Source organism: Schistocerca cancellata, chromosome 2, assembly GCF_023864275.1.
Source record: "Schistocerca cancellata isolate TAMUIC-IGC-003103 chromosome 2, iqSchCanc2.1, whole genome shotgun sequence".
In the NCBI taxonomy this organism is placed as follows: domain Eukaryota; kingdom Metazoa; phylum Arthropoda; class Insecta; order Orthoptera; family Acrididae; genus Schistocerca; species Schistocerca cancellata.
In genome coordinates this window covers 141,988,835-142,274,162 of record NC_064627.1, presented here as the reverse complement: position 1 = coordinate 142,274,162, position 285,328 = coordinate 141,988,835, and the positions used below count along the sequence as shown (strand labels likewise).

Sequence of the window (285,328 nt, the reverse complement as noted above, 5' to 3'; positions counted from 1 at the left end):
AGAACATCTGTGGATGTGTGTCTTCTCTGTGGCAGTCCATTACTTCCCTGGCGAAGAAACGGTGGATTTTGTTGAATGCTTGATATTTTATGCAAAAATAATGTGAAAAGTTCACCGATAATATGTTATACAATGGAACGCACATACTGTAACTAGGTACGAAAATGCTAGCATTACATTATAGTATTATAAAGAAATAATGTCCAGTACATAGTCAAAACGTGTATAAAACACAAGGGTAAGGTCAGCTAAAGTCCACAATCATTTGAAATTCGAATCATTGGTAATCACACAAACAGCAGAGTGTTGTACCCAGGGTATTGTTGATCCAAATGACAGTTTACTCAGTAATTTGACAATGTTTCTTTGATGAAACGACTGGAAGCAATGATGTATGGCTTCCAAGTGAACGATGTGTGAAACAATCCACCAGTTTCAAATAATGGTATCTAACACAAGGGTAAGGTCAGCTAAAGTCCACAATCATTTGAAATTCGAATCATTGGTAATCACACAAACAGCAGAGTGTTATACCCAGGGTATTGTTGATCCAAATGACAGTTTACTCAGTAATTTGACAATGTTTCTTTGATGAAACGACTGGAAGCAATGATGTATGGCTTCCAAGTGAACGATGTGAGAAACAATCCACCAGTTTCAAATAATGGTATCTAACTACTCAGCCACGCGGGGTAGCCGCGCGGTCTGGGGCGCCTTGTCACGGTCCGTGCGGCTCCCGCCGACTGAGGTTCGAGTCCTCCCTCGGGCATGGATGCGTGTGTTGTCCATAGCGTAAGTTAGATTAAGTAGTGTGATGGCTTAGGGACCGATGACCTAAGTAGTTTGGTCCCATAAAACCTTACCACAAATTTCCTAACTACTCATACTCATTTACAGAGACTGATTATCCCAATAATTAGCTGCCAGCTGTGAGAACAATTATACCCAAATTCTCCATGTTTTATGAACCACCTCAACCTTTCTTTTCAGGGAAAGTAATCAGCCGCGATCTAAGATCTTGAGATACCAGTAAATGTACTGCATCGATGGCAGGAAGCAGCGTTCAGTATGGTGGTCACTGACGATACTAATGGAATCATTCGCAGTGTCGATAATGGCTGATGGCAAGAGTTTGACCATGGAGCTGCAGTTGTGCACATTCAAAAACCATTGTTACTAAATTACATCTTACGAATGAAAAGTGAATATATATGTCTTTCAAATTTTGCAAATGTGGTATTTTGTTTAAATGTAAACTGATGGAAATATTAACGAATCATGTATAATGTTCATACCTTCTGAAAATATTGTAATATGAGAGATTGTTACCATTCTTGTAATGAATTAACGAAATATATTTAATACTTATCTTATAAATGTAAAAGCCTTCATTGTTATCATTTAAGCCACAAAACATTAACTTTCTCATGTCTTGTGTACACCCAAACAAACATCTTCTACATTTTTGTAAGTTCCTCCCATAGAGTGAGTGCTAAGAGGACAAAGAATGACAAGTCGTCGGTCCATATGGTCTGCCTCTGAAAATTTATATATTTCTCATGTGAAATTACAAAATTATTCAATAGCAAAACAAGTACATTATGCCAAAATTTAACAACATAAAGAAACAAAATAGATGTAAATTTTAATTTACAGGGTGATTATAATTAAACTTAAACTTTCAAACCACTGTAGAAATAACACCACTGGTCAGAATAACGTGAAATTGCAACGGAATATTATCGGAGAATGGGGAAAACGTATGGCAGAAGAAAAATAGTTACCAAATGTAGCAGTAGATGGCACTGTAAGCATCATAATTTAATAGTGGTCGACTACAAATGACAATTGAATCATACAACAATGGTTAATGTGTACGCATGACATTAAACAAACTGTACCACTCAGTGTGCATGTGTCTACAGGTGTGACACTGTTAGTTATGTAAGCCCACCCACCATGGCAAGGTTATATCACATCTGATGGGAAAAATCAGTTTTTAATTGTCCTGAGGCCAAGAACCGCATAAAAAGCAACACACACGTCGGTTTTTAATTGTCTCGAGGCCAAAAACAGCATAAAAAGCATGAATCACATCGGTTTTTAATTGTCCTGAGGCCAAAAACCTCATAAAAAGCATCAGTCAAAATCAATCCGGATTATTAATTTCTGCGTGTCTGATGCAAAACATGTTCAGTATGCTGTCCAGCGTTTTCTGCAACGAGTTTAAATCGAGAACCAGCATGTTCCACAACTGACCGAAGTTTTTGTCGGGGTCACGTTCAGAATGTGTTGCGGAATGCGTGCCTTCAGTGCCATCGGAGCACTGAACACAACATCTTTCAGATAGCCCCACAGGCAGAAGTCACACGGATTCAGATCACGTGATCGGGACAATCAGGCTGTAGGGCAATGTCGGCGGATAATTCTAGCATTTCCGAAATAGCGCTTCAGTACGTGCTTAACGAGATATGCAATGTGTAGAGGTGCGCCATCTTCCATAAAAATGATCCCATCCACACATCCACGGTGTTGGAGAGCTGGAATGACGCGGTTGCGCAAAAGACACTCATAGCGCTTACCAGTGACAATACAGGTAAGAGGACTGGAAGCATCTGTCTGTTCGAAAAAATATGGCCCTATGACAAATGATGCCGTAAACCCGCACCACACAGTGACATTTCAGGATGAAGTGGTACTGGTTAATTTGCGTGTGGATTTTCCGTTGCCCATTTTCGACAATTCTGTGTATTGACATATCCTGTCAGATGGAAATGGGCTTTGCTGTCCAGAAAATCTTCCACGGCCAATCATTGTCCACTTCCATGCGAGCAAGAAATTCTAAACCAAAGGACTCTCTTGCTGACAGGTCACCAGGAAGCAGCTCTCGTGCATATGAGTAATTTTGAATGGGTAGCAAAGAAGGATGTTTTGTAGGATTTTACGCATCGTGCTCACGGATATGTACAATGTCTGAGCCATTCTAGAAGCACTACACGTTTGCACACCACCACTCGTCTCCTCCTGCATTGCTGTGGCCACTGCTTCCACGGTCGTCGAATCAATTCGTTTCCTCCCTCTACCAGGTTGCACACCAAAAGTACCCGTCTTTTCGAATTTCCGAATTATTTTCTCCAGACCGACAGCAGTCATCGGAACAGTGCCTTTTTTCGTCTGCGGAACTTCTGCAGAGCGACGTGTGTACAGTCATCATTCTTGTAATGCAACTTTACAACCAGAGCGCGATCCTGGATTGAGACAGTAATGGTGAACGTCGCAGACGCGAAAGGAGGAAAAGCCGTGTAAGGCGACCGTTGTGGCCGAGCGGTTCTAGGCGCGTCAGCCCGGAACCGCGTAGCTGCCACGGTTGCAGGTTCGAATCCTGCCTCGGGCATGGATGTGTGTGCTGTCCTTAGGTTAGTTCGGTTTAAGTAATTCTAAGTCTAGGGGACTGATGACCTCAGTTGTTAAGTCCCATAGTGCTCAGAGCCATTTGAGCCAAAAGCCGTGTACCCAGCTTATTTATGCCAACTTCAATGGCTCGTGCGCATGACAGGTGTTTTCATTTACGTACTCTGAGATATGCAGCGCCATCTATTTATCAATTTTTACACTATTTTTTCTTCTTCCATACATTTTCCCCATCCTCCGATCATATTCCGCTGTAATTTGACGTCATTCTGACCAGTGGTGTTATTTCTACAGCGTTGAAAGTTTAATTATAATCACCGCCCTGGCAGCAATTACTTTAATTAGTAAATCTTCCACTTGACTGCCCCATGCATCCGCTAAATTCATTTTTATGCCCTTTGACTGTCTGTTGTTGACAGCATGCCTTAGAAATTATCACATTTATCAGAATCAGTTGTTGATGGGTGATTAATACATCAACACAGCTTCGGTCTTTTATAAAAGTTATGGCACAAGTTAATGATTACAGAATAGGACAATAACATACATTTTAAGCGAAGTGACAAAAATAAAACATGATCCGATGGCAACACAAATATGCTACAAACAATTAACACTCCCCTGGGGTGTGGCTAGTTGGCAAAGACTAACATTTGTCTGATTGAACTGTTTACTCTGGCTCAAAATATGGATAAAGCAATCGGAAATATCTGACACTGAGAGGACTTTGATCGATTTATTCTACACGCTAGTTATCTTCGTTGGTGCAGCTGAGAACAATTGGCGAGATTGTGCTGTTGTTTGCCCTAACAAACTGGAGCAGCAATACAATACTCTTTTTCTCGATGTGCTGCATTTTCGCAGATGACAGTCATGGTTCACGTGTCTGCAGAGCAGTGATGTGTGGCGCCTGTAATTCCCTATCGCAGGTAAGAAATATGCAAAGTCACGGCTGGCGATCTGTAAGATAGATCGCAATTACTCTCCAATGGAGTCCTGAAATCTCTGCAAATTCCAGCATGTGGGACTCCCATTCGCCGGTCATACCGTGGACCAACTTGACTCACTTACAATGCAGTCCACACAAGGAGATCAGACGTGAAGGTGGCAGACCTGTCACAGATAAGATTTCCCTCGGCACAGCTAGTTGTCCAAGATGACTGAGGTCTAAACCGTCTGTGCAGCCAAGTCCTCACCACAGACTCCCCAGTCCAGACCAGCGCTAGTGCAAAGTCACGCTCAGGATCAAGTGTCCCAAGTGTAACATACTCATAACAAAAGTCAAGACCAGAATCTTCCCCAAACTGGAGTCTGAATCAGAAACCCACTCCAGACTGGTCTGAATTGGAAGACCAAGTTTTTCCTCTCTCCCTTTCCATTTAACCTCGGTAAACTCCACAAAATCATTCCTGCAACTGCCCCGAACAAAACTCCACAAGCTCTGTGTCCCCTCGAACTCATCTGCTCTACTCGTCGCCCAATCATAATCAAAGTTAACAATATTCTTCACTCTTCAGGAGAAGCGGCCAATCCCTGAGTCGCAAATTCCCCGGCAGAGAAAGGAGATGTTGTGCTCCCCATCTTTCCCACAGCCACTTTGGGCAGCATGTTATTTTAAGTTCCTGTATAGCTCTAAAGTGAACAACACATTTATCATGGAGATAGTTATCCGGACTGGCCAGACGTTACCGTGTGTCCGACCAGGGGCCCCGGCTAAACTAAGAGAAGTACTTATGTTTACCAATATAGATCATTTCAGAGCCGCCATAAATTTTGCATTCCTTCTAAAATTGTTTTGAAGGTCTGAGGCTTCACAAAAACCTCTGCAGGCCGAGGGACAACATCACCTGACAACTCCCAAGATAGCATCCTGTGCAAAGCGAACATGGGAACTCTCGAATTTTTATTGCTGCCATCCGTGTTCACAAAGGATGTTTACAACACTGTCATAACGCAATGGCTGGGTGACCAAGATTTATCTCGACTTCCCTGTCCCTGTTGTGGCAAAAGGCGCCTAACAGGTAAGTCCAGGTAGGTAGTTTTTTTGGCTCTTTGACTCGACGCATTGTCTGCACACCGGTGCGAGAAATTCTTGTGCCTAGTATCCTGTCGCCAGTAGATGCTTCGAGATGTTCCTTTCCATAAAAGCTGCATATATCTTTCAAGCCCCAAATATCTACTGCAAGATTTCCTATTAAATGACCAAATTGCCTGCTTGTTCTCAACTCCAGAAAAATACTATTAGATGGAGAGCCATCATCAAGATCCCACATGCATTAACAACATACATGCTCCCATCTATGCCTCCTCCTGCTGATAACTTCCTGTCGTCTCACAAAAGCGATGTCTTGGGTGTTAAATCAACATGAAGTAATACGCTTGAACATGGAGAATAGTGAGAGTGACTCGTCCTCCCTCGAATTTCTATGCAGTCCTTGTATGAGCAATATATTGTATCCTGGGATTGGCTTCATAGGAAAGAAACCGTCAAGTAACAGGACACCGCACATGGAAAACACACTGATATTGAATATTTTTAAAAAAGTTTCAGGTATGAAATTTTTAGGGCCTTGATCGCACATAGGTAACTGAATTACTAGTTTCGGCAGGACAAAGCTGCCATCTTCAGGTCTACAAGGTTACAAAGATAACAAAAATGTTACACTGTTGTAGTTGCAAGACTAAAATAACGATTATACATAAATTCTTTCTGACATACCCCCTGTGTGCAGGTTTTGATATCATGCTGTACGATAAAGAACACATTTGGTCTTGAAGCATCGTGATGGACTTTGAATTGGAAATAAACAATACAACTACATTTACATAAGTTATTGCAATACGTATATAAATTCCAGTGTATGCCAAAGATATTTTTAGCTCATAATGAAAAGAGAGTAAAACATTAAAAAATATACCTGTGCCCTCATGGCAACACAAAGTCACACAGGTGTTACATATATGTATGAGCTGACAGCTGGCTAACCACAGCTGAATACCAGTTGAGCTAACAGAATAATATATTGGGGTACTACCAGACGACAGCTGTCTTGCGAATAATATTTATTTTTAAGCAATATCTGCATAGCCTACGTGTAACAGTATGTGAGAGAATACGATGTGAATCATTTAAAAGTGGAGAATAGCACAAGGCCAGTCATATAAAAAGCCAATTTAAAGATGGTATGCCCTTCTGATATGTACACAACCATTATTCTAATATGGCAAGGTGCTATGACTTTTATACCACGTTTTGTGCATCGATGAATACATTACAAATAAACAAAAATGTAAAATGGCGCTATAATTGGAAATGACAATGTAACATCTACTGTGAGACGGAAAGTATAATACATGACATTGCAACTTCTGAAGTAGGGGTTTTGCCATAAAGTGAACGATACCCTTATTGTCGTCTATACTGTTCCACTTGACATGTGTTGCTAGATGTTTTTGCGCTGTAGGCGAGAATTAAAAAAATGACCCCTATTCTTTTTTAGTACCATCGGTCTCCCCAATATCTTTGCCTTCTGCGGCACCACCAACATCCAAGGACACAGCAAACCAAATCTCCTACTGTACTTTTAATCATTAAACTGAGGTTACCAGACGTCCTATTTTCTGCGGACAGCCCTCAACTTTAATGCTGCCTTCTTAGTCCCATTAAAAATTGATTAAGGACAACAAGTGCCCTCAGTTTCTTATTTTTTATCCTGTTTTTGCGATTTCCCAAAATACACACATCAAAAAAACTTTTGTATCACCACAGTTACCAGAACTCCTGAAGACAGACATTGACTGTGGATATTGTATCACAGACACAGTCCCTTTGACTGTTCAGAGATGTCACTAAACCCGCCCAAATATGTAAACAACCATGCATGAGCAGCGTCTATTAGACGGAGGGGATCCGACAGCCGATCAGTTCCAGTCATTCCACCAGGAAGGAGGTACACGGCTCGTGTTGCCTGTAGTTCAACCATGCCTAGACGGTCAATACCACGGTTCGATCTCGTCCGCATTGTTACTTTGTGCCGGCAGGAGTGGCCGTGCGGTTCTAGGCGCTACAGTCTGGAACCGAGCGACTGCTACGGTCGCAGGTTCGAATCCTGCCTCGGGCATGGATGTGTGTGTGATGTCCTTAGGTTAGGTTAGGTTTAAGTAGTTCTAAGTTCTAGGCGACTGATGACCTTAGAAGTTAAGTCGCATAGTGCTCAGAGCCATTTCTTACTTTGTGCCGGGAAGGGCTCTCAACAAGGGAAGTGTCCAGGTGTCTCGTAGTGAACCAAAGCGATGTTGTTCGGAGATGGAAGAGATGCAGAGAGACAGGAACTGTTGATGACATGTCTCGCTTACGCCGCCCAAGGGCTACTACTGCAGTGGATGACCGCTACCTACAGATTATGGCTAGAAGGAACCCTGATAGCAATACCATATTGAACAACGCTTTTTGTGCAGCCACAGGACGTCGTGTTACCACTCAAACTGTGCGCAATAGGCTGCATGATGTGCAACTTCACTCCCGACATCCATGGTGAGGTCCATCTTCGCAAACACGACATCATGCTGCGCGGTACACATGGGCCCAACAACATACCGAATGGACCGCTCAGGATCGGCATCACGTTGTCTTCACTGGTGAGTGTCGTACATGCCTTCAACCAGACAATCGTCGGAGAAATGTTTGGAGGCAACCTGGTCAGGCTGAACGCCTTAGACACACTGTCCAGCGAGTGCAGCAAGTTGGAGGTTCCCTGATGCTTTGGGGTTGCATTACGTGGGTCCGACGTACGCCGCTGGTGGTCATGGAATGCGCCGTAATGGCTGTACTATACGTGAATGCCATCCTCCATTCGATAGTGCTACAGTATCAGTAACATATTGGCGAGACATTTGTCTTCATCGACGACAATTCTCGTCCCCATCGTGCACATCTTGTGAATAACGACATCGCTCGACTAGAGTGGCCAGCATGTTCTCCAGACATGAACCCTATCGAACATGCCTGGGATAGATTGAAAAGGGCTGTTTATGGACGACGTGACCCACCAACCAATCTCAGGGATCTACGCCGTTGAGGAGTAGGACAATATGGACCAACAGTGCCTTGATGAACATGTGGATAGTATGCCACGACGAAAACAGTCATACATCAATGCAAGAGGACGTGCTACTGGGTATTAGAGGTACCAGTGTTTACAGCAATATGGACCACCACCTCTGAAGGGCTCACTTTATGGTGGTACAATATGCATTGTGTAGTTTTCATGAGCAATAAAAAGGGTGGAAATGATATTTACGTTGATCTCTATTCCAGTTTTCTGCACAGGTTCCCGAACTCTCGGAACCGAGGTGATGCAAAACGTTTTTTGAAGTGTATAATTGAAAGAGGAAGAATTAGTTTTGAGGTAGGTGAAGACAGTGTCATAACTTTCGTCAAAGTAAAAAGGAGGGCTGTTCAGTACAGAATGGTCGTAATTTTTTTTTTTTGACAACATACCTTTACCCATCCTCATAATTTTGATGGTCCTTCTCAAAGTAGCCTCCCATGAATGCGATGCACTTGTCCCAGCATTTCTGCCAGTTTTCAAATACATGCAGGTAACCATTTTCTGAGAGGTCCTTCAAAATCGCCTCCACAGTCTTCACCACTGCTTCTGATGATTGATAATGCCTCCCACGAAGGCGTTTCTTCATGTGAGGGAATAGAAAAAAGTCACATGGGGCTAAATCCGGACAATAGGGAGGGTGAGGGATTTGCAAGATATTCAGTAACAGCATTGGCAATACGCGGCCGCGCGCTCTCGTGTTACAGCATCCAGCCTGCTTCACGGAAATGTGGTCTTTTGCGCCTGATATGGATTTGCAGTGTTTTCAGGACATCCCTGTAGTACTGTCCAGTTACTGGTGTGTGTGTGCAGGTACAACATGCTGATAACCCATTCCATGAATATCAAAGAATGAGATGATAATAACTTTCCCAACAGAAGCAACCACTTTTTCTTTTTTGGGGGTTGGTGATGAAGGAGATTTCCATATTGAGCTTTGCTGTTTGCTCTCAGGATCAAAATGATGTAGCCAAGTTTCATCAGCAGTGATTACATTGGAAAGAAACTGCGGATCTTCCTCTAACATCAACTTTAACTGCATGCAGGCCTGCACGCAGATGTCCTTTTGTTCGGGAATCAACAGTCTTGAAACCCATCGCGCATAAACACGAGTCGTGTAATTTTTTTGTGTCACCAACGTGGGTGGCATCCAATGAAACGTTCAGTGTTTCAGAAAGTGATCTTAAGGTAATTCGTCGATCCTCTCTCGCAATAACAGCAGCCATGTTGATGTTTTCTTCCGTAAAAGCAGTAACTGGAGCACCGAGTCCACGTTGCTTTGAAATTGATTGTCTCCCTTCTGTAAACGTTTTAAACCACCTTCGAGCTGGGCTGTAGGGAAGAACAGACTCCCCATAGGCCTCCTGTAACCTTGTATAGGCCTCAGATGAAGATTTGTTGGGACGAAAGCAGAATTTCAAAGCCGCATATTGTTCCTCGCGTATTCCCTCCATTGCAGCTGTAGGCGATTCTGAACATGAGTGACTTTGCCTGCCTCTAACAGGCGGGAACCGGGAGTCTCAACAATGAAACTACTACGGCGTGTTTGTTGCACATAAAGCTAACAGCGCGAGAAATTATGACTATGAAAAAATTATGATCATTGTTTATTGAACAGCCCTCGTAAAAGACACGTGCGAACTTCTTGATGTTCGATACTTGTACGACACAGCAATATTTCTTAATGTTTTAGTCTCTTTTCATCAGCTAATGTTATCTTAGGCATAAACTGAAATTTATATAAGTACTGTAATAACTTATGTAAGGGTAGTTTTACTTTTATTTCAAATTCACAGTCCATAACGATGGTCCAAAAACAATGCTGCGGCTTATCGCACAGCATTATATCAAAACCTGGACACAGAAATCCAGTGTACCTACTTGCGATCAAGGTATTAAAAATTTAATATCTAAAGCTTTCTTTGTTGAGTTCAGCAGACAATGTCAGGTATTTATAGAATTGATATTTATTACAACAGCACTTAAATTCGTGCCAAGCTAGCAATAAGATGTGTGAACTATTCTACAGCTCGACTAAAATTACTTGTCACTTGTCACATCACGCAATGGAGCTGGTTTCCTCCGATCATAGCTCTCGATGTCACGCAGGAACCTTTCACCGTAGCCCAGCTGTCATAATAATTTGTCTGTTCACTTCCAATTCCTTATGTGGTATTCTTTCTTGACGTGTTTGGATCCCGAGTCAAGGGTCTGGCACTTTTATTTGGTATTTCATCGCCGCACCACCCCCCCCCCCCCACACACACACACAAACAAACAAACAACGATGCTAATGAAATATACAGGTTTCATACACAACACAGCATTAACACTACTGGATACTTCCCCACAAGACGCGATTCAGCACCGCTTCAAAATTATCATTAGAGATCGTGTTGCGTATGCATTTGCATATTCGGCTCCTTTTCACCGGTTATTGCATATTTTAACTAAAAACTAGTGACAATGCATAATTTCGCTCTATGTTTATAATATTTTAAACATTTAGACGGGCGATCTCTAGCTCGATCTAGTTTTGATGTCTCACGGATTGACCGCGACCTGCAATTGCGTGCGGTCGCTATCCGAGAGGTCACTGCCTAGTGAAATCATTACAGAAGAGGAAGAGGAACAGGCAGAGTCAATGCTGTTATACCTTACGCGTCGGCAACAATTAAACTACTCAAGCTTTTAGTCGCACGTTCGTTGTTTCAGTTTAGCTTTCTATTTACTTGTACACAGTTGAACGTGTTTACGACGTGTAGTGCGCCATGTCATCCGCAAAAAGAGAAACGTCGTTTCGTGGATAACTGACCATCCTGGAACATTTACATATGACAAAATTGTTTTGTATTGTCGAGTTTGCGAGGAAAATGTTTTGTGAAAAAAAAGTTTCAAATAGACCAGCATATCATGACAAGTCTTCATATCGCAGGAATGCAGAAGAAAGGACCACGACAATAACTTCTGACAACAGCAAGTTGCAGTAGCAGCGATTTGTCCAAAGGTAACCAAAGAAGTCGGTTTAACATGGATTTATGTGAAGCATTCATTGCAAGCAATATTCCTCTCCACAAACTTACAAACTCTGTACCAAGGGCTCCCTGCGGAAATATTGCTTAAATCAAAGTATACCAGATGAATCAACACTGCGTAAAAATTATAGACCGACCATTTACGTAAATCTTTTGGAAGAAATACGCAATGAACTCAAGGACAGCATTATCTGGATATCTGTTGACGAAACTACAGACACTTGTGGCCATTACATTGCCAATTTAATTGTTCGTTCTTTAAAAGAAGAGCGTTCTTCTTCCTATTTAGTGGCCTACAAAGAACGTGAAAAAGTAACTCATTCTACGAACGCCAGATTTGTGAATTTCCAGAATCTTCTGCGGATGAAAGAGTGTTTGTGCCGTTCCCTATATGATCAAAGCAGAAAGAGCCCTACTAGTATTTGATCCCAGTTTGATTCATTTGACGTGCTTTGCTCATGGAGTACATCGCCTTGCTGAAGAAGTGCGTTCCACGTTTGTGAATGTAAATGAACTGATTTCATCCACAAAGAAAGTGTTTCTAAAGACACCTACTCGCATCAAGACCTACAAAGAAAAACTACCAAATGTGCCTTTACCTGTTGAACGAGTGGTAACACGTTGGAGTACGTGGGTCGAAGTTGCGGTGTTTTACAATGAACATTTCGAGGCCATTAGAGGGTTAGTAAACGACTTCGAGGGTGCAGAGGCCTTGGCAGTTTACCAGTGCAAGGAGGCTTTTCATGAGCCCGGTATTAAAAGAGACATTGCTGTGATTAGCACTAATTTTTCCCATATACCTGCAAGTACGGGGTGTTCAAAAAGTCTCTCCGGAGTGCCGTATGATTTTGAGCTGCGCGAGCCGTATGCCGCAGTGAATATACTACCGAGATGAAACTCAGTGAAATACAAGTTATTAATTTATTGAATATTCATTTTTACTTACAAATTTTTACATTAAATGTTGAAAGTGTCCCTTCTGTTGTTGAATACACAATTCAATTCGCCTAATTATATTTCCAAACACAAATTTGTTAATCAAATCTTGCACAGTAATGCGATGTGGGAGTGTTGTCTGCGGGAAAACTGAATTAAATGTTTGACGAACTGAAACTGTGTATTTACCGCCAGCTTTGAACACTTGTTCAACTAAAGACACACGTTCTCCAATGGTTAGCATTTTAACAGTGACAAAAATGAAACAAACGAGCAAAGGAACTAAACTCAAACGTTCACGTCACCACGTAACGTCACACACCAACGATACTACTGACGCTGGCTGAGATAAAAGAAACAGTGGAAATGTTGGGAGAGTCCCAGGCAGGAGAACAATCATACGGCACGCGCGGCCAACAATCATACGGCACTGCGGAGAGACTTTTTGAACACCCCGTATTAAAAAGCTTGAAACTAAAGATCTGGCGTTGAAAGAATCTATTCAGTTAATGAATAAAATTATTCTAGTGAACTGCTCATTGTCGGAGGTATTCCCAAGAAAACTTAAAGAAAAGTTTGAAAACATTTTAAACAATAACCCAGGCTTTGAACCCCTGTGCCAAATTGATTGTTTTATTAATGGGACAGGCGAACTTTTACCAGAAACAATAAGTGCCAACATTGCACCCAAATCCAAATACTGCCCAGTTACATCAGTTGATGTAGAACGGTCCTTTTCTGCTTATAAAAATGTTTTTAATAATCGAAGACACAATCTTACTGCGGAACATTTGGAACAGTACTTGCTCGTTTATGTTTACAGTAGTAGAAAAATGTAAAATAAATTGTAAATGATGCTTTGGTCCAATAGTATTAATTAAAAGTTAATGCTGTTCAAAAAAATTCATTTTGATTTTTAAAAAATGTCTGCTTCGACGGTAAGAACGAAATGCACAAAATACAGCGTCTCACTAGGTGCTGTTGCAGAGGAGGCTTGACATAGCAGCTATCTGAAAGTCGCTCGACTGTTTCTAGTACGTAGTAACACCAGTAGAAGATCAGTCCGCAGAGGAAACAACGACGATGGCTGAAGACAGCGGCGTCGGTCCCTACGATAGACTTCGAGAGCGTCCTGAGACATGAGGTAAGCTGGAAGCACTGGCTGGTGTAGTCCATGCGCGGGCCTTTCTAGCTTCTGGCGGCGGAACACGCGTGAAACTATTTTCTTATCACGTGGTGTGCAGACGCGAATACGTCGCCTCTGCCAGCGCTGCTATCGCCGCCTGTTGTCCAGTCGAGAGTGTCACATGGAGAGCTTGGGATGCTGAGGCGTGCAGGGGTCGTGTAGACGGCACCTGTGCCCGAGGGGTTGCCGCTAACACTTCCATTGGTCTCCGATATAAAAATGACCATCACCGAAATGATAGGCACTTCACTACGAAGCTGACGAATGAGGCTTTGAGGTGTAAGAGAATAATTTTTACTGAACAGTTCACTTCAAAAGTGGGTGAAAGTAGGTGAAAAGTTATCACAGAACTTTCAACGAGTTCATAGAAAATTTCGATATAAAAATATAATCTGACAACTAAATAAAGTAATAAGTCAGATAACGTGGTAAGCAGCCACTAGTACTACAATAACACCAACGGAAAGTAACTAACAGGCAAATAGAGAGTGTCAGAACAACAATTAGGCCTATATGAAAATGTACAGTAATGAACTCCGTCTAATTATTGCCGTTAAAATAAGAATTATTGTACCAATGTTATGTACCATTTATTTACACGTAATCTGGTGATGGCAATTCAGCTGAAAGAGACGTATTGTAAAATAAAATTATAATTATACAACGTACTTAAAAGATATCTACTCAACAGTGGGTCCAGAGGATCATAAAAAATCATAGAAAGAATCGAGAAAGAGGACCGTTGGATTCATACTCGTCACCAACGAACCTGCAGAAACAATAACGTACCTAAAAGGGATAGCTGTAGTGTGCACCTAGTCATCATGACGAGAGGGTGCGGTAGAGGCAACTTTTACCATGGTCACGGTAGTTCTAGCAATAACAGAGAGCAGAGAGACAAGAAAAACTAACTGCTGTGCTGGTCATGCGCCTGTCGAGCAGGTAAAGAAACTAGTGTCCCAGAAGTACACAAAAGAAGGTGTACTGTAAGGAAAAAGTGAAGAGGAGGAGTTCAAAGCAGTGTCATGCTGAAAGCAGGTTTCAGAAGCGAAACTGCAGGGATACAGACGTCACATGTAAATAGAGAGTCGATCGCACAAGAGGCAGGTCAAGAAACAATGAATTAGTCGGAATTAGTGCCGGAAAGCGCAGAATAAGTAGAAATACTGGATCAGGCAAGAGAGAGATCAAAAGTTTCTAGAGAGGCGAAAGTTGTCGTTGAGGCTAACAATAATTGCCGAAGCTGGACGAGTCGAACGTGTAAGTTGAACGGTGTAGCGAACTCGGTCAAATGTGTGATGGGCTAGGAGGAATGAAAAATTAAACAAAATAAAATAGCTTGCGACCTGAAGGAGGCTGATATCAGGTGAAAGTAAGGTTGAAAGAAGCGACTGCACACCAGTGCACGGAACAGAAAATACATGAGATGAAATTATTCCATTCTCAGAAAACAAGCAGCGACTCTAGTCAGGTAATAATTATACAATTTTCCAGCAAGAAGACGACCATGACCTGAAAATGACGTTAATAGAAAGTTATTCCGATTTTAATATTTACCAAGTAGAAATAGAATTACATATCTATGATTGGGATTCAGAAGAGAATGATCGTGATATGGAATAAACAGCCGAAGAAATAGAACTGAATAATGCCGAAACTACATTTGATGAAGTTACTGCAACCAAAGAAAAATGGAAACAATGTGATGTAGCATTCATGAATCAGAACTAGGTGGTTAAGGATGTCATTCACAGAGCGAAAAGGAAGGCCATACAAGATGTAAAGATCGTAAGTAGAAAAAACCTCTCGACAAATGAAAAAATCTCGAAGTAGGACGGATATCTTGGAAAAACTTAGGAATAGGAAAGGATTTGCCGTGGGAAAGTAGATGTAATGAGCAAAAAGATAGATGTGGAATATAGGCAAGTTACTTGTACACTTTGTCATGATCTGGGGACAAATTTGTTATACGAGTACACGCTTCACTTCTGAAGAGATATTGCTAAACACAAAATCTTAAAGTTTAGTAGAAACCTTAATGGAATTCCTTTCACGTAATGAGAGTACTATCGAAGGGGGGGGGGGAACAGTTACTTAGAGACAACATTAGCAAACGGGCTGAAACTATTTCGTGGACAATGCCAAAATAAAATCAGTAGCTTCGTTCTCATTCAAATTTGTATACAGTAGTCCTTTTAATATAACACACATACTGCAAACACACGCATATTTTTCGGAATTTCCTATTCTGAATTTGTAAATTTGTGTTAAGATCTTACGGGACCAGACTACTTAGGTCATCGGTCCCTAAGCTTACACACTACTTAATGCAACTTAAACTGACTTGCGCTGTGGACAACACACACACCCATGCTCGAGGGAGGCCTCGAACCTCCGACGGGGGGAGCCGCGCGGAACGTCACAAGATGCCTCAGACCCTATTCTGAGGAAACCATTAGGAGTACGAAGCGTTATGGTTTTGAAGCTTCGACCATAAATATAATAGACTGGCCCTGACGTCATTTTCGTGGCTCCAACATCTCTGGGCTGAAGTCACGTGAATGTTGGCAACACATGGTTGTTTCGTGTTGTGCTTATGGCTGTACTCAGCGTTTTGTCGGGGAAATGGCATTACATTTCACGTGTAAGTGTTTCTATGATAGTGCAGATGCGTTTATTGAAATCTGCAGAAGTGACTTTTATATGCTTTTTACACTTGAAATAGAGTATCACGTAACTTAAAGTGTTGAAAGTGATGCCTGCAAAGTCAGACTCATATTACATTTTGGAAAGTATCTGTGATAATTCGGTTACAGAAGTAAGTATAATCGTTTCTCGTTCCTACTCATGGGTTCCGAAAGGATGAAAACCGAAGGCAGCTTTGGATACAGGCCCTGAAACGGAAAAACTTTAAGCCATTTGCACATACGCGCCTTTGCTCGAAGCACTTCGCGGAGAAGTGTTTTGATAGGTTAGTTATTATTTACAATGTATATCTATTATTTGTATTTACAGTGTCTGTCATTTTTAAACCTAGACTCCAAAATTATTTTCTGAAACTACAAAGTCTCACCTTTCATCAAAAATATCATTTTTTTTTTAAACTGATAGTTTAAACTTTTGTAAAAATAGTGGGAACTGAACCTTTGAAGTGCACCTAAAATTGATACTCTAAAATGGACCTGCTCCTAAAGTAAACAATTTTGACACCTATAGTTGACATAATTCCCATAGCCCATTTTCTTTTATAAGTGACTAGAGCTCGAAACGTGGCGAATACAATGTTTAAAGTTTTGACACGAGCCCACTCTTACTGTTTAAAAGAATTTTAACGACATTTTACTATAATTGATAGTTTATAGTAATTTCGTCCCGCTGCCCACCAGAGTGGCGTTCGATGTATTTGTTAGATTTTATAAATGGTACTTTGAACAAATCCAGGTCAAATGTAGTTCTGGCATAATTTTTCACAAATAAAAAAGTAGTTTTTGTTGGAAGCGTTTGGCAGTCAATTGAGAAATGTGGGGAAAATCCGATATAAACATAGGATGGCAGACCGCTGATTTGAAATCCCGCCACGTTTTGCCAACAGTCACGTGGTTTATGTTGGAGCCACACTAGCCCCATAGCTTCTGCACAGCAAGGCCAGTCTACTAGTATCTATGGTCGAAGATTTGAAGAGATATGAACCACGAGTGCAGACTGAAAATAGTCTGGAAAAGATGAATGTAAATATGTTGAAAAAGAAAATTTGATATCTAATTTATATTTATTTTTTAAATAACTTTTCCTCTACATATGCATGCTTGTCCAAAGAAACAAGCATTACAAACATAAATATTACAACGTAGACGGGTAAAAATGACGATATTAATAATGTTGAACACGTTCGTCCCATTAACCTTGTTGTTGGAATCCAAAGAAAGCTGCGAGCACTAGAGGGGCGTAGACACTGTGACATATGGAGGTTTGAATCGCTCCTGGAAGCATGGACGGACTGCAGAGATAGATACGGCGTCCGTACGTGATAAGTATAGGAAACCCGCTGCAGTTTGAGCGATGGATTCCACAGACATCGTGGTGAGCTTTTGTTAATCCGCATGGTCGGAAAAATGAAGAACTGGTACAAATTTATTTGCCACCAGTTTTCGACAACGCAGCGACTTCCTAGGTAAGAACTTTACCATAACTAATTTTCTTAGAACTGTACTAGGAAATTACAGTCAGCTATAAGCACAAATTTGATGTTCAGAGTTTAAAATTATAGTGTTTATCTTCTTAGTATATTTTTAAGTTCATTTACCTTAAAACATTTCTTCATCCTGCTTTCTGGTCATTATAGATTTAATTTTTTGTGCTGAATACACGATTGAAATGTCATATCTGATTGTTACACGTTGTTTCACAATTGTAAAAATGTATAAAGTATTCACTAACTCAAGAAGCTATTCTTACATAAGAATCTATAGCTGGGATTGCCTTTTACTTATAAATGATAAACTCGTTTGAATTTCGCTTATAATTTCTTAATAATTATTTTCTACAATTATTCATTCTAAAGATTTTTAAATATGGTGGCCACAGAGCTACATAATAACTTTACAGCTTGCATCCACCTTGTTTTCAAGCAAACTCAGCACATAAAATATTTGGCTTCAGAACTACAAAGTAAATTTCAAAAGCATTAAATAAACTTTTGTTCCTTACCAGCAGGCAACCATTTTTATTAGATTAACGTTTATTTTGAGGGATTATCATATGGTAAGTCAGTACCAGATCTCCACGAGTCTTCTAACAACAGCACCATTGTCTGGTGAATGGAACCAAGTTCTCTAGGGGAAAACTGAGGTAGGCTGTGGAGTGACGTATCTGTGTGTCTGTTATAGATTACGATCAAACACCACAAACTCATTACACTTTGGGAAATAAACAGTTGGTTGCCATAAAAAGAATAATTTCAGTTTGAGTAAAACAGGGACAAAGTTAATTAGAATTGTGATTAATAATGTTTTGCACAGTGCACAATAAATTACTATACTGAACTGAATGAAACAGAGCAGGTATAGTTTTGTAAACGGCTTGTGGTGAGGGCAGAATGTTACGTCATGCTTCGCAGCCACGGCCACGTAGTATAGCATCCCCAGTGCTATATTACGAAAAGACTTAAAACACAGTATTTATAAAGAAGAGACATTTAAAAATTGAATAATATATTTTTATCATGTAGCCGTAAAACAATAATTTCTCTGTCTAAGTTTCGAATGAAAAGAATATAACAAAGTGATCTAAATAGACGACAAGATACGCTCTTTTGTTAAATTTTTAGTCGTCTTCACTTCTTCTCTTGTCTTGATTGCGTGTAGGTGGACACCTTGCGAGTGCTGGCAAATGTAAGCATATTTGTATGAGTTAAACAGATAATATATTGATTTAATCTTATTGTGGACTTTTAATTTGTAAGATGTGATCCCGATTTCATGTCCGCCTTCCTTGAATTAACCTGCATTCAAGTAATTTACAGCTCAACAATCGCAGCGGCCGATGCAGCCAACGACGCCATTACGTGGCGATATTAACTTATGAAAAATTAGCGGAAGCGAAATAGTCGCCCGCTATTAACATAATATTAATTTTTCTCCACAGCCGCACGAAGTTGCAGAAATACGTAGCTTTAAGATTCTTATTTTCAGTACCAAAGCCGACAGCCAGAGCCAGGACTTCGACTACGTGGCTATGGTTAACGAAGGTAAGAAAAAATACTCTCGCGCGTGTGTGGGCCGCAATTGTAATTAATAACTAAAGATCTTTTGCTTTAAAGTGAGCTGACTAGCCGAGGAAATTAATATGAAAAGTTTACTACATTGTTCAGCTTATATACTCATGTTTTAAGACTCAGCGAGTCTAACATTCATTAACGTAACAAATAATTTGAGATTAATATTGTTAAAAAGGAGAACTTGAGGACAGCATTTAATCGTAAATCAAAATTAAATGAAACATCATTTTTATTAAGGCCCACCACGTAAGTCGGCAACAATCAAAAAATAATAATAACAATAATAATATATTAAATTACGGCGGCCGACGGACGCGAGAGTAGGGCGGCAGCACGAACGGCCACCCAGCAGGTGTTTTTGAGTGTAAAACGAAAATGTTGGCCAGAAAATATTGCTTGGATGAACCCAGTATATAATATATTATCTGATTATCAAAGGCGGTAATGATTTGCCAAATAGGTTTGAAGTCAGCAATTCAATCCTTGTTCGCATATTTGAATAACAGGTAAAAACTTTATTAGTTTTCAATCAGTTTGAAAACCACGCAGCAAAATTCAGATGAAACAATCAAGACCAACAATCATGAATTAAAATGAAATGTATCGTAATTAAGTGACTGTAGATTACAGCGGAGTGACCCGTCTTGCAGATAGTACCAGCAGACCTCACCAGATAGCAGCTCGAGAATTATAAGGAATCATGATTTCAGTCTTTTATTTATCTATTAGTTGCCGTTGTTACGTGTGATCTACGCCCTTAAAGATATTTCAGACGGTGTTTCATAGTTATTTTTATTGTTAAAATCTATAGGAAATTAAAAACGTTGAGACAGGTCGTTGTGATAGTACCAATAGTCACTAGATTGCAGGCCGATCAAAAGATCGAACAGAACCCGAGATTTCCCGAACTGTGACGTAAACTCTTCGAACAGTTGGAGTCGTGTTCGAACAGATCCCTCGTTTCCAGAATGAGATTTTCACTCTGCAGCGGAGTGTGCGCTGATACGAAACTTCCTGGCACATTAAAACTGTGTGCCGGACCGACAGTCGAACTCGGGACCTGCAAGGTTCGCAGAGAGTTTCTGTGAAGTTTGGAAAGTAGGAGACGAGGTACTGGCAGAATTGAAGCTGTGAGGACGGGTCGTGAGTCGTGCTTGGGTACCTCAGTTGGTAGAGCACTTGCCCGCGAAAGGCAATGGTCCCGAGTTCGAGTGTCGGTCCGGCACACAGTTTTAATCTGCCAGGAAGTTACAGATTCGTCGTTTTTGGGCGGTTTTCCACATCCCACTAGATGAATACCAGGCTGGTATCCGAGACCCTGAGACGTGTCGCACGTCGATAGGTAGCGTCCGGATTGGAAGTGGCCTGATCTTTGATCAGAGAGTGAACGGTTACGGTACTGAATCTGTGGCGGCCGCGCTCGCTCTCACTTCGAGTTGAAACAGCGAGCAGGAAGGAAGTAGCGTGGCAAACAAGCGGTCGGGTGTGTCCGGTCATTGATACCTGGGCTGGGTGGCTTGGGCCGTTCCGGCGAGCTCTGAATTTGTCACTGTGCTGGGCCGTCGGATACGCGGGGCCTGTCTTTGGCTAGTGTCTGATGTTTGGGAAGTGAACTTTTCTCACGGCAAGCCATTATTATTGCGACTGCAACCTGTCGTCGTGTTTGGCTAAGGCCAGTCTCCCGTGGGGAATCTTCTCCGCGATCGCCTAGAATCACTCGGCCACAGCGGTCGGCTCATAAATTTTCTCCCTCGAATGAGACAATACTTTGTTGAGTACCTCTTTTATAGGCGAAAATGACCATCGTAATAAATGAAGAGAAACCAGAGCTCGCATGCAAAAATTTTTCCCACATGCCATTCTGCAGTGCAACGGTGAGAAATAGTTTGAAGATGGTTCGATGAGCCCTCTACCAAAAGCTCTTGAGTGTGAAGATTAGAGCAGTGATGTAGATGAGGACGTAAGCGTGATAGCGAAATCGTCTGTATGTGTCAGTCAGTTGTATGAACGCAGCACAGTAAGATAGGCTGACATGGTGACATGGCAGAAAGGGGCTTAAGTGTTCGGACGTGCCCATACCCACACCGTGACTGAAGTTGGTGTATTGACAGGTCTAAAAGGAATGGCGTACCACTCGCAGCTATGTAACACGGCGTACGAAGAGTGATTGTAAAAGAATTCCGGTCCATTTGGACCGGAGATAGTTCGGGAGCTCGTGACAAAAAGGTACAACTATTTTACATTATTTTTTATGTATATACACTGAAGCAGCGAGTGAAAATTTATACCAAGGCCGGGAATCGAACCCAGAAATCCTGCTTAGTAGGCAAACCACTTTGGCACCTTGGCATGCCTCCCTCCTAAATCCAAATTCTCATGGCCGCCCCAGTCTACTTCAAATTACACATTACATACGAAGAAAATTGCCGAGGTTCTCCATGTTCTGGAAAAGCACCTCAGTACCGAATTAAGTGGGGGATCCAGTCTAAAATCCACGAGCCGCTACTTCTACAAATGAAATGACACAGTTTCAGAGACTTTTCTGGTCTCACACATACATGATTTTATGCGGCTAACGCACCTGCCTTGAACGCAGGAGACCCAGGTTCCATTCCTGGCCTTAGTACAAATTTTCATTCACCACTTCAGTCTATATACATATAATCATATAAGTATGAGATCATTAAAGTCTGGGTGATTTAATTTGTATTTTATACTGCTTAGTGTGTTAATATGTTGCTATTGACGACATAACAAATGAAACCCTACACTCAAAAGTTGGGATTCTGGGACTCGAATTGCAGAAAAAAATATCCACACACACACACACACACACACACACACACACATGAGGTGCGACAATAAAGTAATGAGACTTATTTTCTTTGCAAGATATCCACACACACACACACACACACACACACACACACACACACACACACACATGAGGTGCGACAATAAAGTATGAGACTTATTTTCTTTGCAAGTTGCATCCATGTGCCACTTGGACTAGAAGCAGCTTATAGACCAAGGTTAAAGATATTGTGCCTACGCAATCCTGCAGGGTTCTGCAGGATTGCGTAGGCACAATATCTTTAACTTTGGTCTATAAGCTGCTTCTAGTCCAAGTGGCACATGGATGAAACTGCTCAGTCGTGAGTTGTGCTGTAATAAGTTAACATGTCTTTGTGTCTCTCGTCATGCAAATGGAACTGCATAATACTGCGCAACGGTATGCCATTTCTTTTTGTGTCAAATTGAGTGAAAACGAGACAACTTGCGGTATGCTTCAGAAGGCTTTTGGAGAGGAGGTTATGTCAAGAGCTCAAGTTTCTCATTGGCATAAAATGTTTAGTGAAGGCAGAACGAATGTTGAAGATGAAGACCGCAGTGGATGAGCATGAAACTTTAGAAAGACTTTGTAAAAGAGTTCTTCATGTCCGTGCCAACATTGCTGATAACTGGATTCTGCATCACGATAATGCTCCATTCCACACTGCTCTGTCAGTACAGCAATTTTTAACCTCAAAACAAATTTCAGTACTACCACAGCCACCTTATTCACCAGATATCGCTCCGTGCGACTTTTTTCTGTTTCCAAGAGTCAAAACGGCGGCCAAGGGACACCATTTTCAAACAACACAAGATGTCCAAAAAACTGTGACGAGGGTCTTTGAGGATATTACAGAAGATGCGTTCCAGAAATGTTACCATCAATGGCAGGAGCACTGGAAAAAATGTGTGCAATCAGAAGGGAACTACTTTGAAGGAGACAACACTAAACTTGACTATCATCTGGATACGGGTAGGGGGGAGAAAGAAGTGCACGCCGAGACGATTTTATTCATCCAGTATTTGATAACGAAAGCACTTAGTGACTTGTAACAAACTTTATACATAATTTCAAGCCTTTTTCTCGCTTACAGCCTCCACAAATTTATGAAACAAAAACGTTTATCTCTTGCTAAATTTTCGCTGTTCATTTTCGCATCAGGTACGATGTCTTAATTTATCACGTCTTTATTACTAATTGTACTCGCGACACATTTTCCATGCGATTTTCGCTTTTGCCACTGAGTGTATCTGCAGAATTTTCCCATTGTAGGATACATAGATCAGCATATATAACGTCATAAACACTGAGATGCATGAAAAACTGGCGCATCATGCATTACGCTTAAATTTATTGTTACTAACCCACTTAACCGATTTGGATGAAAATTGGTAGGGCGATAGCTTGACCGTGAGGAACAACATGGGCTACTTTAGAGAGTATGTAGTACAAGATACTTATTGATTTGGAGAATATTACGCAAATTGGGGAAAAATATTTACTCTTTGACTTTTGAACTTCATCAGTTTGTGAAAGTGACATGCACTACATGATACCATTGAAAGTAATGGAATCAATGCTTACACAATATTCATTGTTTTTAATCCATACTTCACCACTTCCTCAATACCATGATGCATAGATGCGCACTCCTGCCCATGCGACACGCAGAAGTAGAGTGGGCGGCAGAGTACAGGCTGCGCTTACCCATACAGGCAGACACCTGAGGGCAGTTGATGTTAATGCTCGTACAGTAGTTTACTTAATTGCCATCACTCAGCATAAGAAAACTGTAGATATGTGAATGCAGCTGCAGGTAATAGCTAGATAGCAATATAAATTGTTGGTAGAAAAAGTGAGCAAGCTGTATGCTGCTGAAATAGTATGCTTCAAAACAATTGCTATTAACAGTAGCAATATTACATTGTCATTATTCAAAAAATAAACTTATATGAATAACAGACGTTTATTTACTATGGCAAATATTTTAAACAATCAAATGTGAAAAAATACTCTGTAAATAAAAAACTAATGACAAAAAAGAGTGAGATACAGGCGCGGTGCTCATTTTCACTTTCATCATTAGTGAGTGTCACAACCCCCCCCCCCCCCCAAATTTTTTTTGTTTTCTAATTTATTACAATAATATGATGAGAAACGAAGCAAAAGACCATAATTTCAAAGAGTATAAAATGATTGCTCCCTATACACTGTTTGAAGCGTTTGGAACGTTGCTGACTGTGTTACTACTAGTTAGGTGGTTCCTGGCTTTTTCTGTTAACAAATTATATTGCAAATAACGCATAAAAAGGTTTTGGCTGCTATAAGGTACTCCCAAACATTACATTTCGCGACATGTCTGAAAGTTGCCCCTCACGTCCTAGAACCTAAGCCTACTGACTATAGGCTTCTGTTTGAGTCATCACTTTGTAGTAAAAATAGCTGCACTTTATTGTTATGGCCTCCTGGACTAACCCGAATGTCACACCTTGTGAGACTATCGGTTTCAAACCTGACAGAAATTCCAGAATCAAATTTTCACTCTGCAGCGGAGTGTGCGCTGATATGAAACTCTCGGGACCTTTGCCCTTCGCGGGCAAGTGCTCTACCATCTGAGCTACCGAAGCACGACTCGCGCCCGGTCCTCACAGCTTTACTTCTGCCAGTATCTCGTCTCCTACCTTCCAAACTTTACAGAAGCTCTCCTGCGAACCTTGCAGAACTAGCACTCCTGAAAGAAAGGATACTGTGGAGACATGGCTTAGCCACAGCCTGGGGGACGTTTCCAGAATGAAATTTTCACTCTGCAGTGGAGTGTGCGCTGATATGAAACTTCCTGGCAGATTAAAACTGTGTATCCGACCGAGACTCGAACTCAGGACCTTTGCCTTTCGCGGGCAAGTGCTCTACCATCTGAGTTACCGAAGCACGACTCACGCCCGGTCCTCACAGCTTTACTTCTGCTAGTTCTGCAAGGTTCGCAGGAGAGCTTCTGTAACGTTTGGAAGGTAGGAGACGAAATACTGGCAGAAGTAAAGCTGTGAGGACCGGGCCTGAGTCGTGCTTCGGTAGCTCAGATGGTAGAGCACTTGCCCGCGAAAGGCAAAGGTCCCGAGTTCGAGTCTCGGTCGGGCACACAGTTTTAATCTGCCTGACAGAAATTGTTGCTTTCTGTGAGTGCAGGTACATCCCGGCCAGTATCCAAAGGGAACTGCATGAAACGAATATTCAGAGCTGAGTTTCTCGCAAAAGGACATTTGCTCACAGGGGCACACAAGGCTGCCCATCTTCAGTGGACTAACAACACAGAAACTGAGCACTAGTTGACTGGAGGCTCGTAATGTCGCCCGCAGGGGCGCAATTTCGCATAATATTAATTTTTTTTTTTCCCCGCAGATGACACAGGGTATCGTGTGCAGCGACAGCCCAAAAAGGCGTTAAACCTGCAGCGTAATAAAGGAGACCAGAGGAGATTCTCCGTTACCATAACTTGGGACCATACATTCAAGTTGATACGAACACGAACTATTTCTTCTTTTTCTTGTGCCTTTGTCCTGTATCGACGCAAGACTGGCATGGTTATTAGCGGATAAGGCACTGTTAGTTTCAAAGGTGGCCAGATGCCTTTTCTGTCGCCACACCTTAACCTCCTCCCCCTTCCCCAGGACGGAGTATGTAGTGTTGGCAGAAGAGCCAACACTGTGTTACAAGAGGAGGCCGAAATGCACGCGTCAACTCACGCAGGTGGCGCTAGGTCTGAAACAGGATACGTAATGAATGCTATAAAGAAAAGTACGTAGCTGCTGGAATACTTAACTTTAATCCATCATTTGTATACAGCATTCTTGATTATACAAGTGAGACTCTCTCTAGAAATGGTTAATGGCGCCTTGCTAGATCGTAGCCATGGACTTAGCTGAAGGCTATTCTAACTATCTCTCGGCAAATGAGAGAAAGGCTTCGTCAGTATAGTCGCTAGCAAAGTCGTCGTACAACTGAGGCGAGTGCTAGTACGTCTCTCAAGACCTGCCGTGTGGTGGCGCTTGGTCTGCAATTACTGACAGTGGCGACACGCGGGTCCGACATGTAATAATGGACCGCGGCCGATTTAAAGCTACCACCTAGCAAGTGTGGTGTCTGGCGGTGACACCACAGAGTATGTGTACCCCACCTGTTTACATATAACTGTTGTTCATGCGAAAGTGAGTGACAGTTTTTTTTAAATATTTGCGAATCATTTAACTGAGGCGGGACTGTAGCGCGCGTGATGCCTGCGCGCTTATATGATGGGACGTGGAAGGACTGGACGAGTGAGGGTATTGATCATCATTCGTTAAAGATTACTAGATTGAACAGTATTTATTAATATCAAAAGCCAACTTCAAAACAAACGCAAAATCAAGTGTGAAATTTGAAATGGGAAAATTGAAGCGCAATTAAAATTTCTAATTTCATAACGGCTTACAAACAACAATACAGGCAGTCAGGTTTGAACAGAGCAGAAAGCACTTTAAATACCCTTAATCAAACAATAAAAGCCACAACACATTAATGAAACATAACAGATTCCCCAAAACCAGGCACGAAAGCCTCAGATCGACTCCGCAGCCGAGGAGTGTAAACAAGTTTGGCCCCGACGTCACCGGGGACATCATGCCTCACAACAGTCTGTCCGAGACACCCACATTAGCTGCTTCTAAAACACAAAGTACAAATTTTAAAACAAAGAGCAGATACACGGGTTCGAATCCTGCTTCGGGCATGGATGTGTGTGATGTCCTTAGGTTAGTTAGGTTTAAGTAGTTCTGAGTTTTAGGGGAGTGATGGACTGATGACCTCAGAAGTTAAGTCCCATAGTGCTCATAGCCATTTGAACCATTTTTGAAAAGTTATGATTGAAATTTTGTGAAAAGAACTCGCCACAACAAAAAAAGCCTTTGTTTTAATGATTCCCATTCCGTCATATTCGTGACATTCTCTCTCCTATTTCATGATAATACAAAACGAGCTGCCCGTCTGTGAACTTTTTCGATGTCAATCCGTCAAATCCTGTCTAGTAAGGATCCCTATCGCGCAGCTGTACTCTAGCAGAGGACGCACCGGCTTAGTGTAGTCAGTCTCTTTAGTCGATTTGTTTCATCTCCCAAGTTTTCTAACAATATAATGCAGTGCTTGTTTCACATTCCCCAAAACATTTTCTGTGTGATGGTTGCAATTTAAGTTGTTCGTAATTGTAATCCCCAGGTATTTAACTGAATTGGCAATCTTTAAATTTGCATGGTTTATCATGTAACCGAAATCTTAAAGGTTCTTATGAGAACATAAATGAAGGACCACCCACGTTTTACATAAAACAAGTATCTTGTCTGAATAATTTTGCAATTAGTTTTGATCTTATGGTTCAAGTGGCTCTGCGCACTATGGGACTCAACTTCTGAGGTCATTAGCCCCCTAGAACTTAGAACTAGTTAAACCTAACTAACCTAAGGACATCACACACACATCCATGCCCGAGGCAGGATTCGAACCTGCGACCGTAGCGGTCTCGCAGTTCCAGACTGCAGCGCCTAGAACCGCACGGCCACTTCGACCGGCTTTGATCTTATGATCACTTTCCTAGACACTAAATGATAGCATCATTTGCACACAATCTTATCTCCTAAATTGTTCATATATATTAGGAACAACAGTGTGCCAATAACACTTCCTTTGGGAACGTCAGATATCACTTCTGTTTTACTCGATGACTTCCCGTCAGTTACCACGAATTCTGACCTCTGTAAGATGAAATCATGAATCCAGTCGCAGGACTGCGGTGAAACTCCACAGGCACGCAATCTGATTAGAAACCGCTTGCGAACATCGGCGTGAAAAAGGCCTTCTGGAAGTATGGAATAAACTTGAGATCACCTGTCAACATGATTCGTTATTTCTTGTGAATAAAGACCCAGTTGTGTTCCACTAGAACGATATTTTCTGAATCCGTGCAGACTATGTATAAATAGATTGTTTTCATCGAAGTAATTCATAATGCTTGAACGCACTATATATTCCAAAATTCTACTGCAAATTGATGTCAGTGATATAGATCTATAATTCAGCAGATTACTTCTATTTCATTTCTTGTGTATTGGCGTGACCTGCGGACTTTTCCAGTTCTTGAGTATGGGTTTTTCGTCAGTGAGCAGTTGTACGTAGGTACTCACCGGAACGACAAAGCCAACACTTCAATTTCTTAGCAAAAAATTGTTTTGCATTTTTTTTAAATTCCAGTCACTTTTTTACGATGTTCTATGGTCCCATGTAGGTGTCTAACAGTAAAGAAGACGATGATAAACAATTTAAGGAAGAGATGCGCGAATAACACGAATGTATACACGTTTCAAGCACACTTTGAGGAAGCTTATAAAAGTAAAGCACCTCTATTTTGGCTTTCTTCTTTTCACGCTTCACTTCAGACCTCTCTTCACATCTTCAAAAACCTCTTATTACCTCCACATGCACCAATCCTGGCTTCCACCCTTTGAGGCATGCTCCTGCTTAATGCTGCAACGTCCCCTTTACGAAATATCTCGCATTCCTTCAGGAGGCTCTCTCTGAATGGAACTGGACCATTCTTCCTAAATGATATCATACATGCTCAATAGGATTCCAAACAGGACTTCGAGTAGGCTAAACCGTAGCATGGATTTCCGCTTCATCAAAGAACTATTGCACAACTCTCCCAACTTGTGGGCGTGCATTGTCGTTCAGTAGCGTAAAGGCACCACCAATAAATGGAATGATAGGCACAGCATGTCCGAAAAGGATACCCTCCGCATGCCGATGTGCTGTAAGGCTCCTATGCTCACCAGAGAACCAACCTGAGAAGGCTTCCCGGTTGAGACATGCAAGGGGAATACCTTTCCCCAGGCTTTCTCCAGGTCCTCTCCTTATTGTCGGGTGACTGCACACCAAACCGCGGCTTATCGTTCAACAGCACTTGCTTTCATTGTTGTATCGTCCAACCGCGATATTTCCTTGCGAAACGTAGTCGAGATGTACGATGCTCTCTGATGATTTGTGAGCCTGTAGCAGGGCTTCTGGGTTGAAAATTGGATTCTTCCTGTGTTGTACGGACTGTTTCCTCGCTAACATTGACCTCCTCTAACTTGTTGGAATCGATTTTGTGCTCAACGGCGGTGGTATGATGACTGAGGAGAAGCTGCAGTTGGAAGAAATGGTCATACCTTGCCGGTGTTGCTCGTCTCGGGCCTAATCCTGGCTTCCTTGCACAGCCTCCAGTTTCGGTGTACCTCCTTACGGCTCTGGAGATCGTGTACGCTGTAACTTATAACATTTCTGCTACGTTATGCACGCTGCGACCATCCTCCAGCAAAGCAATAGCTTCTGCAACATCTTCAAGGTTTAACGACATGTTTAGTCCTGAAGTCTAATTGCGATAATTACAGAATGGGCCTACAAACAGGTGTGATTGAAATGGGAACAACAATAAGTGCTACAAGAGCGGGAAAACATTATTGCCTCATGCCCAGTGATGTGTTTTTCAGGTTTTGCGGGAAAAAACGAATAAGGCTAGTGCAATAAACAATTGACGCTTCATTCACGCCGTTTACATGGGACCCCCAAAACTGGATATCGTAAACCGATTTCCCAATTCCGCTTGTGGGTGGTCATCTAAACACTTCAAAATCGATTCTGGAAATCCAGTTCTGGTTGCCTGTTTTCCAATTCCGCAATCGATTTTCGTTCCCATGTAAACGCAACCGATTTTGGAACGTGCTTGGGCTGTCGGTATTGGTCTTGCTTTTAATAATTTTCGGCTAATAAGGACGATGTACAGTGGAGGGTACGTAGAAATATTGGACTGAAGGTGTTAAAACCTCGTCTAATTGAAGAGAAATAGCGATTGTGCAGACTAAATCATAAACTGTATCTGCTGTTTTCCAGGCACCATAATTAACTAGGCTAGCAAATCCGGTTCATACATTAATATGTAAAACGACAACGAAAAACGGTTTCCGACATTCGGTTTGCGTCTTTTGGGAGATATGTCACATATAAGCGTAGTGATTGTTCGCTACCAAAGCAACGTAAATAATGTACCAATGACATACTCCCTCTCAATTCTAAGTCACTAGCGTGACAATTCGTGAACGTTTTTAGGAGTGCCTTATTTAAATCTATAATACATTTAATATACATATACGTAATGTATGCGCTGAGTGAGAAAATTTTTTGTTACTTGTTCGTAAGTAGTCTGAGTACCTCTCTGGTAGCCAACTTCTCAATCTCCCAGCGAACACCTCTGTCAAGGGAACTATCGAACTTCAGATATCTCGAGAGAAACCAGAATCGGTTTTCACTCATGTATAAGTAATGTGATTCGCTTCTGTTGTCCTTTTGAGTTATCGCACAACTTCGATGAATTCTTTCTAGAACACCTCAGGCTTCGACACAGATATGACAAACTAATGAAAGCTCTGATCTCTATAACATATGCTTCTTTATCATCCCTTTCCCTAGAAAAGTTACAATGAACTTCATTGATACAAATGCTAGTACATGTTGCAATAACGCATGTTATATTTTCATCCAAAAATAACTTCAAAATATCCATTGCTGACTTTGTTAATCGAGCTCCATTTTTGGATCCAGGCAAATCCGTAATAATATTACTAGATTTCGTTCTAATGTTCGCAGGATACTTACTGTTCCTGCTTTCGGATACTCCATCTTTTCCTTAAAAAAATGTACGTCCTCTTAAATTACTTCTTCTTGTGATTCAAACGGTTCATTTACTGACACTTCTTATTCTGTGCGTCAATCATGACCGCATTCAAGTACACAGTCCTCGTTCTTTGAATCAGCAATATCACTGACAGGGTCTTATCAGCCCAGCCATACATCAGGATGTATGGTAAATTTTGTCCTATGCTCTTATAGCTTTGACATTTCTTCCACAAATTAATAGAAAAAAATTACTTTTCTTAGGCAAGTATTCTGGAAAATAAGCAGATAAACTATACAGTCCGCCAGAAAAATGTATTCACACTTTAAGAAACCAAAAGTGTTACTTATGTGTTTATTTTACATTTAATAATTGATCACACATGTTGTACAATCTTCAGTTTAGCACATGATTACTTAAAATGTTCAAAATGGTTCACCGTTGGCAACTACACACGTAACAGAACGATGAGATGTCGCCGCAAGTACGTCAGTCAATGTTATACAGTGGAGATCGCTGCGCATACCACTGTAATCTCCTGGCGAAGCTTTTCCAGGGTGCGTGGCTTACGTCGATAGACTTTATCTTTCACAGTTCCCCACAAATAAAAGTCCGCAGGTGTTAGATCTGGCCACCGTGGAGGAAACTCAATTGGCCCTCTTCGTCCCGTCGAATGTCCCAGAAAATTGTCATCCAGGAAAACTCGTACAGCTAGGTGGTAGTGTGGTGGCACACCGTCCTGTTGGTAGAAGACCTCTTCAGCAGCTCCATAAAGCACACGTATACCTGGCAAAATTGATGTGCGTAACATTTCCATGTACACTTCTCCAGTGACAGTAGCATCAAAGAAAAAGGATCCTACTAAAAGACCCTAGATGATAGACCACACCACACCTGAATCCCTGGTAGGTTGACCGCTTTATCCACATAAGCGTGCGAATTTTCCGGTGCCCAGTACTCACTGTTATGCCGATTCACGGTTCCATTAAGTTTAAATTGTGCCTCGTCACTCCACACTACCTTCGTTACAAATTGTTGGCGGTTCTGTTTCAAATTCCCGCCTCCACTGACTCTCCACTTTAACGGCAGTATCAAACTTGAAAAACCACGTTACAATACATTTTCGTTTCTCGAGTGTCAAGTGTGCTCCAGCCATCTTGTTTTCTCAATACCGAGATTGAAACGTCCCCTTTGAAAAATTATACAGGACTGTGCTTAAACTGACACACAATATTTTTTAGCGCAATGCAATCTGACTTTCAATAATCCCTACAAAAGAATGGCCCTGACTAACATTAACCTATACCTTTCACAAATCACTTACCTCACCAAAAATCTTCGTTACTCGAACTACTGCAATACGGCGAGCGCCACTACTGCCAGCTAAATAAAAGGTTCAAACTACTGAAGGCACTAACTACTGATAGGCATAGTTAGCAATTGAAAGATGTTAATAGAGAACAAACAATGTATTTACCTTAACAGTCATAATATATATAGTAGTTCATGACATCCAGTGTTACAAATTTCAAAACTCCGCCATCTCTCTCCCCACATCCACCACTGCTGGCGGCTCACCTCCAACTGCCCAACGCTATGCGCTGTTCACATCCAGCTGCCCAACGCTACAATGGCGAGTATTACAACAATGCAAAGCAGCCACAGACTGCACACAGCACAGCCAGTGATTTTCATACAGAGCGCTACGTGGCGTTACCAATATAAAACATAAAAACAGACTACTTACAAGATGAAAGTACTAACATATGCTGAGCCACAGACCACACTACAACACACTCGTAACTCAGATCGAACGACAGTATCGATATGTCGATAGAGCCTGACAAAAAGTGTATACATTTTTCTGGCGGACTCTGTATAATTAATGAAACGCCTAAATTATGCACATGAGAACTGGATTGAATCTAGGAAAGCAATAAAGTGACTTATACTTGTTTCCGATTGTAGCAGTAGAACTCGTGCCGATAATCAGTGTTCTCCAAGCTATAATAGTGTTTCATAGACAACATAACTTACGTAACTGAACGTCAATAATGGCTGAAGGCAACGGATGGAGAGTTAACTGAAAGGTACTGAAAATGGAGCGAACTCAATGCATCCCAGTTAGCCAAAATAGATCGGGAAAATCATATAGATGACAGGTGGCATCCTCGCGAGCAATGAAGGGTAAAATACAGTGCTTTAGCTCGTGCAGGATACGGTGGCCGATGCACAATGACCAGTTTTCGTCCAAGGCGCTGGGAGAGTTCATTCGTTTGTGGAGAAGGGGAGGCCAGTAAGTGTTTTCCACCTTTCGGCTGCTCAGCTATGACAGAATCGAGGCCCGCATCCTGCAATCTTTCTCAAACGATTTTACAGAAACTATTCGGTAAAAAATTTCGATTTTGCTGTACTTGTACGAGGGTTGGAACTTTAATAGTGGTAACTATTTATTTACAGCTCATACAAAATAGATAGGTGTTTCAAAGTTTTACTGACCTCCAAAGTAGTCACAAGCGTTGTGTATAATCCATTGCCAACGATGTGGAAGTTTTAGGATACTCTCAGCAGTGCCAGTTGTGTTGACAGTACGAGCGGCACGGTCTGTTGCCCGACGAATTTGTAGCAGTTCTGAAGCGAATGCTGTGAAGTGTTTCCTTCAGTTTAGAAATCGAGTCGAACTCACGAGGGCTTAAGTCGAGGGAGTGCAGTTAGTGGTACAGTACTTAGCAGCCCTATCAGTCAGACAAATCAGTAACAGCTTGCACTGTACCAGCTTCAGCATTCTCCTGCAAAATGATGGTCAGGTCCTGCAGAAAGTGGCATCACTTTCATTTTTGGAACACAACCTACGACCAGCTTAGAGACAGTAGTGATGACACTTTCTGCAGGACCTGCAACTCGATTTCTTAACTGAAGGAAACACTTCACGGCATTCGCTTCAGAACTGCTACAAATGCGTCGGGCATTAGACCGCGCTGCTCGAACTGTCAACACAACTGGCACTGCTAAGAGTATCCTACGACTTCTACATCGCTGGCAACGGTTATACACAATGCTGGGGACTATTTTGAAGGTAAGTAAAACTTTGAAACACGTATCTATTTTGTACGAGGTTTAATAAATAGTTACCAGTATTAAAGTTCTAGCCCTCGTAGCTTTATATGTCAGTTTCACGATGATGTGCCCACCATTTCGTTAATGGTCACAGTTATTGTGATATTTGCGTGGAAGTAAGACACTGCCCGAGACTCAGAAAAGTGTGCAATGAAAAATAAAGGTCGCTATGATTTTGCGTTTGGTGCACATTACATACGTTGTGTCTCACTCAATGGCTGAAATATTAGTCGAAGAAATTTTATTTGCGTGGCTGTATGCCCGAAATTTAATGGACTGTGACAGTAGATATTTCTGAATGGTCGCCATGCATGTGTGGGCGTGGAGGGCCCCCACTCAATATTTGCAAAAAATGACGCAGGCTTGTGTTTAGAATGGCACTTTCCCCTCCAGTGCTTGGCATTTCTCCTTCAGGCTCTGAACGACCCCCCACCACTGCTGCTCAGCCCATGCTTCCCCAGCCAACTGCGCATCTAGCGGCCATGGTATTTTGCGTGCACTGAACACTTTTATCAACTATGTTGTTGTTGTTGTGGTCTTCAGTCCTGAGACTGGTTTGATGCAGCTCTCCATGCTACTCTATCCTGTGCAAGCTTCTTCATCTCCCAGTACCTACTGCAACCTACATCCTTCTGAATCTGCTTAGTGTATTCATCTCTTGGTCTCCCTCTACGATTTTTACCCTCCACGCTGCCCTCCAATACTAAATTGGTGATCCCTTGATGCCTCAGAACATGTCCTACCAACAGATCCCTTCTTCTGGTCAAGTTGTGCCACAAACTTCTCTTCTCCCCAATCCTATTCAATACTTCCTCATTAGTTTTGTGATCTACCCATCTAATCTTCAGCATTCTTCTGTAGCACCACATTTCGAAAGCTTCTATTCTCTTCTTGTCCAAACTAGTTATCCTCCATGTTTCACTTCCATACATGGCTACACTCCATACAAATACTTTCAGAAATGACTTCCAGACACTTAAATCTATACCCGATGTTAACAAATTTCTCTTCTTCAGAAACGCTTTCCTTGCCATTGCCAGTCTACATTTTATATCCTCTCTACTTCGACCATCATTAGTTATTTTGCTCCCCAAATAGAAAAACTCCTTTACTACTTTAAGTGTCTCATTTCCTATTCTAATTCCCTTCAGCATCACCTGACTTAATTCGACTACATTCTATTATCCTCATTTTGCTTTTGTTGATGTTCATCTTATATCCTCCTTTCAAGACGCTATCCATTCCATTCAACTGCTCTTCCAAGTCCTTTGCTGTCTCTGACAGAATTACAATGTCATCGGCGAAGCTCAAAGTTTTTATTTCTTCTCCATGGATTTTAATACCTACTCCGAATTTTTCTTTTGTTTCCTTTACTGCTTGCTGAATATACAGAATGAATAACATCGGGGAGAGGCTACAACCTTGTCTTACTCCCTTCCCAACAACTGCTTCCCTTTCATGTCCCTCGACTCTTATAACTGCCATCTGGTTTCTATACAAATTGTAAATAGTCTTTCGCTCCCTGTATTTTACCCCTGCCACCTTCAGAATTTGAAAGAGAATATTCCAGTCAACATTGTCAAAAGCTTTCTCTAAGTCTACAAATGCTAGAAACGTAGGTTTGCCTTTCCTTAATTTCATTCTAAAAAAAGTCGTAAGGTCAGTATTGCCTCACGTGTTCCAGTATTTCTACGGAATCCAAACTGATCTTCCCCGAGGTCGGCTTCTACTAGTTTTTCCATTCGTCTGTAAAGCTGTGGCAGCTGTGGCTTATTAAACTGATTGTTCGGTAATTTTCACACCTGTCAACACCTGCTTTCTTTGGGATTGGAATTATTATATTCTTCTTGAAGTCTGAGGGTATTTCACCTGTTTCATACATCTTGCTCACCAGATGGTAGTTTTGTCAGGACTGGCTCTCCCAAGGCCGTCAGTAGTTCCAATGGAATGTTGTCTACTCCGGGGGCCTTGTTTCGACTCAGGTCTTTCAGTGCTCTGTCAAACTCTTCACGCAGTATCGTATCTACCACTTCATATTCATCTACATCCTCTTCCATTTCCATAATATTGTCCTCAAGTAGATCGCCCTTGTATAGACCCTCTATATACTTCTTCCACCTTTCTGCTTTCCCTTCTTTGCTTAGAACTGGGTTTCCATCTGAGCTCTTGATGTTCATACAAGTGGTTCTCTTATCTCCAAAGGTCTCTTTAATTTTCCTGTAGGCAGTATCTATCTTACCCCTAGTGAGATAAGCCTCTACATCCTTATATTTGTCCTCTAGCCATCCCTGCTTAGCCATTTTGCACTTCCTGTCGATCTCATTTTTGAGACGTTTGTATTCCTTTTTGCCTGCTTCATTTACTGCATTTTTATATTTTCTCCTTTCATCAATTAAATTCAATATTTCTTCTGTTACCCAAGGATTTCTACTAGCCCTCGTCTTTTTACCTACTTGATCCTCTGCTGCCTTCACTACTTCATCCCTCTGAGCTACCCACTCTTCTTCTACTGTATTTCTTTCCCCCATTCCTGTCAATTGTTCCCTTATGCTCTCCCTGAAACTCTCTACAACCTCTGGTTCTTTCAGTTTATCCAGGTCCCATCTCCTTAAATTCCCACCTTTTTGCAGTTTCTTCAGTTTTAATCTACAGGTCATAACCAATAGATTGTGGTCAGAGTCCACATCTGCCCCTGGAAATGTCTTACAATTTAAAACCTGGTTCCTAAATCTCTGTCTTACCATTATATAATCTATCTGATACCTTTTAGTATCTCCAGGGTTCTTCCATGTATACAACCTTCTTTCATGATTCTTAAACCAAGTGTTAGCTATGATTAAGTTATGCTCTGTGCAAAATTCTACCAGGCGGCTTCCTCTTTCATTTCTTAGCCCCAATCCATATTCACCTACTACGTTTCCTTCTCCCCCGTTTCGTACTACCGACTACCAGTCACCCAAGACTATTAAATTTTCGTCACCCTTCACTATCTGAGTAATTTCTTTTATTTCATCATACATTTCTTCAATTTCTTCGTCATCTGCAGAGCTAGTTGGCATATAAACTTGTACTACTGTAGTAGCTGTGGGCTTCGTATCTATCTTGGCCACAATAATGCGTTTACTACGCTGTTTGTAGTAGCTTTACCCGCATTCCTATTTTCCTATTCATTATTAAACCTACTCCTGCATTACCCCTATTTGATATTGTGTTTATAACCCTGCAGGCACCTGACCAGAAGTATTGTTCCTCCTGCCACCGAACTTCACTAATTCCCACTATAGCTAACTTTAACCGATCCATTTCCCTTTTTAAATTTCCTAACCTACCTGCCCGATTAAGTGATCTGACATTCCACGCTCCGATTCGTAGAACGCCAGTTTTCTTTCTCCTGATAACGACATCCTCTTGAGTAGTCCCCGCCCGGAGATCCGAATGGGGGACTATTTTACCTCCGGAATATTTTACCCAAGAGGACGCCATCATCATTTAATCATACTGTAAAGTTGCACGTACTCGGGAAAAATTACGGCCGTAGTTTCTCCTTGCTTTCAGCCGTTCGCAGTACCAGCACAGCAAGGCCGTTTTGGTTATTGTTACAAGGCCAGATCAGTCAATCATCCAGACTGTTGCCCTTGCAACTACTGAAAAGGCTGCTGCCCCTCTTCAGGAACCACACGTTTGTCTGGCCTCTCAACAGATACCCCTCCGTTGTGGTTGCATCTACGGTACAGCTATCTGTATCGCTGAGGCACACAAGCCTCCCCACCAACGGCAAGGTCCATGGTTCATGGGGGGAGGTTATCAACTGTAGTGTTGCCATATCTAGCTGAGACCTCGTTGGGGATTCTGGGATGAGGCTGTGGAAATGAAGTAAAAAATTTATTTAATATAATTATATAATTTATATATTTAGAGCACACTTACATGGAAATTGTTGCAGCAGAAGTAGTTGATACACCATATTTTTCGGAAGATTTCACCTTTTTCAGCACGTATTTTTTCCCTTTTGCGTACTAATAAAACTCCATGCAAGTCAGCTTGTAGCTAAACTGGCACTGTAAGGTAAAACTAACCAAGGCTGAATTTTGATTTTGCACTAACAGATGGCGTTACTTCAGTATTTGAGCCAAGCTCGTAACAGTATTTTGCAAAATTTGGACAAAACTGGGTCTTGTCAGGATGTTGGGACAGGAAGGTCCATAACGGTGATGGCCCCAATATATCGTGGTGGGTGCCAACCCTAATCAAATGGATAATTACTTATCATTGATTACGTGTTGTGTTTTTCATGCCAGTCAGTGTATCTGCTAAGTATGGAGCTATTTCATGAGCATGCTCCAAAAGGAACCTAACTGGTGCGAAGCCTTGCCCGTATTAAGTGACATTAGGAGGGGGGGGGGGGGGCGTTCATGTAACTGAGTGAAATTGTCAATTTTCAATTTCCTACCACGCCAAATTTTGGAAGCAACGCTTCAGTACTAGCACGGTGAACAACGATTCCAGTTCCTTTTAAGTAATTTTGTATGGGATGCATCTAGAAGGCTGTGATATTCTTTGGTTTTATAGATCATCTGTGATCTGTTCCATATCCCACAAAAAAGTTGGGAGATGGAACAGGCGTTTTTGGACACAACAGGCTCAGAAACAAGATGATGGACCCTCTTCAAGTGTATTATGTCAAGCCTATCAAACAGAACTTTTCCAGTGAAAGTGACATGAAAAGTTTAGTACGGGGTACACATTTCTACATGATGTTAACAGATGAACATTCCATTCATCATCTGTGCCACATTGTCTGGTGTAAACATCTACCAGCTCAGAGGGAAAACATTATATCCTGGATGTTGTCAAGCCGACTTACAAGTTTCTAGCCGATCCTGAACTTGTAAAAAAGTGTGCCCACGGCAGAATCCGAATGAGTCTCTAAATTCATTCATATGGAAACGACGTCCTAAAAGCCCATTTTCATGTCCTACAGTTGTCAGAATTGCAACTTATGATGCAGTTCTTGTATTTAATGCCTGGAACGTAGGTAGACTGAAGGTATTAGAGAGAATGGGCTGTAAGATGGGAAATTTCACTCAAGACGTCTTGAGAGAAATAAATTTACAACACCTCTCTGCATGTGAAAACTCAGTTGAAGACTTGGTAAAGGAAAGGAGGTAGAAAACAGGAAACCTGAAGAGAAGCGTTGAAGGGTAAGTGGACTTCGAGTACAAATATGCGGCCTTCTGAAGAAGCGACATAAGAGAAAACGTTAGGATAAACTTTAAATTGCATTACCTGAAAGTTACGTTTTTTAAAGTTTATGTATCTTTTTCTCAGAATGTATGAAGGCTACAATTATGGTATTTTGTATACGTATTTCTGTAAACCGAATAAATGTCTTGAGAGTAAATTTTGAGATTCTGAGTGTAAACTGAGATATCAGACAAAATGTTCGTAATTATGCATTAATTTTATACCATACTTACAGAATTATAGTTGAAAATTTTGTAGAAATCTCTTGAATAGTTTCTGAGAAAAAGGTACATTATTGTTTCTTGAAAATAAAATTTTTAAATTCCATAAAAAAGCTAAATTTATAGATATATAATCCAAGGAACTTAACTAAGTATGTTAACTTCATTCAAAGCATGGAACAAAATTTCATAGCCATATCTTCATATTTGTGGATTTGGCGCATCTTTTAAGTAGAGTGTGTTTGTCGTCAACGTCCCCCCTTTAGCTGCTCCGCAGTACCGAGGGTATCAACTTTTCTGATACGTTTTCGAATTCTAGAGTATTTATTGCATGTTCTTTGCCAGAGGACCACATAGCCGACTGGTACCAGCTCCATACCAACTGCGGCTCTCCAGGGCGACCAGTGCGTTCATAATATCAGTGGGTGACCAACATTAAGTTGTTGTTGTTGTGATCTTCAGTCCTGAGACTGGTTTGATGCAGCTCTCCATGCTACTCTATCCTGTGTAAGCTTCTTCATCTCCCAGTACCTATTGCAACCTACATTCTTCTGAATCTGTTTAGTGTATTCATCTCTTGGTCTCCCTCTACGATTTTTACCCTCCACGCTTCCCTCCAGCACTAAATTGGTGATCCCTTGATGCCCCAGAACATGTCCTACCAACCGATCCCTTCTTCTAGTCAAGTTGTGCCACAAATTTCTCTTCTCCCCAATATTATTCAGTACCTCTTCATTAGTTATATGATCTACCCATCTAATCTTCAGCATTCTTCAGTAGCAGCACATTTCGAAAGCTTCTATTCTCTTCTTGTCCAAACTAGTTATCCTCCAGGTTTCACTTCCATACATGGCTACGCTCCATACAAATACTTTCAGCAACGGCTTCCTGACACTTAAATCTATACTCGATGTTAACAAATTTCTCTTCTTGGGAAACGCTTTCCTTGCCATTGCCAGTCTACATTTTATATCCTCTCTACTTCGACCATCATCAGTTATTTTGCTCCCCAAATAGAAAAATTCATTTACTACTTTAGGTGTCTCATTTCCTAATCTAATTCACTCAGCATCACCCGACTTAGTTCGACTACAATCCATTATCCTCGTTTTGCTTTTGTTTATGTTCATCTTATATCCTCCTTTCAAGACACTGTCCATTCCGTTCAACTGCTCTTCCAAGTCATTTGCTGTCTCTGACAGAATTACAATGTCATCGGCGAACTTCAAAGTTTTTATTTCTTGTCCATGGATTTTAAAACCTACTCCGAATTTTTCTTTTTTTTCCTTCACTGCTTGCTCAATATACAGATTGAATAACATCGGGGATAGGCTACAACCCTGTCTCACTCCCTTCCCAACCACTGCTTCCCTTTCGTGCCCCTCGACTATTATAACTGCCATCTGGTTTCTATACAAATTGTAAATAGCCTTTCGCTCCCTGTATTTTACCCCTGCCACCTTCAGAATTTGAAAGAGAGTATTCCAGTCAACATTGTCAAAAGGTTTCTCTAAATCTACAAATGCTAGAAACGTAGGTTTGCCTTTCCTTAATTTAGCTTCTAAGATAAGTCGTAGGGTCAGTATTGCCTCATGTGTTCCAACATTTCTACGGAATCCAAACTGATCTTCCCCGAGGTCGGCTTCTACCAGTTTCTCCATTCGTCTGTATAGAATTCGCGTTACTATTTTGCAGCTGTGACTTAGTAAACTGATTGTTCGGTAATTTTCACATCTGTCAACACCTGCTTTCTTTGGGACTGGAATTATTATATTCTTCTTGAAGTCTGAGGGTATCTCGCCTCTCTCATACATCTTGCTCACCAGATGGTAGAGTTTTGTCAGGACTGGCTCTCCCAAGGCCGTCAGTAGTTCTAATGGAATGTTGTCTACTCCCGGGGCCTTGTTTCGACTCAGGTCATTCAATGCTCTGTCAAACTCTTCGCGCAGTATCGTATCTCCCATTTCATCTTCATCTACATCCTCTTCCATTTCCATAAAATTTTCCTCAAGTACATCGCCCTTATATAGACCCTCTTTATACTCCTTCCACCTTTCTGCTTTCCCTTCTTTGCTTAGAACTGGGTTTCCATCTGAGCTCTTGATGTTCATACAAGTGGTTCTCTTATCTCCAAAGGTCTCTTTAATTTTCCTGTAGGCAGTATGTATCTTACCCCTCATGAGATAAGCCTCTACATCCTTACATTCGTCCTCTAGCCATCCCTGCTTATCCGGTCTACACTTCCTGTCGATCTCATTTTTGAGATGTTTGTATTCCTTTTTGCCTGCTTCACTTGCTTCATTTTTGTATTTTCTCCTTTCATCGATTAAATTCAATATCTCTTCTGTTACCCAAGGATTTCTACTAGCCCTCGTCTTTTTACCTACTTGATCCTCTGCTGCCTTCACTACTTCATGCCTCCAAGCTACCCATTCTGCTTCTACTGTATTTCTTTCCCCCATTCCTGTCAATTGTTCCCTTACGCTCTCCCTGAAACTCTGTACAACCTCTGGTTCTTTCAGTTTATCCAGGACCCATCTCCTTAAATTCCCACCTTTTTGCAGTTTCTTCAGTTTTAATCTACAGTTCATAAGCAATAGATTGTGGTCAGAGTCAACATCTGTCCCTGGAAATGTCTTACAATTTAAAATCTGGTTCCTAAATCTCTGTCATACCATTATATAACCTATCTGATATCTTCTAGTATGTGCAGGGTTCATCCATGTATACAACCTTCTTTCATGATTCTTGAACCAAGTGTTAGCTATGATTAAGTTATGCTCTGTGCAAAATTCTACCAGGCGGCTTCCTCTTTCATTTCTTAGCCCCAACCCATATTCAGCTACTACGTTTCCTTCTCTCCCTTTTCCTACTATCGAGTTCCAGTCACCCATGACTATTAAATTTTCTTCTCCCTTCACTACCTGAATAATTTCTTTTATCTCATCATACTTTTCATCAATCTCTTCGTCATCTGCAGAGCTAGTTGGCATGTACTACTGTAGTACGCGTGGGCTTCGTGTCTGTCTTGGCCACAATAATGCGTTCACTATGCTGTTTGTAGTAGCTTACCCGCATTCCTATTTTTTTATTCATTATTAAACCTACTCCTGCATTACCCCTATTTGATTTTGTATTTATAACCCTGTATTCACCTGACCAAAAGTCTTGTTCCTCCTGCCACCGAACTTTACTAATTCCCACTATAGCTAACTTTAACCTATCCATTTCCCTTTTTAAATTTTGTAACCTACGTGCCAGATTAAGGGATCGGACATTCCACGCTCCGATCCGTAGAACGCCAGTTTTCTTTCTCCTGATAACGATGTTGTCGTAGTCCCCGCCCGAGATCCGAATGGGGGATTGTTTTACCTCCGGAATATTTTACCCAAGAAGACACCATCATTTAATCATACCGTAAAGCTGCATGCCCTCGGGACAAATTACGGCTGTAGTTTCCCCTTGCTTTCAGCCGTTCGCAGTACCAAAACAGCAAGGCTGTTTTGGTTAGAGTTACAGGGCCAGATCAGTCAATCATCCAGACTGTTGCCCTTGCAACTACTGAAAAGGCTGCTGCCCCTCTTCAGGAACCACACGTTTGTCTGGCCTCTCAACAGATACCCCTCCGTTGTGGTTGCACCTACTGTTCGGCTATCTGTATCACTGAGGCTAGGCGCAAATTGAGACGCGTATAGCGCGTGCGGCGCGACGCAGCCCAGCGCGCGTTTTTGTAACATCCCAGGTTCAAATGGGACCGCGCAAATTGCGACGCGACGCGAGTGGGACGCGACACGCGCCTGCGCCAGTTCGCGCGGCTTTGTGGTTGAGGCACAGTTTCTCGCGCTGCGCGTTGCGCGTGCCTCGCTAGCACCGTGCGAAATCTGAGGCGGGGATCGGAAAAGTAGCCCCGCCATATGCTCACATCGGAACGGTGCATATGAGCAGTGTTAGTATTGCCCATACGATACATTTTGCCTTGCTGTGTACTAAATTTCATTGCCTTTGGGTAGTGTTTCGTTTTTCGCCGTTTAAACGCTCCGTGTTTCTTCGTTAGTACATTATACTTCTCTGTTATTTATGTCTTTATAGTTTTGTTTTGTTTTTCTTCTGTCAAGAAAAATGCATACTTCAGTAACTGATGAGCCAGTAGCCGCTGGAATTGTATCATATGCCTCCGAGATGTTTTCAGATCGCAAGAAGGGACAGAGGGTAGTGAATAAGGAAGCAAGGAATATTATAAAATCATGTGATTAAGAATCAAGGTAGGAAAGTAAAATAAGGTTATCTTCTCGCTGCCTAGTACGATCTGTTACAAAAATTTAGAAAGGGATAATCGCCACAGGTGTGATCCCTTTGTGCTCCTGGTAAAAAGCGTCCAAGATCTGAAGTATAGAAGTCTCACTGTGACTACTGTGATATGGATGTAATAATGTAATACGACACACTGTGCTACATGCATTTGAACATCACATTTCCACTGCAGCCGGCCGGAGTGGCCGTGCGGTTCTGGGCGCTACAGTCTGGAACCGCTACGGTCGCAGGTTCGAATCCTGCCTCGGGCATGGATGTGTGTGATGTCCTTAGGTTAGTTAGGTTTAATTAGTTCTAAGTTCTAGGCGACTGATGACCTCAGAAGTTAAGTCGCATAGTGCTCAGAGCTATTTGAACCATTTTTTTCCACTGCAAGTTAGAAAGAGTCGAAAAGCAGTCACAAATAACAATGTTTTAATTGGTCCGCCGTGATGAGAAAAAGCATTTAAATTGTTGCATGCACATTATCAGCATTAATAAACTAATTATTCAACAGGCTACACAAATGAAGAAAATTGTCGGTATTATTACGAAAGTTGGAATATCCTAAAAGAGTTTTATGATTAGATATATTTAATTTGCTGAAATGTACTGCTGACAAGGGCAGATCTACTTTCGTGACAATGTTTTTCGACCTCCATCTCACAAGGCACACATGGCTAGCTTGTGCATTCCTGTCGCACGCATTATCCTCCGCTGCTGACAATACACTGACCATTGTGTTGTGCGACAGATCAGTTTATTTTTCTCAATAACAACTATTTTATTCGCGATCACACATTGTCAGTTTGGCAAGTCGTAGGTGAGTAACCAGTATCTGGCATGTGAATATCATTCCGCCTGAAGGAACGCTCGTCATTATTTTAATACTGATCAGATCAAGAGAAGGAATAAAATCCTTTGGTAAGTTTCCATTCCAGTCGCTCAGTGTTAAGAATACGATGGGTTACGTGGATTCCACCAAAATTCCAAAGGAATTGGCAATCTATTTTTGTGTGAGTTGTTAATCTTTTCTCATTCGGAGAAGCATCACTGTTTGTAAGTAATGGCACATTTCTCTTGGTGAATGGTTTAATTGTACTTCCTTTGTCACAGTGTAATTTGCCAACCTCATATCACAGCAGCTATTGAGACAGAATTCCGAAACGGAGTGCCTCATTAAACAAGTAATTGGCAATCACAGAGCTCAATAGCTTACGAAAAACCTCATAGTGTCGGTTTGCAGTAACATAAAAGAAGAAATTTCATGTTCATTTTCATACTAGGAAGCTCTTGTTTCGCTAGCTGTCAATAACTCTTAAAAAATTACAGTCACTAGAGTGAAATAAATAAAAAGGGAAGTGCTGATATATCGTCACAGATAAGAAAGTTCTGTGTGTTTAAGAACTGACAAAACACTCTCCTCCTTGTGTGCTATCATTCGCCAAACTTTCGATGTCTCGAGTGGTTTAGGAGATATAAGAGATGTTGCGAGTATTTCATTCTCGCGGGCATGACATCGGAAGTGAGCGCGCTACATGGGATCCATTTTCTCGAGATCGGAGGCAGATAGAGACCTCCTCCCAAATGTAAACAAAAATTCAGCATATTAGCTAAATTTCATACGTAGCAACAACATATGGTGTAATACGCACCAAACACAAAATCATAGCAACCCCTAATTTTCGTTGCAAACTTTTTGAGTTTTGCGTAGTGTCTTACTAAAACGTGTACATCACAATAAGAATGGTCATTAGCGAGTTAATGGGCACTTCGCCACGACGCTCACATATAACTCTGCAAATAAGGCAAAAATCTTATATTTTCAGTGAATAGTTTCTGTAAAATCGTTTGAGAAAGATAACAGGTTGCGCGCGCTTCGGTTCTGTCAGCGCACAGCGTCGCCAGTCGGCGCGTGCGAAGTACGGTGTACGCGTCGCAATATGCGCTGCACCCGCGCGACTCGTGCGGCACGTGCGTGTCGCGCTGTAGTGTCTTGTCACGTCACACTTGCTATATGCGTCTCAATTTGCGCCTAGCCTGAGGCACGCAAGCCTCCCCACCAACAGCAAGGTCCATGGTTCATCGGGGGGCCCCTGGAACTTAGAACTACTTAAATCTAACTAATCTAAGGACATCACACATATCCATGTCGGAGGCAGGATTCGAACCTGCAACCGTAGCAGTCGCGCGGTTCCAGACTGAAGCGCCTAGAACCGTTTGAGTGTGTGTTTTGTGGTGTCACCGCCAGACACCACACTTGCTAGGTGGTAGCTTTTAAATCGGCCGCGGTCCGCTAGTATACGACGGACCCGCGTGTCGCCACTGTCAGTAATTGCAGACCGAGCGCCACCACACGGCAGGTCTAGAGAGACGTACTAGCACTCGCCCCAGTTGTACAGCCGACGTTGCTAGCCATGGTTCACTGAGAATTACGCTCTCATTTGCCGAGACGATAGTTAGCATAGACTTCAGCTACTTTTGCTACGACCTAGCAAGGCGCCATTACCAATTGATATTGTGATTATAAAGTAACGAGAGATGTTCTACAAATGTGGATTAAAGCTAAGTATTCCAGAAGCTACGTACTTTTCTTTATAGCATTCATTACGTATCCTGTTTCAGACCTCACACCAGCCTGCGTGAGCTTATAGCGTGCATTTCGGTCTCCTCCTCTAAAAACAGTGTTGGCAATTCTGCCGACACTTCATGTTTGACATTAACGTCCTCCCTTAAGCTGCTCCGCAGTACCAAGGGTATGAACTGTTCTGTTACGTTTTCGAATTCTGGAGTATTTACTGCAAGTTCTTTGGCGGAGGACCACACAGACGACTGGTACCAGTTCCATACCGACTGCAGCACTGAAGGGCGACCAGTGCGTTCATAATATCAATGGGTGACTAACATCTAGTACAGTGAGCCTACTGAGCAAGCACTGTCCAAGGTGCGCGGTTCCAGGAAGGCGCCTAGGCAGTTGGCAGCAGCCGTGAAAGCCCCGGGTACTCCCCGCACCGGTGGCAAGTATTAAATAGCGGTGCGCAGAGCGCGGACTCTCAGTGTTAACTCACCTGCCGGCTGCCGCGGCTACAACGCACTACACGGCGCCGTTATGAAGATCCTGTGGCCCAGTGAGTACGCTGCTCTGTCCGAAGATAATTATTTTTTTCTGTGTCGAATTGGTTACGATCTCGATCTGCGCATGTGAAATATTGCGCTTAATAGTCCACATTACGCCTTTGGGCTATGTTGCAATAGCAATGTTGCATTAGCAGTTCCTATACACGTAGCAGACAATACGGTTTTCTGTTCCATGTCGTAAATGTAAGCTATTGATTAATGACAGTGTATATAAGAATTGGCTTTTGAGTTGCTACCACAATGACAGCAAATAAACAGTCGCATGATAATGTAGATATCAGCATAACGAAGTACATGGTTTCGATAACGGAGTAAAGATACACAGAAAATAAGCATTTGATGATGACGGATATCTTGAAAACAATGCGGTACGTAGTTTACAAAATAAGTAATAACCGAGATTGTAAAATGGCTTCAAATGGCTCTGAGCACTATGGGACTTAACATCTGTGGTCATCAGTCCCCTAGAACTTAGAACTACTTAAACCTAACTAACCAAAGGACATCACACACATCCATGCCTGAGGCACGATTCGAACCTGCGACCGTAGCGGTCACGCGGTTCCAGACTGAAGCGCCTAGAACCGCACGGCCACTCCGGACGGCCAGAGATTGTAACTTTCCGCTCTACGTTTCATAATGAAAGTGATTCAATAAATAACCAATATTCGTAGCTTTTCAATCACCAATTTACGGCGACAGTAGCGCAGTTTTATCCAGCTCCTCATCGTCACCAAAGTCCTAATCAGCATCAAAACCGTCTCTATCGTCATAAGCAAGACAAATTATTAATTGTTCAGTGTCACTGATAATACCGTCCATTGTCTGTGCTGCTCGAATTTTTTCTACATGCTCGAACTTTTTCCTCCAAGAGCCTGCATCCACAAACGCAATAGCTTCACGCAACAGCTTTTCTATCTCTGTTATACCAAAGAATTTATTTATTATTCCTTATGTACATCTTCACATCACTCCATATTAACGATTGAAATGGCGCGGTAGCAACCTTATTACAGTATGATGCTGCTACTTTTCCAGTTGATCTACTACATATATAGTGCGGACGTCATTGCGAGATGCTTTTAATAGTTTCCACTATGAAACATTGTCTCAAAATATGGTAGAAAACCCAAAGAGATTCTGGTCGTATGTTAAGTACACGAGCGGTCACTGCGCGATAGCGATGGAAATTTTACCGATGATGGTGTCACTAAAGTGGAGTTACTAAATACAGTTTCCCGTAATTTCTTCACGAAAGAAGACGAAGTAAATATTCCAGAAATTCGAAACCAGAAGAGCTGTTAGCATGAGTGACATAAAAGTAGATATCTTAGGTGTTCCGAAACAACTCAAATCACTTAAGAAAGGCAAGTCTTCCGGTCCAGATGGTATACCAGTGAGGTTCCTTTCAGAGTATGCAGACACAATAGCGCCTTTCTTAGCAATCATATACAACAGCTCACTTGAAAGGTCTCTTCCTAAAGACTGGAAAATAGCACAGGTCACACCAATATTCAAGAAAAGAAATAACAGTAACTCATTGAATTACAGACCCATATCACTGACCTCAATTTGCAGTAGGATTTTGGAGCATATACTGTACTCGAACATTATGAATCACATTGAAGAAAATAGCTTATTGATACATAACCAACACGGATTCAGGAAATATCGTTCTTGTGCAACAGAGCTAGCTCTTTATTCCCATGAAATAATGAGTGCTGTCGACAAGGGATCTCAGATCGATTCCATATTCCTAGATTTCCAGAAGGCTTTTCATACCGTTCCTCACAAGCGACTATTAATCAAATTGCATGCATATGGAGTATCGTCTCAGTTGTGTGACTATTCGAGATTTCCTTTCAGAGAGGTCACAGATCGTAGTGACTGACGGTAAATCATCGAGTAGAACAGAAGTGATATCTGCCGTTCCACAAGGTAGTGTCATAGGCCCTCTGCTGTTCCTTGTTTACATAAATGATCTAGTTGATAATCTGAGCAGCCCCCTTAGATTGTTTGCAGATGGCGCTGTAATTTACCGTCTAGTAAAATCATTAGACGATCAATTCCAACTACAAAATGATCTAGAGAGAATTTCTCTATGGTGCGAAAAGTGGCAATTGGCACTAAACAAAGAAAAGTGCGAGGTCATCCACATGGGTACTAAAAGAAATCCGATAAATTTTGGGTATACGATAAATCGCACAAATCTAAGGGCTGTCAATTCGACTAAATACCTAGGAATTACAATTACGAGCAACGTAAATTGAAAATACCACATAGATAACATCGTGGGGAAGGCGAAACAGAGACTGCGCTTTGTTGACAGAGCACTTGATGTGACAAACCAACTAAAGAGACAGCCTACATTACACTTGTCCGTCCTCTGCTGGAATATTGCTGCGCGGTATGGGATCCTTACCAGGTGGGATTGACGGAGGACATCGAAAAAGTGCAAAGAATGGCAGCTCATTTCGTGTTATCGCGCAATAGGGGTGAGAGTGTCACTGGTATGATACGCGAGTTGTGGTGGCAGTCACTGAAACAAAGGCGGTTTTCTTTGCGGCGAGATCTGTTTACGAAATTTCAATCACCAACTTTCTCTTCCGAATGCGAAAATATTTTGTTGACACCCACCTACGTATGGAGAAAAGATCATCTTAATAAAAACAAGAGAAGTCAGAGCTCGAACGGAAAGATTTAGGTGTTCCTTTTTCCCACGCGCCATTCGAGAGTGGAATGGTAGAGAAGTAGTATGAAGATGGTTCGATGAACCCTCTGCCAGGCACTTAAGTGTGAATTGCAGAGTAATCATGTAGATGTAGAGGTAGATATGTAGGCGTCGTAGGATTCTTTGCTTTAACAACCGAACTTTCGTCATACTCATATCTGGAGTAATATTTCGCGCCTATAACCATTTCACCACAAATTCTTTGCGATCGTTTGTGGTTGGGGCTTTGTTCAGTATCTCTGAATACAATTAAGCATCATCCATTACATTTGCTGTAAGAATAGATAACTGTTTTAAAAGGTTCCTGAACATCTCAACAAATCGTGTATAGTCTTTGTCTATATGATAATCACCAGCCCTTTTCGACCGAAAAACAAAAAGTGCATCTGGAACAAAACCTGCATGGACCACAATTAATCTAGTTCCTCTTCCAATCAGCTGCTTGATGTGTTATCCGTCCAGCATTTGCTGACAGCTTTCCCAGTGTTAATCTACGTTATCGAGTGAATGTTTTTGTCCACAATTTTGTGCAAGAATATGCTTTGAGCCTAACAGTTTGCACCTTTTCTAACAGAACTTGGCGCACGTCTAGTGCTTTGTAACGGAAATCCATACTTTTCACATAACTTTTAGTGAATTACAGTAGATCAAAAGAAAAACGTTTTTGCATGATCTACAGTAAGGTTTTCTTTATTTATATTGTGCAGCCACTCGCGTTTCGCCTTAGTTACAAGGCATCTTCAGTGGACGCCCAGAAATATTACACGATTTTTTTGGTTTGCGCGTATAGGTTGTCGTTTGCACATACAGGTTATGGATTTAAGACAGTTAATAAAAGAAAATGGAAAATTACTTACAGATAAGCACCTAATTCGCCATTTTTAAGCATAACAGCGTTCTCTAACCTGGCAAACTGGTTGAAAGGTTTCAGTTTTCCTGTTGGTCACTGTTTTCAACATATAGCACTTTAACTGCGGTTTTTTGTATCTAGAGTGTCACTCGTTTCTATAAGCGTTGCCAACTTCCTCAGATATAGGTGCTGATGTAAGTTGTGCGTGTGTGCGTGTGTGTGTGTGTGTGTATGTGTGTGTGTGTAACCTTGTTTTGCATACATTTATATACCTGGGAGAGAGAAATGGGAATGGTGATGATCTATTGCGATTACTATTATATGATCCATCTATGTAAACAGTGAGTAGTTTGTCATATTACCTTGGTCATCTAATAATATCTTTCTTCTAGCCTTTATTTTCTATACGTGATAATTTTCTTGTAAGGTTAGAAAGTGTCTTTTATTATTTATTGTAACTATTTTAAGGTCTTCCTCTCTTATAATAGGTTTTGATTATTTTCTCTTAAAAGTTCTGCAAAAGTTAAATGTCTCCCCCTATATTCCCATGCTCTATATATTCTTAGTACAGGTTGTCGAATGTTCTGCTGGTTTGTCTCGTGTATTTTCCATCACACATGTTGCACTACAGTTGGTATATTCCTGCTTTCTGGTAGACGTCTGTTTCTTTTGTTATTTTTGGAATGTACTTTTGGATTGGACTGTCTCTTTCGTATGTTATGTTTACGGCTTGTGTTTTTATGTTTGAGTTTACGCTTTTAGGTCATTGTGTACCATCGCGAATAGTCTCTCTTGTTTTCGTGTATTCTTTGTGTCATTGTTGGTTTGCTGCTGCGTGTGTGTGTTGCTGTGCTGTTTTGTTGTGCTGTTGTTTTTGCGAGGGTATGTGTCATGGTTATTGACTGTATTTGTTATTTAATTTTTTTGTTCAACTTTGTGACTAAATTAATTTTGTACCCATTATTTGTTGCTATTTGTGTGGTGATATCTAGTTCTAGTAGTTTTCTGTACCTAGTGGTACTGTGCTGAGTCTACAAAGCATGTATCTGTGTGCTGATTGCCTCTGTGGACGTGGGTGATTTGAAGTCTGATCTACAACAACAAAGCTGTGCTGACTGTTTTCTTTTTTAATGGCTATATCTAAGAAGTTTATTTTGTTATCATATTCTTTTTCTATTGTGAATCTTTTTTTGTATTGTATTTTTTTTTTTTTTTGTATGGAACTCATTAATTTTTGATGGAGGTTCATCGATTAAACAAAGGATATCATCCTGTATCTGATCCAATAACGTATGTTGTTATTCTTTGTGATAATATTTTCAAAAATCAGATTTTCTACATGGTTTATGGAAATGGTTGCTATGGCACCTGACACTGGGGATCCATTGTTAGGCCATCTTCTTATAAGTAATACTCATTATTAAACTGAAAGTAGTTCTATTCAGTTATCAGTTCCAGCAATCTGTGTATTTCTCTGACGTGTTCGTTTGGTAGTTGATTGTTATCCTTCAGGATTTGTTTTATGATGTTTCTTGTTTGTGATACTGGTATCTTATAAAACATAATTTCTATGTAAGAAGATAGAAGGGTAGCTGTGTCTGGAATTTTTATATCTTTTACCGGTTGTATTAACTATGAGGTGTTTCTTATAGTTCTGCCTGCTTCTATTTTATAGGTTTCTGGTAATAATTTTAACATGTGTCCTTCAAGTTTGCAAGTGTGAGCTTTTTTTAAGTTTGATGGACCTCTGGTTGATCTCACAGGGTGGGTGCAGTGGAATTACTCTCCATTAATTTTCCTTTTTCTGTGTCACCTAGTGTGTAGTCTATATTATTAAAAATATTTTTTGTGTCTTGAATCTGATTTTAATTTTTTAACATTGTTTTGTGAAATGAACACTTGTGTTTTGCCACTGTACTGTTGTTTACCAATAAAGACAACTGTATTTTATTTGTCTGCTTTGGAAATAACAACGTTTTCATTTCGGAGTTTCTTCCTGAGTTCGTTGAGTGTTATGGACTCTGTAAAATGGCAGTTAAAGTGCCATATGTTGAAACAGTGACCAAAAGGAAAAATGAAGAATTTGAACCAGTTTGCCATAGGAGAGAAAGCTGTTTGGCCTAAAAATAATGAATTGCACGCTGATCTGTAAGTACTTTTCCATTTTATTACAAAAACCTCAATGAACTGTTTTAAATGTAGAATCTATATGTAGAAATGATAAACTATATGTGAAAAAGAAAAAATCGTGAAATATTTCAGGACATCCATTGAAGATGCCTTGTAGCTAAGGGGAAACGCGTCTGGGTGCACAAGATAAATAAAAAAACTTAATGTGTAGCAAGCAAAAAGCGTTTTTCTTTTGAACTGCTGTAACTTATATGGGATACAGCTGCTGCGAAAATGACCATCACAAGGAACTTGTTAAGTTTTAGTGGCTCTTCCACCCATACTAAAGTTTGGAACCCGGATTTACTGCAAACTTCGTACACTCGTAGTACTCAATGAGGACAACGGTGTTCGGTCAGAGGGCTGCGTGCTCTCTGTAATTAAAAAAAAAAAGAGTCAAGGAATCAACGATCATCTTGAACGGAAATCTTCTGACGTCCGCCCAGACCAAACGCAACGAACGATATCGAGGGAAAAAAAAGTGGTTAGCGTTCTAGCCACGTAATCAAATGGTTCAAATGGCTCTGAGCACTATGGGACTCAACTGCTGAGGTCATTAGTCCCCTAGAACTTAGAACTAGTTAAACCTAACTAACCTAAGGACATCACACATATCCATGCCCGAGGCAGGATTCGAACCTGCGACCGTAGCGGTCTCGCGGTTCCAGACTGCAGCGTCAGAACAGCGCGGCCACTTCGGCCGGCTCGCCACGTAATCGATGGATCGAGTCCCGTTCTTCATTTTTTTTATTTCTAACACAGTGATTTTCTTTACTATTTATATTACAATTGATATAATGGGAAAAATACGTGTAATCAGATGAACTTTTATTAAATTTACAATGTTATTTGGCAGTCTACGAATTTTTTTAATCAGAAATAATATAATATTCATAATTATCGACTAGTAAACGACCAAACGCATAACGTGATACTGAAAATGTTTGCTTGTCCGTGATTTGAGAAATCCCCTATACCTGGAAGCAGCGCGGAACGACTTGTTACCTCAAAGTTTTGAACGGCACAGACGGCTTTCGGCAGATATACAAATAATCGTCGCTTTCGACATTACGAGTACAAGTTGCAGGATGGCATTTCTCGTAAAAACATGGAAAACATAAAGTTTAACGGCACCAGCTGCATTGAATAAATGCCATGTTTCCGCATGCGGAAGGTCTTTTGTGGTTTTCCGTGGAAAAACAAACCTCGTTAACATTTTCAAAAACCTCTCTTTCAGACGATAATTTGGAAGCAAACCATGCATAACGCAGCATTTCCTTAAATATCGGCGCTGATAATTGATCATGCAGTATCGACTGTATTTTAATAGCGTCTTCACGAGAAGCAATTTCTCGTTCTCTTTCGATTACATACGAACAATTTTGAAGACACGGACAAGCATACATTTTCAGTATCACTTTATGCGTTTGGTCGTTTTATAGTCGATAGTTATAAATACTATATTATTTTTTATAATAGCCCGCATCTCGTGGTCGTGCGGTAGCGTTCTCGCTTCCCACGCCCGGGTTCGATTCCCGGCGGGGTCAGGGATTTTCTCTGCCTCGTGATGGCTGGGTGTTGTGTGCTGTCCTTAGGTTAGTTAGGTTTAAGTAGTTCTAAGTTGTAGGGGACTTATGACCACAGCAGTTGAGTCCCATAGTGCTCAGAGCCATTTTTTCTTTTTTTTTTTTTATAATAAAAATTTGTAAACAGCCAAATAACATTGTAATTTATTAAAAGTTCATGCGATTACACGTATTGTCCCATTTTATCAATTATAATATAATTGACTTGTTAGAAATTTAAAAAAAAAAAGTGACGAACGGGACTCGGTCCATAGATTGCGTTTTTTTTTTTTTTTTTTTTCGTTCGGACGTCACATGACATCCGTTAAAGTTCGTTTGTTGATCCTTTCACTCAGTTTTTTATTACAGAAGCCAACCAGCTCTCTGACCGAACACGCTGAGCTACCGTGCCGACTAGGTTTGAACGCTAACCACTCGGCAGCCGCCGCTTCGTGGTAAAAAGGGCCACGCACAGGTATATATTTGACGACCGAAATCATCTTGCGATTTTCTCAATAATGCTTGAGAAGTACGCGCTACTGCTTTCACATTTTGTTGTCCTCATGGAGTACTACGAGTGTACGAAGTTGGCAGTAAACCCGCGTTCCAAACGTCGTAGCCTCCCCTTGTAAGTTCAATTTCTTTAGTGGGTAGTAATAACTTTGCTACAGTAAGACACTCTTTTCTGTTGTAGTAAGCACAAATATGCTTGCGAATTGCAGCAGTCTGGACGGAAGCTAAATTTGTGGTTGCTTTTTCTTCTTTCCTACGATCGCCGAAAATACAGGGTGATTCAAAAAGAATACCACAACTTTAGGAATTTAAAACTCTGCAACGACAAAAGGCAGAGCTAAGCACTATCTGTCGACGAATTAAGGGAGCTATAAAGTTTCATTTAGTTGTACATTTGTTCGCTTGAGGCGCTGTTGACTAGGCGTCAGCGTCAGTTGATGCTAAGATGGCGACCGCTCAACAGAAAGCTTTTTGTGTTATTGAGTACGGCAGAAGTGAATCGACGACAGTTGTTCAGCGTGCATTTCGAACGAAGTATGGTGTTAAACCTCCTGATAGGTGGTGTATTAAACGTTGGTATAAACAGTTTACAGAGAATGGGTGTTTGTGCAAAGGGAAAAGTTCTGGACGGCCGAGAACGAGTGATGAAAATGTAGCACGCATCCAGCAAGCATTTGTTCGCAGCCCAGGAAAATCGACTCGCAGAGCTAGCAGAGAGCTGTATCTGGAAACAACTCAGTATGAACGTGACTCGCCTAAGGTGAACGTTTTCTGTGCCATTTCAGCCAATAAAGTTTTTGGTCCCTTTTTCTTCGAAGGTGCTACTGTAACTGGACTACAGTATCTGGAGATGTTAGAGAATTGGCTGTACCCTCAGCTCGAACAAGAAGCACAACAATTCATATTTCAGCAGGATGGAGCGCCACCACATTGGCACTTATCTGTCCGTAACTACCTGAACGTCAACTACCCGAGGCGATGGATCGGCCGCCAGGCAGCCCGTGACAGAGCACTTCATCACTGGCCTCCAAGAAGCCCTGATCTTACACCCTGCGATTTTTTCTTATGGTGGTATGTTAAGGATATGGTGTTTCGGCAACCTCTCCGAGCCACCATTGATGATTTGAAACGAGAAATAACAGCAGCTATCCAAACTGTTACGCCTGATATGCTACAGAGAGTGTGGAACGAGTTGGAGTATCGGGTTGATATTGCTCGAGTGTCTGGAGGGGGCCATATTGAACATCTCTGAACTTGTTTTTGAGTGAAAAAAAACCTTTTTAAATACTCTTTGTAATGATGGATAACAGAAGGTTATATTATGTTTCTTTCATTAAATACACATTTTTAAAGTTGTGGTATTCTTTTTGAATCACCCTGTATATCAAACAGACGGCTCGAAAACGTTGCGGCTCACGGCTACATCTTTCGACTTTTGCAATAACGGTTACTTACACTACTACGCTGGGCTTGGTTCAAAGTATGAGACGTCACGCCACTGCGCGGAAGCACGCGTAAACGGAAGGTTGCTGCAGTCAGTAGTGAGCCAGGGTGCGAATCGGACAGTCAAAGAAGCTAAGATCTCCCTTGAAAATATCCTCCGCGGATGGGGACGAAACGTTGGGTTTTAATGTGAAATCCATCCGACTACGGCATAATAGCCCGAAATATTAACTTTGACCGTCAGACCTGTTAATCACGATTCAATATTAAACCCTAAAACTAATTCATACTCTCCTTGAGTTAAACAAGAAGCAAAACAAGCTAAGGCTAAAGAAAATGAAATGATAGGCCTAATAAATCAACAGTAAAGTCGGGATCTTGACGAGTCTGATGTATATTGTCGAGGTACCTTTTTCTGAGCACCTGGCTAGCGGCTTTTCACGCGAAGACCTCTTGTTTCCGAGAAAATCGATGCTGGAAGTTTCTTGCGTACCTCCCACAGTTATAACTTTAGTTATGTTTTCGACCTAGCGAGCGTAGCCCAGCGGCTGAGTTTTGCGCCTATCGTGCCGGCGGTACGGTTTCAAACCCCGCCCGTGTACTTTTTTGTCCATTTTAATCGAACAGATTATCATTAAATCGTTATGTCAAGCAAAATTACTCAAAAACATTTTCGCCTTAGTAATTTCATTAATAAATAATTACAGCGAACTTTCTTCAACTGTGTATTCCGTTTGTTACGGAACAGATCACAGAATCATGTTATTTGCTATCGCTTGCCGTACTAGAACAGAGCAATGAATAGTGTTTGTCGCAGAAGCAAACGAAACACAACTTTGCAGAACAGCAGGCACATTAGTGGAAGCTACTGTCTTGTAGCCAGACGGATTTTCAAAAGCGGTACCGGAAAACCGTTCAATAAGATTGTTCTTTCTTCGATCAACTTCGGTGTGAACCACGAGGACATGATCATCCCAGTGTTGTAGAATTAAGGACTGCATTTTTTATGCAATCTTCTATCGAAGCGATTTCTCTACTACTCCTTAGCAAATCCGGAGCATTTTGAATTTTTTCCTTGAAAATTTTAATCTGTCTGTAAAAATAAACACCACAGGTTTGGCAAAGTGGAATTCATTTGGTTGGGAAAATTTTTACGGAGCAGGCGCATGCTTGTCATTAATCTACAAAGATTTGATCGTAAAGTGTCTGATCAGCCTCTCCTCCCCATGAATGAATAATATAAATAAATTTTTCTCGTGTCTCGTGTGGAAGAATGGTATATTTTAAAAGTTCTGTGTGCAGCACTTTCGGGAACTTTCCTGATTTCCAGCAGGTCGCGATTACATTTTTTTAATTTGTGAATCAACTCGCCAACTCTTATTTGAATACTCCATCCAAATTTTCCGGACGGTTCCTGCATACATAACGAAACGTAAGGGAATATCTTTCCTGACGCAGTTATAATACCGTATATTGTGCTGTGAAGGAATGACGAATCTTTGTTGATAATTCTTCCGGGTTATATGGCCGTGGTCCGTGGAATTCTTCTATTCCTAACGTTTCGTCCAATACTACGTTGGACATCTCTCGTCAGTCGGCAGGACTCAGCAGAACCAGCCATACGACTGAAGATGTCCAACGTAGTATTTGACGAAACGTTAAGAATTATCAACAACAGTACCATCCGGTCGTGAAAGCCTTCATTGTATGAATGACGAATCTTGTTCCTTATTCCGCAAGGGATCTGTCGTACGTCGATTGGTACTGGCAGCTGGTTTCATTGACATTAATTTCTCGTACATAATAGAGGTCGAAATTAGGGATGAGTACTTTTGTCTGTAGCTGGAAGCTTCCGCCGCTGCTAATGCTTTGGAGCTGTCCAAATATTTGGAATTTTATCTAGGAACCACACACGGAATACACATTTGAAGAAAGTGTGCTGTATTATTGATTTATTAGTGAAATTACTACGGCGAAAAGGACTATTTTTAATGATTTTATGGCATATACTATTTAACGATATTCTGTAGCATGAAAATAAAAAAAAATATACGCGGAATGGTTTTTAAGGCAGGCGTGAAACTTGGCCCCTGTGCTGCTCTACGCTCGCTCGAAACATAATAAACGTTACGGAAGTAGGCATAAAATTTCAACATCGTTTTTCTCGGAAAGTAGGGGCCGTCGCATGGAAAGCCGCGTGATGGTTCCTCTGCAACACACCTGAGACTTATCAAAATCCGTTATTAATGGGTACTGATCTAGTACGATGCTTTTCTCAGGCATTTTCGTGAAATCAAGGACCAAAATTTCGCTTGCCTTTTGAGTTAAAGCGCTATGTAGCAAAAGCATGGAAGCCTTCTTTCTCCCCTCCGCTTGCTGTCATCTATTCAGTAGTTCGTGAAGGGGCACCTGCGACTACCTCGCCGCCCACGATAAATACAGGACTGAGCGCACGTCTGCGTGACGTCAGAAATGTAGTATTCGTTGCCAGCGGTAAATGAGTATCAAAGCCGTTTAGTCAAATGATTGAGTATGTAATAGGTAAGCTTTTGGCAATGATCTTTGATAAAAGTCAGAGTATGGGCCATTGTTTACATGTTGCTTCGCTTGCTAAAGTGCATGAAAGCTATAAAATGACGAAGTACATTTGGTGCGTGCTTGACAACACAGTGGTTATTACAAAGTATGAAGAATACGAAATGTTTCATACCACAAAGCACGTTGACTACAAAAACCGTAGTCAGCAAATGGAATCTTACAAAGAAATAGCTGCATCGATCAGCTGCATTCGCACGATGGCGCTGGCAGCGGTCCACATATGCAGAGGTGTGTTGGTGCATGTCAGAGTACGGTGCAGTGAGTAAGTGTGCAGACGTTTTAAGACGTGATAATGGTGACTGTGTGTTGAAAATGGCTCAAAGAGCACATATTGATGACGTTATGAGGGGTAGAATACTGGGGCGACTGCAAGCTCGTCAAACACAGCAGGTCGTAGCAGGGGGCCCTCCGCGTGCCACAAAGTGTAATCTCAAGATTATGGCAACGATTCCATCAGGCAGGAAACGTGCCCAGGCCCTACAGTACGGGACGTCCACAGTGTAAAACACCACAAGAAGACCGATATCTCACCATCAGTACCCGGAGACGACCACGGAGTACTGCAGGTAGCCATGCTCGGGACCTTACCACAGCCACTAGAACAGTTGTCTCCAGACACACAGTCTACAGACGACTAAAAAGACATAGTTCATTCGCCTGGAGACCTGCAAGGTGCGTTCCACTGACACCTGGTCACAGGAGAGCCCGTAAAGCCTATCCCAAGAACACAGTACATGGTCATTGGAACAGTGGTCCCAGGTTATGTTCACGGACGAGCCCAGGTATAGTCTGAACAGTGATTCTCGCCGGGTTTTCATCTGGCGTGAATCAGGAACCAGATACCAACTCCTTAATGTCCTCGAAAGGGACATGTATGGAGGGCGTAGTTTGATGGTGTGGGTTGGGATTATGATTGGTGCACGTACACCCCTGCACGTCTTTGACAGAGGAACTGTAACAGGTCAGGTGTATCGGGACGTCATTTTGCACCAGTATGTCCGCCTTTTCAGGAGTGCAGTGGGTCCCACCTTCCTCCTGATGGATGATAACACACGGCCCCACCGAGCTGCCATCATGGAGGAGTACCTTGAAACAGAAGATATCAGGCGAATGGAGTAGCCTGCCTGTTCTCCAAACCTAAACGCCATCGAACACGTCTGGGATGCTCTCGGACGACGTATCGTTGTAGGTCTTCAAACCCCTAGGACACTTCAGGAGCTCCGACAGACACTGATACAAGAATGGGAGGCTATACCCCAGCAGCTGCTCGACCATCTGATACAGAGTATGCCAACCGTCGTGGGGCCTGTGTACGTGTGCATGGTGATCATATGCCATATTGATGTCGGGGTACATGCGCAGGAAACAGTGGCGTTTTGCAGCACATGTGTTCGACACGGTTTTCTCATCACCAATACCGTGCGCTTACAGATCTGTGTCGTGTGTGTTCCCTATGTGCCTATGCTGTTAGGGCCAGTTTTGTGTAGTGCCACGGTGTGTGACACAACATTCTGCCGTTATCCTTAATTTATGAGTCTAGGTATGCGTCAAATTTTGTATTGTGGGTCTTCCACAGCTTTAGAACTGCACCATGATGAATAAGACTGCTTCGGCTGTATGATAAATCTTTTATTTCTGAGACAACCAGTTCCGCGGCGTTAGAGCCACATCTTCAGGGATACACATTTATTTAATAATTTATTCCAAATTATAAGCAGTAGATGACCCGACATTTCTTTGTCCAGTTGTGATAAAAACATTTAGCCATCAAGATGTTGGCAGTCCAATTTAAAATAGAGCAGAATGCGGGGAACGTCATCCTGATACAGGAAAACTAAGGCTTAACATGTCGTGACAACGTGAGGTCCACAGTGGCCACCTAGACGAGCTATAGAAACGGGGTGTACATGAAGTCCGCGAACACTTTCAATTATTGCACAAGAACCAAACATTGTACAGATATCATACACATGTCGTTTTTAAAGGAAACCATGAAAGTTTTTTTCATGTATACCGCCACAGCGTAGTTTGGTAATTTGCCGATAGTCAGCGCTAGTCGCAAACATGGCCGTGCTACAGAAGGGGACAGCTGTTTCATAAAATATCTTCCCCGTCACCAGATCTCACTCCATGTGACTTTTTTCTGGGGGACACATTAAAGATCTGGTGTATGTACCGTCTCTACCACGTGATATAGCAGAGCTCCGGGAGAGAATACGGGAAGCGACTGCCACAGTCGACGGTACCATGCTGGGACGGGTATGGCAAGAATTCGGTGACCGTATTGACGTCTGCCGAGTCACACATGGTTTGCATATCGAATGTTCGTAAAAAAAACTTTCAGAGTTTCTCTTCAAAATGCAATATGTATGAATCTGTACAATGTTTAGCTCTTGTGCAATAAATAATTGAAAGTGCTCCCGGACTTAATGCACACACTATTATTTATAACGCATGACCAGAAGTTAGATATATATTACTTCTGAACATGCCTTTCTAAATTTGCGTTTAGATTCAATACAACAATATCTATATGCAAATTTAGAAGGCATGATCAGAAGTAATGATCATACCTTTCTAAATTTGCTTTTAAATTCAATACAACTATGCAGTTTATTTAGAAGGCATGATCAGAAGAAATGTCATGAGCACATGAATAGAAGTTCAGAGTATAGAAGAAGCTTTGAAAGGAAGCCTCTCTAAATTAGTTGATGTCTTGGATGTCCAGAGGTAAACCTGTTACGTTTTGATCTATTTTTTGTGTGATACTTGTATCCTGTACAAATGGAAATACATCTGTATACATCTCTTGAACTGATATATACTTCAGTACATGATCTGCAAGACAGTGGGTTAGCTCACCCTAAATATAAAACATTTGAGATGAGGCTAGCATCCTTAAATGTCTGGTCTTTACTTTTCAAGCAACATACAGACACACAAAGTGAGCTGTATTCTTTTATGCTGATATCAGGGAACAAACAGTGTATTTCCATTGTGACTGAAAGGTTGGGATAAAACAAACAATCCATGGGTTGAACATGTTGTGTGGTTTTCCGAGTGTTTGTTTGTGATTCTTCCGAAGAATAATGGTTTTGTGGATAATATTTGTCAGGACAAAGATGCAATAATTACAGCATCTAATATTAAACCACTTTCAAATCGTCAGAAAGCTGACAAAATTGTTATCCCAAAAGCAGTATCACAACAGCACGTTACTGTAAGAGCTTTTGACAGATCTCGCCTGTGTAAAATTTGCTTCCACAAAGAAATGGCAATGCAATTCCTTCCATACAGACCTGTTGCTGCATGTGTTAAATGTGTACCTGTCCCTTAATCATGTACAGTGTGCTGGAAACCTGTTTCAGCCAGATTAAGATCATTTTTGACGTAAGAAATTCAGTACTGGCGAATACTTGTGACATAAAAAATATAACTGCATTATTTTCATTTGTACTGAGTAATATTTGAGTAGATGAATAAAGTGGGAGCTCGATACTTTATATCAAATTTTCATATTACTTAAACAGGCTATGTGTAAAGCCGGATATATATTTTCATGCAATTTTTTATAATGCGTCAACTATGTCCAGCTAAGATTGCGAGACGATTATCCCACAACCTTCACTTACCTGGCATAGCGATCATAAGACTAAGATAACATCTACATCTACATGGTTACTCTTCAATTTACACTTACGTGCCTGGCAGAGGGTTCATAGAACCTTTTTCATACTATTTCTCTACCATTCCAACCTCGATTGGCGCCTGGGAAAAAGCAACACCTAAATCTTTCCGTTCGAGCTCTGATTTCTCTTATTTTACAATGATGATCATTTCTCCCTATGTAGGTGGGTGTCACAAAAATATTTTCGCATTCGGAAGACAAAGTTGGTGATTCAAATTTCGTAAATAGATCTCGCCGCAAAAAAGACCGCCTTTGTTTCAGTCACTGCCACCTCAACTCGCATATCATATCAGTGATACTCTCACCCCTATTGCGCGATAACGCGAAACGAGCTTCCCTTCTTTGCACTTTTTCGGTGTCCTCCGTCAATCCTACCTGGTAAGGACCCCACAAGCGCAGAAATATTGCATCAGAGGACGGACAAGTGTAATGTAGGCTGTCCCTTTAGCGGGTTTGTCGCTTCTTGTAAGTGTTCTGCCAACAAAGCCCAATCTTCGTTTCGCCTTACCCATAATATTATCTATGTGCGCTTTCCAATTTAAGTTGCTCGTAATTGTAATTCCTAGGTATTTAGACAGCCCTTAGAATTGTGCAATTTATTGTATACCCAAAATTTATCGGATTACTTTTAGTACCCGTTTGGATGACCTCGCACTTTTCTTTGTTTAGTGCCAATTGCCACTTTTCGCACCATACAGAAATTCTCTCTACAATCTTTTTTAATTGGTACTGATGCTCTGATGATTTTACTAGACTGTAAATTACAGTGTCACCTGCAAACAATCTAAGGGGGGCTGCTCAGATTAACCCCTAGATCATTTATGTAAATAAGACACAGCAGAGGGCCTACGACACTATCTTGTGGAACGCCAGATATCACTTCTGTTCTACTCGATGATTTACCTCTATCACTACGAACTGTGACCTCTCAAAGAGGAAATCACGAAGCCAGTCTCACAACTGAGACAATACTCCATATACACGCAATTTGATTAATAGTCGCTTGTGAGGAACGGTATCAAAAGCCTTCTGGAAATCTAGGAATATGGAATCGATCTGTGATCCCTTATCCACAGCACTCGTTACTTCATGGGAATAAAGAGCTAGCTGCGTTGAACAAGAACGATATTTTCTGAATCCGTGTTGGTTATGTATCAATAAGTCATTTTCTTCAAGGTGATTCATAATGTTCGTATACAGTATATGCTCCAAAATCCTACTGCTAATAAAAGAGAATATGGCATATACAGAGGCATATCGATTTTCAAATGTAATTTTGGCTATGTCATTTGTTGTTGAAGTGGTCTTCAGTCCTGAGACTGGTTTGATGCAACTCTCCATGCTACTCTATCCTGTGGAAGCTTCTTCATCTCCCAGTACCTACTGCAACCTACATCCTTCTGAATCTGTGTAGTGTATTCATCTCTTGGTCTCCCTCTGCGATTATTACCCTCCACGCTGCCCTCCAATTGGTGATCCCTTGATGCCTCAGAACATGTCCTAACAACCGATCCTTTCTTCTAGTCAAGTTGTACCACAAACTCCTCCCAAATTCTATTCAATACTTCCTCATTAGTTATGTGATCTACCCATCTAATATTCAGCATTCTTAAGTAGCACCATATTTCGAAAACTTCTCCTCTTGTCCAAACAATTTATCTCCATGTTTGACTTCCATACATGGCTACACTCCACACAAATACTTTCAGAAACGACTTCCTGACACTTAAATCTGTACTCGATGTTAACAAATTTCTCTTCTTCAGAAACGCTTTCCTTGCCATTGCCAGTCTACATTTTATATCCTCTCTACTTCGACCATCATCAGTTATTTTGCTCCCCAAATAGCAAAACTCCTTTACTACTTTAAGTGTCTCATTTCCTAATCTAATTCCGTCAGCATCACCCTACTTAATTCGACTACACTCCGTTATCCTCGTTTTGCTTTTGTTGATGTTCATCTTATATCCTCCTTTCAAGACACTATCCATTCCGTTCAACTGCTCTTCCAAGTCCTTTGCTGTCTCTGACAGAATTACAATGTCACCGGCGAAGCTCAAAGTTTTTATTTCTTCTTCATGGATTTTAATACCTACTCCGGATTTTTCTTTTCTTTCCTTTACTGCTTGCTCTATACACGGATTGAACAACATCAGAGAGAGGCTACAACCCTGTCTCACTCCCTTCCCAACGGGCGAACCTCAAAGTTTTTATTTCTTGTCCATGGATTTTAATACCTACTCCGAATTTTTCTTTTGTTTCCTTTACTGCTTGCTCAATTTACAGATTGACTAACATAAGGGAGAGGCTACAACCATTTCTCACTCCCTTCCCAACCACTGCTTCCCTTTCATGAGAAAACTTACCTCATCTCATACTAAAATGATGTCATTGTCTTGCAGAAGTCATAGGAACCAATCAGCTTTGTTGTTGTGGGAGGATTTCACCTCTATAGAAATAATTAAGGATGAGTACAATGCTGGACTACTGCTAAACTGTGATGTAACATTTATAGAAAGCGAAGTTAAAAAGAAGATAACAAGTAAATTGCATTTCAGAATCATGAAGAATTCGATGATTGTCGTTTTAATGAAACATTTGCTAATAGCGAGAATATAGGAAAAGGCATTATCATGCAGCAATACTCGAAAAGGAGACGACAGGCATAGTGTAGGCAATCTATTATAGTAAAGATTTGCTGCATCTTTTATTTTCAGGCAATAAAACGTAAGTCTTTGGTTTGCCGTCCCACGTGATCTTAGCACTGTTGTACAGGGTTATCACATCATTTTGTCCCATTTTTCTGTTCATATACAGACGTTAGAGAGGTATGATTAATACACACTTAAAATGAGTGAGATTAATATACAATATACTATTGATGAGAGGATATACTCTTAATGTAACAGATAAAATGTATGTTACACAATGATTTTCCATACAGTCTTTGTATAGAATAGCGTATTGCCTGGGGAAACCTGTGCGGAGCTTCCAGTGTTGTTGTTGTGGTCTTGAGTCCAAATATATATTTGTTTGGTTCCTAATTGCCGCAGAGTAGGAATTCTTGTGTTGCTGTTAAATCTATATGTAGTGTTAGTGACTTATTTTCTCGTTTTGATAGCCAGTGACAGCTGGGGATAGAGACAGCTTTCCATCTAATGGAATGGTACTGTTACATCGCAATATGACTCCAGTAGAATCACCGAGAATATTACACAACACTTGTGCAAAAACAATACACTAAAAATGCACACATTACCAATTATAATGCAGAGATGAGAAACAAGCCTGGCGGCTGTGGTGATGTAGGACTGTAGAACATGGCATGTCTTACCCGGTGCAGCTATGTAAGGGGAGTATTAATTTGTTTTCTGAGGTGTGTGGATGGCATGTCACGGCACATGGGAACTGTGGTGTGGGAGCTATTAATAGCCTCTTATTCCCGCAGTGAATGGGGGGGGGGTTGGAAGCAGGGCAGCAGCATTATCATAATCATACCACACTGGAGCTTAGATCTGGGCAAACACCGTGGTGTGGACAAGTTGCTGTTCAGTGGCACCTGTGGCAGCGGCAGCGGTGATGGCTGGTATTCAAAGGGTTCCCTGCCTGGCTGCAGAGCTGCATTGGCTTGGCGTGGTGTGGACAGGCAGACTTAGGTGCACACTGCACGGACTACAAAATATGCCCTCTCACATTTTACTTGTTTCATAAAGACGGTACTGTTCCTATACTATCCCAATGGTGGTGGTAAAAGCACAAGTAGACTGGCAACTGGGTAGAAGAAACAAAGCAGAAGCATGGGATTCCAGAGTAGTCTGTTTATGCACCTCCACAGTGTAATCTTAGTGATGTGTGACCTGCAGTGTGTTTTTATAATGTATTTATGCCTGGAGAAAGGTTTCTACATAAATGGACTTGAATTTGTTTAAATTTTCTACTTTTTTCACACTGGGTCATGTGTCATAATGTCTGACCTATCTTGGGCAGCTATGTTTGATAGTGACATCAGAATATGACACAAGTTATGGTAACTAAGACAAGTGTATCTTGGCGACACATCAGCTGGCTATATTGAGTCATACATTATAGCCATTAAGATAAGGCTGGTGTAGATATAGAAACGGATATGTTTTGATTGTGGCAGGCATAGTGTGTCATAAATTATAGTGCTAAAGATAAGGGTGTCATAAATTATAGCCATGCACGTAAGGCTGACATATGCTGGTGGCCATCTTGGTAGTAATAAAGAGTAATATAAATATAGCCATAAACGTATTGGAATACATAGGAAAAGAAATCCGCTATTTTACATCTACACTGTTGATGACAAACTGCAGGAAACGATAACTTCCGTAAACTGTCTGCGAGTAAATATCTAGAGCGCCCTTAAGTCGAATAAAACGATTAAAAAATAGTAGGAAAAGCAGATGCCAGACTGAGATTCATAGGAAATGTAACTCATCCATGAACAAAGCAGCTTATAAGACCCTTGTTCGACCAATTCTTGAGTACTATTCGTCAATATGGGATCCTTATGAGGTAGGACTGATAGAAGAGATAGAGAAAATTTAATGAAGAGCGGCGCATTTTGGCACTGGATCGATTCGTTGTTGCGAGAGAATTACAGTGACACTCAACAAACTCCAATGTCAGACATTATAAGAGAGGTGTTGTGCATCTCAGAGAATTCTACTATTGAAATTTTGAGAGAACAAATTCTGGGAAGAGTTGAACATACATTACTTCCTCCCGCATACATCACGAAATGACCACGATGAGAAAATTCGAGAAGTTAGAGCTAATACAGAGACTTATCAACAACCATTCTTCTGATGCGCCATTCGCGAGTGGAACAGGGAAGTTAGTGGTGTGAGATACCACACACCATTAGGTGTCTTACAGAGTGTGATGCAGATACAGAAATTATAGCAATAAGCCAACTGGGTATTAAATTAGATACTAAATATATATGGGAAAGCTGGCTCGCGTAATGATCACAACGAAAAGATCCGAGAAATTAGAGCAAATACGGAGACTTACAAGCAGTCGTTCTTCCCACGCACAATTCGTGAATGGAACAGGGAAGGGGGGATCAGATAGTGGTACAATAAGTACCCTCCGCCACACACCGTAAGGTGGCTCGCGGAGTATAGATGTAGATGTAGATGTAGATGTAGACCATGTAGTCTGTGCCACTTCTCCCATCAAATGGGATAATGCGATATCTCTCATTTTAATTGCCCGCCATTTACATCTCACCCTTTGGCCTAAAAGGGGAAGGGAAGGGAAGGGAGGGGAGGGAGGGAGAGGAGATCTCGCAATCATGCAGGCTGCGTGTAAATCTGGCAGCAATGCAGACAGTGCCAGGACATATTTTGCTCTTCTATCTACGAAAGTCTAGGGTATGAAACTTTACAGGAGAAAAACATTTTAACCTCATCTTTCAAATAAACTTACCACCAGAGAGTCAAGGTTTCTGTACTAGTAATTAGTTTGAGTTATCTACATTCTTTTAAATTTGGTTAACGAAACTGCTCCATTTTTTCTAACGTTTGTTCTGCAGCGTTGAATTTCCGTGTAAAAACAATATTTCCCACTAATAATATTGGTTTCCTTTTTCTGTGACTATTGCTGAGGATTTGGGGTCATCAGTTTAAAGACGCAACAGTACCTGAATTACCTACTCGTACAGTCCCATACCCACTCTCCTATCACAGAATAGTTATTGAAGACTTAACAGTAACATTTCTTCCTCTGTAATGTAACTGTATATCAGCGTATTATGGGAAACGTCATCGTAAAATAAAAATTCCATTGTTGGCTGTTGGATATTTCGAAGAAACTCAAAGCTCAGCTCGTCGTCCAGTATGTTGTGGGATATGATTCTTCAAGAGACCTATGTTCCAAATGTTTCAGTGAAGATATTAATTTGTAGATAATAAAGCATCGATGCTGATTGTCAAGTTCGTTGTATCCAACTGTATCATGTTACAGTCAGTGATTTCGTAACTGATATCATTGCATTTCTTATCTTCGTTGTAGAGTTATGAAAATTGACATTTTACGTTAGACACAACTTTCAGAGTTAACAGTTCACAAATAATACATCATTCCACCTTACAATAAAAATTAGTCAAACTCTTGACTTTTTATGACTTTCCTCTCTTCATAACTCTGTAAGACTACTTCTCAGAGATTAATCAAATATAACACAACTCGTTGGTGCAAGCATCAAAGATACATTCTTACAATTATTAATATTACGATCTTTACTGGTATGTAACGCGTCCTCTTATATTATTATGTTTTGCTATTGTTGTTAGAAAATTCTTTATTCAGTCGGTCGTCGAAATTTTGAAATAAAAGTTATTGTGGATGTCGCGTAGTAAATATCTCGCGCGAAGCGCTGTTGCGACACAGGCGAAGATCAATTGTGGAAACTAAGCCACTGAATATTACAAATAATGTTATTAAAGAATGCGGCCGACTGACTACGTCAAATAAGAGGGCACGTGCATTCGCGAATGAGTGGTCAAAAAAAAAAAAAAGCGTTAATACTGTGTAGGAAATATAGTTACGCTTGTACACACTCAAATGTATGCGAACATACGAACGGGATAGAGGCTCGTACAGTTTGAGTGTAATCATTCCCCGTGGCCTGGATAAAAAGAATTACAGTTAAATGCATTTATTCATCTTAGAACGTAAATGCGTGGGCTTCGAAATTAAATGAAAAGAAAGACTGCAGGCAATATATTGAAATTGACGGTAGCAGCCACGAAAGGAAAAAGATGAACACATTCACGTACCTCTATTGTTAAGCAGCGTCGCCGTGAAGATCGTCACCTCTATCTAAATTCTCTGCATAAAATTAAAATAATAGTAGTAATTTTCCAGAATTTCAGGAGCTGGGACGAAATCGCTCTGCTTCAAAATCACTTTCATTATTTAACCCAGCTTTATCAGTAAGAAATGGCACAACACGTCTTAACATTAGGACACTAGGACATGATAACAGCGAAAGGTAGCTTATTCTAAAACTAATAAACGAAGAGCGTAAAGTTTCTTTTGTTCAGCAAATGCTTTACACATTAATCTTTGGTAGTTGAACTAGTGTCTATATATTCATAAAAAAATTACATAATTCCTTTACAGGTAGTTGTGAAAAATTATAAGAGTTCTATTCTTATGGATAGTAAAATGTTATGATTGAATTTTCGTAATCAGATACATCGACGGAAAAAAATCACAATGCCAAGAAGGTGTTGTGCGACACAAACGATAATATCTACTCAAATTTCGCCTCAATCGCATAAGAGTGGAGGTAGTAGTGGAAAACAAACTTAGTTGATGCTTAACGTTTACATTTAAGAATGTACAAATATATTGTTATTTCTGCTGAAAGAATGACACAATTCCATTTAGTTATACCTTAACAAAATTCCATCAGAATTGGTGTGTGTTTTTGTTATCAAAAGCGTTGAATTAGATCATTTGAATTTCTTTTTTGTTTCTTTTCAACTTCCAAACTCTAGAGAAGAGTTGTTGGATGTCGTGCGTGATACTGAAATGAAATGGAAATGATTCAAATGGCTCTGCCCACTATGGGACTTAACATCTGTGGTCATCAGTCCCCTAGAACTTAGAACCACTTAAACCTAACGAACCTAAGGACATCACACACATCCATGCCCGAGGCAGGATTCGAACCTGCGACCGTAGCAGTTGCGCGGTTCCGGACTGAGCGCCTAGAACCGCGAGACCACTGCGGCCGGCTAAATGAAATGGAATTTCCCGCACTGTTTGGGGTCTTTGGGCGGCAAACATATGGTTCTAGTGCCTACACAACAGTGGAAACAGCTCTATCAACTATAAGCAAAATTTCAGTGTCGTTTTCTTGGCTCTCGTCGACGCAAACTATTTATTTCAGTACGTAAACGTAGGTATTCCAGGCCAGACATCTGATGGTGGGGTATTTCTCCAAACGTTATTATACACCGCCGTCGAAAATGGAGAGTTAAATACTTCTGAGAAAGAGCCTCTTCCAGGAAGTACTAACACAACACCATATGTGTTCATCGCAGATGATGCGTTTCTGTTATCCACCTACATAATGAAACCATTTCCAGGTGAATTGCACTCGGGATCTCCGTGTCGTACCTGTATGTACAATTACAGACTGTTAAGAGCATGGCGTGTAGTGGAGAATGCGTTCGGCGATTTAGCATCTGTATGGGGAATTTTTAAAAAGCCAGTGGATGTGAGAACTGATACAGTTGAGGTTATTGTTCTCACATGTGTTTCCCTATACAACTTCCTTCAAAGAAGCGTAGCTTCATCATATCTGCACTGCCCTCCTGGTTACACTGATAGTGAAAATACCGGAGAAAGAAGAATAACACCAGGAAAATGAACAGAGGTTGGGAATAATTTGGGACGTTTAGGTCTTCCGAGAACTCCACGAAACGCCAGTTCTGACGCAAGAGCTTTCCGAGAAAACTTAATGAAATACGTTGCTTCTGATTACGGACGTGTCGCCTGGCAATTCAAATTTGTATAATCTTACTTGTAAATAAAACTAGTCTTTTACTCACTGCAGTGGTTTGTTGAGTAATTTATACTCTATTGAGAGAGTAGACAAGTGTATGCAAGTGAAGCAGTACTGCTCCTGCGATTCCTTTTTTCACTTTATTTAAGTTGCCACACCACTCTCAGCAAATTCTAAAACACCTGAACGTCTCTGTAGACTTTAGTTATCGCAAACATTTCACAAAAAAGTTGAATTTTAAAGCACACGGATATGTATCCTCATATCGGAGGGTACGATGAAATCTGCTCAAGACTAAATTATGGGATGTGTTTAAGCTGCAGGCTCACTGCTGCACTTGCTGCGTGACCACTGCTCGCGCGGGCGCAGCTGCAGCTGCAGGTCAAATCGCTGTTCCGGAAGAACAATGATACAACTACAAAATTCACCAAATCGAGATTATTGCACCAGTCATATCAGAAAAAGGTAACGCATGCAGTGAAAGATCGTCAGAACTAGACTTGGCCACTGTTTCTATGTTTCGATACAGTGTATCGATACCTGGAACTGTTTCAGTGCATCGGAACGGCTATGGTTCACTGTTTCGAAACAGTGGTGTTTCATTCCGCCCCTGTCTCGGATCTCGAGCCAGACACAGAAACTGTATCGTTGTTTCAAAATAAGACTGTTTCAGTCCATCTGCGTCTGGAACGGACTAATTGTATCGAAATAGTGATGTTTCATTCCGCTCTGTGTCGGACGAGATTCGGGCTCGGCACAGGTACTGAAACACAACATACCACTTCATGAAACACTTTCAAGAGTGTCGAAATCTTTTGATAAGCAATAGCATGAAGCTTAAGATGTCCGAAAATAAAGCTTCGTTTCTAGCTGACTGTCCTATTCCGAAATGGCGTAACATCTGCTTTATAAACACTAACCAAACAATAAAACAACGCATACTATTCGCATTCAAAATAATAAATATGTGAAAATCATTCAGTTAAATTACACTTTTTTTATAACATACGCTTCTCTGTTCATGTACAGTAATCATATTAAGAAACGCAAGTAAGACTACAACATTTTAAATAAAAAAAGGCGTAGAGTGACAGTTATTAGACATGTACATAAATTTGATGTAGGTATAATTGCAAGCAATCTGTTTGACATATCACTGGTAGTGTAATGGTGAACGGGAAGCATCGTAAATTTATAGTAACAGTTCGAAACACATTGAAACACAAAATTTTTTCTGTTATATTTTGTTATTTATTCGAATTATTTGGCTTTATTTGTGAGTCTATAGTCACTGTGTCTATTATCCACAATGATTCCCTTTGTGTGCATGGAAATTATCAGGATGGGTATATTAGCCATACTAATGGAATGTGGGAATCCCAGTAGCATATCTGTTGTTTCTACAGTTTGCTCCCACCTCCAGTTCCGTTCGTGGTGGTTCTTCTGTCTTCAGCTAAGGCTTTCCCCAGCCAATTGAAAAGTATGAAAGTCACATGACACAAAAGCAGCGCATTTGCTGCAGGAAATACGAAACTGCCAAGACGCCTAAGTGATAGTTTCATACTTTCTGCGTTATGATTAGCGCTCTCGCACCTCATTTGTGTTTATATGGACATACCTATACAGTAGACATTCAAGATGATAAAATGTGTAGGTTTATTAGATTACAAAACACAAACTGTTTCACTGTTTCGAAACACCGTATCGAAACATTACATTGTACTGTTTCATTTGTTTCGAAACATTTACGTGTTTCAGTTTGCCCATCTCTAGTCAGAACTGTAGTTATACATGGTGCCGCTAGAGGGTAGTTGCGGCTTTGTGGAAATATCGATTGTTGTGACTTGGGTTGTAAAGAACATTGTCGTAATTGTCAGTTGCTTGTTTCAGTTTGGTGAGTGTAGTAACGTATCCAGTGAAATAACGACACAAGTTGCGAATACTGCAGACTGAGAATCGTTTCTACTAAATTCCTTGGTTCAATAACGACGTAAGTGTACATTGTGTCATTGTTTTACCGATTTATGAATAACTTTTGCCTCGTAATTGTTCATAGCGTTATTGTTTCCTCAACTTTTAAACAACTTTTTTGCCGTAACTGTTCTTCGCGTCATTGTTGATGTGAACAAAATGGCTTTTTAATACATTTAGGTCAATTTCATTTCCGTTTTATAGGGGTAGAAATGAGCGACCGACTTGCTCTTTAAGGGCTAGCGGAGGATAACAAAGGGACAAGGGAGATAAACTGTTCCATGATTAAGTGAACTACAAGCACGGGTGAGCAGTATAGAGCAACAACTATCAAGCCCACACTGTGAAATAACAGACTAACATGTGACCAAGGTGGAGCCACAAGCATCATCATCAAAATATAGATCGAAGGTAACACAATTGCCGGATGCTTCAAATGCGTGTGTGGTTGAAAGAGCAAGCGCGACAAAATCAGTTCTGAAAAACGATGCCAGTAACATCCCATTTGCCGAGCACCACTTCCGATAGCAGTTCAAATTTGTTCTCTGGCTCAAGTGACAATTATCATCCATCAAGCAGCGATGAATCGTCTAATTCAAGTGAAAAATCAGTCGTCCATAAGGAAAAATGTCCCATTAAAAAGCCTAAAAAAAGAATTCGAAATTTTAGCAACTGGGACAGAGTAAAAGCCGAAACGTTGAGAAACAGTGGGTAAAATTGTCAAGGCTCGAAAAATGGGTGCTCCGTGTACTGATAAATGTATTCTCTCTTGTAGAAAGAAAGTATGTTCAAATGTGTATGAAATCTTATAGGACTTAACTGCTAAGGTCATCAGTCCCTAAGCTTACACACTACTTAACCTAAATTATCCTAAGGACAAACACACACACCCATACCCGAGGGAGAACAAAGAAAGTAACAGAAAGTAGCTGTTCACGAATTACTGGGCACTGGGATCGTTACAAAGACAACGGGACTTTCTAAATACATGCATTGAAACGCTTGTTCTCAAATATCGTCGCATTACTGCTCAAAAACCTAGAAAGCGGAATTGTGTTTTCTACTTGGTGAAAGATGAGCAGAAGATTCGTGTGTGTAAAACATTTCTGATAAACACTTTTGGAATAACCGAAAAGCAAATCCGTACTGTTATCGAAGTGAAAAGGTTGGGATGGCACCTGTGGACAAAAGGGGACAACATGGAAAACACCACAAGACTGATCCAGAAATCTTGGAGTCTGTTAGAATCACATAAACTCAATTCCCCATATTGAGAGTCACTATGTAAGAAGTGACACAACAAGAGTATTCATCGATGGTGGATTATCCATCGTAGGAATGCACAGAAATTACTTTTCAGAGCGATCTTCCGCTAACCTGCCAGCTGCAAATTATGACGCCTACTCGCATATATTCAATACCGAATTTAACATCTGATTTTTTTGTTCCAAAGAAGGATCAGTGCGACCAATGTGAAGCTTACAAAAACGCCACATATGAAGACAAGGCAAAGCTGCAAGAAGCATTTCAAGAACATCAGGAAGAAAAAGAACTGAGTTGCACAGAAAAAAGCTTGTGTAAGGAGTTGGCTCAAAATAAGAAGATACAACTAACTGTTTATGATTTACAAGCTGTCTTACCGGTACCAACGGGACAAACATCTGCCTTTTTCTGCAAGTCGAGGCTCAACTATTACAATTTGATAGTAACTGTCCAAACATACCTTTTTTCACTTTCTATTATTACTCTTGAAGTCTGTTCTACTTATTTTTGTTGCTTGTTGCAGGTCACTGAAATTGGAAACGACAAAACTACCGTTTTTTTGCATGAGGGCATTGGAAACAGAGGCGTGGTAGAAATAGCAACTTGTGTTTTACAATATCTTGAAGAGTTACCCAAGAACCTTCCTGGGATGGATGTCGTATTTTACGCCGACAGTTGTGGAGGGCAACGGAAGAACAAGAAAGTACCGTAAACTCAGTGATTCGCAGAAATCATGTAACAAAATGTTTCTATTGTAAAAATAGCATTGATTAAAATGTTCATTCTCTTCTATTGCAAACGTATTTGTATGGAGTACAAAGGTTGTATATTCGGTCCATTATGCACAAGTATTTGATTCGTGGTCACACCCAGGACGAGGGAGACGCAGTTCACAGCATCATTGAGAGAGCAGTTGCGAGTGCTAAGAAGCCAGGGCCAATTTATGTACCCGATCAGTACATATCAGTCATCCGAAATACAAAAAGAAGGAAAATCCGCTACATCTTAAAGAAATGGGCTTTTGAGATTTCAATGAGATTAAAGCTTTGCATGATGAGATGGCAGTAGTGCTGAATGCGAAAGTACTACCTTACTTCATGTTTCTTTACTATAGCTCTACCGCAGAAACTGTAGAAACGCAATGTCGGTTTATGCTAGTCTCCTAGGCGAAAAAGACATGAACGTGACCTCTTAGCGTTTTATTTTGTATCGAAGGCCTGATAACAGATGTGACGTCAGAATGTTCCTTATTCCGCGACCAGAGTCAGTTAACACGAACGTTTTCCGGGCAGGGCTCCTCATCAAATCGCAAACTGTTTCTGGATGGGGATATGGTGTTGTGGATGGTCCGTCATTGGCAGTCGTCGACATGTAAGTGGCACAATAAAATGTGTCCGATGGGTCCGTCATTTGATTTCGTCACATATCGGATATGTCCGATTTATCTGATTTTTTAAATTTTTTTTACTTCTGCAAACACCAGCGATCTAGCAGATGTAGTGTCAAAACTGCTAGGTGAAGTTATCGGTTGCAATTAAAAATTGTGTTTTAACGCAACTGGTGTGCTTCTTCTTCACATCGGAAATCTAGTTACGCCCTTCGCACCGCCCCCCCCCCCCCCCACCCCCCACTCTCCAGTCCAATCGGACTTCTTCGCCACCTATACTTGCGTCACGTAGTCAAAGAGAAAAACTGGACGAGATGAAAGCTCAAAAAGAAGTAAAGCTCCTTCACAGAGTGAATGTAGAATTATGTTCTACAACAATTTCAAACGAACAATTTCAAATATTTACCGTAAATTGCGAAAAAAAAATTAAATAAAAATATTGACCCACGATTTTGCCATTTCAATATCGATATATAGGTGGGAGAATCGTCGCCTGCATATATCGAACTTATGGTAAAAATTAAAATATATTGATACTTTATTAACAGCCCTAGTGTAAGCCAAAGTCTGTTCTTCCTGCTCACGTAATTAGGATTTTTTGATATGCCAATAGCCTCACTGATCTTGCGTTTCACGATCCATGACTCCTTGTCAAGTTCGCAGGTTTCGCTGATTATTATTTCCTTGCGGCAACAATATTTTCTTGCGCTCGGACACGCAGATTTGTTGTTGCCCTCGTCGAATGTAGCGCTAATGTTCACGGGTGCCTGTTGCCGGTAGCCTACAGGTTTCGTCGATGTAGATTTCTCCGCACTGATTGTTGACCTTAATCTGCAGTGGCCGAACGCCATTACGCTTGCCCGCCCTCTTCTGGAGAACTGCTGTGCGGTGTGGAGCCTTATCAGGTACGCCTGACGGAGGACATCGATGAAGTTCAAAGAAGGGCAGCTCGTTTTGCATTATCACCAATTAGGGGAGAGAGTGCCATGGATATAATAAGCGTGTTGGGGAGGCGTTCATTAAAACAAAGCCGTTTTTCCTTGTGGTGAGATATTTTCACGAAATTACAATCACCCACTATTTATTATGAATGCTAAAATATTTTTTTAACTGCTGCTACATAGAAATAAATGACTATCGTAACAAAATAGAGCTCGCACAGAAAGCCGTAGGTGTTAATTTTCTCCATATGTGAGTCGAACGGTCGAGAAACAGTCTAAAATTAGTTATGTTCACCCTTCGTTAGACACTCTGTTGCAGAGTAGTCACGTAGATGTAGATTTAGCACTGACTGTCATACTGTCGTACCTCCTCGGGTGTAATAGGAAGATGTAATGACGCTGTGAAAGGTCCACGCATTGCACCGAAGTACTCTCCGGCCGTCCAGTTGAGGTCACCACAAAGAAAATCCATGACATGTTAATGCGAGACCATCGAATAAAAATTGTGAGACTGCTGACAATGTAGGCATGGCAACTGAGCGAATGCATAATATCCTGCACGAAAATCTGGCTATGAAGGAGCTGTGTGAAAAGTGGGTGGTGCGATTGCTCACAGTCGACCAAAAGCGGATCTGCCACAACGTGTCAGCACAATGTCTGGCGACGTCTAATCGCAATTCGCAAAACATTTTGCGCCAATTTGTGACTGTTGATGAAACATGGACCCATTATTACACACTAGAGTAAAAATGGCAGTAAAAACAACGGACAAATGTTGGTGAAAGTACAGGAAGGAAGCCAAAGACCGTTTCGTCTACTGGTAACGTGGCGGCCTATGTTGTTTGGAATTCCCAATGAAACATTCACAGATTACTTGGAAAAAGGCAGAATCATAACTGGATGCTATTATGCTTCATTGTTGGATCGCTTGTAACTTGCGTTTCCTGGAAAAAGACCAAGATTGGTTGGCACGCAAAAGAATGGTCTTTGACCAGGATAATGCACCATCGCACACATTTGCGATAACAACGGCGGAAGTGCATGAACTGCCTCTGAATTGATTCCTCATCCACGCTATTCACCAGATTTCTTCCTGTTCCGTAGCTTGAAGCTTTATCTTGCTGGGAAGAAATTTTCATTAAATTAGGGAGTGATACTTGCAGTCAACGAGTATGTTGCAGTGTTTAACAGCACCTATTTTTCCGATGGGGTGAAAAAACTGGAGTATCGCTGGAACAAGTGTATTTCTATCAAAGGGGACCATGTCGAGTAGTAACGTGACTTGTTAACACAGCAAACAGTTTTTCTTGCTTTTTCACCTTCACGAAGATATGCAAATATTTTAATGTGTTATTTTACAAGTAAATCTAAAGAAAGAAAGTTCATATAAATATAGGTCCACAAATGTTTAGTTACGGAGTTACGGCTAATAAAAGGTTTTGCATGAAATTTAGCATCACAGAATGCCTTACCTCCTCCGTTTGTTCCTGTGAGCGACAACTTCTGGGCCTTCCGGGCGATTTCAGCAGAAGTGCATACTTCCTGTTGCTTCATTGTCACACGTGACCTGATTGCATGTTCAGACGGTACAGGATTTTTCCTACCAATGCTGAAATAAAGACGGGATTCCCGTCTAGCAGCAGCAACACAGGTATCGTTTTTGTAAAAGGCTTACACTCCAACAACACGTTCGTGCCTGCTCTAGCGCTCCATTCCACCAAATGGCGTGCCTACAAGAAACATATGACAAGCATTCAGTATTGCGAATAATAACCATTCCATTTTTAGAGACTAAATAAAACAGCTTATTTTTCTGCAGCACCCTGTACTATACGTGAAAAAAGAAAAGAAATGCAGAAAGAAACAAAACTTTTATATTTGTTGATGACACTATTGTACTGGAACCTCCCGCCGGAGGTTCGAGTTCTCCCTCGGGCATGGATGTGCGTGTTGTCTTTAGCGTAAGTTAGTTTAAGTAATGTGTAAGTGTAGGAACCGATGACCTTAGCAGTTTGGTCCCATAGGAATTCACAAACATTTGAGCATTTTTTTTGCTGGAACTCTGCCCTAATGTTGAAGCAGCAAGGATTACCGTAACCGTATTCGTAATGAAACTTCAGTTTCACTCCAGAACTGACTGGGTGCTGTGTGATGTCCTCAGGTTAGTTAGGTTTAAGTAGTTCTAAGTTCTAGGGGACTGATGACCATAGATGTTAAGTCCCATAGTGCTCAGAGCCATTTGAACCATTTTTGAACCACTCCAGAACTGCAAGGGTTGGCAGCTCTGTGTACCCAGTTTTACACCCTGTGTGCACCCAAATTATCTACTATTTAATATTATAATATGTATCATGGGTGTCCGAAAAGTCTTTCCCTGATTACATAAACTGATAACTCAGGCTAGAAGTAAGATACAAATGTGAAACTGGTGTCTAATTGTTAACAAACTATCAAAGTTTTTTTCACACATCAGTAAACTTCGACATGAGCAACCTTGGTAGCATGTAGCACATCTAGGCGATATTCAGTTTCCGTCCACACATTACCCAACATCACTCCGAGGGATCGGTTCAACGACTGTGGTTATCCGTTGCCGCAGGGTTTCAAGACCTGGTACACGTGTTCGGTAGACCTCGTCCTTGACATAACCCCATAAAATGGGGTTATGTCAGGAGAGCGTGGAGGCCAAACCGTTGGCCCATCACGATCAATCCATCGCCCAGGAAAGGTCATATCGAGATAGGCACGGACGTCCAAACCCCAATGAGGCGGTGCACCGTCTTGCTGAAACAAGACATCTGGATGAGGAACAGCATACAGTTGCAACATGTCCAGATACACTGTAGATGTGATGGTAGCCTCAGCGAAGATGAATGGCCCGATAATTCGATCGTGTAATAGCGCACACCAAACATTCACCTTTGGACTGCCTCTGGTGCACTCCATGACCTCGCTTGGGGGTTGTGAACCCCAAATGCGCACATTATGGCGATTCACTACTCCACTGACAAAAAAGGTCGCTTCGTCGGAAAAGGCAATTCGTCTGAGATAACCATCACCGTCCTCAATACGTGATAGCATTTCGACCGCAAAGTCATATCGACGTGTACTGTCATTGGGCAACAATGGAAGTGGAAGTTTTCTGATGTGTGAAAAAAGCTTTGATAGTTTGTAAACAATTAGACATCAGTTTCATATTTGTATCTTACTTCTAGGCTGAGTTATCAATGTATGTAATCAGGGAAAGACTTTTCGGACATCCTGTATTTTTGCTGCTATGCCGTATACGCACTAAAGTAAATATTTGTTATTTCATGTGGTTCCTGTTGCTGCAATTTTAATGACCAGCAATGTACACTCCTGGAAATGGAAAAAAGAACACATTGACACCGGTGTGTCACACCCACCATACTTGCTCCGGACACTGCGAGAGGGCTGTACAAGCAATGATCACACGCACGGCACAGCGGACACACCAGGAACCGCGGTGTTGGCCGTCGAATGGCGCTAGCTGCGCAGCATTTGTGCACCGCCGCCGTCAGTGTCAGCCAGTTTGCCGTGGAATACGGAGCTCCATCGCAGTCTTTAACACTGGTAGCATGCCGCGACAGCGTGGACGTGAACCGTATGTGTAGTTGACGGACTTTGAGCGAGGGCGTATAGTGGGCATGCGGGAGGCCGGGTGGACGTACCGCCGAATTGCTCAACACGTGGGGCGTGAGGTCTCCACAGTACATCGATGTTGTCGCCAGTGGTCGGCGGAAGGTTCACGTGCCCGTCGACCTGGGACCGGACCGCAGCGACGCACGGATGCACGCCAAGACCGTAGGATCCTACGCAGTGCCGTAGGGGACCGCACCGCCACTTCCCAGCAAATTAGGGACACTGTTGCTCCTGGGGTATCGGCGAGGACCATTCGCAACCGTCTCCATGAAGCTGGGCTACGGTCCCGCACACCGTTAGGCCGTCTTCCGCTCACGCCCCAACATCGCGCAGCCCGCCTCCAGTGGCGTCGCGACAGGCGTGAATGGAGGGACGAATGGAGACGTGTCGTCTTCAGCGATGAGAGTCGCTTCTGCCTTGGTGCCAATGATGGTCGTATGCGTGTTTGGCGCCGTGCAGGTGAGCGCCACAATCAGGACTGCATAAGACCGAGGCACACAGGGCCAACACCCGGCATCACGGTGTGGGGAGCGATCTCCTACACTGGCCGTACACCACTGGTGATCGTCGAGGGGACACTGAATAGTGCACGGTACATCCAAACCGTCATCGAACCCATCGTTCTACCATTCCTAGACCGGCAAGGGAACTTGCTGTTCCAACAGGACAATGCACGTCCGCATGTATCCCGTGCCACCCAACGTGCTCTAGAAGGTGTAAGTCAACTACCCTGGCCAGCAAGATCTCCAGATCTGTCCCCCATTGAGCATGTTTAGGACTGGATGAAGCGTCGTCTCACGCGGTCTGCACGTCCAGCACGAACGCTGGTCCAACTGAGGCGCCAGGTGGAAATGGCATGGCAAGCCGTTCCACAGGACTACATCCAGCATCTCTACGATCGTCTCCATGGGAGAATAGCAGCCTGCATTGCTGCGAAAGGTGGATATACACTGTACTAGTGCCGACATTGTGCATGCTCTGTTGCCTGTGTCTATGTGCCTGTGGTTCTGTCAGTGTGATCATGTGATGTATCTGACCCCAGGAATGTGTCAATAAAGTTTCCCCTTCCTGGGACAATGAATTCACGGTGTTCTTATTTCAATTTCCAGGAGTGTATATTCGATAGTTGAGAGAAGTGTGACTGAGGTGACAAATGTCATGGGATAGCAATATGCACATATGCAGATGGCGGTAGTATCGCGTACACGAAGTATAGGAGGGCAGTGCAATAGCGGAGCTGCCATTTGTACTCAGGTGATTCATCTGAAAAGGTTTCCGGCGTGATTATGGTCGCAGGACGGGAATTAACAGACTTCGTGCCCGCAATGATACTTTGAGCTAGACTCATCGGACATACCATTTCGGAAACTGTTAGGGAACTCAATGTTCTGAGATCCGCAGCATCAAAAGTGTGTTGAGAATACCAAATTTCAAGCATCACCTCTCACCACGGACAACGCAGTGGCCGAATGCCGCACAACGATCGAGAGCAGCGCCATGTGGATAGAGTTGTCAGTGCTAACAGACAAACAACACTGCGTGAAATAACCCTAGAAATCAGAATTGGACGCACGGCGAAATGTATCCATTAAAACAGCACGACAAAACTTTGTGTTAACGGGCTGTGGCAGCAGACGACCGACCCAAGTGCCTTTGCTAACAGCGCATCGCCTGCAGCGCCTCTCCTGGGCTTATGATCACATCGGTTGGACCCTAGACTACTCGAAAACCGTGGCCTGGTCAGATGAACTCCGATTACAGTTGGTAAGAGCTGATAGTAGGGTTCGAGTGTGGCGCAGACCCGACGAAGCCATGGACCCAAGTTGTCACCACGGCACTGTCAAGCTGGTGATGGCTCCATAATGCCGTGTGTTTACACTGAATGGACTTGATCCTCAGGTCCAACTGAACCGATCGTTGACTGGAGATGGTACTGTTCGGCTACTTGGAGACCGTTTGCAGCCATTCGCAGACTTCATGTTCCCAAACAACGATGGAATTTTTATGGATGAAAATGTGCCATGTCAACGGGCCACAATTTTCGCGATTGGTTTCAAGAACGTTCTCAACAAATCGAGGGAATTACTTGGCCATCCCGATCTCCTGACGTGAATCCTATCGAACGTTTATGGAACATATTCGAGAGGTCAGTTCATGCACAAAACCTCGCACCACCAATACTTTCGCAGTTATGGAAGGCTGTAGAAGCAGCATGGCTCAGTATTTCTCATGGAACTTCCAACGACTTGTTGAGTCCATCCCACGTCGAGTTGCTGCACTACACTGGGCAAAAGCAGATCCGACAATATCACGAGGTATCCCATTGAAACTTCTTTATTTAAATGTATCTGTACTTAAATTCCTGAATGACTGAGACCCACAATATCACAGCGCAACGCAATCTGATTGCTTAAAAAAAAAAACTGACCTCAAACAATTAATAAAAAAATGGCCCTGACTAAAAAGAAATTTTAACAACAACCTATACATTTCATTAAGCACTCACGTCACAAAAATCTTTATTACGCGAACTACTGCAATACAGCGAGCGCCAGTACTGCCAGTTAAATAAAAGATTCTAGCTACTAAAGCCACTACATACTAATAGGCATATGGTTAGCAAAGGAAAGACTTCGTTGCAAACCAAATAATGTATTTTTTACCTTAATAATGTGACAGATATATAATCATGAATAATTTTCAATTTCCTAGTCGGATACTTCCAGATCGTTAGCTTACGCTAACACTTCAGAGCTCTACCCTCCACCAATGCTAACTTCTCACATTTAACATCCATCACTGCTGGCTGTTCACCTCCAACTGCCCAAAAGTACTTCCATCACTGCTGGAGACTAACTTCCAACTGCCCAACACTACTGGCGATTAACTTCCTACGAGTCCAACCAGCCACCGAGTCTCTTACAAAGAAAGCGCAGTCAGAGATCCAATGCCAAGCGCTACACAGCACTGCCAACACAGAAGCAGCCCACTTACACCATGACTTTTGCGACCTTAGCAGAGAAGTTAAATAGTTTCATGGAATGAAAGTATTGCTGCAAGCAGATGAAAAGGTTGGTTACATTTCACGGTTCCAAGTCACATCCAGAATTCCGCTAAACAGGACGTCATTCAGAGTTTCCTACTTTTCTCTAAAAATATTTGGATGGTATCTAAGGTGAAAAAAATATGATTTCCAGATGATGAAAGCCGTTGGAAAGGCTGAAAAATCTTACCTAAGGAACGAGGAAGAAAACCAAGTTCACACAAAATTTTAGAGAATTTTGGAATGAACTGAGAATGAACGGAACTGTAGGCGATTTATATTCATCGAAAGTTATTTACGAGCTGTAAACGTGCCTTTGGTAATAGAACAGTTTAAACTTGGCGTGGAAAGGATATCCAACTTAATTCAGATAAAATAATACAATTCAAGAGGCTTCAAAGTATACTCCTGAGCAATGTAATCAGAACACGATCTCAATTTAATGGTGGCAGTAAATATTGTTCGAACTGTTGGCTTTTTCCAACAGCGCTGGGCATATGAGCACGGCCACAGGACACTTACGTGCTGCAGAGAGAGATAAACAAACAACCAGATAGTATCTACCTCAAAAACTCATATTTAAGGAGAGAGAAGAATGTTAATTGCAATATTTGTGCAGTGATGACTAATTACCTTATTTTCTTTTGTTTGTGTACGCTGTTATTCAGTGGAGTAATCCATTGCTTTACAGATGTCAGTGGACAATTTGCAGTAGGATTTCGGAGCATATACTGTACTCGAACAGTATGAATCACATTGAAGAAAGTGACTTATTGATACATAACCAACACGGATTCAGAAAATATCGTTCTTGTGCAACGCAGTTAGCTCTTTATTCCCATCAAGTAATGAGTGCTGTCGACAAGGGATCTCAGATCGATTCCATATTCCTAGGTTTCCAGAAGGCTTTTGATACCGTTCCTCACAAGCGACTATTAGTCAAATTGCGTGCATGTGATCGTCTCAGTAGTGTGACTGGATTGGTGATTTCCTCTCAGAGAGGTCACACACAGCTTGCAGTGAAAGACGTAAATCATCGAGTAGAGCAGAAGTGATATCTGGCGTTCCGCAAGGTAGTGTCATAGGCCGTATGCTATTCCTAATTTACATAAATGATCTAGGTGATAATCTGAGCAGCCCCCTTAGAGTGTTTGCAGATGACGCTGTAATTTACCGTCTAGTAAAATCATCAGACGATCAATTACAATTACAAAATGATTTAGGGTAAATTTCTGTATGGTGCAAAAAGTGGCAATTGGCAGTAAACAAAGAAAAGTGCGAGGTCATCCACATGGGTACTAAAAGAAATCCGATAAATTTTGGATATACGATAAATCTCACAAATCCAAAGGCTGTCAATTCGACTAAATACCTAGGAGTTACAATTACGAGCAACTTAAATTGGAAACACCACATACACAATATTGTGGGGAAGGTGAAACAAAGACTGCGCTTTGTTGGTCACTCAGAAGATGTGACAAACCCACGAAAGAGACAGCCTACATTATACTTGTCCGTCCTCTGCTGGATTATTGGTGCGCGGTGTGGAATCCTTACCAGGTAGGATTGACGGAGGACATCGAAAAGGTGCAGAAAAGGGCAGCTCGTTTCGTGTTATCGGGCAATAGGGGTGAGAGTGTCACTGATATGATATGCGAGTTGCGGTGGCAGTCACTGAAACAAAGGCGGTTTTCTTTGCGGCGAGATCTATTTACGAAATTTCAATCACCAACTTTCTCTTTCGAATGCGAAAATATTTTATGACACCCACCTACGTAGAGAGAAATGATCCTCATAATAAAATAAGAGAAATCAGAGCTCGAACGGAAAGATTTAGGTGTTCCTTTTTCCCACGCGCCATTCGAGAGTGGAATGGTAGAGTAGTAGTATGAAAATGGTTCGATGAACCCACTTCCAGGCACTTAAGTGTGAATTGCAGAGTAACCATGTAGATGAAGATGCAGATGGAGAATAAGATCATCGCGTTGTGGCCAATCTAGCATTTTCACAACGAAAGAAAGAGCTAAGCTTTTTTTTAATTTTATGGATACTTGTTTGCTACCAATGGGAGATCTGTCATTTGTTTGATATGGTCCATGCTTTCCTGTCCTGTGCCAACATCCTGATTAGGTGCGTCTGCTGCACTCATCTTACTCAGTAATCTTATCTACTTGTTTTCTGTTTTCCCCTCAATTTTAATCTTCTATTGCCTCTGTCTTTGTCGAAATATCTAGCGCTTACTTTTTAATGCTTCTGGACATGTCTATCAATGCAGACTATAAGTTAAAGTCCCCAGCCGCGTGTTTTTGTCTGTATGTGAAAGCTAATCTCAGCAACTACCTAGAGATTTTGACACTAACAGATAGGGTGATTCACGGGACATGTTTGTGTGTACACAGTGTCTCCCATTTCCGTTAAGAGTATTGCTGCCAAAAATAAGTCATGGATTATGTTCACAAAATCACCGTGTTTATTCATATTTATTTATATCTCTCTGAATCAGCACACAGCTGAAATGGTTTTAAAGGTGTTTTGAAACCGACACTGTAGTTCCTTCTTGGATTTGCTTTTAGCACTGCAGTATATTTAATTGCGTCGTAACGGTGTACTTTCATTGCCAACTTCGATTTGGGGAACAACCAGACGTCGGCTAGGGCTAGGGCTACATCTACATCTACATCTACATTTATACTCCGCAAGCCACCCAACGGTGTGTGGCGGAGGGTACTTTACGTGCCACTGTCATTACCTCCCTTTCCTGTTCCAGTCGCGTATGGTTCGCGGCAAGAACGACTGTCTGAAAGCCTCTGTGCGCGCTCTAATCTCTCTAATTTTACATTCGTGATCTCCTCGGGAGGTATAAGTAGGGGGAAGCAATATATTCGATACCTCATCCAGAAACGCACCCTCTCGAAACCTGGCGAGCAAGCTACACCGCGATGCAGAGCGCCTCTCTTGCAGAGTCTGCCACTTGAGTTTGTTAAACATCTCCGTAACGCTATCACGGTTACCAAATAACCCTGTGACGAAACGCGCCGTTCTTCTTTGGATCTTCTCTATCTCCTCCGTCAACCCGATCTGGTGCGGATCCCACACTGATGAGCAATACTCGAGTATAGGTCGAACGAGTGTTTTGTAAGCCACCTCCTTTGTTGATGGACTACATTTTCTAAGGACTCTCCCAATGAATCTCAACCTGGTACCCGCCTTACCAACAATTAATTTTATATGATCATTCCACTTCAAATCGTTCCGCACGCGTACTCCCAGATATTTTACAGAAGTAACTGCTACCAGTGTTTGTTCCGCTATCATATAATCATACAATAAAGGATCCTTCTTTCTATGTATTCTCAATACATTACATTTGTCTATGTTAAGGGTCAGTTGCCACTCCCTGCACCAAGTGCCTATCCGCTGCAGATCTTCCTGCATTTCGCTACAATTTTCTAATGCTGCAACTTCTCTGTATACTACAGCATCATCCGCGAAAAGCCGCATGGAACTTCCGACACTATCTACTAGGTCATTTATATATATTGTGAAAAGCAATGGTCCCATAACACTCCCCTGTGGCACGCCAGAGGTTACTTTGACGTCTGTAGACGTCTCTCGGTTGAATAGCGCGGGTGATCCAGAACTGTGACCCTATCGCGGCTTAAAACTCGCGCACTATCTTCGCTTTGTGAGCTGGGGCGACCAGGATCCTGACTCAAAATATTCGGGTCGAATTCGACGCCCACAAACGATATAGGACGCCGAAATATTACTCTGAATTAACAATGTGCTCGTTTGGCCCAAACTTCTTGTGAATGATTCCTTTGGAATCTTTGCTTTGTCTTTACACGACTCTAAGGCAAGTGCACTTCCTTTGGTTTCGGGATCTGTGTGCTCAGCCACGTTGCACTCCATCACTTTGTAAGAGGCTCGTGCTGGAAAATCACGCCTCGTCATCAGTTACAATCGATTTCGTGGAATCAATATCACTTTGGGCTGCCTATAACAGTTCTTTGCAGTGTTGGACTTCGCCGTGTCTTTCGTCTGAAAGTGCATGCGGCACAAGCCGCACACAGACTTTCCTTTTGCCTAAATTCTCAGTCAAAATTCTGTACACAAGTGTTCCCAGTATTCTTGAGAGCTTCTCGATGAGATTTGCAAACACACATCTACCTAATGCGATGATTTCGGAGATTTTGTTGAACATTTTTCTCTGTACGACTTCTTCGCGGCTTTGATGCTCGTGGCGCGTCCTTTAATGTCCTTCCTGCCATCGCGAGAAAGAGCATACCACCGAAAAACATTTGAACGGATTAAGGCAGTCATTACCGTTAACACTTTTTACCTTAGCAAACGTTTCACTGCCTGACTTATCACAAAACTCGATGTTGACTCACTGCTCCACCGCCTTTTTCCGATGAGTGTCAGACACATTCTGTTTACTGTTACATGCGCGGCCAGACGCTTGGTGCAGCGATGCTAGCGCTCTGACCTACACAGCTGTTGTTGAAACTACAGGGAACTTAGCGCCGCAACCCGCCACGAGGTAGCATTGCAGTCTGGAATTTCACACAAATAGTCAGAACGGAACAGGGACAGAAGGTGTCTTATTGAAGCTACGTACTGATCAGCGGCAGAGGAGGCAGAAGAGGTAGCACACATTTGTCCCCTATCTGCATAGAGAGTGCGATAGGGGATGGGACAGCACTAGTTGTGGGAGGGTTCCCTTTTGAACAGCCACGCGTTGTGGGGGAGGTGCAATTATGACAGACGTAGCCTTTGCTCAAAGCATCTATCACATAAATTCTAAGCCACAGCTAAATCGATCACATTACAGAGTAGCGAACCCGGCATTGCTTCGCAATTGCCAAATATGTATGGGAATTACATTATAAACGTCCTAATCTCCTCCTTCCCCCTCTCTCTGCCCGTTTTCGCCCCCTCCCCCACTCTGCCCATCTCCTGTTTCCTCTCCCTGACCTTGAACTTTGTTTATTGTGATTGCAAACGAAGCCTTGATTGGGAAATGGAGATACTTAAAACGAATGGGTAAATCGATTAGAATTATTAATATAAGGGATACAGAAGTGACCTCACCATCTGCTAGATCTTTGAGGATAGTGGCTGCAAAGGCAGAATTTCTCATAGTTTTAATCTGTGAATGGGTAGGACTGTAAAGTCTCAGAGGATTCAGATTCCATAGTAGTATTCTAGTCAAAAGTCGATAAGCTATAAATATAATTTTCCTGTTTCCTCTTGAAACTGACTGTGACGAGGAAAAAGCAGCACACTATTGTGTATACAATTTTTCTTTAAAATTGTATAGAAGGAGATAGAATATATGTGGAAGAATCAATTTATCTAATGGTTTAAACGTTTTTCTAAATTAAACTTTACTGCGAAAATAAAACGAAACAGCACATTTTCAAAGCACAATATTTTCTTTCTCACATTGGTTTTAATAGAAAATCTGTAAATGTTGTTTAAAAAAATATAGTCTATGTCTGTCTGAATGTTAGAAGAATATCATATGACAATTCCAAGTAAAACAGTTAAAAATATTAAGAGATTTTTGCTAACAACTTTTCCATTTTAGATATTACATATATATTTTATTTCCCATATATACTTACAAAATATGTAGCCTATAACCTCCAAAAGTTTCTTAGGGTATCGTATAGAAATAGGAAATAAATTAGTGAAGAACTTTTCGAGATTTGTTCTTACAACATTTCCGCTTTGTGTATTATGAATACATTTATGTTACCATATATCTTAAAGAAATATGTATCCTATGTCCATCCGAAAGTATACCAGACTATCATCTAAAAATTTGAACCAAATCGGTTACGAACTTTTCGAGATTTCTGCTGAGAACTTTTCCTCTTTATGTATTTTAAATATTTATACACCTCAGATACTGAAAGATATGTAGCCCATGTCCATGAGCGCGTTTATTAGAGTATTGCGTATAAATATGACCTAAATCGGTCAATAACTTTTAGAGATTTTTGCTAACAACATTTCCCCTTTATCTATTAGATATTTATTTATGCACCATACATATTAAAAAATATGCGACCTATCTTTGTTTGAACGTTTATTAGAGTATTGTCAAAAATTTTAAGTAAACTGGCCAAGAACCATTTGAGATTTTTTGATAACGACGTTAAATTACGACTTGTCTCCACATATATTAAAAAACATGTAGACTATATCTGTCCTAACATTTATTAGAGTATCGTGTAAAAATTTGAAGTAAAGAACTTTTTGAGGCTTTTGGTAACAAGATTGAACTACAATTTATCTTCATAAAGTAGTATAGATTAAGCCGGTACAATCAATAATTCGACAAATACAAAATTTCAAAGTAACTTCATCAAGCACAATAACGGAGCTACTGGGGAATTTTGGTGATTTTCAGGGAGCAGCCAAGATTGACCGTAATCTATATATAATCTACACCTGTCGCAGCACAGAAAAGATGAATAAGCTCCCCTTAAAAGACTCAGACATGAAGATGGGGAACCAGCTGCCTCAATCCTCTTTCGACCTTCCTCACCAAAAATTTTGGCATACGAACGTATTCGCGCTCTTTTAGCACAGAACATTCTAAATACTTTTAACCAGTCTCTCTGTGTAGTGAAGCCCTCATATTCACCGCCACTGTCTCCCATATATCGTTTATCTCCAACTGGAGCTTTCTCCTGTCTGTCTCTCTCACTGCCACTGTCTTCATACCTTTCTCTCACTCTTCCTTACAACTGACTCCTTCAGTGCCACTTTCAGTGTCCCTCTGCCCATTCCCATTGTACAGGGTGATTCAAAAAGAATACCACAACTTTAAAAATGTGTATTTAATGAAAGAAACATAATATAACCTTCTGTTAAACATCATTACAAAGAGTATTTAAAAAGGTTTTTTTTTCACTCAAAAACTAGTTCAGAGATGTTCAATATGGCCCCCTCCAGACACTCGAGCAATATCAACCCGATACTCCAACTCGTTCCATACTCTCTGTAGCATATCAGGTGTAACAGTTTGGATAGCTGCTGTTATTTCTCGTTTCAAATCATCAATGGTGGCTGGGAGAGGTGGCTGAAACACCATATCCTTAACATACCCCCATAAGAAAAAATCGCAGGGGGTAAGAACAGGGCTTCTTGGAGGCCAGTGATGAAGTGCTCTGTCACGGGCTGCCTGGCGGCCGATCCATCGCCTCGGGTAGTTGACTGTTTATACCAACGTTTAATACACCACCTATCAGGAGGTTTAACACCATACGTCGTTCGAAATGCACGCTGAACAACTGTCGTCGATTCACTTCTGCCGTACTCAATAACACAAAAAGCTTTCTGTTGAGCGGTCGCCATCTTAGCATCAACTGACGCTGACGCCTAGTCAACAGCGCCTCAAGCGAACAAATGTACAACTAAATGAAACTTTATAGCTCCCTTAATTCGCCGACAGATAGTGCTTAGCTCTGCCTTTTGTCGTTGCAGAGTTTTAAATTCCTAAAGTTGTGGTATTCTTTTTGAATCACCCTGTATTTGTCCCGTACTTTTTCTCTCCCATTACCACTGCCTCTTTCTTTCTCCCTTCCACTCTGCTGTCTTTCCCTTCAGCCATCATTGTCTCCTCTCCACACTTGTTCTTGGGGATCGTATTCGCCTTTTTTGTGCTCCGACTCGAGCATTTTTCGGCTGATTGCCTTACTTTTCCTGTTACAGTAAGGTGAGCTACCTATATAAAACGAATTCTGTACATCAGTAAAGTTTTGACGGTTTATTTACATGCTTTGGCACATATAAACAACAAATAAACATTCATAATATAACACAAAATCGTCTCCTATTCTTTGCAAGTTCACTTGGTACTACTTTACATAAAAATGCACACCAAGCTGGTGGTAGCTCCATAATGGTGTGGGCTGTGTTTACATGGAATGGACTGGGTCCTCAGGTCCAACAGAACCGATCAGTGACTGGAAATGGTTGAGTTCGGCTACTTAGAGACCATTTGCAGCCATTCATGGACTTCATGTTCCCAAACAACGATGGAACTTGTATGGACGAAGATGTGCTATGTTACCGGGCCACAATTATTCAGATTGGTTTGAAGAACATTCTGAGTAATTCGAGCGAATGATATGGCCACGCAAGTCCCTCGACATGAATCCCATCGAACATTTACGGGACACAATCGAGAGATCAGTTCGTACACAAAATATTGCACCGGCAACACCTTCGCATATACCGACGGCTGGCTGTGGAGATCAATAATACTCGCGCTGAAGTAGGTATTACTGAGCTTCATTTGCTTAGCGGTAACCCTGATGCTTCCCTGTGTATTTTGTTAGCGTGAGTACTGTAGGAAGTGTAGCACAGCTAATCGCTTTGTTTAGATTGTTACGAACTCCATAATGCCCAAACAGTGTAGCACAGCTAATAGGTTCTTTATTCGCTTTGTTTAGATTGTTACGAACCCCAAAATGCCCAAACGGCACTGCATTTCTAAATCGGAATTTCCGGACGAGGCAAAATGGACACTTTAATCTCACTTTTCAATGTCTTAACCACCGCTCTCTCTCTCTCTCTCTCTCTCGGTCGATGGGGATCTTGTATCCTGTCACTTTCCACTCACACATGGTCACTAAACAGTGCGCAAGTAAACAAGTAGAAATCATTCCAGGAAAGGTTAGAGAGGAGCACACTCGGCGTTTCTCTGAGAGACCGTTTATGGAGTACTTCCGTACGGCAAAGAATTTAAGGACGTGGAGTCCATCATGAGATCTGAGTCAAGAATAGTGGCGCGTGCAATATGGGACCAAGATGCATCACAGCAGGTAAACTGTTTGGCACCTGAGTGATGTAAAGCAAAGGAACGGAAGCCAAACATTTAGGTGATGGACGGCTATGGGACACAAGGACACAAACACAGGCTGTGGTTTTATCTCTCTAGGGAGTATTCCTAGGGCCTTTCATAAAGTTACAACGTACTGTTATTTAGCCTCCAAATATGGACAGAAAAGTAACAGGGAACTTCATTTCATCAGCCATTTGGCAGGAAATAGGGGAGACCTCCTAATATCGTGTCTGAGGTCCTATTGCCCAACATAGTGCTGCAACGCGACCTGGCATGGACTCAACACTTCGTTGGAAGCCCCCTGAAAAAATACTGAGACATGCCCGCTAGATAGCGCTGCCATAGGTCAAACGGATATCAACTCCGTTTTTTTTAAAATAGGAACCCCTATTTTTTTATTACATATTCGTGTAGTACGTAAAGAAATATGAACTTTTTAGTTGGACCACATTCCTCGCTTTGTGTTAGATGGCGCTGTAATACTCACAAACATATGGCTCACAATTTTAGACGAACAGCTGGTAACAGGTAGGTTTTTTAAAATTAAAATACAGAACGTAGGTACGTTTGAACATTTTATTTCGGTTGTTCCAATGTGATATAAGTACCTTTGTGAACTTATCATTTCTGAGAACCCATGCTGTTACAGCGTGATTACCTGTAAAAACCACATTAATGCAATAAATGCTCAAAATGATGTCCGTCAACCTCAGTTCATTTGGCAATACGTGTAACGACATTCCTCTCAACAGCGAGTAGTTCGCCTTCCGTAATGTTCGCACATGCATTGACAATGCGCTGACACATGTCAGGCGTTGTCGGTGGATCACGATAGCAAATATCCTTCAACTTTCCCCACAGAAAGAAATCCGGGGACGTCAGATCCGGTGAACGGGCGGGCCATGGTATGGTGCTTCGACGACCAATCCACCTGTCATGAAATATGCTATTCAATACCGCTTCAACCGCACGCGAGCTATGTGCCGGACATCCATCATGTTGGAAGAACATCGCCATTCTGTCATGCAGTGAAACATCTTGTAGTAACATCGGTAGAACATTACGTAGGAAATCAGCATACATTGCACCATTTAGATTGCCATCGATAAAATGGGGGCCATTAACCCGCCAAGGTCGCTGATGTTCCACTTGTCGCAGCCATTGTAGATTTTCCGTTACCCAATAGTGCATATTATACCGGTTTACGTTACCGCTGTTAGTGAATGACGCTTCGTCGCTAAACAGAACGCGTGCAAAAAATCTGTCATCGTCCCATAATTTCTCTCGTGCCCAGTGGCAGAACTGTACACGACGTTCAAAGTCGTCGCCATGCAATTCCTGGCGCATAGAAGTATGGTACGGGTGCAATCGATGTTGATGTAGCATTCTCAACACCGACGTTTTTGAGATTCCCGATTCTCGCGCAATTTGTCTGCTACTGATGTGCGGATTAGCCGCGACAGCAGCTAAACACCTACTTGGGCATCATCATTTGTGGCAGGTGGTGTTTGACGTTTCACATCTTACTGAACACTTTCTGTTTCCTTAAATAACGTGACTATCCGGCGAACTGTCCGGAGACTTGGATGATGTCGTCCAGGATACCGAGCAGCATACATAGCACACGCCCCTTGGGCATTTTGATCACAATAGACATACATCAATACGATATCGACCTTTTCCGCAATTGGTAAACGGTCCATTTTAACACTGGTAATGCACCACGAAGCAAATACCGTCCGCACTGGCGGAATGTTACGTGATACCACGTACTTACACGATTGTGACTATTACAGCGTCATCTATCACAACGTGAAAAAAGTGGTCCAATTAAAACATTCATATTTCTTTACGTACTACAGGAATATGTAGTAAAAATGGGGGTTCCTATTTAAAAAAACGCAGATGATATCCTTTTGACCTATGGCAGCGCCATCTAGCGGGCCAATCATAGCGTCATCTGGTTTCCCCCTTCAAGCTAGACGAGTTTCGTTCTTTGTAGTTTTTTCGTGTGATGCTTATTTCGTGAGATATTTGGCCCGGTCACTATCAATGGACCACACTGTATATTGATAAGCCGAAACATGACCGCCAGCTAAATAACTTGTTTGTCTGTCTTTGGAACGAAATACATCACATATTCTGCGTATCTGGGATCTGACAGTTTGCTGGTAGGTTTGTGGAGGTATGTGGCATTAGATGCCTACGCACAGGTCATGTAATTCGCGTAAAATAACGAACCGCTGATCTGCATACGCGGTGATGGCGCCCGATAGCGACCCAAATGGTTCCATACGATTTACATCAAGCGAATTTAGTCGCCGAGACATCAACGTGAGTTCACTGTAATGCTCCTCAAATCACTGTAGCATGGTTTTGCCTCCGGAACACGGACAAATGTACTGCTGATAGATGACATCGCCGTCGGGGAAGACATTAAGTATGAAGGGATGCAGGTGGTTCGCAGCTGTCAACACGTCTTCCATTATTACCATAGGTTTCATGCAAGCTCTGGAGAATGTCTTCCATAGCATAATACTGCTCCCACCAACCTGCGTCCGTGGCGCGCTGCACTTTTCGAGCCTCCGTTCACCCGGCGTTTGTGGAGACGACTATCGACGTAGTGTAGCAGAAATGTGATGCACCCGGAGAGCCGACACGTTTCGATTGATCGAAGGTCGAATCCCGATGGTCACGTGCCCACTGCAATCGTAACAGAAGATGTCGTTGGGTCAACATGTGAACACGTTGGGGTAGTCTGCTGCGGAGCTCCTAGTTCAACAGTGTGCGATGAGCTGCATGCTCCGAAACGCTTGTGCGTGCACCAGAGATGCCACATGTCAGCATCTATCCACTTTACAGAACAGACAAGCCTCCAAACCCTACGTTCCTGTGAAGAGCCGTTGACGTCCAGCCATTTAGCGCCTAGTGGTAGGTTCAGTGCCCTTCCTCTTTCCGTAGATGCTCACGACAGTAGCACGTGGACATTCGACGAGCTGTGCGCCTCCGTAGCGTAGCGGTAGCGTTACCGCCCACCACGCAGGGGGCCCGGGCTCGATTCCCGGCAGGGGACTGGGTGTTGTGTGTCCGTCATCATCATTTTCATCATCATTGACCAGCAAGTCGCCGAAGTGGCGTCTACTATAAAGGACTTGCAATACGGCGGCCGAAACAAGTAGGACGTGCTATATCTCAAGCAGTTTACTGGTCACTCTGGCGTCACGAAATTTTTAAAGTGCGTGCAACAGTTTGTGTCTTGGACCCGTCACATGGAGGTCTCGGGCTAGTAGACTTTAGTCGCAAATGTGCAGCGCTGCTCGTGTACCGCACTGCTGAAATGCAGGCCGGCTTCCCCGATGGATCGACAGCAGCCCTGATGGAAACCTATCGGCCAGAATCTGAAAGCGCCCCAGTATCGGTGGCCAACATCCCTTACTGTATGTCCTTTGTACGAGAGTATGTCCTAAATAGAAGCTACGTCCTCCGCACGGCCACAGATTCACACAGGACAGCACGGCAACTCTATATTGAATTAATGGGACAACCTCCACTTAATAAATTGGAAGTTCGCCTACCTACTGTGAACTGGAAGCAAGTGTGGTCAAATATCAATAACAATATTCTGCCGTCCGATGTGTCTGCATTGTGGTACAAACTTGTCAACAACACACTGACCACCAATCAGCGTTTAGCCGATATTCAGCTTCTCGCCTCCCCCAACTGTGACAGGTGTGGCGTTCCTGACGCCAGAGAACACCGCCTGCAATGTCAAGCTGTTTCCGATGTGTGGAGGACTTGCCAGTTAATGGCGGCTCTCATCACGCGAACTACGCCGGCGCACGTCTCTGTTGATAGTGTCATTGTACCGGATTTTAAATATTTCCCGCGCGCAAAACACAATACTGCTGTGTGGTTGTTGGGCCACACTGTTTACGCCCTTATCGACCGGCAAATCCACGATGGATTCACCTTTTTGACTTACATTTGGGAAGAATATGCTAAGATCAAAAACAATGAAAAACACCATGAATACTTTGCCAATTTCTTATCAGCTGCATTGCATCATGCGTATGCGAAACAACTTTAAAATGTGTGCGAGCTCCTCTCAATTTCCGCCAATTGTCCATTTAGTATCGCAATTGAGCTTTGATAATTCATATACTGAATCTCATTCTTGGGTCTTACATGTTGGTCTAGCAAAAATAAGTCTAGATATATAGTTAGCGTCAGTTGATGAAATATAATCAGTCTCCATGTATCGGTCTATCTTTGTTATATGCCTACCTATAAACTAGTATATATATGATCATATTAGGGAAAAAAAGGAAAAAAAAACGAAGAAAGTTAGAGAGAAAGAGTAACTGAGTAATAGGATGCGGTTCCACTTGAAGAATTATTATAAAAGAAAAAAGGAATACACCGGTTCTCGTCCGATCACCGAAGTTAAGCAACATAAAAAAACAAAAATAAAAATAAAAAAAAGACTAAAGAAAGAAAAGGGGACTCCCGGCAAACAATGCCATACGATCATTCCCATTTCCGTTCGACCAGCTGCGTCATTTCCAAATACTCGTTCACAGGCTCTGCCTAATAATAATCTGCCTTTTGTCAGAGTCGTTATCTCAGCGGGTTTCCCCATTTGCAGCGAATATCTTCGCCCGTTCGTATGTGTTTCGCTTACATACTTTTTACCGCCTCACGTGCCCGCAAGGCCAGAAGGTAGCATCCAACACCACTGTGGGCAATGGTCATAATTTTTGGCTTATTAATGCATAAATCATCATTTTAGCGAAAAATGCATGTCTTCTTGTTTCTACATAATGCACGCAAAATTCCAGTTATCATTGCTAATATAAGTTGCTAATTATCGATATTTAATAAAAGACTATTAAATAAGGTTGTTTAAATTAAGCAAACATAACAAACTAAATTTTTTGTACAAAAATGAAAAGCAAAAGCTTTTTATTTGTACTATGTCCATAGTTTTACCAGAGATGTGGTTTCACACGAGCCAGGCTGATAAAGCGTCATGGAAACATGGACAACAATAAATTTCACAGCATCGAGCCCATCACACGAAAGCTCCATTTTTACAAATGCCACTGAATCGCTGCAGCATGAACCCAGCAGATTTGAGACCAAGTTAAGAGATTTGTCGCGAGAAATAACAAGACATTTAAGCTGTCGGACGTACTGGAACTAATACAGGAAGCTTTATCACATTTCATTACCGAAAGCTGGTGGGATACAGAACGGCAGAGTAAAAGAGGAGAAAAAAAGTGATGCTTGGTTGGCTTCGTGGATTCTGTTGATCATTGACTCGTTATCAACTCAACAGATGGGAGTTCAGGCACTGAAATGTATTTTTCGGATTCGGATGTGTAAGGAATTGAGAGGTTACCAGACGACTGACTTAAATGATACCTTCACTGGCTTCAGTATTTAACTATATGGTGAAATCCCTGTAGTACGCTTTTGCGTTACGCATATCTCGCACAGAAAAATTAACCTGCGGTTAACCTAGGAATTTTCATCGCTCTTGTTCTTAATTACAATACATGTTAGCTAAGACTGAGAGCATGTTATGCTTTCTGTCTGGTACCCAAATATGCGTGCGGTATTGCTGGAGTTTTGTCGATTCCATTCTGTTCCCCGCTGTGGTGGGCGAAATTTTACTGTTTCTGTGCTCGTCACTTTTTGCTGCAACCGCTCACATACTGCAGGTTACTTGGATCAGATAGCTAACCAGTGCTGCCCAAGATAAATGTGCCGGTTCTTCCCTATTGTCGCTCCGTCGATGTGCACGTAACGCACAGTATGAAATGTATCCTACTTGCCGTTCTTGACCGTACTTTGAAACAATTTGGCTACCGCTCCACGTGAAACGATATCCAATGAGATTCCAGCAAACACGGAAGAATACGTGGTGTAAAGAACTCCCGTACTTTCCAGTTGTAAATAACTTCTTTCTCGGTGTCAGGTTAAACATTTATCATAACGATCTAATAAACTGCCTTCGCCATTGTCGTCAGTCATTCGCCATCAATTGCAGGATAAAAGCAAGAGTGCTCCATGAATTTCAATATTCAGCTAAAAGCATCCATACTAATCCTGCATGTTTTGTGGTTTCATTTGCCCACTTTCCTTTACACTGTCATGTAAAGCATTTAGAAGTAAAAAATGTTCTTAAATATTTATTCACTAACTCGAACACCAAGTAATTTTACTCTTTTCGACAACGCAACGGTATTTTTCAGAACTATCAGTAGAGGGAAAAACTACATAACTGGCTGGAATCACAAGAACATTAACGATGGCAAAAATATGGTAATCAAAAAGTGCTGCAGTAGCATTTTCAACACACACATTGTCAGAATGGACTAGCTACCTCAAGAAGAACGAGTATTCTGTTAGTATTCCATGACTTTCGGTGCTGTGAGTGAGATAAATTGGCGCTGCAGTGTTCGTCTTTGGCCGCACGAGAGTAAAAAGTGTCACTAAATCATATAAGTACAAAATCTGTAGGTTTCGAATGTTTATACACATATAAAATTTGATTTCCGGGTTTTACTTTACATCTAGTAAGGGCGCTGTTCATGAGAATCTTCGTTTTTGTTTTTTTTAGAAAAGTAATGTAGCGCTTAAAAAACAGAGATTATGAAAAATGTGCCATACCAGATATAATTTTGGGCTTAATTTCCTTATTTCCTCGTCACTTTACATATGTGAATGGTGTGTCATGATGATAAGCAATTCATAATTAATCTTTCTTCCTGAATCTGCTTGTGACAGAATAAATATATTAAAAAAGTCTACTGCTGCTGTCAAAGACTATTTCCTGATTATTAGCAGCTATGTAGCTTGTTATGGTGTGTTGTCACGGAAGTGTTCGGTTCTAAACACGTGATAAATGACACGATTACCGCACACGTAAATTGTAAGACATGAAATACATTTACAGTCAAAATGAACACTTCTTCTTTGCTGTGACTGTGAGTCAGAGCGTAGCTACATGAACATACATTGATAAAATGTAATATCACATTTTATTCCGGAAATAGCTGTATCAGATACTCTGCTGTCTGAAAGAACCAAAGACGTACTTCTTGCGTAGGAAAAGCGAACATTATCATTGCTTTATCTTTGATTTTTACTATCTCTGTTGTTGAATTTAATGTCAATGAAACTGGTCTGATAAGGACAAAGGGAACCTATAATTGTGAATATTACGTATTACAACACGATAGTAAAAGCTGTATTCAAGGAATAAATTAACGAGTGGTCTTCTCTGATAAATAATTAGGTGAGCATCAAACATAAATATTACTCTTTCTAGTCATTCTAATTACTACAGACAGTTTCAGATACATTACGTCGACGTTAAGTTGGAGAGACAATGGAGAAATTGGTGAACGACCCTGCAAATAGACACAGCGTTTTTCTAACGGACCGAGGAAATCTGCCACAGTTCCTTATCACCATATTACCACACGACATAAGGCACGCACAAGGCGAGTTTAATTTCAATGGATCTTTCAATACGCCGTTTGAAAACCAAGATTACATGCTTTGAAAACCAAGAATACATGCTAATCTTGTCTATAAAAGCATAAAATACATTAAAAATAACAGTATAAGAACCAGTCTAACACAATAGACTTCCGTTGGTAACAAAGCTCGAAACACTGCACAACAGAAACTCTCTCTCTTATCTCTATTCGTTGAGTAGAAACTCTTCCCCGTAGCATTGTTCAAAGACAAAGTTCACAAACATATGCACGCTTGCAGATTAACTTGAAGAGTCTACCGGATTTTTTCTAAATTTCCGCTGGACACGCTGCTTGCTGTGGACTAGGCGTTGACGGAGAAGTAGCCTGGCAGAGAACTGACCTCGTGTCTGTGTGCCCGTGTGTTTTAAGACAGGCCGTCGACGGTGACGCAGAGAACTTTTGTGGGCGTCTCTTACTACTTCCATCTCATATTTTGAGGAATCAGCCTCAGTTGCAAAAATTTTCCGGTCTTTACCAGGTTTAGGCTCAATTAATCCATCCTTCTTCAGAAGCATAAAATTACTATAACATGCCAGAGTAATGCACAGTCAACATTAAAATTAATACCTACAGTACCGGGGTACCATATCGAATAAAACTACTTATTCGGCATGGCACTTTCTGTCGTAGGGGCGCTCAGCAAGCTCTTAACAATGTTGTTGTTGTTGTGGTCTTCAGTCCTGAGACTGGTTTAATGCAGCTCTCCATGCTACTCTATCCTGTGCAAGCTTCTTCATCTCCCAGTACCTACTACAACCTACATCCTTCTGAATCTGCTTAGTGTATTCATCTCTTGGTCTCCCCCTACGATTTTTACCCTCCACGCTGCCCTCCAATACTAAATTGGTGATCCCTTGATGCCTCAGAATATGTCCTACCAACCGATCCCTTCTTCTGGTCAAGTTGTGCCACAAACTTCTCTTCTCCCCAATCCTATTCAATACTTCCTCATTAGTTATGTGATCTACCCATCTAATCTTCAGCATTCTTCTGTAGCACCACATTTCGAAAGCTTCTATTCTCTTCTTGTCCAAATTAGTTATCGTCCATGTTTCACTTCCATACATGGCTACACTCCATACAAATACTTTCAGAAACGACTTCCTGACACTTAAATCTATACTCGATGTTAACAAATTTCTCTTCTTCAGAAATGCTTTCCTTGCCATTGCCAGTCTACATTTTATATCCTCTCTACTTCGACCATCATCAGTTATTTTGCTCCCCAAATAGCAAAACTCCTTTACTACTTTAAGTGTCTCATTTCCTAATCTAATTCCCTCAGCATCTCCCGACTTAATTCGACTACATTCCATTATCCTCGTTTTGCTTTTGTTGATTTTCATCTTATATCCTCCTTTCAAGACGCTATCCATTCCATTCAACTGCTCTTCCAAGTCCTTTGCTGTCTCTGACAGAATTACAATGTCATCGGCAAACCTCAAGGTTTTTATTTCTTCTCCATGGATTTTAATACCTACTCTGAATTTTTCTTTTGTTTCCTTTACTGCTTGCTCAATATACAGATTGAATAACATCGGGGAGAGGCTACAACCCTGTCTTACTCCCTTCCCAACCACTGCTTCCCTTTCATGTCCCTCGACTCTTATAACTGCCATCTGGTTTCTGTACAAATTGTAAATAGCCTTTCGCTCCCTGTATTTTACCCCTGCCACCTTTAGAATTTGAAAGAGGGTATTCCAGTCAACATTGTCAAAAGCTTTCTCTAAGTCTACAAATGCTAGAAACGTAGGTTTGCCTTTCCTTAATCTTTCTTCTAAGATAAGTCGTAAGGTCAGTATTGCCTCACGTGTTCCAGTATTTCTACGGAATCCAAACTGATCTTCCCCGAGGTCGGCTTCTACTAGTTTTTCCATTAAATGGCTCCGAATCAACGTCCTAGCCAAACGTGTTTCCACGCTACACCAATTTATAACTTCACTCGAAGCTGATTCCCAATAATCACGCACATGCGCCTACGCTGGTACAGGCTAAACAAATACGAGGGTAATCCCAAAATTAATGCCTCCTATTTTTTGTATAAGTACATAGACCTGTTTCTTTCTACAATGGTTTACATGAGTTGACAGCTTGAACGTTTAGCTATTTTTCGACATAATCACCATTTCTTTCGATGCATCTTTGTAGACGCTGTGGCAGTTTCTGCATGCCCATGTCATACCAGCTCGCCGCCATGCTGTTCAGGAAGTTATGAACCTCTTCTTTCACTTCGTCGTCGGAGCTGAATCGCTTTCCGGCCAAATGTTCTTTTAACCTAGGGCCAAGTCAGGACTATGAGAGGGTGATTATGTTCCACTGAAACTGTTGCAGGAGAGCAACGGTTTGCCGAGCGATGTGTGGGCGAGCGTTGTCATGGAGAATGTGTACGCCCTTGCTCAACATTCCTCTTCTCCGGTTCTGAGTTGCCCGTTAATTGTGGTCCCAGCGATTCAGCTCCCGACGACGAGGTGAAAGAAGAGGTTCATAACTTTCTGAACAGCATGGCGGCTAGCTGGTATGACATGGGCATACAGAAACTGCCACAGAGTCTACAAAAGTGCATCGACAGAAATTGTGATTATGTCGCAAAATAGCTAAATGTTCAAGCTGTAAACTGATGTAAATCATTGTAGAAATAAAAATGTCTATGTACTTATAAAAAATTAGGAGATCTTACTTTGGGGATTACCCTCGTACTTTGCAACAAAAACGTACATACGTCATCTATCCATTATCGGCCAAACCATAGTTTACACATCACTAGCTCGTTAATACTAGCAATCGAGAGTGATGGCATTTTGTCGCACAAGAATGTTTGACCAAAGAGCGAATACAGGTTTTCACGTAACAACAGTGTTGTGAAAAATGGAAATTTAACAAGAAAGTTTTCGTTGGATAATTTTTACGATTTTTCTTAAAGGTGAACCCTTAACAACAATGCTTCGAAACGTTTCATTCAGAGTCTGGTAATCGCTCACCTAGAGGATTGACTGTTTACAATATTTTACAACACTGCTGAAGCTTTCGTGATAACCTGATGACGCATAGCGTAGTGGCTTTCGTCTCGGGATCTTGGGCCGACATTCGTGTAACTATGCTTCTGCCGTTTCGGCGGCGCGAGTGGCTCGCATTGTCGAAGATTCATCCTCCATTGCTCTTGGTGAACATCTAAAACATTGCTGTGCAGAGTTTCGTGATAAGGTCGTGCTTTCGGCAGCGACTAATTTCGTGAAGGTCGTCCAGAAACGGGTGATATTCCAAGTAACGGCTGTTCAAAAAATGGTTCAAATGGCTCTGAGCACTATGGGACTTAACATCTGAGGTCATCAGTCCCCTAGACCTGCTTAAACCTAACTAACCTAAGGACATAACACACATCCATGCCCGAGGCAGGATTCGAACCTGCGACCGTAGCGGTCGCGGGGTTCCAGACTGAAGCGCCAAGTAACAGCGGCGATGTGCGTAACATGGCTGAGAGTGATAGGCTTATGACTCGTTGTTGTTGTGGTGGTGTTCACTCTGAAGACTGGTTTGATGGAGCTCTCCATGCTACTCTATCCTGAGCAATCGTCTTCCAACATACATCTTTTCGAATCTGCTTGCTATATTCATCTCTATGATTTTTACCTCCCACACTTCCCACCAGTACGGAATTGGTAATGTGTAAGAACGTATCGTATGAACAGACCCCTTCTTTTGGTCAAGTTGTGCTACAAATTTCTTGTCTTCTCAGTACTTCCTCGTCAGTTACTTCAGCATTCTTCTCTAGCACCACACTTCGAAATATTCTATTCTCTTTTTATCTCAACTGTTTATCGTTCATGTTTCACTTCCATACATGGCTATATTCCAGACAGGTACCTTCAGAAAAGACTTCCTAACACTTGAATCTATATTAAATGTTAACAAATGTCTCTTCTTCATAAATGCTTTTCTTGCCCTCGCCAGTCTAGACAGTTACTTTGCTCCCCAAATAGCAAAACGCATCCACTGCTTTAAGTGTCTCGTTTCCCAATCTGTATCCCTTAGCATCTCCTGATTCAAATCGACTACATTCCATTGCCCCTAGTTGTGGTTTTGTTTAAGTTCATCTTATATCTTCCTTCCAAGACACTGTCCATTCCGTTTAAATGTTCTTCCAAGTCCTTTGCTGTCTCTGACGGAATTACAATGTCATAGGCAAACGTCAAAGATTTTATATATTCTCCCAGAACTTTAATTCGTTCTCCAAATTTTTATTTTGTTTCCTTTACTGCTTTTTCAATATATAGACTGAATAACGTCAGGGATAGCCTACAACCCTGTCTCATTCCCTTTCCAACCACTGCTTCTCTTTTAAGCGCCTGGTTTCTGTACAAGTTGTAAATAGCTTTTCGCTCCCTGTATTTTACCTCTGCTATCTTCAGAATTTCAGAGATTATTCCAGTCAATATTGTCAAAAGCTTTCTCTTAAGTCTACAAATGCTATAAATGCAGGTTTGTTTTTCCTTAATCTATCTTCGAAGTTAAGCCGTACGGTCAGTACTGCCTCGCGTGTTCCTACATTGCTACGGAACCGAAACTGATCTTTCCCGAGGTCGGCTCCCACCAGTTTTTCCATTTTTCTGTAAAAATTTCGCGTTAGTATTTTGCAGCCATGGCTTATTAAACTGATAGTTCGGTAATTTGCATACCTGTCAGCAACTGCTCGGTAATTTTCGTACTTGTCGGCAACTGCTTTCTTTGGAATTGTAATTACTACATTCTTCTTTAAGTCTGAGGGTATTCGCTTATCTCATACATCTTGCACACCGCACGGAAGAGTTTTGTCAGGGCTGGCTCTCCCAAGGCCATCAGTAGTTCTGACGGAATATCGTCTACCCCGGGGCCTTGTTTCGACTGAGATCTTTCAGAGTTTTGTCAAATTCTTCTCGCAGTATCATATCGCTCATCTTCATATACGTCCACTTCTCTTTCTATAATGTTGCTTTCAATTTCATCTCCCTTGTATAGACCCCCTATATACTCCTTCCATCTTTCAGCTTTCCCTTCTTTGCATAGGACTGGTTTACCATCTGAGCTCTTGATATCGATGCAGCTTCTTCTCTTTATCCCAAAGGCCTCTTTAATTTTCCTGTAGGCGGTGTCTATCTTTCCCATAGTGTAATATGCTTGTAAATTTTGTCGTCTAGCCATTCCTGCTTAGCCATTTTGCACTTCCTCTGAATCTCATTTTTTAAACGTTTGTATTCCCTTTCGCCTGCTTCATTCGCTGCATATGACTTAAGGCATCTGTAAACTATCAGACTTGTTTGCCAAATTCCCTGTTTCCCATTCACGGGATTGTCAAACATGCGCCCATTAAGATCTACCAAAGTAAATATTTCCACTCAGGACCAGTGGTAACATCAACTTTCTCCGAAAAGACAGTCAAACTTTCAATAACCTGTTAGAATTACTCTGGCATCACGGATAAAGTTATACGGTATCTATCGTGAACCTCTTGTAGACACCTAATGCAGCAGTTGGGCAGTGTGACAACTGCTTCACAGAATAGGAAAAGAAGACACGGTTATTCCAGTTTCTCAGCGATTAGCCATAACTTTGAGATACTGGCAGCTTGTGTAGATTTCGGACAGTGACGAGGAGAATATTGCAAGTGCCATAACCCTATTTCCCATTTCCCAGAAACGTCGTTCAGTGGGAGAGTAGACAAAATAAGCGAACGAATGAAACTCCCTGGCAGATTAAAACTGTGTGGCGGACCGAGACTCGAACTCGAGACCTTTGCCTACTGAGCTACCCAAGGACGACGGACAACCGCTCCTCACAGCTTTACTTCCGCCAGTACCGCGTCTCCTACCTTCCAAACTTCACAGAAGCTCTTCTGCGAAAATTGCACCTCTGGAAAGAAGGATACTGCAGAGACATGGCTTACTCAGCCACTGGGGGATGTTTCCGGAACGAAATTTTCACTCTGCACCTGAATGTGAGCTGATATGAAACTTCCTGGCAGATTAAAGTTGTGTGCCAAACAGAGACCCGAACTCGGGACCTTTGCCTGGGTAGCTCAGTCGGTGGAGCACATGCCCGCGATAGGCAAAGGTTCCGAGTTCGAGTGTCGGTCAGGCACACAGTTTTAAACTGCCAGGGAGGTTCATATCAACGCACACTCCGCTGCAGAGTGAAAATTTCGTTCTGGTAAGCGAACAAATGGCTCTGCTTATTCTTAGAAACTCGACCGTTTCTGAAAAAACGATCGTCGAATTTTTCGATGTAATTTAGGTGCCATATTACGCCCAATAAACTCAGCCCAACTTGTGACACAGTGACTAGCATCTCAGCATCTCACTTTTCGCGTGCCGTGTTCGAAGTCCGATTATTGTCTTTATTTATTTAAGTTTTTTCCTTCTATCTATCCATGCCCGTAGAACGTAACAAAACGTATGTTTCTTATCAATTTAGGCAATACAAAGGAGCTATAAAATTACAACTGAGTTTTATAGTATCATACATTTATTATGTAATACATGTGTGGATTGTGTTTTTAAATTCTCATATTCTTATACTTCATTCTGACATCAATTCTTAATTCCTATACTTTATTCTCATGTTTATACTTCAGGAAAATGTGGTACACTCTCTTGGATGACACCGATCGTAGAAACATTCGAAACATAGAAATTCTGAACAACATGAGCATCGCGCGGAGGTAAGTTTGACACAGCGACATTTCTTCGTATGAATCTCACTCGAGAAAGAAACGTCGTTAACATTGCTGAAGATTTCACGCGTTAGCGATAATTTCACGGCAAACCCCGCATAACGGATCACTTTTCCGAGAACTGCCGCTTCCGATTGATTATTAATCCAGATACACAACAGGAATTACACCGAAAAGAATTTCAAATAATTTTTCAATTCATTTTTTTTCCTTTTTCTTTTTTCATTCTTTCAGCAGACATACAATTAGAATACGAATACGAACAACGTTATTTTAGTATACACTGGAAAACATTCGCCTAGTAATTTTGTACGGACATGGATAGATAAATGAAAAACAAGAATAAAAATAATAATTAGGTTTCGAACACGGGGCGAAAAAGTGTGGACTCGCCACGCTAGCCGCTGTGCCAACCGCTTCGACTACACTGGTTGTTCGCTGAAAGGCACACTAGTTACCTGGAATACTTTGACCGTCATTTTTCTCAGAAACGTTCGAATGTGTAAGGATAATCCGAGACACGTGTTCGCTTATTTTGACTCCTCTTCCACTGAGCGAAGTTTCTGGGAAATCGGGTTATGGCACTTGCCGTGTTCTCGCCGCGAGTGATGTTATTATGGAAACATGTGAAGCAATAAATGAAGTGTTAAACGAGAACATTATTTTGTTGCACTCTCGCTTGTACGTCGTGTGTAGATCAGTGTTTAATTTCCTCAATTTTAGGTGCCGGAACGCACCTCTTCCAAGTTTGCAAACACCATTCCACATCAAATTTCAATTTTTAACATTTTTGATAAAACTTACAAGGAAAAATCATTTTTTTACAAACCGTTGTTCTGAAATTCAGGTTTATGAAACGTAATTTCTTAGAATCAAAACAATAAAAGTACAAGATTTAATACGAGGGTGAGTCAAATGAAAACCTTAAATTTGTAATAACAAATCGAAATTTGGCGCCGTTATCCTGTAAGTTGCTAAGCTTGCTACAAACACCGTGCAGAATGGCCTGTAGGTGGCAGCATAGTGCAGATGCACACATACCGTCGCAGTATCATTATAAAGATGGCCCCTCCCACTTGCGACTTGCACCAGGGAAGAACAGCGTTCTGTTATTCGGTTTTTGCGTAGTGAAGGTGTGAAACCTATTGAAATTCATCGACGAATGAAGGTTCAGTACGGTGATGCATGTTTGTCACAACAAGTCTACGAATGGAGTAGGAAGTTTGCAAATGGTGTGACTTCAGTGGAAGATGCTCCTCGTCCAGGTCAGGCACAACGAGTTGTGACTCCACGGAACATTGCAGCTGTTCAAGCCATAGTGAAGGAAAACCGCCGAGTGACACTGAATAACATTGCAGCATGTTTACAGATAAGTCATGGGTCAGCACACCACGTTGTGCATGATGTGCTCCAGTTTCACAAAGTGTCGGCAAGACGGGTGCCACGGCAGCTGACTCCTGAAATGAGAGAACGACGTGTTGATGCTTGTGAAGAACTTCTTCGGTGCTTTGAACGATAAGGTGACGGCTTCCTTGCAAGAATCGTTACTATGGACGAAACCTGGGTTCACTTCCACCAACCAAAAACGAAGAGAGCGAGCAAGGAATGGCCTCATTCCTCATCACCAAAAACCAAAGAAGTTTCGAACAGAACTATCAGCAGGGAAGGTTATGCTGACTCTCTTTTGAGACGAAAAACGCGTCATTTTAGATCATTACATGCCCAGAGGGACCACAGTCACCAGTGCATCATACACAGATCTCCTAAAAAATCATCTGCGGTCTGCAATCAAATCAAAGCGACGTGGATTGCTGTCAGCAGGTGTCCTTTTGCAACATGACAATGCAAGGCCTCACACTGCCCGTACAACAGTTGTAACAATCACAGACGTGCATTTTGAGTGTCTTCCTCATCTACCATACTCACCAGACCTTGTCCCAAGTGATTTCCATATTATGTTTGGACCACTCAAAGACGCAATGGGATTAAAGAAGTTCCGTTCTGATGAAGACGTACGCCACACGGTGCATGAGTGGCTGTGCGGACTACCAAAAGAATTTTTTTTTTCGCCACACGGCGAAACTTGTTTGTCAGATCGGCCACCAATAAAAATTGCTCCCAAATACGACAGACACAGTCCATGTTGACAAACACGTCCGACAAAGCAGCTCACTGCCAAATATTTGACGAACATGTGAAGTTTGGCAAAATGTTCGATCGTGTACGAGAGTCTTCACGATGTTATAGTGGCGTTCTTAACCCTATCGAAACTTGCAGTACAAGCGATTTCAGTTCACATAAGGAAATGTTCAAAAGTATTAGAAACCTAGACGTATTCGTACGGGCTGGTAACTGAACAGCAATCAACTGTCGGCAAGTGTACGAAGGAGTGTGTCACGGATATGATAGGCGAGTTGAGTGGCAGTCATTGAAAAAAGGCGTTTTTCGTTGCGGCGAGACCTTTACACGAAATTCCAATCACTTTCTCCCCTGAATGTGAGATTATTTTGTTGACACCTACCTAATAGGGAAAATCGATCATCGTAATAAAATAAGAGAAATCGGGGTTTATTGCCGAAAGATTGCCCGCATCTCGTGGTCGTGCGATAGCGTTCTCGCTTCCCACGCCCGGGTTCCCGGGTTCGATTCCCGGCGGGGTCAGGGATTTTCTCTGCCTCGTGATGGCTGGGTGTTGTGTGCTGTCCTTAGGTTAGGTAGGTTTAAGTAGTTCTAAGTTCTAGGGGACTTATGACCACAGCAGTTGAGTCCCATAGTGCTCAGAGCCATTTGAACCATTTTTTGCCGAAAGATTTCAGCGTTCGTCCTTTTCGCGCGCTGTTCTGGAGTGTAACGTTGGAGATTGGTTCAAATGGCTCTGAGCACTATGGGACTTAACATCTATGGTCATCAGTCCCCTAGAACTTAGAACTACTTAAACCTAACTAACATTAGGGCATCACACACGTCCATGCCCGAGGCAGGATTCGAACCTGCGACCGTAGCAGCAGCGCGGTTCCAGACTGAAGCGCTCCGCTACAGCGGCCGGCTATAACGTTAGAGAAATAATTTGACAGTGGTTTGCTGAACAGCCAGCGGATTTGCCTTAGTGGTCACATCGGTTCCCGTCAGATCATCGACGTTAAGCGCTGCTGACTCGTCTCCCACTTGGACGGGTGACCGCCTGGGTCTGGCTAGATCTATTGGCACGTGGGGTGTGTTCAGACCTGGTAAGGCAAACTGAGGAGCTGCTTAACTGAGAAGTGCAGGCTGCAGTCACGAAAACTGAAAACAGCTGGGAGAGCAGTGTGCTGACCACGTGGCCCTCAATATTCGCATCGAGTGACAATTATGAGTTGAGGATGACATGGCGGCCAGTCGTTACCATTGGGCCTTCAATGCCTGTTCGGACGAAGTTGGTTTTGGTTCAGTATACCCTCTGCCAGGCACTTAAGTGTGTACTGCAGAATAGTCACGTAGATGACCAACATGGATTCCGCAAACAGAGATCATGTGAAACTCAGCTCGCCCTATTTGCCCAAGAAATTCACAGTGCCGTAGACACTGGCGATCAGATTGATGCCGTATTCCTGGACTTCAGGAAGGCATTTGATACGGTTCCGCACTTACGTTTAGTGAAAAAAATACGAGCTTACGGAATATCGGACCAGGTTTGTGATTGGATTCAGGATTTCCTAGAAGAAAGAACACAACATGTCATTCTTAACGGTTCAAAATCTGCAGATGTAGAGGTAATTTCGGGAGTACCGCAAGGAAGCGTGATAGGACTTTTATTGTTTACAATATACATAAATGACTTAGTTGACAACATCGGTAGCTCCGTGAGGCTATTTGCAGATGACACGGTTGTCTACAAGAAAGTAGCAACATCAGAAGACTCGTACGTACTCCAGGAAGACCTGCAGAGGATTAATGCATGGTGCGACAGCTGGCAGCTTTCCCTAAACGTAGATAAATGTAATATAATGCGCATACATAGGGGCAGAAATCCATTCCAGTACGATTACGCCATAGGTGGTAAATCATTGGAAGCGGTAACGACCGTAAAATACTTAGGAGTTACTATCCGGAGCGATCTGAAGTGGAATGATCACATAAAACAAATAGTGGGAAAAGCAGGCGCCAGGTTGAGATTCATAGGAAGAATTCTAAGAAAATGTGACTCATCGACGAAAGAAGTAGCTTACAAAACGCTTGTTCGTCCGATTCTTGAGTATTGCTCATCAGTATGGGACCTTTACCAGGTTGGATTAATAGAAGAGATAGACATGATCCAGCGAAAAGCAGCGCGATTCGTCATGGGGACATTTAGTCAGCGCGAGAGCGTTACGGAGATGCTGAACAAGCTCCAGTGGCGGACACTTCAAGAAAGGCGTTACGCAATACGGAGAGGTTTATTATCGAAATTACGAGAGAGCACATTCCGGGAAGAGATGGGCAACATATTACTACCGCCCACATATATCTCGCGTAATGATCACAACGAAAAGATCCGAGAAATTAGAGCAAATACGGAGACTTACAAGCAGTCGTTCTTCCCACGCACAATTCGTGAATGGAACAGGGAAGGGGGGATCAGATAGTGGTACAATAAGTACCCTCCGCCACACACCGTAAGGTGGCTCGCGGAGTATAGATGTAGATGTAGATGTAGATGTAGATCACCACGGAAAAAAAGCAGTGTAAGGCAGTTGTCAGTGAACACCGGGACGGTTCCTTTAAAAGGGCATGACGGACTTCCTTTCCCATCCTTCCCTAATCCGATGGGATCAATGACCTCGCTGTTTGGTCCCCTCCCCCAAAACTAACCAAGCAACTCAGGTGTCAGTGTGCCCAACTGTCCAAAGAGCTGTCTAGATGAGGCTATACGATGGATAACACATTTTATCCGTTGTGCAATAAATACATTCGTGCTCAGTGAAGAGTTGCCCCAAAATATGATGCCGTAAGAAATTACTGAATGTAAACAGAAATCGCCAAGTCAACTTACCGACGTGTTCATCTCTGTTTCTACTGTTCCAAGTAATAGAGAGTTGCAGAGATTAGATGTTAACGGAGATCTGTGACTTGGAATTCAGGCTCTTTATCAATCTCAAACATCAAATATTTGCAACAGATCTAATTATCACTAGATGCTAAAACACGGAAAGCATAAATTAGTTTGATAATTGAGGTGTGAGAATTACGCGCACAGTCGACCCACTTCGAGCAGCGTAACCTGTTGTGTAACTTGTCTCTGACTGTGTGATCGGTGAAATGAACTTTGCCGACGCGTCGGACGCACGGCGCATGCGCGTGCCGTATAGAGACACCGCGAGGCGGTGTCGGCGTTCGTGACCGATAAGGCCCGCCGCGGACGCAGAATCAACAGAGACGGCGAGCCTATAGGAACGCGGCCCAATTAGACGCTAGGGCTAGCCGTTACGGCCAGTCTGCGGCCATGGAGGCTGAAGCAGAGGCAAGGCCGTTGACGCAGCGTCCTGGAAAGTCCGGCGGCGGTGGCGGTGCCGGCGCGCCAGGTGAGTCTGCTGTTTAAGCCAGTTTAATGCGAACGACTTTCTGGTTAAAACCGACTCCTCGTTTTGGGTGTGCGTCCCGTGCCTGCGTGTAAATCAGCCGCCAACCATGTCCAAGTGGGTCAGCGACAACAATGATCAAATTGACTGTGCCGAGTGTGGAGTTCTAAACAACCTTGAATATACTGCAGTCTGCGCATGCGCGGAAACAGTGGAGTGTGGCGTCGTACACTAACATCGGAAGTTACATTCTCGCAAAGCGCTCTCGAGCTAAAGCGTCTTGATAATCTTCATTGTGTTGTTTGCTTTGTTTTATAGACATACTGCAAACGTTGCACGATGGCATGATATTTTGCCTACTAGCTTTCTTCCAGAAGAGAGATGAAATGCGAGGTGTGATCAACTAACAACGGGAACTTTATTTTTTCTTCAATAATCACTTATTCATCATCAACTTTGTCCCCTTCAAAGTAATGCCCCCCAGTCATAATGCACTTGTGCTAGCGCTTTATCCTACCGTGGAAGCGCTTTTTAACTCACTTTTCGTTATGGTCTTCAGATCGTTCAACGATTCTGTTTTTGTCTCATCAGTCGTGGCAAAACGACGTTCTTTCACGGTTCACTTCGACACTCAGAATAGAAAGAAGTCGGACTGGGCTATGTCCGGCTAAGTTGGTAGCTGGAGCAACATAACGGTTTCGTTTTTTGCCAAAAAATAAAAAAAAATCACAAACAGGCATTGAGGCGTGAGTGGGTGCGTTATCGCGTTGCAATTTCCATGAGTAGTTTTTCATAATTACGGTCGTTTTCTTCGGATTCCTTCACGCAAACGGCGGATACTTAAGGTAGTATGCCTTATTGACCTTACGAACACAAGACATATATTCTGTGCCATTGTAATCGAAGAAAACAGTGAGAAGAAACTTCAAATGTGATCGAATTGTCGAAATTTTTTCGGTATTGATTCTTCAGGCAGTTTCGATTGGGCATAGGTTTTAGTATGGTTTCGTAACTAGTTGTCTAAGCGACGTTGTTTTTGGTCCATAGACAATTTCGGAACAAACTGTTTCATTCCAAAACATCTAAAAAATTGGTCGGAATGAGTAAAAGAATATGCTGACATCATCAGCAAGCTCTCTGATGGTAATTCGTCAATTTTCTAGAACCATTTTCTTTACTTCTTCCACATCTTCGTCAGTAATTGATGAGCTAGGGCGTCCAGAGCGATCATCGTCTTTAACGCCTTCTCCACCCTCTTTGAAACTTTTATACCACTCGGAAACTCTTGTCATACTCATAATAGATTCGCCAAAAGCCACAGGCAACATTTCGAATGCGGTGCTGCACTTAATTCCATTTTTCAAGCAAAATTTAATGCTAAATCTCTGATGCATCTTTTTCGAAAGTAAGACTTTGGTGAGCACTCCAAACACGTTTGACCTTTCCGATCAACAGTAAATTAAATATTAATAACAGCTGAAAATGCATACACACATCAGGTGCATGTGCAACAACAAGATGAATGAAAAATTTAGAAAATCGGAGTATAGAAGCCGTGAAATTAAGAAGTTCTTGTTTCTTTTTGATCACATCTCGTATCTGAAAGCAAAGAGGTATTTTTGTTTTACAAAAGAAGAACAAAGTAAAAGGCTGCACTGTGCATAAATAACGTAAATAGGTAAACTCTTTTCGGTGAAAAATGTTTAGTGAGAAAGAAAAATGTGTTTAACAAGGAAAACAGTTTTCTATTTTATTTGACATGAGAAATAAAAAAAATACAAAAGGTGAAGTAAAAAGGCGCAATTTACTGCCTTCTAAATATTGTTTGATTTGTTTAGAAGTACTGTACACATTTTCTCGAGGAATTAATTGTAGATGTTTGAAATGTTTTGGACAACACTTTTTCTGTGAGTGTGAAGAATTTACCATACAATCTTTGCCAAGAATATCCACTGTGAATTTTGCTTTAGTCATTAATAAACTTCATTTTCATTCACATACTGTTACTATGTAGCGTGTGTCAAGAAGGACTTCACAACTTGGAAAATTTGTATAAACTTATTTAAATGACTTATAGACGTAGTCTTGGTGTCATCTTGAAGTGTTGACAGGTAAGACGTCCGGGATTTCTTAAATGTCGGCTTACTACATAAGTGAATGGGCTGAGGTGCGCCAATTGCATGGCCTCCACATTCACCGGACCACACACCTCTTGACTTTTTTTGTGGGGAATCATCAAGGATACCTTGTATGTTCCACCGTTACAAGCTTATCTATCTGAGCTCAGAACGGAAACCTGCTTGGCAATAAATCGACTTCGGATAGGATGTGTGCTACATAACCTTTTCACTTATTTAAGTACCTTATACGGTAAAAAACCTTGATGTATTTTCTATAAAATGACACCAAAAGCATGCCTGTAGGTGAAATGGCTAAATCAATACGATTTTTCAAAGTCTTTTTTGATATACCTTGTACATCGATTTTTTTCGCTTATAGCCTCACTTTCTCCATTCCGGTGTCAAACTGCACAGCAGGCAGTTGTCTCAACGAACGCAATTTCGGCGCTGGAGTGTAAACGTTAACAAATACTCGCGAGATGTGAGCCCCACAAGGCTACCGCGCCTGCTCGTTATAACCGGTTTCGTCCGCTTTTATGGTATATGCACGGCTGGGCCACAAATGAAAGTGACAGAAGCGGGAGCTACAGATGGTCAACCGTCAGCAAGAATTTTTGGCGCGAGTCGCTTAGAGGCATGAGCCATTTACGTTAGCGTGGTTTCCAGGCAGCGGTTGACGGAACGGAAAGAGTACAGATCGGTAAATAAAAAAGTGGGAAAAATCGACCGGCTAAAACCGATTCCGACATTTTAGTTTAGATTTGTATGCCATTTCTATGAAGTAATAAAAAAGGAAGGAAATCATGATTAAAGTAATAAATTAAAAACTTAACAAAATTTTCATTCCTCATGTACAATTAAAACAGAAAGTAGCTGATCTGCTGAAATAATAAAAAAAGGAAAGAAATTATGGTAACAATAAAAACAGAAAGTAGCTGATGTGCTACCTTTATCTGCTCGTAGCCCGTGAAAACGGACAAATTAGCATGAAAAATAGAGTTCTTCGGTCTCCGTTACCACCCTTTAGCTCTCACTGTTCCTAATGCCAAATAATGGTATGAGCCTCGATTACAACATGATTTTTGAGCAGAGTTTCAAAAAATTGGAATCAATAAGAATACTGGTGTTTCTTGTAATATTCAACCACATATCACCACGGCGGATGGACTAAAGTTTCTTTTTTTTTTTTTTTGCCCATTTAATTTAATATTTTGAACCTATATATATCATGAAACTGAACGAGTCAAAATTTTTCAGTCTTTGTTCAGTTTCTACGTTTGTTACAGAAAATAGCGAATAAATAAACGAAAATTGGTTATGTCAGAAACCGGTTCTTTTGAGAGGTTTTAACAGACTAAACGGGCGTGGAAGGAAAAAAAAAAACGATGTAATCGTAAACCGGTTGTTTCAGCGATCCTAGGCGCGTGTGGGAGCGAGTCCCTAGGCGCAACCTGGTTTTTATTTCCAATTTTTATGCTACTTACACAGAAAATAAACCGATGAAATGTTAAATATTTTATATTTGATGTCATGAAACCGAAAAAACAAAATTCTTGTGTTAATTGACTGGTGGGGAGGACAAACAAATCGACAATTACATGACTTTATTTTTCAAAATGAAGAAGCATTGCCATAGTGCAGTATTAAAATGGTCACGCCCCTCTTCCCTGCACCCAAATGCACTCCGCTAATGCAACACTGCAATGTTTTTCGTCTTCTAACAGTTTGATCAAAAAGCTTCAAAACTGTTCTTATCTTGTCGAGAGAGAAAAAGAAATCACATCCCGAGAAGACTTAATCAAAATAAATTCAGTTGTACCTCACCAGTTACCGTCGCCAATATTGGGAGAAATGATGCGTTGCGCGTGGTTCGCTGACATACGAGGGGCGTTCGAAAAGTCCGAGAGATGGCACCCCCGGCGCGTATCGCGGTCATGTTTAGTTAGTAATATCTTTGGAAAGTCTCAGCCATATTGGTCTATTTCTTTGTTTGGCATTCGTGTGAATCAAGGAAGTCGAGTGATTGTCAAAAAATGGACGAAAAAGTATTTTGTGTGGTGATTAAACATTAGTTTATGAAAGACAAAACGCCTCAGGAGACTAAAGAGAAGCTTGATAAATATTACGGTGGCTCTGCACCTTCGATTAGAACAGTTTTTAAGTTTTTTTCAAAATTTTCGGAGTGGCCATATGGGCATAAGTTATGCTGAACGTTCTGGACGCCCTGTGGAGATTACGACTCCAGAAATCATTGATAAAATCCATGATACGATGATGGATGACAGAAGAGTTAAGGTGCGTAAGATTGTTAGTGCTGTGGGCATCTTGAATCAATGGGTACATAATATATTTGCATAAACATTTGGACATGGGAAAGCTATCCGCAAGATAGGTTCCGCGATTGCTCACGCTTGACCAAAAATGGAATCGTGTGAAGTGTTGCAAGGATGGTTTGCAGCTGTTCAGGAAGAATCTACAGGACTTTAAGCGTCGTTTCGTCACTGTAGATGAAACATGGATAAATTACTATACTCCTAAGACCAAACAACAATCTAGACAATGGGTTACCAAGGGAGAATCTGCACCAGAAAAGGCGAAGACCATTCCATTGGCCAGGAAGGTTATGGCGACTGTCTTTTGGGATTCGCAAGGGATAATGCTCATCGACTATCTGGAAAGGGGTAAAACTATTACAGATGAATATTATTAATCGTTATTGGACCATTTGAAAACAGAGCTGCAAGAGAAACGCCGGCGATTGGACCGCAAAAATGTCCTTTTCCATCACGACAATGCACCAGCACACACCTCAGCAGTTTTGGTTGTGAAATTAATGGAAATAGGATTCCAACTTGTTTCACATCCCCCCTATTCTACAGACTTGGCTCCCTCTGACTACTATTTGTTCCCCAATTTGAAGAAATGGCTGGCGGGACAAAGATTATATTCAAACAAGGAGGTGATTGTAGCAACTAATAGCTATATTGCAGACTTGGACAATTCCTATTATTCGGAAGGTTCAAATGGCTCTGAGCACTATGGGACTTAACTTCTGAGGTCATCAGTCCCGTAGGACTTAGAACTACTTAAACCTAGCTAACCTAAGGACATCACACACATCCATGCCCGTGGCAGGATTCGAACCTGCGACTGTAGCGGTCGCGCGGTTCCAGACTATTCGGAAGGGATCAGCAAATTAGAACAGCGTTGGACGAAGTGCATAAGTCTAAAAGGAGGCTATGTCGGAAAATAAAAAAAATGTTTACCCCAAACACGTAAGTAGTTTTTATTTTTGCACGGACTTTTCAAATGCCCCTCGAACTGTGCGGTGAGATAGACTCTGCTATGCAAGTGAACCAAGCTTGGTTTGTGTCTAGAAACTTTAAATAATAGTGTAATTGTAAAAATGAGACTTTTATAACATGTGCAGGATGCTTAAAAAATTATTGCTTCCACTCTTTTCGCGATTATACAGGGTGCGGCGCGGGAAATTACTTATTTATAAAATTTATAAAGCAGAAAGTATTGGAGACATCAATTTAATTCTTTTTTTCTTTACAAAGAGTAACGACTAAAGTTTCGTTCCATTAAGTTTTGAAAATGAGATCTTGAAGGTGGCCTCCGTTCTGCTCAGTGCATTCGGAGAGTCGAAATCGTAAGTTTCGGTCCACTTTTTCCAACATCTCTCTGTCGATGTTGGCAATAGCAACACGAATGTTGTTCCGAAGCTCAGTCAGGGTCTGCGGGCGATTGGTATACACCAAAGATTTGAGACAGCCCCATAAGAAAAAGCCGCACGGCGCTAAATTCGGCGACCGTGCTGGCCGCTGGAGATCGCCCCTCAAAAATATGAGACGATCGGGGAAGTGTTCGCGCAATACGGTCATCGATGTTCGTGCCGTGTGAGCTGCGGCACCATCTTGTTGAAACCAGACATCTCCCACATCCATTTCTTCAAATTCTGGAAGAAAAAACTGTTTAGTCATGTGAACATAACGCTCAGTAGTGACCGTCACTACCTTATCGTTCTCTCCGAAAAACCATGGGCCAATAATGCCAACTTTAAGATATTACACACCAAACGCTCATACGTATTGTATGCAGGAGCTGCTCGTCAAGTTCTCGGGGGTTCGTGCCACCCCAATACCGCATATTTTCTTTATTCACGCAGCCAGACAAAATCAAAATGTGCCTCGTCGCTGAAGAACACTAACGCCTCGTGAGGCAGCTCATCGATCAAGGCTTCACACGCATTTTTGCGTGAAACAAAATCACGTTGATGAAGTGTGTGCACCGCTGACAGTTTATTCGGATGGAATTTCGACTCTTCATGAAGAATTCGTCTCACTGTGCGTTCAGAAATTGCAAGGATAGCTGCATGTTTGCGTGCAGATCGCTCGGGGGACTTCGAAACCGACATCCTTACTTACTCTCTCGATGTTTTCAGGTGTTCCGGTGGTTCTTGCAGATGCTAGTGTATTTTTCTGCACACTTCCAGTATCCATAAAGGTGTCTACTCACATAACAATTGATTTCCCATCAGGAACACGACCTGCAGGCGAGATGTTGAACTGTTTCCTGAATGCACGTTGAGTCTCGCACTTTTGATTGCACTGAAGCCCACGTAACAATGCGTATCAGCCGCTGTGAACCACGCGTTTCAAATAAGGAAGTTCTCGCGCCGCATCCTGTATCACCCTGGCTGGCACCTCTATGTCATCAACTGTAAAAAAAAAAAAAAAAAAAAAAAAAAAAAAAAAAAAAAAGAAGTCCCTCCCTGGAATTTTATTTCCCATTCCAAATTTTCCTTTGTTTTTCCTTCTATGGAAATATTAATAAATACGAGGGGCATTTGAAAAGTCTGTGAAAAAATAGAAACTACTTACGTGTTTGGGGTAAGCCTTTTTTATTTTTCGACATAGTCTCCTTTTAGACTTGAAACACTTTGTCCAACGCTGTGCTAATTTGTTGATCCCTTCCGAATAATAGGAATTGTCCAAGTCTGCAAAATAGCTATTAGTTGCTGCAATCACCTCCTCGTTTGAATAAAATCTTTGTCCCCCCAGCCATTTCTTCAAATTGGGGAGCAAATAGTCGTCCGAGGGAGCCGTTTGGAGAATAGGGGGGATGTGAAAGGAGTTGGAATGCTATTTCCGTTAATTTTGCGACCACAACTGCTCAGATGTGTGCTGGTGCATTGTTGTGATGGAGAAGGACTTTTTTGCGGTCCAATTGCCGGTATTTTTCTTGCAGTTCGGTTTTCAAACTGTCCAATAACGATGAATAATATGTACATCTAATAGTTTTACCCTTTTCCAGATAGTCAATGAGGATTATCTCTTGCGAATCCGAAAAGACAGTCGCCATAACCATACCGGCCGAAGGAATGGTCTTCGCCTTTTTTGGTGCAGATTCTCCCTTGGTAACCCATTGTTTAGATTGTTCTTTGGCCTCAGGAGTATTGTAATGTATCCATGCTTCATCCACAGCGACAAAACGACGCTTAAAGTACTGTCGATTCTTCCTGAACAGCTGCAAACCATCCTTGCAACACTTCACACGATTCCGTGTTTGGTGAAGCGTGAGCAATCTCGGACCCCATCTTGCGGACAGCTTTCTCATATCCAAATGATTATGCAAAATATAATGTGCCCGTTCATTCGAAATGCCCACAGGACTAGCAATCTCACGCACCTTAACTCTTCTGTCATCAATCACCCTATAATGGATTTTATCAATGATTTCTGGAGTCGTAACCCCCACAGGGCGTCCAGAACGTTCAGCATCACTTGTGCCCATACGGCCACTCCGAAAATTTTGAAACCACTTATAAACTGTTCTAATCGAAGGTGCAGAGTCACCGTATTGTTTATCTAGCTTCTCTTTAGTCTCCTGAGGTGTTTTGCCTTTCATAAAGTAAATTTTAATCACCATACGAAATTCTTTTTCGTCCATTTTTTGACAATCACTCGACTTGATTCACACGAATGCCAAACACAAAGAAATAGACCAATATGGCTGAAACTTAGTGTACGTTCTTTCCAAAGTTGCTACTAACTAAACATGAGCTCGATGCGCGCCGGTGGCGCCATCTCTTGGACTTTGCACGGACTTTTCAAACGCCCGTCGTACAGTATATTAGCATTGTTTCGGTTTACTTTCAGTGTAAGTAACGTAAAAATTAAAAAAAAAAAGTATCCGCGTATGGACTGGATCCTACGAACCTCCGATTACTGTTATTTAGTCTTTCATCAGCGCCAACCGCTGCCTGGAAACTTCGCTAACATAAATGGTTCATGCCTCGCCTTACCCGCGTCAAAAATACTTTTTTCCCTCTACGCTTCGCCATGTGGAGCTCCCACTTTTACGACATTCTTTACTGGCCGAGCTTTGCATGTGCCATAAATTTGAGTGAAATCTGCGATGACGAGTAGAAGCGGTCCTCTTGTCAGTATACGAATGTACACTCCTGGAAATTGAAATAAGAACACCGTGAATTCATTGTCCCAGGAAGGGGAAACTTTATTGACACATTCCTGGGGTCAGATACATCACATGATCACACTGACAGAACCACAGGCACATAGACACAGGCAACAGAGCATGCACAATGTCGGCACTAGTACAGTGTATATCCACCTTTCGCAGCAATGCAGGCTGCTATTCGCCCATGGAGACGATCGTAGAGATGCTGGATGTAGTCCTGTGGAACGGCTTGCCATGCCATTTCCACCTGGCGCCTCAGTTGGACCAGCGTTCGTGCTGGACGTGCAGACCGCGTGAGACGACGCTTCATCTAGTCCCAAACATGCTCAATGGGGGACAGATCCGGAGATCTTGCTGGCCAGGGTAGTTGACTTACACCTTCTAGAGCACGTTGGGTGGCACGGGATACATGCGGACGTGCATTGTCCTGTTGGAACAGCAAGTTCCCTTGCCGGTCTAGGAATGGTAGAACGATGGGTTCGATGACGGTTTGGATGTACCGTGCACTATTCAGTGTCCCCTCGACGATCACCAGTGGTGTACGGCCAGTGTAGGAGATCGCTCCCCACACCATGATGCCGGGTGTTGGCCCTGTGTGCCTCGGTCGTATGCAGTCCTGATTGTGGCGCTCACCTGCACGGCGCCAAACACGCATACGACCATCATTGGCACCAAGGCAGAAGCGACTCTCATCGCTGAAGACGACACGTCTCCATTCGCCCCTCCATTCACGCCTGTCGCGACACCACTGGAGGCTGGCTGCACGATGTTGGGGTGTGAGCGGAATACGGCCTAACGGTGTGCGGGACCGTAGCCCAGCTTCATGGAGACGGTTGCGAATGGTCCTCGCCGATACCCCAGGAGCAACAGTGTCCCTAATTTGCTGGGAAGTGGCGGTGCGGTCCCCTACGGCACTGCGTAGGATCCTACGGTCTTGGCGTGCATCCGTGCGTCGCTGCGGTCCGGTCCCAGGTCGACGGGCACGTGCACCTTCCGCCGACCACTGGCGACAACATCGATGTACTGTGGAGACCTCACGCCCCACGTGTTGAGCAATTCGGCGGTACGTCCACCCGGCCTCCCGCATGCCCACTATACGCCCTCGCTCAAAGTCCGTCAACTGCACATACGGTTCACGTCCACGCTGTCGCGGCATGCTACCAGTGTTAAAGACTGCGATGGAGCTCGGTATGCCACGGCAAACTGGCTGACACTGACGGCGGCGGTGCACAAATGCTGCGCAGCTAGCGCCACTCGACGGCCAACACCGCGGTTCCTGGTGTGTCCGCTGTGCCGTGCGTGTGATCATTGCTTGTATAGCCCTCTCGCAGTGTCCGGAGCAAGTATGGTGGGTCTGACACACCGGTGTCCATTTCCAGGAGTGTATATGTGTATCTAGGGGCGCTGCTGTAGACTCACCGCAAGAAGTCGATTGATACATGAAAGTTGTTTAATGTATTCACAATTGCGAATATGGACAACCATCGGCTGTAGAGTGGAATGACGACAGTTAAAATTTGTACCGGACCTCGAACCTGGATTTCCCGCTCATCGCGAGCGTTCGCCTATTTGGCTATATGAGCGCGACTAATGCCCACTCACACAACTCCCATATGTCGACAGCCATGCGTCTATAAGCTGTACTTGTAGATCCATTACGTATATTCTCGTAAAGGTGGAACATTTTACATGAATGTTTGCCCGGTGTCGGCAGGTAAATACAAATTGCAGTGGCTGTGTTATTCTGGCTTTTTGATGGAAAGTTCCTTTGGACATGCATCCATCGTTGCATCGTAATTCAGAATAACGCAAGCACTGCGGTATCGTACGAAAGCCGTTCGTGTGAAAGGGGCTTTACAAAAGATGGAAGGCAGTGGGAAAACGATGAAGGCAGCTAGTTACATCCAGCCCGCTGTTCAGAAGCTACATTACTGTATATACAGGCTGACCCAAACATCTAAGGCAGAAATTATGCGAGCAGTAGAGGCTCGTAAGCTGAGCATTTCGAGATAAGGAGCCAATTTATAATAATTTCGTTCGTAAAAGGCGGCAGCATAAGGCGTGCAAGTGATAATTAAATACAAATAAAAAAGTTTTCTGTGTAACTCACTTTTTTCTGTTAGTACTGTATTTTTCATGTCTCGATTGTAAAATATCTTTTATTAACATATGACCAATTTCAATGCCTTAAGCATCATCATCGTCATGCTTTTCAACTGAGACAGATTTTTTTTTTATATTACCAACGGGGTACTGATGTCACTATTTCAAACATTTCTATCGTACCACTAAGCGTCTCGATTGTTCACATCATCTTCAGATGGAGATAACGTTTGTACACTCTTGGTGTTGGTGCAAACCAAAGACGCGATTTCACAGCAGCTGCCGAGGTGCAAAGTAGGTTACGTCCTTGGTTTTTCTTTTATGGACTGTAGGCCATGGTTCAGGGCACATTTCTCTGCCTAACGTTTCGTCTTCCAGTGCTGGAGACGTTATCACTGGCTTTAACGATTCAGTCTCAAACAAACACAGCAAGCCTTGCTTCGGAATGAGTTTTGGAGGGTGTAGACCACATGAGTGGCGCTGCCCATCATGAAACTGTGCAAAAATACTGAGATATGGGAACAGAATGTAAACTCAACGGTCGATTCGTGACGTCATCAGATCGCGGAGTCGCACTGACGGTATGTTTATGGTGTTTGTAGTAGGAAAGAGCTGGCGGCTCGTTTTATTTAGCACTAAGGCCCTCAGCTTGTCTAGTTTCAGTCCTTCTTCTTTTCTGTTAAGTTGTTTTTGTGACATATGCATTGCGTGATAAAACAGGTCACGTTTCGACTGCTGCATAAAGTAACAGTATAACGTAACAATTACTCACTTCATGTAGAGAAATGTACGTACTTCAATAGCAATGTCTTCGAGATTTTTGATAATAACGTTTTCACTTTATACAGGGTGTTTCAAAACGAATATAAGGGTTTTAAGGCTTTGTAGCACATATTACATTCACCTCACTAGAGAAACACAAACAGTTTTTCTTACAATTATTCATTGTGAACACCGATCACACATCGAATCGATAGGCGATTTGCTCCGAAACCTTGATCAGTTGTCAAGAGTAACTGTTGCAATAACACTGTTTCTAAAGTGCCTATCGCGACTCAGAATCTCCGCTATATGGTGAGTAGCAACTTTCCTTCTCTGGTATTGTTACATTCCATCCTGGATTTTCCATTGTTTGATTTGTTTCTAAAGTCGGATAGATCAGCTGGTATCGGAGGCACATACACACAATCGCGACAGATCGTGTGTGAACGTGATCATGTATAAAATGCTCTGTTATCGGGCTCCTTTGCGGCCAATCCAGCGATCGGGTACAAAGTCGTTTAACCAGTCGCGTACTGAGTTATGCCAGTGAGCCAGCGCACCATTTTGCTGTCAAATAAAGTTGAATTGTTTAGCGTCTTCCAATTGAGACACGGGCCATAGTTGTAGCACATCAAGATGAACACAAGTTACAGTTGCTTCACCGAAAAATTAACTCCCATAAACTTACCGCTGGGATACAGGACAAGAAACATCCAATTTGCAACTGTATCATCTCTGGGGATTATCTAGATTATCTGATCACCAGATGCGCACATTATGTGTGTTGACACTTCAACTGACGTATAATGTCGATTCATCACTCAAGACGACACGACCCAGAATATCTTGGTTGTCATGCAGCAACATTTCGTTTGCTAAGTTGGCACGTAAACCATAGTCTGTAAGTATTAGGAATTGAAACAACTGCAAACGATAAAGCCGTAGTTGTAAGCGTCTCCTTGGAAGTCTCCACACAGACTCCACTAAAGCTGCTAATTCACGACTAGACTGCCGAAACGATTTCTTGGGGCTACGTGTGAAAGACTCTCACCCGTTCAACACGTTCTTCAGTCGCTGTTGGTCGTTTCATCCTCATACCTTTGCGCACAGGTATACAAACAAAATTGACTGAGTTGCTATTTCATTTTGTGTATTATTTACAATTGTAAGTTGGGCGTAATAAATACTACAAAGCCTTAAAACCAGTATATTCATTTCGAAACACCCTGTATATTACATACGGGTATTTTTTATGTATAATAAATATTCAAAAATAGCTGTATAAAAATGCGCGCATATTCAAATGCAAAGCTGTGTCACAGTTACGAAGCAATTGGTGGACAACTTTAAGAGATTTATGATTTTATACAAACGAACATTTACACATTTACTTAACATAGATTTTCTGCTTCACAGGACTGGAAAAAAGCTGTGTACTTTAGATGGACATGCTATGCAACTTTCTATTCGACAAACTGAAACCATGCGAGTCACTTACTGAAGTGCTTGCAGAACCACATATAATAGGTCATGATTTCGGTGCCAGCACAAAATTGACTTTACTATGGTTAAACAGAACGATCATCAAGGTAGTAATACGTGTCAGTTCTCGTGTTATCACCTTAATGATCGTTGTGTCTAACTGTAGTAAAGTCAGTTTTGTGCTGGCACCGAAACCGTGACCTGTTAACGTGGTACGTGCTTCTGTAAACATTTTCTCATTCTCATGGTTTTCAGTTTATTGGATTGTCGATCTAATAGAGGCCACAGTTCGTTTCTTCCTGTGAACATGGCGGCTACGACCAAAAACGGTAGAAAATAAAGAATAAGTTTGTACAGCTTTGCCATCCGCATAGATTCACCTCATTCAACTGTCCGTGTCTTTTTAGTTCTATTTCACTTATAAATTCATATTACTCTCGTACAATTAATGTTTTTCACTTTAGTAGTGCTGTTTCTGAAAAAAATATTCCACCAGCAACATACGAAGCCTGTTTCTACTTGGACTGTTGTGAAAAGGCGTTCTGTTCTCGTCACTAACACCAAGAATGTAAATATGTAGTTAGCCGTCTGACGATGATGATGTGAACAATCGAAATGCTTAGTGGTACAATAAATACGTGCCTGACGCACAAAAATGTTTTATTTACGGGGCACAATTTTTTTGTTCATTCATTTATTTCATCCGGCAAGACAATGGCCTTAAGGCCCTCTCTTACATCAAACCAAAGATGGTTTATTTAGTTAACATTACAATATGCATGGTGTATCAGCTCTGCATAATTATAAAACTAAAAAATTTATTTAGAAATGAATATCTCGTACTGCTGTAATGTCGACCATACTTATATTTCATTAAGTAATTTTCTGCCTGTGTTTCTACTGAACGATAATAACGACATGCTAAGAGAAATTCATGGCGAAGCACAAAAGGAATCAAATCTGGAGAAGAAATTGATGCGTTCGGGGTAGACCGACAAATAGTAGGGTAATGTCAGCAAATGAGATGGAAGAAAAAAAGATGCGCAAAATAGGGATGAGGAATGATGGGATAAAGTTGGCAATGTGACCGGAATACTTGCCCGCTGCTGGTTGATGGGCCAGAGCTGGAATACGCAAGGGGGAAGTTAGGCCGATATTAACAGATAACGTTTTAATTTGGTTTCGAATGCAGCATGATTTTCAATAAGTCACAGGTTATCAGTTTTTTTTCCGGGGAAGTATGGTTGAAATGAGGAGGTGGAGAAAGATTTCGCGTTACCCGTAGCAACAGCCAAGATTAATCAACTATCAGATCTTCTGGAATGTTGATACACAATAGATAAGCGAAGAGAGGTTATGGGGCGCCAGTGAGTAAGAAAACATGTAAAAACACATCAACCATTCGGTAGTATCCAACTTAAGTGAGCGTATAGCATGGACTGACGCTATCAAATAACCGAACGCTACACACATATCATTCATGACTAGCTCGAGACGTCTGCAGTATTCGCCATTTGTGTCCTTTTGAATTATATCACAGTGGTGAATTTTCGGCATGACTAAAGATTGGAATAGTTTCTGTTTTAGTCTGCGTGCAAATATTTTTCTGAATATTTGAGGTGTAGGCAAGAAATATTTCCTGCATGCTGTACAATTTATTTCCTGGTGTTATACGCGCATCCAAGATTCCGCCGAGATCTTTTACAGCTGTCTGGTGCCATCAAGGACAAGGGGGGGGGGGGGGGGGGGCATGGCTCACGAAAATGTTCGCTAATCAACTTTCGGTGTTATATAAGGATCAGCGGTTACTTCTTTGAGTTTAGTTCACGACCTAAATTTTATACTCGTCGTGATACTGAACAAAGGTCGACATTCGTACCTGATAAGGCAGAAGCAGTGTTCTTAACAGATGTCGCTAAGCGTAAGAAACAAGCCGGAGAGCTAGGAAATGAATGTTCCAGGGAGTACGAGGTCTTGAAATAAGTAATGCGTGTAAGGCAAGTGTTTCTAAACTACAGTTTTTGTCTTTCACAGATGAGTTTTCTTTCAACCGTAATGTTTCCAGAATGAGATTTTCACTCTGCAGCGGAGTGTGCGCTGATATGAAACGAGGTACTGGTGGAAGTAAAGTTGTGAGGACGGGGCGTGAGTCGTGCTTGGGTAGCTCAGATGGTGCCGGCACGGTAAGCTCAGCGTGTTCGGCCAGAGAGCTGGCTGGCCTCTGTAATAAAAAAACAGAGTGAAAGGATCAACAAACGAACCATAACAAAAAAAAAAAAACAAAAAGCGCCGGCACGTTAACTCAGCGTGTTCCGTCAGAGCGCCGGTTGGCCTCTGTAATATAGAGTGGAAGGATCAACAAACGAACTTGAACGGAAGTCATGTGACGTCCGCAACGACAAAACAAAACGATCAACAACGAAGAAAATGCAAAAAAGAAAGATGATAGCCCGCGAAAGGCAAAGGTCCCGAGTTCTAGTCTCGGTGCGGCGTACAGTTTTAATCTGCCAGGAAGTTTCAACCGTAATGCTGTTTTCACCTGTCGCGATTGCAATATTTTGAGTGATGAAAATCAGTACTAAGTTCTACCTATGTTTTCATTTAGTTTACAAAACGTGCACCCCCATCAGCAGTTCCTCAAACTCACAGCTCCTGTGGGTATACTTCTCTTGGTCTTTTGAATAAGGTGTTTCTTAGCTTTACACACCACAAACAAAAACTTTTCGTGATAGTTTTTTTATTGTAAACTACAAGAAGAATAAAGCGAGATTCCGTTGCGCGGAAGTTTCTCGTTGCATCGGTGTTTCCAACTTCACCCTAGACAAAAACAATACAGCGTCATCTTGCAAATATAAGCACAACTGTAGCTGTCAAAGCGTGTTCTTGTTATACTCATCGATATCGCAACGCTTGTCACCACACTTGCCGAAGTGCCGCCCCCCCCCCCCCCCTGCTTCTGCTTTTATTTTGGAGTGATGTGACGTCATTCCCGTGTCGCCCGCGGCCTACGATAAATACAGACCTAAGCACGTGGCTGTGTGACGTCAGCAGTGTAGTGTTAGTGGCCAACGATAAATACTTACTAAAGCCCACATACACATATATGACTGTGTCAAAGCCCTGAGATCAGTTCTTTGACAATATAGTAGAGAAACTTCATTAAAGATATTTGATAAATGTTAGAGTGAGGCCAATGTTTACTTGTTGCTTCACTCGCTTTAGTGCGTTTAATAAAATGATGAAGTATATTTGGTGCGTAGCTATCATCATAGTGATCACTGAAAAATACTAAATTCTTTATACCACAAAGCACGCTGACTACAAAAACCTTAATAAGTGGCTGCAATCCTTCAAGAAATAGCTGCAGCAATCAGCTGCATCGCATTTGCTGTACTGTGGATGATGTTAAGCTTACATATAAAAAGAAAGGCTGTGGAAGGAGATGAAGATGTGAAAAGCCAAGTCTGTTCCAAGTATGCATAAGTAAAACAAATGTGATTTCTACTCTCAATAACCTAACATAACTTTTATGAATTCCTCATTGGGTGATTTATTTTTATTGGTTCACATATTTGTGGAATAATACGTAATTGGTGCATTGTGGGATCCAAGTACCATATTGAAACCTGGATTAGCTTTCGTCTTTTGTTAAACATCTTAAATTGGTCATGAGACCATCTTTAGCAGAAATAGCATTCATAATTTAAGGAAAGTAACATTGCAATAGTTACGCATTTTTCTACAGTTTGCACAAGGCTTTGCGAGAATTTATTCTCATGATCAAGTACAAATCTTTACATACGTATTTTACGTGATGTTTCGGAAAATCGCCTAAAGAAATGTGTCCGATTGCAGTTGACCATAACAACTGCAGAGCGAGAGAGGCAGAAAAACACACATATAAACATCGCTTCAAATACCTATGTGAATATTTCCTTTTGATAATGTGAATAAATTCTCGAAAACACCCATATTAAGCGTGAAAAAATACATAACTAGTGGTGTGTTTCATTATTTAAATAATGAATGACACAGTTTCAAGATTTCCAAAAATGTTGATTACAAGGAATGAAATTAAAAAAATGGCTCTGAGCACTATGGGACTCAACTGCTGAGGTCATTAGTCCCCTAGAACTTAGAACAAGTTAAACCTAACTAACCTAAGGACATCACAAACATCCATGCCCGAGGCAGGATTCGAACCTGCGACCGTAGCGGTCTTGCGGTTCCAGACTGCAGCGCCTTTAACCGCACGGCCACTTTGGCCGGCGGTGAAATTAAAAAATGGCATTTCGTAAATGAGTGTTGTGTATGCAAATATGAGGCGCCGCTTTCGTAAGGCCAAAGTGAAATGTTTGTTTGCTCTTTCTCAAATAATTTTCGTTGTTCCTCATGTCCTCGCAGCTCACGAAGCAAATCCTGATGGACACTTCGAGCTTCTCCATTCGTTATCCACGGTTTCATCCACAATCGTTTCCACTTCTCCTTTTTTCCAACAATGCACTCGCCACCAATTTATGTTTGGCGTCCGTTCCCGAACAGCTACGAGGAAAAGTTATACGATCGTGTAATAGCTCCTATGAAGTAGTTTGTGTCGGCCGGCTGTTAACACTACATTGCTGACGTCACAGACACGTGCGCTTAGGCCCGCATTTATCGGAGGCCACGCGCGTCACCAAACAAGCACTATGTCAGAATTACGAGGTGTCTTTTGAATCAAAGTAAGTTCCTTGTAATTTTATGCTATGCTGTTGATCGTTTATATAGGTGGAACCATTTGCGACGGTTTGCTAGTAGTTTACTTTGGTTTCGTGTATCGTAGCTGATGGATTCATGCTTGTGTTCTGAATTATTAGTGCCGTCGGGTTCTTACGGTCTGAGATTTAAAATTATTTTTCTTTTTTTGTCAGTCACGAATATGACAGAAATTTACGAATAGGTCATTACTTATTTCAATTGCCAAAGACATGTTGTCTACTATCAAGTTATTTGGACTGATTGGGGACAATTTTGTTTTACTTTTTTTGAGTTTTCGGGGGGGGGGGGGGGAGGGGGACTCTGGCCAAGCAAGATCTATGTAATGGTGACTTCGGTTAGTATTTTTTTTATTTTTTTTTATTGTAGTGTGTTTGGAATGTGTTTTATGTTTATATTTGTTTATGTATATCAAGATTGGAGTTGACGCAAGTTTTCATGAATTTCGTCGTTTTTCTAGTTAGTGGTTGTAAACTGCATTGGACTGTGGTTCATAGATATCGTGGATATTGGTTTACAGTTTTGATATTAGTTATGTGAGTAAGTTTTGATTTGTTTTACTGTGGAGTTCGTTGTAGGTATATAGAGTAAGCGATGTTTTGGATATTGAAGTTTACGATTTGAGTGCGTTGGTTTTTGGTTCTGCAAGCTCCGTCAAAACAGGTCAAGTGAAATTTGCGATACTAGATTTTTGCGTTGTGTGTGGGTTTCTTGGCGCTGACAAAAATACACTCCTGGAAATTGAAATAAGAACACCGTGAATTCATTGTCCCAGGAAGGGGAAACTTTATTGACACATTCCTGGGGTCAGATACATCACATGATCACACTGACAGAACCACAGGCACATAGACACAGGCAACAGAGCATGCACAATGTCGGCACTAGTACAGTGTATATCCACCTTTCGCAGCAATGCAGGCTGCTATTCTCCCATGGAGACGATCGTAGAGATGCTGGATGTAGTCCTGTGGAACGGCTTGCCATGCCATTTCCACCTGGCGCCTCAGTTGGACCAGCGTTCGTGCTGGACGTGCAGACCGCGTGAGACGACGCTTCATCCAGTCCCAAACATGCTCAATGGGGGACAGATCCGGAGATCTTGCTGGCCAGGGTAGTTGACTTACACCTTCTAGAGCACGTTGGTTGGCACGGGATACATGCGGACGTGCATTGTCCTGTTGGAACAGCAAGTTCCCTTGCCGGTCTAGGAATGGTAGAACGATGGGTTCGATGACGGTTTGGATGTACCGTGCACTATTCAGTGTCCCCTCGACGATCACCAGTGGTGTACGGCCAGTGTAGGAGATCGCTCCCCCACACCATGATGCCGGGTGTTGGCCCTGTGTGCCTCGGTCGTATGCAGTCCTGATTGAGGCGCTCACCTGCACGGCGCCAAACACGCATACGACCATCATTGGCACCAAGGCAGAAGCGACTCTCATCGCTGAAGACGACACGTCTCCATTCGTCCCTCCATTCACGCCTGTCGCGACACCACTGGAGGCGGGCTGCACGATGTTGGGGCGTGAGCGGAAGACGGCCTAACGGTGTGTGGGACCGTAGCCCAGCTTCATGGAGACGTTTGCGAATGGTCCTCGCCGATACCCCAGGAGCAACAGTGTCCCTAATTTGCTGGGAAGTTGCGGTGCGCTCCCCTACGGCACTGCGTAGGATCCTACGGTCTTGGCGTGCATCCGTGCGTCGCTGCGGTCCGGTCCCAGGTCGACGGGCACGTGCACCTTCCGCCGACCACTGGCGACAACATCGATGTACTGTGGAGACCTCACGCCCCACGTGTTGAGCAATTCGGCGGTACGTCCACCCGGCCTCCCGCATGCCCACTATACGCCCTCGCTCAAAGTCCGTCAACTGCACATACGGTTCACGTCCACGCTGTCGCGGCATGCTACCAGTGTTAAAGACTGCGATGGAGCTCCGTATGCCACGGCAAACTGGCTGACACTGACGGCGGCGGTGCACAAATGCTGCGCAGCTAGCGCCATTCGACGGCCAACACCGCGGTTCCTGGTGTGTCCGCTGTGCCGTGCGTGTGATCATTGCTTGTACAGCCCTCTCGCAGTGTCCGGAGCAAGTATGGTGGGTCTGACACACCGGTGTCAATGTGTTCTGTTTTCCATTTCCAGGAGTGTAGTTTGAACTATGTAGATTAAATGAATATCGCGATGCCGTACTTTTGAGTCTTGCATGGCTTACTAATATCGTGCTTTTCGTTTGAGCTTTTTAGGTGAAGCGAAATTTACGATACCACTGGTTTTCGTTCTTGCCATTTTGGCTGTATTGAATGTTGAGAATTTCGTGTGCTTTATTTTGGTTTAATATTTGTTTTGGAATGGCGGTGGTACCCATATTATCCTGTATTTAGTTTGTCCTCATCCAAAACCCCAATTTCCTGCGCTTGTCCCGTTAGTTTTATTCTATTGCTGGAGTTAAATATTCCAGTTGTTATTTGGTTGTTCACCCTTGTAATGCGTGACTTCGTGGTCGCCATGTTATGTACGCTTTAAATAGGGGTTTCACACTCTTGATGATGTCACAGGTCAAAGCAGGCAGGTGGAATCGCAACTTTCTCTTTTTCCCAAATGTCACTGGCAGTCCCTCACAAGCTGCTGGTTCTGATCGCATGCGAATCGTGCTTATAATATGTTGATTGAACTGTATTGAAAGTGCTGAAAACATACAAAAACAAAAATTAAGAGGAAAATGTCAAAATGAAAAACAAACAATGTTATTGTGATGTATATAGTCCGCAGCTCGTGGTCGTGCGGTAGCGTTCTCGCTTAACGCGCCCGGGTTCCCGGGTTCGATTCTCGGCAGGGTCAGGGAATTTCTCTGCCTCGTGATGAGCGGGTGTTGTGTGCTGTCCTTAGGTTAGTTACGTTTAAGTAATTCTGAGTTCTAGGGGACTGATGACCATAGATGTTAAGTCCCATAGTGCTCAGAGCCATTTATATTGTGATGTATATCGAATGATTTCGTTCATGTTTGAATGATATTTCGGAAATTTGACTGTACAAACTTATTTATTTGCCACTGACGAGCCAAAACATAATAACCACCTGCTTAATAACTTGTTTGCCCATCTTTGGAGCGCAAAACGTCACCGGTCCTGCCCATCATGGATTCGATAGTTTATTGGTAGATCTGTGGAGGTGTGTTACATGTCGACGCACAAGTCATGTGATTTCCTTAAAAAGCAGGCCTCTGATTTTTGTACGACGTGATGGCGCCTGATTGCGACCCAAATGATTCCAGCTGGATTCACATCAAATGAATTTCATGGCCAAGACATCAACCTGACTACACTATTATACTCCTCAAACCACTGTAGCACGGTTTTGGCTTTGAGACGCGGATAATTATCCTGCTGGAAGATGACATCGTCAGTGGGGAAGACATGAAGCACAAAGGTGTGCAGTTGGTCCACAGTTGCCGGTGGGTCGCCCATTACTACCTCAGGTCCCACGCGAGCGCAGCAGAATGTCTCCCACAGCATAATACTGCGCCAAACGCCCTGTGTTCTTCGCGCGGTGCACATTTCGAACCGCCGTTCGCCTGGATAATGGCGTTTATGGAGATGACCATCGACCTGGTGTAGCAAAAACGTGATTCATCCGATTAAGCGACAAGTTTCCATTGATCCGCAGTTCAGTGTCGACGAACCCGTGGTCACGATCTAGTAATTGATGATGTCGTTGGGTCAACATTGGAACACGTCTGCTGTGGCGTCCCATGTTCAACAATGAAAGATAAGCGACATTCGCCGATACACTGTTCTTCCAAAGATGTATTTACAGATGAATTCACAGATAACGCTGTTCTTCCACAGATGTATAAATTCGTTTCAATTTTACGTACCTACGATATCTGCGTTATCACGGAACATGCAACACAGACTTACAAAAACTGGTTCTAATGGCTCTGAGCACTATGGGACTTAACTTCTGAGGTCATCAGTCCCCTAGAACTTAGAATTACTTAAACCTAACTAACCTAAGGACATCACACACATCCATGCCCGAAGCAGGATTCGAACCTGCGAACGCAGCGGTCGCGCGGTTCCAGACTGTAGCGCCTAATACCGCTCGGACACCTCGGCCGGCTACAGACTTACAACCTACGCAGTTCATCTTTCACCAACTGCTGCGATACTGGCTCAAGGCTGACATCATGACTGTGATGTACACTGATAAGCCAAAACATTATGACCGCTGCCCATCGCGAGGTCGGATGTCGCCTGGTGGCTCTGCGGGAACGTGACACAGTAAGGAAATTATATAAGTCTATCAAAGACGGATGAGAACTCATTCTAGCGATGACACGGGCCACAAATGGGGAAATCCACTGACATAAGCGACTTTGACAAAGGTGATATTACTATTACCATGAGCCTGTGAACTACAAGGGCCACTCCAAAAGAAATGCAAACTATTTTTGTAAAAATACAGTTTTCATTCTGCATGTGGGAAAGCTTTAGTGTGTAGATACATCCTTCCCGCTTGTTTTCAAACTTAGTTCAACCTGTTCCCGTGAGTGGCGCCGTCACAGCATGTCTTCAAGGTGGCTACTACACTTGACGTTCGTTAGAAGCAACGTGCTGTCGTAGAATTCTTGTGCTGTGTAAACGAGGCAGTGGGAAACATCCACAAGAGGTTGAAAAAGGTGTATGGAGATGCTGCTGTCGATCGCAGTACAGTTAGTCGGTGCGCAAGCAGGTTACGTGATGAAAGCGGGTACGGCAATATTGAGGATTGTCCTCACAACGGCAGGCCTCGTACTGCACACACTCAAGACAATTGCAGAGAGTTAACGAAATGGTGACTGCTGACAGACGCATCACAGTGAACGAATTGTCACGGTACGTTGGGATAGGGGAAGGAAGTGTTAGCAGAGTACTGAAAGTGTTGGCGTTAAAAAAGGTTTGTGCCAGGTGGGTTTCCAGGATGTTGACACTGGCTGACAAAGAAACAGCAAACTTTTGGAACAGTACGAGAATGGTGGAGATGAATTTCTTGGAAGAATTGTGACAGGTGATGAAATATGGCTCCATCATTTTTCACCAGAGACGAAGAGGCAATCAGTGGAGTGGCATCATGCAAATTCACCCAAGAAAAAAATTCAAAACCACACCTTCTGCTGGAAAAGTTATGGCTACGGTGTTTTTCGATTCCGAAGGACTCTTGCTTGTGGACATCATGCCGAGTGGAACCACCATAAATTCTGATGCATATGTGACGACACTGAAGAAACTTCAAGCTCGACTGAGTCGTGTTCGACCACATCGGCAAAAGCAGGATGTTTTGCTGTTGCACGACGATGCACAGCCACATGTCAGTCAAAAAACCATGGATGGACAACACTGAAACACCCGCCTTACAGTCCTGACCTGGCTCTATGTGACTATCATCTGGGAAACTGAAGGACTCCCTTCGTGGAACAAGGTTTGAAGATGATGACTCCATTGTGCACGCTGTCAAACAGTGGCTCCAACAGTTTGGTCCAGAATTTTATCGTGCGGGGATACAGGCGCTGGTTCCAAGATGGCGTAAAACAGTTCAGAGGGATGGAAATTATGTGGAGAAATGAAAATATTTTTCTTAAAGGATCTATGTACACACTGTAAAACTTTCAAACATGTAGAATAAGAGATGGATTTAAAAAAAAAGTAGTGTGCAACCAGGCGACATCTGGGTGGGCAGTGATCATAATGTTTTGGCTTATCAGTGTATATCACTATCATGATGTCAGCCTTAAGCAAGTATCACTTACAAAACTGAAAAATATTTTTGTACTAATGCATAGAAAGAGAGAAGGATCATTGCCATTGCAACTTTGGATTAAAAATTATCGAAATAATAGTACTTAGATTTTTGGTATAATTAGACTTTGTTATGTGAGGTCGTCTTCCAAGACCTATTGAACTAGGTGTCCCAGCCTGTACAATAGATGAGTACAAATTCACAGAAATGTATATCAGACAAGAAGCAAACATGTTTTCCAACAATAAAACGACTGAGCTGAGCTACTGGGTTGGATTGGGTTGTTTGTGGGAAGAGACCAAACTGCAAGGTCGTCGGTCTCGTCGGATCAGGGAAGGAAGTCGGCCGTGCCCTTTCAAAGGAACCATCCCGGCATTTACTTGGAGCGATTTAGGGAAATCACGGATAACCTAAATCAGGATGGACGACGCGGGATTGAACCGTCGTCCTCACGAATGCCAGTCCAGTATGCTAACCACTGCGCCACCTCGCTCGGTAACCGAGCTACTGAATGAACATCAATACATACAGGGTGTTACAAAAAGGTACGGCCAAACGTTCAGGAAACATTCCTCACACACAAACAAAGAAAATATGTTATGTGGACATGTGTCCGAAAACGCTTACTTTCCATGTTAGCGCTCATTTTATTACTTCTCTTCAAATCACATTAATCATGGAATGGAAACACACATCAACAGAACGTACCGGCGTGACTTCAAACACTTTGTTACAGGAAATGTTCAAAATGTCCTCCGTTAGCGAGGATACATGCATCGACCCTCCGTCGCATGGAATCCCTGATGCGCTGATGCAGCCCTGGAGAATGGCGTATTGTATCACAGCCGTCCACAATACGAGCACGAAGAGTCTCTACATTTGGTACCGGGGTTGCGTAGACAAGAGCTTTCAAATGCCCCCATAAATGAAAGTCAAGAGGGTTGAGGTCAGGAGAGCGTGGAGGCCATGGAATTGGTCCGCCTCTACCTATCCATCGGTCACCGAATCTGTTGTTGAGAAGCGTACGAACACTTCGACTGAAATGCGCAGGAGCTCCATCGTGCATGAACCACATGTTGTGTAGTACTTGAAAAGGCACACGTTCTAGCAGCACAGGTAGAGTATCCCGCATGAAATCATGATAACGTGCTCCATTGAGCGTAGGTGGAAGAACATGGGGCCCAATCAAGACATCACCAACAATGCCTGCCCAAACGTTCACAAAAAATCTGTCTTGATGACGTGATTGCACAATTGTGTGCGGATTTTCGTCAGCCCACACATGTTGATTGTGAAAATTTACAATTTGATCACGTTGGAATGAAGCCTCATCCGTAAAGAGAACATTTGCACTGAAATGAGGATTGACACATTGTTGGATGAACCATTCGCAGAAGTGTACCCGTGGAGGACAATCAGCTGCTGATAGTGCCTGCACACGCTGTACATGGTACGGAAACAACTGGTTCTCCCGTAGCACTCTCCATACAGTGACGTGGTCAACGTTACCTTGTACAGCAGCAACTTCTCAGACGCTGACATCAGGGTTATCGTCAACTGTGCGAAGAATTGCCTCGTCCATTGCAGGTGTCCTCGTCGTTCTAGGTCTTACCAGTCGCGAGTCATAGGCTGGAATGTTCCGTGCTCCCTAAGACGCCGATCAATTGCTTCGATCGTCTTCCTGTCGGGACACCTTCGTTCTGGAAATCTGTCTCGATACAAACGTACTGCGCCACGGCTATTGCCCCGTGCTAATCCGTACATCAAATGGGCATCTGCCAACTCCGCATTTGTAAACATTGCACTGACTGCAAACCACGTTCGTGATGAACACTAACCTGTTAATGCTACTTACTGATGTGCTTGATGCTAGTACTGTAGAGTAATGAGTCGCATGTCAACACAAGCACCGAAGTCAACATTACCTTCCTTCAATTGGGCCAACTGGCGGTGAATCGAGGAAGTACAGTACATACTGACGAAACTAAAATGAGCTCTAACATGGAAATTAAGCGTTTCCGTACACATGTCCACGTAACATCTTTTCTTTATTTGTGTGTGAGGAATGTTTCCTGAAAGTTTGGCCGTACGTTTTTGTAACACCCTGTATGTTAGATGCGCAATGAACATGGTCTAAGATACAGAAGTTACTGGTTGACTGATGGTGAAAGATGAACAGCGTAGGTTGTAAGTCTGTGCTGCATGTTTCGTGATTGCGCAAAGATCGTAGGTACATGAAACTGAAACGCATTTATACATCTTTGGAAGAACAGTGTTATCTGTGATAACAAGATGTTTGTAGTACGAAAATATGACATCATTCCTGAAAGAGCACATCATAATATACTGGTTTACATGAGAAATACCCCTACATCAGTGCGTTGTAGAACAGTTATAACCGTAACAGAACACAACGATTTATCGTGTCTTATAATAAAATGGGTCTATACATAAACATAAACATGGTACACAAAATTACGAAAGTTTGCCATTAATATATTATATGTTCTAACCAATATGTTGTGGTATGGAAGAGACATAATGCATAAAATGTACGGTATTAAATTGCAGAATTCATATAATGAACGGATGTTCATGGATATGGAGGGGGTGTGGTGGGAGGGAAGGGGCATAGATTTCGATGAATTTATACTTATCTGCAAGTTGGGACACCTATTTCGGTAGATCTTCACGATGACTTCACTTAAGAAAGCCTAATTATAGCCAACATGTAAGGAATATCATTACTATAATTTTTAATCTGATACTGGAATGACATAATGACGTTAAATTTTGATCCTTCTCACTTTCTAAACATTGATGCAAAATTTTTTTGCATCATGTGCTTGATAATGCCTTAAAGCCGAAATCATGATAGTAATATAAAGATGTTTGTACAGTCACATAGTAGAAATATTCAAACATTGTTACATGAGAGTGACCCAAAAATATGAGAAGATTTCGTTGATATTTTCGTTAATCCTTTTAGTCAAAAACTAAGCCATATACTGAAATAATTTTTTTCTCTACCAGAGGGCGGCATATATTGTTCTAAAGTCGTAAAAAAAACACGTAAATGCCATATTAATCCACATAAATCCACGTGATGATTAAGGTTTATACATCCTAAAAGATCGTGGACATAAAAAACAGCGACTGGTAACAGTACGCTTTTTCTTTCACGAGAAAATGAGAAGTGTTTCTCGCGGATTAATTGGGGGAAGCTACACCCACAAAATCTGTTACGTCACTGCGATTAAGTGGTAGGTCTGACTTTTAATTCATGTTGGTAAATCTGCGGAAGATTTCAAAAGGATAAACCAAAAATGAAAGTGTGAACCACACAGCTCCGACGACGAGGTGAAAACCGAGCTTCATAACTTTCTGAACAGCATGGCGGCGAGCTGGTATGACATAGACATACAAAAACTGCCACAGCATCTACAAAAATGCATCGACAGATATGGTGATTATGTCGAAAAATACCTAAATGTTCAAGTTGTAAAATGATGCAAACCATTGTAGAAATAAACAGGTCTATGTACTTTTAAAAAAAATAGGAGACCTTACTTTTGGGATTACCCTCGAACTTTCTTCTCCAGAATGACTGTAAATGTGAAACTCCACACGAGGTCCCAGTCAACAGCCGATGTATTTTTGGTCCATTATATTACTAACTAGAGAGTTCTCACTTCTTAGAACAATAAATTTGCAGAAAAATATACACTTCAAGACATGCTCCGTTTATCCTCCGTCTCATTTGCCGCAATCACAAGAAGCAATGACTAATACAAAATTGAGAAATTTGGACGTGAGCCACATTTTTATTCAAACGTCCATAAGAGTTAGTTTAAATATGAAACCGCAGAAGAAGCCGAAGAGGGATTGATTGGACGGCGTCTACCCGTCTGTCTCACAGTGAACAGTGATATCTGAGAGAGTGCGGGAAGGGTTTTAGGCGCCGTTGTGAAGCTTGTGTTAAGACTGGCGGTCGTCTCTGTGAACAATTCCTATGGGCCTAATTTTTAACCGTTATTACACACTGAAGTGGCAAAAGTCATGGAATAGCGATATGTGCATATTGCGCTACCACACCTAAACTGACTGCTACAGTTTTCTTATCCCAGACGGCCTGAATGAAAAGAGTTAGTGGGTGAGATAAATACCCACCGGGGTCTCATCTTATTATTCTACCCAGTATCAGAGCATGGGAAGGCATGAACTATGATCCCACTTGCAGGGAGCCACTAATTTGAATGGAATTTAGAAATTAGCACAAAGTGATACATTCTGAAATTAGCACAGAACGACGTTCTCTTAACCGAGGACAGTCTCCAGTGACATAGACAAGTTTGAATAATGACATATGGAGTTAGGATTCGCCTATAGCTAAGTAATTATGTTGAACTGAGAACACTTTGGACTGAGAATCTTGAACCTTGATGAGACTGATGACCTCGCTGTTTGGTCTCTTCCCCCAAACAACCCAACCCAGGATGGTAGTTGGAGATAGACCCATGGGACATTCCATAGATAGGGAAGTTAGTATTCCGAGATCCACAGTGTCTCGAGTGTACCGAGAATACAAAATTTCAGGAATTACCCCTCACCAACGACAACATAGTGGCCGACGGGTTCCACTTAACGACGGAGAGCAGCGGCGTTTGCGTAGAGTTGTCAGTGCTAACAGGCGAGCAACACAAAGTGGGGCGTACGATGAACGTATCCCTTATGAGAGTGCGGCGAAATGTTGCATTCATGGGCTATGGTTGCGGACGACCGACACGAGTGCCTTTGCTAACAGCACAGCATCGCCAGCAGAGCGTCATCTGGGCTGGTGACCATATCGGTTGGACCCTAGACGACTGTAAAATCGTGGCCTGGTCAGATGGGTCCCGATTTCAGTTGGTAAGAGCTGCTAGCTGATGGTGTGTTTGTAGTGTGGCGCAGATCCCACGAAGCGAAGGACCCATGCCTTGGGTCCAAGAAGGACCCAAGGCATTGTTGAAGAAGAAGCTTCCAGCCATAGGCATTTTTCTTGACCTAACAAAGGCATTCGATATGGTCAATCACAATATACTGCTGCAAAACATTTATTCCCATGGAATAAGGGGCACTGGCCATGACTAGTTTGAAAGCTACCTCAAAGACAGAAACCAATACGTCCAAATTAATGCAACCAATCGACCAGGAATCGCTAATACTGTACAGCCATCTACCCAAATCACAGAACATGGAGTGCCCCAAGTTTCAGTGTTGGGACTCTTATTATTCTTAGTCTATGTAAATGACCTCCCCTTAAATTTGCACAATAACAGAACCTTCCTGTTTGCTGATGATACCACACTTATGATCTCCGACTCAAATGAACATCCTCAAGATGCAATAAACAGGAGTACAGCACAGCTAAACTCATGGCTTAATTCAAACAGACTACTCCTAAATATAAAAAATACAGCTGGTATTACTTTCCACCAGTACCAAATATATCACTGAGTGATGATAAAATCGTCTAAGTAAAGGAAACCAAAGTTTTGGAGGTTACCATTACTGACACTCTTACATGGAAAAGTCATATTGATATAACCTGCACCAAATTGAGTAAAGTATGTTTGGGATAAGACAAATAAGGAATATTGTTAATACCAGCACCCTCACATCAATGTACTATGCTCTTTTCCACTCTATACTAAGCTACGGAATTATCTTTTGGGGCCACAGTGCAGAAGCAGTGAGGCTGTTTAAACCAAGAAATAGTTAGAATAATATTATTCAAACAGCAGAAAGAATCCTGTAAACCACTGTGTCAGAATCTGAAGATGTAACCCCTCCCATGTCAGTACATATTAGACCTACTATGTCTCACCAAGAAAAATATTAGTAACCTAGATATAAACTCAAACTGTCACCAACATGATATAAGGTCAGAGAACTCTCTGCGCGTAATTCCGCATTCAACAAAACTATACAGTAAACGTGTCAAATATATGGGAATAAAACTCTACAATCATCTCCCAATAGCAGTGAAGAACATTACACAAGAGAAGGATTTTAAAGTAAAACTACGGTCACTCTTAATTAAACACTGCCTCTACAGCATACAGGTATTCCTCGAAAACAACCTGCTATAAGGAACTGCTCAACAAAAACATCAGATAATGGATCCCCAACTATTGACATTATGTAACATAACTGAATGTAAGTTTTATTGGTATAAATGCTAAATTCTGCTACAGAATAAATATAAGACCTAAGTACATTACACATGTGATATAAATATGTAATCATTTTATAGATTCATAGACATATACCTCTTCTTATAAATACCATATATTTATCAAATGACCTGTCCTATATTATGATGTGCATTTCTGTACAATGTATGATTCCAAGGATCAAAATAAATACATAAATTGTGCAAGCTAGTGGTGGCATCACAATGGTGTGAGCTGTGTTTATATGGAGTGGATGGGGTCCTCTGGTTCAACTGATTTGATCACTGACTGGAAATAGTTATGTTCGGCTGCTTGAAGACCATTTGCAGCCAAGAAGTACACATATCCTTTAATGGGTAGGAGGAAAGTATACACTGTAGACATGCTCCGCTTTTTACTCATATCTGATTTGCCTCACCTACAAGCGTCCATATGAAGTCGTTCCTGTACGAAACCACAGTAGATGATGAAGATTAACTGGTTGGGACGCTCCTAGCCGTCTGTCTCATTGTACAACGAACAACAGGCATATCTGAGAAAGTGCATAAAATACTTTAGACACCGTTGTAAGCGTACGTTAAGAATGGCGGTCATCACTCTGAACAGTTCCTATGGACTTAATTTTTGACCGTTATTATTTATATTGTGACTCATGTTACAAATTTGGGACAACTTAATGCTGATGTTGATTTTTGGTCAAAAGTATTGTCAAACTATTGAGAGTGTGGATCTGGTTTCTATCACATAAAATACATAAAGGGTTGGCATTCATATGACACAGATACAGATTTTTAAATATATTTATACCATGTAGAATATTGTAATATATTGAAAAAAGCAGGTGAGTCAGTGTTACGTGACTCATGTTACTTGCTACTTATTGTTGGAAAAACTTTTTCTTGCGAGCAGAGAAACAAAAATACAAAGTTATGTGCCAAATAAGATAAACTTAACATTAACATTTCAATTTTAAACGTTGCGAAAAACTATAAGAGCATTACATCTAGGAAAATAAACTGTAAACTTAGTGAGAAGTCAGAGAGCAAAGTATCAGCTTGTATTGACAACATCAGGTGGATTAATTTTCTTTATAATTTTGTCCTGTGTGAATAGAATTTCATCACATTTTGCAGGCCATTTCCAATAGTGACCAGTATTCTCCATTGCACTGATTAGTATAAATTTCCAAAAATTGCATGTACTTCTTCAGCATAGAATTTTCCATCATATTCCACTTTGTACCAGTCTCCAATTTTCACACTTTCTATAGTACCTACAGTATGATGATCTGCAGCAGATATGTTTGCAGTACTCCTTCCTTGTTGTGAAAGCACTGACTGTTTTTTGTGTTTTGCACTGATGATTCTCAAGAAATTATTTGAGCCAGATTAAGTTTCACACTGATTCCTTGAATTTCATCAGTAGACACATGAAAAACCTGCATAGTTGTGGTACTTGCAGCTGCCTGAGCAAACGTTAATGTATCATCTATTATGAATTTTCACTTTTTAACTGCATTCCACACTTGTGTCTTTTCATAAGTGCACCAATTCCATCTATAGCTCCTTTACTGTGGGATGTGCAAAAAAGTTCCATTAGATTTCCCCATTAAGGAACTATTGATTTTGATATGCAGTGGCAGTAATATATTTGTTTTGAAATTGTGTGGCAGTTCCATCCGACCAGATTGAAACTACCTTCAAATTTTCAGCTATTGTTGGCAGCACCTTGCTAATGTATGCTATCACAGTATCCTTGGAATGGGTTAAGCTGTCTGATACAAAAAAAATTATGTGATGAGAACCTGAATACCACAGTGAAAATACTAACTTGTGCTTGTGCTCAATATGCACTTTGCACCTCATCTTGATAAACAGAAATGTAATTTTCAGCAAAATTAATATGCAAGAATGCAAACTCCTTAGAATCTTGGCTCAGAATCATTTCTGTTTGTTGATAATAAGATGCAGACTGAGCTCTCTTTGTTTAGCAATGAACAAGAAACTGAGGAATTATGGAAATTTTATATTTCACTATATCAGCTGTAGAGCCTTCTTTCTTGATTATAGAATTTTTTTCTTTCATCTTCCAAATATACCATGATAAATTCGCAATTTACAGCTCATCAGTTTTATAGGCTACTTTGAAACCTCTACCATTTTGACAATTTACATTCATTCCGCCAACAAAGCTCACTGGGTGGCTGGAATATGATTGCTGATACAAATTTGTTGCTGTACGCTGGAATATTATCGTGTTTCGTATGAAGGCTGCGATAGCATTTATGAAATTTTTGTAATATATACACAAACATACATTATGAGGTATTTTCCTACTTAATTGAACGTGTGGTGGCTGCACTTCTGCAAACTTAGATTTCCCAATTTGAACTGCAGGTTATTCCTGTTTGAATACCTAATATGTTTCCATGATGGACATGATTAAGTGATGAATGTGAACTGATTTTTTTCTCATTATTTTCTCTAATCACTGTTGTGTTCTACCTACCTGGTGACTAGCAACTGATGTCATGACAGTAGAAACCAATTACCAAGTCTCTAGTTTCAGAACTAAGGTCTCTTTTATGTGGACTACTGCCAAGACTGGGTCTTTCAGGCTTTTCATCTGATGAATTTCCACACAAGTCACTGAACAGCTCAAGAACAACTACGACTTTACGTCGTGGTGACAATGGCAAGAAACGATCAGCTCGAGCCATGGCTTCACATAGAGTACTGTGTGACTTATTCAGCGAAAAAGCAGCTTTAGTATGTTGCTGATTTTGCATCTTATGTTGCGCTATGTTTTCTAACTCTCTCCCTAGTTTTAGCTATTCTTTCTTCTAATAAGTCGTTGTTTATGTGCACTCATTGCAGAAACTTTTTTAATGCTTCTATTGACTTTTTCTAGCTTCTTCCAGATGCTTCTTCTTAAATTCTTCATATTTTTCTTCAATCTTTAACTTTTCCTACCTCCTTTTCTGCTGCTGTTAAAGGCATAATGTTCTTTTAACATTAAGAAAGTATAACTGTGACTCAGATTACGTGACTCACGGTACACATTTAATTTTCTGTTTTTACAATATTGGTTCAAATTGGGAACTTTTTAAACAGTGATATTAGTTACACATTCACACAAAGAAGTAAATTACTGAACAAGATGAAGTTAGCTCTTAATATAAAATATTAAAAGTTCGTGTTCCTGTATTATGTTATTTATCCTAACCTGTAATTTACCCAATTTACATACTTAGGATATATAACAATAATATAAACAGTGATATACTAATTCTTACCTGCCAATCAGTTGAAATCAAGGCCCAAAATCTCCAATAATTCACACTGCCATCACATGAAAAACGCATGGCCGTATAAAAACGGCTTCAAATTATGGAGGGAAAGCAATAATGAGCAACAAACATTGTTGCCATACAGACAAAAGTCCAGCGTTTTCAAACAATATATAAGAAGTACCAAATTTTAAACTTTTAAAAATCATAAGTATCCTACTTTACATGGAATATCCCATAAGATAATTTCGTGACTGACAAAATGCCTGAGGTGAAGGATTGCCAGCCTGTAGACAGACGCCACGTGCCCATGCGATCCCAGTTGGGCGCCCACAAAGAAAAAGTATCCTCTGTGTCAGGCTTTGCCTGCCTCTTGCCTCCACTTTGAGCCTGAGTCACGTGGCCAGCCTCTGAAACGCAGCGAGCACGTGTAGCCCAAGAGACAGCTGCGATTCGCTGCCGCCTGCACCTGCCACGCGACTTACTGAATCGTCAATTACAAATTTCCTCTAATCGAAGTATGCCTTATCTCAGCGTACTAAGTTTAGGATCACCACATGGCATAATTTTCTTAACTTGAGATTGAAGCTCACACTTGTGTCCTTGTTCGCTTACGGATAAATTTGTTTTTGGGTAGGTTCCGCCTTGAACAACCACAAATTTTCCATATTTGCTGCCCAGATATGTTTCCCTGAATCTACAGCGTCATCAGTGGGTTTTTTATTTGTTTTCTGTTAAATAAAAGAAAAACTGCTTCTGCTACCTGTACATGTAGAATTTCAGTTTTTGAGTGAAGTATTCACAGATTCGAAACTAGAAACAAATTGATGCACCTTATAACAAACGCTGTCATATCAGTGGCTTCCTTTACTTTGGGTTACAGCTGCTCTCCTTTTGCATTTTGGCATCTGCAACCATAGAGAACTTAATAGACACACATCAACAAAAGTATTTCGTCACACGTTTATTTCGAACTTCGTAGCACGCGTATACGTTCATTTGCAATGTATGCAGGTCACCAAATAAATAAATAAAAATTGTCCAAAAGCGAGTAGTACTCGTGCACAAAAGGGCTCGCCACAAACCTAATTATGTGCATAGACAGTTCACCTATTCCGGGAATCGAAGATTTCGACAATTTTTCCCTGTTATCGACATTGATACTGGCAAGATGCCAGGGATCTCAGGGATTACAAGAATTCTGAGAATGTTTCAATTTCAAGTTCGAAGTCGGTAACAAATGACAAAAGAAATTTTTTTCTTGTAATATAATTACAAATTTCTGACTTTTTCCTTTACTTGTACTGTGAAATCTTTCTTCTTGCCAAATTTCGTGATACTACGTCAAGGGAAAGTACGGTACCCTATAAATTTTAATGATTGATTTTGCGAGTATGGCCGTATCTTTTGATTGCATTGGCTTAGAAACTTAATACTTTTACAACACCAAAGGACTGTAGACCTCAGCATGTGATATAAATTTCAACTTGCTACATCTACCTGTACCTGAGAAAACAGACAGAAAAGGACGACAATTGGCAAAAAAATACTTTTCTCTGATACAATGGCAAATTAATAATTTTTGCAAAAACAGACATAATGTCTTATGGGACAACAGCAATCAGTGATTTTATAATGTTACTTAAAATCCGTCTTGATTGCAATTTTTTTTTTTTTATTATTCATATGACCGGTTTCGGTTCATTCAGAACCATCTTCAGATCTGATATTTCAGTTACAGGAGTAACCCGTTCAAATTCAGATCTGAAGATGGTTCTGAATGAACCGAAACCGGTCATATGAATAATAATAAAAAAAAATTTGCAATCAAGACGGATTTTAAGTAACATAATAATTTTTGGTTTTTTCTTGTGCTGTGAAACCTTCCCTCTTGCCAAATTTCATCATTCTAGATCAAAGAGTGTCGATGACAGAGTTTTCCAGAGTTAAAATATGTGAGACATATGATTATATCTATTGACGAGATACAGAACCCTAAAAAAGAATAAGAATTAAAAAAGAAATTTGTGTAACGACAAAATCGTCTGTTTCCCATGGAACTTTTTTAAAAGCACCCTTGAGCAACGTCAGTATCCCTTGCTCGGCTGCAGGATTGAATCCGCCGTGGCGTACCATCGACGATAGTTTATCGATTCTGCCGAAGTCACACAGAGTACGTGGTGGGTGGTGTTGTCGATGTACAAAAGCAATTCGTTTCAGTCGATCCCACACATGTTCGATTGGGCTAATGTCTGGGGAACAGGCAGGCCACTCCATTCTGGTGATCGTAACATGCTGGAAGTATGTAGTCATGAGAACAGCAGATGAAATTTTCACCAATATTTTGGCGATACTGTCCCACTAACTGTTGCAGAATCTCGTCCCTGTACTATAGAACAATGATATTCACATCAACCACCACGAGAGGTGTGCGGTAGCCCAAAGTAATGCCTCCCCAGAACATCACTCCACTACCTCCTTATTGTACATCTGACAGTGTTGTAGGCGTTCGATGTTACCGGATCGTCTCCAAACAGGTTGTCTGCAATTATCAGGGTACAACAGACCCGAGTTTCGTCCGTAATATTTCTGGCTTTGCAGCCATCATATTTAGGTACGAGAAGCTCTTTTTAGAGCAATTGAGAAGGCAAGATCACGTAATGTGGTGTGAGGTGCCGATGACAGATGGTTTGTTCGGTAAGGGTATTGCGAGAAAGAAGGTGGTCCTTCTCCGCGATTGGCTGTTGCTTTCGGAAGTTGAGCGCCAAAATGATAATCTTATAAACAACTGCTAAACTTCGGTGATCTTCGGATCGCGCCTAAATTGTATGGCGGGCGAAGTGGTTTAATCCAAGATTTGATCAAAGATGTGATCAAATATTCGTCAAATATATTTGACAAAGATCTTTGACGTGGCGCTAAAAAGGGGTATTACACTGTCATCACATTTTTCGTCAAAGTTCAGGATTGCTGACAACAACTGCTATTAACTGCAGCAGTTGCATGTAGCACAATTGCACTGTGTGCACATGCTGAAGAGAAGTGGGGGAAAAAAGGAAACGTACCTGGGTGAAGCCGTTGGTTTTACGACGACACGATAAAAGCATTCAACATAACTTGTTACGTGAGCTTATAGTGGAGGACGTCAAGTCGTACCCTTAAGATTGGGTGAGCACACATTTCTGTATGTGCTCAGTGAAATGTATCCTTATATCACAAAGCACAATACTCACTTAAGAACTGCTATATCTGCAGAAGACAGGCTCACTGTAACACTGCGATTCCTTGCTACAGGAGAGAGTTAGGTTAGGTCAGGTCTCCCTTCTTAATCTATTTTTGTATTCGGGGTGCCTCAAGTTGTAAAGCGCCTCTTCAGCTTTATACATCTCTATTAATTTTGTAGTGTTCGGTACACACCAATTGTATTTACTGGCAATGTTTATAAAAGCACTACACATGACAGAAAGCTGCAACGATGCTAGCGCTCCACGTGGTAACATGTCACATTGCAGTCAACAGAAGACAAGCGACTTCTTTGAACAAATCTACAGCGAGGCCCAGATTTGATCAAATATTTGACGACATTTGGCAAAGTTCCCTATTACACCGTCAACTTTCTTTTTTCAAAGATATTGGACAAAGAAATTTGATAGTGTAATACCGGCCTAAGATCAGAGCTGGTTCGGCAGTGTTGGAGGACAGACATGTTTTCTGCCGCGATCGGTGCCATGTGAAGACTTTATTAGCAATGCGTGATTATCTGGACGTGTAGTGGAGAACAATGTGATTGTAATTGCAGAAATACGCAGTTCATCAATTTGTCGAAGAATAGAAATTATTTGTGACTCTGAAGTGGAATGACACTGTGTAGTTTCTCGTGTTCTGTCAATAAAAAGCGAGTGGCATCCCGTACAAACAAACTGATAGGAAATCTAATTATCTCTAAAATAACAGTTCCTCGCTAAGAGTTTCTTGCAGCCTTAAGATTACAGATTCACGACCTACGTGCTATTTTCTGCGCTGGGGACAACTGTAGAAGACTGCAGGTTGCTGAACATTTATCAGAACTTATTCATTCCACTCAGGGCGTGGAAGCGATTAAGCAGCTCTCATGTACTGCTATCTTAGTACAAATGAGATCTATGACACGTCGTCTGTGCTAACATAGAGGAGGTATGAAGGAGAGAAATGGTTTTGGGGGAAGAGGTTTATCATATGCACGTGTACATCACCCTCTCTCGCTCTCTCTCTTTTTCAACTTGCCGTAATCCGACGTCCATTCTACATGATCTCTTGCCCATCTGTAACGGAATCCATGGTGTTATGGTGTATGGCGTGATGCTCGACATGTTCGTCGGCAATGGAGGTTAGCATCGTGCAGTCGTCTCCTAAAAGTTTGATGCGATATGTGCCGGCCTGTAGTCTCTTTGGACGCGAAATTCAGTTAGATGCATTCAGCTTTGACTCAAATGTCGTAGGCCGGCCGTTGTGTCCGATCGGTTCTAGGCGCTTCAGTCTGGAACCGCGCGACCGCTACGGTCGCAGGTTCGAATCCTGCATCGGGCATGGATGTGTGTGATGTCCTTAGGATAGTTAGGTTTAAGTAGTTCTAAGTTCTAGGGGACTGATAACCTCAGATGTTAAGTCCTATAGTGCTCAGAGCCATTTGAACCATCTTTTCAAATGTCGTACATATCAATCATTCTGTGCACCTGTCGAGTATATGGACAGCCTGTGCTGTGTAAGTACCCAACACTACCTGACGACTGGAACCGATTCCATGTCCACAACGCAACACTATGACTCTAGAGCGCGCTTCGAGCAACTTCCCTGGTTGACAAGCCGTCTGCGCATAGCGTGATGGTGCAGACCTGCTCATTGTCGCCATTCTCCTTTTCGACGTAATGTGATGGCTGTTCCCTCTACTGTTCCACAGGCGTCTATAGTGCATCCTTGCTGATCTTGAAGGCCAGTTAATAGCAACGCCACGGCCAATCCAGCGATGAGGGTAGGTGCCGTTGAGATGGTCCCTCACACATATCGTAAGATGTGGAGGGGCACCGTCATATTGAAAGTACATTCCAGTTCGCCTGGCTAAAGAAACGTCTTGCAGTAGTTCCACAAATGAATTTTCCAAAAATGCAGGTACCTCTCTTCCGTCAACCGCTGACTGATTATAAATGGACCTATCAAAAGGTTACCGACCTTGCGGCACCAAACATGTATGGAAAAACGAACTTCGAAATTGCCACCCACTGAAGCGTGTGTATTTTCCCGTGACCATCGATGATTATTGCGTGTGTTGTTTATTCCATGTCGTGAAAACTGGGCTTCATCTCAGTGAATAGTATGTATGAAAGGAAATGACTCCTCAATTACCTAGCGAGAGAATTGAAGTCGTTAGGCATTGTCGACAACGTGGAGATTTTGGACACGCTGTGTGTGAAATTGATACCGGTTTTCCGCATGTAATGTTTCCCATACACGTGTCTGTGGGACATTCACACGCAGTGACATTCTTCGTATGCTCGTACTGGAACTTCCCTCAATACTTGCGATAATTTCTTCCTGTTCTTGTAAAGTTTGTTGACGTGCACGCTCCGATGAAAAATGTCTACTTGGAAGAGAGCCTGTTGCACGCAAAGTGATAAAAACTTTGGTAAACACCCTGCGATCAGGTAATCGTCGAAGCATACACCATATCTGCATATTCCTCATTACTGTGGACGTGTGGCATTGCTAGCAACGCTTGTACGAACACAGTTAACACCATACACTACACAGCTAAACGATCCGTCGCCGGTACACTACACAATGCGGCTTACACGGCACAACTGCGCAAACAACGGTTGATTGTACTACGTAAGTCACATCACCATAATACATGGTAGGGTTACAAAGCGTAAACATGGAAAGTACCCGTGCACTGTTTGCAAGAAAATCACGTTATTGTCCAGTTGTATTGCGTATACCTTCACGATGTGCACATCAATTTTGCAGAATTAAAGTTCCTTTCAATACCCATACCTCGCTAACGAAGCATTTGCGGACCTATGTTTATGTATTTTTTGTTCAGAATTACTTGCACTATCACTGTTTAAAATATTGACCTTTCCTCCCCAAACACCCTATATTTATACATGGTGGTCCATTGATAGGCCAAATATCTCACGAAATAAGCGTCAAACAAGAAAACTACAAAAGAATGAAACTCGTCTAGCTTGAAGGGGGAAACCAGATGGCGCTATGGTTGGCCCGCTAGATGGCGCTGCCATAGGTCAAACGGATATCAACTGCGTTTTTTTAAAATAGGAACCCCCATTTTTATTACATATTCGTGTAGTACGTAAGGAAATATGAATGTTTTAATTGGACCACTTTTTTCACGTTGTGGTAGATGCCGCTGTAATAGTCACAAACGTATAAGTACGTTCTATCACGTAACATTCCGCTAGTGCGGACAGTATTTGCTTCGTGATACATTACCCGCGTTAACATGGACCGTTTACCAATTGCAGAAAAGGTCGATATCGTGTTAATGTATGGCTATTGTGATCCAAATGCCCAACGGGCGTGTGTTATGTATGCTGCTCGGTATCCTGGACGACTTCATCCGACCGTTCGCCGGATAGTTACGTCATTTAAGGAAACAGGAAGTGTTCAGCCACATGTGAAACGTCAACCACGACTTGCAACAGATCATGATGCCCAAGTAGGTGTTTTAGCTGCTGTCGCGGCTAATCCGCACATCAGTAGCAGACAAATTGTGTGAGAATCGGGAATCTCAAAAACGTTGGTGTTGAGAATGCTACATCCACATCGATTGCACCCGTACCATATTTCTATGCGCCAGGAATTGCATGGCGACGACTTTGAACGTCGTGTGCAGTTCTGCCACTGGTAACAAGAGAGATTGCGGGACGATGACAAATTTTATGCTCGCGTTCTATTTAGCGACGAAGCGTCATTCACCAACAGCGGTAACGTAAACCGGCATAATATGCACTATTGGGCAACGGAAAATTCACTATGGCTGCGACAAATGGAACATCAGCGACCTTGGCGGGTTAATGTATGGTGCAGCATTATGGGAGGAAGGATAATTGGCCCCCATTTTATCGATGGCAATCTGATTGGTGCAACGTATGCTGATTTCCTACGTAATGTTCTAGCGATGTTACTACGAGATGTTTCACTGCATGAGAGAATGGCGATGTACTTCCAACATGATGGATGTCTGGCACCTAGCTCGCGTGCGGTTGAAGAGGTGTTGAATAGCATTTTTCATAACAGGTGGATTGGTCGTCGAAGCACCATACCATGGCCCGCACGTTTACCGGATCTGGCGTTCCCCGGATTTCTTTCTGTGGGGAAAGTTGAAGGATAGTTGCTATCGTGATCCACCGACAACGACTGACAACATGCGTCAGAGCATTGTCAATGCATGTGCGAACATTACGGAAGGCGAAGTACACGCTGTTGAAAGGAATGTCGTTACACGTATTGCCAAATGCATTGAGGTTGATGGACATCATTTTGAGCATTTATTGAATTAAAGTGGTATTTACAGGTAATCACGCTGTACCAGTATGCTTTCTCAGAAATGATATCTACATCTACATCTACATCTATACTCCGCGAGCCACCTTACGGTGTGTGGCGGAGGGTACTTATTGTACCACTATCTGATCCCCCCTTCCCTGTTCCATTCACGAATTGTGCTTGGGAAGAACGACTGCTTGTAAGTCTCCGTATTTGCTCTAATTTCTCGGATCTTTTCGTTGTGATCATTACGCGAGATATATGTGGGCGGTAGTAATATGTTGCCCATCTCTTCCCGGAATGTGCTCTCTCGTAATTTCGATAATAAACCTCTCCGTATTGCGTAACGCCTTTCTTGAAGTGTCCGCCACTGGAGCTTGTTCAGCATCTCCGTAACGCTCTCGCGCTGACTAAATGTCCCCATGACGAATCGCGCTGCTTTTCGCTGGATCATATCTATCTCTTCTATTAATCCAACCTGGTAAGGGTCCCATACTGATGAGCAATACTCAAGAATCGGACGAACAAGCGTTTTGTAAGCTACTTCTTTCGTCGATGAGTCACATTTTCTTAGAATTCTTCCTATGAATCTCAACCTGGCGCCTGCTTTTCCCACCATTTGTTTTATGTGATCATTCCACTTCAGATCGCTCCGGATAGTAACTCCTAAGTATTTTACGGTCGTTACCGCTTCCAATGATTTACCACCTATGGCATAATCGTACTGGAATGGATTTCTGCCCCTATGTATGCGCATTATATTACATTTATCTACGTTTAGGGAAAGCTGCCAGCTGTCGCACCATGCATTAATCCTCTGCAGGTCTTCCTGGAGTACGTGCGAGTCTTCTGATGTTGCTACTTTCTTGTAGACAACCGTGTCATCTGCAAATAGCCTCACGGAGCTACCGATGTTGTCAACTAAGTCATTTATGTATATTGTAAACAATAAAGGTCCTATCACGCTTCCTTGCGGTACTCCCGAAATTACCTCTACATCTGCAGATTTTGAACCGTTAAGAATGACATGTTGTGTTCTTTCTTCTAGGAAATCCTGAATCCAATCACAAACCTGGTCCGATATTCCGTAAGCTCGTATTTTTTTTCACTAAACGTAAGTGCGGAACCGTATCAAATGCCTTCCTGAAGTCCATGAATACGGCATCAATCTGCTCGCCAGTGTCTACGGCACTGTGAATTTCTTGGGCAAATAGGGCGAGCTGAGTTTCACATGATCTCTGTTTGCGGAATCCATGTTGGTTATGATGAAGGAGATTTGTATTATCTAAGAACGTCATAATACGAGAACACAAAACATGTTCCATTATTCTACAACAGATTGACGTAAGCGAAATAGGCCTATAATTATTCGCATCTGATTTATGACCCTTCTTGAAAATGGGAACGACCTGCGCTTTCTTCCAGTCGCTAGGTACTTTACGTTCTTCCAGCGATCTACGATAAATTGCTGATAGAAAGGGGGCAAGTTCTTTAGCATAATCACTGTAGAATCTTAAGGGTATCTCGTCTGGTCCGGATGCTTTTCCGCTACTAAGTGATAGCAGTTGTTTTTCAATTCCGATATCGTTTATTTCAATATTTTCCATTTTGGCGTCCGTGCGACGGCTGAAGTCAGGGACCGTGTTACGATTTTCCGCAGTGAAACAGTTTCGGAACACTGAATTCAGTATTTCTGCCTTTCTTCGGTCGTCCTCTGTTTCGGTGCCATCGTGGTCAACGAGTGACTGAATAGGGGATTTAGATCCGCTTACCGATTTTACATGTGACCAAAACTTTTTAGGGTTCTTGTTTAGATTGTTTGCCAATGTTTTATGTTCGAATTCGTTGAATGCTTCTCTCATTGCTCTCTTTACGCTCGTTTTCGCTTCGTTCAGCTTTTCCTTATCAGTTATGATTCGACTACTCTTAAACCTATGATGAAGCTTTCTTTGTTTCCGTAGTACCTTTCGTACATGATTGTTATACCACGGTGGATCTTTCCCCTCGCTTTGGACCTTAGTCGGTACGAACTTATCTAAGGCGTACTGGACGATGTTTCTGAATTTTTTCCATTTTTGTTCCACATCCTCTTCCTCAGAAATGAACGTTTGATGGTGGTCACTCAGATATTCTGCGATTTGTGCCCTATCACTCTTGTTAAGCAAATATATTTTCCTTCCTTTCTTGGCATTTCTTATTACACTTGTAGTCATTGATGCAACCACTGACTTATGATCACTGATACCCTCTTCTACATTCACGGAGTCGAAAAGTTCCGGTCTATTTGTTGCTATGAGGTCTAAAACGTTAGTTTCACGAGTTGGTTCTCTAACTATCTGCTCGAAGTAATTCTCGGACAAGGCAGTCAGGATAATGTCACAAGAGTCTCTGTCCCTGGCTCCAGTTCTGATTGTGTGACTATCCCATTCTATACCTGGTAGATTGAAGTCTCCCCCTATTACAATAGTATGATCACGAAACTTCTTCACAACGTTCTGCAGGTTCTCTCTGAGGCGCTCAACTACTACGGTTGCTGATGCAGGTGGTCTATAGAAGCATCCGACTATCATATCTGACCCACCTTTGATACTTAGCTTAACCCAGATTATTTCACATTCGCATTCGCTAATAACTTCACTGGATATTATTGAATTCTTTACTGCTATAAATACTCCTCCACCATTGGCGTTTATCCTATCCTTGCGGTATATATTCCATTCTGTGTCTAGGATTTCGTTACTGTTCACTTCCGGTTTTAACCAACTTTCCGTTCCTAATACTATATGCGCACTATTTCCTTCAATAAGAGATACTAATTCAGGAACCTTGCCCTGGATACTCCTGCAGTTTACCAATATTACGTTAACTTTTCCTGTTTTTGGTCTCTGAGGACGGACGTTCTTTATCAACGATGATAATGTCCTCTCTGGTAAGCCGTCAGGTATTTTATCGTTTCGCCCAAGGGGGGGGGGGGGGGTCCCTCTAACCTAAAAACCCCCGTGTGCACGCCACACGTACTCTGCTACCCTAGTAGCTGCTTCCGGTGTGTAGTGCACGCCTGACCTGTCTAGGGGGGCCCTACAGTTCTCCACCCAATAACGGAGGTCGATGAATTTGCAACCATTATAGTCGCAGAGTCGTCTGAGCCTCTGGTTTAGACCCTCCACACGGCTCCAAACCAGAGGACCGCGATCGACTCTGGGCACTATGCTGCAGATATTAAGCTCAGCTTGCACTCCGCGTGCGATGCTGGTTGTCTTCACCAAATCAGCCAGCCGCCGGAAGGAACCAAGGATGGCCTCAGAACCCAAGCGGCAGACGTCATTCGTTCCGACATGTGCTACTATCTGCAGCCGGTCACACCCAGTGCGTTCAATTGCTGCCGGAAGGGCCTCCTCCACATTACGGACGAGACCCCCCGGCAAGCACACCGAGTGCACACTGGCATTCTTCCCCGACCTACCCGCTATTTTCCTGAGGGGCTCCATAACCCGCCTAACGTTGGAGCTCCCTATAACTAATAGGCCCGCCCTCTGTGACTGTCGGGACCTTGCCGGAGAATCGGCCACTGGCCCAACAGGCGAGGCATCCTGTGGTGGCTCGGAAACGATGTCATCACCACTAGGAAGCACCCCGTACCTGTTGGAAAGGGGTAAGGCAGCCGCCACGCGGCCAGATCCCACCTTCGCCTTTCGGCCAGGCACGCGCGAGCCCACCACTGTCCGCCATTCACCCTGGAGTGATGGCTGACCGGTAAGATGCTCACTGCCGGAAGACGCAGCGACATCAGGGGTTCCATGTGATTCCAAGGCCACCGAAGTAGGCATAGGTCTCACCACAGTTGCCCCAACGCCACTACGAGCCGACGCCTGCGCCTCGAGTTCGATGAGCCTAATAGACAAAGCCTCCACCTGCCCCCGAAGAGTGGCCAATTCTCCTTGCGTCCGCTCACAACAACCACAGTCCCTACACATGACTATGTTTACCCTACCCTATACGGTGACAAATTCCCAAGATAATCTTCTGATGAGCTACTCTGATAATCAAGAAACACTCACTGAAATACGAGACGCGAAAACTACGCTAGGTTTTCCCAGAAAAACTATTTAAAAGCTAAGCGCAGCAAATAAGTACAAAAACGCTTTATACAAACAGTACTCGCTGCTGCTGGTGCTCTCGCTCTGGCTGTCACAAGACAACTGCTGATTCAAGTGACTAGTGGCTAACGGCCGCGAAACAAACAAAAGACGGTTTTAGGGCGCTTTCTGTTCTAAACGATCAAGAAAACACTAAGAAATCTAACACGAAAACTACGTAAAGTTTTATCAAGAACTGTTAGTTACTATGCAGAGCAGATAAACACAAATAGAATCCCTTCCTTAGTGGAAGGTCGTAAACAAAATGCAAAATAAACGCTTTATACAAACAGTACTCGCTGCTGCTGGTGCTCTCGCTCTGGCTGTCACAAAGGTACATGTATCACATTGGAACAACCGAATTGAAATGTTCAAACGTACCTACGTTCTGTATTTTAATTTAAAAAACCTACCTGTTACCTATTGTTCGTCTAAAATTGTGAGCCATATATTTGTGACTATTACAGCGCCATCTATCACAAAGCGAAAAAAGTGGTCCAACTAAAACATTCATATTTCCTTACTTACTACACGAATATTTAATAAAAAAATGGGGGTTTGTTTTTTAAAAAACGCAGTTGATACCCGTTTATATATATATATATATATATATATATATATATATATATATATGTGTGTGTGTGTGTGTGTGTGTGTGTGTGTGTGTGTGTGTGTGTCTGCAATCACAGTTACCGTTTCCCAGTTTCCACTTTGCCTTCACTGCGAATCTGCACTTGAAACTTGCACTGTCTTACTGTTTACGTAAAAACAAGATGCGAGCAGTTGAATGTGTTCTGGGTGAGAGTTTTCAATCGGTGACCGCGTGTCATTCTCAGAAACAGAGCTCTTCTAAAAAAAAAAAAAAGAAAAAAAAAAAAAAAACCTTCCTACTTTTGATCTGGCGGGAAGTTTCGAAACTGCAAACACTTAACGCACTGCAATCCACCCCTTTCACAATAATGTCATTATTCCATCCTGGTCCCTGGATTTTCCATTGTTTGCTAGCCAACGTTATTGTGGCGACCTATAATCAGCAATCAACCGGATTATTCGATTGTATACACTCACAAGCGCCCATGTTATGTAAGCAGTACCTTTTACAGTTTACTTTATTCGTCTGTCACCTGCCTGGGTTTGCATTAGCTACTGCAGGACCGTCTACTCTGCACACCTCATCAAAACCACCAAGTTTAAAATTGTCGCTACGACATCCTCAGGTTTCGACAAACATTACGGCAAGGGAAGAAAGAATGATAGAATCTGTGTTGATGTCTGGCGGGCCTTTCTTTTTCTGCGTTGTTTTCAGGTATTTGCAAAAATGGAAAATATAATATTAATTTTATGTCCCTATCTTTCCATTTCCATACTTACAGCACTCGATTCTGAAATTTTAGATGGAGCATTAAGCCTATTTGAATTCACAATCAGGAAAAGTCCAGACGATGACGTTCCTCTGGAACAAGCTACACACAACATCGATCTTTTAATGATTTCAGGAACATGAATCACAACTTTTTCTACGGCTGCACCTTGCGATTTGTGAATTGTTACACCTCCTAGCGGCACTATCAGAAACTTAGTGCGAAGAACTACAAGATTTTAAGATTTCCTTCTTTTGACAACATACGTGACAGCTTCTAATGGTGTCCAATATGAGTTAAGACGTTGTTCATGTTCACGAGAAGATATCTGACATTTATTTCATGTAGCGATTTTCTTACTTTATCGAAAAGTAGTAAAATACGTGAAGGCCGCTCCACTTGTCTCTTTGTGTCGGCCGTAATCTATGGCCTTCAGAAATTTCGGTGGTGCCACTCACAAGGCCATCCGTACTGTCAGTATTCACAGTTATCTTACAACGTGCACCTACTCGTAAAAAGCCCTTGGGAGGCCAAAGGTTTGCACGGCAGCTAAAGCACTAAAGCTTTTCTAGCAGCTTGTTGATTTGGCGCTCCTGAAACCATGTCCGTGGCTTTAGCCGAGAACCTTTCAGTATTCATTCGAGACAATATTTGCTTGTTATCTGTCGAGTTCATTGTTCATCGCAAGCAAGTGTATCGCTCCATGTGCTTCAGAATGCACAAAATTCATATCGTAACATATAGCATTTATTAACTCCGCATCAATGAAAGTCATCCGACTCTATGTTGTTTAAGACTATTGCGAATGCCAGGTCATCTCTTTACCCCATTAATTTTATAAATAAGTACGTAGGTATTACAATTACGAACAACTTAAATTGGAAAGAACACATAGAAAATGTTGTGGGGAAGGCTAACCAAAGACTGCGTTTTATTGGCAGGACACTTAGAAAATTTAACGGGTCTACTAAGGAGACTGTCTACACTACGCTTGTCCGTCCTCTTTTAGAATACTGCTGTGCGGTGTGGGATCCTTACCAGACAGGACGACAGAGTACATCGAAAAAGTCCAAAGAAAGGCAGCACGTTTTGTATTATCGCGAAATATGGGAGAGAGTGTCACAGAAATGATACAGGATTTGGGCAAGACATCATTAAAAGAAAGGCGTTTTTCGTTGCGACGAAATCTTCTCACCAACTTTTTCCTCCGAATGTGAAAATATTTTGTTGACACCGACCTACATAGGGAGGAACGATCACCTAGATAAAATAAGGGAAATCGGAGCTCGTATGGAAAGATATAGGTGTTCATTCTTTTCGCGCGCTGTACGAGATTGGAATAATAGAGAATTGTGAAGGTGGTTCGATGAACTCTCTGCCAGGCACTTAAATGTGATTTGCAGAGTATCCATGTAGATGTAGATGTAGATGAAGATAATAGTAAAGAGACGGAAAAACGGAGAATCACAAAGGCGCCATAGGATTGCGACTGGTATTTGGCTGAAAAGTCCAGTTGTCTCCTATCGGTGGTAACTGATTGAAGTAGCCGACGCACATGAAAAATATAGCAGCAAAAGAAGTACTTGGGTGAGATACTTGTAGCAGTTTCTGTTAAGGTTCGAATACCTACTCCGTAGCATACACATTTCATCCAAAATAATTAATTTTACTTTTGCAGTTTTACATGCTTACGTTTTCGCAATGCTTTCTGATAACGCAGGCATTGTTTAGCAACATTGGGACACAGGAAGTCCAAATGAATTGCATGCAGTGTCACCACCGATTGCAAAAGCGGCTTTTGCCGTGTTTGCACAAAACAAATTTGTAGCATCGTCAGGGTTTGCATCCAGATCTCTATTATTAAAAATAGGCTTCAAATATTGATACAAACCCTTAATTAGTAAACGTTTGCGCACACTAACTCCACCACTAACGAAATAGTAAAACAGCGATGGTGATTCTTGAGTGAAAATGTGTCCTAACATGTAGTGCATAATGTCTTTGACCGGAATTAAAGCCGACCGGGGTGGCCGAGCGGTTCTTGGCGCTACAGTCTGGAACCGCGCTACCGCTACGGTCGCAGGATCGAATCCTGCCTCGGACATGGATGTGTGTGATGTCCTTAGGTTACTTAGGTCTAAGTAGTTCCAAGTTCTAGGGGACTGATGACCTCAGAAGTTAAGTGCCATAGTGCTCAGAGCCATTTCAACCATTTAAACCAAAATTAAAAATTCTATCTAAACTCAATACATCATCTTCACACAATATTGCTGTACGGACAGTCATTCCTCCTACTAAATCTGCTTGTCGTTCATGTAACTGTATACAATGATCTGGGTCACTTACTTGGCTCCCAAATTCATTATATTAATACAATCGACATTGTAAACGGAACAGGCTGATGGATCCAGTATAAATTGACAGTCCATGTTAGCTGTGTTAGCTGCTTTAATTCCAACACTTCTTTGAAAAACGGATTAGCCTTGGCACATTTGCGGCGTCTTTGTAAATATATTTTGGGCCGTTTATATGGAGATCTGACTGCCAATATGTATTGGTCGAAATTTAATTCAGATGATGCAAAGTCCTCATCAAATGTGAAATGTGCCGAAATGTTTACTAAGTCGTCCAGTAAATACTTTTACTCTTTTTTCCATTTTTAAAATTTTTCTATCGTCTTCGAGGGGTATAAGAAGTCGCATCTTATCCACGGGGAGAAAGGTATTCCAAATCGACAAGATCGAATTGTCTTTGGGATGACATGAATGTACGTGTTTGCGAGTTTGTAGCTTGACCAACAGTTCTTTACTATTGCAAGATATAATTTGGTCAACAAACATGGGAACCCTTTGAGTTGATAATGGGTCTCCAGGAATGAAGACTGGCGCATCTTCTACCGACTGTATCATATGGGCTTGAGGAGAGCCTCTATTTTGGAACTCTATCCGATGATATTGATGGCTTATTTTATGTCCCCAGAGAGGCCCCACCAGAGAAAGCCAAGGCTTTTTTAATTCCGTAAAACGCATTATAAAAAAAACGTGGTACATATAAGTGGAATATTTTATGATACCTCAAGAGCTACATCCTCTTTTTCAACTATACTTTTGAGCCGTTTTATTACATGAGGTCATTGTGTTACAGCTGCTGATATCGTCACAAATAACATGGGGACGCCGAACTGCCGAGTCACTGCCAGCAGTTATCTCTTTTCGTCTTCTCAGTTTGCTGGAACATTTATCGCGCTACTTAGAATTCTGCATCCATCATCAAGTTGAATGAGGTTTTGCAGACAACCATCACTGAGAAGGTTGTGTACTGAAATAGCTGTATGACCGCCCATTTGACCCTCTGTTGTTTCTTTAATAAATTGCAGTGAAATGAATACCCCTAGCTGCATGCAGGCGTTGATATAAGTCAACGGGGACAGTTGAAAATGTGTGCCCCGGTTGGGACTCGAACCTGGGATCTCCTGCTTACATGGCAGACGCTCTATACATCTGAGCCATCGAGGACACAGAGGATAGTGCGATGGCAGGCACTTATCTCTGGCACGCCTCCCGTGCGAACCACATTCCCAACTTTTGTCCCGCACTATATTCATAGTGCCCCTGCCCATTATACTGATTACTAGCGGGTTTTTGCCGATTCCCGTAAGAGTTCGGGCACTGGTTGTGCATCCATACAGAAGAAGAAGATGGTCAAGTGGCTGGTGAGCCTTATCTGAAGATGGTATGTGTTCTTTCGGACATGTCCGAAAGAACAGATACCATCGCTGACCATGCAGCTCTCTTAGAATGAAATGATAATTAAATCAAGACCCTAAGCTGTCGACAGGCGTTGATATACATCAACGGGGACAGTTGAAAATGTGCGTCCCGACCGGGACTCGAACACGGGATCTCCTGCTTACGTGGCAAACACCCTATCCATCTGAGCCTCCGAGGGCACACATTTTCAAACGCTGACTTACATCAACGCTTGTACGCAGCTAGGGGTAAAGTCCGTAACTTGCAAACTAATTGACGGAGTTCTCTCATTTTTGGTGAAAGTGTAGCTTAAAGTCCAACTTAAAGATATCACTGTAGGTGTTCGAAATGGTCACCATTAACATCCACACACAAATGATGCCGCCGAACTGCAGCATGAATTACTGACTGCAGCGTGTTCAGTTGGATATTTGCACATGAATGTACAATGGATTCTCGAAGTTCATCCAGTGTGCGCGGATTTTGTCGATAAACGACGTCCTTTAGTGTTCCCCACTGGTAAAAGTCCAGAGGAGTTAGGTCTGAGGAACGTGGTGGATACTCCACAGCACCTTTACGGCCTATCCATCTTCCTTGTAGATTTTCGTCGAGATACGCCCTAACACGATTTCGGTAGTGGGCTGGGGCACCATCTTGTTGAAAGTAAACTCTTCCGCCGGCCGCGGTGGTCTAGCGGTTCTGGCGCTGCAGTCCGGACCCGCGCGACTGCTACGGTCGCAGGTTCGAATCCTGCCTCGGGCACGGGTGTGTGTGATGTCCTTAGGTTAGTTAGGTTTAAGTAGTTCTAAGTTCTAGGGGACTTATGACCTAAGATGTTGAGTCCCATAGTGCTCAGAGCCATTTTTGTAAACTCTTCCGTCTCCGTACAAGTCTCGGATGGCAGGTAAAATGGATGTCTGAAGCTTCTGAAGGTATACCTCACCGGTAACTGTGCCGTCAAAGAAGAATGGCCCAATCAAGCCTCGGTATGACAACCCACACCACACATTTTCTCCTGGAAAATTCACGGCTTTGTCTACATGGACGTTCGGATTTTCAGCGGCCCAGTAGATGCAATTGTGGCGATTTACTGTACTACTGAGTTTGAACTGTGCCTCATCAGAACACACAATCATCTCTGAAAACTCTTCATCGTTGTGCACCATATTAGTAAACGCCTCGCAGTACTCCATTCTACGATCTGGGTCGTCCTCGTTCATTGCGTGTAGCAATCGTGGGATGTAGCACTTCCACTTTGCTGTCTTCAAAATTCGCCGAACACTTGAGCGACTCACTCCAGTTTCACGGGCACACTGTCTCACAGACTTCTGTGGTGAGGTGAGCGAGGTGTTGTGGTGAGCGATGTGTTGTAACACACGACGGGCGTTAGCTGGACTTGTTACTGTTACAGGTCGCCCAGATCGTTGTTTGTGTACATCTTTAACACAGCCTTCGGCTTCAAATTTGTCTCGAACACGACGAATCGTTAAACGTGTCGGTGGCTCTGTTTGATACTCATTTCGCCATTGCCGTTGAACCTCATTAATGTTTTCGTACTTAAAATACCGCTTCAAAACTGACTTCCTTTCATCGAATGTAAGCCTTGCGCCAACCATATTTACTCGAGTAACTAGGTGCAACTATGGACTATCTGGCGACTTTCATCTGACAAAACAAAACAACGTAATTCAACGCTTGTGTGGCGATTGCCGGAACTACAAACTATTACACTACCAAAGATGAGACAACTCCGTCAGTTAGTTTGCCAGTTATGGACTTTTAAACAGTGAATTAAGTTTTTGGACCCCTCTATATATATAAGGCACAAAGGGTATAAGCATGGGCCAAGGAAAGAACAAATTTGAAGTAAAATGTTTAGCCTTTGCGGATGATATGGCATTGATAACTGAAAACCGAACAGACGCAACAGTTATGCTTGATATTGTAAGTAGGCTGTTTATGTTTTCTTTATGTAAGTAGGCTGTTTATGTTTTCTTTATGTAAGTAGGCTGTTTATGTTTTCTTATTGGCAACGTTACGTAGCGCTCTATATGAAAATCACTGGCTGTACTGTGTGCAGTCTGTGGATAGTTTGCATTGTTGTCTGCCATTGTAGTGTTGGGCAGCGGCAGCTGGATGTGAACAGCGCATAGCGTTAGGCAGTTGGAGGTGAGCCGCCAGCAGTGGTGGATGTGAGGGGAGAGATGGCGGAGTTTTGAAATTACATATATTATGACTTGTGATGATATTAAGGTAAATACAGTGTTTGTTCTCTATTAAAATCTTTCATTTGCTAACTATCCCTATCAGTAGTTAGTGACTTCCGTAGTTTGAATCTTTTATTTAGCTGGCAGTAGTGGCGCTCGCTGTATTGCAGTAGTTCGAGTAATGAAGATTTTTGTGAGGTAAGTGATTTCTGAAAGGTATAGTTTAATGTTACTCAGGGCCATTCTTTTGCAGGGATCTTTGATAGTCAGATTGCGTTGCGCTAAAAACATTGTGTGTCAGTTTAAGCACAGTCTTGTATAATTTGTTCTAAGGGGACGTTTCATAACTTCCGAAATGCCCTGTGTTATTATTTTGTGGCTGTTCCGTATTTCTATGTCCCTCTTCCCATATTGGGGCGCGAGTGTCCTCTGAAATTGTAATTCTTGTATTACCTGCATCAACTGATCTTGTACTTCCCGGATTTCTCTTTTGTACTGTGTATTGATTTGATTTTGATTTTGTTTGAATTTTCTTATTTGTTCATACTCTTCTGTGTCAGTGAAGGCTACGGGTCTTGTGTCATTCAGATCATCATCTACCTTTGTAGATAAGTTAGTGACCTGATCCGAAAGTTCGGCTACTTTCTCTGATAGTGTACTTATTTCCTCCATGTGTCTTTCTGAACCAATTTTCAGGGTATCTACTGTGTCCTTTAAGTTTTCCTGAGTTTTTGCAAGTTGCGTAACCGAATCGGTAGATGCAACTGAGTCAATTTTAGCTAGCAAGGTCTCATGATTTTCATGAACAATAGTTTGCAGTTCTTTTATGGCTGCTTCGTGATTCTGTAATGCATTATCATGACGCGAAAAAATAGGTTGGAAATGCTCACAAATTTGTGTTTTTACGTCATTACAGACCTTTTGACATTTCGATTCGATGTTATGTAACTCAGTAGTTAAATCTTCACGTGTTTGTTCAAGTGTGGTGTCTAACTTTTGAAGATTTTGTTCCATTGTGTCTAACTTTTGAAGATTTTGTTCCATTGTGTCTAACTTTTGAAGATTTTGTTCCATTGTGTCTAACTTTTGAAGCTTTTGCTGTGTTTGTCTCTGATTTTGTTCCATTGTGTCTAACTTTTGAAGCTTTTGCTGTGTTTGTCCCATTTGTTGTATTAATTGTAATAACAATGCATTGGTGTCTGAAACATGTTCCTCAGTGCTTTTCGGCAGTGCATTTTCACCGGCAACATTCACATTTTGACAAGCGGAAAATGTGTCTTGACTCATTTGAAAAAACGGTGAGAACCCAAAACCTGAGTCTACAGTATTTGCAATATTGTGTTCTGTCATTCCCGATTCTTGAGGCGAGCTGTTGCCGACCGATCGATCGATAATGCTTCCCTGTTCACTACCTGTTTCACTGTCTACACCATTATTTGACGCCCGCTCCATTTCCCTATGCACAGTTACCAAATTACTACTTTGAACATTAGTAAATTCATTACTCGGCGGCGCTGATAAGCTACGCTCGTCGTCACTATTATTTCTCAGTTTACTTTGGAGCCTAGTGTTACGTTTTTCACACGCCATTATTGTCACAATATTTCACACGACAACACAGAAAAGCACAATTTGAAGAGCAAAAATAAGAGAACACATTAACATAGAACTGAAAATAATATCTAGTAAATTGCAAGCGCAGCTGCGAAATACTTGGTGCAAATCTACATGCATGCCACAACTGTTTTACTGTGCAACAATGAAAAACCACAACTACCAAGGAAATTCTCTCTATAATTACGCGCTAGCAATAAACAAAAGCTATACTGAATACACAAACTACAAGAAAAAATCAGAAGATTCCAGTGAGGTATCCTAGGCTAAGGGTCGACATATGAAACGTCCCCTTAGAACATTTTATACAAGACTGTGCTTAAACTGACACACAATGTTTTTAGCGCAACGCAATCTGACTATCAAAGATCCCTGCAAAAGAATGGCCCTGAGTAACATTAAACTATACCTTTCAGAAATCACTTACCTCACAAAAATCTTCATTACTCGAACTACTGCAATACAGCGAGCGCCACTACTGCCAGCTAAATAAAAGATTCAAACTACGGAAGTCACTAACTACTGATAGGGATAGTTAGCAAATGAAAGATTTTAATAGAGAACAAACACTGTATTTACCTTAATATCATCACAAGTCATAATATATGTAATTTCAAAACTCCGCCATCTCTCCCCTCACATCCACCATTGCTGGCGGCTCACCTCCAACTGCCTAACGCTATGCGCTGTTCACATCCAGCTGCCGCTGCCCAACACTACAATGGCAGACAACAATGCAAACTATCCACAGACTGCACACAGTACAGCCAGTGATTTTCATATAGAGCGCTACGTAACGTTGCCAATAAGAAAACATAAACAGCCTACTTACATAAAGAAAACATAAACAGCCTACTTACATAAAGAAAACATAAACAGCCTACTTACAATATGTTACACGCGATTGCTGAAAAGACTGGGCTAAAAATATCCTACGAAAAAACCGAGTGTATAGAACACAAACATAATACAGAAAAGTTTATGAAAACAAAGTATGGAAAAATTAAAAGAGTTGATAGATTCAAATACCTGGGGGAGTGGATCCAAACCAATGGACTGGATAACACAACAAATAAAGAAAGAATAAAAAAGTTGGAATTTGCATATAAATTAACACAAAACTACCACAATAAGAAATCAATATCCATACAAGCAAAGATTAAACATTATAATTCAGTTATTAGGACACAAGCAACATATGGATCAGAGTACCTAACATTGAATAAGAAAGGCGAATTAAGAGAACCAGAAAAAAGAGAGAGAAAAATATTAAGAAAAATTCTAGGTCCTGAGAAAAACAAGGAAAATAGGTGGATTAAAAGGAGAAATGAAGACCTATACAAAAATACAGAAAAGATCACAGATACAATGAGGAAGGGACGGCTAAAATTTTATGGACATTTGAAAAGAATGGAAGAAACACGGATTACAAAGAAAATTTTTAATTACGTTAGTAAGCTGAAAAACACTGTAGGATGGATAGAAGCAGTAAAGAAAGACTCCAACAAAATAGGTGTAAAAGAAGAAATAATACGTGACAGGAATAACTTTAGGCTACTTATAGAAAACGCAAACTATGAAGAAGATGCGCCAAAACCTCGACCCAAGAGAGTGTGGACAGATGAGCAGAGACGAGCAGTTGGCGAGAAAATGAAGAAGTACTGGGAAGAACGGAAGAAAAAGAAACACAATAAGTCTTAAGTTGTATGCGGTCCATAGCTGGCCAAATTCATAATAAAAAAAAATAAGGCTCACCGGTCATTTGATCATCTTCTTCTTCTGTGCGGATGCACAAACAGTGCCCGAACTCGTACGGGAATCGCCGAAAAGCCGCGAGTAATGAGTCTAATGGGCAGGGGCACTATGAATATAGTGCGGAATAAAAGTTGGTAATGTTGGTCTCACGGGAGGCGTCCCAGAGATAAGTCCCTGAAGTCGCACTATTCTCTGTGCCCTAGGTGGCTCAGATGGGTACAGCGTTTGCCATGTCAGCAGGAGATCTCGAGTTTGAGTCCCGGTTGGGGTACACATTTTCGGACCTGTCCGAAAGAATATATATATATATATATATATATATATATATATATATATATATATCGACGTGTTTCGGATTTCATTATCTGAGGGCAATACAGTTTTATTCTAAATTTCAAATTTCATTCCACCATAAACCTTAACAAAAGCTAATTCTTGCAGATTATCGCTATAAACTAATGATGGCGGGTACTTGCCCTAACCAGGTGCCGTTGTTACGACGATGTCCTGCTAATTATCAAGTGAAGTTTTTGCATTTGCAGGGATTTATAGGTTCATCTTGTAACTCACCAAGTTCACAAGTGCATTCATTGTTGTCTGTACAATTGGCATCGGTATCAACTTCGTCGTTATATGTCCATTTATCATCATAATATTCGTAATTCTTAAACAATTCCATGTAGACTACATATTTCGCTGCTTCTCTCACCTTTGCGGGTCGAACACGTTCGTTCCGGCCATGTTTAAAACACATTTTTCTCTTCAGGAGATTTGTCGTTACGCGACTGTCAGATGCAAGCCGTGGAAAGGCTGATACCATCGTGTTTACATCGACTGGAATATTGAATACATTTTCTACAAATCCATATTGGAAACAGACCTTGACCACATCTAACTTAAGAAATATGTGTCGCGGTGACACAGTACATTGTTCGAGATGTGTAAGTTGTTGCAAAATGTCTGGAATTTCGGTATGACACTAAAGGCCGTGGCATTTTACCATCTTTTAGGTATTAAGACACGTGTAACAAAAATAACCGCAGGCAGCAGACATATTGATTACAAATATGTTCTCTAAGTTTTGCTCTGAAACAATCTTAGGCAGCTGATTCTTTCTCATAACCCTAAGAGAACGTGTGTGCCACAAACGACCGCAACAGGAACAGGTATTCGTGTAACCATCAACGATATTATCAAAAAACTGTTATAAGAGTTTTTTGTTCGAAGACCTCGTGTCTCTTTCTCATGGTCAACGTAATCTGAATCTTGTCTACATAGTTGATGTTCAGTTGTATTACGCATTTGTTCTTCGTCCCTGCATACAAAGATCCTCGCATAATACAAGCCATGCGGACTTGTCACCAACATGTAATTTTCTCTTCATAGAGGATTCTTGCGTAATAGGTCTACACGTCGTGCGGCATTACGAACACGTTCAATCTCTCTGTATACAGGGTCCTTGCGTAATGTACGCCCTGCGGCCTTGTCGACAGCAAGTTCATTCTCTTTTATACAGGGTCCCACGCAGCACACGTCATGCAGCCTTGTCACGAGCACGTTCATTCCCTCTGTCTACAGGATGCTCGCATGTCGTGCAGCTGCATTACTCGCCCGACGATTTTGACGCTTATTTTTAGATATTTGTAATCTCTTCGATAGTCTGTTCCTCATTTTAACGTGTTGTATCCTTTTGATGTGCCTTCCTATATTCCTGAATAGCTTCATACACTTGTTCCGAGCAAGAATTTTCAAGTTTTTGTGGGCGACAACTTTTATTACGTCTTCGGCGGCCCTCTGCCTTCGGATTTTGTATTTTATTTGTGGAATTTTTCTGAATATTGTTGACTGGACTATTTGTTGACTTCGGACTCTACTGGCGAACAAAAATCATATGTCGCGACGGCAGATTGCCCGAAAAAAGTAAACGCTTTATTGGATATTCTTCCATGCCCAATACACCACTCACAAGGGAACCTCCCCATCGCAACCCCCTCAGATTTAGTTTTAAGTTGGCACAGTGGATAGGCCTTGAAAAACTGAACACAGATCAATAGAGAAAACAGGAAGAAGTTGTGTGGAACTATGAAAAAAATAAGCAAAATATACAAACTGAGTAGTCCATGTCTAACATGGCAACATTTAGGAGAGCGTAAGCGCAGTACCGACGTGGTCCCGTGGTTAGCGTGAGCAGCTATAGAGCGAGAGGTCCTTGGTTCAAGTCTTCCCTCGAGTGGAAAATTTACGTTCTTTATTTACGCGAATTTATGATCTGCCCTTTCGTTCATTGACGTCACTGTTCACTGTAATAAGTTTAGTGTCTGTGTTTTGCGACCGCACCGCAAAACCGTGCGATTAGTAGACGAAAGGACGTGCCTCTCCAATGGGAACCGAAAACATTTGATCGCAAGGTCATAGGTCAACCGATTCCTCCACAGAAAAACACGTCTGATATACTCTATACGACACTGGTGACGGCATGTGCGTCACATGACAGGAATTTGTTGTCTACCCACCTAACTTGTACACTTGGCGGATGGGTAAAAAGATTCTACTACCTTGCCCCATTTAGGTTTTCTTGTGGATGTGATAATCACTCCAAAAAAATTGATGAAAACATAATAGTTTGTCACATTAACTGAAAATAAAAAATTAAACTTTTCACTCGAGGGAAGACTTGAACCATGGACCTCTCGTTCCGCAGCTGCTCACACTAACCACGGGACCACGGCGCTCCGGCACTTATTTTAACCTATATAAACTACTCAGTTTATATATTTTGCTCATTTTTTCATAGTTCCACACAACTTCTTCCTGTTTCTCTGAGGGGGTGCGATGGGGAGGTTCCCTTGTCAGAATACTCGCATCACGTTGATACTCTTCAAACCTTGCTGCGAGCAAACATCCTGCTGTCTTTACCGTAGCAGCGTCATTAGTGCTCTTGATGTCAACGGAAACGGTCTTCCTGAACATTGCTTAATATAAACTTCTGCCCCAACTCTTGTAGTTCTTAGAAACTGGGTATGTTGAATAGTGATAGAAATATAAATTGAGAAATCTATAGCCTGAAATAAGCATCTGCCATCGAGCGGCATCGAAATTACATTGTGCAAGATGGATCTGCACTAATGGTTAAATTTACTGTAGCAGCTACATTTTAAAGGGTATAGATCTGTGGTAAGTTTTTAAATACAAAGAATAGAGAATTATTAGTAAATTAAACGTATAATACAACTCATAAGCTTGTCTGCTCAGAAATCGGCGAGGACCGACGTATTACGATTTTTGGAAATAAATCACTGACTTCTAAGAATAATTCACTTACGCAAAGTAAACATAGTGCATCTCTCATATAATATTTCTCCCTTTTATAAGGTCTGCTACACTCAAATCTGAGTTTAGGCTGACTCGCAGATCATCATACAAATCCCTTATAATACCACTAAAGTCTCAACTACAAATCACAGTTACCACAAGTTAACTTCAGCGCAAGTACATTCCTCCGACATATTACAGTAATGCGCCCCTTAAAACGCTCACTATCGTCAAGACAATTACGAATAAATTCATTTCGTGTGTTATAATTAAAAATTAATAATTTTCGGATTTTTTCTTGTACTCTACTTGTACTGTAAAACATCGCTTCTTTCCAAATTCCATGAGTCTCCACTGGAAAGCAGCGTACAAGTTTTGATCGGTGAGTTTCCGAGTACCAAAATACGTGGTGTAAACGTCCGTATCTTTTGATTGCATTGACTTAGAAGCTTACAATTTTTGTGCTGCCGAGGGACCATAGACTTTAATATGTGACAAATTTGAACTCGATACGTCTAACTCGCACCTGAGAAAAAGGGTTCTTGACAGACAGACAGACGGACAACAAAACGATCCTACAGGTGTTCCGTTTTTACAGATTGAGGGACAGAACCCTAAAAATTATGTAACTTAATTAAAAATTAACGATTTTCGGATTTTTTTTTCATTCAGTTGTTTTGTGAAATCTCGTTTCTTGCCTAATTTCGAGAGTCTAGGTCAACGGAAAGTACCCTATAGTTTTAGGTGCGTGAGTTTTCGAGTGTCAAAATAAAATATGTGATATAAATGGCCCACTCTTTTGAATGCATTGACTTTTGAAGCTTAAAATTTTTACGCCGCCAAGGGACAGTAGATCTTAATATGTGACATAAATCTCAACTTGATGGGCATATATTCGTTCCGGAGAAAAAGAGGTCTTAAACAGCTGGACAGGGAGACTAAGCAGAGAGACAAGCGGAGAACAAAATGATCCTATAAGGGTTCTGTTTTTACTGACTTATGTATCCAAAGCAAAAAAAGCAGAGGAGGCAAAGTAGCAACCACACTTAGCAGCGAGACGATTGGAAATGGTGTTCGGTAGCTGTATATTCACACGTGGATATGTGGAGAGTAACACAAGTTTGTGCCTGGCGGGCTGAAATGCGCATGCCCATGGAGTGATCACGTGGTCCTACACGAAAAGAAACAAGACAGCGAGACTCACACAGCGGCATGTGCTTCGGTCGCGTGGGTTTTGTTTTGGACGAGTGCCGAGAGATCGCTTGTCGCGAGACTGGAGCGGCGTTTTCACGTGTCCACCCATCCCCAGGCGAAATACTGTGGATGTCTGTAGCGACGCGGAAATGAAATGTACGGATCACATTAGTAATCTGCTTACACATAGAACACTGCTGTTTTTGTATACTCGGCTGTGCATTGTTATTTGTGATACAACCGCTTTCTTTGGTTACTAACTGCACGTTTAATCCATGTCAAGCATACGACAGTATCCATTTACTAATTTGTGAACTAATTTGTTGTGGCATGAGTTGCCTGATATGTAACCGTTTCTGATGGAAAACTTACAACTACAAAATAGGTCTGTTACTTCATGATAAAACAATATCATAACCATTAACGTTAATGGTTTCTGGTGACTCTACCCACCCTATTATCGTAATATCGGCATTTCCATTGGTTACTTAGTTTTTTGGCACCAGACTACATAGAGTTAACGGCCCAGTGTGTTACGACCCAGACCCTACCGTTATTTTAAAGGTGTTAATGTGCTTCAGTGATTGTTATAGTAACCAGCATGATCAGGAAATAACTAACCTGCAGAACAATATGCTCTTAAATTTGGTCATTTAATTTTGATTGATCACGTTAAGTAGTGCCTGAATTTAGAATTACTCTTACGTTAAAATCTGTCTTTGACGAGACGTTGAGATTAATCTTCCTTGCGGTCTTATTGATGTACTAATAAAACGAATATTTTGTTATACGACACTCACTGAAATACCCAGTAACCTTATTGCAGGCATTTTGAAGCTAGTATCGCTAACCTAATTCTCTGGAGAATTTGCGGATTACGTAAATAAGCGCAAGATGTCTTCTGGTGCTTGTATCCATTTAGCTTGCTATAACGTACATCACACACACACACACACACACACACACACACACACACACACACAAACATATACATACACACAGGGACTGTTTTTGAAAGATAGACTTCTTACAACGTTAGTTTAAGGCTTTTCTGAGTATTTTAAAAGTGTAAATTTAACAACTGTTTTATATCGCTTTAAACGCAGCAAAAGTGCTATCGAACCACATCTCAAGATCTGCGGTTTTCATTTTTTCCGTCAAAGGTTGCGGAACGGAGAGCCTGTGCGTAGTGTCAGAAATCGAGCACTATATGTATATACCTGGAAAAAGTAAGTAATATTTAGACAATACTAAAAATTTTGGGTTTTCAAATAAACTTACACGATCAAAGTATTATTCATGTCAACTCGTCCATAACAACTAATGCGATTCTTAATTTTATTCGTGGTGACACCGAAACTATATTCAAATTTATCTATTGATGTTCGCACAAGTACGTACTTTTGAAAAGCATAGTTTTGGCACACGCACTTCGAGCGTCGCGCTGTTTCATTCACTTCCCCACTTCGCCTCTCTCTGATTCTCCCTCCCTCCTCCCCCCCCCCACTCCCCCTCCCGCGCGTCTCTCTCTCTCTCTCTCTCTCTCTCTCTCTCTCTCTCTCTCTCTCATCAGCTTGGAATGCAAGGTCACTAAACCCGCGGAACCTCAAGAAAGTTTAATGTGTTAAATTGGACGAAAGCAGATCTTGTTTTGATGCACAGCTCGCAGCGTACAACAGAATGAAGCGCTACCCGACTCAAGTGTCATGTGACAAGTGCACGTGCTTTCCGAATTACCGCTTTTGCGAAGAATATAGTGGACTGGGAGAGGGCATGAGCTAAAACTTCAGAGCGTATTCTATCGGAACTGAGGTATACGAACCGTTTGGCATTTACGATTTAAATAAAACGTTGTTATTCTAAGTATTTGTCGTCCTTATTTCAAAAGAAGTTGATTGGTCTTTGTTCCGTACGATCACTAACTCAGAAAGAAAGTATTGCTCATTATGCCCATCAGCTTTCACAAAAGCATGCAAAGTTGTTTTCAGTATTTACTGCATACAGTAAGCTTTTACCTACGTATAGCATGACAGATTTCGCTACAGTGTACTTAATGCTAGTGCCTCACATCAGTTTTTTTTTCCATTTTTTCCTGCATCTGTTCAGGTTTTTATAAGGGGCAGTCAAATGAAAACGAGACAAATGGGAGATATTAAGTAACCTGTTTATTATTTCAATGGTAATCGCAACAACAGGTTAATTATTTTTTTTTCAAATTTGTGTGAAATCTTATGGGACTTAACTGCTAAGGTAATCAGTCCCTAAGCTTACACCGTACTTTACCTAAAGTATCCTAAGGACAAACACACACACCCATGCCCGAGGGAGGATTCGAACCTCCGCCGGGACCAGCCGCACAGTCCATGACTGCAGCGCCTTAGACAGCTAGGCTAATCCCTCGCGGCTAACAGGTTAATATATTTATCCCACTGTGAGACAAAGACGATCAATACTTTCACGGCAAAAAAGTCTGCAGTTGCATACGCAACTATGAATCATCTACATCAATACTCCGCAAGCGGAGGGTATTTTGAGTACCTCTATTGATTCTCCCTTCTATTCCAGTCTCGTATTGTTCGTGGAAAGACAGATTGTCGGTATGCCTCTGTGTGGGCTCTAATCTCTCTGATTTTATCCTCATGGTCTCTTCGCGAGATATACGTAGGAGGGAATAATATACTGCTGGACTCCTTGATGAAGGTATGTTCTCGAAACTTCAACAAAAGCCCGTACCGAGCTACTGAGCGTCTCTCCTGCGGTCTTCCACTGGAGTTTATCATCACCGTAACGCTTTCGCGATTACTAAATGATCCTGTAACGAAGCGCGCTGCTCTCCGTTGGATCTTCTCTATCTCTTCTATCAACACTATCTGGTACGGATCCTACACCGGTGAGCAGTATTCAAACAGTGGGCGAACAAGTGTACTGTAACCTACTTCCTTTGTTTTCGGATTGCATTTCCTTAGGATTCTTCCAAAGAATCTGTCTGGCATCAACTTTATATGATCATTCCATTTTAAATCACTCCTAATGCGTACTCCCAGATAATTTATGGAATTAACTGCTTCCAGTTGCTGACCTGCTATATTGCAGCTAAATGAAAACGGAACTTTCTTTCTATGTATTCGCAGCACATTACACTTGGCTACACTGAGATTCAGTTGCCATTCCCTGCATCATGCGTCAATTCGTTGCAGATCCTTCTGCATTTCAGTACAATTTTCCATTGTTACAACCTCTCGATATACCACAGCATCACCCGCAAAAAGCCTCAGTGAACTTCCGATGTTATCCACAAGGTCGTTTATATATAGTGTGAATAGCAACGGTCCTACGACACCCCCCTGCGGCACACCTAAAATCACTCTTACTTCGGAAGACTTCTCTCCATTGAGAATGACATGCTGCGTTCTGTTATCTAGGAACTCTTCAATCCAATCACACAATTGATCTGATAGTCCATATGCTCTTACTTTGTTCATTAAACGACTGTGGGGAACTGTCTCGAACGCCTTGCGGAAGTCAAGAAAGACGACATCTACCTGGGAACCCGTGTCTATGGCCCCCTGGAACTCTTGGACGAATAGCGCGAGCTGGGTTTCACACGATCGTCTTTTTCGAAACCCATGCTGATTCCTACAGAGTAGATTTCGAGTCTCCAGAAAAGTCATTATACTTGAACATAATACGTGTTCCAAAATTCTACAACTGATCGACGTTAGAGATGTAGGTCTATAGTTCTGCACATCTGTTCGACGTCCCTTCTTGAAAACGGGGATGACCTATGCCCTTTTCCAATCCTTTGGAACGCTACGCTCTTCTAAAGACCTACGGTACACCGTTGCAAGAAGGGGGCAAGTTCTTTCGCGTACTCTGTGTAAAATCGAACTGGTATCCCATCAGGTCCAGCGGCCTTTCCTCTTTTGAGCGATTTTAATTGTTTTTCTATCCCTCTGTCCCCCCCCCCCCCCCCCCCCCCCCATGAACCATGGGCCTTGCCGTTGGTGGGGAGGCTTGCGTGCCTCAGTGATACAGATAGCCGTACCGTAGGTGCAACCACCACGGAGGGGTATCTGTTGAGAGGCCAGACAAACGCGTGGTTCCTGAAGAGGGGCAGCAGCCTTTTCAGTAGTTGCAGGGGCAACAGTCTGGATGATTGACTGATCTGGCCTTGTAACACTAACCAAAACAGCCTTGCTGTGCTGGTCCTGCGAACGGTTGAAAGCAAGAGGAAACAGCTGTAATTTTTCCCGAGGGCATGCAGCTTTACTGTATGGTTAATGATGATGGCGTCCTCTTGGGTAAAATATTCCGGAGGTAAAATAGTCCCCCATTCGGATCTCCGGGCGGGGACTACTCAAGAGGACGTCGTTATCAGGAGAAAGAAAACTGGCTTTCTACGGATCGGAGCGTAGGTTAGAAAATTTAAAAAGGGAAATGGATAGGTTAAAGTTAGATATAGTGGGAATTAGTGAAGTTCGGTGGCAGGAGAAACAAGACTTCTGGTCAGGCGAATACAGGGTTATAAATACAAAGTCAAATGGGGGTAATGCAGGAGTAGGTTTAATAATGAATAAAAAAAATAGGAATGCGGGTAAGCTACTACAAACAGCGTAGTGAATGCATTTTTGTGGCCAAGATAGACACGAAGCCCACCCCTACTACAGTAGTACAAGTTTATATGGCAACTAGCTCTGCAGATGACGAAGAAATTGAAGAAATGTATGATGAAATAAAAGAAATTATTCAGATAGTGAAGGGAGACGAAAATTTAATAGTCATGGGTGACTGGAATTCGGTAGTAGGAAAAGGGACGGAAGGAAACGTAGTAGGTGAATATGGATTGGGGGTAAGAAGTGAAAGAGGAAGCCGCCTGGTAGAATTTTGTGCAGAGCATAACTTAATCATAGCTAACACTTGGTTCAAGAATCATGAAAGAAGGTTGTCTACATGGAAGAACCCTGGAGATACTAAAAGGTATCAGATAGATTATATAATGATAAGACAGAGATTTAGGAACCAGGTTTTAAATTGTAAGATATTTCCAGGGGCAGATGTGGACTCTGACCACAATCTATTGGTTATGAGCTGTAGATTAAAACTGAAGAAACTGCAAAAAGGTGGGAATTTAAGGAGATGGGACCTGGATAAACTGACTAAACCAGAGGTTGTACAGAGTTTCAGGGAGAGCATAAGGAAACAATTGACAGGAATGGGAAAAAGAAATACAGTAGAAGAAGAATGAGTAGCTCTGAGGGATGAAGTAGTGAAGGCAGCAGAGGATCAAGTAGGTAAAAAGACGAGGGCTAGTAGAAATCCTTGGGTAACAGAAGAAATATTGAATTTAATTGATAAAAGGAGAAAATATAAAAATGCAGTAAATGAACCAGGCAAAAAGGAATACAAACGTCTCACCTAGGAGTAAGATATATACTGCCTACGGGAAAATTAGAGAGACCTTTGGTGAAAAGAGAACCACTTGTATGAATATCAAGAGCTCAGATGGAAACCCAGTTCTAAGCAAAGAAGGGAAAGCAGAAAGGTGGAAGGAGTATATAGAGGGTCTATACAAGGGCGATGTACTTGAGGACAATATTATGGAAATGGAAGAGGATGTAGATGAAGATGAAATGGGAGATATGATACTGCGTGAAGAGTTCGACAGAGCACTGAAAGACCTGAGTCGAAAAAAGGTCCCGGTAGTAGACAACATTCCATTAGAACTACAGACGGCCTCGGGAGAGCCAGTCCTGACAAAACTCTACCATCTCGTGAGCAAGATGTATGAGACAGGCGAAATACCCTCAGACTTCAAGAAGAATATAATAATCCCAATCCCAAAGAAAGCCGGTGTTGACAGATGTGAAAATTTCTGAACTATCAATTTAATAAGTCACGGCTGCAAAATACTAGCCGAATTCTTTACAGACGAATGGAAAAACTAGTAGAAGCTGACCTTGGGGAAGATCAGTTTGGATTCCGTAGAAATATTGGAACACGTGAGGCAATACTGGCCCTACGCCTTATCTTAGAAGCTAGATGAAGGAAAGGCAAACCTACTTTTCTAGCATTTGTAGACTTAGAGAAAGCTTTTGACAATGTTGACTGGAATACTCTCTTTCAAATTCTGAAGGTGGCAGGGGTAAAATACAGGCAGCGAAAGGCTATTTACAATTTGTATAGAAACCAATGCCAGTTATAAGAGTTGAGGGGCATGAAAGGGAAGCAGTGGTTGGGAAGGGTGCGAGATAGGGTTGTAGCCTGTCCCCGCTGTCATTCAATCTGTATATTGAGCAAGCAGTGAAGGAAACAAAAGAAAAATTCGGAGTAGGTATTAAAATCCATGGAGAAGAAATAAAAACTTTGAGGTTTGCCGATGACATTGTAATTCTATCAGAGACAGCAAAGAACTTGGAAGAGCAGTTGAACGGAATGGACAGAGTCTTGAAAGGAGTATATAAGATGAACATCAACAAAAGCAAAACGAGGATAATGGAATGTAGCCGAATTAAGTCGGGTGATGTTGAGGGTATTAGATTAGGAAATGAGACACTTAAAGTAGTAAAGGAGTTTTGCTATTTGGGGAGCAAAATAACTGATGATGGTCGAAGTAGAGAGGATATAAAATGTAGACTGGCAATGGGAAGGAAAGCGTTTCTGAAGAAGAGAAATTTGTTAAAATCGAGTATTGATTTAAGTGCTAGGAAGTCGTTTCTGAAAGTATTTGTATGGAGAGTAGCCATGTATGGAAGTGAAACATGGACGATAAATAGTTTAGACAAGAAGAGAATAGAAGCTTTCGAAATGTGCTGCTACAGAAGAATGAAGATTAGATGGGTAGATCACATAACTAATGAGGAGGTGTTGAATAGAATTGGGGAGAAGAGAAGTTTGTGGCACAACTTGACCAGAAGAAGGGATCGGTTGGTATGACATGTTCTGAGGCATCAAGGGATCACCAATTTAGTATTGGAGGGCAGCGTGGAGGGTAAAAATCGTAGAGGGAGACCAAGAGATGAATACACCAAGCAGATTCAGAAGGATGTAGGTTGCAGTAGGTACTGGGAGATGAAGAAGCTTGCACAGGATAGAGTAGCAGGGAGAGCTGCATCAAACCAGTCTCAGGACTGAAGACCACAACAACAACATCCCTCTGTCATCTGTTTCGATATCTACCATTTTGTCATCTGTGCGACAATCTAGAGAAGGAATTACAGTGCAGTCTTCCTCTGTGAAACAGCTTTGGAAAAAGACATTTAGTATTTCGGCATTTAGTCTGTCATCCTCTGTTTCAGTACCATTTTGGTCACAGTGTGTCCGGACATTTTGTTTTGATCCACCTACCGCTTTGACATAAGACCAAAATTTCTTAGGATTTTCTGCCAAGTCAGTACATAGAACTTTACTTTCGAATTCATTGAACGTCTCTCGCATAGCCCTCCTGACACTACATTTCGCTTCGCGTAATTTTTGTGTGTCTGCAAGACTTTGGCTATGTTTATGTTTGCTGTGAAGTTCCCTTTGCTTCCGCAGCAGTTTTCTAATCCTGTTGTACCACGGTGGCTCTTTTCCATCTCTTAGGATCTTGTACGCAGGCGTGCATTTCTTCGTCTAAATCAAAGTGACGGTAACGAATTTCTTTCTTCAGGGCTCCAAAAATATGGAAACCACGTGGGGAGAGACCAGGACTGTGTGGAGGATGTGTGAGGGCTTCCCAGCGAAACTTAGGACCGCCCACACATCCTCCGTACTGTCCATATTTCCCCCCACGCAATTTTCGGCTTTTTGGAGCCCTGAAGAAAGACATAGGACGTTCGTGACCGTCGATTTGATTCCGACGAAGAGTTACATGCCTGCGTACAATCATGGCCCCGTAGGCAACCGCAAATATTTGTCCATGAAAGCGATGACGTCTCAGTGAGATACAGGTATTAACAGTTGTGACAATTACTTTGAAACTAATAAACAGGTTACTTACTGTGGTGTCACCGCCAGACACCACACTTGCTAGGTGGTAGCTTTAAATCGGCCGCGATCCATTAGTAGATGTCGGACCCGCGTGTCGCCACTGTCAGTGATCGCAGACCGAGCGCCACCACAAGGCAGGTCTAAAGAGACGTACTAGGACTCGCCCCAGTTGTACGACGACTTTGCTAGCGACTACACTGACGAAACCTTTCTCTCATTTGCCGAGAGACAGTTAGAATAGCCTTCAGCTAAGTCCATGGCTACGACCTAGCAAGGCGCCATTAGCCTTACAGTGCTTTGTATTTAAAGAGTCTCATTTGTATCGTCAAAAGCGATGTACCACAATGATGGATTAAAGTTAAGTATTACAGCAGCTACGTACTTTTCTTTATAGCATTCATTACGTATCCTGTTTCAGACCTCACGCCAGCCGGCGTGTGTAACGCGTGCATTTCGGCTACTTCCGAGTGGCGTGGCTGTCTTGATACGCCACAACACTTACTTTTTTGTACCTGTTTCGTTTCCATGGAAATTTACTGCGTTTCACTTTGTAATATATCTACATACACTGTTATTAGCTAGTGTGCAAGCGTATACCGAGCCTCCAGTAGAGCACACAGCAGTAAATGCGTTTGTTCCTGGACATCCCCACAGTCCCATCAGCTGGCATTTCACAATATTCGGCTTGCATATGGGTTTCGGGGATCTCCATACGGCGTATGGCTGATTGGATGCTATTCCTGTCTCTTCCTCAGCAGTCATACGACCGATGCACTTCTCATTGCCATCTGGCAATTCGAGCAGGTTCAGGTGACTCCACAATGACATTGCTCCACATAAACGACGCATAGTGGAGCACTTGTACCGAAATCCTGGCCAAAATTATTATCACAGTTTTAATCGCTTAAATCACTCATTCATTTTTAAGCTAGTTACAACAACAAATAATCCTAAATTACTTCATTTCCAACGTCATAGAGGCCCCTAGGAAGACTAGATGTGCATTTGTTTGTATGTATGGCTGCCTGCCTTTGTCTGCACCGCTACAATCCCCAATTACTGTTCTTCTACCGTCATAATTTCAACCTAGGCATATGAGATACCATTAATGTACTGTGCAGCTTTAGGTGTCGATACAACGACACGAATATATCAATTAAAGTAGCACAATGTTACGTCATATTCATGAATATTTTATAAGTTGTTGATTCGCCATAATTTCCCGGAGCAATTAAAAAAAACTCTCAAACTAATAATATTATCTATAACGGTATTTTATTTAGTTTTTGCGTAAACACGTATTGAGCATAATACATTAGTGAGTGTATGGGCTTCTGGCGAAGTCGTTTCTAGATCAGTTTCTGATCTTGTTTAGAAATAACGTCGTGATATTTCGGAAGAGAGCGTATGGAGATTGCTTTTAGGTATCTGTGTAACAGCTGAGAGCAGTTACTACAGTTTTGTAAAACTCACATGCATTTACAATTTTGCGTATGACTCCTGGTTTTGTAGATTAATAAGTATGAACAGGATATTATGAACTAATTTTCCATAAAAAGTTTAAAGGTATAAAATTGTTTTACTAGTCACTGTTTCAAATGCAGAAAGAAACTATTAGTTGTTTTTTGAAAAGCTTTAAAAGACTTTAAAAAACCATAGAAATGGATAAAACTTTATTCAATTGTGGAAGTCAGTAAACGTTTTAATACATTTAAATTTCATGTCAGTATCTTCAGCTTCATTCTTCTCAACTCAGATCTTCGCACTCATCTTCAAATTCACCTTACTGGCCACTTTCTTCTTTGATTTTTTCGGGAGAACCAATATCTGACGTCTCTGGAAGTAGTAGTTCCAATGTATCACTCCACTTTTCTTTTCCTTGAGTTGCTGATATAAGGGTGGCTGCTAAGAAGAAGCCTGCACAAGACATCTCTGTTGCAAATCTCTCTGTTGGCCTCTTTGTTGGCCTTTCTGCTGAAATTTCTGCGATAAAGTCTGAAATGTTTGTTTCTGGCCTCAGCTGCTTCTTCTGACAATCGACCAACTGGTACAATAGCTTCTTTAATTACAGCCGCCTCATGTACAAAAACTTTCTGCATTATTTGAATCATGTGATGCCAACTGTAAAGTTCCACTATAGTCTTGATGTTTCATAAGAGTATGCTTGAAACTTTTCTACGACAATATGATGCTCACTGCTTCCAATATGACTTTCAACCTTTCAATTAATCTTATATCAACTCCAGTTATTTCTGAAGCAGTTTCAAGGTCAGGAAAAAAGTGTCTGGCTGTGATCCTCTCATTTTTATTTCCACACTCCAGCTTTGGAACATCAAAAAGTAGTCCAGTTTCTTCCCTGAACATTCTTTGAATTTTTTTTCTTTCTGACAACTACAATTCGTTTCTCTTCTTCATCCATTGCTGCCATCTCCGAATTGGGATTTTGTATGACAGGCGTAGTACTGACTCAAAGAATCGAATACGTGTGTACAGAACTGACAGACCAAATGTGTAATGTGTAATGTGTGCGCGAGTAATGAGTGGATGGACAAAATACACTACTGGCCATTAAAATTGCTTCACCACGAAGATGACGTGCTACAGACGCGAAATTTAATCGACAGGAAGAAGATGCGTTGATATGCAAATGATTAGCTTTTCAGAGCATCCACACAACATTGGCGACGGTGGCGACACCTACAACGTGCTAACATGAGGAAAGTTTCCAAACGATTTCTCATATACAAACAGCAGTTGACCTGCGTTGCCTGGTGAAACGTTGTTGTGATTCCTCGTGTAAGGAGGAGAAATGCGTACCATCACGTTTCCGACTTTTTATTAAAGGTCGGATTGTAGCCTATCGCGATTGCGGTTTATCGTATCGCGACATTGCTGCTCGCGTTGGTCGAGATCCAATGACTGTTAGCAGAATGGAATCGGTGGGTTCAGGAGGGTACTACGGAACGCCGTGCTGGATCCCAACGGCTTCGTATCACTAGCAATCGAGATGACAGGCATCTTATCCGCATGGCTGTAACGGATCGTGCAGCCACGTCTCGATCCCTGAGTCAACAGATGACGACGTTTGCAAGACAACAACCATGTGCACGAACAGTTCGACGACGTTTGCAGCAGCATGGACTATCAGCTCGGAGACCATGGCTGCGGTTACCCTTGACGTTGCATCACAGACAGGAGCGCCTGCGATGGTTTACTCAACGACGAACCTGTGTGCACGACTGGCAAACCGTCATTTTTTTCGTATGAATCCAGGTTCTGTTTACAGCATCATGATGGTCGCATCCGTGTTTGGCGACATCGCGGTGGACGCACATTGGAAGCGTGTATTCGTCATCGCCATACTGGTGTATCACTCGGCGTGATGGTATGGGGTGCCGTTGGTTACACGTCTCGGTCACCTCTTGTTCGCATTGACGGCACTTTGAACAGTGGACGTTACATTTCAGATGTGTTACGACCCGTGGCTCTACCCTTCATTCGATCCCTGCGAAACCCTACATTTCAGCAGGACCGCACGTTGCTGGTCCTGTATGGGCCTTTCTGGATACAGAAAATGTTCGACTGCTGCCCTGGCCAGCACATTCTCCAAATCTCTCACCAATTGAAAACGTCTGGTCAATGGTGGCCGAGCAACTGGCTCGTCACAATACGCCAGTCACTACTCTTGATGAACTGTGGTATCGTGTTGAAGCTGCATGGGCAGCTGTACCTGTGCACGCCATCCAAGCTCTGTTTGACTCAATGCCCAGGCGTATCAAGGCCGTTATTACGGCCGGACGTGGTTGTTCTGGGTAGTGATTTCTCAGGATCTATGCACCCAAATTGCGTGAAAATGTAATCACATGTCAGTTGTAGTATAGTATATTTGTCCAATGAATACCCGTTTATCATCTGCATTTCTTCTTGGTGTAGCAATTTTAATGGCCAGTAGTGTATCTGTTAGGAACATTAGGTATGTAGATTGTGGACAGTTGGGAATGTGGGTCTCGCGGGAGGCGCGCAAGGGGTAAGTCCCAACAGCCGCGCTATTCATCTGTGTCCTCGGTGGCTCAGCCGGCACGGTAGCTCAGCGTGTTCGGTCAGAGGACTGCGTGCTCTCTGTAATAAAAAAACTGAGTCAAGGCATCAACGATCAACTTGAACGGATGTCTTGTGACGTCCGCCCAGACCAAACATAACGAACTACATTGAATAAAATGAAAAAAAAAAAAAAAACGATGGATAGAGAGTCTGCCATGTAAGCAGGAGAGCCCGGGTTTGAGTCCTGGTCGGGGCACACATTTTCAGCCGTCGCTATCGAGGTATATCTACAACACCTGTCGGCAGCTAGGGGTTTGAATTAATTATCATTTACGGTTTTATCCTTTTGTATCCCATAACTAAAATGAACAGCTCATGACACGAAACCCGAAATCTTATTACCGAAAATAAAACATAATTGTCATTCCACAGCATGAAAAGAATAGAAACAACACGACACAACACAAACGTGATAATAACAAGAAAACTACAACACCGAAGTTCACACTTCACAGATAAAACATTCACAACAAAATGCCGGTCCGTGACAGCTACAACTCAGACAACAGTCATCGAGTCATGTAATGGCGGATGAGAATGAAACGTTTCGGCTTGCGTCCGCCAGATGGCAGCACTGAGGACTGTAAATATAGAAACTTCAGTTTTGTACACCACCAGTTTTATTCCCTTATCTTAGTGGTTTTACAATTTATTTGATTGTTTTATGATTCTGTGAAATACTTAATTTTCTATATCTTTACTTAAATAATTGATAATTAGCAATTAAAAAGTTTACTAAATGTATATTATAGATGTTTTGTCCGCCTCCCCCAAACGTATTTTTGAGAGGGCTCGGGCCCGATCACGCCCTATGGAGTCGGCGCCTGTGTTCAAGCTAATAACGTAATGGATAAACGCACCACCTGCCAGAAAAAGCACAACTACAACTGAAGCTAGGACATCCAGAAACGTTTCAGACCTCTGAAAATTTGGTTTGTAGCTCTCCAGTTAGTCAGATAACAAAAAATATAGTTGTTAGAATTGTTGCGAAAATTTCAATTTTATCGTTTGGCTGCCCCCCCCCCCCCCCCCCCCATCACTCATTTACACATTAGTTGCCGTTCCTTTGGCTCGTGGTAAGACATTTTATATATTATAAGTGTATCGTTTTCGCTGCTAATTATTATACGGGTTGTGAACAACTTTTGCTCTCTGTTGGGCGACTGCTTCTGTGGCTTGAGCGTTAAACCGGCTCTGCCGATTAGGAAATTTTCCTGGACCTTATAGACGTCTGCTTTAACGAGTAATTAGCTCGTGACCAAATATAATAACCATGCTCTTTAAGAGAGCCATCAGCTCCGTTTCAAATAATAACTAATTTTACTATTGTATGGAGCCACAGCTATATAGAACTGTCTGAAAGATATAACCGCCATTTGAGTGTACAATATGTTTTACTTCACAATCTCGATTTCGGCCTTAGGACATTATTGGGTGTTACAAGTATTATAAATCATTAGACTTGAGTAGAACGATGTCTTGGGTTCCACTCAAGTCTAATGATTTATAATAGCAGTAACACTTGATAGTGACCTAAGGCCGAAATCTAGATTGTGAAATAAAACCTGCTGTTCAGTCAAATGACGGTTACATCATTCAGAAATAATGAATTTATTTTTATGAGCCACTAGCTCGTCTTAAAAAATGATAATATCTTTAAAAAACGACTTAATTTCTTTGTTTCTTAGTCTGTTTATTAACGATCATATTACATGTTTTCAAAACTGAACCAAACTACATGACTTTCTTACAGTTCCGAAATCTATCGAAACTATACAAACATCTACCTAGAGTCATTAGACATTCTTGTGCTCAGTAGGAATATAGACTTCCACACCGAAAACAGTTACTTCTTCTTAGTACACTTCAGTTTGCTCCATGTAAGCCCTCAACATAAACTACCTTAAAACAAATTACTTGCAAAATGAAAAGAACTTTTCTTGTTCTGTTACATTATTGTACATATCAGAGTAATTATTCGAGGCATATTGCAAAACAAAGGTCCGATGACCAATATTTAAATAATGTTAGGCCGTAATGAAGTTTTACGCATTCAGCACTGTCTACCGACTGTTTGGGAAACTACTGCAGTGTTGCTTTCATTCAGTACTCACAATCAGTAGTCTATTGCCAGTCGGTGAGAGCAGATCGCAATGGCAGGGACAATCTTAGATCCCGTCAGTTGTGAAATGCGCAGTGTGATAAGATTTTCGCTGGCAAAAGAGTCCCCCTGAAATCCACCTTGAGTTATGCCTAGTGGACCTGAAATAATGAGTGACAAACAAGTTCGAAAACAAAATGGCTACATAAATGGTCACGATGAACAGCCGAGTGGCAGGCGCTATATTCGGACCGGCAACATCTGTTATCAAATGAACGAAAAACTTCGAAGCGATCGGCGATCGTCGATGAGCGGTCTCGCTAGTGAATTCCCAAATGTTGCTCTAACCTCAGTTTGAAGGAGTGTCACTGAACAGCTTGGATATCACAAACTGTGTGCGAGGAGGGTCCCAAAAATGCTCACTAAGCGACACGAAGAGCAAAGACTGCTTAGTGCACGACAGTCTTTAAAGCACTATGTACAAGATGGAGATGATTGTTTTCCCAAATTGTCATGGGCGACGAGACGTGGACATCCTACACCAATCCTGAATCGAAACAACAGTCAATGACAGCTAACGTATACTGTGAACTGGTAACCAAATTGACACGTGCGATCCAGAATCGGCGCCGTAGAAAGCTATCGTCTGGCATAATCATCCTTTACGACAACGGCACGCCGTCTGACTGCTGCTAAAACCAAGGAGAAGATTCAAAATTTTCGTTGGGAACTTTTTGATCACCCTCCGCACAGTGCTGGCCTTGCACCAGACGACTGTTTCCTCCTCTTACACTTGAAAAAGTTTCAAAGTGGACAACGATTTCAAAACGGCGATGAAGTCAGGACTGGTGTTGCCACCTGGTTCAATTCTCAGGCAGCAGATTTCTATTCAGAAGGGTTAGAGAAGCTGGTGGAGCGTTACGTAAAGTGTGTAGATGTTAACTGCGATTATGTGCAAAAGTGAGGCAGATATGTAATAAAATATTACTGTCAATAAAAACCTTTTCTCATGAGCCTATAGTTTTTAATTACGAAACGGACCTTAGTTTTGCAGTACGCCATTCTTTTTTTCTCTTTATTCTCGCTTCTTTGTAGAAGGGAGTGCTGAATATACTTTTATTCCTGATGGTTCTCCACTTTTTTTCAGATCGTTCACAAGATAACAAATGCTTCTGCCTTCTTCCCGCCACATTGAGATTCTAGAACAGTACAATCACTAACAAATATTACAATACTACAAATCCAAGAAGGCCTTCTGATGCTGTACAGTTCCTCATTCCACATGTAAGACAGTGTTATTCGTAATTAATACCATGACATACTATTTTTTTTTTTCAATTGTCGGATTGTGTGGCGTACTTCACAGCAGACACACACTATGTGTGCTACTTGTCGGTTACCAACTTAATACTATTCAAGGCGTATAATTTGCCTAATGTTCGGATGCAGTGTTATTGACAGCTCAGTGTGCAGTCCATTGTTCCCATATACATAGTTTTATATTGGAGAAATTTCAAAATAGTCTCCTCTCCAGTTGAAAGTACTCTTTCCATTCCTTGGAGATAGTACACACACACACACACACACACACATACACGATCTTGCAATTTGGTTTGTGAGAATTGGCATTATAGTAAACTGATCGTTCTTCTAAACCTTTAACGACGGCGACCGTGTGGGCTGCAGATTCCTCGACTTGCGCCATAGGGTGGTGGGGTTTCGGGTTCCGCTGGGTAGGTCAGGAGTCCACTACACGCAGCAAGCGGCTACACGGGTAGCAGGGGCTGTGTGGCGTGGACTGGGCGTTTTTTTTAGGTTAGATGGCAAGTACAGAAAGGGCAACAGCCTCAAAGGGTGCGGGGCAAAGTCAGGACATGTGGGGACCAAGCAGCAATCGGTATTGTAATTGTTAACTGTCGAAGCTGCATTGCTAAAGTAACGGAACTTCAAGCGCTGATAGAAAGCACCGAAGCTGAAATCGTTATAGGTACGGAAAGCTGGCTGAAGCCAGAGATAAATTCTGCCGAAATTTTTACAAAGGCACATACGGTGTTTAGAAAGGATAAATTGCATGCAACCGCTGGTGGCATGTTCGTCGCTGTTAGTAGTAGTTGATCCTGTAGTGAAGTAGAAGAGGATAGTTCCTGTGAATTATTATGGGTGGAGGTTACACTCAACAACTGAGATAGGCTAATAATTGGCTCCTTTTACCGACCTCCCGACTCAGCAGAACAACTGAGAGAAAATCTGGAATACATTTCACATAAATTTTCTCAGCATGTTATAGTCTTAGGTGGAGATTTCAATTTACCAGATATATAAAAAATGGTTCAAATGGCTCTGAGCACTATGGGACTTAGCATCTATGGTCATCAGTCCCCTAGAACTTAGAACCACTTAAACCTAACTAACCTAACGACATCACACAACACCCAGTCATCACGAGATAGAGAAAATCCCTGACCCCGCCGGGAATCGAACCTGGGAACCCTGGCGTGGGAAGCGAGAACGCTACCGCACGACCACGAGCTTCGGACTTACCAGATATAGACTGGGACACTCAGATGTTTAGGACGGGTGGTAGGGACAGAGCATCGAGTGACATTATACTGATTGCACTATCCGAAAATTACCTCGAGCAATTAAACAGAGAACCGACTCGTGGAGATAACATCTTGGACCTACTGATAACAAACAGACCCGAACTTTTCGGCTCTGTAAGCGCAGAACAGGGAATCAGTGATCATAAGTCCGTTGCAGCATCCCTGAATATGGAAGTAAATATGAATATAAACAAAGGGAGGAAGGTTTATCTGTTTAGCAAGAGTAATAGAAGGCAGATTTCAGACTACCTAACAGATAAAAACGAAAATTTCTGTTCCGACACTGCTGTTGAGTGTTTATGGAAAAAGTTCAAGGCAATCGTAAAATGCGTTTCAGACAGGTACGTGCCAATTAAAACTGTGAGGGACGGGAAAACCCACCGTGGTTCAACAACAAAGTTAGGAAAGCAAAGAGAGCTTAACTGCATGTTTAAAAGCAGCCAAAACCTCTCAGACAAACAGAAGCTAAACGATGTCAAAGTTAGCGTAAGGAGGGCTATGCGTGAAGCGTTCAGTGAATTCGGAAGTAAAATTCTATGTACCGACTTGACAGAAAATCCTAGGAAGTTCTGGTCTTACGTTACATCAGTAAGTGACTCGAAACAGCATATCCAGACACTCCGGGATGATGAAGGCATTGAAACAGAGGATGACACGCGTGATGCTGAAATACTAAACACCTTTTTCCAAAGCTGTTTCACAGAGGAAGACTGCACTGCAGTTCCTTCTCTAAATCCTCGCACAAACCAAAAAATGGCTGACATCGAAATAAGTGTCAAAGTAATAGAACTGGAATCACTCAACAGAGGAAAGTCCACTGGACCTGACGGGATACCATCTCGATTCTACACAGAGTGCGCGAAAGAACTTGCCCCCTTTCTAACAGCCGTATACCGCAAGTCTCTAGAGGAACGGAAGGTTCCAAATGATTGGAAAAGAGCACAGGTAGTCCCAGTCTTCAAGAAGGGTCGTCGAGCAGATGCGCAAAACTATAGACCTATATCTCTGACATCGATCTGTTGTAGAATTTTAGAACATGTTTTTTGCTCGCACGTCATGTCGTTTCTGGAAACCCAGAATCTACTCTGTAGGAATCAACATGGATTCCGGAAACAGCGATCGTGTGAGACCCAACTCGCTTTATTTGTTCATGAGACCCAGAAAATATTAGATACAGGCTCCCAGGTAGATACCATTTTCCTTGACATCCGGAAGGCGTTCGATACAGTTCCGCACTGTCGCCTGATAAACAAAGTAAGAGCCTACGGAATATCAGACCAGCTGTGTGGCTGGATTGAAGAGTTTTTAGCAAACATAACACAGCATGTTGTTCTCAATGGAGAGTCGTCTACAGACGTTAAAGTAACCTCTAGCGTACCACAGGGGAGTGTTATGGGACCATTGCTTTTCACAATATATATAAATGACCTAGTAGATAGTGTCGGAAGTTCCATGCGGCTTTTCGCGGATGATGCTATAGAATACAGAGAAGTTGCAGCATTAGAAAATTGCAGCGAAATGCAGGAATATCTGCAGCGGATAGGCACTTGGTGCAGGGAGTGGCAACTGTCCTTAACATAGACAAATGTAATGTATTGCGAATACATAGAAAGAAGGATCCTTTATTGTATGATTATGTGATAGCGGAACAAACACTGGTAGCAGTTACTTCCGTAAAATATCTGGGGGTATGCGTGCGGAACGATTTGAAGTGGAATGATCATATAAAGTTAATTGTTGGTAAGGCGGGTACCAGGTTGAGATTCATTGGGAGAATCCTTAGAAAATGTAGTCCATCAACAAAGGAGGAGGCTTACAAAACACTCGTTCGACCTATACTTGAATATTGCTCATCAGTGTGAGATCCGTACGAGGTCGGGTTGACGGAGGAGACAGTGAAGATCCAAAGAAGAGCGGCGCGTTAAGTCACAGGGTTATTGGCAAGCGTGATAGCGTTATGGAGATGTTTAGCAAACTCAAGTGGCAGACTCTCCAAGAAAGGCGCTCTGCATTGCGGTGTAGCTTGCTGTCCAGGTTTCGAGAGGGTGTGTTTCTGGATGAGGTATCGAATATATTGCTTCCCCCTACTTATACCTCCCAAGGAGATCACGAATGTAAAATTAGAGAGATTCGAGCGCGCACAGAGGCTTTCAGACAGTCGTTCTTCCCGCGAACGCGACTGGAACAGGAAAGGGAGGTAATGCCAGTGGCACGTAAAGTGCCCTCCGCCACACACCGTTGGGTGGCTCGCGGAGTATAAATGTAGATGTAGATGATGCTGTTTTCATGATACAGTGTTGTATGCAGGACACATCTGTCATAAAACAAAATAATGTGTCAGCAAAATGACGAATGACACCAGACCTCACTTGGTGAAATGCTCCCCAAACCACGATGTCACAATTAGGGCCTTTTGACACGGACAGTTATCCTGCTGGAAGATGCGGTTGCCATCAAGGAAGACATTAACCATGAAGGGATGCAGGTGGTCTGCAGTAATGTTCACTGAATTCACAGCTGCCATGGTGACTTTGATTACTACTCCGGGCCCCATACAAACCCTGTCCATCATAGCACAATACTGCGCCCACCAGCCTGTGTATGTTGCGCAATGCGTGTCCATCTGAACATGACCGTCAACCTAGTGTAACAAGAAACGCGATTTGTCCGTACAGCTGACATGTTTGCATTGATTGATGGTCTGGTGATCTTGTGCCCACTGCACTCGTAACTGGTAATGTCGTTGGTCAACATGGCGACAAGAAGTGGTCACCTGCATGCTCAACACTGTGGACTGAGCAGTATGCTTGGAAACACTTGTGGCTGCACCAGCACTGTACTCTCTCATCAGATCTGCCGCAGATCGTCACCTGCGCTGCATTACTAACAAGGGAACATCCCCATCGCACCCCCCTCAGATTTAGTTATAAGTTGGCACAGTGGATAGGCCTTGAAAAACTGAACACAGATCGATCGAGAAAACAGGAAGAAGTTGTGTGGAACTATGAAAAAATAAGCAAAATATACAAACTGGGTCGTCCATGCGTAAGATTGGCAATATTAAGGGCAATGTGAGGTGAGGAGCTCCGTGGTCCCGTGATTAGGGTGAACAGCTGCAGAACGAGAGGTCCTTGGTTCAAATCTTCCCTCAACCGAAAATTTTAACTTTTTATTTTCAGTTTATGTGAAAAACTCTTATGTTTTCATCACTTTTTTTGGAGTGATTATTACATCCACAAGAAAACCTAAATCGGGCAAGGTAGAAGAAACTTTTCACCCATTCGCCAAGTGTACTAGTTAGGTGGGTCGACAGCATATTCCCGTCATGTGACGCACATGCTGTCACCAGTGTCGTATACAAAATATCAGACGTGTTTTCCTGTGGAGGAATCGGTTGACCTATGACCTTGCGATCAAATGTTTTCGGTTCCCATTGGAGAGGCACGTCCTTTCGTCAACTAATCACACGGTTTTGCGGTGCGGTCGCAAAACACAGACACTAAACTTATTACAGTGTACAGAGACGTCAATGAACGAACGGACAGATCATAACTTTGCGAAAATAAAGAAAGCAAAATTTTCAGTGGAGGGCAGATTTGAACCAAGGACCTCTCGTTCCACAGCTGTTCACGCTAACCACAGGACCACAGCACTCCTCACCTCACATTGCCCTTAATATTGCCTATCTTACGCATGGACGACCCAGTTTGTATATTTTGCTTATTTTTTCATAGTTCCACACAACTTCTTCCTGTTTTCTCGATTGATCTGTGTTCAGTTTTTCAAGGCCTATCCACTGTGCCAACTTATAACTAAATATGAGGGGGGGTGCGATGGGGAGGTTCCCTTGTAAGCAGGCAAACCTCCGACAACATTCTGAGATGAAGTGTGGGCGTGGGCAACTAACACGTTGTCACCCCCTCATGATTTTCTTGTCCTTGAAAGCAATTTCCACAGATGGTCATGATAGTAGCGTGTGAAAACTGACCAGATCCGCCGTTTCCGAGGTACTCTCTCCAAGTGCCAGACCAAACAATTTGTCCTTTGTCAAAGTCTCTTATGTCAGTCGATTTCCCCATTACCGTTCTGTATCATTGCTAGAATGATTCCCCATTCGTCTGCACTCTTCTTACATACTTTCTTTACTGCATCACGTGCCCACAATGCAACCACGTGCATTCAGTCTCGCAGTGGGCGATTGTATGATATTTGAGGGAAGATCAGAAAGTAGCGAACAATAATTTTACTACCAAAAAGCTTAATAGGTAAAAAAAAACGAAAAAATCACAAATGAACTCTCATATTTTACCTACTTTTCTACATATTCACTAACATTCTCATCACATTTCTCCCATTACGGTACCAGTTTCAATATATCCTGTTCATACAAGTCCATCTGGTTGGAGTATAGTCATCTGCAGAATGCTGATTTCACTTGCATATCTGTCGCAAAGCACTGGCTGACCAGGAATTTCGTAATGGGTCCAAACAGATGAAAGTCAGACTGTGCATGCTCCAGACTGTATGGTGGATGCTGGAGCAACACCCATCCAAATTTGGCAATTTTCTCACGAAGAGGAGCAGCAACATAGGGGCGAGTTTTGTCCTGAAGAGTTTGACACGTCGGATTTAATATTGTGGCATTTGTTGTGAGGGGCACGATGTAACTTGACCGAAGTCTTAATGTACGCTGCAGCAGTCAAAGTGGTCTGTGTTCAGAAAAGTTTCCACTCCATAGTGCTTGGTTTCAGGTATGTAGTGGTACGCCTGCAACTCATCACCAGTGACGATTCCTTTCAGAAAATCATGGCTTTTTACGATGTAATGTGTTAATAATCCAAGCTTGTCATCATTCACTGGCCCTTGTGGTTGTCTGTCAGGGGCGCCCGGCCGGCACTAAGTGTGCGAAATTTCAACGTGTCATGAACAGTATCGTACATTGCACCATACGAAATGTGGAATTGCTGTGGTAAGGTTCACAGTTGCACTTGCAGCCGTTCAGCATTGCTGCCCCTATGTCTCCGACATTCTGTCGGGTTGCAGCTGTTACCAGCTGCCCAGAGCATGGCAAAACACTAAGGTTCATACGACTCCCTTGAAAGAATACACACCTGGAGACGTTGCTATGGTCTATGCAGTCGTCCCCATATGAGCCGCACATGTCCCTGTGAATTTCACTCTGTTTATGCCGTTCAGTCCACAAATATCGAACTATACTTCACAGTTCTCCACAAACTGACAATAATAATATGCGCGCCATGTTTGCTTAGTACTGGAGCCTTCTCTCGCTAGAGCTGCACATGAAAGCAAAATACCCTCTCTAGGGCAAACTTCAAACTTTATTCTCGTGCAATTTCAACATTCCAGTTGCAATACCAGAGCCTCCCTCTTATCATACCTGAGCCTCCCTCTTATCATCATCATCATCATCATCATCATCATCAGGCAAGTGTTTTATGACAAGTGCTGCTTCTCACTTCCCATTTTCCACTTCCTCCAGTCATGCCAGTCTCCTTCTTGCAGTCCTCTGGCGTCCATAGCATCCTGTACCTCTCAGTTCCAGTTCCTCTTAGGTCGGTAAGAGTTTCTTTTTTCCACCAGGATCCACTGCTACACTTTCTTTGGAGTTGGCTATTGTCCATCCTTTTTAAATGTCCACACTATTTTAGGTGTCTCATCTCTATAGTGTCCGTTATTGATTTATTGATGTCTAGAGCCTCTATTATGGTCCAGCTTGGAGATGCCACAACTTAGGCTGACCAGCTTTCGAAGAGAAAAAACCAGGACACTTGTGTTTAGACTTTATACCTAATTTCATTTCTACACTTGCGCTTACCTTTCTTGTCAGTTATCTTGCTAATTTGAAATCGATAATAGGCCTGTGATGATGCAGCAGCTGAAAAATCCGTAGAAAGATTTATCTTCATTAATAGTAATAATAATAAAATTTTATTGTCATTCAGCTCGTTACAGCAATACACAAAGTCAAGAGCATACATTTCTCAATGTACTTTAGTTTGCACAAAATAGGTAAAAGTAGAAACCACACGTTACAAAGCAGTATTTGACCTTCAAAAAATTCATCAACGGTGTAAAAAAGGATTGTTTACTAGTAGCTTATACAATTTGGCTTTAAAAATATTTACAGGCAATTCTTTAAAATCTGTGCTTAGTCTGTTAAACAACCTAGTCCAAAGACTAGGTAGGAATTCTGTGATTTACATAATCTATGGTGTGGCATGTCTGCACATGTTCTATTTCTAATATTATAGCTATGAATATCACTTCTCAATACAAATTTTGAAACATTGTTTCTAATGTACATTATAAATGAATAGCTTTGTTACTGTCAGACATCGACATTTAATGAACAGAGGTTTACAGTGTTCTGATATACAAGAATCAGTAATTGTTCTTAATACTTCCTTCTGCAAAAGTAGAACGTCATTTATGTGACAACTACTACCCCGCAGTAAAATTCCATATGGTATAATGCTTTGGAAGAAAGCAAAATATGCTGGTCTTGCATAGTTATCTGGAACATGTCTTCTTAAATTTCTAATTAGATAAATAACTCTTGAAAGTCTTTATCATATATTTTTTGATGTGTGGTCCCCAGGTCAGTTTGTTGTCAATAGTAGCACCTAAAAATTTAATGGTCTCTAATTGATGGTGATTAAGGATTTCCTTCAAGCTAAAATAAAGTTCCTGGTTTTTACTTTCATTTAATAAGAAACAATTCACTCTGAACCATAGTGAAGATCGAGCAAGGGTATTTTCGGTCAATGTTTTCAGTGCGGCTAGATCTGAGCTTTTACTCGTGAAAGTTGTTTCATCAGCATACAATATTGTGTGTGAACTTATGAATAAAGGCATATCATTAATCATTAACAAAAACAGTAAAGGTACAAGCACCGACCCTTGTGGCACTCCAGACTTAACATAAACCAAATCTGATTTCTGTCTACCAATGCACACAACTTGTTGGCGATTCTCTAGGAAAGATTTAAACATATTTACACTGTTGCCATGAATGTCATAATAGAGTAGCTTATTCAACGAAGTATTATGCTCTACACAATCAAAAGCTCTGCTCAGGTCACAAAACGTAGCTTGGGCATAGCCCTAGCCTCAAACACAGCTAGGACAAATTTTACTAAGGAATCAATTGTCAGTTGTGGATTTACCTTTCCTAAATTGCTTATCACTGATTACATTTGATTTTCCCAAGTAAACACTAACTTGATTGTAATTTATTGTTTCAAAAATTTTGGAAAAAACAAGAGTGATGGATACCGACCTATAGCTAGTAGAACAGTTCTTGTCACCTTTTTTATATATGGGCAGAACTCTAGAAATTTTTAGTTTATTAGGAAACATTTTCAACAAGACATTTATTTACACAATAAGTTAAAGGATAAATTATACAGCCATACATCTTTCAACAAATTACATGACAAATCATAGTAATCAACACTAGCTGAAGGTTTGAAATTTTTCACTATTTTCAGGATAGTATTTGGACACACTTCTGTGAAAATGAAAGTGCTCAAGAAAGGCTTTTGTAAGCAGTTGCCCGTGATACTAAGTGAAGTTTCAGGAGGTTTGTTTATTGAACGACTAATTTCTTCAACGAACTGGGTACAAAATTTATTAAATTCTTATGGGATTATGGCAATATCATCTTTTTGTGTAGTGTGGGCAATAGAATTAATTACACTCAGGCTTTTTTTGCATCTGTTTTTGGACTTTTCAATGTTTACTATATTATGTAGTTTCTTTGCTTCATTGATTGCCTGCCCATACTTATGCTTAGCTCTAGCATACAATTCTTTATACATTTCTGATTTACCATTTTTGTACAGGCCAGAATATAGCATAACACTATTTTTCAGTTGACCTAACTGTGGAGTATACCATTCCTTGTTTTTCCTTTTTTTGCAATTACTGTTAATATTTGGTGTACCTTTTTTCAGAGAGATGTTATTTTCGAATATATTTAGAAACACAGAGAAAAACTCAGCAAAAACAATATCAGAGGAACAATGTTGAAGCCTACTCAAAAGGGAGTCCCAACTGAAACAAGTGAGGGCGTGTTCAGATGTCTCGGAGTGAACCAAAGCAATGTTGTTCAGACATGGAGGAGATACAGAGTGACAGGAACTGTTGATGGCATGCCTCACTCAGACCGCCCAAGAGCTACTACTACAGTGGATAGCCGCTACCTATGGATTATGGCTCAGAGGAACCCTGACAGCAATGCCACCATGTTGAATAATGCTTTTCGTGCAGCCACAGGATGTCTTGTTATGACTCAAACTGTGCGCAATAGGCAGCATGATGCGCAAGTTCACTCCCAACGTCCATGGCAAGGTCCATCTTTGCAACCATGACACCATGCAGCATGGTACACATGGGCCCAACAAAATGCTGAATGGACTGCTCAGGATTGGCATCATGTTCTCTTCACTGATGAGTGTTGCATATGCCTTCAACCAGACAATCGTCAGAGACGTGTTTGGAGGCAACGCGGTCAGGCTGAACGCCTTAGACACACTGTCTAGTGAGTGCAGCAAGGTGGAGGTTCCCTGCTGTTTTGGGATGGCATTATATGGGGCCAACGTACGCTGCTGGTAGTCATGTATGCAACCGTATCGGCAGCATATTGGTGAGGCATTCGTCTTCATGGATGACAATTCGTGCCCCATTGTGCACATCTTGTCAGTGGTTTCATTCAGGATAAAAACATCTCTCAACTAGAGTGGCCAGCATGTTCTCCGTGCATGAACCCTATCGAAGATGCCTGGAATAGACTGAAAAGAGCTGATTATGGATGACATGACCAAACAACCAGTCTGGAGGATCTATGCTGAATCGTTGTTGAGGAGTGAGACAATCTGGACCAACAGTGCCTTGATGAACTTGTGGATAGTATGCCATGACAAATACAGGCATGCATCAATGCAAGAGGACGTGCTGCTGGGTATTAGAGGTACCAGTGTGTACAGCAATCTGGACCACCACCTCTGAAGGTCTCGCTGTATGGTGGTACAACATGCAGTGTGTGGTTTCCATGAGCAATAAAAGGGGCGGGAATGATGTTTATGTTGATCCCTATTCTAATTTTCTGTACAGGTTCTGGAACTCTCAGAACCGAGGTGATGCTAAACTTTTTTGATGTGTGCATATTGTCTAGACAGGCAGAGCCCCTTGTAGGTTTACAGTTAACATAGTATAGGTTAAATTGTCAAAGCAAATTAATGAGCTCTGTCATGCTTTTTGTCCTGCAGAACATCAAATATTGAACTGACATCCCCTCCAATGAAAATATTATATTTCTCCCACTTTGGTACACCGAAGTACATTAAGAGTTCTTCACATTTCTCAGGGAAGACATGTGGCTCACCACTAGGTGGCCTGTACACTACTACTACTACTACTACTACTACTACTACTACTACTACTACCCCAACTAGCTTAATACTCTCAATTACTAGTCCTGATATTTCAAAATGTCCAGCACAAAGGGTGTTGAGATCTATCCTACCACAATTTTGTGGAAGAGGTGTTGAATTGGAAAGGAACATGTAGGTAAGATACATTACACATAAGTAAAATTCTTTTCTTCAGAAGGAAAGAAGACTGTTGTGAACTGTAATAGCCTGGATACATTTTGTGCAGTATTTAATCAATTGCTAGGTATTTAAGCAAAATTTTGTAATCCTACAAACTGTGTAATACTACTAACCTGATATGAATTATATATTTTATACTAAAATTTAAGATTTTGTTTCATTGTAGACCATCAGGGCAAGCGTGCACAAATGCCAAACAATATTGAGTAAGCACTGATAACACATGCCACATTGCTCACATTCTTCACAAAATTAACTTCCATACATCTGCTTCTCAAGCATGTACTCAGCACCATTCTGGTCTCCTGCTATGCTGATCTGGTCATCAGTGAAGAGAAATGTGTACAGGATTTCATCCTCCACGGGGACTCCCATGCCCCTACATTTGCTGCTATGGGCTTTAAGTGTTCCCCTGACATAGCCCTTTTGCAACAGGAAATTCCATTGACACTGAATTTCCTACTTTCATAGCATTCACAAAGTCCATATAGAACTTCTCAACTGTGTGGATGTAACTAGTTGACATGCCATTATTGTCCATACTTGTTCACAGATTGTTTTGTGGTATTAGTTTATTGTTTTAATTTACTATCAATTGAAAGTCAGAAACACATGAAAATAAGAGAAATATCCCAGTAGTTTGTAATTGAATAAAGATGTGTTTATATATACTACTTCATTCAAAACACATTGTCATAAAATAAAGAAATAAAAGAAGGATGGAATTTTAAATTTGATTGGCTGAATTAAATTTTATAACTCTACATTGAAAATACTGAACAGAAATGTTTGGTTTGTCATGTACTGATCCTTCATGATCTGTCTCGGTGTTACTGGATTAAACTGCATGTGAAGTTCTCTTCAGAGTCTGGGAAAGAGTCTGCCTCTGGAGCTAGGTGATACACATGTTAGACTGCTCCATGGAAGACCTGGTTTTGGTTCCCAGTGCTTTCAGGGTCTTTTCCTCAATTGGAGGACTGGAGCAGGATACACTCTGCCTTGTGATGCAAACTGTGGAGCTACTTGAATGAATAGTAGTGGTTTCCAGGTCTGCGAAGCTGACAATAGCTAGGACAGTGAAGTGCTTACTATGTGCCCCCTTCATCCTGTACCTGAATGATTCAATGATGCCATTGTTAGATGATGACATGGCGACTGGTCTGTACTGTATAGCCCTACAAGACCAGTAGATGGAGATCTGAACTTTAGCTTTAGAAGTCTGGGGAAGACAAACCTTGTTCCAGCGCACACACAGTGTCATGAGGAAGTTGATTTTGTCTCCCGTATTGCACTCAATGGGTCCACGAGTTTTCTCCACTGAAGTTTTTCCATTTAACCCAACCTGAGTTGCCACATGATCAGAGGTGACAACCTCTGAAATTTGATCATTCGTCTCTACAGAATCACCGTTTGTATTTTTCAAACAATACTATGCTGTTTCTATTTTGTTCATGTTCTGCTCCATCAGATTGTTGCATCTTGCTGGCCAACATTTGGATGGTTATGGCCATAAGTGTTTGCAATGGGGGTCAAGAGTGAGCACATGTCCCCCCCCCCTCCCCCCTGAATCTGGAGTACAGAGTTTTACTCATTAGAGTGTTCTTGTACACTTCTAGAAGTGATTTCCAGTAATTCCACAAATCCTCTTGTTTAGCCAGGTGTAGCATAATGTGGCTGATCGCAGTGAGACAGTACCATAGCAGTCATCATTGTCTCTTTAGAAAGCAGAACACCAGACACTAGATTATGGAGTGTGGGTTCCATTCATTTGTAAAACATTCTTCCTTTAATAATAATGAGCATGTTGCTTTACTGAGGATCCAATCAGGGTGGAGAAAATTTGAATGTATTTTTAAAGGATAGACCGACGGGAAATTGAGGTTGTGTATTTGTTGCAGTAGACGAGAAACTCAGAGCTGCATGTGAAATTGTTTGGGCTAGACTCTGTTTCAATGGTGGGCATAAACCTGTAATTGGATCCTTTTATCAATGACAACATTCACCCCCACATGTAACTGAAAACTTCAGATAAAATTTCAGTTTTCATATTATGTATGTTCCCCATTGTACTGAAATCATCAGAGGTTTCAGATAAAATTTCAGTTTTCCTCTTATGTATGTTCCCCATTATACTGAAATTGTCAGAGGAGACTATAATCATCCAATAATCAATTGTGATACTTATTCAAATGGTTCAAATGGCTCTGAGCACTATGGGACTTAACTTCTGAGGTCATCAGTCCCCTAGAACTTAGAACTACTTAAACCTAACTAACCTAAGGACATCACACACGTCCATGCCCGAGGCAGGATTCGAACCTGTGACAGTAGCAGTCCCGCGGTTCCAGACTGATACTTATTGTTTTGTTAGTGGTGGGTGTGACAAGACATCCTGTAAAATATTATTAAAAGCTTTCTTTGGAAACTATTTAGAAAGGATAGTTCAGAACAAGCAGAAAGATGTATATGTTCAGTAAACTACATAAAGAGACACTTGAAACTTTTAGCTCAGGACAAGAGCATGTGGAGGAGATATGATTGAAGTTTAAAACAATAATTGACCGAACATGGAATAGATATGTACCTTGCAGAACAGTTCATGACTGGAGGGATCCTCTGTGATACACATTTATTCCAAAGAAAAAGGGAGTCCTGCATAATTGGCATAAAACCAAGAATAGGAATATAGAATCAGAAATGTTGAATGGAACATGTTTTACTGTGAGAGGGGGCAATGTGTGAAACCTTTGACAGCTACCATGACTGAATATTATTGGAAGATATCTCAGAAAATCCAAATAAATTGTGGGCATACCTGCACCAAGGTGAGCATCCAGATGCCCTTGGGTGACGCAGGGGCTGAAATTGAGGATAGCAAAGCAAAAGTCCATATGCTGAAATTGGTTTTCAAATGTCCCTTTACTAAGGAAAATCCAGAAATAATGCCACAATTTAATTCTTGCACCACCGCAAAGTGTTACTGGCAATGAGAAACAACTGGAATTGCTAAAACTGAACAAAGCTCTAGAGTCCAATGGAATTCCTATCAGGTTCTATACAGAATTTGTGGCTACATTAGCTCCCCCTTTCATGATAATTTTCCATAGACCCCTCAAACACAAAAATGTACCAGGTAGTTGAAAGAAACCCTAGGTGACGTCTGTCTACAAGAAGGGTAGCAGAAGTGATACACAAAAATACTGTCTAATATCCCTGAAGGCATCTGTTGCTGAATCTTACAACATATTCTGATCTGAAATGTAATGAGGCATCTCAAATAGAATGACCTCCATGCCAACAAGTATGGATTCCAGAAAAGCTTTATGCAAAACTCAACTTTCATATTTCTCCCATGACATCTCGAAAGGCATGTACCGAGACAGTCAGGTAGATGTAATATCCATAGAGTTGCTAAAAGCATTGGACTCAATACTACACCTACTCCTGTTATCAGAAGTTAGATGTGTGAGTTACCAAGTGATATTTGTATGAGGTGTGTCCAGAAAGTAAGTACTGTTTCATTCTACTGCGAGTGCAACACTAGTGTCACAGTTCTGCATATTCACATTCAACTTTCTGGTTCATTGTGTTTCAACAGATGCCATTATAGCTGGATTTTGTTGTGATTGCATTTGTTAGTGATCATTAAAAATGGTTAAGACAATCTCTGATTCCACCGAGTGTGCAGTGCATTCTGTAATAAGGTTCCTCAACGCAAAAAATGTTAAACAAGCTGTAATTTATCGTCAACTTGTAGAGATGTATGGTGAAAGTCTAATGACTGACAGAATGGTGAGAAACTGGGTGACACAATTCAATTATGGATGAACCATTGTTCATGACAAAGCTTGGAGTGGGTGGCCTTCTGTTGTCTGTGGTGGTTTGTTTGAGAAAGTGACTGAGGAAATTCGTCAAAACAGATAGACCACAATAAGAATGCTCGGTGGTGAATTTCCTCAAATTTCAAAAACTATTCTGCATGAAATTGTCACAAATTGCATAAATTTTCACAAACTGTGTTCCCACTGGGTTCTGAAAATGCTTACAGATATCCACAAAATGAAGTGACTTGGCAGTGCTTTGACATTTAATACCCGATATGGTGATGAAGGACATGATTTCTTAAACAGACTTGTGGATAGTGATGAAACTTGTGTTTGGCATGTCACGCCAGAATGAAAACAACAATCAGTGGATTGGTGGCACTCACAGTCTACACAAAAACAAAAATTCAAAACATTGTCAGCAAAAAATATTGTGTACCTGTGTTCTGGGACAGATAGGACATTCTGTGTGTTGAATATCTCCCCTGAGGTGAAACTGTCAATGTGGTATGATACTGGAAACATTAAAAAAACTTCAGTGCCCAATTCAAAACAAAAAGCATTGAATGCTAAGTAAAGGCACTGTGTTGCTTCATGACGATGTGCATCCACATTCTGATGGTGGCACTCAAAACTTTATTCAAAAATTCAGTTGGGAGCAGTTCGATCATCTGCTATACAGTCACAATCTTGCTCCTTCTGACTACCACTTGTTCTTGAACTTGAAGAGTGATTTTGGCGGAAGGTGCTTTGAGAGAGATGAAGACACAAAAAATGGTGTTCAGCAGGGCCTGTATTCACTGGTGCCAACTTTCTATGAATAGGGCACAGAAAAGTTGGTTTCCCATTATGGCAGATGTCTGAACCAAGGTGGCAACTATGTAGAAAATTAGTTTAAGAAATGCTGTTTCTTGTAAAAATAAATTTTGACTTGAAAAAATGTTTTTAAGAGTTTTTCTTCCAAAATGATACTCATTTTCTGGACATGCCTTGTATCTGAATTGATAATTTCTTCATAAGGTGGATGCTGTATATTATCTTGGATGGAGAGTCATCAACAGATGTTTGGGACTCTTCCTGTCCTGTTGTATGTTAATGAACTTGCAGATAATATTAATTGTAGCTTCAGATCTTTCATAAATAAGTGCGTATCTATAATGAATTTCTGTTTGGAAAAAATGCACAACTTTCAGTTGGAACTGGATAAGGCTTTAAAGTAATGCAAAGAGTGGTAACTAGCTTTAAATGTTGAGAAATGTAAAATTATGCTGTCCAGAAAATGAACAACTCTAGTATTCTTTGAGTATAAAATCGATGAATTGCAATTGGTATCATTCAACCCATACAAATGTGTGGATACAATAACTTGTAGAAATATGAAATGGAATCATCATGTAGTCTCAGTTATAGGAAAAGCAGATGGCAGATGCTGGTTCATTGGTAGGATACTAGGAAATGCAATTGGACCATGAAGCAGATTGCTTAGAAGTTACGTGTGTGACTCTTCCTAGTATACTGCTCAAGTGTATGGGACCCATACAAAATAGGACACATTAGGGATAGTGAATGTATACAAATAATGACAGCACAAATGGCACGGGTCTGCTAGATCCATGGGAGAGTGTCATGGATATGCTGGAAAAACAGAATTGGAAGATAATTGAAGATAGGTACAAATTATCCCATAAAAGCCTCCTAACAAACTTTGCAAGAATCAGCTTCAGGTGTGGAATCTAGAAATCTATAATTACCCCAATTGTATCCTATAGGAATCACCTGAAGACCAAGATTAGACTAGTTAACAGAGTGCACAGCAGCAATTTAAACTATAATTCTTTCCATGCTCCATATGTGAATGGTAATGGAAGCAGCCTAAATAACTGATACAATGGAAAGTAACCTCTGCCATGTACTTCACTGTGGTTTGTAGAATATAGATGTAGATGTATATGCAATACATAGTGGCTTATTGGTACCTAAAGTGATGTTTCATAGCTATGAACTGAAGTCACAATCTGAACATGTCCTCTACAAATGAGCAAATCTTGGATTTATCAAGAAAATTCATTCGTCAATGACATAACAATATGGGATTTAATCAATTGAAAGTTGTACAGTCACAATAAAATAATTTTTACACTTTCATAGCTAGATATCTTTGATCATTTCTTCTACTTTGAGCTTGAGTGAGTGGACAGTGATCGCATGAGCTGGAAGTTTGTTATACTGTGTGTTTAATAACAGTTTTTGTTTGTTAATATCCAAACGTTTCTAAATTTTGGTAAGCAAATATGTAGTCGGTATGTTAATGAGATTTAATTTTTACTTTAATGAATGACATACATCATGATCTGTACTGTGTGCGTTTTTGCAGGTTGCATTCAGATTCGAACATGTCTTTGGTATCTAGTATTCACTGGAACACTTGTAAATTTCATGATTACCAACAATGTAAATATTGCAATAGTTGACATGATAAAGAAGCAGCCACTAGTAAGTCAACAAACAGAAATGGGTGCCTGTTCATTGGAAACACAAGTTATGTGGAAAAATGATTCTTTTGGAAACAATACTGAAAATTTAGTTTCTAATCAGCAAGCAGTTACTGTAGATAGTGACAAAGTGGTAATAAAATCCTCATTATTATTTACCTTTATGAATACTGCTAATTAGTTTTAAAATAAATACTGCAACATTATTGCTTATTTCATTCTGTCTTTTCTCATTCTTAGTAATCTGGCTGATAGAATAAAAATTTAGTTTACATGAAATTATTATTTTATTATTATATCATTCTATTCAGCATAGATCAGGATAACTTGTGTACTGATAAAAATTCTCAATTACAGCTTCGATTTGAATGGGATGAGAAACAACAGGGCATGGTTCTTGGTGCCTATTTCTGGCTGCATTCAGTCCTACAGCTGCCAGGTGGCATGCTTTCTCATGTCTATGGTACAAAGAAAGTGTTTGGTTTTAGCAATCTAACTATGTTTGTTTTGTCATTACTCATTCCTGTGGCAGCTAACATTGGTTATGAGGCAATTGTTGCCCTCAGAGTTGTTCAAGGATTCATTGGAGTAAGTACAACTTTGACTTTGTTTCTTCTACACAAGTGAAAATCTGCAGCATGATTAAGTAATATTGTAACATATTACCAAATTAGCAGTGTGGATGCTGAAGCCCAAGCTAATATATACAGAGATATATTTCGTAAACCACATCAAATACTGACGAATCGATTCCACAGACTGAACGTGAGGAGAGGGGCTAGTGTAATTGGTTAATACAAACCATAAAAAAATGCACGGAAGTATGTTTTTTAACAGAAACCTACGTTTTTTAAAATGAAACCCCGTTAGTTTTGTTAGCACATCTGAACATATAAACAAATACATAATCAGTGCCATTTGTTGCATTGTAAAATGTTAATTACATCTGGAGATATTGTAACCTAAAGTTGACGCTTGAGTACCACTCCGCTGTTCGATCGTGTGTATCGGAGAGCACCGAATTACCTAGGGATCCAAAGGGAACGGTGATGGACCTTAGGTACAGAAGAGACTGGAACAGCACATTACGTCCACATGCTAACACCTTTTTATTGGTCTTTATCACTGACGCACATGTACATTACCATGAGGGGTGAGGTAAGCGTACACATGTGGTTTCCATTTTCAATTACGGAGCGGAATAGAGTGTGTCCCGACATGTCAGGCCAATAGATGTTCAATGTGGTGGCCATCATTTGCTGCACACAATTGCAATCTCTGGCGTAATGAATGTCGTACACGCTGCAGTACATCTGGTGTAATGTCGCCGCAGGTTGCCACAATACGTTGTTTCATATCCTCTGGGGTTGTAGGCACATCACGGTACACATTCTCCTTTAACATACCCCACAGAAAGAAGTCCAGAGGTGTAAGATCAGGAGAATGGTCATCATCGTAAACATATCCCAGCATATGCTGCTCGCCGACCATGGCCTGTGTTTGTTACAACACGCAACTGAACGTCAGAGGTTTCAAGTGTCAACTTTAGGTTACAATATCTCCGGATGTAATTAACATTTTACAATGCAACAAATGGCACTGATTACATATTTGTTTATATGTTCAGATGTGCTAACAAAACTAACGTGGTTCCATTTAAAAAAACGTAGGTTTGTGTTAAAAAACATACTTCCGTGCATTTTTGTATGATTTGTATTAAACAGTTACACTAGCCCCTCTCCTCACGTTTGGTCTGTGGAATCGGTTCGTCAGTATTTGATGTGGTTTACGAAATATATCTAGTGGGACCGTTAGGTGACTCACCCTGTATATAACGAAAGTGCTGGTATGTTGATAGGAGACAATAAAAAAGACACAAACATACACACAAATTTCAAGCTTTCACAACCCACGGTTGCTTCATCAGGAAAGAGGGAAGGAGAGGGAAAGACGAAAGGATGTGGCTTTTAAGGGAGAGGGTAAGAAGTCATTCCAATCCCGGGAGTGGAAAGACTTACCTCAGGGGGAAAAAAGAACAGGTATACACTCGCACACACACACACACATCCATCCGCACATACACAGACACAAGCAGACATTTGTAAAGGCAAAGAGTTTGGGCAGAGATGTCAGTCGAAGCGGAAGTAAAGAGGCAAAGATGTTGTTGAAAGACAGGTGAGGTATGAGTGGTGGCAACTGAAATTAGGTTGAGGCCTGGCGGATAACGAGAAGAGAGGATATACTGAAGGGCAAGTTCCCATCTCCGGAGTTCTGACAGGTTGGTGTTAGTGGGAAGTATCCAGATAACCCGGACGGTGTAACACTGTGCCAAGATGTGCTGGCCGTGCACCAAGGCATGTTTAGCCACAGGGTGATCCTCATTACCAACAAACACTGTCTGCCTGTGTCCATTCATGCGAATGGACAGTTTGTTGCTGGTCATTCCCACATAGAAAGCTTCACAGTGTAGGCAGGTCAGTTGGTAAATCACGTGGGTGCTTTCACACAAATAATTTATGGAGGTAAAAAGGAGGGGCAAGTCACTCTGACCCCAGGATGAAAGACACCCATCTGTTTCAGTGACAATGGGAGAAAAAAAAAGCAATATGTTTTAAGGGTGAGTGGAGAAAACACAACCTTCTTTAAGGATGAAGGAGGAAAACACAACTTGTTTTAAGGATGAGGTGGGAGAATGCAACCTGTTGTAAGGATAGAGGGAGACAACACAACCTGTTCTAAGGATGAGAGAGACAGCACTCAATGGTTCTCTCTCATCCAGGAGTCCTGGAAACTAGGATTATGTCACATATTTTTATAATTTGTACCCAAAAGCTAGGCAGTTGAATTTGTGCAAGATTACATGGCCCATACACAGACATGCATTTTCATACTCAGTGTTGGTCGAGTTCACCCTTCTGTTCCAAAGGAGTGGCCTTCTCAGTTGGCTGTTGCCAATTGAACTATGAGCTATGTCCATTATGAAAGAAACATTCTCTGCGTGCCTCAGCTACACTGTGGGAATGGAGGGGCATGCATGCTGGTTGTACTCTACTATTCAGTAATAAAAATTTCTAACAAATCTCCTAGCCTCATTCATTATCTTTGTAATGAACTGCATACCAGTTCTTTAACTATTATAATTATTGTGATATTTAGTACAGAACTGTATGATATTTGAATAGTTTGCACTGAAATATAGGGGTCACTATGGTTTGCGTTGGGTGCTTGTTAGATCACATATTGCTTTGTATGAAATAGAGCTAACATTGAATTTTTCTTTAAACTTGAGACAAGAGCTCTATCTTTTGCCAGTGTTGAGAAAATGGATTATATATAGTGAACTAACTTCCTATAGTGTGTGCAAAAAGTAGAGTGGAAGTGAAATATTCATAACATCCCTCATATCTCATACATGGTTCCAGGTCGAGATACCAAAAAAAGATTTTTGGAAAATGTTAGCATGCAAAGTACAGAATATTTTGTCACATAGCTAACATATTAATATTTCTTATTTACTGTTTATATGAGCGATTACAGATTTTTTCAAAGAAATAAGGTAATTCTTTGAAGGCCTATTGATAGCTGATGAAATGAGAATTAGTATGGGTTTGTAACAATACAAATGAAGGAATCACACTTTTATTTTTATACTGGTCACGAGCTTTTCATAAGCTATTGACCTTACTTGCCCTCAATTGTTGGATTAATAGTAGAGTGTTTTATGATTATGTTGCAATTGCAACATGAATTAGCATGTTAGTGAGGTGAAATTGTTAAAACAGCACCATGTTTTGGTAAAAGAAACTAATTTTAACATTGCAACAAGACAAAGGCAAAATATATACAAGAAAGACGAAAATAAATCCCCCCTCAGTGGCAATTTCAGATGTACAAGACAGATGAAAATAAATCACCCCCTCAGCTGCAGTTTCAGCACAATCCTGTATCGAGTGTGTTTTTAATAATAAAAGGTTGACTTGTTTAATTATTTGTCATACAGACATCATCTGTTAATATGATCATTTGTAGACTTGCTATCTGAAGCTTACAAGCTTGGCAAGATAGGCTTTTGTGTGAAGGCTTTAGCTGTAGAACTACACCTTCCCTATAGTGCATTCCTGTCCGCAAGGGAGCCCCTACCACTACCATTGCTGCCTATCTTAACACACCGACTGTGCATCTAGGAGCCATGTAATATTCCTTGCATTCTACTGATATTTTGCTTCCTCAGAGTATGTTACCGTTAGCAACCCTTTTTTCATAGTTTTATAATTGTCTTGAGTGAAATTCTTTTGATACAAGTTTTATTATTTTTGTGACACAGCTTCTAATACATTGGCTTCTAAATAGATTGCAGTACTATTCATCTCAAAACATGTGAAAGACAGATATTCTGCCAAGAGAAAAGTTGTGAAGACTGGCTAACTCTTGTGACAGAATACCCATGAAAATGTTCTCAAGACAATACTGTGTACTTACTTGTCTAGCAGCAAAGTTTCTTTTCTTCCATACTGTGCCATGCCACAGAATATGTCCAGATTGAAATTATCATGACAATAGTTAGTCTAATATTTTGCTTATAAAAATTTACAAAAATTTCCCGACATAGAATCTGAAGCTTTGATTCATATTCTTCTGTTGATATCATGCAGGAGAACATGCAGGACTGTAGAATAAATCAGGATATACAGCAACAAAATGAAGCAGATGTCAGAAAATGTGTTAATAATTAATGATAGGCAATGAAACCTTGAAGGCAAAAATAAACAGTTAGTTAAACAAGTGGCAAACAAGTGTGTTTTTCAATTGAATAATTAATGGCTATTAATTGCTGTAAACTGTTTGTGCTTGTTCAGGCTAAATTTAATGTAAAATTTTGTATGGTAATTTAACACCTTTGAAAAAAATTTGCTACTTTCTTATTTATTTTAAATAGCTGCTACTTTAATATCCTGACATTCATCACAGGACAAAAGCTATTTACATGCTTCAGGAATAGAGACATGTTTACAACGAGCAATACTGCTTGTCATACATCTTGTATAAATCTTTGGTCCTTGAATAGAGATAATATCATATTTTTAAATTTTCTTTTGATTGATTGATTGGTTGGTTGATTCGGGGGAGGACACCAAACAGTGGGGTTAATTGTCCCATCGGACCATGGAAGGATGGGGAAGGAAGTTGGACATGCCCTTTCATAGGAACCATCATGGTATTTGCCTTAAGTAATTTAGGGAAATCATGGAAAACCTAAATCAGGATGGCAGGACATAGGTTTGAACCATCATCCTCCCAAATGCATGTCCAGTGTGCTAATCACTGCGCCACCTTACTAGGTTTTTCTTTTGAATTTAGAGGTGTTCGTAGTTTATTCTTTTTCTGGTGGGAGCTTTTTGAAGACTTAGGCACCGGATTAATGACATTTAATGTTTGAACAATGATGAAGTCATTAGACTGAAGCACAATCTTGAGTGAGACAAGGATACTGGTCACGACGTTGTCAGAGGAACCCATGTAAATCCTGATTCAACTGAAGTAGATATTATTGCCAGTAACATCCAGTTCTATGAGTTAAATGCACAGGGGGAAGCAAATGTAAGAATTCAAAAATATTTTAAGAGATTTCTACAAGGTGTGCAATTACGTACTTCACAAAGTATTCTTATTTTTTGCTTTTGGTGAGATATATGTGAATGTGAAGATAATAGATGGTGAAAGTTGCAAAATAAGCATGATTCCTAATCATTAAGTCAACACCGTGAAAGAACTTCAAAGTGCAAGACATATCAGAATGAGCTTTTTGATTAATTTGTTCATTATTTTGACTCCACATAAACCTTGCACCAGAGCAGTAAAATATATGTGTTTCATAAAAGAGATGAAAATGCTTCAATTAATGTTAAAAACCTACTACACAAGTCATCAATCTTGTGGGTCCCGAAACACATTATTTCATTTGAGTTTTCATGGTTTCATGATGAGTATGATATGCTGAAAGACATAGCAAAAGCAAATTTCTGATTTGCCATTTGGAGATTGCTGCATGGAACTGCATGGAAATGAAAAGATTAACACAAGATGGCAAAATATGGCCAGCAACCAGCTATTCAAAACACTGATGATTAAAAAATTTAAGGCTTTAACAAATGTTACAGTTGTTGGATTTGAACAGGTTGTCAAAGATAGTACATGTATGAGTTTCTCTCTCTCTCTCTCTCTCTCTCTCTCTCTCTCTCTCTATCTCTATCTCTCTCATTCATTTGCTTTTATTCCAGGTATGAAATTTGCATATATACAAAATAATTTCTGTAATGACATTTTGGTTTAGTGAAAGAGATTCAAATTTAATTTTCCCCACTATTTGGATTCCATGTTATATTTTTCATTTTCATATTTTGTAACTGGAATTTGACAATGAGATTGTCTTAGCATGACAACCAGTACCTTAACCCTCACAATACCAGGGGGAAGAGGTTGGGTACTTTATACCTACGTTCTGAAAATATTTTTATCTTGTCATGTGCTTTATATTTTAAAAGTTGAAAAAATCATTATTGTTTTTAATGATTTCTGATACTAATTTTCATAATTGTTGCAAATTTTTCAGTAAAACGTAATTCAGAAATTTAAGTCTTAGTAGTAGATGTCACTTTTCACAACAAATGTTATATTCATATATTACGGTTCAAGGCCCTTCTTACACATCAGGGTATCTTTAAAAATTGTGTTGTGAATGAAAGTCAATGACCATTTTTTAAATTTTTTGTGGTGGTTATGGGAATTAGTGTTGCTAAGATTGTTCTAAAAGATATTTTCAGGTTCTATACCTTACTTACACATCAGAGGGCATTTCAAAGGTGTGTTATTAATAAAAGTTAATGACTGCTAATAAAATTTGATTTGATTTTCTTTTTTTGGTGTAGGCATAAATTCTCCCCCCCCCCCTTCCCCTCCTGGGTAGTACATGTTATGGAAAATACATTTGTATTGCTAAGGTTAAATAAAATCACTTTCAGTACTTAACAGTAATGTTACTGGGAAGATTAAAGAAAAACTTGTGATTATTAAGCCTTTTTTTACTAATGATTCCCAGTATGATAAAGTTATCAAGGGTTTCAAATCAGTAAATGCAGGTCAACTCATATATGACAATTGTGGAAGCTTCAGGATGGAAAAACAAACAGAAGTGAGAAAAAGAAGAAATTACCATTTATAGTTATCAAGACAGCAGATAGACCTATGGAAGTGTGCTGTTTTCCAATCATGTAAAGTGTAATAAATATTTGTGGTGTAAAAATTTATTACTGTACCTAATCCCCTGCAGGTTCAAGTGTTAGAATTGGCCTGAGGTATTCCTGCTTATCGTATGAGACGCCTAAAAGGAGCCTCATAAATTATGGTCCCTTAAGGGTTTGACCTCCACCTTTCAAAATTCTACAGAAGTGCGGGCCATTTGGGGAAGCCACCTCACATGGTGCATCATGTACCCATCATGCACTGAGACCTTCTGCACCTATTATTGTAATGGAAATGTAATTGCATCTGTCATCCAGCCTCTTTGGCAAGAACGTCTTACGGGGTACATACTTTACATCCATTGTGCACTGTCATCTGCTGCACCCATGATAATAATGGATCTGTTTGCACCCAATATCCAGTGTGATAGCCAGGCCATCATGTGGGTTGTCATGTACCCTCTTCGTTGTAGCTCCCTCAGAACACACAGATCACACTGCTGCTGCCTGAGCTACAAACCTGTGTGTACGATCTCATCGTGTGTTGTCACTACAACAATGTTGCCCTGTCTGGCAATGATCACCTCGCCAGCTGTGCCTCACATAATGGGCCCTTAGGGTCACCATACTACACCTACCGCCTTGCTGGTTGGGGACACTCCTCCTACTGTTAATCCTCTAACATCTACATTGGAAGCAATGCCCTCTCCCCCTACCCCCACCCCCAGCCTTTGGTGACATCGGACCCCACTCCTCGGCAGAAGAAGCAACAGCCTCATTTGGCTCCTCTCGCAAGAAAGGGGTCCATCAGGACACTGCCTTTCAAGGCTTCTTCTGGTGTGAAGCTGGACACCAGCCAGTGGCTGAAGGAGCCACGGTCTACTGCTTGTAGGGCTTCAGGATCATTGTCAGTTCCTGGAAATCAGAGAAGACGCCCCCACCACCCTCCAGCCAAAGAAACTGAAAGATAAGTGAGAGGACTGGAAAAAGAAAATGATAAAGAAGAAAGAGATCATGGGGGGCCTCCACATCACTGCTTCCTGCAAGTTCCAATTCTGAGGATGAGTTAGAGATCCTAGTGTCCCCTGAGGACCTAGATCTCACTGGAGCCTCAGAACTAATGGACACAAAGTCCACAATCACTTAGTAAGTGGTTGCAGGTGACCCTGAGGCATAAACTGCCTCCTTGTTCCCTTCATACCCTCCCTTATTACACAAGATTACAGCAAGTGTCATCCTCCAGTGGAACTGTGGTGTCTTTTTTCTCCACCTGGCTGAGCTACAACAACTCTTGTGCAATACACTTGCTTTCTGCATTGCCCTTCAGGAAACCTGGTTTCCAGCAATGTGGACCCGCACCCTTCATGGCTATCGGGGGCATTACAAAAATTGTAAAGACTGTAACAGGGTGTTGGGTGGAGTATGTATGTCACTGCTTCCTGCAAGTTCCAATTCTGAGGATGAGTTGGAGATCCTAGTGTCCCCTGAGGTCCTAGATCTCACTAAAGCTCAGAACTAATGGACACAAAGTCCACAATCACAATCCGTCCTTACCCCTGTCTATATTGAGCCTGTGCCCTTCATTCACCTTTAGAAGTGGTGGCTGTCAGGGTGAGGATAATGCAGGCAATTACCATCTGCGACATCTACCTTCCTCCAGACAGTGAAGTAGCACAAAATGTATTGGCTGCACTAATTTCTCAACTCCCCCCATCTTTCCTATGTTTGGGTGATTTCAGCACCCATAACCTTTCATGGGGTGGAACCAAGATTACTGGCCATGATAAAGATGACAAGAATCTACTGACTCAACTCGGCCTTTGCCTCCTAAGTGCAGGTGCCCCCACTCATTTCAGTGTGGTGCTGGCACATACTCGGCCAGTGACATCTCAATTTACAGTTCTGGGCTTCTACTGTCCATCCATTGGAGAGCTTGTGATGACATATGTGGTAGTGACCACTTTCTGCTCTTTCTGTCCCTTCCCCAGCATCATTCACCTGGACACTTGCCCAGATTGGCTCTTACCAGGGCTGACTGGGACACTTTCACCTCTGCTACCAGCTATTGATCTCCATCAAATTGTAACATCAATGTGGTTATTCAGAATATTATATGACCATTATTTCTGCTGTTGAATCAGCAATTCCTTGTTCCTCAGGTTGCCCCCAGTAGAAGACAGTGCCTTGGTGGTCACTGGAAATTACTGTGACAGTTGGGGATCATAGGCAGACCCTACAACATCATAAGCAGCACCCATCAATGGAGCACCTCATTGCCTTTAAATGGCTCCATGCTGAAGTATGGAATGTAGTCGAATTAAGTCGGGTGATGTTGAGGGTATTAGATTAGGAAATGAGACACTTAAAGCAGTAAAGGAGTTTTGCTATTTGGGGAGCAAAATAACTGATGATGGTCGAAGTAGAGAGGATATAAGATGTAGACTGGCAATGGCAAGGAAAGCATTTCTGAAGAAGAGAAATTTGTTAACATCAAGTATAGATTTATGTGTCAGGAAGTCATTTCTGAAAGTATTTGTATGGAGTGTAGCCATGTATGGAAGTGAAACATGGACGGTAAATAGTTTGGACAAAAAGAGAATAGAAGCTTTCAAAATGTGGTGCTACAGAAGAATGCTGAAGATTAGATGGGTAGATCACATAACTAATGAGGAAGTATTGAATAGGATTGGGGAGAAGAGAAGTTTGTGGCACAACTTGACCAGAAGAAGGGATCGGTTGGTAGGACATGTTCTGAGGCATCAAGGGATCACCAATTTAGTATTGGAGGGCAGCGTGGAGGGTAAAAATCGTAGGGGGAGACCAAGAGATGAATACACTAAGCAGATTCAGAAGGATGTAGGTTGCAGTAGGTACTGGGAGATGAAGAAGCTTGCACAGGATAGAGTAGCATGGAGAGCTGCATCAAACCAGTCTCAGGACTGAAGACCACAACAACAACAACATGCTCAAGTCCACCAACTCATCAAAAAACTGAAGCATGAGTGTTGGGAATGGTATGTCTCCATCACTGGAACATGAATCTCTCCTTCTCAGGTTTGGACTAAGCTCAGATGCCTTTATGAATATCAGACCCCTGCAGGTATACCTGGGATTTCTACACATGAAGACTTATATACCAACCCAGACACAACTACAGAGTGTTTTGCTGAGCATTATGCTCAAACCTCTGAATCTGTGAATTACAGCCCCGCCTTTTGTATCCTGAAACAGCAGGTGGAATGACAACACCTATTTTTTACTACCCACCACCCTGAGTCATATAATGCTCCATTCAGTGAGTGGTAATTTCTCTGTGCCCTTGGTCCTGACCCAACACCTGGGCCAAACCACATCCATAATTAAACATCTATCAGTGTATTACCAGCACCACCTCCTTGTCATCTTCAACTGCATCAAGAGTGATGGTGAATTACCATCACAGTGGCGAGAAAGTATCACCATTCCAGTGCTAAAATCTGGTAAGAACCACTAGATATGGATGGCTATCCCCCTATTAGTTTGACCAATGTTCTGTGCAAGCTGCTTGAATGTAGGCTGAGCTGTTGGTTCCTTGAGTCTGAAGGCCTTCTGGCTCCATCCCAGTGCAGTTTTTGCCAAGTCAGTCCACCATTGAAAACTTGCTATACTTGGAGTCTGCTATCCGAACAGCCTTTCTTCTCGCCGTTATCACCTTAACGCTGTCTTTTTTTGACTTGCACACCTTCAATTTACAGTTCTGGGCTTCTACTGCCCATCCATTGGAGAGCTTGTAATGACATATGTGGTAGTGACCACTTTCTGTCCCTTCCCCGGCATCATTTACCTGGACACTTGCTCAGATGGGCTCTTATCAAGGCTGACTGGGACACTTTCACCTCTGCTACCAGCTTTTGATCTCCATCACATGGTAACATCAATGTGGTTATTCAGAATAGTCGGTGCTTCACACAGTTCCCCCATATCCAAGAGAGTGTGGTACTGAGGGCTCTGTACTGAGTGTCCCACTCATTTCAGTAGCCATTAATGGTCTCACAGCAGCTGTGGGCTTCTCGGTATCACCCTTCTTATATGCTGACAACTTTTGCCTTTCCTTTTGCTCAGCTGCTATTGGTGTGGCTAAACATCGACTGCAGGGAGCCATATGGAAGGTGCAGTCATGGGACCCTCACCCACAGCTTTCAGTTTTCAGCCACTAAGACTTACGTCATGCATTTCTGTTGCTGTCATACAGTTCACCCGCACCCACAACTTTATCTTGATGACCATCTCCTTAATTTGGCGGACTCTTTATTGCTTTTTAGGACTGGTTTCTGATGCCCACTTAACTTGGCTTCCCCATCTTCATCAACTTAAGCAAAAATGCTGGCAGCACCATAACATTCTTTGATGCCTGAATCACACTGACTGGGATGCAGATCACCCTATTCTGTTGCAGCCATACAAAGCCCTTGGACAGCCCTGATCACCCTATTCTGTTGCAGCCATACAAAGCCCTTGGACAGCCCTGTCTTGACTATGGGAACCTGGTGTATGGTTCAGCATTGTCCTCAGCATTGTGGATGCTGGACCCTGTACACCACTGTGGAGTTCAACACATGGCAGGAGCTTTCCAATTGAGCCCTGTGAACAGCTGGCTCATAGAAGCTGGGGTTCTGCCATTGCGGATCAGGCAACAACAACTGCTTGCCAATTATACTGTGTACATTTGCAGCTCACCTACACATCTGAATTACCATCTCCTTTCTCCTAACACAGTGATACATCTCTCACAGTGGTGGCCCAAATCAGGGGTTACAATTGCAGTCCTTGTCTGGTTCCTTCTAGTTTAACTTGAGTCTTTCTCTCTACCATCTCTTCTCCGGGTCCACTCACGTACACCTCCATGGTGTATAACCACATCTTTGTCTGGATGTATCACAAGTCCAAAAAGACTCAGTTCATCCTGCAGCCCTCCTCCACCTGTTTATCTCTATTCTTGACACGTCCCAGGATTCAGAGGTAGTTTACACAGAGAGCTCAATGGTTGATGGTCAGTTTGGCTTTGCTTATGCTCATGCAGGACATACTCAATAGCACTCCTTGCCAGATCTGTGGAAGTGTGCTGTTTTCCAATCATGTAAAGTGGCTGCAGTGTTTTCACTGCAGAGCTGGTAGCCAACTCTCGTGATCTTGAGCATATCTGTCCTCATTTGTAGTTACTCCTTGAGCACCTTACAAGCCATCGACCAGTGATATCCTTGCCATCCTTTGGTAATGCCCATCCAAGAGTACGTTTATGTCCTTGAACAATGTGGATGGTCACTGGTCTTCATATGGACCCTGGGACATGTTAGATTCCCATGAAGTGAACTTGCCAACATAGTAACCAAAAAGGAGGCTACTCATAAAATGAGTCTGGAGATTGGCATACCAGAATCTGATCTTCGATCAATATTATACCACAAGGTTCATGGGCTCTGGAATACAGAATGGTGCTCCCCGACTTTGCTGAATAAGTTATGTATGGTAAAGGAACCGATGAATGTATAGAGGTCCTCCAAGCGAGCCTCTTGCAAGGACTCCATTATCATTTGCTGACATCGCATTGGCCATACCTGACTGACTCATGATCACCTCCTACATCATGGGGACCCACCTTAGTGTCACTGTGGTTCATGCTTGACAGTAGTTCACATCTCGTTGGACTGTCCAAATTTAGCCACCCTGTGGTGGACTTTTAATCTCCCTGATGAGCTCCCTTTGCTTTTAGGTGACAGTGCCTCAACGGCTTACATAGTTTTAAGTTTTATCCATGGAGGGCATTTTTCTCATTATATTTAAGGTTGGGCATCTTTCAGGCCCTCATCCCATCTACACTCCTGGAAATTGAAATAAGAACACCGTGAATTCATTGTCCCAGGAAGGGGAAACTTTATTGACACATTCCTGGGGTCAGATACATCACATGATCACACTGACAGAACCACAGGCACATAGACACAGGCAACAGAGCATGCACAATGTCGGCACTAGTACAGTGTATATCCACCTTTCGCAGCAATGCAGGCTGCTATTCTCCCATGGAGACGATCGTAGAGATGCTGGATGTAGTCCTTTGGAACGGCTTGCCATGCCATTTCCACCTGGCGCCTCAGTTGGACCAGCGGTCGTGCTGGACGTGCAGACCGCGTGAGACGACGCTTCATCCAGTCCCAAACATGCTCAATGGGGGACAGATCCGGAGATCTTGCTGGCCAGGGTAGTTGACTTACACCTTCTAGAGCACGTTGGGTGGCACGGGATACATGCGGACGTGCATTGTCCTGTTGGAACAGCAAGTTCCCTTGCCGGTCTAGGAATGGTAGAACGATGGGTTCGATGACGGTTTGGATGTACCGTGCACTATTCAGTGTCCCCTCGATGATCACCAGTGGTTTATGGCCAGTGTAGGAGATCGCTCCCCACACCATGATGCCGGGTGTTGGCCCTGTGTGCCTCGGTTGTATGCAGTCCTGATTGTGGCGCTCACCTGCACGGCGCCAAACACGCATACGACCATCATTGGCACCAAGGCAGAAGCGACTCTCATCGCTGAAGACGACACGTCTCCATTCGTCCCTCCATTCACGCCTGTCGTGACACCACTGGAGGCGGGCTGCACGATGTTGGGGCGTGAGCGGAAGACAGCCTAACGGTGTGCGGGACCGTAGCCCAGCTTCATGGAGACGGTTGCGAATGGTCCTCGCCGATACCCCAGGAGCAACAGTGTCCCTAATTTGCTGGGAAGTGGCGGTGTGGTCCCCTACAGCACTGCGTAGGATCCTACGGTCTTGGCGTGCATCCGTGCGTCGCTGCGGTCCGGTCCCAGGTCAACGGGCACTTGCACCTTCCGCCGACCACTGGCGACAACATCAATGTACTGTGGAGACCTCACGCCCCACGTGTTGAGCAATTCGGCGGTACGTCCACCCGGCCTCCCGCATGCCCACTATACGCCCTCGCTCAAAGTCCGTCAACTGCACATACGGTTCACGTCCACGCTGTCGCGGCATGCTACCAGTGTTAAAGACTGCGATGGAGCTCCGTATGCCACGGCAAACTGGCTGACACTGACGGCGGAGGTGCACAAATGCTGTGCAGCTAGCGCCATTCGACGGCCAACACCGTGGTTCCTGGTGTGTCCGCTGTGCCGTGCGTGTGATCATTGCTTGTACAGCCCTCTCGCAGTGTCCGGAGCAAGTATGGTGGGTCTGACACACCGGTGTCAATGTGTTCTTTTTTCCATTTCCAGGAGTGTATTTTAGCTCATCCTTGCTCCCTCTGGTGCTGTTTTTTCAACTTGGTGTTTGTCTTTTCACCATCTGTGTTTCTCTTGCCTTGTGGTTTTAGGCTGGGGATTTTAATGTGTTGCAGAGTGGTTGACCATCCTTTTTTATTCTTGTGATCAGCTAGCCAAGGCCATCTGCTATATCAACTCTTTTTACTACTTTTTTCATTTTTGTTAATGTTTTCAGTTTTGGCTTGATACTTTCATTTTCTGCTTCAGTGTAGTTTAGCACACAGTTTTACACATTTTGTTTCTTCCCCAGTTTTCAGGCTATGGGTTTCCTGTGGGATATGCTTTTAATTTGAAACCTGTGTGACTAAGGAAAAGGCACTAATAACCACACAGTTTAAGTCTCTTTGATCTCCAAATTGACCAACCAACCAACTGTACCCAATACTAACAGAATTGTTAGCACATTACAAAAATGAAAGTAGTAACAAGAAATACAATGAAAAGCTTATGAATTGACATAGAATTAAGAAATTATGAAAGTCTGCCAATTTTGTTGAAGGAAAATGACTTGTCAAAGCCAAAAAGTTTTTGTGAAAGCTGTCACTAAAATTTGTGCTTTCATTCATAATATTCCTCAATTCTATGAGATGCTGCTACCTAGTCTATTCTAATCACTGCAAGTTTACTGCAGCTAGTGTGTGTGTGTGTGTGTGGGTGTGTGTGATTAATCTATTATTTGTTATAGATACTCTGCAAATATTATGGTCTTCTGCAATTTCATATATGTTTAGTAATAGCAACTGAGAATTGCTTCACAACACTTAAATTTCAGCAATATTTTGTAAGTGTTTCAAATTACAGCATGTTTCATGTTTACAGGGACTTGCATGGCCTGCTTTACACAGTCTTACAGCCAACTGGATCCCTCCAAATGAACGCAGCAAATTTGTTACAGCATATATGGGTAAGTAAAAAAAAGTAATATGTTGAATATACTGTAGTCTATTAACTAAACAAAACACTTGTTGCTTTCTTTCACAAAACTTTATTATTTTTGTATGACCCAGGTTTCATGTTGTAAGACCATTTTCCAGTGGATAACTGATTCCAAAGATAACAACCAAGTTATCTTTGGAATCAGCTGTGTACAGTAAAATGGGCCTACAGCTCAAAACTATGGTTGCTCAAAAATAACCAAGTTTTTTTAAATAAGAGAAAAAATGTTAATTTAGTTAAGTCAGTGTATAGTGTTTCACCAAAAACTCACAGTTGTCAGAACCTCCCTTCTGAATCCATTTCCCTCCTCACCCCTATGATGCCCCTACACATCCAACTTCTACATGCTCCCCAAAATATACAAACCCAACAATCATGGATGCCTCGTTGTGGCTGGTGATTGTTCTTTGCACTGAAAGAATCCTAGCCCTCATTGACCAACACCTCCAACCAATTGGTCATATTCTAGCTTCCCACATCAAAGATACCAACCGTTTCCTTCACCGACTCTCCACCATCCCCACCCCTTTACTTCCTACAACACTATTCATCACTGTTGACGCCACTGCCCTATACACTAACTTCCCCCATGCCTGTAGTCTTACTGCTATTGAACACCACCTTTCCCAATATCCTTCTGACATCAAACCCACTACCTCATTCCTTGTACACCTTACTAACTTTATCCTAACTCAGAACTACTTCTCCTTTGAAAGGAAGGTATACAATCAAATCTGCTGCACAGCCATGGGCACCCGCATAACAAACTCCTTTGTCAACCTGTTTATGGGCCATCTAGAGGAGACCTTACTAGCCTCCCAAAAAGCCAAACCCTAGTTGGTTCAGGTTCATTCATGATATCTTCATGATCTGGACTCAGGGTCAAGACACCCTATCCCCATTCCTTCACAGCCTCAACACCTTTGCTCCCATATGCTTCAGCTGGTCCTCCCCAACCCAGTGTGCCACCTTCTTAGACATTGACCTCCTCCTCCCTGATGGTTTCATCCACACTTCTGTCCATATAAAATTTGCCAACCACCAACAGTATCTTCATGTCAACAGATTTCATCCCTTTCACACTAAAAAACCCCTCTTACACAGCCTGGCTACCTAGGGATTGCATATCTATAGCGACAAAAACTTTCTTTGTCAGTATGCTGAAGGTCTCACCAAGGTCTTCACAGACAGGCACTATCCCCCAGACCTAGTCTGCAAACAGATCTCCTATTCCATTTCCTCTTGCATCCTTAATCCCCCCACCAACCCCAAGAACCAGCCACAAAGGAGTGTCTCCTTTGTCACCCAGTACGGACCTGGACTGGAACAGCTGAAACACATCCTTTGCCATTGCTTATATTACCTATTGTCATGCCCTGAAATAAGGGACATCCTCTACAAGATCTTTCCCACCTCTCCTAAAGTGGTGCTCTGTCACCACCCAATCTCCACAACATCCTAGCCCATTCCTTTGCCACTCCCAGTCCTATCTCTTTGCCACAAGAATCATATCCCCGAGGAGGACCAGTTGCAAGGACTGTCCAATCTGTCCACCCAGCACTTCCTATTGCAGTCTTGTCACAGGCTTTTCCTATGCCATCAGAGGCCAGACCATGTGTGAAAGCAACCATGTCAAACACCAACTCTGCTGCAAACATTGCACACCTTTTTATACTGATATGACAATGAACCAGCTGTCCACTGGGATGAACGGCCACTGTCAGACTGTGGCCAAGAGCAAAGTACAATACCCTATGGCACAACTTGCAACTGAACATAACAAGCTTGATTTCAGTAGCTGCTGCACTACTCAAGCCATCTGGATCCTCTCCTCCTCCACCAGCTTTTCTGAACTGTGTAGGTGAGAGGTACCTTTACAACACAATCTCTGCTCCAGTAATTATACCAGTCTTGATCTACAGTAACATACTGTCCCCACACCGTCCATCCAACAGTTTCCATGTGCTCTGTCCTTTCACCTCCTCCCCATTCTCATCTCCCACCCTCTTAATATGCTGCCCTCTGCCAATGCACCTGCCCATCCTTCTCTGCTCCTCTCCTTTTTCATTCTGTTTTCCCCACCACCCTGCCCTCCAACCTCACAACACTGTGACTGTTGGCAATCTAGTCCCTGTACACTCCACCAGACAGTGATCCTCCCTCCCCCCCCCCCCTCCCACTGATACACTTCTGTCCCTTTCCCTTCTTCACCCCCTCCAGATTGCTGCTTCCATTTCATGTGACAACTGCATTCTGGTCCAAGCTGCCAGTGTTGGCAATCATGTGTGCATGAGGCGTGCTTGCTTGTGTGAATGAATGATGTGTGTTACTCTTTTTTTTCTGATGAAGGCTGTGGCCAATAGCTTGTGTGTAAGTATCTTTTAATTGTACCTGTCGCCAACTTCACATGTCATCTTTATGGTAAGTAGCCATCTATCTTTTCCTGTGTTGCTGGACTTTAGATAAAGGTGTAGGAAGCCAGAAAGTGAAACTAATAAATGGAGCATGTATAATTAATTAGTGTTCACAACATTTTTAATCACACCTTGTAATATCTAGAAACAAACGAGCTAAATTATATTGAAAGGATAAGACTGTACAGTGATTCAGACAGTGGACTTGTACACAGGAGGGATGATTTTCAAATTACCATATAGCCGTTCTGATTTTGGTTTTTGTGAACCACCTAGGTCACTACAGATGAATTACAGGATGCTTTCTTAAATAAGGCCATGTCCACTTCTATCCCACATCCTTAGCCAGTTTGAGGTAGTTCATTGTTCACTTGTAGTCTTCAAACTGAAGACTGGTTTAGTTAGGCTCTCTACTTTATACTGTATCATCCTCTTCATCTCTGTATAACTACTGCTACCTATATCTTCTTGAACCTGCTTATTGAAGTCAAGCCTTGAGCTCACTCTACAATTGTTCACCACTTCCTTAAACTTTTGCCCCAGTTCGATCTTCTCATCAGTCATTTGCTCTACTCGTCTAACTTTCAGCATTATTCTTTGGGAACACATTTCAGGAGCCTCCATTTGCTTCTTGTCTGTACTCTTTATTGTCCATTTTCCACATCTACACAAGACTAAACTCAATTTACCCCCCACACACTGTAAATATTGAATAAGATTTGGGGGAGTGTACAACTGTGTCTCTCATTCCCTTCTCAATTACTACCTCCCTTTCATGTTCTTCAAGTCCTATAACTTCAGTCTGGCTTCTATCAAAGTAAGCTTTACCTCACTGCATTTTATTCATGCTACCTTCATAATATCAAAGAGTATATTCCAGTCAACATTATCAAAATATTTCTCTAAATTTACAAATGTAGGTTTGCCTTTCTTCAGCCTGTCTCGTGAGATAAGGGTGTCCCTGTATATTTAGACATAAATGACCTCAGCAGTGACCAAGCTGTTAAATGCTAATCTTTATTTCTTTCCAGTAATATTTTGTTTTGCTGTTTGAAAAAATAAAACCAACAGTTCTATTTCTTTTACATCTTACCAATTCCACCTCTCTCTTCACATTGCAGAAACATTATACAGTATACCTTGTCATATCCAGATGTATTTCCAATGAAAAGTCTCAGAAAGGTAGTACATTCCTTTACCACTGTTCTGGTGGGGCAATAGTTTCTTGACACAGGCTGGTTGAACCTAGTTCACTCTCTCTCTCTCTCTCATACAGGATTACTTCCGACAAGCCTCTTTCAGAATGCTGGTTTCATTGCTAAAATACAGTGCAACCACAAATCTGAAAGTATTTGGAAGACGAGTTGTACTTACCTCCACTGTCACAGGACACACAGTAGTTTCAACATAATGAGTTCACTATTGGACATTTTATTCAAGCTATGTTGACACAAGCAAAAATATATGTTTGTGTAGGCATTTACTATGTGGCTAAGTGCACACATATTTAACATATGTACCATTGCCATTGAAATCTGTTTTTCATTAAAACATCTTCGATTTTTTATAGCATTCATTACAGTATTTCCCAAAATGTTTTCATTTTATATCACTTATTTTGTATGTACCTCCCTATATTTTTCAATATGATGCTGTAATTCTACTTCTAGGGTCTCTCTTCTAAATATGAAAACTCCACTCTTGTCATAAAACATAATAAAACTATTTATTAAATTCTTGAAACACCTCAGTTGTTTAAATTTCTTGTTATGTTGAAACTTTCTCGTCATGTTTTTAAATTGGCAGCAGTAGGCCATTTGATCAGGCTAGAAGACCACTAGGTAAGTCTCTCTGGGAGAAAACATTTGCCCTGGTCACATTATTGCTACATAAAAAAGTGTAGGGAGTCCAAAGAAATTTGTTGGACTTGGCCTATAGTGTGCATCCATTCAGAAAGTGGCCCAGTTTTTAACTCTTCTAGGCATCCTTCTCCACTAACGCTCAGCAGGCAGTAAGGTCTGATCTTCATCTGAACACCTTGCTGTAAATAGTGCTGGATGATGACAAACGCTGTGCCATACTTCAGTGGCAATGCATTTGAATCATTGTTGTTTGAAACAACAATTTGCAGGGCCTGGCAACATGAAAATATTCACCCCTCAAACCACCTCACTTCATTCCCTCCAAACTCCCCCTCCTCTCTCTCTCTCTCTCTCTCTCTCTGCGCATAGGCTCCTTCTTATGTGACACATACTATAATACAAAACTTTAACGAAATGTTACAAATGAGTTTGTGAGCAATGTATTTACTTCTGGCACCTTGGGTCAGACTGAACTAAAATAAGAAAAAAAGTATTCCACTTATTACACCATGTACTTGGATTTCTAACTAACTGCTTTGCTAAGGGTAGGATGCAGTAGTGCAACTGGTCCCCTGAGCCAACTTAGACTTTCCACCATATCCCCCACCCATCACCCTCTCCCACTTCCCAAGGCCTTCAAAGACAGGCAGTATCCCCTAGACCTAGTCCACAAACAGATGTCCCATGCCATTTCCCCTCACATCCCCAATTCTCCCACCACCCACAAGAACCAGCCACAAAGTAGTGCCCCATTTATCACCCAATACCACCCCAGCCTGGAACAACTGGACCACATCCTTCACAAGGGCTCTGATTAATTATCATCATGTCCTGAACTGAGGGAAATCCTACCTGAGATCTTTCCAGACCCTCCTAAAATGTGTTCCATCACCTCCATAACATCCTAGTCCATCCCTATGCCACTCCCAATCCCAACCCTTTGCCACAAGGATCACATCCCTGAAGAAGACCCATATGCAAGACCTGCCCAGTCCACCCAACCAGCACTTCTTATTACACTCCTGTCACAGGTTTCATGCTCACCATTAGGAGCCAGGGCACCTGTGAAAGCAGCCATGTCATTTATCACCTCTGCTGCAATCGTTGCACAATTTTTTTTGTATTGGTATGACTAATCAACCAGCTGTCCACTGGGATGAACAGCCACCATCAAACTGTGGCCAAGAGCAAAGCAGACCACCCTGTGGCACAACTTGCAGCTCAACATAACATGCTTGATTTCAATGGCTGCGTCACTATTCGAGCCATCTGGATCCTGCCCTCCACCACCAGCTTTTATGAAGTGTGCAGATGGGAGTTATCCTTACAGCACATTCTCCACTCCTGTAATTATCCTGGCCTCAACCAATGGTAAAATATTTTCCCCATACACTCCACCCAACAGTTTCCACCACCACTGTCCACAGCTGGTGGTCTTGTGGTCGTGTTTTCGCTTCCCAAGCACAGGGTCCCGGGTTTGATTCCCGGAAGGGTCAGGGATTTTCACCTGCCTCAAGATGACTGGGTATTTGTGTGTTGTCCTCATCATTTCATCATCATTCATGAATGTGACGAGTTTCGACTGAGCAAAGGTTGGGAATTTTTTACGGATGCTGATAACCACGCAGTTGAATGCCCGACAAACCAAACATCATTATCATCCACCCCCTCTGTCCTGGCACCTCCTCTTTATTCTCATCTCCCACCCTCGTTGTCTGCTGCCCTCTGCAAATGAACCTGCCCATCTTTCCTCGCTCTTCCTTTTTTGACCTGTTTAGCCCACTTCCCTTCCCCATAACCTTCTGACACAATGCCTGTTGTCATTCTAGTCGCTGCAAACTCAACCAGACAGTACTTCTCTCTACCCCCACTTGTACACTGCTATCCCTTCCCCTTCCCCACCCACTCCAGGTTGCTCATTCCATCCCATGTGATAGTTGCATTCTGGCCCAAGCTACCAAAGTTGATGGTCATGTGTGTATGAGGTGTGCTTGCTTGTGTGAATGAATGGTGTGCGTTTCTTGTTTTTCTGACAAAGGTTGTGCCTGAAAGTTTATGTGTAAATGTCTTTTAATTGTGCCTGTCTGCAACTTAACATTTCATCTTTATGGTAGATACCAATCTATATTTTCCTACATTATTGATATTCCTACCTGGAGTTTTCATTGTTTAATACATGATTCCTGAAGGCAGCAATCTTTTCAACAGTTGCAAGGGCAACAGGATGTGTGCCTGACAGATCTGGCTTTGTAACATAGCCAACATGGCTTTGTTATGTTATGTAGTACTGTGGCTTGGCTGCGAGCCATAGATCCCTTATATTTCCAAAGGTCATGCAGTTCTACTGTATGATTTAACAATGAAGGCATATTTACTGGAGCAGAAGTGGAATCTGACCATCATTTGTTAGTAATTAAGTGCAGGTTGAAGCTGAAGAAATTTGCAGAAAGTTAGCAAAGTAAGAGATGGGATCAGTATAAGTTTTATTATGCCATTTCAGCTAGTGCTGCCATCAGATATCTGCCATTAAGATAAGAGGAAAGGTAATTATTTTTTTATCTTTTGTGCCTTGCTGTTGTATAGCAAACGACAGTTGCTCTGTATGTTCCTCTTATCTTAATTGCAGGTGTCATATGACGGCAGAAGCCAAACAATGTAGACTGGCACTAGCAAGACAAGCTTTTATCAGAAAGAGTATTGTCTTTACACCAAATATAATTTAAGTGGTATAGAGTCTTTTTTTAAAAGGATTTGTCAGGAGTGTAGTGTTAAGTATATTCCAGTCTTTGCCCTCCCTACAACTTTTACCCTCTACAGTGCCCTCAAGTGCCATAGAGGTTATCCTTTGACATCTTGATGCATATTCTTTCATCCTGTTGCTTCTCTTTGTCAGAGATTTCCACATGTTCATCTCTTCGCCATTTCTGCAGAGAACCCTCTTATTTCTTATCATATCAGTCTACTTAAAATTCAACATTCTTCTACAGCACCACATTTCAAATGCTTCAGTTCTCTTTTTTCCAAGTTTTTCCATAGACCAATATTCACTTCCATACAATGCTGTGATACAAATGTAAATTCTCAGAAATTTCTCCCTCAAATTAAGATCACTGTTTGATGCTAGCAGACTCCTTTGGGGAGGAATGCTCTTTTTGCCTGTGCTAGTCTGCTTTTTGTGCCACCTTGCTTCATTCATCATGTGTTATTTTGCTTCCGAGATAGCAGAATTTCTTCTCTTTGTCTGCTTCATGATCATCAATTTTGATGTTCAACTTACCACTTATCTCATTTGTGCTACTCCTCATTCCTTTTATCTTTCATCAGTTTTCTTTCAATCTATAGCATATGCTCATTAGACTGTTCTTTCTATTCAACAGGTCGTGCAATGCTTCTCCTCTTTTACTGACGATAGCAAAGTCATCGGTGAATTGCTAGCCTTTACCCTCAAATTTTAATCTCTCACCAGAACCTTTCTGTAGTTCCATTATTCCTTCTTTGATGTAGAGAGTGAATAGAACAGTAGGGGTAAAAGATTACATCCCTGTCATATATTTAGTTTTATGTTCCATGGATCTCTTCATGCTGTGGAATGACTGATTTTGCATTCATATGTAAATATGGCTGCATGCTGACTTTCTTTTCTTTCCCTTTTTTATTTTTAAATCTGTGCACCTGGTATTCCATTCTTATTTGCCCATCTTTGTTCTTTTGTAGTTCATGTAAATATTGAACATATACTGTATTTACATACAGCTTACACTTATTTTCCTAACAATTTTGAACATCTTGTGCAATTTTACATCGTCAAATGCTTGTACTAGGCTGGCAGATCTTATAAATGTGTCTTGATTTTTCATCTGGTGGCATGTAAACATTTCTATCTTGCTCACTTGATACATGATTATAACTACTACCAGCATGAGGTACCATTTACAATATACCCACAAAGGCTTGTGTAGTGTGTACAAAGGCTTGTAGAACAAAGTAACGTGAACAGATATTGTGTATTATAAAATATAGAACTGGCAAGCTGCCTATCACTGTTAGCTTTATACCTTACATTTAACACATTTATAGGGAAAGTCAGTTACCATTTCTTCTGGAGGATATTTTATTTCTTCTGGAAGATATTTTACCTTGATTCATTAATGGCATAAGGCAGCAGGACACATATTTCAACTAAGCGGAGAACCCATTGCTATGTCAGATAGACCAAAACAGATATCTTATGTTCACTGCAGTAGAAAATGATGATGGAGAAGATAATATATTTGTAGGGCCAGGAAAAATTCGTTTTATTTTATGGTGAAATTCAGTATTATTTTTTGCCAGATTTGGCGTCTTTTTTTCGATTTCACTGAAATTTTTTGCCAATTTCACTGTTATTTTTTGCCAGTTTTGGTGCTGTTTTTTGCCAGCTTCAATGCTATGTTCTTGCCAAATTAATTTTTTTCTTATTTCACTGTTACTTTTTTGACAGTTTTGATGTTATTTTTTATTTCTAGTCCATTTTAATTTTTTACCAACTTCATTGATATTTTTTGCCAATTGTGTTGCTAGGTTTGAAGTTATATCATAGTTCATCCTGCAAGAAGTGAACTGTTAATTTAATGTTGTATATGAAGCTCAGCTTTGAGGAAAAAAGAATTCTAAATACACTTCAACATTCAATAACTATCAGTTACCACAATGTATATCTGTCATCCTCAGATCTCTTAACTTTTTGGTATAAGAAAATCACTAATTTCACATTGCTTTTCTTAAACCATCAATTTTGCATTATTGTTTTCACAAAGTTTTCCTGTCTGTATATATAGGGCATTCAAGAAGTCCCTGTATCCTCTTGACTGCAGAAATAAGTAATTGTTTTATTATTCTGAATTTGATAAAAAGCATTGTTTTCAGTATTGTTTTGTTTCAGTATTGCATTGTTTCAGTTATTTATTCATGTCTTGAGCGATATGATGTTTTGTCAAGCTACTGCTAAAGTGAGCGGACACAGTTACACTGTTCAGGAGCAATTAGTGGCATGTGTATGGGTGCAAAAATGTCCACAGAAGTGCAAACAATGACAATGAGTGTATTTAAGAATTGCTTTAGCTAGGCCTTCCCTTGTAAAGCAACCCTACTTGACTGGAAGAAACTTTCTTTTGTTTCAGGCAGTGGCAAAGAAACACAAAAAGATAGCTATACCATTGTTGCTCAAGCATCTCTTGGACACACTGCAGTTACATTGAATATCACCTAAATTGCTTTGGATTTACAATTTTACCCTGATAACCAGTTTGTTTCATGGACCCTGGAGAATGGGAAGAAGCCTTTAACTTGTTGAGAGTGCCAGTATCTATGTAGTGTAGCTGAGTTGCTTTCCAGTGATAGTATGTTACCTTTCCTGATTGTTACCTAAACATAAACCTGAGGAAACACTGTTGTTTCCTACTAATGTGCAATTAAAAATGTGTTACCAAACATGTCCTACCCAGCGCTATATTTCAGTGACAGCTGTAACACAAATTGCTATCTGTTAAGCTTGAGAGAGTGGAGATCCTTCTGTAGCTTGCTTTACTAAATGAGCTGTTGATGTCCAACACTTGTTGGCTATACTATTGTTACTATAATTTATTTAGTTTTGGTAGATATTGTGTCAGTAGGGCATTAACATCCAAAAATTCCCATCATTTGTATGGAAGGTACACCAAATTGTTTAGACATGCCAACAGGGCAGGGTGGGCAGCAATCTGTGCTGTTGTGTACAGGAAGGTGTCGGAGAAAAGTGACAGTTCGTTGATACAAGGTGACCAAGACAAAATTTCTTGTTGATGTGATGAACGGCTCATAATGTAGAAAAATATAAGTTAATGTGGCTGCGTTGGAAAAACAAACCCGTGATGTTCAGATACAGAATTAGTAGTGTCCTATTTGACTCAGTTATGTCATTTAAATATCTGGGCATAACACTGCAAAGCAATATGAAATGGAACAAACATTTGAGGATTGTGGTAGGGAAGGTGGATGGTCGACTTGGTTTATTGGGGAATTTTAGGAAAGTGTGGTTCATATGTAAAGGAGACTGCATGTGGGACTAGTGCAACCTATTCTTGAGTGCTGCTCAAGTGTTTGGGATCCTCACCGGGTCAGATTGAAAGAAGACACCAAAGTAATTCAGAGGGGAGCTGCTAGATTTGTTACCGGTTGGGGTGGAAGAGTTATGGATATGCTTCAGGAGCTCAAGTGGGAATCCCTGGAAGGAAGAAAACATTCATTTTGAAGAACACTACTGAAAAAGTTTAGAGATCTGGCATTTGAAGCTAACTGCGGAACAATTCTACTGCCACCAACATACTTTTCGAGTAGGGACCATGAAGATAAGATACGAGAAATTAGGGCTCCTACAAAGGCATGTAGACACTTGTTTTTCCCTCACTTATCTAAGAGTGAAACAGGAAAGGAAATGACTAGTTGTGGTACAGGGTACCCTCTGCCATGCAGCATATGGTGGCTTGCGAAGCACGCATGCAGATGCGGATGTAGATGTAGATGCAGACAATTTTGTTTTATTAAAGTTGCTGAAATTGGCAGATTCCCCATTTGATGTGTACAGGGTGATATGAGTAATTACACTATATTCATGATGCTTATTTGTTTTTTACTGCATCACTCTGTGTTCTTTTATATGGTAGTGGTCACAGAGTTCTATCTGACCATTGTATTGTATCATCTTGTTTGATGTGAATGCCCTACATCAGTTTTGGAAACTTGAAAGGATAGAAATAAGATTTCCCTTTCTAATTTAAGAAATAACAGAAAGTAAATGCATATGATGCAAAGAACATGGTACTTTATTCACAGGAAGCTCTGTAGGAACAGCTCTAACATTCCCACTTTGTGGTCTGCTTATATCATGGTTTGGTTGGCCTTCTGTTTTCTACACAACTGGTGGAATTGGAATTCTGTGGTTCATCATTTGGTGGCTTGTTGTGTATGATTCCCCTGCTGAGCATCCTTATGTGTCTATGAAGGAGAAGCAACTCATCCTGGATAGTTTGGGAACATCAGTGTCCGAGACAAAGGTAATACTGGTCACAATTTTTACAGTATGCGAATGCATTATACTGCATTTTATGTTATTTAACAGAAGTTCACAAAGTAGGCTTAAAAATTAATTGTAGTGAGGCAAAAATAGCTCTGTCTCCCTCCATCTCTCACTCCCCCCCTCCACCTCCACCTCCCCTCCACATCCCCATTCAACTCCCCCTCCCCTTTCCCTCCCCCTCCCATTCCCCCTGTGCCTCCCCCTCCCCTGTTCTCTCTCACTCCCCTTCCCCCTTCCCCTCCCCCTCCCCTTGCCAAAGAAAGATGATCTGCGAGGACATTATTATGCTTCTGAAGGCTTCTGATGAAGACGTTGAGAGAACTGCGAGGCTGTGTTTGCGGAAACAGTTTGTCGACTTCTTCCGTGATGGCTTCAGAAAACTTGTTCATTGTTGGCAGAAATGTATCCAACTGGCTGGTGATTATGTGGAAAAGTGAATATTGGTAATTACAGATCACATTCTAAGGATTATTTCTGCGTTTGATTTATTAAAATATTCCCATCCAAACCCAATAAACGAAGGTGAAAGCATTATTTTTCATTCAACCCTCATATAATTTAAATTACTGCTGCATTTGCATGTAATTTTTAATTACGAATTCAACATATTATTCATTAATATCATTATGTCCAGGATTTTGGCAAGAGGTAAAATGGTGTAGGCAATGATTTATTTTAAAAATACATTCATAAATTCTATCAAGTTGTTACACAATGAGTTTTGATGAATGAATTATTTGATATACTGTATGTGTTGTCTATTGTTAGTTAGAACATGTCTTTACTGTAAAAGAAGTATTGGTTCGAATAACTCAAGAAAACTATTAGACTGACTTATTCACATTATTTATTCACAGGCACCCACACCTTGGAAGGCAATTTTATTATCAGGTCCAATGTGGCTCAATATTTTCTCTCAGTGGGGTAGCACATGGAGCTTGTTCACTCTTATGACACAGGCACCAACTTATTTCAAGTTCATTCATGGCTGGAACATACATATGGTAAGTGATATTTAAAATGTGTATGAATGTTCAATTGTTGTAAACTCTTAGTACTACCACAATATTTGGCCAAGATCACCAGACTTGTAACCTTATAACTTTTTCTTTTGAAATGGAGTTAAAAGCTGCCAATAAACAAGAGGTGGGTTTGACTGACCAACACCTGTTGGCCCAAGTTACAAGTAACTTCTGACAGAGGGATGAAAATTGTATTTGATAGAATGGCTGGTAGTTGAATGACGTAATTCTTCATAAGCGACAATGTAAATCAAATAGATGATGTTCACCTTTGATTACACTGAACAACAAATTTGAAGTGAAAGTGTATAAATTCCATGGTTCATGGCCAATGCTGTTTCCTATCTGCTTTGCCCCTTTATTATAGTGTGTTTGTACATTGTGTCTCCATATATTTTGCATTGTACTGGTAATGACACCAGTTGCTAAGGTGTTTCTTAATTTTCCTGTTTTATGTTCAAGATATTTCATGCTTCGCACGCCTGTGTCTCCCATACTAATTTATTGGTTACTGTAGTGGGGTTTCGCCCTCTTATTATCATATCTGAATGTAAATTTTCTTGCTCTGATTTGGTAGCTAGTTCTTAGGAAAATTGTTTAATGTACTGTACCATAGGTAGGCATTTGTCCATTTGCAGGACTGTTTCATGTCAGATTTTGTTTACAATTTACGTTGCACTAAGTAATTTTGAGGCAGTTTGTCTCCAGCACTTGTGCATGCATGAGTGCATGCGCTTGGTCGCTGGCTGAGCCTTGCCACGGAACTGCTTGCAACGCCTAGTTTCCTTGTTGCTTACGTGTGATCCTTATTCCTGGCCCGATGTAGCTCCATCTATGTTTTCCTTACTGTTTTTAGTATTGATAGACATAATCTTATGATTATGCATCTTTATTCTGTATTAGTTTTATTCTGTGACATGTCCAACATTTGGCCCACAAAATAATTTAATTTTTGTATCACGATTTTCCTTATTATGAAATCATTAGATTGATGATGTATTTCAATGTTTAATATATGTCTGTATGGGTTAATAAGATACCATTATTGGCATTAAAAAAAAAAAACCCTTGCCATCTGAAGGCTGAATTTCTTATTGTCTGAACAATTCACGGTTGCTGAAGCTCTGCATTATGTTTAAGATTTGCATTATATAAAATAAATAAAATAAAAAATATTATTTAAATATTAATTATTCTATCTGTATGATGGTGATTGTGATTGTAATTGTAATAAATATTTGCTTATCTGGAACGTGGACGTTTAATTATTCGGTATCAGACGCTTGACAATGGCTTTCTCGTAAAGGCAATGTTACTCGTAGTTGACCGTGAAATAAAACTGAAATAATCGGACTTCGTAAATAAATCGTTTCCAAAGACTGCTGCGGTAGGTGCGGACTCATAATCTAAATCTCACTATTTCAATAATTTGCCAGCCATGCCAATACGTCGTACAGAGGTGATTGTCTATTTTATAAATATAAAAAAGTTACACAGTTAGTTAAATCAGATATATTCAATGAATAAGCCTACAGTTCATAATCCTACTTACTTTTATAAATATAAATTCTTTACAGAATCGAGTCCCTAGTCTGGTTGCAACTCGCAGTATTCTTCTATAACATGAAATATGGCGGTGTGCCAGACAATAGAATAAAATACGTGCTTCTCGCACCACTTCTACCAGAGCTCTCACCTTTCTTAATCAAACATAAGAGTAACGTAATTGTGCTTTTGTTTTATCAGCGACACAGCGCTGCAGTTGTGTGCCATAGGCTTTATTTATTTGTCACTGATTATTTATTTAATTAATATTTCGCGTTTCCGAGGAAACTCACGCTCGGCATGCAAATGTGCCTTTATATTGCCCCCTGAATTGCGAGGCGAAAGGACACACCTGCAGGCGAGCAATTCACCTAAAGGCACAAGAAAATCTAAGTTATCTACAACTATTTACATGACTTACATTATACACATTATATACAAAATTTGAATGACGCGGGTGCGCCGTTAAAGTTCTTATGTTGGCAGATAGAGTGCGCGCATGCGCAGAAGCGTCTGTGTGACTCCGGCACTGCCGTTATATCGTACAGTTAGATCACGCGGCACAGTATTGCAGTTCATATTGTTCGTGTGCGCGTGTTTCTCAGTCGTTGCACAAAGAAAATATTCAACCAAGATTACATATGAAGACTACATTCTATGACAGGTAACTTAGTTTTAAATTTACAATATTTGTTATAACACAATACAACTTAGATTGTTGAATGTTCTTAGTTACATAGTATTGTTTTGAAATACTTCAAAGAAAAATGTCCGTATGTTTCAGGTGCGTTGACCTATACACATCGTGTTTTTATTACAGTTCATATTCATCTGCTGCACAATAATTTTTTTTTTTTTTTTACAGGTTAGTATCGTCGTGGTAATGTTTTTTTTTTTTTTTTTTGATCACAGTAACATCGTTGTATAACAACGTGATTAATACATAAGCGTGTCCATTTCCCATTTCCATTATAGTCGTTGTGATGCAGTTCGTTGTGACTAAAGGCATTGCTCATTACAGATCAGACGTGACCCGGCGAGTAATTGGTCCACGTTTTTTTTTTTTTTTACATTCCGTGGAAGCTTGGTTGCAGAACCTCGGACGGCACATAGCTGGCGTCGATCCTTGGACAGTCCAGGTAAGAGTGTCCGTCACATTTCGAGAACATTTCATTCCCTGAAGTTCCAACCAAAATTCTTCCACCCGTCGTGTTGTTTTCTGGACAGGCACTTTGTGTCCATTTAATCCAGTTAACATCTTGAAGTTAGGTACTGTAGTAATGTCACTAGACGATACACGAATTATGCACTTCACATTTTCAGTTTTTTGCTGAATATAGCTCACCTAAATGTTCGTAGTTATTAATCAAAGAAATCATTCATCGCGTTTACATAGATACGCTGCATAATGAATGGCATTAACCGTTTCTTTCACATAGGTTTCTGCGTAGTTGCAGTGTTAGTAATGTTCGTTAATGTCCGTGAACAGAGGTTCACTATGCAATGTCTTTTTGGCACTCGTTTTGTTCAAATTTTTTACATAGTAACAGTTACATGATACATCAGTTAAAAAAATAAGTAATTATACATACACACGTCACATATTTTCATAGCATAAACATAATACAGTTGCACATAAACATGTTTGCATCATCATTACATAGCTATAGGTTATTACATTGTGTCACGTGATGTCATCTGAAATTAAGATAGGTTAGACACAACATTCATTACATCAGTAGGCAAGACCAGGCGTTTTCACTACTCAATAAATATTCAAAATAGTAAGAGAGAAAAAATGTTCGATTCCTCGCGTTTTGTGCATGTGTGTAGAGTGTCTGTGTGGCCTTGACTACTGATAGATGCTTTTCGTGTTGAGAGATGTGCGTCTAATCTATTTCTCAAAGTAAAAGATCGCTTCACAGATGACATCTGTCGGTTCGTCAGGTGTCATACCAAGACAGTGGTACCTACAATAACAAATGTTCCGTGAAAAATTAATATATCATTCACTGCTACGTAATCATAAATTTTATTTTGGTATCCCGTCTTCCAGGTGGTGGCGCGCGCTGAAAGAAGAGTTCTTCTGCCTTCAACTGCGACTCTGGATCCGCTGAAATGAAAATTTCTACACTACTTATTATCTGTGTTGTAACAACAGAGTTTTTCGAGTTGCTTAGCAATATTTTGATGGGTATGACTTTGACATTATTCAGCATGAAATGCTCTAAGATCTCGGTGTGCGTATAGCCCAATAATTTTGTTAGTTCTACGATGTTGTAACAGATATGCACCAGGATGCGGTATGTTAACAATTATATAAGGTCCTTCATATAGCAGACGCCACTTAGCGTTGCGTCGTTTGAGTGCTACAGATTTATGATGAGTACGAAGTAGTACAAGCATTCCTACCTCGAATTTTTGTTTTCTTTTTATTATGTTTCTGTGATGTTTGTTTCGTATCTGTGCGTGATGTGTCAGCGTAGTCAATACTTCTTTTATTTTTTGTTCAGGTGTGATTTCCTTGTCTGACAACTTAGGTAATGGTTCTATCCACTGATCGTTCTGTTTGCAATTGAACATGATCTCGTTAGGTGTGTAATTTGTATCATAAATATTTAAGTTATTGTGTACGTCTTCGAAAAGACTTAGGTAGGACACCCAATTAGTATGTTTTGATGAAATATAGGTCCTCATGAATCGATTTAATTCTCGGAAAAGTCTCTCTGTCGCGTTACATTGTGGACTAAACCTCGAAATAAATATACTTTTAATGTTATTGTCCTTCAAGAAATTTCTCCATTTGTACCCAGAGTAATATGCTGCATTATCTGACAGAATTGCTTTAGGTTTTCCCACGTGCGTCAGGTAATCACTTGAGAATCTTCGTATTATAGCACTTGCAGTGGCGGATTTTAAAGCATAAAGTTTGACATGTTTAGAAAATATATCGTAAAAAGCTAAGATATATTTGACGCCTCCAGAGCTTGCTGGATGCGGTCCACTGATGTCAGTACACAGAATTTCCAGGGGTTTACTAGGTAAAATAGAATGTAAATCTGTTTTTGTGGATAAATTCTGAGGTTTTGATTTTTGACATATGACACATGTTTTCAGTTCCCTGTACATTTTTCTTCTCATATTGCTAAAATAACAGTATGTGCTGAGCCTTGCCAAACACTTTTTCGTCCCATAATGACCCCAAACTAAGTGTGTGTGCCAAATTAGATTATGTTCAGACTCCTTGGGAATGCATACACACCAGTTAGTAGCATTTGGATGTCGGCGGTAAAATAACACATCATTGTGTAACTTGTAATACATAGTCGAAGGATGATTGTGTTTTTCTACCAGTAATGTTATTATCTTATACCAGTGAGGGTCAGATTTTTGTAATTTAGCCATGTTTCTGCACATATCAATATAATATTGGTGATACTGCTTGTCTTGCATTAAGAGAATCCTGTAGTCATTTATATTTTCTAAGTCACTGTTGGTATCATTCATACCTTGTGGAAGTCTAGACAAAGCGTCTGCAATGGTGTTGTCCTTACCTTTTATGTACTTAATTTCAAAAGAGTAGTTCTGAAGTGTAACTGCCCATCGTGATAGTCTAGGATGTACAAGTTTACAAGTTAACAAAAATGTCAGGGCCTGGTGATCGGTGTAAATTACTGTATGTTTTCCAAATAAATAATAATTGAATTTCTTGAATGCCCATACTATGGAAAGTGTTTCTAACTCAGTAGTGGAGTATGTACGCTCACATTCAGTTAGAGTACGACTTGCAAACCCAATAATTCTTATCTGTTCCTTTTCTTTATTCTTTACAACTTGAAATAAGCAACATCCCAAGCCAGTTCGTGAAGCGTCACAAGTCATACAAAAGTCTAAATTGAAATCTGGATGGCTCAATAAGTTTGCACCCACTAAAGCATGTTTAATTGTATTAAAGTCATTCTGGCACTGTTCCGACCAGATCCAAACTTGATTCTTTCTGAGTAGATTTAGCAGATGTTTACTGTTCAAAAGTGGTTGTGGCAAAAAACGTCTGAAAAATGAACATAGCCCAAGGAATGATTTTAACTGCTTTTTAGTTCGAGGGCTAGGAAAGTTTCTGATAGCATCTAATTTACTGGGATCCGGACGTATGCCCTGCGAATTAATGATATGTCCTAAATACTTTATCTCACTGCAACCAAACTTTGATTTTCTAAGATTGGCTGTGACTCCAGCTTGTGCAAATTTTTCTAAAATTCTTTGAAGTGTGTCAACGTGTTCCTTCCAAGACTGTGTAGCTATCAGTATATCATCTACATAGTGTGTGACTGTCAGGAGTGATACCCACCTGCCAAAACGAATTAGCGAGATCTATTGTGGAAAAATATTTTGCATCTAGAAATTTCTGTAATTGCTCTTCTAAATTTTCGGGTTTTGTGTGAACCGGTAAAATTATTTCATTAATTGCTCGTGCGTCTAACACTAACCTAATGCTTCCATTTGATTTTTTGACAACAAGTAGAGGACTACAATAAGGTGAGGTGGATGGTTCAATGACCTTCCAGTCTAACATTTGCTTTAATTCTTGCCACACAGCAGGTCGTTGAGATAACGGTACGTTATATGTCTTGTGGTAGAAGATCTTGTGAGGCTTAACTTCAATCTTGTACACATACGTGTTGATAACACCTAATCGTTTGGTAAAAACTTGTAAATATTTGGATAACACTTCCTGTAGTTTTATACGTTCATGTACACTGAGAGCTGTAGCTTCACTTATCTTATGATCAAGCAATGTTTTCAAGTCCATTAGCTCTGTGTCAGATGAGTGTGTTTGCATATCTTGAATGTCATTGTCAAGTACTAACTGAACCTTGTACCCTGTACAGTGTTTGTCATGCTTTAGAGTTCTCCTGTCCAAATAAATAATAATTACACTGCCTTTATCATTTAAAATACATTTACCTTTGGAGAAGTCTATAATAGAGTCCTTCTCGCTCATAATATCTATTCCTAATATGCAATTTGTCACAAGGTTTTGTACAACCAGGAATGGCCATTGTACGGTTCCATTACCTATTTTAATGTTTACAAAAACTTGCTTCGTAACCCTACATGACTTATTACCTAGTGCAGTAGTTATTTTACAGTTTTGGGCAGGAAACTCAGGCACAGGTTCCAATTCACACATCTTTTTATAGAAATTAAAAGACAAAACGCTCACAGCTGCACCTGTATCTAGGATAATAGTAGTTGGAATCCCACCTACTACACCAGTAGTAGATGCTAAAACAATTTCATTTGTGTTTGAACGACATTGTGTACTGTCTTGTAAAAGTTCATCTGATATATTCTCATTGTGGTTGTATCTTATAAATAAAACAGGTAATTTTTGTTTAGAATTATTCGGCATATCATTATTCTGTTGTTCAAGTGTGGTGTCAAATAACTGATTAACATTGCAGTCGCCCCGCAAGAATTCTTCAGCCACGACCTGGGGCATAGAAGTGACTGTTTCTAGTTTGTCGGATTAGCATTTGTACTAGGTACTGACACAGATTGATGTTGTGCATCAGGTGTCATTTCTATTATATTCACATTCGGATATTGCCTATTATGATCTCCAAACTTTTGCGGTTGTTGTTGCTGTTGCGCATTATAACTTACCTGTCGGTCGTAAGGTATGCTCCAATTTTGTCCTGGTGGATGCTGTGGTAAAGCAGAGTTTGAATGGAAGTACTGATCGTTACGAGTCCAACCTTGATGCTGTCTTGGCTCGTAGTTATTATTATTTCTATTTCTGTTTGTGTTTTTGTTGTTGCCTTTGTATCCATTGTTACCGTTGTAGTTATTACCGCGGTGCCTTTTGTATGGATTGCCGCATGAAGTGTTATTACTGTTGTAACTATTGTTTGTATTGGAATACGCGTGTTGATTTTGATTTTCGTATTGAAACGGCATGTGAGTTTGCTGTTTTCGCTGTACCGCGTATCCAACTGTGGGCGCGCCAGAATTGAGTTGGCAAGCCTGCATGTTTTGCATACCACTAGTGTAAACATTGTGGCTGCTGTTTTGCCGTGCGAAGCGCTGATCTTCAAGTAACATGTCAACCGAATCTAAGGCTGTTAAAAAATAATCTGAATCATCATCCGGGATATGTAGGAGTTTTCCTTTAATGTTGAAAGGCAATTTGGCCTTCAACGCACGGAGTATATCACGCGTTGCGACTGGTTCATCTAAAAAGTGTCCCATGTTCAAGTATTTTTCAAAATATCTGCGTAAGTTGCCATTTTTACTGTTAAAAGTTTCAGGTTCTAAAATTTGTCTTCTGAGTCGCTCCTGGATGGATTGCGACCAGAATTTGTTCAGAAAAGCACGCTCAAACTCACTGTACGTGGTACATACGTCAGCTTGACTGTATGCCCAGACAGCTGCATCGCCTTGGATGTAACCGACAATATATGAAATCTTTTTCCGGTCACTCCAAGTGCGTGGAAATGCGTTACTAAAAGATTTAAGAAAAATCACCGGATGAATGGTTCGTTTTTCTGGGATAAAAATCTGAAATTGCCTGTGTTTCATTAAGCTTTCTTCTTCCTTCGTATTGTGATATGGATTCATTCCACTGTAATTACTGGTATGTTCAGCTGGCGAGTAATTACGATAATGTTGCTGTGGTTTACCATGATAATAGCTTGTGTTTGTGTTTGCACATCGTGGTATGTGTTGTAGTCGTGGTGTGTTTTGTTCTTGTGTGTTTGTCGTGTGTGGTATGTGTGTGTCATACTCGAATGTATATTGGTTCCTGAACTGTGCATTTTGACTGATATTTTCGTTACATTCAGACTGTGGTCGATCGGTGAATTGTCTCATGGGTGCAGTGACGGATTGTACTGCGTCACTGATCAGCTGTTTGTTATTTGTAATGTATTGCGCTACAGAGTCGTGCACAATTGTTGGTAAATTTTCACGTAAGCATCTATCAAAATGTTTGTCTTTGTTCACTACCCAATCATGAAATTCTTTATTAATATTTTGAAAATGAGCTGTGGCATCAGATTGTAAGATGTCAGTCAGGTGTTGTTCAACATTGTCAAATTTATTCTGTACATCAGTAATTCGTTTTTCAAGGTTGTCATGTACTGAAGGATATGTTTGAATTTGTTCAGTAAGAACTTCACACGTGACATTAAGGTTTTTTACTTGTGTCTGTAAAAGTGCTACGTCAGTTGTAGTCTTTTCTTGTCTCGTATTAAGCTGGGAAAATTTAGTACTGAGTTCAGTCATCTGTTTGGTCAGTGTGGCATCTATAAGTTCCACACGTTTACATAAAGTGTCATTACCTGTCTTGAGTGCTATGAGGTCAGATTTAATTGCGTCATTTTGTGTCTGTAAGGTTGCCATGTTTTCGGCGTTCTGTTTCATTAGCATTTGTAACATGTCGGCAATGTTTACTGTTTGCAAGGTCTGTGCCCCCGTCGCGTTATTAGACGTGACGTCATGCATCAACATGGGCTCTGACTGAGACTTTGAAATTTTTGTAGTGGACGGCCTATTGCCAAAATTTCCGTCAACACTTGCGTCAATGTTTGATAAATCGTCACTACCGGTTGCTGTCGTAAAGTCATTTTCTAACATTTGTCTCTCGTCCGAGTCGGATTGCGTCTGAATAGTACGTCTTTGCTGTTCCATTTTTGCGTATTGATTTCTAGTTATTACCATGCCACACGTGATATATGTTTCAAGAAAATATTTGACACTGATTTTAAAATAAAATGCAGTTGAGCATGAATTGCTCGTAGCAACAATGGCTGTCTGTTAATTTAAAAATATAAACTGAATTTGAGATTATTGGTAATGGCTGCTGTCCATGTTACTACGTATCGTACAGAAGTCGGCCATATTGTACTCTCATGTATTGGTATTGTTGCATACGTTATTGTTTAAGGAAAAGTACTGAGAATGAAATTTATCACTGAAAACTGTTATGCATGAAAGAAACACTACAGAATCTACTGAAAAGCTAATACACTGAATTATACGTCTGGTCAAGCCTGCTAATGCAAAGATGCTGCGTCTTACCTTATTTTGCTGGAAGTTTCATTGCGTCTTCCCGCAAAATTTTAGAATTGGAAAATATCTTCAGATTTTTTGTTATCTCTCATACATTCACGTCCAGGTCCAGAAAGTTGATTTTTCATATGAAACAAAGAGAACAATGTAACAAATGACAAAATAACAAGTCCGACACGCAGTCGCCAATATAAAATAAATAAAATAAAAAATATTATTTAAATATTAATTATTCTATCTGTATGATGGTGATTGTGATTGTAATTGTAATAAATATTTGCTTATCTGGAACGTGGACGTTTAATTATTCGGTATCAGACGCTTGACAATGGCTTTCTCGTAAAGGCAATGTTACTCGTAGTTGACCGTGAAATAAAACTGAAATAATCGGACTTCGTAAATAAATCGTTTCCAAAGACTGCTGCGGTAGGTGCGGACTCATAATCTAAATCTCACTATTTCAATAATTTGCCAGCCATGCCAATACGTCGTACAGAGGTGATTGTCTATTTTATAAATATAAAAAAGTTACACAGTTAGTTAAATCAGATATATTCAATGAATAAGCCTACAGTTCATAATCCTACTTACTTTTATAAATATAAATTCTTTACAGAATCGAGTGCCTAGTCTGGTTGCAACTCGCAGTATTCTTCTATAACATGAAATATGGCGGTGTGCCAGACAATAGAATAAAATACGTGCTTCTCGCACCACTTCTACCAGAGCTCTCACCTTTCTTAATCAAACATAAGAGTAACGTAATTGTGCTTTTGTTTTATCAGCGACACAGCGCTGCAGTTGTGTGCCATAGGCTTTATTTATTTGTCACTGATTATTTATTTAATTAATATTTCGCGTTTCCGAGGAAACTCACGCTCGGCATGCAAATGTGCCTTTATAATTATAATATTTGATTTTAAACTTAACATAAAAATCCATGTATAATTATCTCACTGCAATAAAACAGTGTAAAATGAAAAGTTTGAATTGTCTTTGTGACATTCGCAATCGGCACATTAGAACTGATAGGAATTGGGCTGTTTTCATTCGATTTACATTTTCATTGTTGCACAGAGTTAGTTATAAGTAAAAGTTTTTTCTTAAAAATCAAAATACTGATGTTTACTTGAAAGCTGGCCATTTCGTGTAGATCACTCTCTATTTATCCATCAGACAAGATACATTCCTAAAAATTCCTTCTTAGTGTGAAAAATGGTTGTTGCTTGGAGTTTCTTGTGCAGTAATGAGCACACACTACGGTTTTATGTAATTGCTTCAGTTGTCACAAAGAGTTAGCTGTTAATCTTTTTATGCTCATGTCCACCCCACTGTAGTAATTTACACAGCCAGGTGGCACAGAAATGCCTTGTTCTGTTAAAATTATTTATCAAAAATTAATGGAATTTTGAGGAATTGTAGCAACAGAACTTTATTACCTTTAAAACATAGATGAACACTTAAAATAAATTTTCCATGTTCTACACTTTGAAGCAATCTTCAAAACAAAGTCCTACATTGCAGTCTCTTCCTACAAGTTTTCAGCAGTTCTGTTATGAGATACAGCCTAGATTTTATATGTACATCTTCCTTTGTCTTTTCAGTGGCACAATAAACAATAAATGCATAGTGCACTGAAATATTTAATAGCCTTCAAAATATTTTCACATATGTGTCTTTCTTGTGACTCCAGTTGAAACCTGTCATAATACAGATACAAAAAGGAAAGAAAGAAACTACTCTGCAAATTTTTTATTTCTATGTGGCCAGTTTGTAGTTTGAAATTTGCTTGAGTGACCTGTTTTCCATCAAAGTTCTTAAATGCTGCATCAGCACAGATATCCCCACACTTAGCTGACAAGGTAATTATCAACAGACAGCACAATACGATCTTTACCTGAGAGACTAAGCAGGAAAGTACAACTCCTTTACAGTTGTGTGAATTTTTCTATGGGACAGTTGCAGTAAACTTAAATGTAACACTCCTTATTTAATAAATGACCTTGTGATAAGAATACATGCAGAACAGCATCATGATAATCAAAGAAATGAGTAAAAATGACCTCACATTGCCTTTGTATCTGTACGATTCAGTTCAGTGACTGTTATGAATATCAAATGAAATACACAGTTTTATATGTTATTGGTTACAGTTATTTATGTATTAGATGTTGTATAGAATTTATCATTGTTTCTAGTCATCCTTTGTCAAGAAGCTTCAATTCATATCACTGAATCTCTATTGTGCTACCTGTCATCAGAAGTTCGAGCATCTGTTTTGTCACTAATGATAGCTACTGACAATAGCCCATTGGCGCTTCTACACTGTCATTTGCATTCCAAAATCAGTACACACTGAGGTGACAAAAGTTATGGGTTATCTCCCAATATCTTGTCGGACCTCCTTTTTCCCAGTGCAGTGCAGCAGCTTGACATGGGATGGGTTCAACAAGTGACTGGAAGTCCACTGCAGAAATACTGAGCCATGCTGCATCTGTAGCCATTCACAATTCTGAAAGTGTTGGTGGTGCAGGATTTTGTGCATGAATTGACCTCTCAATTATGTCCCATAAATGTTCGATGGTATTTATGTTGGGTGACCTAGTAGGCCAAATTTTCTTTACTCAAATTGTTCAGAAAGTTCTTCAAACAATTTGCCGTGAACAATTGTGGCTTGGTGACATGGTGCATTGTCATCCATTGTTGTTTGGCTGCAAACAGTCTCCAAGTAGATGATCATAACTATTTCCAGTCAGTGATCAGTTTAGTTGGACTAGAGGACACAGTCCATTCCACGTAAACACAGTCTCCACCATTATGGATCCACCACTAGCTTGCACTGCGCCATGTTGACAACTTGGGTCCACGACTTCATGGGGTCTGCACCACACACAAAACCTACCATTAGCTCTTACCAACTGAAATTGGGACTCACCAGACCAAGCCCTGGTTTTCCAGTCATCTAGGACCCAACTGATATGGTCATGAGCCCAGGACAGGCACTGCAAGCGACATCATGCTGTCAGTAAAGACACTCACAATGGTTGTCTGCTGCCATAGACCATTAATGCCAGATATTTCCTACTGTCCTAATGGATATGTTCATTGTACATCCCACATTGATGTCTTTGGTTATTTCACATTGTGTTTCTTGTCTGTTAGCACTAACAACTCTACACAAATCCCATTGTTCTTGGATGTTAAGTGAAGGCTGATAGTCATTGCATTGTCTGTGGTGAGAAGTAATCCCTAAAATTTGGTATTCTCAGAACACTCTTGACAGTATGAATCTCAAAACACTGAATACCGTAACTATTTCCGAAATGGAGTGTCCCATGTGTTTAGCTCCAACTGTGTGGCCATGATCATGTCGGCAAACTTTTCACATAAATCATGTGAGTACAAATTACAGTTCTGCCAATGCACTTCTGTTTTACACCTTATGTACACAATACCAGTGCCACATGTATATGTGCATATTGCTGTCCCGTGACTTTTGTCACCTCAGTGTGTTTTGCTACTTTTATTCTTTTCCCAAAATATTCTTAAATACTGATTTACATCAACAATAGATATCCTACATATTCTTCTTCTTCTGCAGTCTTCTTTGTTTGGCACTGTAGTTATTAAGCCCAGTTTCTTTAATTTAGCCCTATATTTTCATTTGTGGTCTAGATGTTAAGATGGGAAACATTTTGCATATTTCTGTTGGGAATAATTGTATCATTCCTAAACTCTTGACTGCAATTTAGTATCCTTTTGTGAAAAGTTTGCTCTAAAATTATCACAAATTTGATGCCCTTAGTTCTACTACAACACAGAATTTGATAACATTTTCATCATTTTCTCATTTCCAAACCTGAAAAAGAATATTGCTAAGCACTGTACTAAAAAATGTGCTCTACAGACAAAGAATTGAGACAAATTATGCATCCAGGAAATATGAAAAGAAATCAGTAATAAATTATTGATAAAGAATACTTTTTTCTTGTATTTTAATATTAATTTTTGTACAGCAATAATTGCCAGGAAACTGTACAACATTTTTCCTAAGCATTCACTTTTCCTATTTTTTTAAACTTCATACTCTTTATCCAAAGCATTGTGGTTATCACCCCTCACCATCTAAGCTCCTTTGTAAAAAATAGAACAAAATAGTACTTCCATGGAACAAATTCTGTGATTAAACATTTCTATGCGATTATAAACGCATTATCATACAGTGAAGTAGGCATTTAATAATTTGCATGCATTTAGGTGAGAATATTCACTCTGACAAAAATCTTATAACTGACATTGTTTAAATAAATAAATACTATAAAATAAAAATATAATAGAGGGAAACATTCCACGTGGGAAAAATATATTTAAAAAGAAAGATGATGAGACTTACCCAACAAAAGCGCTGGCAGGTCGATAGACACACAAATAAACACAAACATACACACAAAACTCTAGCTTTCGCAACCAACGGTTGCCTCGTCAGGAAAGAGGGAAGGAGAAGGAAAGACAAAAGGATTGGGTTTTAAGGGAGAGGGTAAGGAGTCATTCCAATCCCGGGAGCGAAAAGACTTACCTTAGGGGGAAAAAAGGACAGGTTTACACTCGCACACACACACATATCCATCCACACATACACAGACACAAGCAGACATTTGTAAAGGCAAAGAGTTTGGGCAGAGATGTCAGTCGGGACGGAAATACAGAGGCAAAGATGATGTTGAAAGACAGGTGAGGTATGAGCGGCGGCAGATTGAAATTAGCGGAGATTGAGGCCTGGCGGATAGCGAGAAGAGAGGATATGCTGAAGGGCAAGTTCCCATCTCCGGAGTTCTGACAGGTTGGTGTTAGTGGGAAGTATCCAGATAACCCGGACGGTGTAACACTGTGCCAAGATGTGCTGGCCGTGCACCAAGGCATGTTTAGCCACAGGGTGATCCTCATTACCAACAAACACTGTCTGCCTGTGTCCATTCATGCGAATGGACAGTTTGTTGCTGGTCATTCCCACATAGAACGCTTCACAGTGTAGGCAGGTCAGTTGGTAAATCACGTGGGTGCTTTCACACGTGGCTCTGCCTTTGATCGTGTACACCTTCCGGGTTACCACCTATTCCAGTCCTGTAACCCGGAAGGTGTACACGATCAAAGGCAGAGCCACGTGTGAAAGCACCCACGTGATTTACCAACTGACCTGCCTACACTGTGAAGCGTTCTATGTGGGAATGACCAGCAACAAACTGTCCATTCGCATGAATGGACACAGGCAGACAGTGTTTGTTGGTAATGAGGATCACCCTGTGGCTAAACATGCCTTGGTGCATGGCCAGCACATCTTGGCACAGTGTTACACCGTCCGGGTTATCTGGATACTTCCCACTAACACCAACCTGTCAGAACTCCGGAGATGGGAACTTGCCCTTCAGCATATCCTCTCTTCTCGCTATCCGCCAGGCCTCAATCTCCGCTAATTTCAATCTGCCGCCGCTCATACCTCACCTGTCTTTCAACATCATCTTTGCCTCTGTATTTCCGTCCCGACTGACATCTCTGCCCAAACTCTTTGCCTTTACAAATGTCTGCTTGTGTCTGTGTATGTGTGGATGGATATGTGTGTGTGTGCGAGTGTAAACCTGTCCTTTTTTCCCCCTAAGGTAAGTCTTTCCGCTCCCGGGATTGGAATGACTCCTTACCCTCTCCCTTAAAACCCAATCCTTTTGTCTTTCCTTCTCCTTCCCTCTTTCCTGACGAGGCAACCGTTGGTTGCGAAAGCTAGAGTTTTGTGTGTATGTTTGTGTTTATTTGTGTGTCTATCGACCTGCCAGCGCTTTTGTTGGGTAAGTCTCATCATCTTTCTTTTTAACTATAAAATAAAAAGATATGCATTTAAGGATTCCATAACATTCTGGAATCATTGCTTTTGCAGTCTACTATATGGGGTGTTTCAGGAGTAACAGTAAATATTTTAGGAGATAGTAGTGTAGAATAGTTTGAATAAAACATTCCATACAATGTATGTCCAATTTTATTGGCTACACAGATACAGCTGGTTACAAAGGTGAGTTTTCATTTCATATGCTGGTACTCCCGTTGCTACTTTTTATTTAATATATATATATATATATATATATATATATATATATATATATATATATATATATATATATATATATATAATAGAGGGAAACACTCCACGTGGGAAAAATATATTTAAAAAGAAAGATGATGAGACCAAACAAAAGCGCTGGCAGGTCGATAGACACACAAACAAACACAAACATACACGCAAAAATCAAGCTTTCGCAACAAACTGTTGCCTCATCAGGAAAGAGGGAAGGAGAGGGAAAGACGAAAGGATGTGGGCTTTAAGGGAGAGGGTAAGGAGTCATTCCAGTCCCGGGAGCGGAAAGACTTACCTTAGGGGGAAAAAAGGACGGGTATACACTCGCACACACACACATATCCATCCACACACATATACAGACACAAGCAGACATATTAATTGGTCTTTAATATGTCTGCTCGGGTCTGCACATGTGTGTGCGCGCGAGTGCATACCCGTCCCTCCCTCCCCCCAAGGCAAGTCCCCCCGCTCCCGGGACCGGAACGACTCCCCACCCCCTCCCCCAAAACCCACATCCCTTCGTCCCTCCCTCTCCCCCCCTCCCCCCCGACGAGGCAACAGCCTGCCGCGAAAGCTTGAATTCTGTGTGTATGTTTGTGTGTCTGTCGACCTGCCAGCACCCCCATCCGGCAAGTCACATCATCTTTGTTTATATATATATATATATATATATATATTTAAAAAGAAAGATGATGAGACTCACCAAACAAAAGCGCTGGCAGGTCGACAGACACACAAACAAACACAAACATACACGCAAAAATCCAGCCTTCGCAACCAACGGCCGCCCCGCCAGGAAAGAGGGAAGGAGAAGGAAAGACAAAAGGATATGGGTCCTCAGGGAGAGGGCAAGGAGCCACTCCAATCCCGGGAGCGGAAAGACCCACCCTAGGGGGAAAAAAGGACAGGCATACACTCGCGCACACACACACATATCCATCCGCATATACACAGACACAAGCAGACATTTGTAAAGGCAAAGAGTTTGGGCAGAGATGTCAGTCGGGACGGAAGTACAGAGGCAAAGATGATGTTGAAAGACAGGTGAGGTATGAGCGGCGGCAGATTGAAATTAGAAATTAGCGGAGATTGAGGCCTGGCGGATAGCGAGAAGAGAGGATATGCTGAAGGGCAAATTCCCATCTCCGGAGTTCAGACAGGTTGGTGTTAGTGGGAAGTATCCAGATAACCCGGACAGTGTAACACTGTGCCAAGATGTGCTGGCCGTGCACCAAGGCATGTTTAGCCACAGGGTGATCCTCATTACCAACAAACACTGTCTGCCTGTGTCCATTCATGCGAATGGACAGTTTGTTGCTGGTCATTCCCACATAGAACGCTTCACAGTGTAGGCAGGTCAGTTGGTAAATCACGTGGGTGCTTTCACACGTGGCTCTGCCTTTGATCGTGTACACCTTCCGGGTTACAGGACTGGAATAGGTGGTGGTGGGAGGGTGCATGGGACAGGTTTTACACCGGGGGCGGTTACAGGGGTAGGAGCCAGAGGGTAGGGAAGGTGGTTTGGGGATTTCATGGGGATGAACTAAGAGGTTACGAAGGTTAGGTGGACGGCGGAAAGACACTCTTGGTGGAGTGGGGAGGATTTCATGAAGGATGGATCTCATTTCAGGGCAGGATTTGAGGAAGTCGTATCCCTGCTGGAGAGTCACATTCAGAATCTGATCCAGTCCCGGAAAGTATCCTGTCACAAGTGGGGCACTTTTGGGGTTCTTCTGTGGAAGGTTCCGGGTTTGAGGAGATGAGGAAGTGGCTCTGGTTATTTGCTTCTGTACCAGGTCGGGAGGGTAGTTACGGGATGCAAAAGCTGTTTTCAGGTTGTTGGTGTAATGATTCAAGGATTCCGAACTGGAGCAGATTCGTTTGCCACGAAGACCTGGGCTGTAGGGAAGGGACCGTTTGATGTGGAATGGGTGGCAGCTGTCATAATGGAGGTACTGTTGCTTGTTGGTGGGTTTGATGTAGACGGACGTGTGAAGCTGGCCATTGGACAGGTGGAGGTCAACGTCAAGGAAAGTGGCATGGGATTTAGAGTAGGACCAGGTGAATCTGATGGGCCCAAAGGAGTTGAGGTTGGAGAGGAAATTCTGGAGTTCTTCTTCACTGTGAGTCCAGATCATGAAAATGTCATCAATAAATCTGTACCAAACTTTGGGTTGGCAGGCCTGGGTAACCAAGAAGGCTTCCTCTAAGCGACCCATGAATAGGTTGGCGTACGAGGGGGCCATCCTTGTACCCATGGCTGTTCCCTTTAATTGTTGGTATGTCTGGCCTTCAAAAGTGAAGAAGTTGTGGGTCAGGATGAAGCTGGCTAAGGTAACGAGGAAAGAGGTTTTAGGTAGGGCGGCAGGTGATCGGCGTGAAAGGAAGTGCTCCATCGCAGCGAGGCCCTGGACATGCGGAATATTTGTGTATAAGGAAGTGGCATCAATGGTTACAAGGATGGTTTCCGGGTGTAACAGACTGGGTAGGGATTCCAGGCGTTCGAGAAAGTGGTTGGTGTCTTTGATGAAGGATGGGAGACTGCATGTAATGGGTTGAAGGTGTTGATCTACGTAGGCAGAGATGCGTTCTGTGGGGGCTTGGTAGCCAGCTACAATGGGACGGCCGGGATGATTGGGTTTGTGAATTTTGGGAAGAAGGTAGAAGGTAGGGGTGCGGGGTGTTGGTGGGGTCAGGAGGTTGATGGAGTCAGGTGAAAGGTTTTGTAGGGGGCCTAAGGTTCTGAGGATTCCTTGAAGCTCCGCCTGGACATCAGGAATGGGATTACCATGGCAAACTTTGTAAGTAGTGTTGTCTGAAAGCTGACGCAGTCCCTCAGCCACGTACTCCCGACGATCAAGTACCACAGTCGTGGAACCCTTGTCCGCCGGAAGAATGACGATGGATTGGTCAGCCTTCAGATCACGGATAGCCTGGGCTTCAGCAGTGGTGATGTTGGGAGTAGGATTAAGGTTTTTTAAGAAGGATTGAGAGGCAAGGCTGGAAGTCAGAAATTCCTGGAAGGTTAGGAGAGGGTGATTTTGAGGAAGAGGAGGTGGGTCCCGCTGTGACGGAGGACGGAACTGTTCCAGGCATGGTTCAATTTGGATAGTATCTTGGGGAGTTGGATCATTTTTCTTCGTGGCAAAGTGATATTTCCAGCAGAGAGTGCGGGTGTAGGACAGTAAATCTTTGACAAGGGCTGTTTGGTTAAATCTGGGAGTGGGGCTGAAGGTGAGGCCTTTGGATAGGACAGAGGTTTCGGATAGGGAGAGAGGTTTGGAGGAGAGGTTAACTACTGAATTGGGGTGTTGTGGTTCCAGATTGTGTTGATTGGAATTTTGAGGTTTTGGAGGGAGTGGAGCTGGAAGTGGGAGATTGAGTAGATGGGAGAGACTAGGTACCCCTACCTTCTACCTTCTTCCCAAAATTCACAAACCCAATCATCCCGGCCGTCCCATTGTAGCTGGCTACCAAGCCCCCACAGAACGCATCTCTGCCTACGTAGATCAACACCTTCAACCCATTACATGCAGTCTCCCATCCTTCATCAAAGACACCAACCACTTTCTCGAACGCCTGGAATCCCTACCCAGTCTGTTACACCCGGAAACCATCCTTGTAACCATTGATGCCACTTCCTTATACACAAATATTCCGCATGTCCAGGGCCTCGCTGCGATGGAGCACTTCCTTTCACGCCGATCACCTGCCGCCCTACCTAAAACCTCTTTCCTCGTTACCTTAGCCAGCTTCATCCTGACCCACAACTTCTTCACTTTTGAAGGCCAGACATACCAACAATTAAAGGGAACAGCCATGGGTACAAGGATGGCCCCCTCGTACGCCAACCTATTCATGGGTCGCTTAGAGGAAGCCTTCTTGGTTACCCAGGCCTGCCAACCCAAAGTTTGGTACAGATTTATTGATGACATTTTCATGATCTGGACTCACAGTGAAGAAGAACTCCAGAATTTCCTCTCCAACCTCAACTCCTTTGGGCCCATCAGATTCACCTGGTCCTACTCTAAATCCCATGCCACTTTCCTTGACGTTGACCTCCACCTGTCCAATGGCCAGCTTCACACGTCCGTCCACATCAAACCCACCAACAAGCAACAGTACCTCCATTATGACAGCTGCCACCCATTCCACATCAAACGGTCCCTTCCCTACAGCCCAGGTCTTCGTGGCAAACGAATCTGCTCCAGTTCGGAATCCTTGAATCATTACACCAACAACCTGAAAACAGCTTTTGCATCCCGTAACTACCCTCCCGACCTGGTACAGAAGCAAATAACCAGAGCCACTTCCTCATCTCCTCAAACCCGGAACCTTCCACAGAAGAACCCCAAAAGTGCCCCACTTGTGACAGGATACTTTCCGGGACTGGATCAGATTCTGAATGTGACTCTCCAGCAGGGATACGACTTCCTCAAATCCTGCCCTGAAATGAGATCCATCCTTCATGAAATCCTCCCCACTCCACCAAGAGTGTCTTTCCGCCGTCCACCTAACCTTCGTAACCTCTTAGTTCATCCCCATGAAATCCCCAAACCACCTTCCCTACCCTCTGGCTCCTACCCCTGTAACCGCCCCCGGTGTAAAACCTGTCCCATGCACCCTCCCACCACCACCTATTCCAGTCCTGTAACCCGGAAGGTGTACACGATCAAAGGCAGAGCCACGTGTGAAAGCACCCACGTGATTTACCAACTGACCTGCCTACACTGTGAAGCGTTCTATGTGGGAATGACCAGCAACAAACTGTCCATTCGCATGAATGGACACAGGCAGACAGTGTTTGTTGGTAATGAGGATCACCCTGTGGCTAAACATGCCTTGGTGCACGGCCAGCACATCTTGGCACAGTGTTACACTGTCCGGGTTATCTGGATACTTCCCACTAACACCAACCTGTCTGAACTCCGGAGATGGGAACTTGCCCTTCAGCATATCCTCTCTTCTCGCTATCCGCCAGGCCTCAATCTCCGCTAATTTCTAATTTCAATCTGCCGCCGCTCATACCTCACCTGTCTTTCAACATCATCTTTGCCTCTGTACTTCTGTCCCGACTGACATCTCTGCCCAAACTCTTTGCCTTTACAAATGTCTGCTTGTGTCTGTGTATATGCGGATGGATATGTGTGTGTGTGCGAGTGTATGCCTGTCCTTTTTTCCCCCTAGGGTGGGTCTTTCCGCTCCCGGGATTGGAGTGGCTCCTTGCCCTCTCCCTGAGGACCCATATCCTTTTGTCTTTCCTTCTCCTTCCCTCTTTCCTGGCGGGGCGGCCGTTGGTTGCGAAGGCTGGATTTTTGCGTGTATGTTTGTGTTTGTTTGTGTGTCTGTCGACCTGCCAGCGCTTTTGTTTGGTGAGTCTCATCATCTTTCTTTTTAAATATATATATATATATATATATATAAACAAAGATGATGTGACTTGCCGGATGGGGGTGCTGGCAGGTCGACAGACACACAAACATACACACAGGATTCAGGCTTTCGCGGCAGGCTGTTGCCTCGTCGGGGGGGAGGGGGGGAGGGGGAGGGACGAGGGGATGTGGGTTTTGGGGGGGGGGGAGTCGTTCCGGTCCCGGGAGCGGGGGGACTTGCCTTGGGGGGGGGGGGGGGGGGGGAGGGACGGGTGTGCACTCGCGCGCGCACACACACATGTGCAGACCCGAGCAGACATATTAAAGACCAATTAATATGTCTGCTTGTGTCTGTATATGTGTGGATGGATATGTGTGTGTGTGCGAGTGTATACTCGTCCTTTTTTCCCCCAAAGGTAGGTCTTTTCGCTCCCGGGACTGGAATGACTCCTTACCCTCTCCCTTAAAGCCCACATCCTTTCGTCTTTCCCTCTCCTTCCCTCTTTCCTGATGAGGCAACAGTTTGTTGCGAAAGCTTGATTTTTGCGTGTATGTTTGTGTTTGTTTGTGTGTCTATCGACCTGCCAGCGCTTTTGTTTGGTCTCATCATCTTTCTTTTTAAATATATTTTTCCCACGTGGAGTGTTTCCCTCTATTATATTCATATCATTAATTTGAACCCAACAATCACGTTTGTTATTGTTATTGTTATTGTCACTGTTACATTTCGTAGTCTTTTCTGTCGTCTTATTTCCTCCTTCTGTTTTTGCCAGCAGTTTTACTTTCTATTCACCTTCTCCTTTTTTACCGTAATCCAGTATACAATTTTATCCCGCCGATATATACTCAATAATACGTAATAATACGTAACCCACTTCCAAACCATAACCAAAATTTTTTTTTCCGCTTTCAACACTACCGCTGCTATAAAATCCGCCGTTTCCAGTTCACAAACAGTTCCTTTCAGCTATTAAACAACCTTTTCGGCCAGTTTTAATAGCTTTTGCTTTATTTCCATTTCCGTTTTTCTCACATCATCGATCATTTTTAGCCGCTTCCCACAGGTTTTAACGTCATTATTTCTTCATCAGACAATTGTTAGCTTCATTTCCATAATCTGCCACCACCAAACCACCCTTTTAATACATCCTCACGTAGTTTTTTCGAAATTTTCCCGTATTTCTCCACCCTTTAACGTGTTTTGGCGGCAACACAACCACCTAACCTTTATGCACATCATTATCTACCTACACAAGTTCACCATAGGATCAACATAGCCCAGCTCTAACCAACCCTTTTTCGCCTTTTTTCACACCAGATCTCCATTTGATTTCTAGTTTTACCTTTATCTCTCCCCATATATTTTTATATTTATTTTCATTTTCATTTCAGCCTCGTGTTCCACTTTCCACCTTCTAGTACCATGTCACCCTCACAACACCTCCACAACGACCCCATTAAGTTTTATTTACATTCCCTCCGCAAACATGCCTTCGCCCTAGCCAGATTACACTCCCATATTTTATTTTCTCAGGCTTGTCTGACATTTGGCATCACCCCCAAAGGCCTCACACTTAAAGTTCCCATCTCTGGCTGCAACCCTTCTTTCCATCAGTCCCTATACCAGTTCCAAACCGAACAATCCATTGCCCTCACCCACCTAATCCTTCACCTACACATCCACTCAGCCAATCAACACACCCATCAACTCCTGTCCCTAATAAAAGTCCTCAATCTTTCCTCTCCCACATCCACACCGGTTGTTCAGAGCATCCTCCTACAGGCCAACCGCAAATTAGAACAGCATGCCACCCTCCACCTTAAAAAACTATCCAATCTCCTGGTTTCCCACCTCCGGAAAGGCAACTCACTCACCCTTCACAACCATTCCAGCAAACCTCAACCTCCTCTCATTGCACACAAACCTAGTCTCTCCCATCTACTCAATCTCCCACTTCCAGCTCCACTCCCTCCAAAACCTCAAAATTCCAATCAACACAATCTGGAACCACAACACCCCAATTCAGTAGTTAACCTCTCCTCCAAACCTCTCTCCCAATCCGAAACCTCTGTCCTATCCAAAGGCCTCACCTTCAGCCCCACTCCCAGATTTAACCAAACAGCCCTTGTCAAAGATTTACTGTCCTACACCCGCACTCTCTGCTGGAAATATCACTTTGCCACGAAGAAAAATGATCCTAATCCTACTCCTAATGATCCAACTCCCCAAGATACTATCCAAATTGAACCATGCCTGGAACAGTTCCGTCCTCCGTCACAGCGGGACCCACCTCCTCTTCCTCAAAATCACCCTCTCCTAACCTTCCAGGAATTTCTGACTTCCAGCCTTGCCTCTCAATCCTTCTTAAAAAACCTTAATCCTACTCCCAACATCACCACTGCTGAAGCCCAGGCTATCCGTGATCTGAAGGCTGACCAATCCATCGTCATTCTTCCGGCGGACAAGGGTTCCACGACTGTGGTACTTGATCGTCGGGAGTACGTGGCTGAGGGACTGCGTCAGCTTTCAGACAACACTACTTACAAAGTTTGCCATGGTAATCCCATTCCTGATGTCCAGGCGGAGCTTCAAGGAATCCTCAGAACCTTAGGCCCCCTACAAAACCTTTCACCTGACTCCATCAACCTCCTGACCCCACCAACACCCCGCACCCCTACCTTCTACCTTCTTCCCAAAATTCACAAACCCAATCATCCCGGCCGTCCCATTGTAGCTGGCTACCAAGCCCCCACAGAACGCATCTCTGCCTACGTAGATCAACACCTTCAACCCATTACATGCAGTCTCCCATCCTTCATCAAAGACACCAACCACTTTCTCGAACGCCTGGAATCCCTACCCAGTCTGTTACACCCGGAAACCATCCTTGTAACCATTGATGCCACTTCCTTATACACAAATATTCCGCATGTCCAGGGCCTTGCTGCGATGGAGCACTTCCTTTCACGCCGATCACCTGCCGCCCTACCTAAAACCTCTTTCCTCGTTACCTTAGCCAGCTTCATCCTGACCCACAACTTCTTCACTTTTGAAGGCCAGACATACCAACAATTAAAGGGAACAGCCATGGGTACAAGGATGGCCCCCTCGTACGCCAACCTATTCATGGGTCGCTTAGAGGAAGCCTTCTTGGTTACCCAGGCCTGCCAACCCAAAGTTTGGTACAGATTTATTGATGACATTTTCATGATCTGGACTCACAGTGAAGAAGAACTCCAGAATTTCCTCTCCAACCTCAACTCCTTTGGGCCCATCAGATTCACCTGGTCCTACTCTAAATCCCATGCCACTTTCCTTGACGTTGACCTCCACCTGTCCAATGGCCAGCTTCACACGTCCGTCCACATCAAACCCACCAACAAGCAACAGTACCTCCATTATGACAGCTGCCACCCATTCCACATCAAACGGTCCCTTCCCTACAGCCTAGGTCTTCGTGGCAAACGAATCTGCTCCAGTTCGGAATCCTTGAATCATTACACCAACAACCTGAAAACAGCTTTTGCATCCCGTAACTACCCTCCCGACCTGGTACAGAAGCAAATAACCAGAGCCACTTCCTCATCTCCTCAAACCCGGAACCTTCCACAGAAGAACCCCAAAAGTGCCCCACTTGTGACAGGATACTTTCCGGGACTGGATCAGATTCTGAATGTGACTCTCCAGCAGGGATACGACTTCCTCAAATCCTGCCCTGAAATGAGATCCATCCTTCATGAAATCCTCCCCACTCCACCAAGAGTGTCTTTCCGCCGTCCACCTAACCTTCGTAACCTCTTAGTTCATCCCCATGAAATCCCCAAACCACCTTCCCTACCCTCTGGCTCCTACCCCTGTAACCGCCCCCGGTGTAAAACCTGTCCCATGCACCCTCCCACCACCACCTATTCCAGTCCTGTAACCCGGAAGGTGTACACGATCAAAGGCAGAGCCACGTGTGAAAGCACCCACGTGATTTACCAACTGACCTGCCTACACTGTGAAGCGTTCTATGTGGGAATGACCAGCAACAAACTGTCCATTCGCATGAATGGACACAGGCAGACAGTGTTTGTTGGTAATGAGGATCACCCTGTGGCTAAACATGTCTTGGTGCACGGCCAGCACATCTTGGCACAGTGTTACACTGTCCGGGTTATCTGGATACTTCCCACTAACACCAACCTGTCTGAACTCCGGAGATGGGAACTTGCCCTTCAGCATATCCTCTCTTCTCGCTATCCGCCAGGCCTCAATCTCCGCTAATTTCTAATTTCAATCTGCCGCCGCTCATACCTCACCTGTCTTTCAACATCATCTTTGCCTCTGTACTTCTGTCCCGACTGACATCTCTGCCCAAACTCTTTGCCTTTACAAATGTCTGCTTGTGTCTGTGTATATGCGGATGGATATGTGTGTGTGTGCGAGTGTATGCCTGTCCTTTTTTCCCCCTAGGGTGGGTCTTTCCGCTCCCGGGATTGGAGTGGCTCCTTGCCCTCTCCCTGAGGACCCATATCCTTTTGTCTTTCCTTCTCCTTCCCTCTTTCCTGGCGGGGCGGCCGTTGGTTGCGAAGGCTGGATTTTTGCGTGTATGTTTGTGTTTGTTTGTGTGTCTGTCGACCTGCCAGCGCTTTTGTTTGGTGAGTCTCATCATCTTTCTTTTTAAATATATATATATATATATATATATATATATATATATATATATATATATATATATATATATATATATATATAAACAAAGATGATGTGACTTGCCGGATGGGGGTGCTGGCAGGTCGACAGACACACAAACATACACACAGAATTCAAGCTTTCGCGGCAGGCTGTTGCCTCGTCGGGAGGGTGGGGGGGAGAGGGAGGGACGAAGGGATGTGGGTTTTGGGGGAGGGGGTGGGGAGTCGTTCCGGTCCCGGGAGCGGGGGGACTTGCCTTGGGGGGAGGGAGGGACGGGTATGCACTCGCGCGCACACACACATGTGCAGACCCGAGCAGACATATTAAAGACCAATTAATATGTCTGCTTGTGTCTGTATATGTGTGGATGGATATGTGTGTGTGTGCGAGTGTATACCCGTCCTTTTTTCCCCCTAAGGTAAGTCTTTCCGCTCCCGGGACTGGAATGACTCCTTACCCTCTCCCTTAAAGCCCACATCCTTTCGTCTTTCCCTCTCCTTCCCTCTTTCCTGATGAGGCAACAGTTTGTTGCGAAAGCTTGATTTTTGCGTGTATGTTTGTGTTTGTTTGTGTGTCTATCGACCTGCCAGCGCTTTTGTTTGGTCTCATCATCTTTCTTTTTAAATATATATATATATATATATATATATATATATATCAGATGTCATTCTTGTTTTGAAGTTACAAAGCTGTGCATGAGTTTACATAGTTGAATTTTTTTACTGTGGTTGTAATTGTGGTTTGCTGACCAATTCTGCTGTATTGTTGAAGCATGCCATAGACATTTCCAAATTCTGAGTATGCTAATAAAGTATTTCTGTATGGGTTTTGTAATGGAGACGCTGCTTTTTCTTGTAGAGAACATGGTAGATGATTTCCTCATCACAGTATGTCAGATTCAGTAGTATTTACTCATGTTTTCACTAAATTGTGTGTGACTGGTGTAGCTTCCAGCAGCCATATCTCATCTGGACATGCAAATGAACTGTGTGTGGATGAAGAAGACATTATTCAGCTGGTAGAATGTAGTCCTTAAACAAGCACACACAGAATTTCTACATGTATCGGTGTTCCACATACAAAAATATGGTGGATATTATAGCTAAACAACTTCTGTCTTTATCATTTACAGTGGACTGAACACCTTTAACAAGGAGATGAAAGTAGCTGGTTTGAATTGAATTGTTGGTTAATTGCAAATTGCCAAGTAATCTCATTAATATTGTTTAGTGATGAAGCCAGTTTCAATTATAACAGTACGACTAACACTCGAAACTCCCATCGGTGGCCCAACAAAAATGCATATGCCTTTGATAGACATACGTTTTCAAGCTCACTTCTCTGTAAATGTATGTTGAGGCACAATAGGCAATCAGTTGAATGTACCTATTTTCGCATCATTTCACAGAGCCCTCTTTTTTAGACTTTCTTGAAAATGAGCTTACAGTGTTGTTGGGAGAGGTTCTTATGGCTACAAGGGTGGGTCTGTTCTTCCAACTTGATGGGGTACCTCCACATTTTAACTGTGAGTTGACACATCATCTTCACACAACATTCCCTAGTATATGGATTGACAAAAATGGTCAGATTTCTTGGCCATCAAGGTCCTCGGACTTTATCACTTTAGATATATGCCTGTGGGAATGGTTGAATGGGAAGTCTACAAAGAAAACAAAACACATGAAATGAATTAATTGTTTGGATTATGAATAGTGCTTCTCTCATAATAAAATGCCAAGACAACCTCAGAAGAGCGTTGTCAAGAGAATTTGAAAGTGCATTGAAGTTAGAGCTGGAATTTATAAAAATAAACTTTGAGTTTAATCACTTGCCTTTGAGTAAAACCTTCTGTGAGTATTTGTTTTAGTTACATGCTAACAGCTGTATTTCTGTAACTACTGAAAATTTGACGTATGCTATATGGAATGCTTCATTCAAATCAGTCTGTACCACTGTCTCCCAAAATATTCACTCTTCCTCCTGAACCACCCTGCATAGTTATGTCAAATCCTTCCTTGTCTTTCCAAAGCTCATAATAAATTCCACACTTTACTTTAAAAGCCTTTATCAAAATCATTTTATTTGCAATTTGGTAATCTAATGGCTGGATTAACATGTCAGTTAATGGCAACTCCTGAAAATGTAAACTGAGACAAAATAATACAGTTGGTCCTTTCCATTACATTTCAGACTGGGCTTCTGTCTGGGATTCCACATGTCTGCCGCATTATTGTGGCATTAGTGTTATCTCACATAAGTGACAAAATGTTGCGAAAAGGTATCATGTCAAAAACAGGAATTCGAAAACTTGGATCGGCTGTATGTAAGTATCAAGTATTTCATTTATTAGTGTAGGAAAATATAGATTGCTACTTACCATAAAGATGTCATGTTAAGTTGCAGTGAGGCACAACTAAAAGACACTTACGCATTAGCTTTCGGCCACAGCCTTTGTCATAAAAAGAAAAGAAAAAAAAAAAGAAACACACACATTCATTCACACAAGCAAACACACCTCATGCACACATGACTGCAGTGGCAGCTCAGACCAGAATAAAAAAAAAAAGAAACACATGCAATCATTTACCCAAGCAAGGATGTGTGCATGAAAAGTGCTCTCTTGTGTGAATGAATGTGTGTGTTTTTATTTTTATGACAAGGGCTATGGCCAAAAGCTAACATGTGTTTTTTTAGTTATGCCTGACTGCAACTTACAATGTTTCAGTAAACAGTAGAATGGGGAAACAAAATTTCTTTGATTAAAGTTTGAATTTGTATTTAAGATATGGAAGGGCGGAAACATTATAAGTAGTAGTTCTTCTATGTAAGTTCAAAGTTCCTAATTTGGCTTCAGTTAGACACAGAACTGCTAAAATTTAAAATTATTCCTCAACTGATTATTTTCATTGAAAGTTAGAATAAAAACTGTATAATTTTTATCCAGCTATTCCTGCCCAAATATATCATTAGCATTATGTCAATTATAGACTACGTGCTGGAAATTTTGACTGTCACATTGCCTGAATATTCACTTAGAAAATATCAGATTATTATCTGCTTCATAAAAAGTAAATTTACCTTTAGAATAACATTTACACTTTAGGTCGATCTTTGGCTGTTGGTGTCTGATGGAATTTTCTAGTCAGTGTGATGCTACCAAATTCTGTTTACATTTGTCAATAGGATACAGTGGCAAACTGTTTGAAATAAAACATGTTTTTATCTGAATTAATTATTATTCAACTAATGACATTATACTAGTGGATGAAAGCAGATGCTTCCATGCTTGTTTCAAGATACCAAAGGGAAGAGAACGTTAGTCGGTTGTAGCTTTTTATTGCCCATCAAAGACATTATAGAGTTCACAGATACTAGATCAGTCACATTATACACTATATATACACTGAAGTGTCAAAGAAACTGGTATAGACATACGTTTTCAAATAAAGAGATATGTAAACAATCAGAAAACAGCACTGCTGTCAGCAATGCCTATATAAGACAACATGTGTCTGGCACATTTGTTAGATTGGTTACTGCTGCCACAATGGCAGGTTATCAAGATTTAAGTGAGTTTGAATGAGATGTCATAGTCAGCGCTGATAAGACTCAGCATCTCCGAGATAGCAATAAAGTGGGGATTTTCCTGTATGATTGTTTCATGAGTGTACCATGAATATCAGGAATCCGCATCAAATCTCCAACATCACTGTGACCAATAAAAGATCCTGCAAGAATAGGACCAACAACAACTGAAGAGAGTCGTTCAGTGTGACAGAAGTGCAACCCTTTCACAAATTGCTGCAGATTTTAATGTTGGGCCATCAACAAGAGTCAGCAAGTGAACCATTCAACAAAACATCATTGATGTGGAATTTTGGAGCCAAATGCCCACTTGTATACCCCTGCTGACAGCATGACACAAAACTTTATGCCTTGCCTGGGCCTGTCAACAATGACATTGAACATTGGAGTGATATGGAACGCTTGATACATCTAGATATGACTCTGATAGGTGATATGTACATAAGCATCCTGTCTGATCACCAGCATCCATTCATGTCCATTGTGCATTCTGACAGTTTGGGTAGTTCCAGCAGGACAATACTACACCTCACACGTCCAAAATTGCTACAGTGTGTGACAGGAATGCTCTTCTGAGTTTAAACACTTCCGCTATCCACCAAACTCCCAAGACATGTACATTATTGAGCATATCTTGGATGCCTCGCAACATGCTGTTCAGAAGCGATCTCCACTCTTACAGATTTATGGACAGCCCTGCAGGATTCATGGTTTCAATTTCCTACAGCACTAGTCGAGTCCATGCCACATTGTGTTGTGGCACTTCTGTGTGCTCGCAAAGACCCTACAAGATATTAGGCAGGTGTACCAGTTTCTTTAGCTCTTCAGTGTATTTTTCAATACACAACCATATTATTGTCTCTCCTTTGATTTTCATATAATTACAATTCATCTTTGGAAACAATGATAAATCTACTAATTATCACTGTCCAGTGCAGCATTCACAAACCATGATTTTGTAAGAAATTTCTAAGTCCATTTGGAGAGTTACAAATGTAATAAGTAATCTTTATGGTAAGTAGAAATCTATCTTTTTGGTACATTGTTGATATTCCAACCTGGAGTTTCCATTTATTAGTTTGCCTATAAACAACAGAAATGAATATTTCTAACTCCAAGGAGCACCAATCATTTAATTTTATGTTTTCAAAATGATTCTGTATCATAAGCTGACTTCCGTATTTACCAGTCAAAATTATTTTATCCTTCTAAAAAATTTTAAGGGCCAAAAAACTGTGATTTATTCATCTCATAACCTATCTTTGCTAATCGTTTCAGTAAGATGCAAGGGGAGACAAAAACTGTTTGCTAAAATTCATTTAAACAGTGAGATAAATCAATATTTTAAAATTAAAACAATTTTAAAGAGAATGGACAACTTTGTTAACACTGCGGGGCTAACAGTAAGCAGCACTGCACTTATTTTAAAAGTTCACCTTTCACAAACACTTTCACTCAAGAAATCCCTTGTACTGATGAATAGTAACACACATATTCATTCTTGAATAGTTTTAACTGCAGGAAGTTGGGCCTTATGGTCTAGCGGTAAAGCACATACCTGAAAACAGAAAGGTTGTGGGTCAAATCCAGTCAAGCAACAGAATTTTCAGACTGCCTTCAAACCTAACATTCCTCTCTCAGTGAGGCAGAGATTCGCCAGAAATGACATTGATGAAGTGGCATCTAATTGAAAGAGTTACACCAGACCATTGAGCCGCATGAAATTAATGCTATTATTAACTGCAGGAATGAGAATTTCTGTTATTAGCTATCTGTACAATATAGAATTTTAGGTGTCTGCTAGTGTCAGCACATAGTTCCAATGTTGAAAATACATCTAAGTGTTTAAATGCTCTCATAATCTGCATTTGACCCCAAACATAATCAGGTATCTTGGACAGAATGACCCCTACATGCCAAGCAGTATGGATTATGAACACACTGATCATGTGAAATCCAACTCGCACTTTTCTCATTTGACATACTGAAAGCTTTGGATCAAGGCAGTCAGGTAGATGCAGTATTTCTTGATTTTCAAAAAGCATTTGACTCAGTACCACTCCTATGCTTATTGTCAAAATTACAATCATATTCGTTATCAAGTGAAATTTTTGACTGGATTGAGGACTTTTTTGCTAAGGAGGAAATAGCATGTTATCTTGGATGGAGAATCACCACCAGATGTAGAGTCAATTTCAGGTGTGCCCACAGGGAAGTGAGTTGGGACTCTTCCTGTTAATGTTGTATATTAATGACCTTTCAGACAATATTAATAGTAAAATCAGCCTTTTTCCTGGTGATGCAGCTATCTATAATGAAAGAAGCTGCTTGAATATTGTCAGATCTTGATAAGATTTCAAGGTGGTGCAAAGATTGGCATATTGCTTTAAATGTTCAGAAATGTAAAATTGTACACTTTTCAAAACAGAAAAACTTAGTATCATATGACTATAATATCAATAAGTCACATCTGGAATTGATTTCATACAAATACCTGGGTGTAACACTCTGTAGGGATATGAAATGGAATTATCACATAGTTTCAGTCGTGGGTAAAGCAGGTGGTAGACTTTGGTTTATTGGTAGAATATTGGGAAGTGCATCAAACTACATAGGAGATTGCTTACAAATTACTCGTGTGCCCAGTTCTAGAATATTACTGAAGTGTGTGAGACTCGTACCAAAGAGGACTATCAGGGGACATTAGGGCAGGATGAATGGTCACAGGTTTGTCTGATCTGTGGAAGAGTGTCACAGAGATGCTGAAGAAACTGAGCTGGCAGCCTCTTGAAGAGCTACCCCAAGAAACCTACTTAAAATTTTCAAGAACAGGATTCAAATGATGACTCTAGGAATAAACTACAACCTACCTGTTGTTCACATGGGTATCATAAGGATAATATTAGGATAATTACAGCACTCACAGAGACAACAAAACAATCATTTTTCCTGCATTCCGTATCTGAATGGAATGGAAGATGTAGACATAGATTATTTTACAAAAACTTGTCTCAGAATCCTATTAGCCAAAGCTGCTGTTCGTATAGGTTAAGGTTTCATTCATTTTCCCTTAATATTCTTTTCCTGTACTTTCTAATCCTCTGTAATCACTTTCTCCTTTCCTTCTTCTGTTATCACTGTAACACAGAAGAACACCTTTTTCTGCCTTTTAGGTAACAGATATCTCTAACAGACACCATTTTTAATTTAAATTCATACACTGCATGAAGGCCATTTGGAGAGAGAGAAATGTCTCAGTTACATCAGAAAAGTATTGAAAGAAAGATGATGAAATATGTTTACTTCATCAGAATGGTGGGCTGTAATTCAAGAACTTGAAAAAGATTCTTGTATATTGCTTGTCTGAACACCATTTAACTGCAGGGGGTTGGAAAGTTGAATTCTTGTTTGGATTCCTCTCTGGAAAATTCTTTGCAAAAGGCAAACTGAGAGACAGTTAACAAGTTCTGCTCAGAGAAAAAGGAGTCTATATTCAATCATAGCCCTCTTTCCTAAAAACGTTTGAAAGGCGTCAAAAGAGTGAAACAGGTCTATTGTTAGTGGTGGTTTTCTGCAGGATATTCATGTCTGTCACAAAATATGGCCTCTGTCATCGACTGATTACAAAGACATGTTAAGGGTAGTCCTATGAAGTCAACACAACATTTTAACACACTGCTAATAGTGCTACCACAACTATAAGAATGGTTACTCTTTAGTAAACTGATGAATTCTGTAGTTTTGAAACTTGTACCTGTTAGTGTTGAATGCAATGTCTGCTGAAGTAAATCTAAAGCAGCTTTTTTTCATTATAGTTTTGGGTGCACTGTTTGCTGCAAATGTGAGAAAGTGCTCATCACTAGTATTTTGTCTTTAATTTCTCTTCCATTAACTTACTTCTACCCCTTTCCTTTTTATATTGTATATTATCATTCTCTCACTTGATTTACATATGTTCATCTCATTATTTAATTTCATTTTGTGTATACACATGTCTTCTTGTCTCACAAATTATATATTCATATTGTATGACATCTATTGTTATTCCCTTTCATTGTTCACATCCATAGAAAACAAGAAAACTGGTTAAATATATCAGATGCGCCAAAAAATACAATGTCAAAGCAGTAAGGCACCAACCAGAGATTATACAACCCATATACAATTTGTACATGTTACTTTGTTGCCCCCCCCCCCACTTCCTTTACAAGGTTTTACTTAATATGGTGATGAAATGAGAAGTGTCTTCAGGTGTAAGATAAATTATTGGATCTTCTCATAAACGGAGGGCCGCGGCAAAAGAAAGGCATCTCTCTGAGCCTTCTGCACCCCCCCACCCCAAATATATACTTCCCCCCCCACACACACACACAGATATTGCCAGACAAAGCTCACTATGAATTTAACCTATTGTGTCTGTTATTCTTATGATTCTTGTGATATGTTATTTGCCTGGAAATCCAGTTTCAAGTTAGTAGAAGAGGTAGTGAATAGTGGAAATAAAATATATTTCAACTTCCAGGTTGTATCATTCATGGATTTTTTATGTTGGGACTGGCATTCTCTGGCTGCAACTACTTGGCAGCCATCATTTGCATTGCTGCATCAGTGGGCACAAGTGGAGCAGTCTCATCTGGACCATTTGCTAGCTTTGTTGATCTCAGTCCTAACTATGCAAGTAAGTTTCCTTAATGTTTAATATAGATCTTTTAAAGGTAATTACATTTTATGAAAATAAACTTGCAGATACTATATTGTAGGAATGTACCAACTAAACACGTAGTTCATTCCTATAAACATTTCCAAGAAACCTCTTCTTGCCAAATGTTTCATTCCTTCATGTTCAAAAGCTCCAAATAAACACTTGAGGGATTTACAAATGAATTCCCCTGACTTGCATGTTAGCTTGTCCCCTCCCTAAGACTGGAGTTGTTTTTGTGCTACCTCATCTTCTGTGGTGCTTTTAAGTTGTTCCTCTTTACTTTCAAAATATTTCCTGTAAACCGTGCAGCATAGCTTCAATGTATTTGAATAATGGCATCATGGAACTGCCAAAAGCTGCCGTACTACATATTTATTTACGGACAACCAGTTTCAGTCAGATCACCATCTTAAAGTAATCGATTAACGTTAAATTAGATTTAAAGGGCATTCCGTGGTTTCAAATGTATGATTATTTTCAGTTGCAGCATCTGTCATATATAGAGTAACATGGTATACATTTCTCCATCAGTCACCAAGTGTAAATATCAACAGTCCATTGCAGTCTTCAGTATACTGTGTGACCAAAGTGTCATTGAGAATAAATACACATTATAACAGTGCTTCAAGGTTCCATGATGCTACCTCTTTAATTTTCTTTCAACGTAACATTTAAGTGGGTTGGTGGTGGTGATAAGTCCCCTTACCTCCTTGTCTAGGATTCAGAATGGAGTTATGTACCAGTACTCTGGTGGGAAAATATGCAACAAGCTCCTGTCTAACATAAAGCAAGAAATTGAAAATCCGCAACAATTTGTCAGAAGTGCCACAGGGAACTGTGATGTAGCCACTCTTGTTCTCTACATACATAAATGATCTACCAGACAGGGTGAGCAACAATCTGTGACTGCTAATGATGCTGTAGTGATTGGAGAGTGTCATCATTGAATGACTTGTAGGAGGATAGAAGATGACTTGGATAGAATTTCTATTTGATGTGATGGATGGCTAGTTGCTCTATAGACAGAAAAATGTAAGTAATGCAGGTGAGTAATCTTGTAATGTTCGAATACTGTATAAGTGGTGTATTGCTTGACACAGTCACACTGAGTTAGTATATAGGCATACTGTTGTAAAGCAACATGAAATGGATAGAGCCCATAGTCAGTTGCACACAAGGTGAGCAGCAGACTTTGGTTTTTAGGAAGGATTCTAGGAGAGTGTAGTTTGTTTTCAAAAGGAGACACTGTAGAGAACACTTATGCAACCCATTCTCAAGTACTTCTCCAGTGGTTGGGGTCCCCACCAGGTCGGATTAAAGGAAGACATTGAAGCAATTCAGAGGTATGCAACAATAGTTGTTACTGGAAGGTTTGATCAATATGTGAGTATTACAGAAATGCTCTGTGGGGATCAAACAGGGTTTACTGGAGGGGAGAAGACATTTTTTATTGAAACATTATTGAAAAAATTTAGAGAGCAGGAATTTACGACAGTCTGCAGAACAATTCTGCTGCCATATCCATCTTGCATAAGGACTGCAAAGACAAGATATGAAAATCAACATTCATACAGAAGCATATGAGGTGCTATCCAAAATTTTCAGGACTGATGCTGCCATCTGTTGAAAACCTTGCCTTTGGACTAATGGTCACCATCACCCTCAAAGTAGTTCCCATCTGCAGGTACACACTAGTCCCAATGCTTCTGCCACTGGTAAAACGTTGTCTGGAAGTCCTGTTCTTTGAGGGTGTTTATCACTGACAGCGATGCTTCTTGAATCGTCTCTAGAGTGTCGAACTGATGGCCTTTCAACTTGAGTTTCAATTTTGGGACTAGCACGAAGTCACAAGGCGAGTGTGGCGGGTGGGTTACAACCGCCATGTTGTTTTTGTCAAAAAGGTCCTGGTGAGCAAGGACATGTGACAGGGTGTGTTGTCGTGATGTAGCAGCCATTTCCCTTGACGCCAAAGTTCGGGCCATGTCGCCACACATTTTCACAGAGCCATCGCAAAACGTCACAGTAGTATGCAGAATTCACTGTTTGGTTGGGTGGGATGTATTCTTTGTGCACAATTCCCTTGGTATCAAAGAAAATGATGATCATGTTCTTCACTTTGCTTTTCAGCTGTTTTGCTTTTATGGGTCTTGGGGAGCCCGGGCTCTTCCACTGGGATGATTGTTGTTTTGTCTCTGGGTCATAACCATAAATCCAGCTCTTGTCAATGGTGATAACCCATAACAAAAAGATTGGATCATCAGATGCTGTCTGATGAAGATCTGTGCACACTTCAACACACTGCGCCTTCTGATCAGCAGTCAAGATCCTGGGCACAAATTTTGCGACGACACGATGCGTGTCCAAGTCATCAGTCAACATTCACTGACATGTCCCATAACCAATACCCACTTCATCCACAAGGTCTTGAATGGTTTGACGTCAATCTGCACAAACCAATTGTTGAAGTTTGGCAACAATGTCTGGTGTTGTGTGGCTAATGGCCCTTCCAGTGTGAGCATCATCTTCGATGTCTGTACGGCCTGCCCTGAACCGAGCATGCCACTCAAACACACGCATGTGGCTCGTGCTCTGTCCCCCAAACACTTGTTGAATCATTGCAAGGGTCTCCGTAGCACTTTTCCTGAGATTTGCACAGAATTTGATACACACACACTGTTCTGTTCACGGATCCATCGTAAAATCGCCACACGCCAAACACAGAGTATCACAGAAATCACTGTGGACACCCAACACATCCTCCCAGCTGAATGCCACTCCGCACACTGACTCATAAGATATGCAGCTCTCGCCACCTAGCGGTGCAAATATCTACTACTCCTACTTTCCAGATGGCAGCACCAGTCCCGAAAATTGTGGATTCCATCTCATGTAGAAAGTCTTTTTTTCTCACTCCATTTCTTAGTGGAACAAGAAAGGAAATGAACAGCAGTGCTACAAGATATTCTCTGCCACACACTATATGATGATTTGTGAAGTATGTATTTATTTGTAGATGTAGATTCAAAAGAAAATTAAAAACATACATCAGTGGCCAATATTTCTACAAATTATCTGAGTATCGAGGTTCAGGGTCTGAAAAATTCTGTTAACTACATGGCAAGTAGCAGTATTTGGTATAATGCTGCATTAGAAGTAGTAATGTACCATAAATGGGACTCGGTATTTACAGGTGTAGGAAAATATTGTCTTTGAAAATGCCATCATAATCAAGATGAACAGCAGTATCTGCAAAAAGTGAGGCGGCAGAAGCTTTTTTCAAACTTTCGGCTTCCTTACTAATTTACTAAATTAAATTTAGATGGCATAAGTGTGAAAAGTGTTAAGCTGTGTAGTCGTAGTTTATTTTTAATGCAGCATAAATATTAAGTTTCTATTGTCTCCTTATCTTTTGCTAGTGTATACCTTGAATGGTTCCACGTTTCTGGAACTTCTTATTGGTGGGATCAACACAACACAGTTAATTAATTAAGTTCAGTATATGCTTAAAATTAATGTAATATTAAATATCTTATCATCCCTATTTCAGGTATTCTGTTTGGCATAGGGTGCACAGTGGCTGATCTTCCAGGTTTCATTTCTCCAGCTATAGTTGGAACGCTGACGTATCAAAATGTAAGTATCTGCATTTACATCTGTACTCTGGAAACCACTGTGAAGTGCTTGGCAGAGGGTACATCCCATTGTATCAGTTATTTGGGTTTCCTATTGTTCCATTCACATATTTAGTGCAGGAAGAATGATTGTTTAAATGCTTCTGCATGTATTGTAGTTAATCTGATTTTTTCCTCATGATCCCTATGTGATTGATAAATAGACGGTTGTAGTATATTCCTAAAATTTCTTCTTGAAACTCTGTAAAGTAGGCTTTCTCAGGATAGTTTATGTTTATCTTCAAGAGTCTGCCAGTTCAGTTTCTTCAGCATCTCTGTATCAAACAAATACGTGACCATTTGTGCTGCCATTTTCTGTATATATGTTCAATAATCCCTGTTAGCCTTATTTAGTATGGGTCTCATAAACTTGATTAATATTATACACTGGGCCATATGAGTGATTTGAAAGCAATTTTCTTTGTAGACTGATTGCACTTCCCCAGTATTCTACCAATAAACTTAAGTCTACAATGTGCTTTGCCCATGACTGGGCCTGTGTAGTAATTCAATTTCATATCCCTATAGAATGTTACTCCCAGATATTTGTATGAATTGGCTGATTCCAACTGTAACTCACTGATACATTTTTGAAATTTAAAGCAAGTTGCCAATCTTTGCACTACTTTGAAATCTTATGAAGATCTGACAGTATTTATGCAGCTTCTTTCACATAGTACTTCACTGTAGAAAACTGCATCATCTGCAAAAAGTCTTAGGTTACTATTAATGTTGTCCACCAGGTCATTAATGTACAACATGAACAACAACAGTCTCTACACATTTCCCTGGGGAAAACCTGAAGTTACTTCTACATCTGACAATGACACACTATCCATGATAATATGATGTATCCTCCCTACCAAAAAATCCTCAATCCCATCACAAATGTCACTTGAGATCCTTATGATCTTACTTTTGACAATAAGTGTAGATGTGGTACTGAGTCAGATACTTTCTGGAAGTCAGAAATACTGCATTAACTGACTGCCTTGATCAGGAGTTGCGTGAAAAAAGTGAGAGTTGGGTTTTGCATGATCGATGTTTTCTGAAGTCATGCTGGTTGGCATGTAGAAGGAAATTCTCTTCGCAGTACTTCATTATGTTTGAGCTCAGAATATGCCCTAAGATTCTACAGCAAATAAATGTCTAGGATATTGGATGGTAGTTTTGTGGATCGCTTCTACTGCCCTTGTGATAGATTATGATTAGAAGAGGGTCTAACTCGGCCACAAATTTAGTATGGAATCTGATACAGATGCCATAGTGACCTGGAACTTAATTCAGTTTTAATGATTTCAGCTATTTCTCAACATCACTGACACTAACACTTATTTTGCTCATTTTTTTTAGTAGTATGAGGATTAATTTGGGGCAATACTCCTGGGTTTCCCTTTGTAAAAGAACATTTTAAAACAGTTTTAGTTCCTGTCTCATTCACAAGCAATTGGACACCAACTCTGGTGGCACAGCCCTTAAGTATGATGAGAATTTCTTTGGTTTTGTGAAAGATCATTTGACAGTATTCTGCTACGGTAGTCATTGAAGGCTTCGCACACTGCTGTCTCAACAGCCAAACACATTTCATTCAGCATCTCCCTAATACTACTGAACTTTCGTTTATTTATTTTTTTATATAATTGATGTCCAAACATTGCAGTGGTACTGACTCACAAAGCGAAAATATCATTAATACATTCTACTACTCTGTAAAATTCCAATGGACACTTTGTATGTTACGTTTCATGATATCATGGAGAAGGCCACACTAATAGATAAGTACCAGTATGTTACTAGTTTCTAACTGTTGATCAATGATAAAGCATTGGAGACATAGCAGGTTTCTAGTTTGTGAATAATAATGTAGGGAAATTATGGTGACTTTTTTGACTGAAGTGATCTGGTGAAGAAAACATAAGAATGCAATGGGGATGGAATTTTAACTCCTCATGGTCCTCAGTAAAAAACCTTACCATTAGACATGCAGACTCTCATTTCCTCTGGAAAATCTGGTTGTGAAAATCTGATGCCCTCTGCCTCTCCTCACATTAATTTTTTATCTGTTCATCTTCTGTTGTTTTAAGAAGTACAGCTGTATCATTGTATTCTGAAAACACTTTTCTATCTTCGTTGTTAGTCTCAAAACATCCATTATCAAGCCCTTAGCCCTAATATTCATTATTGGATTATCAGTTCCAGCACTATGACAGTAGATCTTAAAACTTAAAATTGTACATTTCAGTTATATGGTACAGTATACACCTTATTGATCACTTATGGATGATAACAAATGTTGTGTGTCCTCCCTAACTATATCAATTCCAATAGTCTTCTTTTCTAGTCTGCATCCATCATTTAAGTTCCGTGAAATTAAGTGGCTCTGTTTCTGCCTTCTCGAATTAAAATGTAACTTCCTTGTACTTGCTCTCCTGCACATAACATTATCACTCTAATTTGTAAAATGAATTGTGAGATATATACTTCATTACTAGGCCATTCATGAATTACAGATAATATTTGTGAGATATTTTATTTCTTATCAAAGATAATTGAAAATGTAATATCTAATTGTGGTTGTACTGATACATGGCGTTTTCAAAATAATAACAGATTAAGGAAAAAAGGATGCATGTGGCCATGGGTTGGTAGTGTGTGTGGATAAGGATGGGCCAGGATATCATGTTGATTGGGTGGTAGCAGAATATCACTTTGCCAGGGGGGGGGGGGGGAGGGTGTTTTGATTGTAGATGGAATATTCCTCATTTCTGGTTTCTGGATACTGTGATAAATAATGAAAGTTGTGACAAATGTGATTGTTCTGGGATCATACTGGAAGATGTGAGGGGAAGAGAGTGCTCATTTTCTGCAGGTTCAGGACTGAAATATCTGTAGGCTTCACTACAGACAAAAATTTATTATTTATTTATTTATTTATTTATTTATTCATCCGTAGACAACTTGTGTTGTATGGATGTTGTCAACTGTATACATGGAATGAGTATATACATAATAGTACTTCTGGTAGTACATATTTCTATGGTGCAACTTAATCGTTTGTACACAAAACAAATACACACCAATCTTAGTTACAAATAAATATAAATTTACAAATGTATTCTTGCATGGATTACAAAAAAAAAAAAAAAAAAAAAAAAAAAACACGAATCTTAATTACAGATAAATATAAATTTACAAAGGTACTCTTGCATGAATTGAGGTGAGCACATGTCATTTACAGTATTCTTTGACAGTATAGTAACATTTATCTGCTAAATAACTTTTTGCAGCTTTCCTAAAGGCATGTATTCCAGTTTCAGCTTTGATCTCCTCTGGAAGTCTATTATACATTTTTATTCCATTAAATAATAAACTATTTTGGGTTTTTGTTCTGTTTTTTCGTATGAGATGCAAATGGTGGCAGGATCTAGTCCAGTGTTGGTGTATAGATCTGTTTTGTGTGTACTGGTCAATGTGTTTCTTTATATATATCACAGTCTGAAAGATTTATTCACATGGTACTGTCAAGATTCCCATGGTTTTGAATAAATCAGTACAGTGAGCTCTCTTGCTGCTTTTTGTTATTATTCGTACAGCTCTCTTTTGCAGCTTGAAAATTGCTTGTATGTTCTGCACATTTGTACCCCAGAAGGTTATGCCATAACTAATTATTGAATGCACATATGCAAAGTATGTAGTCTTAGCACATGGACTATTACATACTGACGTAATTATCCGGAGTGCATAGCAAGCAGTAGCAATTTTCTTTTCTAGTGCTGCGATATGGTCAGTCCAGTTAAGCTGTGAGTCAACATGCATTCCTAGGAATTTTGTGTTTGTGACACGATCTATAAGTTCATCTTTAACTTTTAGGCCTATGCTATTATGTTTTTTTATTTACGTGGAAATTAATACTGTTTGTTTTTTTAATATTGAGGGTTAATTTGTTGCTTACTACCCACTTGCATACATGATCGAGAGTTTCTTCAGCTTTGTCTCTCAATTTGTCTGGTGACTCATCACTGATAAGGATGCTGCTATCATCTGCAAATAGTATTGCTTCCCCGTATTTGACACTCTGGGGAAAATCATTGACATATATTAGGAAGAGTATTGGCCCTAACACGCTTCCCTGAGGGACTCCTATGTTAATATGTTCTGGTTTGGAAATGTGTTTTGTCAATCTGCTGAACTTCGTTTGTGAGATCTCTACACACTGTACCCTATTTTCCAAGTACGATTGAAACCAATTATTTACTGTTCCCCTTATTCCTAGTGCCTCCATTTTGTTTAGTAGTATTTTGTGGTCTACCGTGTCAAATGCTTTGCTAAGGTCAAGGAATATGCCTGTTACATGTTCACCTTCGTCAAGAGCTGCTAAGACAAAATTTGTGAAGTGAGCTACTGCTGAACCTGTGCTTCTTCCTGGCCTGAAACCAAACTGTTCTTTACACAGTAGGTTGTACTTGTTTAGGAAATCCATTAGTCTCTTTTTCATTTTATTTTCTATTACCTTGGAAAAGGATGAGAGTAATGAGATGGGCCTATAGTTTTCTATATTTTCTGGATCGCCTTTCTTAAATAGAGGCAGGACTTTTGCACATTTTAAGTACTCTGGGAAGCAGCCTGCAGTGAAAGATTCATTTATGATGTGTGCCAAAGGATGTTGTATGCTGTCAATGCAGTCCTTCAGTAAGCACACTGGCACTTCATCTAAACCTGCTGATGTTTTATTCTTTAGATTCTTCACAACCATCCTTACTTCTTCTGCAGAAGTTGGTAACAGTAACATTGAGTTATCCATATAGTTCAATTTTTGTTCAGGCTGTTTTTTGCCAAACTTTTGCTGTAGCTTGGTAGCAACACTGCTGAAGTACTCATTTACGGTATTTACTAGTGTGTTTGGGTTATGTATAATAGCACCATTATGTTTAATTTGAATGTTTACTGCTTTTAATTTATTACTGTTTGTTTCCTGTTTAGTAACAGTCCAGGCTGCTTTAATTTTATTTTCTGCCTTTTCTATAATACTGTCATTGTGGGCTTTCTTTGCGTCTCGTAATACTCTTCTGTATATTCTTTTGTATGTTTGGTAGTAGTTTAGGAAACCAGGATCACTATGGTAGTTTTTTAACCTGTTCAGTTGTTTGAGTGTTGCAGAGGATTTCCTTATTCCTTTGGTCACCCAGGTATTTCTTTTCTGTGAGTGTACTGCAGTTTGCACCATTGGGAATGCTTCATCAAATCTGAGTTTAAATAACGACATGAATTTAGAAAATTTCTTATTTACACTAGTTTCAGCATACACTTCTTCCCAAGTTATACTGTTTATTTGCTTGGCAAATTCTGATCTGTTTGGTTTGGAGAAAACCCTTCTGTATGTGTATGTTTTAGTTGTGTTGTCTATATTTATGTTTAATTTTAGGATTTGACAGGAGTGATCAGAAAGGCCAAGGTTATCTACAATAATTTCACAACTTTCTTTATCTATGTCTGTGATGATGTGATCAATTGTTGATGATGAGTTCTTGGCTATCCTCGTGGCTCTGTTAACTAATGGTGATAAATTATAACAGCGCAATATATTCAAGAATGAGTTACAGAATCTATCTGGGTTTTGTGTGTTTATATTTAAGTTTCCACAAATGAGAACCTTCCCTTTAGAATTCGAAGCCATGTCTAGAATCTGAATTAGTTTTGCAGTGAAAGTATCTATATCACCACTGGGTGAACGGTAAATACATATTATAGTTAACCTTTGTGCCTCATCTGTCTTGCTTATCTCTATGGCTGATATTTCTATGTGTTTTTCCTCACTTACAGAATTAAAATCATTTCTAATTTTATAGGCAATTCCTTGCTTAACATATATACATGATCCACCACCTCTAATGGTGGTTCTACTATAATGACATGCTAGTATATATGAGTTTAAATTTATTAGTGTTATTTCAGTTCCTCTACACCAATGTTCAGTAATGCATGTGACTGAACTGTTTAAAGTTTGTAGTTCCACTTCTAACTGTTGCACTTTGTTTCTGATAGATTGTATATTTTGATGAAAGACTGAGAAACGAGCACAGCTTACCTTGCCTGTATCTTTTGTTTCCATTTTGTTGACAGTGACTGATGCTTTGTGCCGGTTTGTCCCAGTTTTTTTCTCCTCTTGGTGCTGAACCATAAAAAATCCTCCTTTGGAGTGATGTACTTTCTTGTCCTCTGGCTCCTTCTGATGGGGTGTGGTTTAGCTGGTGGCTTCTCCATTGGTACTGTCGTTTCTGGTGCTACTGCTGTTGTTGGCTTTGCTGTTGTCTGTCCCACTGTTGCTGTGTCTCTTGTTCTTATTGTTGGTGGTGGTGGTGAAGGTTCTGCCGATGTCAGTTCTGCTGCTGACGAGATGACTGCCTTTGTTGATTTTTCTTGTACTGTGGAATGTTCTATTACTGATAGTGGTATAACAGTTGTTTTTGAGTTGAAGGTGTTTTGAAGTAGTTTTAATTCCTTCATTATCATGTTCGCCATATATTCTTTCCCAATACTGTTTAAGTGTAGTCCATGTTGTGTATGGAATCTACGACCTATATTATTTATATTAACACATTTAACATTTTTAAAACGTCTACAGATTTTGGCAAACTGATAGTTGGCTTTTTGTATTTCTGTGTTTACACATGATTGGTCATCCAGATCGTGTCGATGTGGTATATTCACGATTATCACGTTTGTATGCGTGAGGTTCTTCAGACACTGTTTCAGATAACATGTAGCATTTGCAGTTTCATTTTTATATACATCGTTTGAACCTCCTATGAGTATTACACAGTCTTTATTGTGTAGATTTTTAACCTCTCTAGATTCAGTCGTTTTTATTATTTCCGCTAGTGGGGCTCCCGGTTTTACTATGCTACACAAACTTCTATTAGTTTTCTCTTTAATTTTCTTTGCGAGTCCACGGCCATGACTATCTGAAAGCATGAGTATTTTATTATGCGAGTTATCTGTTACAATGTTTTTCGTTTGAGTGTCTGTTTGTATCGGTATTTTGTGACGTACTTCGAGGTCATTTTGTACCAGTATTGTCTCATGAAGTTCATACGACACTTTATCGCTGTTTAGAGATTTTTTTATGTGTTTAGACTGTTCACTGGTGGTTTTAGGCCTACTATCTTGAATGTTTTTCTTCCCAAGCGACTCGTAACGTCTCGTTTTACCCTCGCTGTCTACAATTGCGAGTACTTCAAACGAGTTTTCATGCACGAAATTAACGTTGCGGTCATTGTTCACACGATTTAACACTTCTTGTTTGTTGTTTTTAAACGTAGCTTGGTTGTTTTTAAATGTAGCTTTGTTCCAGTTTTTGGAAGCAGGCGAAATGTTTTGCACCGAGTCCCGCGTGTAGCACGTACCTTGTTTTGATCGGAGATCATAATTTTCTTTCTTGAGCCATGAAATTTCTTTACGAAGCACTTCAACAGTTTTCTGTAGGCTGATAATACGTTCATTTAATTTTGTTGTAACACCATTATCATTCACATATTGACTGTTTTTCACTACGGAACTGTAATTTTCGCGCACAGGAATATTATGAACACTTGAACCTGTCGCCATGTTTGTCCTGGTTTGTTTTAAACGATGGAAACTCCAGGTAGGAATATCAACAATGTAGGAAAACACAGATTGCTACTTACCATAAAGATGACACATTAAGTTGCAGACAGGCACAATTAAGACACTTACACATTACCTTTTGGCCACTGTCTTCGTCAGAAAAAGAGAAACACACACCATTCATTTACAAAAACAAGCCCACCTCATGCACACATGACTGCTGACTCCAGCAGCTTGGGCCAGAATGTGTAATTATTAAGTAATTTTGTAGTTTGAGCAAGAACTTACATTTATATTAATTAACATTTATTTTGAACTGGGAATTCTTAAGGTCCCTAGTAATATTATATTATAGTATTTGAATTATTTGTCACTCTGTGACCTTCTGTCTAACAGATTCTTTGTTGATAGTAATAATTATTTTGATGTTTGGCTGTTCTAGCAAACCCCTAGTCAGTGGCAGATAGTCTTTCTGATCACAGCTGGAATTGTTGATAGTAATAATTATTTTGATGTTTGGCTGTTCTAGCAAACCCCTAGTCAGTGGCAGATAGTCTTTCTGATCACAGCTGGAATGCTGTTTCTTCCTGGAGTACTTTATCAAGTCTTTGGCACTTCAGAACTTCAATCTTGGAACACACCTGACAAAGGTGATCATGGAAAACATCAAGACAAGCTTGAAGATATTCTGCACCCAAGTGACATCTCTTCAAAGGACTATAATGAGAGTGTAGAAATGGAATCTGTAAGGCTGTGACAATAAGGCAACTGGAAATAAATGTTTTATGTCCTTTCAAAATACTAAACTTTAATGGCAAGTATTTTGTATTTTTTTCTTATAGTATGTGGAAACTCAGGTTTATCAAGATCACTTGTGTTGAGCCTTGTTAACAGCTTTATCACAAGTTTATTGCTCCAAATGTGTCCAATTTTAACGTTCTGTTGAATCATTGTATTCAGTTAACAAATGTCTTTGGACACCATTTTAATTTTGTAATAGTAGTATTTATTTATTTTCAAACAACTTTTTTTTTTAAAAAAAAGTAAGAAAATGAAATAAAAATATTTGATATCACCTTTTATCTCTGATGTGTCAAAGAATAAGTTATATTATTAGGAATATGTTTCAGTGTGTCATATAAAGAGATAAAGGGGAGTGATAATTTTAGTTATTTTACTCCTCATTAATCATATTTCTGCATCAGCATCAGGCATAGCATATCTTGCCTTTTCTTATTTCCTTCAGTTTCCTAAGTGATTTCCTAAATTTAAGCTGGTGAGGTGGTGCAGTTGATGAAGACATGGGACTCATGTTTTGAAACAGTAGGATTCAAAACTCAGTGAATGAATGAGATTACTAGAATACTTTATCTCACTATTTTGACATTCCTTTAACTCCTGGAGCAGTGAAGTTGAGGTAAAAAAAGTATTACTGAACACAGAGGTGATAATAACTGAACAACTTGCAGGAACATCTTCAAGGATCTTGGCAGTCTTATACTCATATGCCAACACATTTCCTTCATAATTAGTATTTGTGGTTAATAATAAGAGTGAATTTATGATGAACTGTGAAATTATTTTCCATATAGATATGCAGTTCTATCTAGAGTTCAAAATGGAGTTCTATATTCTGTTGCAAAAGACTGTAACAGGTTACTAGCAGAAAACCGATGTGAAACTAGAAATCCTCAAATAATCAAAAACAAAGTAGAGGAGGATCTTATTAACCATTCCTTCTTTAATTTATGGCACTAGTTGCTCAAATGTTTGTATTGAATAGGTTTTGGCTTTCAGTAAATAGACTGCTGATAATGTTCTGTGAAATGTATAATTAAAGTTACTTAATTGCTTTGTTCGTCATATTACATGAAAATAGCAGCTAGGTAGTGTAATATCAAAAAACCAGAGGCTTTTTTTCTTTATGTATATAAAGAAGCTGAGAAGTAATTCCCATACTCAGTATGAGTACATCAGTACTAATCATAATTTATTGTTAACTTACTTTACAGAATCCCCTCTTTTATCCCTTAGTGTTCCCAGTTTTTAGATTTGGGCTACCCTTTTATATCTTCTCCTGTGTGTTTTAACTTCATCGTTTTTATAGTTTGACTCTTCTGACTGGATCCACCCACTTTTAGTGGACCCTCTCTCTTCACTGTGGAACTTTGAAATTGCAGGATTGATGACCTCACCGTTTAGTCCTGCAGCCCCCCTCAATTAATCAGTCAATCAATTACTTTACAGAAGGTGTCTGTAGTAGCTGTTTGTGTTTGTAATGTATAACCTGAGTCATCCTACATTCCTGAAGACCCTCATTCATGATGGTATTTACCATATTTACTCAAATCTAAGCCGTACTTTTTTCTGGTTTTTGTAATCCAAAAAATTGCCTGCGGCTTAGAATCGAGTGCAAAGTATGCGCTGAAAAATGTTGGTAGGTGCCGCCACAACTAACTTCTGATGTCGAATATATGTAGCGCTACACAGGCATGCTTTGCAGGCACGAAGATAAATACTGACACCAAAACCTCTGCGCCAGTAAATAAATTTAAAAAAAAGGTAGATGACAAGCTATTTTCTCCACCCCGAGTTTCAACCACTGCATTTTCATATATTATCCAATGAAGAAATAGAAATTCTGTATTGTTCATCCTTGAATGTAGCAGCCTTTCAAATATTCGTAGCAACAAAAATAAATTTCTTTACACAAAAATACCAACAATGCACAATGTTTTAGGATTGTTGCATGAGTTGATATGCTGGGGCTCTTTAAGATTTCACGTAGTGGCAACTATTGCTTCGTGCAATTTTGTGAAGTATTTGTTGGTGTTCATGAACCATAATAAAGCGCTTTCATTGTAGTGCCAAATTCAAGAGGGGAGTTATTTCTTTTGCGGAACAAAATTCTAATCGTGTTGCAGGTCTGCAATAAGGGATTGATGAGAGAAACGTCAGACGATGGCGACTGCTAAGAAACAAATTATTTGAATGTTCAAGTAGCACGAAAGCATTTAGTGGGCCTAAGTGTGGCTGATATCATGCACTAGAAGTGATTTTAAATGAATTTGTTAAGGAACAGCATCAGAAATTCCTACCTGTGAACGCCGAAATTTTAAAAATTAAGGCACATGAAATTATTAGAGAGCAAAAAATCGAAAATTTTAAGGCTAGTCGCAGCTGGACTGGTCTGTTTATGAAGCGCTGGGGTTTTTCACTTAAGAGGCGAACTTAAGTTGCACAGAAGCTGCCGCAAAATTTTGAAGAAAAACTTGTGGAATTTCTGCACTTCATAATTAGGCGGCGCACAGGAAAGCTTTACCTTCTTGGTCAGATAGGAAATGTTGACCAAACTGCCATATATTTTGACATGCTGTCAAATTATACGGTTGATGCCAAAGGAAAGAAAGACATAAGCGTTCTTACATCAGGGGGTGAAAAACAGCAAATGTCCGTAATGCTTGCTTGCACAGCAGATGGACATAAATTACCCCCATTCATGGTTTTCAAACTAAAGACTTCACTGAAAACGGAAGCGTTCCCAAAAACTGTAATTGTATGAGCAAACGAAACTGGGTGGTTTTCGGGGGATGAGCAAATGAAACTGGGTGGTTTTCGGGGGACATTGTGCTGGAATGGATTAGGCTTGTGTGGAATCGTCGTCCTGGTGCAATGCTTGGTTTACGCAGTCTGTTGGTATTAGATGTGTACGCAGGCCATAAAACACCTGCAGTAAAATGCAAATTAGAGGAAAGCAAAAGGACTTGGCAGTAATTACAGGCGGAATGACGTCAGTTCTGCAACCACTTGATGTTTGTTTGAATAAACCATTTAAGGACAAGCTGAAACGCATGTAGACAGACTGGCTTTCAAAAAGCGACACACAACTGACACGAACAGGATGTGTAAAACGTGCATGTTTGTCGCAAGTGTGGATTTGTGATGCATGGAAGTGTGTTCCAAATCAGACAGTGCAACAAGCATTTAAAAAATGTTCGATATCCAATGCACTAGATGGTATGGAGGATGATGCTCTGTATGAAGAAATGAGCAACAAAGAATCAAGTGATAGTGATTCAGAATCATGACTGATATTTTAAACATTACGTATAAAAAGTATTACAAACCTAATAAAATTTTGTTTTAAATTTCAGCGTTTAATTTTCATTCTTACTTTATAAGTGTTGCTATTCTGCATTGCACAGGATAGAAAAGCTTGGAGAGCTGCATCAAACCAGTCTAAGAACTGAAGACAACAACATACTCTGCATTTGAAGTCATCACTAAAAAAAACTACTACGAAAATCCGACTGGCGAGACTGTTTGGGATGTATTTCAATATGGCCAACTCTACGTTCCGAATTTTTTCCTACCTGTTACAAGAGATGGTTGCTAATAGGAATTTTATGAATCATGAATCACATGCAGTATTCTCTTCAACAAAAGAATAATACAAATGTAAAATATTATGCCGTGTATTCTTCCGTGTTTGCTGCTATCTCATTTAAATCCTGTCTGCCTAATAAACTACAAAACTACAGTGAGACAACAGCAAACGCGGAAGAATATACATATCATATCAGGTTTATATTTGTATTATTCTTATGCTGAATAGTGATACAGTCAGAAATGAACCATGGCAACTGACTAATTTTTGAAATCTAAGGTGATTCTAATTTCTGTGCAGAATGTAATGTACTAAAGAGGTATCTGCAAAGATTTTCAAACGGAGAAAAATTTTCGCTAAACTCTCGTTCAGAACATTTTCTGTCATATGCAGTCTATTATTTGGTTCTTGTTGATCATTGTCAAAGAAAGCAGCAGTGTAAGTAACAACAAATAGCAGTCTCTTTCCATTGTTTCGCTAAGGAGACAATTCCTCTCCTTTTTTTATTGTGCAGGCCGGGGTGGCCGAGCGGTTCTATGCGCTACAGTCTGGAATCGCGTGACCGCTACGGTCGCAGGTTGGAATCCTGCCTCGTGCATGGATGTGTGTGATGTCCTTAGGTTAGTTGGGTTTAAGTAGTTCTAAGTTGGGCTGATGACCTCAGAAGTTAAATCCCATAGTGCTCAGAGCCATTTGAACCATTTTTTTTATTGTAAGCGGCGGTAGCGCGCACAAAAGGAAGCTATGCCGCAAGCGGCGACAGTTTGTAAACACTCATTATCAGAATGCGACAAACAATGCATGACACAGTACAAAAATACATTTTCAGCTTTAAAACCTATACAAAGAGAACAGAACTTATCAGATCAAAGCAAAATAAGGAAACAATTCAAACCAGATGAAGCACGTGAAAAAGGAAAGGTACCCGTATAAATACGGATGGAGCGCCTGACGCATAACAAGGACCAACTTTATTTTGATTTGGAGGAGCGGTCTAAAACTTTTCTCTCCCCTTGAATTTCGAGTGTCAAATTTCAGGTGCGGATTAGATTCAGGAAAATTTTTTTCCTTTAATTCAAGTCTCATTTTTAAGGTGCGGCTTAGATTCGAGTAAATACAGTAGGTAACAGGTAAATGAATACATGGATTTTGTTAACTTGCTTGAGGTGTTATGTGCTTTCCTTAAATCAGTGGTAAATATACTCTTGACAACTGAGTTAGTGTGTAGTACTTAACCTCTTCTACAGGGCATGAAATAGACTACAGAAACACGAATATTCTCACTTCAGCTTCCTCTTTGTGAACAGTTTTGTGAAAGAGGGTGTCCACATTCCCAAAACAATGTTAATGAAACTAACAGACATAGGATGTTACATCAACACAACATAGTAATCATGTAGATTACGAGGGAACACCACAGCAAAATAAGCAAAAATCCATTACTTTGCACTTTTGGTTTTAGGTCTCCATGTTATCACTTATATTTTTATTTCATTCCAACAGTATGTTCCATTATGCATGAGCTGGAATGAAAGATCATTGCTTCACACCTGTGCACCAGTGTTTCAGTATGACAGCTAGAATCCTGTTTAGGTCTTCAACCAATAGTCAGCATCATCACATAATGATGTTGGTGGTGATGATGATGATGATGATGATGATGATGATGATGATGATCAGCTGATTTGTTGAAACACTATCTAGTTTTAATGATACTATCAGATGTACCGGTAATACTCAAAAACTTGAACCACCACCATGACATCAGTTGGAAAATAATATAGGCTAATCTTGCTTCTTTTTTCCTCTTTCAAAATTCTTTTTATCACTATAACATACTTTGCAAAGCTGATCTTTTATTTATTTTATTGCTGTGCCTATCACGACTCAGCATCTCCTCTTTATGGTGACTAGCAGCTTTCCTTCTCTGGTATTGTTAGAGATACAATATTCATATTCACACAACGTGTACTGCAGAAATGATTAGTATTTCAGTCACCTCAGTCCAGCATGTGTCCTGTTGCCTAGTAGGCACAGGATCTGCTACATGATGGTGTTGATACGCATAAGGTTCAAGTGATGTCCTGTGGTGTAGCCATCCCTGCTTGATTCACATGGTCCCAAAGCTCATCTATGGTTTCTGGCATTGGTACTCAGCACTGCATCCATTGTTTCACCATGCCCACACATTTTTGATTTGCAACAAATCAGGTGCTCAGGTGGGCTAGGGAAAAAGGTGACATCGCGTGACACTAAGAAGGCACATGTTCGTGCAGCAACATGTGGCCATGCATTGTCTTGCTCAAAAATGGCGTTTGGAGGGTGTGCAGAAATGGTATAGCTATGGGTCGCAGGATGACATCCGTGTATGTCACAATAATCGCAGTGCCCTGGATAGGCACCAACTGTGATTTGTGGTTGTACACAATAGCACCCATGCCATAAGGCCTTGAGCTGGTATTGTATGTCTTATAAAAATGTAGTAACTGTGATGCTGCTCCCCCTCTCTGTGGAAAACCAAAATACAGCATCATTTTCAAACAAACAGAACCTGGATTCTTCCAGAAACACATCCTGTCCCCAGTGACATTGCTCCATACACCATTTCCATTTAGCACGTTTCTGCACATTTGTCAAAGGTAGGCAGAGAAATGTACAATTCCCATGTATCCCATGCCATAAAACAGCAATGGACTGCCACCCCTGATAGTATACAATGTGCTACACTGTTCCGCTGCTGCGCCAGAGCTGATGAGACACAGATCTGTCCTGCAATGCCACTTGGATGAGGTTTCAATCTTCTCAGGGTTTTGTCTGAGTGGTGCAACATGACTCATCTCGTTGTGTCCTATGGCCTTCCGTGAACCATTCTGCACATATCCGTTGCACTGTCGAAACACTTCATCCCATGTGAGCAGCAATTTCCCAATGGATGCATCACATTCTCTCATACCAATGATGTGCTCTCTTTAAGACTCGCTGATTTGATGGTACAGTTTGTGCATACTTCTGTGAGGCATCCTGCACATCTATTCAAGTCACACTGGTCCATTACCTCCAGTTTATAG

General features: G+C 41.3%; 1 protein-coding gene and 1 long non-coding RNA gene across 3 annotated transcripts; one reads left to right on the top strand and one right to left on the bottom strand.

The window, feature by feature from the left end:
* Nucleotides 1-1,443: 1,443 nt before the first annotated feature.
* Nucleotides 1,444-87,835, bottom strand: LOC126161426 (uncharacterized). The gene is made up of 3 exons (XR_007534910.1): nucleotides 87,742-87,835; nucleotides 78,166-78,423; nucleotides 1,444-1,538 (listed from the first exon to the last, which is right to left on the bottom strand). It is a non-coding gene; the product is annotated as an uncharacterized LOC126161426 (long non-coding RNA).
* Nucleotides 87,836-111,892: 24,057 nt separating this feature from the next.
* Nucleotides 111,893-278,889, top strand: LOC126161425 (sialin-like). 2 transcript variants are annotated; one of them, XM_049917224.1, is made up of 10 exons: nucleotides 111,893-112,052; nucleotides 204,518-204,768; nucleotides 204,993-205,223; nucleotides 220,011-220,095; nucleotides 231,253-231,473; nucleotides 232,354-232,500; nucleotides 260,501-260,633; nucleotides 266,418-266,573; nucleotides 270,145-270,230; nucleotides 278,403-278,889. In XM_049917224.1, the coding sequence occupies exons 1-10, from the start codon at nucleotides 111,974-111,976 to the stop codon at nucleotides 278,628-278,630; spliced, it is 1,617 nt and encodes a 538-aa protein (XP_049773181.1). In that variant the 5' UTR covers nucleotides 111,893-111,973; the 3' UTR covers nucleotides 278,631-278,889. The 2 variants fall into 2 exon arrangements, with proteins under 2 accessions (XP_049773181.1, XP_049773183.1); XM_049917226.1 differs by lacking the exon at nucleotides 111,893-112,052 and adding an exon at nucleotides 171,945-172,067.
* The last annotated feature ends 6,439 nt before the right edge of the window (nucleotides 278,890-285,328 follow it).

Coding starts and splice junctions, on each gene's coding strand:
- LOC126161425 (XM_049917224.1), top strand. CDS start 111,974: ATGGAGGCTGAAGCAGAGGCAAGGCCGTTGACGCAGCGTCCTGGAAAG. Junction 204,769..204,992: donor CTGTAGATAGTGACAAAGTG/GTAATAAAATCC, acceptor TCTCAATTACAG/CTTCGATTTGAATGGGATGA. Junction 232,501..260,500: donor ATGGCTGGAACATACATATG/GTAAGTGATATT, acceptor ATTACATTTCAG/ACTGGGCTTCTGTCTGGGAT.